We start from the raw sequence: 288,358 nt of genomic DNA on the forward strand, positions 1-288,358 counted from the left end.
CTTGGATCAGAGTTGAGTGTGATGGGGAGGTGTGTGGCACATGGTATGGGTCACTCATTACAAGATGAGAGACTCACCTGAATGACCAGTGATCAGGGGCCAGGAGGACAGTTCATGCACTTTTGTTCCCAAAAGCTCCATTCCCCAAGGCACAGGGAATTTACCATCCCCTTGGGTAGAGCGGTCAGGCATTATCCCTGTCTGTTCTATAATTGACCTTGAGCGCCAGAGCATAAATTGAAAGAAGTGGAGGCATGTCTCCTGTGTGTTGGAAGGTCCTCCCATCCAGTAGTCTTATTCACTCAAAATCATTCATTGATGGACTTCTTTGGTGGTCCAGTGGCTAAGACTCTGAGGTCCCAATGCAGGGGGCTCGGGTTCTATTTCATGTCAGGGAACTAAATCCCATATGCGGTACTAAGAGTTTGCATGCCGTAATTAAAGAATCTGCATGTAACAAAGATCGAAGATCCCGAGTGCTGAAGCTAAGACCTGGTGCAGCCAAATAAACAAAACTTTTTTAAAAAGCATTTATTGAGCATCTACTGTATGCCAGGCACTGCCGTAAGTCTGTAGGTCCTGGATATATAGTGGTAAACAAGACAGATGTGGTCTTTGATCTCCTGGTGCTTATATCACCAAGATCCAACAAACTCAGCATCCCATTAGAACTTCTCATTAAACACCTCTTCTTTCAAACAGCATATCTGGAATGATGAGCCTGCATGAATGAGCACAAGATTCTGAAGCACCCCACGAATCAGTGAATCTCCAAAGAAAGATAACATAACGGCCACTATAGTTTTGATGATGTGCATACTTTGCTGTATTCTGGTACTTTTTGAAATTAGATCATGCATGTCTGGACACATCTAAGTTTTTCACAAATATTTAATTAAACTGGATGTCCCATTCCTAGAGCACATGAAAAAACAGACACCTTCACTTTACATAAATTACTTGTATGGCTTTGTTGGTTTTCACCTGCATGTCTTCTTTGTATGTGTCCTTTGGTGTCTCATTAGTCATATGTCTTTTCTAACCCTCTGGACTGTGAACTTCATCAGAGGAGGAAACTTCCTAAATCTGTGTGCATCCCACTGATGGCATTTCCTAACTGACTGCTCCAGCCCCCTAGGGAGGAGGACCAGATCAAGGTAGAGGGAAGGAAGGTCTTGTCTGAGCCCTAGTGATATGTCTGAGCCTTCTCTTGGGGTCCTGCCCTGGGAGCCGTTTTCTGATGGTTCAAAGGAAAACTGTCAGAAAACTGTTTGATTCCACTTATACAAGGTACCGAGAAGAGTCAAATTCATAGAGTCGGAAAATGCGTTGGTAGATCCCAGGGGTTGGGGGTGGGGAGGGGTGTGGAGGGAGAATGGGGTGTTTGAGTTTAGGAAGGTGGAAAATTTGGGAGATGGGTGACAGTAAGAATTGCGCAACAATGTGAATGCACTTACTGCTAGTACTACATACTTAGTACTAAGTGCTTAGTACTTAGTACAGTTCAATATGATCAAAACAGTATGCTTTATATTATGTGACTTTTACCAGAATAAAAGCTTTTTTTAAAAAAAATAAAAAGGAGAACTGTCAAGAGAAGGAGGTCCTAACACGGCCCTCACCTGTGATTCTCTCAGCTTCTCTCAAATGACCTGATGGAGTGAAAAGTCCAAATCTCCTCCCTGCCTATCTCTGCTTCGGGGAGTCATAGGCAGAAAGCTGGGGAGTTGGTCCTCTGTGACTTGAAGGAACTTACCTGCTAGGAAGCCAAGAAGAGGCCAGGAGTCCCAGGGCTTCCTGTAGGTTCACACACACACACACACACACTTGCCCCACGCCATCTGTACCATAAAGGAGGAACAATTCACTGTGGGGGAGAAGATTCTAGGGGTGAAGCAGACACAAGGGAGAGGGAAAGCATCATAGAGGGCACAGGACAGAGAAAGGAAAACTCACAGATGGAGAAGGACACTCGTGGTAGGGAAAGAAATTTTATTTTCAAGCTTTAAGAGAATAATACAAACAACAGAGAGTTTTAAAAAACCCTAAAAACTAGTTTAAAAAAGTACTTGACAGTGTCCCTTTAATACCCACGGATGACGCGGCCATTGTGCAATGACAAGGAGAAACTGCAGGTGACCACCCTGTGGCCTTCCCTGGCAGGGTCCCAGGACCAGCAGGTGGGCTCAAGGGACAGTGCTCCCTGCGAGGGTCCCTGGGCCCTCCTTGTTGCCTGGGAAGGACCAGGGAGCATGTAGCATAGAGGACTAGCCCAACTGCCCCTGGGGGTGGGCCCCAACAGCAAGGATTACTAAGATGGGTCTCCGCTCCACTCCTTGGGGACACATCTGGCCAGCTTCCTTCCGTTCTCTGTAGCAGCTCTCCTGGGAGGCCCTGGGCAGGATGTGCCCTGCCGTGGGCGGCCCTGGGGTCTCAGCATGTGCCAAACCAAGAGGGGCAGTGACACAGAGCGTGTCCCAGCCATGGGTGGGGTTGCGTGGTCGGGAAAATCACTCCTGGATTGACAGCTTGAAGGCTGAAGCCACAGCAGCAGGACTGTGCTTGAGCTACCCATGGGAAATCTGTACTTCAGTTGTGTGTGTGTGTGTGTGTGTGTGTGTGTGCGTATTTCCTGTAAACATCTTTGAGCCAAATCACCATAAAATAAAGTAACAAGGGCACAAAAAGACACCCAACTCCAAACCTAAGCCCTCTTTGAGCCCATCTGAATTGGGAGTTCCAGTTTGGAAGGTTTGGAGGGAGCAAGAAACCCCCCTCCCTCTGGCCATTCAGACCAGCATCTCCCTTCTTGCACCATTGTCCCCCCCCAGGCCCTCGAGTCAGGAATCCTGCCCACCCAGGGGAGCCCAGGGGTTCACAAACACCATGTATCTCCTCCCTGCCAGCCCACACCCATCCCTCTCCCACCCGCCTCAACGGCCCCTGGAACACAGCCCAAGAGGAAACCAAAGCAAGCTCAGGGGTAAAACGGAGCAGGCCACAAGTGCTTTTGTTCCCACATGTGTGCCCGTGGGCCCCACCACCATCAGACACAAAGCTTCTCTCCCCGCACCCCCCACCAGCCGCCACTTTGCCAGGGTGTTTCGCATGGCACAGGGGGTGGGGCACATGTGGGTGCATTGTGTTTTGTTAGACTGTCTGTATTGCACTTCGTTGTTGAGTTTGTCTTGGTTTTCCTCCCTCTTGTTGGAGAATGGAATCAACTCGCTGAAAATCACCCACTCACAGCACCAGCCTCCCTCCAGCTCCGACCCTGCCCCAGGGCCCTCAAGGCGCACCGCCCTCTGCCTGCCCTCTGGCCCCTGGGTGCCTCTCCACACCTGCTCCCCAGACGGCGGTGGCCTCGTGTCTGGGCGAGCCCTTCCCGGCCCATCCTCTTCTTGCTCTCTCTCTTGCACGTGCATGGTCACAGCTCCCTCGCAGGTCTCTCGGCTCACACCGTTGTGACCCTCATGACCAGCTCGCGGCTGCCGCCCTGCGGGGTCCGCTGTTCATGAGGTCGCAAGTGACTCAAGATGTGCAGGATGGTGTAAGCACAGTGGTGATCGGACAGGGGGCCTGAGGGGTGGCCAGCCGCCCGGGCAGGGCCTTCCTCGGGGGCAGGGGTGCCCGCAGCCTCCTCTTCTGAGGTGGGGGCGTTGGCCTGGGTGGACGAGGAGGTCCGGGGGTTGGTCCTGCCTCCTGTCTTTTGCTCCTCCAGGTCTTTCGCCTTGTCATAGTTCAGCACTTTCCACTGCTGGTTGACAGCCTGCCACCGTTTGAAGATGCGGTACACAGAGGGTCCCTCATGGATGATGAGGCCTGGGCAGCAGGGAGAAGAAACAGAGGTGGGTAAGAGACAGCAAGTCACTGCCGGGAGGAACCAGCCTCCCTCTGTTTGTAAGTGGGTAGAGGTGTTGAGGGGCTTCCCTGGTAGCTCAGCTGGTAAAGAATCCGTCTGCAATGCAGGAGACCCTGGTTCGATTTCGGAGTTGGGAAGTTCCCCTGGAGAAGGGATAGGCTACCCCCTCCAGTATTCTTGGGCTTCCCTGGTGGCTCAGACGGTATAAAGAATCTGCCCGCAATGCAGGAGACCTAGGTTCGATCCCTGGTTTGGGAAAATCCCCTGGAGGAGGGCATGGCAACCCACTTCAGTATTCTTGCCTGGAGAATCCCCATGGACAGAGGACTCTGGTAGGCTATAGTCCATGAAGTCACAAAGAGTTGGACACAACTGAGCAGCTAAGCACAGAGGTGTTGGGTGAGATGACTTTATATTGGTTTGACTTGTTCTTTTCAAACCTGCCTCTCAGCTGTGGGCTGCATGGTAACCATCCCTGCATTTTTAGGCTCACTAGTCTTTGGAAGCAGGTAGAAGGTGGCCACTGGAGAAGGCAATGGCACCCCACTCCAGTACTCTTGCCTGGAAAATCCCATGGATGGAGGAGCCTGGTGGGCTACAGTCCATGGGGTCGCTAAGAGTCGGACACAACTGAGCGACTTCACTTTCACTCTTCACTTTCATGCATTGGAGAAGGAAATGGCAACCCACTCCAGTCTTCTTGCCTTGAGAATCCCAGGGACAGGGAAGCCTGGTTGGGCTGCTGTCTATGGGGTCGCACAGAGTCGGACACGACTGAAGTGACTTAGCAGCAGCAGCAGGTGGCCACACCGAGTGCATGTCACAGCTGGGCACATACACATAGTCCTTGGCCCCACCCCTCCTACTTCTTGGCCTGAAAAAGTCCAAATTCATTGTCCATTGAGGCATAGTATTAATACAAATAGCTTTCCCTCCTGTGATCATGTGTGCATGGCACCCAGCACTTAGCAGATAGATATTTAATGAATCCTGTGCCTTCAAAGGTACCATGAAAGAAACCCTGTAGTAATTCCATACCTGCTGAATGTCCAAAATTCCACTGGCTCACTTTTGGCTATTTAACAAATAGCCCAGTGCTACTGAAATACACAGGCTTCCCTGGTGGCTCGGCAGTAAAGAACCCACCTGCCAATGCAGGAGACCCAGGTTCAATACCTGTGCCAGGAAGATCCCCTGGAGAAGGGAATGGCAACCCACTCCAGTATTCTTGGCTGGAAAATTCCATAGACAGAGGAGCCTCGTGAGCTATAGTCCATGGGGTTGCAAGAGTCTTAACATGACCTAGCGACTAAACAACTGAAATACACACATAGCTGAGAGAGCTCTGGCCAAGGACAGTGTAGAGTCAGAAAAGAGCTGCACGGGGCAACCAGGAAACTAAACACAAATTGTGTGCCTTCTATCTACTAAGCGCTAGGATAACAGTGAGCAGGGCAGGTAGAGTCCTGTCCTCAGAGAGCTGCCATTCTAGCAGATAGAGACACAGTAGATATGAAAACAAACCAGCAAGACTATTTCAGGCTCTGACATATATGGAGAAAAACCACACAGGCTTTGGCAGCAGAGCCTGTTTTCCCAGCAAGTAGGACAGGAAAGAAAGTGGGACATAATTATGGAGTCTGCAAAGGGAATGGTTACCACAGGGAATGGTTGGCCCAGGGAACCTAGACCAGGAAGGATGGAAGTAAGAACATGCAAGGGATAAGGAACATGAAAATTGACAAGTAGAAAGTGATAGGGTCGATGTCACGAGGTCTCTATGAATTTGGAGAATTGCGAGTCGGTGAACTATAAGGATAGGGGGTGATGATCAGAGAGTGGGGTGTTCAGATTTTGAAGGCAGGTGGTTCTTGGTAATGATAAGCTCTATGGAGTGGCCACTTAAGCAAGGCTGAGGTGACCTGGAGGACAAGGTCTTATGGAATAAGATAAGGAATAATGAGGAAGCCAAGGAGTTGGGTAGATTAACTGCATCAGCCATCCTCAATGCTCTCAGACCAAATGCCCTCTTTGTATAACAAATATATATATATGTATGTTTATATATATATGTTTATATAGTTTCTATAGATACAAAATATGGGGTGCTGAGTGTGTTGCAGCATGTGGGCTCTTCATTGCAGTGTGCAGGCTTTCTCTAGTTGCGGCACTCGGGTCTTCTGTTGTGGAGCACAGACTTCTCCAACTGTAGCTTGAGGGCTTAGTTACCCCTCAGCATGTGGGATCTTTGTTTCCTGGCCAAGGATCGAACCCACATCTCTCGCACCAGAAGGCAAATTCTTAACTACTGGACCACCAAGGAAGTCCCTATAAAAATATTTTTTAATATCCCCTTTTCTGTTCTGAAATGAAACTTATATAAGATAGCTAAGCTAGTATGGTTCCCTTTTTAAATTAATATAATGCCCTAACAGACTGTGTGAAGAAAAACAAAGGGCAAGTCATTTATAACAAGATAGTACAAGTATCAATGTAAATGCTGGGGCACAACCACTTTAGAAAACAAACCAAACACCTCATACATTTGCAAGATATTCCCAGGGATTGATTAACACCTCTTTTGAGAACCACTGATCTCCAGAGATGCCAAGGACAGGACAGGTGGGAGGGAGTTTGGGAGCCAGGTGCAGGGGGCGTGAGGAGTGAATGAATCACAGCCACCAGCAGCATCAAGGGGAAAGGACTCTGGTATCTGGTGACATTCACTTCAGAGGGGCTGGAGCTTCTGAAAGATGAAGGAAGAGGAAGTCTGGAGGTGGTAACGGGGAGCAAGGAGGATACCGCCCCACCTCTGAGCCCCCAGGATACAGTGTATGAGAGACACGGCAGCCACTGCTTGAGACAGCCACACAAGAAATAATGTCCTCAGGAGACAGCTATATTACAAAATTAAAGGATGAGGAAGGGAACACTTGGAGGAGAGGTTGCCAATCGTGCACCATGAGGTCCAGAGGGCATGTGGAAGAGCTGGGAAGATGGGGATGAGCAAAACAGGAAAGGGATGGTTGTGCATATGGTGAAGGTGGTCAAGGAGGCCAGACCCACGTTGAGTGAGATGAATGGGAAGAAGGCACAGCGGGATTCAGTTGCAGTGCTGTATACTGAGGGATGCCAATATTTTGGCCACCTGATGCAAAGAGCTGACTCATTGGAAAAGACCCTGATGCTGGGGGAGATTTTCGGCAGGAGAAGAAGGAGGTGGTAGAGGATGAGATGGTTGGATGGCTTCACTGACCCAATGGACATGAGTGTGAGCAAACTCCAGGAGATAGGGAAGGACAGGGAAGTCTGGCATGCTCTAATCCATGGGGTTGCAAAGAGTTGGACACAACTGAGTGACTGAACAACGACAAATCAAGAGGCAACTGGTCTGGTCCCTGCAGGGAAGAGCTGACTCATAGGCGTAAACAGCAGTGAGTCACTCCAGCAACTCCATGTCAAGCAAAGTGACTGAATGGGAACATCTCAAAGCCTCTTCAACCTCTAACACGCTGTGATTCTAGGAGACAAGACAGCCACCCAACTGCTACTCTTTCCTCTAGGAAGGGCTCCAATAGCTCCTGAAAATGTACTTTGTGCAACAGGTCTTCAAAGGTTCATAAAAGGAGATAGTTACCCTGTAGCTCAGTTGTTTCTAATCCTCTGGATCACGGACCCCTTTGAGGATCTGGTGAAAGCTAGGACCAAATTCCTGGGGGAAAAAACATCAGACACAGGGAACTGTCTGTATGATTTTAGGGGGTTCATAAATTTCCTCTGGACCACCAGGGGATCCCTTGATCTCCTGCCTGGTTCTAGACAAGTAGACTTCCTCTCTGCCCAGCTTCCCACCCTCTCCCAGCATGCTAACTCTCATCACTTCCTTCAACCTTGTGAATTCATGCTTGTGTACCCTTGGCACTGCAGTGTTCATGGGTTCATTCACTCCACAAGTCTTGTTTGAACACTGCTGTGCTCTTTCCCCTAGATTGTAAGCCCCTCAAGGACAGGGGTCAGATATGGTTGAGGCTTGGGCAGCGGATATGGTATTGAGAGCCTCATGAAGCCTTGGTGATGACACAGGACATAGGGGCCTCTGGGAAGGGAAATCAGGATCTTTTTTTAAAGACCCAAACTCACTCTTTCCAACAAGAGTCGCTCTCCTTGATTCTTAATTAGTTCTTGATCAGACAGTTTTACCCTGATTGAAGAGGGTGGCTTAAATTTTGGGTCTGAATGCTACCTCCTAATTATCTGTCTAGTGTTCAGGAAGTAATTAAACCATTTTAATGGATAGGTGGCTGAAGGGAAGGAAGGTGCACCTGTTTTTGTAGATAATGCTTATTTGGCAATAGTTGGAAAAGCACAAACTACCTCATTCACATCCACTCCCTAGCGCGCTCTCTCTCTCTCTGCTTCCTGCTCTACAAATTACCTATTGATTCCCTGAGCAGCAGAGTTTTTTGTTTTCTTTTTTTTTAATGAGGGAAAGTGGGTGGGGCTCATCTGAGAGGGACAGGTGAAGTGGGCAAAGCTGAAGATATGGGAGAGAAAGAAGATGAATGGGGAAATGGATGGTGGGAAAGAGAGACTAAAATTAGAATAGGAGGGAAGAAGGCTATTGGGGAATAGAGGCAGAGAAGTAGTAGAAAAACAAAACGGAAAATTCTAATGAATGGCAATATCAGAAACTCAATACGTTTGGTTTTTCTTTCTTTAACAAAACAGAAATTTATTGTCTCATAGTTCTGAAGGCTTGAAGTCCAAAGTAAAGGTGCTTAGCAGGCCTCTGGAATCTGTGGGCGTGAATACATTTGTTCTTTTCTTACACTGTTGGAGTACAGTCGCTCTACAGTGTTGTGTTAGTTTCTGCAGTACAGCAAAGTGAATCAGGTGTATGTTTTCATCTGTCTCGTCTTTTTCAGATTTCCTTCCCATTTAGGTCACCACAGAGCGCTGAGAGGAGTTCCCTGGGCTACACAGGAGGTCCTCATTAGTTATCTGTTTTATACATATTATCAGTAGTGTGTATATGTCAGTCTCCCAATTCATCCCACCTCCTTCCCTCTTTGGTATCCATATGCTTGTTCTCTATGTCTGTGTGTCTATTTCTGCTTTGCAAAGAAGATCCTCTATAACATTTTTCTAGATTCCATATATATATGTTAACACACAATATTTTTCTCTTTCTGACTTACTTCACTCTGTATGACAGGTCCATTCATGTCTCTTGCAAATGTGTTTTGACTGAGTCCCTTTCTGGGGTTTTTCATTTTATTTGTCTAGTAACCACCTAACAAGGTGCCCGACCCTGGGCGGTTCTCCATAGACACAGCTCTAGAAGAATTGCTGCCTTCATCTTTCTAACGTCTCTCCGTCTTTCAGGGATCCTCTTCTTGTAGGCTCTGTAGGATGTCAGAACCCTTTGTTTGTTGCCATCTCTCTCCCCCAGCCTCCAGGTGAAATGGGCCTTTGCTCAGCCCATGAGGATGGAATGGAAAGTGGCCATGTGAGTAGGTGGTCCTGCCTGTGTGGTTCCCTTGCCCTAACTCACAGTGCTATCAGGAAGCTCTCCCTGACCTAGAATCTCAGTCTTCAAGTGATGAATTTTGGCCCTTGGTTCTCACTGTGTCCACAGCAGTGAGATACAGCTTAATTCTGCTTAGTATTATTTCCTGAGTACCGACTGTGTGCTTCTGTGAGCACTTCTCTGAGCAAGCACTTCTGCTCCCTTCTGTGAGCAACCCAAGAAATTGGGTTCCCATGATGTACAGAATTAACAGGCTAAGGCCAGCTGAGAAGTACATAGAGAAGAGCTCTGGCCCCTTCAGTGACACCGATCCCACTTGCCACCCTCGCCTCTTCTCTTGCTAGTATCCTAGTTTAAGTGGCATAAAGGTTGCAGACAACTTTACAATGGTGTGGTGCGTGCGTGCTCAGTCGTATCTGACTCTTTGAAACCCCATGAACTGCAGCTCACCAGGCTCCTCTATCCATGGGATTTCCCAGGCAAGAATGGTGTTGTGGGTTGCCATTTTCTTCTGCAGGGGATCTCCCTGACCCAGGGATCGAACCTGCATCTCCTACATGTGCAGGTAACATGTAGGTGCAGGTTACCACTGCACCTCCTGGGAAGCCCCCAAATCAGGGAGCTTATGAAGACAGATTCCCGGGCACTACCCTCAGATAATGCTGATGTTTTAGATGTGGCCACCCTTGAGCAGCACTGCCCAGAACATGGTCCTTATCCTGGCATACTGCGTCATGGAAGCCTTTGAATTATGATCAAACAAAGAACCAAAAGTAATTTTTAAAACACTCAATTTCCAGATATGACAGACACAGAAGCTAAGGCAACTGAAGAAATGGATACTTCCTCTCCAAGACCCAAAGGTGTTTGGGTCCCACAATTTAGAGTCAACTCATGGATGAACATGAATTGAACATTAAGAGTACCTGCCACTTCCTAGCCTTGTCTCTTGATCTAAGTTAATTCCTCTTTCTGAGCCCCAGTTTTCCCATCAGGGAGTGGGGCTGCTATCCCCTTCCTAATAGGGTTGTTATGATACTGAATGAGGTGATGAATCCTTTGCTCTGATGCCTGCAGTGTGCCAGGCACACATTTACACTCGATACCACACGATTTTGATTGTTTTGGGGAAATTGCAGAACAGAAAAAGTCCACTCTTATCTCCTCCCTCTTCCTCCTACTCCTTTATTGCCAACCCCATTCCCTGCCACAAGCACCTGTTCTTCTGTCTCCTAACTGTCCTTCCCAACCCTCGGTCTGAGTCATTGTTTATAGATGAATAACACGCTAGACCTGAAAGGAGCTCTGTAAACCAGTTGATTCTTCATGTGTCCCAAAAATCCTTGCACTGGTATGACTGAGAGGTCCATTTCTGGAAGTGTTCGTGAAGTTATGCCCTAAGAGACTATAGACTTCTTTCATGAGTTTTTGGGAGGCTTAGCACTCTTCTCTCTGAACAAATACTAAAAGGACCACACATCTCCACCACTCTGGGTGGCGATGGTGGAAGTCAGGTGATGATGGTGATGGTGATGAAAGTCAATATTTATTGAATGCTTATTAGGTCCTATCATTAAAAGGGCTTTGCAAATAGGGTCAACTTATCACACAAACCCAGTGAAGAAGGTGATGTTATCTCCACTTTACAAAACAGGAAGCTGAGGTCAGAGAGCCCTTTGCACTCAGGTGGAGCCAGGTGCCTGGCAATGAATGTGAGCATGAGTCAAGTCAAGATTTAAGAAATGGGTACAGAAGGGAAAAGTGTGTGTGTGTGCGCGTGTGTTTGCCTTACCATGCTCTCTTATATTTTCTATCAGCCAGAGATAGAAGATTCAAAAGCCTAGAGAACTGTGGAGCCACAAGATGGAAGGTTCTAGGGTCTCTGAATCACTGTATGGAGGAGAAACCCGCACCCCGCCGGCCACCCACAACTCACAGGAACTACTATTGGGTTGAAACACTGAATTTGGAAGCTTACTTTTCTATTTGCTGGAGTTACAATACCTTTGGGGCATGTTAGGGGCCATAGACAAAGGCAGTTGTGGCTCAACGGCACACTTCATATGGTTCCCAAAATATATGCGCTGGCCTGAGCATCCACGCTATTTACCAGATTGCAACTATTTCTAGTCAAAACCCGTCATCAATGAACACGACTTGCCACTTCTGAATGTGTTTCAAAAACTGTGCAGCAGGCACTGAAGGCAGTTCCTAATAGGCGTTCCTAAAATATTTTAGCCCTGTCAGCACAACTGGAATAACTGAATTGCCTCCCAACGGGTCTTCTTTGAGGGGGACAGTGCTCGTTTGGTGTGTCTGCTTCTAAATCATCGTCTTCATCCTCTGCACATCCAGCAGCTCAGGTGTGGAGAAAGGTTGCCAGGCACAGGAAGTGGGGGTGGGGTGAAAGGGAGGTGCTTAAGGAAAAAGGCGAAGATTACAAGTTAAGAGTTAATCCAAGCCAACAAGCACCTCCGGTATAGCGCATGGAACTCTGCTCAGTGTCATGTGGCAGTCTGAATGGGAGGGGAGTTTGGGGGAGAATACTCAGTTGCTCATTCGTGTCCGACTCTTTGTGACTCCATGTACTGTAGCCCATCAGGCCCCTCTGTCCATGGAATTCTCCAAGAAAGAATACTGGAGTGGGTAGCCATTCCCTCCTCCTGGGGGTCTTCCCGACCCAGGGATGGAAACCGAGTCTCCTGCGTTGTCTCCTGCATTGGCAGGCAGATTCTTTACTGCTGAGCCACCTGGGAAGCTCTTGATGGAGAATGGATATATGTATATGTATGGCTGAGTCTCCTTGCTGTTCACTTGAAACTATCACAACATTGTTTGTTAATTGGCTATTCAGTTCAGTTCAGTTCAGTTGCTCAGTCGTGTCTGACTCTTTGTGACCCCATGAATCGCAGCACGCCAGGCCTCCCTGTCCATCACCAACTCCTGGAGCTCACCCAAACTCATGTCCATCAAATCAGTGATGCCACCCAGCCATCTCATCCTCTGTCGTCCCCTTCTCCTCCTGCCCCCAACCCTCCCAGCATCAGAGTCTTTTCCAATGAGTCAACTCTTGGCATGAGATGGCCAAAATATTGGAGTTTCAGCTTTAGCATCAGTCCTTCCAATGAACACCCAGGACTGATCTCCTTTAGAATGGACTGGTTGGATCTCCTTGTAGTCCAAGGGACTCTCAAGAGTCTTCTCCAACACCACAGTGCAAAAGCATCAATTCTTCGGCGCTCAGCCTTCTTCACAGTCCAACTCTCACATCCATACATGACCACTGGAAAAACCATAGCTTTGACTAGACGGACCTTTGTTGGCAAAGTAATGTCTCTGCTTTTGAATATGCTATCTAGGTTGGTCATAACTTTCCTTCTAAGGAGTAAGCGTCTTTTAATTTCATGGCTGCAGTCACCACTGCAGTGATTTTGGAGACCCCAAAAATAAAGTCTGACACTGTTTCCACTGTTTCCCCATCTATTTGCCATGAAGTGATGGGACCAGATGCCATGATCTTTGTTTTCTGAATGTTGAGCTTTAAGCCAACTTTTTCACTCTCCTCTTTCACTTTCATCAAGAGGCTTTTTAGTTCCTCTTCACTTTCTGCCATAAGGGTGGTGTCATCTGCATATCTGAGGTTATTGATATTTCTCCTGGTAATCTTGATTCCAGTTTGTGCTTCTTCCAGCCCAGAATTTCTCATGATGTACTCTGCATATGTTAAATAAGCAGGGTGACAATATACAGCCTTGATGTACTCCTTTTCCTATTTGGAACGAGTCTATTGTTCCATGTCCAGTTCTAATTGTTGCTTCCTGACATGCATATAGGTTTCTCAAGAGGCAGATCAGGTGGTCTGGTATTCCCATCTCTTGAAGAATTTTCCATAGTTTATTGTGACCCACACAGTCAAAGGCTTTGGCATAGTCAGTAAAGCAGAAATAGATGTTTTTCTGGAACTCTCTTGCTTTTTCCATGATCCAGAGGATGTTGGAAATTTGATCTCTGGTTCCTCTGCCTTTTCTAAAACCAGCTTAAACATCTGGAAGTTCACGGATGTTGGCAATTTGATCTCTGGTTTCTCTGCATTTTCTAAAACCAGCTTGAACATCTGGAAGTTCATGGTTCACATACTGCTGAAGCCTGGCTTGGAGAATTTTGAGCATTACTTTTCTAGCGTGTGAGATGAGTGCAATTGTGTGGTCGTTTGAGCATTCTTTGGCATTGCCTTTCTTTGAGATTGGAATGAAAACTGACCTTTTCCAGTCCTGTGGCCACTGCTGAGTTTTCCAAATTTGCTGGCATATTGAGTGCAGCACTTTCACAGCATCATCTCTCAGGATTTAAATAGCTCAACTGGAATTCCACTGTTCATAGTGATGCTTTATACCCCAATCCAAAACAAGGTTGTTTTTTTTTTTTTTAAGTTAATCCAGGAAGCTGGATAAGCCACATAGAGGTAACAGATCATGGTCTGTGCATTTTCTGGCCCATGTATGTGGTGGATTCTATTGGTTGTTTGGCTTGGCCCAACAATATGGGAATTCCCAAGGTCGCAACTCCAATTTCTGAGAGTCATCATGACCTCTCACAGTGGAAGTGTTTCCAAAATCCTGGATTTCCAGACCTAAAAGAACCTTGTAGGTTATCAGGTTCAACCCTCTCATTTTATAGATGAGTCAACTGAGTTGTAGAGAGAGGAAGTAACTTGTCCCGGGTCACAGAGGTGGCTGGTAGCTAATCTGGTCATCAGATCTAGGTCTTCTAGTCTCTTCTGCTGCACCAGCCTGCCCCTTCCATATTTTCAGGGAATTAAGAGGTTGAACGGGGCTTCCCTGGTAGCTCAGCTGGTAAAGAATCTGCCTGCAATGCAGGAGACCCCAGTTCAATTCCTGGATTGGGAAGATCCCCTGAAGAAGGGATAGGCTACCCACTCCAGTATTCTTGGGCTTTTCTGGTAGCTCAGCTGGTAAGCTGCCTGCAATGTTAGAGACCTGGGTTTGATCCCTGGGTTGGGAAGATCCCTTGGAGAAGGGAACACTACCCACAGTATTCTTGCCTGAAGAATCCCTATGGACAGAGGAGCCCGGCGGGCTACAGTCCATGGGGAAGCAAAGAGTCAGAGATGACTGAGCGATTAAGCACGAGAGGTTGGACAGGTGGGGTCATTCCTACCCAGAAGGAAGGAGGAAAGGAAGGAATCTTTGTGGCATATATGTGCTTTTTATGATAATGTGAATTAAAACTAAGTTTGAAAAACAATGTTCCCACAGCCCTCCTGTCCCCACCTGCTGCATGCTTGCTGTAAACTGGGATTTGAACTTCTTCATCTCAGAAGGCAAGAACCAGGTACCTCTAAATCAGAGTGAAATTACTCACTGGACTGCACACAGAGAAGTTTCAACAGCAACAACAAAAGAGAAATATTTTCTATAATTCCATCCATTACCCTAGCCCTCTGTTTTAAAGATTTGGAGCAATTTCAGGATCTCTCTTGCTTTCCTTCCCCTGACCCGCTTCCACTCACAAGAGAAAAACAAACATGAGGAGGACGCGGGCCTCATTTTTGCAGAGTTGACTTCTTGGTGGCCAATCTCTTGGGTCTGTGGAGTGAAAAAAAATGTTTTTGGTGCCAGGGACCTTAATTAATTTGCTCTTGTTAAATCCTAATAACTTGACCCACTGGAGCAGAGAACGTCCCATTTGTTTCCTGGGAGGCTCTGTCAGCTTCTACGCCAGGGAAGACAGTGTCATTAGAGATGACGGAAGAGGGGGCAGGTGGGACGAGGACGTTCGATGTAATCAGATCTTCTCATTCAGGAGACGCGGGTGAGGGAGCCAAAACCTTCCAGGAGAGGCACTGCTCCAAATAACGGCAGATTCTCAATTATGGGATGACTCCAGGCTGTGGCAAACCTTTAACCATTTTGGCAAATCTTTATCGAGTGCCTAGGGGGAATCTACCCTGACCTGGTCACTCATGTGTATAATGCCTGCTCTTTACATGTGCCATCTTATTCAGTCCTCTCAACAACTCTCTGAAGACGGTATTATCCCATCTCACAAGGGAGAAAACAAAAGCAGAGAGGTTATACAAATCACTTAAGGTCCCGTTTAGTAAGAAAGTGGGCACCATGCAGCCCCAGACCATCTTGCAGCACCACCCCCACCATTCCGGAGACCCAGAGTCTGAGGTCTGTGGCTCAGTCCCTCCTGCTATCTTCTCATCTTCTGTCTCCTTTCATCCCTTTAGGTGTTTAATGTTCCCTAGGTCTCTGTTCTTAGTCACCTACTCCCTGAACAGTCCTCCTAAGTTACCTATTCAAAATTCACAGCTTCAAACACCTCTTACTGTTGCCTTCCAAATCTGTCTTCAACTGCCTGCTTTCCTTACCATCTCATCTCCCCATCAGTTACCAGGAGTTGTCAGAAATGGTTCAGTGCCCTCAATATCTTCTTCTATATCACAGGAGGGGACCACCTATGCACTAAAAAAAAAAAAGCTTTTCCCTCTTTCTAGCCCAGCAAAGAGACACCTTCCTGACCCTTCATTCTCCTCTTTGTAGCCCATAATGTCTTCTGTGTGTCTGGCATCTCTTCTACTGCCAACTCATGACTTAGAAACTGCCTCTTGCCTCTCTGCCTGGATTTTAGATTTAGGGTGGTCCTTTCTTTTTGTGCTGCCTTTGTTGAAGACGTACCCTTTAGTTCCTCTTTGTTTTACCCACTGCCCATCCCATTCTCATGCTCAAAGAATGATGCCTGGTCCCCACTCAAGCGAGCGTCCCGGGGTTCCCACCAGTCTGAAGGAGTTCAGACCGCCCTATCAAGTCCACATCCTGTGTACTTCTCAAGGTCACCCAACACACTTCTTCGCCACCATCGCTGTTTTGCATCTCTTTACTTCTTTCTCACTCTATTATAAGCATTTTCCAGCTGGCTTCTCCCAACATCTAGTCTGTCCAGCTCTGTGATCCACTCTCCGACAGCTGCTAGAGCTCTCTCTTTAAAACACACGTCTGATCATACTTCTCTGTATAAAATTTTTAAAATGCCTCCCCTCACCAACAGGCAGGTCTGAGCTGCTTCGTGCATGATTCATCAGCTGTGAGATTTGCTTCTTGCCAACCTCCCCATCCCCATGACCTACCTCCCCATCCTGGCTCTTTGCACTGAGCCATACAAAGCTGCTCAATGCTTTCTAAGCACACCTTGTTCTCTCTCATCTCTGTCTCTAACACGCTCTGCTTGGAAAGTTCTTCTCCACTGTTCTGGACAAATTTTGACATATCTTTCAAAACTAGCTCAAGGATAGGATTCCTTCCTTTAGAAACCCTTCTTTTTAAATTACACTTTTTATTTTGTATTGGGGCATAGCCAATGAACAATGCTATGATAGTTTTAGGTGGACAGCAAAGGGACTCAGCCATATATATATACATGTATCCATCCTCCCTCAGACTCCCCTCCCATCCAGGCTACCACATAACTTTGAGCAGAGTTTCATATGCTACACGGTAGGTCCTTGGTTATGGGCTCATTCGCTAAGTTGTGTCTGACTCTGCAACCCCATGGACTGTAGCCCACCTACCTGGCTCTTCTGTCCATGGGATTTCCCAGGCAAGAATACTGGAGTGGGTTGCCATTTCCTTTTCCACCTTGTTGGTTATCCATTTTAAATACAGCAGTCTTGAGTACCTCCAAAGAAGAGTTAACTGCTCTCTGCTCTGTTCTACCTTTCTCTGTGTCTTGTAAAAGCTCCTGTTCTGTTGTAATTTATTTGTAGACTGTGAGCTCCTCAAGGGCAGGGACTGGGACTCATTCACGTCTTTGTTAAAGTTTCCTAGTTTCATGAATGAAATTAGGCAGCTAACAAATGCTACTGAATGAATGGATCTGACTGCTCAGAGCTTGCTCTGACTCAGTCATTTTCTGTGCTCACCCTGTGTCCTAGCCTCAGTAATTAGCTTGTCTGCCTTCCCAGTGAAATGTACAGTCCTTGAGAGTGGATGATTCTCTCATCGGGAGTGCTCTCTCAATAATTTTTTTTTAGCCCTGGAGCATGTGGGATCTTAGTTCCCCAACCGGGGATCGAACCCACGCCCTCTTCAGTGGAAGCTCAGAGTCTTTACCATCTGAGCCACCGGGGAAGCCCAGGAAGCCCAGAGTCTTAACCACTGGGCAACCAGGGAAGTCTCCAATAAATATTTCTGAATGAAGGAATGGATTCCCTAATTTAATGTTAACCAGTGGATTTAGCTCCCCATATTCCAAGGACATTTCACGAGAGTGTCACAGGAAAACAAACCACCCAAATTTCATCTCGACTTCTCAAGCCTCCGTCTCAGTTGATGTCAGAATAGCACTGACCAAAAGGGAGGTACAACAATGGTTAATTTCCAAATCCCTGAATACAGGACAGGAGCAGCTGGGGCTCACTGAAGTTCTTATTGCCACCAGCCGTTAACTCAATGAGTCAAGATATTACTAGACCAATTTTCCCTCAACCTGCCTCCCCATTCAAGCTCTGCATTTGCAATTTCACAGAGCAATCAGAGATGAAACAGGCAGTAGAAAGCGCTCAGTAATTGAAGCCAGAGGGTCATGGTCCAATCCCCAGCTCTACCATTTGCTTAGTTATGTGACCTGGAGCCCAACTGCTTTAAGCCTACCCTCACCTGTTCAATATGGATAATTCTTCCCCTGATTACCTTCTAGGGTTGTCGGCCCCTTTCTCAGTTCCTCTCTGTTCCCTGGGTTTGGTGGATTGTTCTGTCTACAGCAAGTTACATCTGGCTTTTACTGTGGCAGAGATTGGTCTCAGGACTTAGGACTCTAAGCCAGGAGATGCTTAATCTGTAGAGGTGGCCTGTGTTCCAGAATGTACAACCTTCTGACATGACGAAGTCCAGAGTCACTGTCCACAGCCTTGAACCCATGCTGCATTAAATAGAGAACCCAGACCTTCCTGGCAACCATTCCAGGCAAAATCCTTTGAGGAAAACCAGAGGCCATTGTCCGAGAGCCATTGCTTTCACTGATTCACCTGAAGGTCAGCCAGGTGGACACAGCCATGGATGGGGCTGATGCGGCTTCATGAGCAGCAAGCTGATATCTCAGACTTTGCATCCTCTTAGCTTTATGGCAGAGAATACCCCTTAAGCTCGTGTTGACACAGTGAATTTCTCATGCGTCCCTCCCACTCTCATCAACTTTTCCTTACACATCACTCTGATAGAAAAGTTATGTTTAAGGATGAATTAAACCTATGCATTATGTTTACTCAAATTTTTACTATCTGAGGCCATTTAACAGTCTCAAGGAATAGACCAAGGCGTCTGGAAAGTAGAGAAAATTTAAGGAATTATTTTAACAAGTGTCTTGTCTCTTTCTTAGGCTAAGGCTTAGTCTCTAAGTCGTGTCTGACTCTTGCAATCCCATGGACTGTAGCCCGCCAGGCTCCTCTGTCCATGGAATTTTCCAGACAAGAATACTGGAATGAGTGGCCATTTCCTTCTCCAGGGGGAGCTTCCCAACACAGGAATCAAACCCGCGTTTACTGCCCTACAGGCATATTTTTTACCCTCTGAGCTACCAGGGAATACCATATTCTAATTTCTTTCTTACTCCACCTGTTAAGCTAATACAGGGCTACACTCATTTTCCCTTCCCCAAGGATAAAGAGGAGTGTGATGGCACACTCCTTTTGTAAGAACAGACTGTGGTGGCATTCTGGTTTGTCTCTCCTGGGAATCTGATGAAAGTGCAGTATCAGCTGACTTGTAACATGTCCTAAGTTGGAAGTGACCCTGATTGGTGAGTGCTTTACTATGAATACTGCTGGGAGGCTGTAGCGTTGGGCTTTCTTAGTCCGTTGACTTTTGTGAATATGTCTGACTCTTGTGGGGACCCTGAAAACTGGGCCAAGAGGGACGCACTGTTGTGGTTCTCATCTCCTTGTTTCTGAGCTATCACCTGGGGGCTGAGAGACTGGTCCTGAACTACAACAGATGAGGACTCACCTGCAGAAGCAAGCTGCACCCGCCCGAGGAGCCTGTGCTTCCTGTCTATGGTCCTCTAAGTGACTCTGGCGCCAAACACGCTCCCTGGTAGTTCCATGAGTCTGAATGTCTAGCTGAGCTTAAAAATAAAGAGATGCCACCCAATTATCCCTTCCAGAGAGCTCTTAAAAAGCTATTTTTACATCTACTTGTGCAGTGCTGTGTGTTTCTCCTCAACTGGCCAGAACACAGCAGAAAAATGACTGTTACTTATATTTCATCCTTAAAGCCATCATCCTTACTATTGGTCATCAGTTCAGTTCAGTTCAGTTCAGTCACTCAGTCATGTCCGACTCTTTGCAACCCCATGAATCGCAGCACGTCAGGCCTCCCTGTCCATCACCAACTCCTGGAGTTCACCCAAACTCATGTCTATCGAGTTGGTGATGCCATCCAGCCATCTCATCTTCTGTCCCCTTCTCCTGCCCCCAATCCCTCCCACCATCAGGGTCTTTTCCAATGAGTCAGCTCTTTGCATGAGGTGGCCAAAGTACTGGAGTTTCAGCTTTAGCATCAGTCCTTCCAATGAATACCCAGGACTGGTCTCCTTTAGGATGGACTGGTTGGATCTCCTTGCAGTCCAAGGGACTCTCAAGAGTCTTCTCCAACACCACAGTCCAAAAGCATCAATTCTTCCGCGCTCAGCTTTCTTCACAGTCCAACTCTCACATCCATACATTGGTCATCACCATCATCAAAAGCATCATCATCGCAACCACCACAAGAATCTATGTACTCCAGCTCCTGCCTGTCACCTCCCTCTTTTTTATCCAGAGCACATTTTGCACACATGTGTGCTGAGTTGCTTCAGTTCTGTCTGACTCTTTGCGACCCCATGGACTGTAGCCCTCAGGGCTCCTCTGTCCGTGGGATTCTCTAGGCAAGAATACTGGAGTGGGTTGCCATTTCCTTCTCTAGGGGATCTTCCTGACCCAGGGATCAAACTCAGGTCTCCTACATTACAGGCAGATTCTTTACCACTGAGCCACCAGGGAAGCCCAGAGCACATATTACTCCCTTTTTAAATTTTTCCAGGTGAGATAGTCTAACTATAAATATATGTGACCACTTTTGGATGGCATTAAAAGAGATGAGGGTCCCTATGCTTTCCCCTTCCATCTAATAACGGTTTCCAAGCAGTCACTGGCTCTCACACCAGATGATTGGATAGCTCATGGTGGGGCTGTGCCCCTGAGAAGGATGTTTTCCTGAAGGCTTGGAAGGAAGGAAAACAATGTGAAAACTCTCAGCATTTAGCTCACTCTGCTTTTCCCATAATTGGAGTGACTGAGGGTCATATGTATACAAGATGGGAGAAAAAGTGGGCCAGGGGCGGGGAGCAGGCAGGCAGATAGAGGAGCCAAGGAAGAGACAAAGAAGGAGATGGTCCCGGAGCCCTACTCAGAGGAGACACCATGAGGAGAGACCAGAGCACCAGGAGGGCCAGAGTGGGGGTGCTGGGTGGCTCAGACCCATGGGGTGCAGCCTGCCATGAGAGCACATCCTGTACATGGGCCATGTGCCCTGGAAGTCTCAGGTGGCATCTGTAGGTTTCCCAGTGCTGCTGCAAGAGTCCTGCTCTCTGAGGCCAGAGGATAATAGAAAGAGCCCTAGATGGCCAGTTGGGAGACCTTGCTTCTAGTCCCAGCTGAGCAATCGTGAGCTGATCACTCACTCCCCTTCCGTGGGCCCCCTGTTCTCTCGGCTTCCAAACAAGGGAGTTGTCTTGATTGGTCCCATGACCAAGTGTCTTCTATGTCCAGTCCTCCCAGTTTTCAAATCTCTGGAGCCCTGACTGGGAGATGGTATTTATGCTCCTCTCTCTCACTCATGCTGGCCTCCAGGGCAGGAGCTTATTGGTGACATCACTGGCCCATAGCCTTTGGGCAGAAGGGCCATGGTGCCAGCACTGAGCAGAAGCTCTGAGAAGCTCTGTGAGTTTCACTCATCCTCCTGTGCTAGACCCCAGTCGTTCCTGCCCCTTTAGCCTGGGCCCCATCATAAGGAGACACTCAGGTCTGAGCCCAACACAGTCTCAGAAGCTATGTCCAGCCAAGCCTGGCAGAACCAAATCATCTCGTGGACCCACGAATGGGACATAAATGCTCGCTGTGAGGCAGTGCAGTTTCGGAGCTGTTTGTTACTGCAGCCGAAGCTGACGAATACACCACGTGACAGGAAAGTGTGTTTCATAGACATGCACTCCAGGAACCCATCAAAAGCCTGCCTGAAGGAGAATGAAGGGCAGCTGGAAGGGCCCTACAGGAAGGTTTCCACTGCTTCCCCCTTCTTGCCAGAGCCACACACCTCCATATGGAGACACACCTGGTTTTTGGCATCAGCAACTCATGCCTCAGCAGGGGTAGGAAGGGAGTCTGGTGGGAGAGGAAACTAAGTTAGAATGCCTCAATGTCAAATTCCTCCCCATTCACAGGCCTCTGTCTTCTATAGGCCTCCAAGCCTGGGCAGTCTGTTTCTTTCACTGCCTAGGTGCTGTAATTAAAAGGCTCTTGAACTTGGGAGTTGACATACTGGTTTAGCCAGCATGGAGAGGCGGCAAGACGCTTAGATAGGTTTATAAGTTCCAGCATCACTAGCCTCTGGCTGCTGCAGTCTGTATCCAAGCCTCTGTGATCCCTAATATTAAAGGACCCTGAAGAAAATGAACACCCTCTTAGCCCAATTCTAGCTGATAGATGTTTTCTTGCCAAACAGAGCAGTGTAGCCTATCTGATAGAAACACAGACTAATGCCCAGAGAGGACCACTGTGGAGCTCTGGTGCTGTCGGCACTATGGCCTAGGGGGTAACCTGAGAGGTCCAGGATAGGACGTATGACCAGGGCTTAAGCATGCTTCCTTCACTCAGAGAAAACCAGGGCCATTCCCCACCTCCTCAGTCATTTGGATGAAGACTCCAGAGTTGACAGCCATAGTTATCTGCTGGGAAAAACAAAAACCCTCCACCAGCCAGCCTAATATAATGGAAGAGGAGGGAACACACATTTGGGAATGGTGCAAGGGAGCAAGCAGGAACTTACAGTGGTGGGATTCTAACCTTCTAAAACACTGAAAGCTTAAAAGCAAAACCTTACCTGGGAACAGACACATATGTAAATTGATGAAAGTACAGAAGCTAGGGGTGAAGCAGGGATGAAGATTCAGAGCCCGTCTGTACAGCATCTCATTCCCCACTCCTTAAAGTGGCTCTTGAAGTTGTGCATGGAACCCCTGAACTACAAACACTTTGAAAACCACTAAATTAGAGAAACCTTGGGTATTAATAGGCTTAAAGAAAGCTGAAAAAAGGGGGAGCAAGGTATCATCGTGACTGTTTCTGGGCATTCTGCTGTGAAGAGAATGGAGTTAAGCATTTAGGCCTCCTCTGTTCTGACCTGGCAGCTGTGGTACACAACGGACAAGAGGCCTTCCACAACTTGCCTACGGCAGGTAGACTGACCAACTGACCTTTCTCAAATATTCTTAGAGGCTAACCTCCTCATTTTCATCTTCAACTGGGTAGGACAGAGTTCCAGGAAAGATTGAGGTCTCCTGTCTTTGTTCTGCCTCCTCCTACTTCCTACACACCCCTTAAATCTAAGCCATGGCCCCTTTTGAGCTCACAAGTCTCAAGCCTGGTGCCATCTCTGCTTTGACCTTTTCTACCTTCAAGAGGGAGGGACCCTGGGGGATGTGTCTAATTCACCAGCACATGGCTCCCCACTTCCTGTAGAGACAAGCTTTCAGACCCACCTATGCATACCATGTCCACGAATCCACACATCCCAGAGACCCACCGATGCACACCACATCCACGAATCCATACATCCCAGAGACCCACCTATGCACACCACGTCCATGAATCCATACATCCCGTAGCAGATCTGGAAGAGGAGGTCTTGGCGCTGCCATTTTGCTGAGGGGCTGAAGGTCGACCAGATGAGCCAAGAGATGCTGGCGATGAGGAAGAGGGAACCCAGGATGGCAGCTGCGATCTGAACCTTCTCGATGACTGTCAGGGAGATGGCCTGCCACTGCAGGGGTGAGAACGGCGGGTCAGTGGGGGCCTGCAGGCCCTCATCCCATTTCCACCCCATCCCACGCCCTCTTCCTGCTGCTGCCCCAGCCTCTCACCTCTGGATTTAAACCAGGGCTCACCAACGTGTGATACAGCGGCTCTTTCTGAGAGTTTCTGAGTATTAACTTTGTGTTTTTGATATGGAAGAAACCCATATCACACCAAATGATCAGAATTCATTTCTGGGTGGGTGAGGCTGAGAAGGAAAGTCCTTGTGGTTGACTATGATGCAGACAGAAAACTGAGAAGGAGAAAGTGGAAATGCAGTGTGTAGGTGGTGTTCCAGGTCCCCAGAATATTCTTTTCTGAGTAACACATTATTTTCTCACTAATAGGTGCTAAGAGGGCACAGGCTTTTTTTTTTTTTTTTTTTGCTTGTTTTCTACAACAACACCTGGCATGTCATTTAATATACATGCTGGAGATTACCAATTCAACAAAGAGAGGCCACAGGATGTCAGGGAGAGAGAAGAAAAACAGTATAATTTACTGACTGTATACTAATGCTGAAATTTCGGTGTTTTGTTTTTTTTTAACAGAAAAGCACTATGCTAATAGCTTTGTTGATGGATGGATTGAAGGCTAGAGTGTGGGTGGGTTTCCACTGAAATTCTATGAGTCTATGACTGATCCAGGTATCACAGGCCTAGATGAGCCATGAGTTGGATTTTAGTTTGGGATTTATTCATGCCCTTGCTCAGCAAATATGTACCGGGTGTTCTGTGTGTGTACGCTGCTAGGTGCTGAATATAAAGCAGTAAGCAAAAGCATGCAGACTTCTGCCTTCATGGGGCCTCACATTTAGAGAACACAGACAGACATATGATTATTTACAATGGCAATCCATCATGACATGTGAGAGCCTGTGACAGGGGATTTCACTTTGAGTTGAGTGGGAGTTTACTAGACAAAGAGAGGAGGCATACATGTCCAGCAGGGAGAAGAGCATGTGCAAAGGCCCTGTGACAGAAGAAAGCAGGGTAAGTACAAAAACCTGGAAGAAGACCAGAGAGGGTGGAGCAGAGAGCAGGGAGTGGGGTAAGACAACTGGGAAAGGAAGAAGGAATACCACACGGGAGCCTAAAGAATATGCAAAGACTTTTAAAAACTTTTTTGTAGGAATAAACGTGATACTCTTGACCAGTTTGCAGCAGGGAAATGACAGGATCAGGTTTGGGAAGGTGGCATGTGCACATGCTCAGTTGTGTCTGACTCTTTGTGACCCTATGGACTGTAGCCCACCAGGCTCCTCTGTGCATGGGATTTCCCAGGCAAGCATACTGGAGTGGGTTGCCATTTCCTTCTCTAGGGGATCTTTACAAACCCAGGGATCAAACCCGCATCTCCTGCATTTGAAGGCAGATTCTTTACCCCTGTGCTACCTGGGAAGCCCTTTGGAAAGTGGAAGGAAGGGCTATCTCCTAATTGTAGCAGTTTGTGTAATGCCCTGCAGAGAGCGCCTAGTAGGCATTTCAGAAGGCATGTCAGAACTCCCCAGAAAAGGCGGACAACCTTCCTTCTGCCAACAGCAAGCCCTCCCTGCACATTATACGGCCTAGATGGAAGCACTGATGATTCTGCCTCCTGCCGGGACTGACCAGTGGCCCCTAAGGAACTGTAACTATTCGAAAGCATTTGCTCGCTCATTTAGATGTGGGACATCAGCCTTTACATGTAATTATACAGATAGCATCCTGTTACAGGTAATTGGGCCTTTACATTTTCCACTGCTCTTTCCACCCCGCCTAGGGTTACACATAACAGGAATTTTCCCGAAGATGGCCTGATCCCACAGACTCCTCTAATAGAGGGCAAATGCTTTTTCCAGAGCCAGCCTCCCTGTCTGTGAAGAGGGCTCCTGATTGAGCTTTTTGTTTCTACCTCTATGACATCAACACCCTCCCCTTCTTCTGCTCCAGACAGAAGAAACCCCAAGTGGAGAGGCAGAGGAAGCTCCCCTTAACCCCTAAAGTCCTTCCTACCAGCCCCAAGCCACTTGTGGAAGCCATACAGCACCCCGACTACGATTTGAAGCAGGAAGAAGAAAGAGCAGGATGGGGTGCTATGCCCAAGGCTGCCCTCCTGTCTGCCCCATGGGAGGCCCCACAAGTCATATGGGGAGCAGAGCCACAAGGAGAAAGGAGAGGACAGGGGAGCTCTCTGGTCTCCCAGGGAGATGGGGAAGGGCTCCCCAGGAAGCAGGCTCTGCCCCTACTGGATCCCCGGAGCTTCTTCATCCCCAGCAAGCTCCTGATCACAGCATCCAGAGACTTCTCCATGCCCCTCTGTGCAGCGAATGGAGAGACCAAGGGGCAAGAGCATGAAGACAGATGATTCTTTCCTTATAACAAGAAGAGGCAGTGAGCAAGGGCCTGGTCACCCAATCCTAGCTCAGCTCTGCTCCAACTCATGGAGTGTGACCTAGGAGAAGTCAATAAATCATCAGGACTTTCAAAAAGTGGAGATAATTGTTTCTTAGAGTATTGTGAGAATTAAGTGAAATTAATCAGTGCTTTGAAGGGTACCTGCCGCCATCATTTCTATTCCCCTTTATATTTTAGCAAAAATACAGTTATGCATGGCAAGGTAGGAGTATTCATAACCATACTTAGCAATCTCCATGCTGGGCATGTAGGGTAGAGGTGAAGGGCCAGACTCAGGAGTCAGACCCCTGGATATAACCCTGCTCCACCAGGGTGACCTCGGGCAAACTGTTGACCCCTCTGTGCCTCCATTGTCTCATCTGTAAGTTGGGGATGATAATAGTACCCATTGCATTGGGTTGTTGTTAGTGTTAAATAATATATGTGAACACTTAGAACAACAACTGGCCCCCGGTAAGCACTAATTAAATGTTCATGAATATAATTATAGTTCAGATGTAGCAAAGAGGATGAGAGGCACCCACAGAGCCTTGAGACCACAGGGCTACACTGAAATGCCACCTTTCTCAGGAGCTCTTTCTAGAAACAGAGCTTGCAGAGGGTCACCGAGATAACATGCTGTCATGCCCACTGTTTCTCAGAATGTTTTATGGGGTCATGAACCAAGAGGTGAGACATCAGAGACTTGGAAGACACCTCCCTACTCTGACAGAAGTTAGCCCCGGCACCCCATCCATTGTTCTACTTTCTCTTGGTAGGGCCTGCCTGCTCCATCCTCTACCACAGATGAGGAGGATCAGAAGTTGCCCAACCATGGCTGAGCAGGCAGTCTCACACTTGGCTGAGACTGAGGAGCCCAAGACATGCAACTGGGTCAATTTGGGCCACAACCACACACTACTGCTGCTAGTCCAGACTACTTCCTTCTTCTGGTACTATCTGGAAGAGTGAAATGGCATTTTCTGAGCACATACCACTGAATGCAATGAGGTCCAATTACAATCCAGAAGTAACAGAATCAGAATCTCCAATGACTAGAAACTCACAGTTAAAGACACAGTAGTAGCTTAAGAATAAATTCATTCTTAATTAGTAATTTAAGGATTATTCTTAAGTAGTAACTTGATAAAGTTATTCCAGAGTTCCAAAGAAAAGCAAGGAGAAATAAGAAAGACGTCTTAAGTGATCAATGCAAAGAAATAGAGGAAAACAATAGAATGGGAAAGACTAGAGGTCTCTTCAAGAAAATCAGAGATATCAAGGGAACATTTCATGCAAAGATGGGCACAATAAAAGACAAAGTTATTCTTAAGTAGTAACTTAAGAATAAAGAATAAAGTAGAAAGGCAATGTCAATATTGCCATTTGCTTAAGGCACTTATGAGATTAGAATAATCTTTTCTTTTCTTTGCTCCCAGGAAAAGATTCATTGGAAAAGACCCTGATCCTGGGAAAGATTGAGGGCAGGAGGAAAAGGGGGTAACAGAGGATGAGATGGTTGGATGGCATCATCGATTCAATGGACATGAGTCTGAGCAAACTTCAGGAGATAGTGAAGGACAGGGAAGCCTGGCGTGCTGCACTCCAGGGGGTCTCAAAGAATCAGACAACACTGAGAGACTGAACAACAACAACCCCCAGGAAAAAGTTATCCCTAAATGTTTTTTCCCTTTTTGTGTCAAGGGCTAATGCCTGTTTATGAGCCAAGGACAAAGCCAAGGGGGCACTCGCCTGGTGGGTTTGGATTCTGACCCTTTTCCAAGGCTTGAATAGGCTGAGAAAGAAGAGAAGAGTTAATGCACCCCAGGGCCTGGAATCAGACATTGCTATTTTAAGACACTTCAAGATTTTGAAATGAATAGCTGAGGATGGAACCAGAGCATGGGGAGGCACCTCTTGTTCTGACTCTTTGGTGCACCATCAGGATGACTGAAGTGCCTAGGGGTTCTAAGGCTCCCTTCTAGCAATAATGGCCCCCCTACCCTGGGCTGGCCCCCACTGCAAGGACATTGCAGCTCCGTGTGTTTGCAGCTGCCCTTCCATGCAGAGATCCCAGCCCACCATCATCCCCAAGCCACTCGCTCTGCTGGGGCAGCAGCACTGACTCTCTCTCACCCCCTCAGACAGCAGAGAGACAACTGTGCCAAGCTGCTGGAGTTTCCGCACCCTCGCCAGCATGCTGGCTAATTGATGACGTGGCAGCTTCACTGGCTGACCGTGTCTATGTGAAGGTATTTTCAGAAGCAAAGCGCCCTCTGTGTGTGTGTGTGCCTCACGGGGGGAAGCTGTGTGATGTGGAGGATTTATGAGGTGGTACAGGGGCTGTCAGCTCTTCTGGGGATGACAGATGTCTCAGGGCAGGGTGGGAGGGGTCGGGAGGACCGTGCGGGGCATGGGGGGCGTGGGGGCCTCTGACCTAACAGCCCCACCCCATGTGAATCTGTTCCACAGACCCCACCTGAACCCTGGTCTTCCTGCCCTTGACCTTCATGGACTCTTTATATTCTCTCCCTTTTCCTTCCTGCCCCGTCTTTTCTCTTCCTCTGATTCCCTCTCCTGTCTCGTCTCCGTTTTTTCCCTTGTCATAAGAAGTGTGGTCTGTGGACCAGGAGCAGCTGCATCACTGGGTAGCTTGTTGGAATGGAGAATATCAGGCCCCACCCTGCGTTTTGCTGGGATTCCAGGCACCATCAAGTTTGGGACATACCATCCAGTCTCTGCTCTCATTTCTTCTTTTCTGCCCTTAACCTCATCGCAGTCTTTCTCCTCACCGTCCCACCCTGCCTCTTTGCCTTTTTTGCACTCTCTGTTCTCTCTTTCTTATTGTTTCCTCCCTCCCTCTCCTCTTTGCTTCTTGTTCCTTTTTCTTATTTCTGATTTCTTTTATCCATTCATTTATCCATGAACTCACTTATTCTCTCTCTTCCATCTGATTCTCCATGTTTCCTTCTCTATCTATTTCTGTCTCTTGATCCCACCCCTTTCTCCTCTTCTGGCTGAGGCTTAAGAGAAAACACAAAAATTCTTTCCTGCCCTCCTGCCCACTCTCTATCCTCGGTCTCGCCCACCTGGCCATCTTTCCCTTCCTCCAAAGCCCCGGAGCTCTAAGGTGACTTCACGTCCCGCCGGAGATCAGGGAGTTTGGGAAAGCCCGGCCCTCCCTGTAGCGCCCGAACTGGCAGCCCCCGGCCGTACCTGCAGAGGGTTCTTTGTGCTGATGGCGATTACGTGGTACTTGTAGTAGCACAGTTCACAGCTCCAGCAGCCCCGCTCGCTGATCCACTTGATGAGGCAAGGCTGGTGCGTGCACTTGACCGAGCCATCGCAGCGGCACGGGCTCAGCAGCTCCCCCTGCAGGGAGAGAGGCGGAGGGTGGTGAGCCAGTGAACCAGTGAGGTTGCGCAGTCGTGTCCTACTCTTTGAGACCCCATGGACTGTAGCCTACCAGGCTCCTCCATCCATGGAATTTTCCAGGCAAGAGTACTAGAGTGGGTTGCCATTTCCTTCTCCAGAGGATCTTCCCAATGCAGGGATCGAACCCAGGTCTCCCGCATTACAGGCAGACGCTTTACCGTCTCAGCCACCAGGAAGCCAGACCTCAGCAATGGGGTAAGGGGTGGGGAGTTTGCCTTCAGAGTTGGTTTGCCCCCCACCCTCCATGTCTCTGGCCAGGCCAGACCACAGACTTGGTTTGGAGGAGGTCTGGGCTCCAGGTTCCCAACTTTAGTGAATTCAACTAACAGTTCTGAGCTCCTGGCTCCTACTCGGTACTGCCCAAGTTCTAGGGTTTCTATGAAAATGAGTTAGAGGATCTCCATGGAAGTTCTCTGCCATCTAACACGGGTGTCAGCCTAGGTAGACTTATCTTTAAAGGTACAGCCAGGGGTCTCAAACACAAATGCTCTCAGGGGCAGACAGGCCACACTGTGACTGAAGCCAGCTGGCGGAATGGATTGGATTGGCGGGTTGAAGAGACAGCCATCATCAGCTGCAGATGTGGGAATCTGTGTTCCAAGGAGGCAAGTGTTTATGCAAAATTTCCCCGTAGTCAAATGTCAACAGCAAACCCAAGCTTTGAATACATGTCATGAAGGTCATTTGGCCTAGCTTTGGAGTTCTGGTCCTGAGCCTTTGCATTCTTCTACAGCACAGCCCATAGAGACCCAGATCCCCTCTGTGAAGCCTGTTGCCCCTGATCCCAGAGCGACAAAAATGTGGCAGGCTTGGCTCCTGGGGACCTAGGAGGCTGAGCAGATGCCCCCTCTGAAGGCCTGGGGCCCTCTCGGCATGTCCCTTGGGACTGGCTGGGAGTCGTTGGGAAGCCCAGTTTGGGGCAGGCTTCACTAGAAGCAGGGAGGCAAAGACAGTGCCAGAGTTGAAGCTCCTTGTGGACTGCAAGGCTGGACTCAGTCTCTGGAGCCTCCTGTGACCACATGTCACATGACCACACACCACATGACCACAACTGAAGCTTGTGCCCACTCCCTGCTGGTCCTGATGCTGCCGGCCCCCAAGGGCCTCCCTCACTCCCTTCTCTCCTCCCCTTCACTTTCCCCTCTTTCCTTCCTCGCTTAGAGCCTGTCATTTCTACCTCCTGACTCCTGTCCACCAGCGCCTTCATTTACCTTCTCAGGGACTTTAGGAGTGGGTCCCACCCAACTCCCCAACCTCTGCTCCCTTCTGACCAGTCCCAAGGCCCCCTTCCTTGCTTCCCACACCCTTCCTCCCCCAACTCATCTATTTTGAAGAGATGCCTTCTGCCTCACTCCTGTCAAAGGACCCAGAAGCTGCCAGGCACAGCCCCTTTCCCTAAGCCCCAGGCTGGTGTGTTTGCAATATGGCCACTGAAGCCATGTCCCTTTTAATTTGGTGATGGTGGTTTAGTCACCAAGTGGTATCCAATTCTTTTGTGATTCTATGGACTGTAGCCTGCCAGGCTCTTCTGTCCACGGGATTTCCCAGGCAAAAATACTGGAGTGGGTTGCCATTTTCTTCTCCAGAGGATCTTCCCGACCCAGGGATCGAATTTGCGTGTCTTGTGTTGCAGGCGGATTCTTTATCCAGTGATCCACCTGGGAATTTGGGGATTTCACTATTCGAGAAACCACATCTTGTTCCCAACTTAAAATAAGCAGGCACAGGAGCTCCTGACCTATTAGACACAGATCTTTATTTGTGTATTTAATCATGCTCTTTGCTGTAGACTGTAGAAACAGTCCTTTTCTCCCAAGATGCATGGAATCATCTTTCCCTTTTACTTCAGCTCCTATCACTCAAAGACTACCCCTCAGCCTGGATGAGATCTAGAGTGTCTTTCTGCACCTGGTGTACATGTTCAATTGCTTTTCTGTCTTCATGATGGTTCCAAAGCCACCTTCTACAGGGAGTCATCCCTGATTTCTCTAGATTGAGTGCAATGCCTTGATCTCTGAGCACCAGTGTAACCTTCTGAGGCCCTTGGCATATGCCTATCCACTGCCCCATCAGAGGAGCCCTAGGAGGCAGGGATGGGAGGTTGTTCATCTTTGCATTCATTCTCCCAGTGCCTAGACTACACCCAGCAAGCCTTCAACAGCCTTTGTGTTTGAGCAAGTGAAAACATAATTCAATTGTCTGCTCAGGTTTCCTGCCTGGCCCAGAGGAATGAAGATGAGACTGCCTATTCCATAAGAACAGGAGCCATGTCCATCTTGTTGACCTTGGGACCGCAGCACTTCACTCAGTGCCCAGCACTCCACATGTGTATGTATGATGAAGGAACCTGGTGACGGAAATACTCAGGGTGCCACCACCTCATAAAATCCTCTCTAATTCCCCACTCCGCTCCTTTTGTGTTGACAGGCCCCTCACGGTAGCTGCAGGCCAGGAACCCTCCCATACCCACTTTGAAAGCACTTCCCCATGTGTCTCTGGGTCACTATACCATGACCTCTCACAGCAGCAATATGCATCTTATGTCCATTTTTGCATCCTTAGCACCTAGTACAGTACGTGAAACAGATACTCCATCTAACTTTTTTTTTGTAGCCATACCACTTGGCGTGTGGGGTCTTAGTTCCCTGATCAGGGATCAGATGGAACCCATGACCCCTGCAGTGGAAGCATGGAGTCTTGACCACTGGACTGCCGGGGAAGTCCCATACTCCATCCTGCTTTAACAGTGCAGTGTGCACAGAGCTGTTTGATAAATGAGAGGTTTCGATCCTCTAGGACATGGCCAGCCTCTGGCTCCAGGTACAGTAGGACAGGCAGGAGATGCCCACAATGCCAGGTGCTCACCACACCCATGGAGGCCTCCAGGTCCTCGATAATGAGTAGTTGCTGTGTGGCTCTGAGAAGAAAAATAGGAATGGGAGGGGGAGGAGAGGTGGTGAAGGAGGGGCAAAAGCCCTCATTATTCATGGCAGCATCTCCTAGGCTCATTAATTCTAACAGGATGAGCTGGGTTTGATTAATCGGGTTGTTAGGCAGCCATGTCAGATTGCCAATCAGGTAAGAGACAGTACTTCCGGTCCCCGGCAACGGTGCCAAGCAACAGCGAAGGCTGTTCTCTTTGCTTTCTAACGCGGCAGCCGTGAGACAGGGGAGGGAGAGCCGCTGGCCAGGCATAACTAACAAGACCTGGGCTCACCACCGTGGCTCTGGATGGGGGACCATCCCTGGGGCCCCTAGTTATCTGGAGAAGGAAGGAGCATGACCTGGCCTGGTCCTAGTCCTGGCCACAGACCATGAGGCCAAAGGTGTGCCATTTCCCCTGGAGCTCCCAGTCCCCCACACTTTCCCTGGATTGGACAACCCAAAGGTAGAATAGAGGCTTGCTTTGGGTGCTACAAACACTAGAAAGCAAGGATATCGAAGCTGTTAGAAAAGTTTAACTTTGATGAAGGAAGTGATCCAGGATTTTAGGGAAAAAAAAAAAAATCTGCAAAAAAGCTATTTTAACCTTGGCATTCACATAAATTTTTTGCTTTATGATTTGGCATATTTTTACACTGGGGAGGAGGGCCATAATCTTTTTGTGTTTAGGGCTTCTAAGAGGCCTTAATCTGGACCCTGGACTATCTTTGGCTGGTCAACCTGTGCTTCTCCTGGAACAAGAAAGATGTGAATGAGCCAAAGCCAGATGGATTCAGGTTAGACAGAAGGAGAATGTTCTTTAAAGTCAACTTTATTACAAGCTAAAATGGTGGAACATGGAAATGGAGGTGATAAACATCTCTCAATATAACAGTGACTCCTATTAAAGAGAAAGGTTAAATGACCAACCCAAGGTCACTCAGCCAGTGTCGTGGCCAGAATGTAAAGCCAGGTCTTTCTGACATCAGACTCAGCTTCTTACCACACTCTGCTCATCCCCCTCTGTACTCTGGTTCCTGCTGTCCCTTGCACATCTGTGCCCATGGGTCTCTTCTTGTCTGTCCCTCCCTGCTCCAGCACCGGCCCTTTCACCAAGTCTGGAAGGGGCCCGCTCTGGACCGATTTTCTGTCTCTGCATCATCACCCACAGTTCAGCCCTTAATCACTCTTCAGTTGTTTTCTCTAGGCTTCAGGGTGATCCTGCATACCCCACAGGACCAGGCACCTCGGAGTTACACAGTAAAGGTGCATTCATAGGCTGGATGGGCACCAGGGTAAGGCAGAGGATGAACCCCTCCAGCCCAGCTCCTGAGGGTCCTCCGGCCTTTGGGCTGGAGGATTATCACCATCTTGTCTGCAGTGTTCAGCAAACTCCACACATCAAAGGGGCTCATTAAATGGAAAGGGCACCAGACACTTCCTGGATGATCTCCTCAGAGCTTTGGGGCCCAGAGACCACCCTGGGAATGACTAAGTCAAGAAAAATCAGATCTTCTCTAATCCCCTGGCCCCCATGGGACACAGTGTAAGGGAGGGGTGAAGAACACAGTATTTGAAAAGCAACCCCTTAGATTTAAATGCATCCGTTTTTCCTTTTTAAATTCTTTTTATTGTGGTAAAAGTCACATAATGTAAAACATACATTGTCACCATGTTTGACTGTACAGTTCAGTGGAACTCAGCATGTTCACATTGCTATGCAAGTCTCAACATCATCACCTTCCTAACTGAAACTCTGTCCCCATTAAACACTAACTCCCCATACCCCCAGCCTCCAGCCCCTGGGATCTACCAAAGTACTTTCTGACTGCATGAATTTGACTGCTCTACATACCTCATTCGTGTGCATGCTAAGTCGCTTCGGTCGTGTCTGACTCTGGGACCCTACAGACCGTAGCCCGCCAGGCTCCTCAGTCTATGGGATTCTCCAGGCAAGAATACTGGAGTGGGTTGCCATGCCCTCCTCTAGGGGATCTTCCTGACCCAAGGATCAAAACTGCATCTCTTACGTCTCCTGCATTGGCAGGCAGGTTCTTTACCACTAGTGCCACCTGGGAAGCCCCAAGTGCCTTGTGTAAGTGGAGTTGTCAAACAGCATTTGTCTGCACCCAAGTATGTGAGAATGCATTTTTAACTTCATATATGTCCTACAAGCAGAGTGTACCTTCTTTTTCCCCGCGCCCCTGAGCTATATAGTAGGGTCTCACCAGCCATCTATCTTATATACAGTAGTATATATACACCAATCCCAACCTCCCCAACCCAACCCTCTTCAACACTTACTGGCTATGCAAACTGGACCAAGTCTCTTAACCTCTCTGAGGTTCTCTTTCTTCATTTTTCCATTGCAGGCAACTCTTACCTCCTCAAAGCCTGGCTGTAAGAATGGACTGAGATCATGCAAGCCAGGTGCTGGACGCAGAGCCTGGCCCGAGTAAGTCCTCTTATGAAAATATTACAATTTCAACTTGCCTTTCCATAATGACTTTAATTCCATAGGTTTTCTACTACAACTCTATTCTATGCTCCCACAATCAAATAAGCAAACCATGCCTTAAGTACAGGGTCAGCCGAGCCTAGAGGGAGATTCTGATGAAAGAAATGCCTAAGAGTCCACCCCAGTGAAGTAGATTAGGGGTTAGGACACAGGTCTCCCAGCTTCTGGCCCAGGACTGCCCTCTGTGTTACCAGGGGTCACTGAGAGTGTTTGGAGTCCTCCTTTCCTGGGAAGGCTGAACGGAAGGCTTCTTGAATGGGTTAAGTGGGGTTATGCTGGAGGCAGGACAAGGTGATCCATAGCTGTGGCTGTGGCTGAGCTGGCGGGTGGGGAAGAAAACAGGATGGATTCGCCTCGCTGCCAAATGACACAGCAAGCTGCAGGAACAAGACTTCAGTCGTTTCTCCATTCACAGATTTCTTCCTGTTTATTCTGCCTTGCTTCAGTTTTTCTCCCCTCTCAATCTGAAAGGACTTGCTTCTGGAGTCCTTATGTTACCTGGTTGCCATGGCAGTTGGCAGGTAAGCCAAAGACTTCCCCTGCCACCCACATGGGCACCAGGCATCCTTGCCACTTAGAAGAAAGAAAGGAAAAAAAAAAAAAAAAAAACAGCCCCAGTGCTGTGCAATAGTTTGCAGTTCTGGGAGACTAGAGCAAGGGAAGCAATAGACTCAACAGCCTTGGGGTGCAGTTCAGGGACATTTCCCTTTATTGACACTAACATGGTGGTTAAGAGCTTGGACTCTAATCCCAGACAGACTTGAGTATACCCAGGCTTTTATGATCTGTGTGACCCCGGGCAAGTTGCTTAACCTCTCTGGGCCTTCATCAAATATACATGTAGTATGTTCCAAGTTCTATATGAGGTGACAAGGATACAGCAGTGAATGTTACTAACCAAAGTTCTCTGGTCGAGAAAGAAAGACATTTTAAAAAGATAAACAAGGGACTTCCCTGGCAGTCCAGTGGTTAAGACTTTGCCTTCCAAGATAGAGGGTGTGAGTTCGATCCCTGGTTGGGGAGTGAAGACCCTATATGTTTTACAGCCAAAAAACGGAAACATAAAACAGAAGCAGTATTGTAACAAATTCAATAAAAACTTTAAAAATGTGCCACATCAAAACATCTTTTTAAAAATAAATAAGATAAACAAGTAAACTATAAGTACATGGCATGCTGTTATGAGCTATTATGGAGAAAAATAAGCAAGGGAAAGGAAAATGAGATACCAGGGAGGGGACAGGTTGAAATTCTACAAGCGGGGACATTTGACAGAAGACCTGAGGATAATGAGGGAGCAAGCCATGTAGGTGTATGAGACCTGAGCATTTGGGCAGAGAACATCGAGTACAAAGGCTCTGAGGCAGAAGCCTGTTTGCCATGTCCTAGGGACACCAAAGAGCCAGTGTGTTTGGGCTAGAATGAACAGAAAGACTGAGAGTGGATGAAGTCAGAGGTATAATGGGGATCAAGAGTGGGGGACAAGCCAGACAAGGTTGGTGGGCTGTTTTAAGGACTTGTCATTTATTGTGAATGGGATGGGAAATCACAAGCATGTTTTGAGCAGAAGAGAGTGACATGATCTGACCGTATTCAACAGGTTCCTTCTGCCTTCTGTATTGAAAATAGATTGGAAGGAAGTAAGGATCAAGTAAGGAGCCAAGAGGCTATTGCAGTAATCCAGGTGAGCAATGATGGTGCTTTGAACCAGTAGGGTAGCAGTGGAAGTTCTAAGAAGTGGCTTCTGGATATATTTTTGAAGATACAGATGTTAAGATTTGCTAATGGATTAGGTGTGATGGATGAGAGAAGTCAAGGATGATGAAGATCTGAGCAGTGAGGGGCTGGAGAGTTGCATTCAAGTTGAGATGGGAAAGACTGAGGGAGGGGCAGGTTTTGGAGGGTAGATGGGGAGCTCATTTGGGAATGTGTCAATTTTGAGATGCCTGTTAAATATCCAAGTGGGAATGTGATATACATTAGTCTAGAGTTTAGGAAAAAGCTCTAGCCTCAGTATATATACTTGAGAGTCACTGGCCTACAGATAGTTTTTAAAGCCACAAACCCAGGAGTGAGGGCAGGTAGGAAGAGGGAGGGCTACCAGAACTGCTTTGTACAGGATGTCAAGATGTTGGAGCTTAGAAGATAGGAAAGGATCAGTAGAAAAGCCTGAGAGGGAAGGTCAGTGGGCCGAGAGGAGAATGTGATGTTCCAGAAGCCAAAGAAGAAGACAAAGTCTCTCAAGAAAGAGGGAGCCCTGGCAAAAGCTGCTGATGGATCCAGTCGGATGAGAATATTGGGCAAGTTTTCTCTCAGTTTCTTCTTTTTCTAGATAAAGCAAAGCTATGGACTGAGACTGGAAGTGGGGAAGAAGATATGGAGGTCTGAGAATTGGTTTACAAAGTCACCTGGGAGAGCTTGGGAGTAATTAGACTAGTAAAATAAAATAGAATTACTGGCGGCACTGAGCATCCATGAAATTGGGGGAAGAGGGTCATAAGAACATATATTTATCACCCTGCCTGGCACACAAGCAGGTCTCAGTAAATGCTAGACTAACATGGAAATGGTTATAATAGGTATTATGGCTGATCTTGTCTCAAAGGCCACCTTCACACCTATGTCAAACACTGATCAATTTCCTCCCTCTCTGCCTTCCTTCCTTCTTTGAATAATATTCCCTTCTTATTAATAATTCTAGTGTTGTAAACATCTCAGAGTTCTAACAAGATAGACATTATATCATCTACTACCTCAATAACTTAATGAAGCTAATATCATTTCTCCTGCTTTACTATATGATGATACCCACTCAGAGAGGTTGTTACTTGCTCAAGAGAAAGGCAGGGTAAAGCTCTGTCCATCAGGCTGCCCATACCCACCGCTTCTCTGCCAGCTCATGTCACCTGCCTCCCGTCTCTCCTCCCACCCCAGCAGTCTTGTTCATCATATCCTTACCTTTCCAGCCCTGACAAAAGAGATGGCCTTGCTGGATCCCTATTAATGTATAAATGCAAAGGTGAAAACTCTTCTCCCCTTTGCCCCTCTCCTCTGAACCCCATTCCAGGCAGTGTTCACTGAGTATTAACTGTTGTGGTGGTGGTGGTAGCGGTGAGTGGGGGACATAATGGAATTAACTCACCCCCCCCACTTCCTCCTCACACTCCCACCCTTGGCAAGGAGTAGACATTTGTTGAGTCAAAATTAAGAGACAGCACTTTTTATAAGCATAGAAATGCGTTAGAAGTTTCTCTGAGATGTAGTCTGTATTCACAAGAAAACATTCACTTGCCTTGTAGATGCTCCACTGTGAAGACTCAGAGGACCAAGAGCCTTAAAATCAGAACTCCCCCTCCTGAGTGGAGTGAAACCTGTGTGTGTGGTGCAGGGGATGAGGAATGGGCACAGGAATAGGAAAAGTTCACTGAGGCTGTAGAGGAGAATTAGGAGGGATGTCAAAGAAAGGAGACTCCTCCATGTCCATCCGAGACGGCATCTGTGATGAAGGATTATTGACAGGGAAGCACAGAACTGTTTTGTGTCACTAACTAGATTGCACATATCTGGGGGGAACAAGCTAACAGGATTACCGACTCAGTGGACATGAATCTGAGCAAACTCCAGGACGTAGTGAAGGACGGTGAAACCTGGTGTGCTGCACTCCATGGAGTCACAAAGAGCTGGACACGACTTAGCAACTGAACAGCAAGCTAAGAGGAAGGCTTATCAAGGACACATCCTCACAACTTATGGGTACAACCAAACTGGTTCATAATATCAACCAACTACACAAAGGGGGAACCCAAGTGGGGAAAGTGAATAGAAGGAAAACCTACAAGTTTCCAGCATCTTCTCCATACAGGACACTGGACAGTGATTTCTTGATTCCACAGAACTGCAAGAGGTCAATGTATCTTGGACTTGGGATCAAGAAAGATGAGCTATCATGAGACCTTCTCACCAGCCAAGGTTGTGGTGGATAAATCGGAGTAGAGGTGGCTCCTGCCACCCAGAGGGATGAGAAAGCAAGCTCCCTGCTTATCTCTGGGAAGCAGGCTGATCGGCAAGATGACCTTCAAAGATCCCCATGGCCCTGGAATCCAGGATTATACATAGACAAGCCATTCTGAATTTTCTGTGTGTTGTGTTGGGCAGCATACAGGCAGAAATTTGTTTTCTGGCTGGAGCCCTTTCTGGCTACTCATCCATAGCACTTTTCATCTGTAGCACTTTACCTGCTCCCTTTCCAGCCAGACCAGGCCCAAGCTTCTCACTTCCTCCCTCAATGACACCAAAGCCAAGCCCTCCAACCTCCTCTATCTAATGCCTGATGGTCTGAGGCAGAACTGATGTAATAATAGAAATAAAGTGCACAATAAATGTGATACACTTGAATCATCTCGAAACCACCACCCGCCACTGCACCCTACCCCTGCCCTGTCCATGGAAAAACTGTCTCCCACAAAACTGGTCCTTGGAGCCTAAAAGGTTGGGGGCCACTGCTTTAGGAGACTAACAGAGTGTGAACACTGGTAAACAGGGAATCATTGTAAGATAATTTGATTTAAAAAAGAAAACTCTATTACTAAGTAGAAAAAGAAGACTTAAGACCTTAATGAGCTCTAGTTATCTACACTAAATTCAATTAACCACATAAATATTTCCAGTTCCCTCGTACCAGCAACTTACTTTCACAAATACAATACTACACACATACTCACACACTCACATACAAACATATAATCTGCTTTCCTCTTCATGGAAGAGTTTTCAGCCTTCCTGCTCATCAGTTCAAAAAAAGGGTTACAAAAAGAGATATAGGAAACAAACACACAAGCCCCAACCAAACCCCCCAAACCATGTTTTTCTATTCATGATAATTTTTTTATTCCTGCACTGCTTTTCTCCCTATAATTTAACTGGAATAAGACAAATGTACCTAGTCCCTCTAACTGCCTTTGAATTTACTCAACTGATACCAGAAAGAAGAACTTAACCTCACAATAATTGAATTTAAATAACATCTGATTCCATAAAGTCAAACATGATCTGCATAATAAACAAACCAAGCCCCACAAGGGCTGGCAGAAAGAAAGAAGGTCATACTTTATGTGGATATTTCTAATCGTATCTGTATTTCTAATAACCTACACGTGCCATATACTGTCTGTGTGTCTTTCTGTACACTTACCATCACTATTGTTAACAAGGAGCTAAAGTTATAGGTTGATTCGCCTTCAGTCCTTTGCCTGACTTAATAGAAAAGCATAACTTTGATAAACCTCACTGGCCATAATTGGGTTGTTTGCATATAGCAGAGGGCTGGGCCCGTTTCCAAGGTTCCAGGCCAGTAGGCTGAAATTTCAGAGATTCCAGGTCACCGTGTTCTCTTTCTTTCCCACAAGTCAGGCCAAGCCAAGGGCACAAGTCAATGGCAAGTTGAAGGGCAATTACTCAGTGACCTCCTGGGGTCAGCCCTCCACAGTCCCTGTGCACAGGCAGAAGGATGCCCAGCCTCAGTGGTGCAAAATGCTCGTGGAGTTGAAGGTGTTGTGGTGAAATTCTACAGAAATTCTTTTCCAGTCACAGTGAATGAAAATAAAAGTGTTCGTTGCTCAGTCATGTCCAACTCTTTGCAACCCCATGAACTGTAGCCCGTCAGGCTCCTCTGTCCATGGGATTCTCCAGGCAAGAGTAATGGAGTGAGTTGCCATTTCCTTCTCCAGGGGCTCTTCCCAGTCCAGGGTTCGAACCCTCATCTCCTGCATTGCAAGCAGATTCTTTATTGTCTGAGCCACCAGGGAAGCCGCAGTAATTGATACATGATTTGATGTGTTTAGGGGATACAGCAGAGGTTACAAGTGTAAACAAGCTGTGATGATGTGTCGTACTTCACAGATGCTCTGAATCATGGCCCCAGACACTTAGAATCTTGCGTATGGCCGACTCTAACAAAGCAAAAATGTAGGGTCTTTTCTGGGCACTCTTCCCAGCTCTGCCACCCTCTGACATGGGTTTCAGCTAAGCCTTGATCCCGTAGTTCTCCAAATTTCATACACAGAAGAATCACCTAGAAAACTTATGTGTTCAGATTCCCAAGCTTTGACTGCAGAGATTCTGATTTCATGCAGACCCATCCCCCTCTCTTGAAGCAAGGTTGGCTAAGACTCATTTGTGAAGCTCTGGACTAGATTTTAGCAAACCTTCTGTCTCCTACATCACTCTGAGGCTTTTAGATGAAAATAAAGGAGGAAAATAAATACCGATCGCTAAAACTTACTGAGCACTTACTATGTGCCAACCCCTGTGTGCAAGCTGTGACTGCTAGGTTCAAATCCTGGCGCTGCCACTTGCTAGGTGATGGACGTTGTGCAAGATACCCACCTGCTCTGAGCCACAGTCCTTCATCTACATTGTCCTGCTTTATTTCAGCTGCTGTGTCTGCCCCTCTTACTAACACGAATATGCGCCAGGGGCCAGGTCTGTTCTAAGCACTTGGCATGCATGAGGTAGTAGAGCCTGGCTGCTCGGGCCAGTGGACCAGGCTGACTGGTCTGCCACTGATCATCCATGAGACCCTGGCGAGTCTGCTCAGAAGTAAAGGGAGACCAAAGATACTTCCAGCTCCCCAGAGTGTCATGAGGATTAAATGAGATAGTGCACGGTGAGGAGTTCGTGGAACCCTGCCTGACCCATAGCGAGAGCTCTTCATAGATCATTCTATGCTGTCGCTCGTGTGCCCATCGATCCTTCCTAAGTCTCTTCACACCCTAACCAAAGGAGTGAGGCAGAAAATTCTGCCCTCTTGCCCTGTGGATGAGGGGTCTCTGTATTTGCTGCACTTTACCACCTTGTAAATGAAACTCATCAGTCTGAAGCCTGTGAGCACTTAAAACTGCCTGGGAGCCTGGATAATGAGTATAGGTAATAAGAGTGTGAAGAAGGCCAGGGTCCCCGGGGCTGCTCACTGCCCTGTTATTACAGAGAGGGAAGGACAGAACAGACGTCCCAGCTCGCCATCCGCCCGCATGTCTCAGTGTTTCTGTCCCTCCCCGAGTCTTCTTCCCTCATGCGCACGTGTGTCTACCTCCTGATATGGGGTCAAGAAAAGGTCTTAAGCCATGAGTGTTTGCAGCTACTACTCCTGTCTTAGGTAAGGCCATGCATTTCTGTGTTCATGGAGCCAACTGGGAGCTTTGCGATGCCCTTGAAAGTGCAGAGAAAAGAGAGCAGAGTGGCCATGTGTAATAGAGAGCTTAGCAGGGAAAGGGAAGTTTAAGGGGGAAAGGACATTTTTGGCCCTATGATTTCCTTTGCTTGCTTTTTAAAGAGGCTGCAGTAAATATCGACACGCTGTTCGATTCTTTCTCTGTGTAGGACTTGTATCTCTCCTTCATGATGAACTATGTTCAGATTCCACTCCATTTAGACTGAGAAACCTGAAGCATCAGAGAGGGCAGTGGCTTTTCCTAGGGTGGTGCGGTGGGACAACACTGCAAAAGGAGAAAGAAAATAAAAGGATGGGCCCCTTCCTCTCTGGGTTCAGAGCTTCCAAGAGTCTGCCCTACATTTCTGTGATATTGATGCCTCTCACCGGGTGATACCCACTCCAGAGTCTGCTGAAAGTTCAGCCCGGTTCTTTTCACACCTCTCAAGGAAGCGTGCTATTCCTGAAGTGTTGGCTGCAGATCCCCGTCAGGAATAAGCCTGCTAAGGAGAGCTGGAATTACTATGGTGTGCGAATAGACGCCGGTCTGTTGACTCCAAGCTTCTGCTAAGCGGCTCCAAGTGGTTGTAGCTTCTGTCATCTTGGCAATTTGACTTTTTGTTTGAAAGAATTCTGTGTTCTTTGCTTCTGGAGCTGGGAAGCAGGCACTGGTCTTCAAAGACCACCTCTTCATCCTCTAGCCTCTGCTCAGAACGTCTGTCAAGGGGTCGCTGACAGATGGGGTGCTCCTGTTAGAGACAACGCTGGGAAGGGGGACCCCAGAGTCTCCCGGGCTTACCTGTGTTTCCAGTTTTCCCTTTCAGATGTGTACAATGAAGACCAATGCACGGAAGAGCCTAAGCCTCTACACTTAAAGATTGGGGGATATTTATGGGCCAGCAGTGCTTCCCTCCAGAAGATGGTGACTGTAGCCCACAGTCCCCTTTTAGGGGCCATCCAGTGGCCTCAGTCAAGCCCTGGCTCTCTGACACCTCCCCAGGGACACCCACACTAGGACTCGCTTCCTCAACCCTACCCAGATTCTCAGCCTTCGCTGTAGTGTTTAAGCCTGTATTTCACTTAATTAATTATTAATTTTGTAAAATACTACTTCCTTTTGTTTGCCTGTAACCTCTTTCAGGTGACAAGGTTGTTAAGCAAGAAATCAAGACGTTTCCAAACAATTGTTTTCTGGGATTTGGCAACTCAGTCCCTGTTCTCACTCCCTTTAGACTTCGTGATTGTTTAAAGCTTTATTCATCTTCCCTCCAGCAGTGGTCCATGCACACTGAAAAAAGATCTATTTCTGCCAATGTAGGAGATGTGGGTTCAATCCCTGGGTTAGGAAGACCCTCTGGTATATGAAATGACAACCCACTCCAATATTCTTGCCTAGGAAATCCCATGGACAAAAGAGCTTGGCAGACTACAATTCACAGAGTTGCAAAGAGTCAAACACAATTGGGCACACACACACACACATTGGGACTTCCCTCGTTGTCCAGTGGTTAAGACTCCATGCTTCTATTGTAGAGAGCACGGGTTTGACCCCTGGTCAGGTCGGACACTACTGAGCAGCTTCACTTTCCCTTTTCACTTTCCTGCATTGGAGAAGGAAATGGCAACCCACTCCAGTGTTCTTGCCTGGAGAATCCCAGGAACGGTGGAGTTTGGTGGGCTGCCGTCTATGGGGTCGCACAAAGTCGGACACGACTAAAGTGACTTAAGCAGCAGCAGCAGCAGGGAACTAATATCCCACATGCCTCAAAGCCAATAAATAAATGAACAAACAAATACATATTTTTTAAAAATCTATTCTTGACTCCTATTCTCATATCATGCATCATTTCAGCCTTTTGTTTTTCTAGACCTTCACCATCGGTTAGATTTTTGAGTTACGTTCCCTTGCTACATCCAAGACAGCCAAGGATCTACCTGTCCGGAGACTGGGGGAGCAAAGACTCTATCTTAAAAATATGTAGAGATTTATAATAACTCAAACATTTCTTCATAACTATACCCCTCCTACACTTGCACACGTAATTTCCCCCAAATCAGGAACATAATTTAGAGCCAGTTTTTAACCTGTATTTTCTCATTTACACCATGTCATGAAAATTTCCTCACAGTGATCCTTGATTTCATGGCTCATGTCCATAATTATTTCCTTAGAAGACAGGTCTGGAATGGAACCACTCATTCAAAGGGTGTGGACATTATTAAGGCTGTTAATACATCCTGGAGGCCAAACTGGCCTTCAGCAAAACGGTGCCCATTTCCATCAGTACCTGCTGCTATTGGCCCGTGTTTAAGGTCTTGTCCTTTCTCCACATTCTCATGAACGATTATCAGTAGTGCCATGACTATGACCCTGAGAAGGAAAGCTCAGAAATGCAGATGATCTGTTCCTCTCCACCTTTCTTTCTACTGGAGGGAAAGCACAGGAGGTGGCTTCAGAATGGGGGCTGAGTCAGGAATTTACAGCACTGCCACCACCAAGGCAGTCTTAGGAGAGTGCCTCAGCTGTGAAAGAGAACCAGGGGCATGTAGCTAGCTGAAGACTGCAGAATCTTAGCCTGGGCATTGTGGGGTGTTCCTTCTCCAGCAAACTGGTGGATGATATGGATGACTCAGAGTCCTCTGGTCAAGAGTCTCAGCAGAGCCCAGTCTCTGAGATGGCAGACTATAAGATTAAGGTACCCGGGGCTGTAGGACTCCACACTTACACTTTGCACCTGGATCATTGCCCACCACTTCTCTTTGAGGTTCCTAAATGTAAGAATGCCGCACTGGTCCCAGTAACCCCCTTGTGTGACTGGGCAACTCTGTCGCTAAAGACGTATCATAATCCAACCTGCATTTTCCCTGCTACAATTTCAGCCTTTTCCTATCTTTTCTTGCACGTGCTTTAAGATCAAACAACTTTCTGACTGTGCCATTTATTAACTATATCAGTTAATTAGGCTGCTAACTATGCTCCTGCATATATATTAAATTAATGACTTAAAATATAGCCTTTTATTACTTTTCACAAGTCTATAAGTTGGCTGAATCGTTCTGCTGATTTGGTTTGGCTGGTCCTGGCTGGGCTCCCTCATGCACCTTGGAGTTGGCTGGAGTCTGACTGATCTAGGATGGATGGTCCACCTCTGCTTGTATGTTTCTTATCATTCAGTAGGATTGCTCAGGCTTGCTCACGTGATGGGGGCATAGTACCCACCACAAGAGAGGACAAGCAAGCCCTGATGCACAAGCACTTTTAAAACCTCTGCTTACATCAAATTTACTAATGTTCCACTGGTCAAAGCAAGTCGTGTGCCTATTTCAGAGTCAATGTGAGCAGGCACTACCAAAAGAAAATGACTACAGGCAAGCATAAAGATCTAGGGCCATTAGTACAATCAATTTATCACATTAGCTCTGTGACCTTGGACAATTTTCTTAACCTCTCTGAGCCCTAAGGACCATCACCTGTAAAAATGGAGTTTTTGAAGGATTCCACGCTATATGTAAAATGTCTGGCACATACTTAACTTCCACTATGTATTAATTTCCTTCTCCTTTCCACCATTTGGACTTTCTCTTTTTTCTTAAATATATTATTTATATGCATTACCTTCCACATTCAAAGCTTCAGCATGATGACACTAAACATTCTACCTGTGGCTCTTGTTGAATTTTGCTAACTCCTAACCTGTGCCCAGGAGAGGAGGCTCTCAATTAATTCCAGTGGTTGGGAATTGGGATACAAAGGGACTCAAGGAGTCTCCCCCTTCTTCTTCTTCCTGGGACTGTGCCGCTGAGAGATGATGTCTGGCTCTCTGATCCAGCTCCACTACCAAGAGGGAAATAGAATGGGTTAACATGTTTGTATTAACTGATGACTGAATAGAGGCAATGGGACGGGAAACCTCCATTTCCTAATTTAAAGGTGGCCTTGGGGGTAGGATAAGTATCCTGGCCTCCCCTTAGCTAATCGGGCTCCAGAAGAGACATTAATTGCAGCCAGTCCATCCTGCTGGGGAGACCCAAGGCTGCCAGCTCCCTTGCTGGGGACGGAATAGAATTTTAATTGGCTGTGAAAGCATCGTGGCAGGAGGTGCATGAAAGAGTTGATCCTCTCCCCCAAAGCAGGTGAGAGAGGCTTCAAGGGAAAGGCCCTGAGGAGGTGCATTGGCAGCAAAGACCTCACCCTCAGAGGCCATCCCGGCTGTGACACCACTGTCCCAGCACCAGGGCTGGACTCCAGCCAGGATCAAGGACTCTCACACAGTGTACTTGGAGTGGTCAGCACAGGAGCACCAAGCCCACAGACCTCCTCATCTCTGTACTTCCCCTGACTTTCATGAGAGAAGCACTTCGTACTTACTGTTAGCGTATCACCAAGAAAACCAGTACTGCCCACCTCAGAGAGCACTCCAAATATAAGCTTAGAAGTGGAAGTGTTAGTTTCTCAGTTTTGTCTGACTCTTTGAGACCCCATGGACTGTAACCCACCAGGCTCCTCTGTCCACGGAATTTTCCAGGCAAGATACTGGAGTGGGTTGCCATTTCCTTCTCCAGGGGCTCTTCCCCACCCAAGGATAGAATTTGGTTCTCCTGCATTCCAGGCAGATTCTTTACCATCTGAGCCACTAAGGAAGCCCAAATAAAAGTTTATCCACCCCCAGTCTGAGTGTGTCCATTTGTCATCCGTGTGGTTTGCGGCAATGGCACAGCATTCCTATACCACCCTTTCAGAGTAACGTTAGTATTTTTTCACTTAAATAAATTATCATGAGAATGTTTGGGAGGACAGCTTTGGTGGCGATGCGTGTGCTCTTTCTTTCATGGCAATTCCTACAACACACCTATGGGATGACATGTGGAGGTCAGTGGATGTGACTATGAAAAACAGAACAGTGTGAGTTTATTAGTACAGATGCACACGGATGCAGGGTATGGTTTAGGCGACTTTGGGGTAAGTTATTTAACCTCCCTGTACCTTACTTTCTTCATCACTAAAATGAGGGCAATAGTAGTACTTATCTACTTTCCCTGTTGGAAAGAATAATCAGATTTAAATGCTCAGAGATTCAATAAAAGTGTTTTCCTGATTATTTCTAGTGAAAGGGAGGTGGAGCTAGTCATTGACCCACTTGCGCTCTGTCGACCTAGTGGTGTAATAAACTTGTTGGTGAAAAGCAAAGCAGAAAAGCAAAAAATACACAAGCAGAATCAGAGCTTTCAGAAAACAATTTTGTGAGACAAGAAGTTGATAGAAATGCAGAATTTTGGGGAAACTATGCTGCATTAATACTTTAAAATGTAAAGGAATAAACATCACTTATAACTGCTATACAGTTTTATTGTGTATTTTGATTTTTGTTATCAAATTTTTATTGAAAGTTTATCACAGATTCAGTTATGGAGGAGAGATGCATTGAAGGAAACTGTTGAAAATGGAAATCTATAATTTATTAGGAAATGAAGACAGGCTTCCAGTTTCCAACTGACAAACACACAATTCAATTTCTACTCTCACTCCCCTCCCCTCTATTCACGCCTCCTATCTCTTCATTGGGAAATAAGGCATTTTTATGATTTAAGCTCAGAACATAGGGTTCCCTGGTGGCTCAGATGGTAAAGAGTCTGCCTACAGTGCAGGAGACTTGGGTTCGATCCCTGGGTTGGGAAGATCCTCTGGAGAAGGAAATGGCAACCCACTCCAGTATTCTTGCCTGAAAAATCCCATGGACGTAGGAGACTGGTGGGCTACAGTCCATGGGGTCGCACAGAGTCAGACGGACACGACTGAGTAACTTCATTTTACTTTCATAAGAATGAAAATAGAATAAAAGAGAAGACTAACACACAGCATCCGCTCTGAAATAGTGAGAACTTCATCTCCTTAAAGAGCATATGAAAGTCCTCGACTTTTGGGGAAAAGAACTGGAGGAAGATGGCATTGATTTGAGAAGGCAGAACAGGCTCTTGGAAATAGTCGCTTCCACCTCCAAACCTGGTCCCCAGATCACAACTGGGTGTCTGGACTCCTGTACCTGATCTCTCCCAACTTGGATCACTGATGGTTTGGGAAATCAGCAGGACAGCCACTTAAAGAAGTGACTGGTTGCACGAATCAGCTCACCCCTTCCAGGGACACTTTTTCTCACTTTTCTTACAGCTGCCGTATGTTGGCAGGGTCTCCGGATACTGAGCATGTTCTTTCTCTGGTATCCAAGGTACTGAAAAGCATGGCTAGGCTACTTATCTGTGGGTACAGTTACAGACAGCAGGCAAGCTAGTGCCCCAGAGAGTACTAATGCCCAAATTGGGTGCATCCCTATTGGTGAAAGAGATGAATAAGACGCTCTGGGATGAAAGCTTGGCTTTGGGTCCTGGCCCCTCCTCTTGCTGCTGGGCAAGTCTGTTTCTCATCGTTTAATTGGGGGTGGGGAGGCATTGGATTAAATAATCTCTACCAGTCACTGACAGTGTCTGACCTTTTAAGATTCTATAAGGGTTCTGTACATACAAAACAACTCAACATGAGGAGCCCTTTGTAACTGAAGTGAGTGCACTCCCTGGGCAGATGGAGAGGTATACTGGGAGTGGCAACCCTGATCACTGGAAGCTCCATGGCCATCTCAGAATCCTGAAGCAGAGAATCCAGAGACAGCCACTGATGGTTGTGCATCTGTAACGCAACAGAGGGAGAGACGTGTAGCCATGGAAATCCTCAGGGCACTGCATTGATCTGCTCCCTAGAGTGGAGAAGGATAGATTTCTATCGCTTTGACCCAAATTGTTTTTAAAGAGCATCTGATTCAATTCTTCATGGCCCATGTCATTCAGCAAGCTTCTTGTCTTTCTTTTGTCTGGCTTCTCAGCTATATAAGATCCTAGAACAAGCCCCATTGATGTGGGGACATAAGCACTCTAGGCATTGAAAAGGGGTGTCCTCCACTGTAAATATAAATCAGCTTTCTGATCTCTATCTTGGTTTTTTACAAGTTTTCTTGGCCCAAATTATGTCTTTTCAGAACATAATCACCCAGAGCGAAAGGTTGTTATATGAAGGTACTAGACTTTCCTCAGCCCAGTCTTGTAGGGGAGTGGGGAGTTGGGAGAGCCCCTCCCCTCCTCTTTCTGAACCTTCATCTGACGAAAGAGATGAATTATTCCTGAAATGTATATTGTGCAAGGTGAATGTTTATTTTTGTTTTTATTCTGTTGTTTATGTCTTTGATTTTTAAATTCTCATCAGCCAAGTCTGTCTTAGACAGTAGGACAGTGTGGAAAACATTCGTAGACTCCATGGAAACCATTCCACTCAGCAAGCAAGAGTGCTGTATGTGCCCCTTGTAATCATGCACCGGCCTCTCAATGACTGGGAGCTTACTATCTCACCCATGGTGTCTGCCCATTGCATTTTTTAATCAACTTTGCATTTGATTATGATATCATATGATGGCAGAATGAGCCATCACCTTTTTTAATTTTTAAATTTTAAGTTGGAGGATAATTGCTTTACAATGTTGCATTGGTTTCTGCCATTCAGCAACAATGTTCATGTGGTCATGGTGCCTTTTCCTTCACCTCTGCAACAATTCCCCATTACCTGTCCCACCTCCCTCTTCTGCAGTAAAACCCTATCCTTATTCACCATGAGCATCACCTTTCTTGCCCTGACTCTTTCCCTCAGGCAAAAATGCCACAGGCAAGGAAAATGGAGGAGAAGCAGAGAAGAATAGGGGAACGTAGACTGAAATAATCAGACCGGGAGATTGCATGCTTAGTCGCTCAGTTGTGTCTGACTCTTTGGGAACCCATGGATTGTAGCCTGCCAGGTTCCTCTGTCCAGCCTGTGAGGCTCCTCTGTCTAGGCTGCCAGGCTCCTCTGTCCAAGGGGATTCTTCGGGCATGAATACTGGAGTGGTTGCCATTTCCTTCTCCAGGGGATCTTCCCAACCCAGAGACAGAACCCACATCTCCTGTGTCTCCTGTATTGCAAGCTGAGCCAGCAGGAAAGCATTGGAAATTAGGAGCTGCTAAAAGATTCACAAAGGAATGGATGCATAGGCTCTTTATGGCCCCAGCCAAGCCAGCAAATATCCACATATAGAATCAAATTCTATGAGAAAGAGCTTCATTCCATGAATCTTTGGCCTATCACCTCTCAACCCAGAATTATCATAGACCCATATGAAAACTGAGCAACTTGTGCTGGGGGGTTGCCCTACATGGTGCAGTCATGTGGAAGGAATCAAGGGCTGGGCACTGCCAAACATCTCCCTATACTCATCCCTTTTCTCAACCCTTTTCCTTTTGCCTTAATCCCTCCAGGAATGGCACAGTGTAAGTCCTAGGGAATGAAGAGACAGGGGGACAATGCCATCTTATTCTGGCACCCCCTGTATCCAAATACTCCTTTCATCCCAACACATCTGCTCAACCACATCCCACTGTTCTTTCACCTAAACACTTTTCATGATTGTCATTATTGTTATAGACATTGTAAAGATGGTTTTGATTTTACCATTGGCACCCCAAGGACATTTTGCTTCTGCATTTATGAATGCACAGTTTTCAAAAATTATTTATTTTTAATTGGAGGATAATTGCTTTACAGTATTGTGCTGGTTTCTGCCATATATGAATATGAATCAACCATAGATACATGCACATCCCCTCCCTCTTTAACGTCCCTCCCACCTCCCACCCCATCCCACCCCTCTCGGTTGTCACAGAGCATCACATATGAGCTCCCTGTATCATAAAGCAAATTTCCACTGGCTATCTAGTTTTCCATACAGTAATGTACATGTTTCCAAGCTACTCTCTCAATTCATCCTGCCCTCTCCTTCCCCCCACTGTGTCCACAAGCCTGTTTTCTATGTCTGTGCCTCCATTGCTTCCCTGCAGATATATTCATTAGTACCATCTTTCTAAATTCCATATATATGCATTAATATATGATAATAAATGCACAGTTTTAATGAGAGATGTATATGCATCGATAAACTCTTTGAAAATGTGTTTTCCAAAGAGAAGTCCATTTAATTTTTGATTAATCTTTTTAAATATAGAACAGTTAAACTATTTCCACTTTTTTCTATTTCTCATTTAATGTTATTGAGACTTTTCATGGGGATTAATGTTTTTATAAGTAAAATATGTGTTAACCATTTGATTAATGGATCTGGTTTGGGTCCATATTAAAATTCACTAATTATAGCTTTTGTTGTTGAAAATTTTATTCTGTGGCCTTTATAATCCTTCCAAATTTAATTTTTTTCTGGATCAAAGTTTGCAGATCTGAATTTTGTTAACAAGCTGTGAGTGTTCTGCCAGGTTTTAATAAATTATAAATTTTATGGAAAGCAGTTTTTTTAGCCACTCTACTTTTTCTTACAATGACTGTTTCAAAATGCCATCAGGGTGAAGACGTCCTGCCACATCAGAGCAAGAGTACTTTATTAACTGCCTGGTGCATGTGGACATCAAATAAATGTGATTTCCTTTAAGCCTACAAGAGTGCTGAGAGGTAAGTATTATTATCCCCATTTATAGATGAGTGAACAGAGGCAAGGAGTAATGAGGGCATGCACCCAATGTCACGCAGTGATTATGTGATGCACCTGGGAATTGAACACTCAACTTTTGGATGTCAAAAGCTTTTATTTTTTTTTTTTTTTCCTACCGTATCACATTGTCTCTCTCTTCATTCATAATTGCAGTGTCCACTGGCTGAACGAATACCCCATGACACCTTTTAGGCTCTGGCTTATTTCTTGTTTTCTCTCTCTCATATACCCACCCTGCTGACAAAGCACTCCAAACTGCCATCTGACTTCAGGCCTCACCCCACCCCAGGCAGTGTGACTCTCTTGCTCTCCTCTTGAGTAGATGGGTCCCACAGCCATCCCAAGGGACCCTTCCATTGGCAGCACCTTGCAGGGCTCCTCAGCCTCCAGGATCTTATACCTGATGATCTGAGGTGGAGCTGGCATAATAACAACAGAAATAAAGTGCACAGTAAAGGTAATGCAGTTGAATCATCCCCAAACCATCCCTACCCTGGCCCCTGGAAAAACTGTCTTCCATGAAACTGGCCCCTGGTGCCAGAAAGGTTGGGGACCACTGCCTTAGAAGATCCTCAAAGTGTCACTTCAGTGTGTGCCTGCGAGGTCCAGCTGGAAACCTGAATGAGGTGGCTCTGGGGTGTGTGCGTGTGTGTGTGTCCACCCAGGGCAGAGGAGCTGGCTGCTGCTCACAGTGACTCATGGGGGCTCGACCATCAGGCTGGACGGATCCATCAGCAAACTGTCTCAGTTAGTCAGGAAGAGTGTGTCTTTTCAGTGGAATACATCCAGACGGTTTCCTTTTTTTTTTTTTTAAACAACAAATTATGGGGGGATGGGAAGGAAAGGAAATGGAGGGAAAGGGGGAGCGAGAGGGGCTTCTATTTTTAAAGCTTTGCCAGGCATTAGTTCTGTGGAAGTTTCTGTGAGGAAGGAAGAAGGGAAGAGAAGATGGGAGAGAGTAATGGATAGCTGACAGGAAGGGTAAGGTCTAAAACAGTGGTTTTTAAACATTCTTTAAGTAGCCGGAACATTTTCCTCTAAGGTATCCTAGGAGGTATGCCAATATTTGAAACAAATAAAAGGGGAGCTGTGTGAATTGACAGGAGAGTGGACACTTCCAGATCCGCACAGTACACAGCGACCCCTGAGATAGCTCTACCAAAAACAGGTTGAAGCCCTTTGTTGAGCAGGGTGTAGGAAGAAGACCACATTTCCCTGTATTCATTTGCTGATTCACTCATCCATCCAGTCATTCAAATATTTACTGATGTCTGCAAGTGCCACACAAGATCCTAGGGAACGCTGCAGCAAATAAAATAGACCCTGGTTGCTATTTATGGTCTAGAGGGGAGACAAACATTTGCAAAATAATCACATGCTGCTGCTGCTGCTGCTGCTGCTGCTAAGTCACTTCAGTCGTGTCCAACTCTGTGCAACCCCATAGACGGCAACCCACCAGGCTTCTCCGTCCCTGGGATTCTCCAGGCAAGGACACTGGAGTAGGTTGCCATTTTCTTCTCCAATGCATGAAAGTGAAAAGTGAAAGTGAAGTCGCTCAGTAAGTGTCTGACTCTTCGTGACCCCATGGACTGCAGCCTACCAGGCTCCTCTGCCCATGGGATTTTCCAGGCAAGAGTACTGGAGTGGGTTACTAATCTCATTCATGAAGGCTCCACCCTAATTCAATTCCCAAAGGCCTCACCTCCTATTACCATCACAGTGGGGCTAGGATTTCAACATGAACTTTTTGGGGAAACAAACATTCAGTTTCTAGCACTAGCTGTAATGATATTTTTTTCTGTACATGGAACTGAACCTCTCAGTTCCTCAGTGTTTGTAGCTGCAAAGTGAATAGTACCTAACTCCCTGGGTCATGGTGAGTATTACATGAGTTATACACAGAAAGCATTTGGAAAAGCACTTGGCACATAGTAGATCACAAATAAGAACTAGATAATATTAATAATTTGTCTCACATATGATGGAAGGGTGAAAGGAGTTGACGGTGTCAGTGAGCCATGGATGCTACACAGTGTTTCCAGAAGTCCTAAGAAAATAGGTTGGTCTATAACCCCTAGGATAAGAGTACATAGTCTTTGAAGCCCAAAGAGTCTTGATTTGAATCCCACTCTTCCGAGGCTGGGTGACCTTAAGCAAGTTACCTTAGTGGGGGTTTCGTTGTCTGCCTAATAGCATTGATGGTGAAGATCATGGCATCCAGTGCCATCACTTCATGGCAAATAGATGATAAAAAAGTGGAAACTGTGTCAGATTTTATTCTTGGGCTCCAAGATCACTGCATACAGTGACTGCAGTCACAAAATTAGAAGAAAAGTTATGACGAACCTAAACAGCATATTAAAAAGCAGAGACATCATTTTGCCAACAAAGGTCTTCTAGTCAAAGCTATGGTTTTTCTAGGAGTCATGTATGGATGTGAGAGCTGGACCACAAAGAAGGTTGAGCACCTGAGAATTTACACTTTCAAATGGTGGTGCTGGAGAAGACTTTTGAGAGTCCCTTGGACAGCAAGGAGATCAAACCGGTCAATCCTAAAGGAAATCAGTCCTGAATATACATTGGCAGGACTGATGCTGAAGCTGAAGCTCCAATACTTTGGCCACCTAATGCGAAGAGCCGACTCACTGGAAAAGACCTTGATGCTGGGAAGATTGAGGGCAGGAGAAGGGAGCGACAGAGGACGAGATGGTTGCATGGCATCTTCAACTCAATGGACATGAGTTTGAGCAGACTCTGGGAGACAGTGAAGGACAGGGAGGCCTGGCATGCTCTAGTACATGGGGTTGCAAAGAGTTTAACACGACTTAGTGACTGAACAACAAAAACAACAAAGGTGACCTGGTTGTCACAAAGTGGGGACCAGGCTCGTGTCGGTTTCCTGTCCTACCACGTGGCCCTGCTCTGGTGTAAGCAATGCCTGAGCCCATTATCAGAGTTTTTCACATGAGGTTTGGCGGTGTGCAGACAAGGTGGGGCTACAGGAATGTTGAGCCTCCAGCTCAGGATGTGAAACATGCAGGTGTAGGTGACCCTTAGGCTGGGAGGCTCCTGACAGTAGCTGCTCTCTCGGTGACATCACCGGTGCCTCATTATGTGATCTGTCTGTCTCTGAGTGCAAGGCACTTAGTGCTCTTTCCAGGGAAGGATGTTCATAAGAATTAATAATCACTAATACTGACCTGAGTGAACCATCATTGGGGTCTATAGATATTACAACTCTTCAGCAGAAATGCACCAGAAATAAGAAGGAGAAGATAAACGATGGCATGGCTTTGTGAGCAGATCCCACTGGGGAAATTGAGGCAAACCCTGAAAAGTCTGTAACCATCACAGCATCTGGGGCCCATTTGCAGGGCTCCAGCCTGGCTCCTCAGAACCTGAGGTCTCTGGAAGTGTGACCCAAAGCCTTTGTGTACTCCATCTCTACCCAAACGTCATTCAGAGCAGCTCTATTTTAGTCTGCTTTATATATTGGGGTTTCACAAATTTCATTTGAAAATGAAGTTCTGCTGATAAAAATGTTAAACACAGAAATCAGGTTTTTGTTAGATGCTAATTTATTTCCCACTTTGGATTTTCCTGTTCTGTGGGAGGGTCATTTAAAAGTTTGCAAACACAAAAAGTAGTAATGATGCTTTCTTGTATTTTCATATCACGTACGAGTTTGCTGTGCCATTAATCATGTTTCTTATCTGATTCTCACAATAGCTCAGCAAGATACTCAGAGCAAGACTTATTTCTCATTTGCAGGTGAGGAGAATGGGATTAAGGGCTCTGGAAATTTCCCAAGGAAATGAAAATCTGTTTGGGAACAGACTCTATCAGACCCAGGCTGGTGATGTCAGTGATTCTAATCAAAGAGCCAGCAATTTTTTGGTGCTTACTTTTGTCAGTTCCTAGGCTAAGAACTCCAGATATTCTCTCTCTTCGTTCTCACAATGACCCTAGGAGGCATGTAATATTATCAGTAAATTGAGGTTGTGCATCATTAAGCAACTTGCTAAGGGTCACATTGCTAACAGTTTATGCATTGAACTTGAATCCGAACATGAGAAAGTAATTAAACAAATCCAAATTAAGGGATAGTCTGCAAGTAAACAACTGGCCTGGACTCTTCACTCTTCAAAAATGTCAATATCCTGAATGATAGACAAAGCTAGGGGAGCTGGATTAAAAAAAATCAGCTTAGAGAATTAAGGGGACAATCGAGGTTATTAGCTTTCAGCATTGTATCAATTCTAATTTCTGGTGTGATAATTATATTGTACTTACATAGGGGAATATGCTTGTACTTAGGAAGTTCATAAAGAAATATTTATGGGTCTGCAACTTACTCTCAAATGGCTTACAGAAGTTTTTTGATAGCTAGCTTGCTAAATAAGATGGTTAGATGGGCCTCAGTGATTCAGTGGACATGAGTTTGAGCAAAGTCCAGGAGATGGTGAAGGACAGGGAAGCCTGGTGTGCTGCAGTCCTTGGGGATGTAGAGTCAGACACAGCTTAGTGACTGAACAACAGGAGCAGCTTGCTGGAGATAGTTGGATGTAGAGATAGATATATCTAGATAGATAGATAGATTGTGTGTGTGTGTGTGTGTGTGTGTGTGTGTGTGTGTGTCTACCTATCTGCCATATCTATCAGTTCACTTCAGTCACTCAGTCATGTCTGACTTCTGCGACCCAGTGAATTGCAGCACGCCCGGCCTCCCTGTCCATCACCAACTCCCATAGCTTACTCAAACTCATGTCCATTGAGTCGGTGACGCCATCCAGCCATTTCATCCTCTGTCGTCCCCTTCTCCTCTTGCCTTCAATCTTTCCCAGCATCGGGGTCTTCTCCAATGAGTCAATTCTTCGCATGAGGTGGCCAAAGTATTGGAGTTCGAAGTTGAGGAAAACTTTTTTAAAGACAAAGAAGGCCTGTGGAGCTCCTGTTGCTGGATTCCAGGGCTTGCTCCCTAGAACAGCCACAGAAACTGGTTTCCTGAAGGCCAGTGATGGACGTGCATAAGCCAGGATGGGACAGGAGAGCCCTCCAGTGTACCCAGTCCTGCCTACACCTGGCCTACGTTCTGCTTCCCAAACCTTCATTCTACCTTCCCACTAAGCACTATGCTTCCCAGAGTTTGTCCCTGACAGCCCCCAGAAGAGGATCTTGCAGGTTGACAGAGGAGCCCAGCTCTGACGTTTGCATACTGCCCAGACAGTTATATATCATTCATAGCTCATTAACCTGAGCTAAAAAAAGAAAGGACTCAGCATAGTCAGCTGCTAATCCTCAGGACACTGATTTGGTTCAGGTTATACAACCTGCTTTGCCACTCCCGGTCTCCCATTCCCAACTTCCCCTACCTCTTTCTTGGAGAAGGGTACAGACACACAAACCTATCATGGTTGTTTTTAATGTTTCCTCCTTGTGCATGGCAGGGGCAAAGTATTTGGAGAGGGAAGAGAATAGTAACCATGGTCAAAGTAAAGTCTCAGGACTATTTGTGGACTTCCATTTCCTGTCTCTTGATCCATCCTCCTCCCATCCCCATAAGCATAAAAAATGAAGGGCTGATTCTAATGGCAGCATATCTTTACAAAGCATCTGGTTTTGAAGATCCCATGGCACTTTACAGATGGTTTCTGGAAAACCTAATTAAGCCTCACAGCGTGTCTGTGAAGGAAGAGGTTTTGATCTAAATCTACCCTGAAGATGGCACAGAACAAGAAGGATGGAAATTATAGCGGAAGGAATTCAAGCTGGAAGAGAGGTAGAATTACCAGATGGTGTGGACATAAAATAGATTTCCATGGCAGCTGATACATCTTTTTCCAAAATATTTTTAAAATAGGAGAGCACTCCTTATACTGGACATAGGCCATTTTACATATCCTGCTCAACCCAGAAGTCCATATAAGGCTGAATTCCCTCCACCACATCTAATTTCAGGTGTGTACATATAATCCAGCCTAATCAATTAGTGGATTACCTTGGGCACAGTGATTGGTTTAGGAATAGGTCACATGACCTAAATCATCTAAGGAGGTCTTCTTAAGGATTTTATGTAAGTTTTGGAGGAAGGCACCATCTTAGTCTGAATTCATGAATTGTAAGTGTAACTCTAGGCTGTTGAACACCATCTTGCTTCCACATGAAGAGGCCTGTGTCATGATGTAGCCAGACTCAGCTACATGGATCAAGGATGGAATTTGAAATCAGATTGTACCTGCCATTTTTTTCTGAGCTTCCTGTGTCTCTAATATATATGAGACATTAAAGAAACTTGAAGACAGTTTTTGCATAATCTGAATTATTTGGAAAGATGAGTTAGCACTTCTTCCAGTTTTGTACCTGCCATTAAATGATTTCAATCAGCTTATGAATACCATGGAAATTGGAAAATGTTTACTGGTATTAAATTTTCAAGAGCAATTGACATTGCTAGTTGGGTAGCTGTGGTTTTAGCCATGCTGCACCCAGTTCCATTCATTTTGGCTTGCCTGATTTGGGGCTAATACACTTTTTATTTTGCCTGATACAATTTCAGTTGGCTTTTTGTCACTTACAACCAAGAGTGCAAATGGAGCTATAGCTCCATTTCTCTCATTTCCAAGCCCCATCCCATCGCATCCACAGACCCATACCACTTGTCTCAAATGGCTTTGGGGACTTTCTGCTTGGAATTGAGGAACTGGCAGGGAGAGGGTAGAACTACCAAGTGATTCCCAGTACTCTCCTTGGCATTTTATGATGGGCAAAGCATAGCATCATTTGCTTAGATGAGACCATAGATGGCACCTGACCAGCATAACCACTCAAGGAATGCCAGAGCCCTCTCAACTTTGCTACCATCTGGGCACTTAGCCATGACCTCAGTAATGAATATCCCTTCTTGCTGAGACTGTCCTTTTCACTTTTGGGGCAGCTCCAATCATTAGACAGTTCTTTCTTAAGGTGAACTCAGATATCTTTGTCAGTTATTTCCAATCACTGGTCTTGCTTTCTGGGGTGACAGAATAATTTTTTCCCTTTGCATCATGATAACCTTCTGGTACTTATGGGCAACCCATCTAGCTTCCTAATCCTACCTATGTATCCTAGCCATTTTTCATGTCCTGTGATTTCAAGTGCCTTCTCACGTCACACTTTTATTAACTCCCTTCTGGAAGTATAAGCTTTAAAAGCTTTATCTTGTACCTAAGAGGTATTAAGCTGACAAGAGAGGTCTATAGGAAGTTCTTACTTCACTTTTCTGGATTTCACACTTAAATGAATGTAGTCCAAGACCAAGTTAGCATCACCAAGGGATAGGAAGGGAGAAGAGAGGGGAAGACTTCTTAAAAATAAAAATGTAACAGGTTCAATCCCTGAGTCAGAAAGATCCCCTGGAGTAGGAAATGGCAACCCACTCCAGTATTCTTGCCTGGAAAATTCCATGGAGAGAGGAGCCTGGAGATCTGCAGTCCACGGGTTGCAAAGAGTCAGATATGCCTGAACATGCATGCATAATAGATTATAAGGAATTTGGAATATATTAGGAGCAGCTGAGCAGAGATACCGCATGTCCAAGGTAAGGAGCAGTGGCTGTACTTTGCTGGAGCAGCTGTGAAGAGATACTCCATGTCCAAGGTAAGAGAAACCCCAGTAAGATGGTAGGTGCTGAGAGAGGGCATCAGAGGGCAGACACACTGAAATCACCGCTTAATGTATGTTACCAAAAATAAATATATCTACCCCAGACTAGATGTAGTATTTTTTGTATAATTGGATTTCCTAATACTGATATTTGTCATCTTCACAGAAAGTGTATTGGTTTTTTTTTTTTTTTTTTTTAAAGAAAGTGTATTTGAAAATAAAGTCAGATGGAAAATTCAAAAAAAAAAAAAAAGAAAACCAGCCAATCTGATCATATGGACCACAGCTTTGTCTAACTCAATGAAACTAAGCCATGCCCTGTAGGGCCACCCAAGATGGACAAGTCATGGTGGAGAGGTCTGACAGAATGTGGTTCACTGGAGAATGGAATGGCAAACCATTTCAGTGTTCTTGCCTTGAGAACCCCATGAACAGTATGAAATGGCAAAAAGATAGGACACTGAAAGATGAACTCTCCAAGTTGGTAGGTGCCCAATATGCTACTGGAGATCAGCGGAGAAATAACTCGAGAAAGAATGAAGAGATGGAGCCAAAGCAAAACCAACACCCAGTTGTGGATGTGACTGGTGATAGAAGCAAGGTCCAATGCTGTAAAGAGCACTATTGCATAGGAACCTGGAATGTCAGGTCCATGAATCAAGGCAAATTGGAAGTGGTCAAACAAGAGATGGCAAGAGTGAACGTTGACATTCTAGGAATCAGCAAACTAAAATGGACTGGAATGGGTGAATTTAACTCAGATAACCATTATATCTACTATTGTGGGCAGGAATCCCTTAGAAGAAATGGAGTAGCCATCACAGTCGACAAAAGAGTCCAAAATGCAGTACTTGGATGCAATCTCAAAAATGACAGAATGATCTCTGTTCGTTTCCAAAGCAAACCATTCAATATCACAGTAATCCAAGTCTATGCCCCGACCAGTAATGCTGAAGAAGCTGAAGTTGAATGGTTCTCTGAAGACCTACAAGACCTTTTAGAACTAACACCCCAAAAGGATGTCTTTTTCATTATAGGGGACTGGAATGTAAAAGTAGGAAGTCAAGAAACACCTGGAGTAACAGGCAAATTTGGCTTTAGAGTACAGAATGAAGCAGGGCAAATGCTAATAGAGTTTTGCCAAGAGAATGCACTGGTCATGGCAAACACTTTCTTCCAAAACACAAGACTCTACACAAGGACATCACCAGATGGCCAACACCGAAATCAGATTGATTATATTCTTTGCAGCCAAAGATGGAGAAGCTCTATACACTCAGCAAAAACAAGACCAGGAGCTGACTGTGGCTTAGATCGTGAACTCCTAATTGCCAAATTCAGACTTAAATTGAAGGAAGTGGGGAAAACCACTAGACCATTCAGGTATGAACTAAATCAAATCCCTTATGATTATACAGTGGAAGTGAGAAATAGATTTAAGGGCCTAGATCTGATAGACAGAGTGCCTGATGAACTATGGATGGAGGTTCATGACACTGTACAGGAGACAGGGATCAAGAGCATCCCCAAGAAAAAGAAATGCAAAAAAAAAAAAAAAAAAAATGGCTGTCTGAGGAGGCCTTACAAATAGTTGTGAAAAGAAGAGAAGCGAAAAGCAAAAGAGAAAAGAAAGATACACCCATTTGATTGCAGAGTTCCAAAGAATAGCAAGGAGAGATAAGAAAGCCTTCCTCAGCAATCAATGCAAAGAAATAGAGGAAAACAACAGAATGGGAAAGACTAGAGATCTCTTCAAGAAAATTAGAGATACCAAGGGAACATTTCATGCAAAGATGGGCTCAATAAAGGACAGAAATGGTATGTACCTAACAGAAGCAGAAGATATTAAGAAGAGGTGGCAAAAATACACAGAAGAACTGTACAAAAAAAGATCTTCATGACCAAGATAATCACGATGGTGTGACCACTTACCTAGAGCCAGACATCCTGGAATGTGAAGTCAAGTGGGCCTTAGGAAGCATCACCACGAACAAAGCTAGTGGAGGTGATGGAATTCCAGTTGAGCTATTTCAAATCCTGAAAGATGATGCTATGAAAGTGCTGCACTCAATATGTCAGCAAATTTGGAAAACTCAGCAGTGGCCACAGGACTGGAAAAGGTCAGTTTTCATTCTAATCCCAAAGAAAGGCAATGCCAAAGAATTCTCAAACTACTGCACAATTGCACTCATCTCACACACTAGTAAAGCAATGCTCAAAATTCTCCAAGACAGGCTTCAGCAATACATGAACCATGAACTTCCAGATGTTCAAGCTGGATTCAGAAAAGGCAGAGGAACCAAAGATCAAATTGCCAACATCCGCTGGATCATGGAAAAAGCAAGAGAGTTCCAGAAAAACATCTATTTATGCTTTATTGACTACGCCAAAGCTTTTGACTGTGTGGATCACAACAGACTGTGGAAAATTCTGAAAGAGATGGGAATACCAGATCACCTGACCTGCCTCTTGAGAAATCTGTATGCAGGTCAGGAAGCAACAGTTAGAACTGGACATGGAACAACAGACTGGTTCCAAATAGGAAAAGGAGTACGTCAAGGCTGTATATTGTCACCCTGTTTATTTAACTTATATGCAGAGTACATCATGAGAAATGCTGGGCTGGAAGAAACATAAGCTGGAATCAAGACTGCCGGGAGAAATATCAATAACCTCAGATGTGCAGATGACACCACCCTTATGGCAGAAAGTGAAGAAGAACTAAAGAGCTTCCTGATGAAAGTGAAAGAGGAGAGTGAAAAGTTGGCTTAAAACTCAACATTCGAAAAACTAAGATCATGGCATCCGGTCCCATCACTTCATGGCAAATAGATGGGGAAACAGTGGAAACAGTGTCAGACTTTATTTTTCTGGGCTCCAAAATCACTGCAGATGGTGATTGCAGGCATGAGATTAAAAGACACTTACTCCTTGGAAGGAAAGTTATGACCAACCTAGACAGCATATTAAAAAGCAGAGACATTACTTTGTCAACAAAGGTCTGTCTAGTCAAGGCTATGGTTTTTCCAGTAGTCACGTATGGATGTGAGAGTTGGACTGTGAAGAAAGCTGAGCACCAAAGAATTGATGCTTTTGAACTGTGGTATTAGAGAAGACTCTTGAGAGTCCCTTGGACTGCAAGGAGATCCAACCAGTCCATCCTAAAGGAGATCAATCCTGGGTGTTCATTGGAAGGACTGATGCTGAAGCTGAAACTCCAATATTTTGGCCACCTAATGAAAAGATTAGACTCATTTGAAAAGACCCTGATGCTGGGAAAGATTGAGGGCAGGAGGAGAAGGGGACGACAGAGGATGAGATGGTTGGATGTCATCACCAACTCAGTGGGTGTGAGTTTGGGTAAGCTCCAGGAGTTGGTGATGGACAGGGAGGCCTGGTGTGCATGGGGTCACAAAGAGTCAGAGACGACTGAGCAACTGAATTGAACTGAAGGAAGGAAAATATTTCCTGTAGCCCAAACACCTAGAGATAACTAATGCTAACACTTTATCATCTCTAGTCTAATCTTTTTCTTATAAAAAGTTAATTTAAAAATAAAATTTGAAATCAAACTCTGGATACTTATTAGTTTCAGGAATATAGCCTATGTCATTAATTAAGCCACAGTAATATTATTGATAATGATTTCATAATAATCCATACTGTGGCTGAACTTCCAGTGTTTTTCATGTCTTTATTGTCAAACAATTTTTCTCATTTTCGTTTTAATAAACAAGCACATGATAAGCATTTTTAGTAGAGTTTTCTAAGAGTAAGATTAAGGGACAGTAGGGTATGGACATTTGTAAGATTCTTGTTTCTTTCTGGCAAATTCCATTCCAGAAACATCCTCTCCATTCATTTTTCTATCCGTATAAAGTACTTGCCTTACCACATTCTGCTCAGCGTTACTTATAATTTCTTACATTGTGATGAGTTTATTAGGAATAAATAATATCTAATTGTGGTTTTAAGTTACATCCTTTGATTATCTGTAAAGTTGACTTTTTAAGGTTTAATGAAAATTTTTAAGTGGAGTAAAACTGATTCCTCTTTTGTGCCTTTCCCATTGTTTTTAGAGGCAAATTGTATCTAATTGCTTTTTAGAGTCACAGTCCCTTGATGATTAGTAAAGCTGGACATTTTTAGGCTCACTAAAATGGTTTTTGAACGGAGTAACATCAGTTCCTTTGTAACTTCTTTCATTATTTTATGCCTAGTGTGTTACTTTTAAATAGGAAAAAAATACGGATATAAAACTTTAAAACTTGCAGCCTCCCTAGGCCTGACTGTACGATGGCTGCAGCTACTTCACAGGTGGCTTAGGAGGAGCAATGGCAGGTGACAGAAGGTGGCCCTTGAAGATTTTAAAAGGAACCTAAGTGAGGGCTGCCAGCTTCCTCTTTCTACTGTCTCTAACTCTCCATTCCTCTCGTTTTCATTCACTGCTGTTATACGTGATCCCTGGATATGGAAAGGATGTAGAGACATCCAGGGTTTCTCAGGGTTGTAGGGGGAGCATAGATTTTTCAGGACTTCCGAAGGCTGATGTGAATATTGTATGAAACACATCAAAGATATCTGATTCCCCTGCCATTTAAATGATTTGAATCAGCCAGTAAATACCATTAATTAAGGATCCTCTCTAGGCTGAGCCTTGAAATAAGCATTATGGGAAGCACTTAGGGTTCAGGCAATAACAGAAAAAGGGAAGTCATTGCAGAGAGAGGAGACAATGGGGCTGGAAATCGCAATTAGGAGAGCCATTGACTCTAGCCCTCCCACATCCCAGGCTTCGTTTCCCAGTGGCAAACGAAACAGGGACTATAAGAAAACTAGTCCACACGGGGAACTATACTCAATATCCTGTGATAAACCACAATGGAAGAGAATATGAAAAAGTGTATATAACAGAGTCACTGCTTTACAGCAGTAATGAACACAACACTGTAATTCAACTTTACTTCAATAACAAATAAATTTATAAAAGAGAGAACTGGGGCCTTCCTTGGTGGTCCAGTGGTTAAGACTGCGCTCCCAATGCAGAGGGTCCGGGGTTCGATCCCTGATCAGGGAACCAAAATTCCACATACCGCAACTAAGCCCTCGAGCTAAAACTAGAGACACCCACAAATGGAAATGAAGACCCAGTGCAGCCAAAATAAAAAAAGAGAGAGAGAGAACTAGTCTGTAGTATAGTTGTGTGTTGTAACCACAAGATAACTATTTGGAAACACTTAAATTAGAGTTCTAGTTCACACGTTATACCAAAATAAATTCTAGATGAATTTAACATTTAACAAGTTTTCACAAATATCTTTTGTACATCTACTATGTGCCAGACCCTAAGCAAGGTGCTGGGAATACAAAACAGACCTATGATTTCTGCCCTTCACAGAATTTACAGTCTAGTTGCAAATATTGCCTAAGCAGACAAATAAGGGGCTTCCCTGGTGGCTCAGCAGTAAAGAATCCACCTGCAATGCAGGAGCTTCAGGAGACTTGGGTTCAATCCTGGGATCAGGATGATCCCCTGGAAGAGGGAATGGCAATACACTCCAGTATTCTTGCCTGGGAAATCCTATGGACAGAGGAGCTTGGCGGGCTACAGTCCATGGGGTTGCAAAGAGTCAGATATGACTGAGCATGCATACACCACACTGTTGCAAAGCTGTCTGAAATGACATGGCACAAGTGCACACACAAATAGACAAATAAAATACATAACTGCAATTCTTGATAAAACTTATGAAGGAAAATCACAGCTTTCTAAGAGAAAGATGAATGGGGATTGGGAGAAGTTATGTAACCAGGAAAGGCTCCCTGAAGTAGTATTTATCTGAGACTTGAGAAGTGAGAAGACACCACCCAGCTTCAGGGTGGAAGATCATTCCCTCCAGGCTGAGAGAACAGCAGAAGACCATGGAATCTAGTATAAACACAATTCCTGTGCCTGACACACAGTGAGGCCAAACAAGCTGGAGCAGAGAAAGGTTTATTGCAGGGCCATGGGAGGAAATGAGGTGGCTCATATACTATACAGTCCATGGGATTTTCCAGGTGAGAATATTGGAGTGGATTGCCATGCCCTTCTCCAGGGGATCTTCCCAACCCAGGGATAGAACCCAGGTCTCCCGCATTGCAGGCGGATTCTTTACCATCTGAACCACCAGGGAGATGGGCCAAGCTCCCCAAAGGTTTCAGCAGAGCATTTTCAAAAACCAGATGGGGGATGGGGAGGGTCACCGGGTACAAGATTGGATCATGCACAATTGTCACTTGGCTGGGGTGAGGGAACAGGATGGTGTCATGGGGGTGAACTTTATTAGTCCTCAAGCTCCAGGAGGCCTGAGGCTATGTGCTCAGAGTCATCAAGTAGCTAACCTCTTCTGTTTGGTAGGGGGTTTTCACATCTGCAACACAATTCAGGAAAAGTGCATCAAATACATTGTCTGGGTACTTTCAGAGAGAAGCTAAAGCAGAAGAGATTGGGGAAGGGCCTGTTCTGGGAAGGCCCCCTAGAATCCTGCTGGGTTACACTAGAACATGCAAGAAGAAAATACAGATCCATATTTTTATAACCATGGAACAGAGAAGGCCTTTCTAAATGCAGTTCCAAAAAAGCTGGGACCACAGAAGTTAGTCAAAAATTTTAACTACTTCATGGCAGAAACCACATAAACTTAAAGATAAGAGGTAAGCAAGGCAAAATAGTTATAACTTGTATGACAGTAAGTTATTATCTTTACAGTATATGCATGAGTGCTCAGTCGTGTCTTAACTCTTTGAGACCCTATTGTCAGGGGAGTGTGCAATTTCCTCGGTTCGTCTCCCTGCAGCAAAGATTTGAAACAGCAGACCAGTGTTACAGTTCAGTTACAGCTCAGTTTTATTTGGCAAGCCAAGGAAAATATATCCTCAAGGTGTGAGGGTGGGCCAACCCAAAAGAAGAGCCCTCAATCTGTCTTGCCTTCCTCCTTTTATACATTTGTTTCCTCTGCCACACCCTCTCCAGCCCCCAGCCTGCCCCATGTAAATTGGGCTAGCCAGGAGGGCTGTTTCACCTGAGGTTTTCACTCCGGTCCTCGGATTTTCTTTTATTCCCTTTTCACAGGCTTTTTCCTTTCTTTGTCTTTTAGTCACCGCCATTTTGGACTCCTTTTTCCTATTCTACCTACCTAATACTATGGACTATAGCCTGCTAGGTTCCTCTGTCCATGGGATTTCCCAGGCAAGAGTACTGGAGCAAGTTGCCATTTCTTCTTCCAGGGGATTTTCTCAACTCAGAGATTGAACCCACGTCTCCTGCATTGGCTGGTGGATTCTTTACCACTGAGCCACTTGGAAAGCCCTCTTTACTGTATAGAAAGTAAATATAAGAAAGGTTGCTGCTGCTACTGCTGCTAAGTCACTACAGTCGTGTCCGACTGTGTGCGACCCCATAGACGGCAGCCCACCAGGCTCCCCCGTCCCTGGGATTCTCCAGGCAAGAACGCTGGAGTGGGTTGCCATTTCCTTCTCCAATGCATGAAAGTGAAAAGTGAAAGGGAAGTCACTCAGTCGTGTCCGACTCTTAGCAACCCCATGGACTGCAGCCTACCAGGCTCCTCCATCCATGGGATTTTCCAGGCAAGAGTACCGGAGTGGGGTGCCATTGCCTTCTCTGATAAGAAAGGTTAACACCCCCCAAAGATGAGGGGGGAAATTCAAGTAAATTCACAAAACAAGAAACACAAGTGGCCACTAAACATAGGAAGAAATGTTAAACTCCTCTTATAAAAAGAAAAAGGCACATAAAAATGATTGTAAGGGAGCATTTTTCACTCATGAAATTGGCAAAGATTGTAATCCCCAGAACTGAGAAAGGTAATGGGAAGCAGGTTCTCTATTTCCTGCTGGTAGGAATGTACACTGGTTTAATTTTTCTAGGGAACAGAGAGCAAGTCTGCCTACTCTTAAACTCAGCAATTCCACTTCTAGGAATTTATCATCAGGAAACATTGAGTTCTGCAGAAAGGTTTGACTATGAGACTGTTCATTATAATTTATTCCATCATGATTAAAATCAGAGGTGACCTCAGTAGGGTCATTCATGTAATGGACTACAGTGATGGCATTAAGAATGAGTCTATTAAATATATATTTAGACATGGAAATGTGTTCAAGATGTTAAGTAAAAACCGTAGATTGCAAAACAACAACTTTGATGGGATTGTATTTTGTTTTAAAATATCATATCTATGCATATGTGTCCTTAAAACATTAATAGTGGTTATCTCTGAGTGATGGGATTGCAGGTAAGTTTTACTTTCTTCTTTAATACTTCGATATGTTTTATTGTGGCTCAGCTGGTAAAGAAGAATCTGCCCGCAATGCGGGAGACCTGGGTTCAATCCCTGGGTTGGCAAGATCCCCTGGAGAAGGGAAAGGCAACCCAATCCAGTATTCTGGCCTGGAGAATTCCATGGACTGTGTAGTCCATGGGGTCCAGCAGGACTGAGAGACTTCCACTTCACTTCTTCATGACCTTTTTAGAATGAGCCTGGATTGCTTTTTCTAATAAGAAAACATAAAGCTGTTCTCTTATTGGGGTGAGTAAAAAGTGAGTCATTACAGTTCCCCTGGGCCAGAAGGGACTGGAAAATGATCCTGTCTGTTTCTCTTCCTCAAGAAGGCCTATTTGATCAGCATCACCTGAGCCCTCAGGAACAGGGCTAATCCCCGGGGAGGCGATTTCCGCCTCCAATCCCTTTCTATCCTCGGTTTAGACACAGTCACCCGGTCCACATAAGCCCCCTGCTCAATGTTTTCTCTTTTCCTGGGAAACAAAGCCCTGTGCATGCTATGACTCATCGCCCCCCACCCCTCCCTCAGTTGGAGGCCAAGTCACCGGAGCTTCAGACGCAGGTGTCTGGGGTGACACAGCGCGACACGATGCCTCCGGAATAAGGGCAGCCCTTCCGCCTTCCAGGCTGTGAAATGTCAGGCGTGATTAGAAAGGTCACTTGTCCTGACAGCTCTCTGTGCTTCCCAGAGAGCAGCCTTCCTGCTGGGAACATTCTTAATTGTGCTTCCTGTTGTGGGGGAAGGGGGATCCCTGCCTGCTCACTCACTCTCCCTTACAATAAACGAGGCCCTAGCCTCTTCTCCGGAGAAGGCAATGGCACACCACTCCAGTACTCTTGCCTGGAAAATCCCATGGGCGGAGGAGCCTGGTGGGCTTCAGTCCATGGGGTCGTGAAGAGTCGGCACGACTGGGCGACTTCACTTTCACTTTTCACTTTCATGCATTGGAGAAAGAAATGGCAACCCACTCCAGTGTTCTTGCCTGGAGAATCCCAGGGACCGGGGAGCCTGGTGGGCTGCCGTCTATGGGGTCGCACAGAGTCAGACACGACTGAAGCGACTTAGCAGCAGCAGCTAGCCTCTCCTAGTCCTCCTGGAACGCGAAAAAAAAAAAAAAAAAGCCAAGGATCGCAAAACCTAGCAAAAACAGAGCAGCTCTCTGATTCAAAAGAAAAAAGTGAATTTCTAGGAAAGGGGATTGCATCGTGGAAGAAGGAAAAACTACATCTTTGGAGAAAAGAAATATGTAGCCTTGGGGTGTGTGTAGAAGTTAAGGAGGAGACAGGTCAGAGAACAGAAAAGAAAAGAAGAAACACACCAAAGCCATGTCAGTAGAGCAAAACACTGAAAGCAGTGCACAGAGCTACAAAGTACAAACTCTGAGCCCGTGTTCTCTGTGTTTCTGGCCCCACATCCTGAAATGTTGATTCTGCTAGTCAGGGGTGCTGCCCAGGAATCTGTATTATAAAAGCATCTGGGGACTCAGAGCAGGCTGTCTCTGCCCCCTGCATCGCAGAGTGAACTTGTTTGAGGGATTGGATACATCATTGGAATCCAAGGGGTAGAAAGTGAAGGATGTGATGAGGTGGGGAGAGGAAGAATTGTCCACAACAAAGGAAAGGGATGTAGTTATATAAGCCTCTAGTTTCTAGAGCCCAAGTTTAGCCAGAAATGGCTTCTGACCCCACCTGATGTGAGTGCTCCCTGAAGCTATAAATCTCTACTTGCTATCTTTATAGAGGACCTGCACTCCAGTGAAACGTTGGCTGGACAACTGCCCTGTAGCAGAGCTTCCAACATGAAGGATCCTGTTTAAAAGCAGATTCTGATTCAGTAGTTCTGGGGTGGGGCTTGAGACTCTGATTTCTAGCAAGCTACCAAGTCACTTCTGGAACACCCTGGGTAGCAAACCCCTAGAGGGCAGTGGCTCTCAATCCAGGTGGCCCAGTGCAATTGCCTGATGAGGTTTGGGAAACAGGTATATCTGAGCTGCACTTCCAGAGATTAGCATGGAATTGATGTGAGGCATCACCAATTCAGGGCTTCCCATGTGGCTCAGACAGTAAAGAATCTGCCTGCGATGCAGGAAACCCAGATTTGATCCTTTGGTTGGGAAGATTCCCCCGAAGAAGGGAATGGCTACTCACTCCAGTATTCTTGTCTGGAGAACCCTGGTGGGCTATAGTCCACGGGGTTGCTAAATGTCAGACGTGACTGAGCAACTAACACACAGATCATCAGTTCAATCCCGGGATTTTCCTGTTTCCTGTGGAAACATCCATCAACCAATTCATGTCAGCCCCACAAAGGCTGACATCCATTGCTTAGGGCACCCATGGAAGGTCACAGAGCTGGGTAGGGATCTGCAGGGGGCAGCCGGGTAGTATTCCCTCTTCTCCAGTAAGTGCCAATTAGGCAGGTGAATATGGAAATCCTGGATGGACACTGGAAAGTTTGAATACAGACTCAGACCCCTGGGCTCAAATATGGCTTCAATTATATTCTACATTTGAGAATAATAATTACAATTATTATAATAATTGTTATAAAAAGCATTTTAAGGTTGACAAAATTCTTTCCCATACATTATAGTACTTGATCTTCAAAACATCTCTGTGAGGTGAGGCAGATATTACACACATTTTAAAGAAGGGAAAACTGAGGATTAGCTTTAATACTGAGAGTCAGATATCAGGTTCCAACTCAGACCTGTGGAGTCAGAGATTGCATTTTAACAGGGTCTTCAGAAAACTCATGTGCACATTAACCTCTGAGGAACACTGATCACCTGCCCCCAATCCCCAGGGACCTGGGAGGTTAAAGCAGAGGTTCTTAGGTCACTGGAGGGTCATTTAAAAATGCAGTCTTGGCTCTTGTGAATATGATCTAATTATTCTTGGTCTTGGAATGAGGTCTGAACTAGGAAATATGTTTGAGAGCATTTGGTTTAGTCTTTGGCAAAACATGGATGTGGAAAACCACTTCCATTCAAGCCACCTGTAGTGCTTGTGAGACAGGCAGATTCCTGGGCCACACTTCAGACCTCCTGAATCAGGAATCTGCATTTCAGCTGGTTCCCTGGATGGTAAGCTGAAAACTGCTACCTTACATCTGTGGGAGAGAAGTAACATCAATATTAAATTGTTCTTTTAGGAAGTAGACAGCCTTTTTATTCCTGCTTACATGCCTGCATGCTCAGTCACTCAGTCATGTCCAACTCTTTGTGACCCCATGGACTGTAGCCCACCAGGCTCCTCTGTCCATGGAACTTTCCAAGCAGAAATACTGGAGTGGGTTGCCATTTCCTACTCCAGAGGATCTTCCCAACCCAGGGATTGACCCTGTGTCTGCTGCATTTTCTGCACTGGCAGGTGGATTCTTTACCACTGAGCCTCCAGGGAAGCCCTGCTTGATCAGGGCTTAAATTATCCATGTTAATATGATGCCTTGATTTATGGAGGGTGTTTTCCCTTCATTGCCTGCAAAGCGTGGGCAGGGCAGAGAGGACCACGCTGCTCTTTGTACATTGCTTTGTGCAATAGATGGGGCTTTGGACAAGTGGAAAATGAGACACTACCAGCCAAAATGAGGTTTCAGAGATTATCTGTGGGTTTTAGTATCTCTATTTTTGTCCCATTGGTTGACAGCATTATTTCTTCATCTTTGTAGATATTTCTAAGGTAATGGTACTGTTATGTGTGCATTTAGCTTTCACCAGGTCTTGTCAAGGAAGTGCAGCAGGGGGATTGAGCTCTAAAACATCAAATCCAATTCCTGTGGTCACTGAACCCCTTCTCCTCCCATGAGGAACTGCTGGGGCTCTGATGTACATCACCTTCCTGTTTGTTTTAAAGTAAACCCTTTTTACACTTCTCCACAGGCAGGTAAGGAAATACAGAATGTGACCAGGTCGTGTGAGGATGGTGTGAAGGAGATGAATGGAAGAGTAGACATACTGCCCCTCCAAAGAATACTGAAATTCCACAGTAGTTTGTACTGCTGGAGGAGAACAAGTGGAATATATCAACCATTGCTCCAGCTGTCTACACTGAGTAGGTAAAGAAAGCACATATTAAAATTACCAAAAAAACTATAAATTTTTGATGAAAGAAATTAAAGAAAGCACAAATAAATGGGAAGACATTCTATGTTCATAGATTGGAATGCTTAATATTGTTAAAATGTCCATTCTATCCAAAGAAATCTAGAGAGCCAATGCAATCTCTATCAAAACCCCAATGGCATTTTTTATAGAAACAGGAGAGACAATTTTAAAATTCATATGGAACCACAAAAGATACCCTAAATATTTAAAGCAGTCTTGAGAAAGAAGAACAAAGCTAGAGGCATCACACTGTGATTTCAAAGTATATTGAAAAGCTACAGTAAGTAAAACAGTATGGTACTAGCATAAAAACAGACATATAAGCCAATGGATCAGATTGGAAAGCCCAAAATTAACTCATGTATAGCCAACTGATTGTTGGCAAGGGTGCCAAGAATGCACAATGGAGAAAGGGTAATCTCTACAACAAACATTGTCACAAAAACTGGATATCCACATGCAAAAAAAAAGAAAGAAAGAAAGAAATTGAACATTTATTTTATGTTATACACAAATATCAACCCAAAATGGTTTAAAATTTTAAATATCAGGCCTGAAACTATAATATTTCTAGAAGAAAACATATAGGAAAAACTTCATGATATTGGGCTTGGCAATGATTTCTTGGATATGAAATCAAAAGTACAGTTAACAAAAGCAAAATTAGGCAAATAGGATTACATTAAACTAAAAAGCTTCTGCAGAGCAAAGGAAACAATCAATAGAGTAAAAAACAATCTATGAAATGGGAAAAAATATTTGAAAACTGAAGTCCTGAAGAAAAGGTTAATATCCAAAATATATAAGGAGCTCCTACAACTCAACAGCAAAAAGAAAGAAAGAAAGAAAGAAACCTTTGATTTTAAAAGTGGGTGAAGGATTTAGATAGACATCTTTTTCCAAAGAGGACATACAAATGGCTGACAGGTATATAAAAAGGTGCTCAATATCAGGAAAATACAAATCAAAACCATGATATCACCTTACACCTATTAGGATGGCTATTATTTAAAAAAAGACAAAAGATAAGTTTTAAGGATACGGAAAAATTGGAATCTTTTTGCACTATTGGTGGGAATGTAAACTGGTGCAGCCCCTATGGAAAACAGTATGGAATTTCCTCAATAAATTAAAAGTAGAACTACCTTATGATTCAGGAATCCCACTTCTGATATATATCCAAAAGAAATGAAATCTGATCTTAAAGAGATATCTGCACTCACATATTAATATTGCAGCATCAGTCACAATAGCTAAGATTCGGAAACCACCTAAATATCCAAAAATGGATGAATGGATAAAGATGTGGCTTATACATAAAATAGAATATTATTCAGCCTTTAGAAAGAAGTAAATCCTGCCATATATGACAACAGGGATGAACTTGGAGAACACTGAAGTGAAAGTGAAAGTCGCTTAGTTGGGTCCGACTCTTTGCAACCCCATGGACTATACAATCCATGGAATTCTCCAGGCCAGAATACTGGAGTGGGTAGCCTTTCCCTTCTCCAGGAGATCTCAACCCAGGGACCAAACCCAGGTCTCCCGCATTGCAGGTGGATTCTTTACCAGCTGAGCCACCAGAGAAGTCCAAGAATACTGGAGTGGGTAGCTTATCCCTACTCCAGCAGATCTTCCCGACCCGGGAATCAAACTGGGGTCTCCTGCATTGCAGGCATATTCTTTACCAGCTGAGCTACATGGGAAGCCCTAATGGAGAACATTTGGCTAGGTGAAGTGTCAGTCACAGAAGGACAAATACTGCATGATTCCACTTACATGAGTATCTAAAATAGTCAAACTCAGAGAAGCAGACAGAAGAACAGGGGTTGCCAGGGGCTAGAGAGAGAAGGAGAAGGCAATGGCAACCCACTCCAGTACTCTTGCCTGGAAAATCCCATGGATGGAGGAGCCTAGTAGGCTGCAGGCCATGGGGTTGCTAAGAGTTGGACACGACTGAGTGACTTCACTTTGACTTTTCACTTTCATGCATTGGAGAAGGAAATGGCAGCCCATTCCAGTGTTCTTTCCTGGAGAATCCCAGGGATGGGGGAGCCTGGTGGGCTGCCATCTATGGGGTTGCACAGAGTCGGACACGACTGAAGCAACTTAGCAGCAGCAGCAGCAGAGAGAAGGAAGCAGGGAGTTGCTATTCAGTGGCTATAAAGTTATTCAAGACTAATACATTCTAGAGATCTGCTATACACTGTAGTGTCTATAGCTAACAACACTGTATTACATACTTAAAAATTTGTTAAGAGAATAAGTCTCATGATAAATGTTCATACTATAATTAAAAAAAAAAAAAAGATTATCAGGGAAACAAAAGGTTTTTTGCCAAGTAAACACCACTACCCCTTCCCAGTTGATTTCATCTTTTTTTAACTTTTAATTTTATATTGGAGTGTAGCCGATGAACAATGTTGTGATAAGTTTCAGGTGCACAGTAGAAGTACTCAGCCATGCATATACGTGTATCCATTCTCCTCCAACTCCCCTCCCATCCAGGCTGCCACATAATATTGAGCAAAGCTCCCTGTACTATACAGTAGGTCCTTGGTGGTTATCCATTTTAAATATCCCAGCTGACTGCAGTTGCAAGCTGTGGCAGTGACAGGGTGCTGCCTGTCTGTCTCAGGCTAGTCACTGCTCTGGATGCTAGGGATATAACACTGAGAAAAGTGGACCTTGCCCTCACGTGATTCCCATCAAATGGGAAGAGCGAGACCACACACAAGTACTTTAAAATACAAATGTCAGGGGGGTCGTAGGTGCTGTGAAGATGTTTAAATCTGGAAAAGGGATAGAGAGTGATAGAAGCTACTAGAACAGGGTCCAGGGAGGCCTCTCTTAGCGACAAGAATTCAGTGAGGGAATAAGCTGAGTGAAGACCAGAGGGACCACTGTCCTAGACAGAGGAGTGCACGTTCACAGACCCAGAGGCAGAAGCAGTCTGCTTGAGCAAAAACTACATGAACACCAAAATGAATGAGGAGACTAGCAGGAAGTGAAATCAGAGAGACAGCGAGGACTCCATTACTCAGGACCGGATTTGGAATTAGTTAATGGGAAGCATTTACAACTTAAGAGATTTCCTCCCCAACTTTAATGATGTGACTAAGAAGAGTCATCAAAATGGGTTCTTTAGAGCTGGTTCAAAACAAGACATTAGAAAAGGGACACACAAAAGTAAAAGTCATCATATTAGGGAGATGGGATTAAGGAATTCATTTTCCTTTTTCAAAAAAATAAATTTGTGATTGCTGCAATGCTTCTAGAATATAAAATATGTTTTCCTTCAAACACATCTACTACCTCAAGGGAAGGTGGTGTTTCTGCATCCCCAGGTCAGGGAGCTGCACCCAGTACATGTCAGACACTCGTAAATGCTCTTGGACTCGATGAGCTGAACCTCTGGAGAGGAGTTACACATTCCATTTGGAGCAGGAGAGTAAGAAACTCTCCAAGCCCTACCTGAATCAGGTCAATGGAATCCTGGCTTCTGTCCTTCATCCCAGAGTTTTGCTATTTTCAAATTAGCCATGCCTGTGGGGAGTTTAATGACTGGAGAAGTACAATAATTCTAAGCAAAAAGACTACAGACTTGCTATTAGCCTTTGCGGGAACACAGCCAGCTTGCTGCATGGCTGTTCCTTGACATGCTCATCTAATCTAGAAGCTCATGTAAGTGTATAAGCTGTATCGCCAATCAATGCCTTGCTTGATTTCTTCTTCATCTCTCTAGCGTGCTGGGTGGTGTCAATGGGATGTTGAAAAATCTGCTTAGAATTTAGGACTATTGTAAGACACAAAGGTAGATTCAGGGAACACAAGAACTGAATGTTAAACACATCTCTAAATTATGCCAGCTGTTAAGGTATTTTCCTTTCCATATTTTCCGGGAAAGAAATAAGAAAGCCAGATGTCACATAGTTACTCTTTTTGGCCCCCACTCCTATGGGTTCTTAATTTTCCACCTCTCTCATGAGCATTCAGTTTAGTTAATAATAAAAGCATCTACTGATTGAGCTTCTACTATGAATCAGATTCTCTGGTTAACATTTCAAAGAGCTTAAGTCATTTAACCCTATGAAAAAGATCTTATCACACCCATTTTATAGATTGAAGTAACCGAGGCCAGAAGACATTTGCTCAGAGGCACACAGCCTGTACGTGGGTAACCCAGGTGTAAAGTCTTGTTGTTCAGTTGCTAAGTTGTGTCCAATTCTTTCATGACCCCATGAACTGTAGCCCACCAGGCTCTTCTGTCCAGGGGATTTCCCAGGGAAGAATACTGGAGTACGCTGCCATTTCCTTCTCCAGGACATTGTCCTGAACCCAGGGATCAAACCCACATCTTCTGCATTGGCAGGCAGATTCTTTACCGCTGAGCCACCAGGGAAGCCTGTACCACACAGCCAGCAAGTGGGCAATCCAGGTGTAAAATCTAGGTCCACCTAATTCCAAAATCCCTGATTTTATATCACCACACTATATATCCTCTCAGGGCAGATCAGGATGCATAGTGGAGTCTCTTTTCCTTTAAGTGGTTGTGGTTTAGCTGCTAAGTCGTGTCTGACTCGTGCAACCCCATGGACTGTAGCCTGCCAGGCTCCTCTGTTCATGGGATTCTCTAGGCAAGAATACTAGAGTGGGTTGCCATTTCTTTCTCCAGGAGATTTTCCTGACCCAGGAATCGAACACAGGTCTTTCGCATTGCAGGCAGATTCTTTACCAACTGAGCTACAAGGGAAGCACCTTCTCTGAAGTTAGGTAAGAGCAGAGAGGAATGGTTACGTTGGAATGCCAGGGCTGTAGTACACAGTTCAAAGACAGCGGGGTTCATTTAGCCTAGGAAATGGGCTTTCCTAGTGTTCGTAGGAGGGCTTAACTCCTCAGTCAAAACTCTGAGGCTTCCCACAATCTGTACTACTTCCCATCCATTCACTCATTCATTCAAACAAATATATAATTAAATAGCCTCCATGTGCCAGGCAACCAGGATACAATGGTAAATACAAATAGTGTTCCCCATTTGTATTTGACTCTATCTATCACCTATCTATCTTCATATCTACAGCATTATCCAAAATAAATATTAAATCCCAGTGGTAGTAAGTCCATGGCAAAAGAGCTAAGAAGTGCTGTAAGAGGCAAATACAAAGGGACTGGACTGTCCTTGAAGAAGTGATGCTTGAGCCAAGATATGAATGATGGCTAGGAATTAAGTGGGCAAAGACAGGAAGGAAGTTGCTAATAGAATTATCCAGCCATTCCTGTCCTCTCTCCCTCTCTTCTTGCCATAGCAGAAACCTGAATCCTGTGAAATGGAGATGGGGCAGTACAGGAAATGGATCCTTCAGGTCTCGTTCCTCCAGCCAATGTAGCTCTGGGAACACTGAAAGTTTTATTCACTGAGGAAAAAGAAGAGACAAGATAACTCACGATACAAGCCAGAATAGAGACAGTGCTATTTCATCCTCTGATATGTCTGTCTTCTGGACTACCTGCTCACACTGCTCATCAGAGAAGGGACTGCCACTGTCCCATACACAGCATTTGTTTGATTTAGAAAAAGATGCCCTTTCCTCTAGAAGACCCAAACTTGGGCCAAGGCACCTGGCTTGAAGAGTACAGCATAAGCTAGATTTCTTCCCCTACTGACCAGCCACCACTCCACCCCACCCACAGCCCAAGCCAGTGAACAACAATCCATAGTTGGTGGATCTGTGAAAAGACCCCTCTTATACAAGTTTCTGTAACTGAAAAAGCTGTGAAACGAAGACTAGACAGATCAAAATTATTGCACACAACAATGCTTAATTAGGTGTGTGTGTTATGTGTCCTGATGAATAAACCAATTACCAAAGGTGGCTAAAGATGTCCAAGAGAAGCAACAGAAATGAGAACCAGCAAAGCCAGTTTCTCCTGGAATGTGTTACCAGGACCAACTTTCCAGGAGACCAGGAGAAAGCAAGAGATAAACATCAAGCCATTAGGAGAGAAGAAAACTGAAAGTACATGATTGACAACTGGTGATGAGATGCTTGGAACAATCAGGGAAGCTGAAGGCTGAGGTCCCTAGAGTCTGGCTCCATCCTGGTTTGGAACAAAGGTTTTTAGAGTAAGGTCTATGAATGAGTTTCATGGGATCTCTGAACATGAACAGTTTTTTTGTGGGGAGGATTCTTAGCATTTAGATTTGAAAATCAAATGCTCAAAATAAGAACCACTGGGACCTCCCTGGTGTTCTAGTGATTAAGACTCTGCACTTCCAATGCAGCGGACTTGGTTTCAATCCCTAGTCAAGGAACAAGGATTCCACATGCCTCAGGGCAGGATTAAAAAAAAAACAAAAACACTACTGCTTTCAGGTTATACAGATGACCTGTCTGGGTGGTTCAGTGTATATTCTGTAAAGACAGAAACTTCTTGTCACGAGATATCCTGAAGAAAACAAAACCATTTACTATTAAGTCATAATTTTCCTTGAGGAGGAACTACCGATGCTCCCAAGTACCCCTGCCTTATTGTATAGAATTGAAGACATTGCACTCTAGAACCCAATGATACCTCTTTGAGTAACTTGGGTTTTCTGAATGAGTGTATTCCAGTTGAGCTATTTCAAATCCTAAAAGATGGTGCTGTGAAAGTGCTGCACTCAATATGCCAGCACATTTGGAAAACTCAGCAGTGGCCACAGGACTGGAAAAGGTCAGTTTTCATTCCAATCCCAAAGAAAGGCAATGCCAAAGAATGTTCAAACTACCACACAACTGTACTCATCTCACATGTTAGCAAAGTAATGTCCAAATTTTCCAAGCCAGGTTTCAACAGTACATGAATCATGAGCTTCCAGAAATTCAAGCTGGATTCAAAAAAGGCAGAGCAAACAGAGATCAAATTGCCAACATCTGTTGGATCATTGAAAAAGCAAGAGAGTTCCAGAAAAACATCTATGTCTGTCTTATTGATTACGCTAAAGCCTTTGACTGTGTGGATCACAACAGACTGGAAAATTTTTCAAGAGATGGGAATACCAGACCACCTTACCTGCCTCCTGAGAAATCTGTCTGCAGGTCCAGAAGCAACAGTAGGAACCGGGCATGGGACAACAGACTGGTTCCAAATAGGGAAAGGAGTACGTCAAGGCTGTATATTGTCACCCTGCTTATTTAACTTATATGCAGAGTACATCATGAGAAATGCTGGGCTGGATGACACACAAGCTGGAATCAAGATTTCCGGGAGAAATATCAATAACCTCAGATATGCAGACAACACCACCCTTATGGCAGAAAGTGAAGAACTAAAGAGCTTCTTGATGAAAGTGAAAGAGGAGAGTGAAAAAGTTGGCTTAAAACTCAACATTCAGAAAACTAAAATCATGGCATCCAGTCCCATCACTTCATGGCAAATAGATGGGGAAACAGTGGAAACAGTGCCTGACTTTATTTTTGGGGCTCCAAAATCAATGCAGATGGTGACTGCAGCCATGAAATTAAAAGATGTTTGATCCTTGGAAGAAAAGCTATGACCAACCTAGACAGCATATTAAAAAGCAGAGACATTACTTTGCCAACAAAGGTCTATCTAGTCAAAGCTGTGGCTTTTCCAGTAGTCATGTATGGATGTGATAGTTGGACTACAAAGAAAACTGAGCACCGAAGAATTGATGCTTTTGAACTGTGGTGTTGGAGAAGACTCTTGAGAGGTCTTGGACTGCAAGGAGAGCCAACCAGTCCATCCTAAAGGAGATCAGTCCTGACTGTTCATTGGAAGGACTGATGGTGAAGCTGAAACTCCAATACTTTGGCCACCTGATGTGAAGAACTGACTCATTAGAAAAGACCCTGATGCTGGGAAAGATTGAAGGCAGGAGGAGAAGGGGACCACAGAGGGCAAGATGGTTAGATGGCATCACTGACTCAATGGACATGAGTTTGAGCAAGCTCTGGAAGTTGATGATGGACAGGGAAGCCTGGCATGCTGCAGTCCATGGGATGGCAAAGAGTGGGACACAACTGAGCAACTGAACTGACTGAACTGAAAACTGAATAAGCAAAGTGTGTTTATCAGCAGGTGTTTAAACTTGTAATCTAGCAAGTTACATTCATACCATTTCTGCCTCCTCAAGATTATAATAATTCCTTTGCTTCCCCTTTGTAATCATCAAAATGATTAGAACATGGAATAGAATGAATAAGAATCTGGACACTGGGGTTCTTCAATCTGGAGTTTAAGATTTGGCTCTTCTACTTAACAGCTGGAGAAATTGGTAGGTTACTTCACCACACTGAACTTGTTTCAACACCTGGTCCAATGGGGATAATAGCACCTACCTTAGAAGATATTGTGTGAATAAAATAATTCAATTAATCCCTGTAAGATACTTAGTACAGAGTGTGTGCAGTCCTGAATATTCATTAGAAAGACTGATGTTGAAGCTGAAGCTCCAATACTTTGGCCATCTGATGTGAAGAACTGACTCATCAGAAAAGACCCTGATACTGGGAAAGATTGAAGGCAGGAGGAGAGGGGGACAACAGAGGATGAGATGATTGGATGGTATCACCGATTCAATGGACATGAGTTTGAGCAAGCTCTAGGAGTTGGTGATGGACAGGGAAGCCTGGCGTGCTGCAGTACATGGGGTTGCAAAGAATCAGATACCACTGAGTGACTGAACAGAACTGAACGTGCCTGATACAGGTTAGAATTATAATTTACCCCCGTCACCCTTTTAAAATTTTGTTTTCACTTTTTACTTCTTAAAATTGAGATATAATTTACAGGCAGTGAAATTCACAGATTTTAAGTGGTCAGCTCCGTAAGTTGTGACAAATCCATAAATCTTTTTTTCATAAACAAAGGTCTTATGCTCTTTCTGTTGTCTATATTGTAAAAACGTTTTGTTTCCCAAATGTTGAATTATACTACAATGTATAATTTGTATGAAAAATCTCCACCTTTGCCTCATCTAACATACAGATCCTAAAACAGCTCCTCCCCACCCCCAGCCCAGTTTAAAACCTGGGAGGAACTTCCTGCAGTCATTTTGCCTTTCCACTGCATCCAGGAGAGGCTGTAGTTTTCGGTTTCCAGGGAAAGTGTTTCTACCTCCTCCCTCAGCTACCTGTTTCAGCTCTTGGCAACACTTAACACTAAAAAATCTCTGTCCCTGTGTGTCTCTGGCTTTTAAGTGAGTAATAACTAATAATGACATAATGCTTTAGCTAGAGCCACAGATGAAGAGGTGGGCAGAGATGTGCAAGCCTGGCAGTGTGAGTGCATGTGTGTAAATGCTGAGCAGGGGAGAGTATGACACAACTCTCAAGTGTAAAACTGTGCTCCAGTGAGCCCGCTCAGCCCTAGCCCATAGGTCATGTGTCTGAAGCCAGGCCTGTAGTTGTCAGAATTTCGGATTTTTTTTCCCCAGAGATAGAAATCTATATTTTTTATGTGAAATATGATTTTTTAATGTCTGGGTTAAAAAAAGGAAGCACACTGCAGTCCAAAAAAAGAAAAAAAAAATCTGATGCCTGCATGCAGCCCATGTATTCATTCACAATCTCTGCTTTAGAATTTATACAGTGTTTTCACATTTGCTATCTCATGTAAGCTTGAATATACCTGTAAAACAGGAACTAAAGAGCTTCTTCATCAAAGTGAAAGAGGACAGTGAAAAAGTTGGCTTAAAGCCCAACATTCAAAAAACGAAGATAATGGCATCCGATCCCATCACTTCATGGCAAATGGATGGGGAAACAGTGGAAACTGTAAGAGACTTTATTATTTTGGGGTCCAAAATCACTGCAGATGGTGACTGCAGCCATGAAATTAAAAGATGCTTGCTCCTTGGAAGAAAAGCTATGACCAACCTAGACAGCATATTAAAAAGCAGAGACATTACTTTGCCAACAATGGTCCATCTAGTCAAAGCTATGGTTTTTCCAGTAGCCATGTATGGATGTGTGAGTTGGACTATAAAGAAAGCTGAGCACCAAAGAATTGATGCTTTCAAACTGTGGTGTTGGAGAAGACTCTTGAGAGTCCCTTGGACTGCAAGGAGATCCAACTAGTCCACCCTAAAAGAAATCAGTCCTGAATATTCACTGGAAGGACTGATGGTGAAGCTGAAACTCCAATACTTTGGCCACCTGATGTGAAGAACTGACTCATTAGAAAAGACCCTGATGCTGGGAAAGATTGAAGGCAGGAGGAGAAGGGGATGACAGAGGATGAGATGGCTGGATGGCATCACCGACTCAATGGATATGAGTTTGAGCAAGCTCTGGAAGTTGGTGATGGACAGGGAAGCCTGGCATGCTGCAGTCCATCGAGTCACAAAGAGTCGAACATAACTGAGTGACTGAACTGAACTGAACTGAACTGATACCTGTAAGAGAAGTAAAGCAAGCAGGTTTATAATCCCGTTTTGGGGGATGAAGAAATTGCGGCTCACAAGTATTAAATGAGTGGTTCAAGCTTTCCAGCTGGCAGATCCCAGGACCTAGGGTTCTGTTTCACTGTTTCTCCTGTTACATCCCAGCTTTGCCCTCCAGGGTCTGCAAGAGCTTTTATTCACATCTCAGTGGATGGGGCTGAATGTCACAGTTTATCAGCTATTGATGGAAAATGCAGGAAGACCTGATAATATGGCCAATCTATCAAGAATTTATAACAATTCTCAATTTGTATATAACTTACATATACTCAACATTTATAAAAATCAAAAGTAGAGGGAACTAAAAGGAGAAACAAACAAAACCACAATCACAGAGGAAGACTTTAAAACAACTCCCTTAATAACTGATAAAATAAGTAGACAAGAAAAAAAATAGTAAGGATATGGAAGATCTGAAAAACAAAATTGAATGACCCATTTGACCTACACATATAGATAAAACACTAGTCATACTGATGGCAAAATGTACATTCTTTCTAAGTGTACATGAAACATTTCCCAAATTAGAACATGTATTGTGCAAGTTCTAAGGAAATTTCAAGAAATTTCTCAGAATAGCCTCTGAGTGTGCCAAATTAAACTGGAAATCAATAAAAAAATGAGTAGAGTATCCACCAAATGTCTGGAGATTAAGTAATAAACTTCTAAATAGTCCGTGGGTCAAAGAAGAAATCACAATGGAGATTTCCATTCTTAGTAACAAAAATATGATATATAGAAATGGATGATGTAACTAAAACTTTACTGAGAGCCTTATACATTTATATTAGAAAAAAGAAAGGCTAAAAAATTGGTAATTTAAGCATTCATCTGAATAATTTATTGATAGAAATAGAATAGCAAATTAAACCCAAAGTAAGTAGAAGGAAGAGAATCATAAAAATGAGATCAGAAATTAATGAAGTAGAAAATAAATGTACAATAGAGAAAACCAACAAAGCCAAAAATTGGGTCTTTGAAAGACCCATAATAAAATATATAGATCTCTAGCAAGACTCATAAGACAAAAAGAGGAAAAGCACAAATTACCCATATCAGGAATTAAATTCACCACAGACATTTAAGACATTAAAATGCTAATAATAGAATATTATAAATCCCTGTGCCAAAAATTTTAGAAAATGTAGAAGAAATAGACTAGAATAGTACAACTTACAAACCAACATAAAAGAAATAGAAAACCTAATATCACCATGTCTCCTAAATAAATTAAGTTAGTAACTAAAAACCTTCAAAAAAGAAGCTCGAGGCCCAAATGTCTTAACTGATGAATTATTTCAAACATTTAAAAAATAAATAATATCAATATTATATAAAATCATAAAAAAGAAAGAGACATATTTTATTTAACTAATATAACTTTGATACTAAAATCTGTCATTAAAAGAAAGAAAATTACTGGCCAATCTCTTCCATGAACATGAGACAAGATTGCTAAATAAAATATCAGCAAATTGAATCCAGTGATATACAAAAAGACAACACACTAGCATCCAGTGTGTTTTTACAGAAACGCAAGAATTGTTTAGCAGATGAAAACCAATCAATGTAGTTCACTTCAGAAACAATGCATATGTTTATTTATTTTTTTACAAGGGAGAAAAAATCTTATGACCATATCAATAGACACCATTTTTATTCAAACTATCCTAGAAATCTTAGCCCCTTTCTCTATCAAGAAAAAAAAAAATACAATTCTTTATAAGAATTAGAAATACAGAAATAAAATTACATTATTCATAGTCAATATGACTAGGTACCTTGCAAAAATTAATCTACAAACTATTATATTTAAAATAAGTTCAGCAACATTTCTTGATCTTTAGGACTAATATAAAAAAATCAACTTACATATCAGTGGCAAATGGAAAGTTAAAATATATTTAATAATATCATTTGTAATAGCATCAAGAATTTCAAATACTGAAAAATAAATCTTATGAAGGATGTACACAAAGTTTATATCAAAACTACAAAACATTGCTGAAATTTAACAAATATATTTGCTACTATTTTTACTACTATTTTACTACTACTACTACATAATACTATGTTTACTATTATTAAGTAGATTTATTAAGTTTATTTCATAAATAAAGACGTTCATTTCCTAAGAACATCTATTTGGATTCAACAAAGTACAAATCAAAATCCCATCTTATCTATGGAAATTGATATGTTAATCTTAAAACTTATGTGGAAAGGCATTAGGCTAAGAAGAACTAACACAGTCTTGAATGAAGCTGCTTCAGTTCAGTTCAGTTCAGTTGCTCAGTCGTCTCTGACTCTTTGCGATCCCATGAACTGCAGCACGCCAGGCCTCCCTGTCCATCACCAACTCCCGGAGCTCACCCAAACTCATATCCATCAAGTCGGTGATGCCATCCAGCCATCTCATCCTCTGTCGTCCCCTTCTCCTCCTGCCCCCAATCCCTCCCAGCATCAGAGTCTTTTCCAATGAGTCAACTCTTCACATGAGGTGGCCAAAGTACTGGAGTTTCAGCTTTAGCATCAGTCCTTCCAAAGAACACCCAGGACTGATCTCCTTTAGGATGGACTGGTTGGATCTCCTTGCAGTCCAAGGGACTCTCAAGAGTCTTCTCCAATACCACAGTTTGAAAGCATCAATTCTTCGGCGCTCAGCCTTCTTCACAGTCCAACTTTCACATCCATACATGACCACTGGAAAAACCATAGCCTTGACTAGATGGACCCTTGTTGGCAAAGTAATGTCTCCGCTTTTGAATATGCTATCTAGGTTGGTCATAACTTTCCTTCCAAGGAGTAAGCGTCTTTTAATTTCATGGCTGCAGTCACCATCTGCAGTGATTTTGGAGCCCAGAAAAACAAAGTCTGACACTGTTTCCACTGTTTCCCCATCTATTTGCCATGAAGGAATGGGACCAGATGCCATGATCTTAGTTTTCTGATTGTTGAGCTTTAAGCCAACTTTTTCACTCTCCTCTTTCACTTTCATCAAGAGGCTTTTTAGTTCCTCTTCACTTTCTGCCACCAGATATCAAAACTAATGATAGAACCACAGAAATTAGTTCAGTGTGATATTGAATTAATTTGAAGAGACTAGTGGAACAGAGCAGAATGCCCAGAAACAGGCCCACTTACACATATCAATGGCTACTTGATTTATCACAAATGTGAAATCTCAGGACAGTGAGGGGAAGGCCAGTCTTCTCATAAATGATGCTATGTCAATTGCAAAAGGACTGAGAGTGGCTGGCTTTGAAGATGGAGGGCTTCCCTGATAGTTCAGTTGGTAAAGAATCTGCCTGCAATGTGGGAGACCTGGGTTCTATCCCTGGGTTGGGAAGATCCCCTGTAGAAGGGAAAGGCTACCCACTCCAGTATTCTGGCCGGGAGAATTCCATGGACTGTATAGTCCATGGGGTCGGAAAGAGTAGGATACGACTGAGTGATTTCACTTCCACTTTCACTTTGAAGATGGAAAAAGGGGCCCATTAGACTCTGGCAGCTGAGAAGTCCCTCAGTTCACAGCCAGCAGGCAGTTTACAGCAGTCAGCAGTTGACACCAAAACAGGGACATCAGTCCTATATGCATAAGGAACTGACCATTGCCAACAGTCTGAATGAGATTAAACAAAATCTCTCCTAAGGCTTCCAGGAAGGAGCATGGTGTGCCAACATCTTGACTTTAGCCCAGGGAGATGCACATTGGACTTCACACCTGCAGAACTTAAGAAAATTAATCTGCACTACTTATAGCTACTAAGATTGTAGCAATTGCAGCAACAGTAAAAAACTAGCACAGTGGCAAGGATGCAAGGAAATAAAGACCTTCACAAAGAAGCAGACTCTGTTATCAGAAAAGAATTTGCTAAAACATGGATTTTCCAAAATAGCCAGTTAGTCCAATAAGTAGGCAAATTGACCAAGTTCACCCTGAAAATAACCCATGGAGTCTGGAGTACTGTGAAGATTGGTATGAGAATGGAACCTTCAGAACTATTCCCACTGTTCAAATGGCTAGTGGTAATGTATGATTTTATGCTGGGAAAAATAAACAGGAAAATCAACTGGATAGGATTTTTTAGAAAACTTATATGGGTGGTCCAGTGGTTAAGACTTCGCTTCCCAATGCAGGGGATGCCGGTTCGATCCCTGGTCAGGGAGCTAAGACCCTATATGCCTCTTGGGCCAAAAAAAAAAAAATCCAAAAACATAAAACAGAAGCAGTATTGTAACGAATTCAATAAAGACTTAAAAAAAAGAAAATTTATATGATTTACAATTCAGAACAAAACTGGTCAAAGCATTAAAAAAGAGATTTCAGCGCAGAACAGAATCACAAAGTTTGTTATACATTCACCATAAATGTGGGCTTCCCTTGTGGCTCAGCTGGTAAAGAATCCACCTGCAGTGTGGGAGACTTAGGCTCGATCCCTGGGTTAGGAAGATCTCCTGGAGAAGGCAAAGGCTACCCACTCCAGGATTCTGGCCTGGAGAATTCCATGGACTATACAGTCCATGAGGTCGAAAAGAGTCGCACACGACTGAGTGACTTTCACTTTCACCATAAATATAATAAAGAGGCCAGAGGTTAAAGGGCCCCAGATCTTATAAACATCAGAAGATGGGTTAAGCAAGAAAAAGGCAGAAACTATTGTATCAATTAATTCCAGAAATTCTAAATCAAAGCTGATATGCCATTTGAGGAACTGATAGAAGAATGCCCCCAATGACCAGAGATTGGATAAACAGAAAAAGATACATGAGGGACTTCCCTGGTGGTCCAGTGGTTAAGAATCTGCCTTGCAATGCAGGGGACATGTGATCAGTTTCTGATCAGAGAACTAAGATCCCACGTATTGCTGGGCAACTAAGCCCAAGCACTGCAGCCCATGTGCTCTGGAGCCCATGTGCCACAACTAGAGAGTCTGTGTACAGCCAACAAGATCCTTTCTGACACAAGGCAGATTTCACATGCTCCTACTAAGACTCAATGAAGCCAAATAAATAAACGGCTTTTTAAAAAACAGAAAGAAAATGACATGCAAAAATGTCCAAAACAATTCTATCACAGAAGAAATGCTGAAATTTTAAAATTTAACTGCTAGAAGTACATTTAGGCTGATATGCAATTTGAAGAACTGGCAAATGAATGCTAAAAATACATTTAATTGAAAAAAAGAAATTCACTAGCACATCAGAGGAAACAGTTTCATCCAATATGAGATCTTGGCATTCGGGTTTCTAACAAGGAGTAATTGGGATATGATGACTTGTCAGAAGTTTGCAGAAGACTTGACATGAAAGAGTAAGTAGCAGATAAAAGAGCTCAAGAATCCAGAAGAGAGGGGAAAGGATGGGGGAGAAGGGATAGATAGGGAGTTTGGGATGGACGTGTACACACTGATACATTTAAAATGGATAACCAACAAGGACCTACTGTGTAGCACAGGGAACTCGGCTCAATGTTATGTGGTAGCCTGGATGACAGAGGAGTTTGGAGGAGAATGGATGCATGTATATGCATGACTGAATCTCTGATATTCACCTGAATATTCACCTGAAACTATCACAACGTTGTTAATCAGCTATATTCCAATATAAAATAAAAAGTTTAATTAAAAAAGAACCTAGAGGAGATTACTATAATGAACAGTACAATGAGTGTCTCAAATATGATGAACATTAACCATCAATATTAAACTATTGAGGAAATAAAAAGCAAAATGATTACTAATCCTAAAAAGGCTGGACAATTTTCAGATAAGATAGGAACTGAGAAGTGGTAGTAGTACGTATATCACACATCAAATTTTGTTTACTAATTGCTAGGAACAAATTAAGGAGCTACTTATTTATTAAACATTTATTAAAATTTACTAAACATTTCATTCAGTTCAGTTCAGTTCAGTCACTCAGTTGTGTCCGACTCTTTGCGACCCCATGAATCGCAGCACGCCAGGCCTCCCTGTCCATCACCAACTCCCGGAGTTCACTCAAACTCATGTGCATCGAGTCAGTGATGCCATCCAGCCATCTCATCCTCTGTCGTCCCCTTCTCCTCCTGCCCCCAATCCCTCCCAGCATCAGAGTCTTTTCCAATGAGTCAACTCTTCACATGAGGTGGCCAAAGTACTGGAGTTTCAGCTTTAGCATCATTCCTTCCAGAGAAATCCCAGGGCTGATCTCTTTCAGAATGGACTGGTTGGATCTCCTTGCAGTCCAAGGGACTCTCAAGAGTCTTCTCCAACACCACAGTTCAAAAGCATCAATTCTTAGGCGTTCAGCCTTCTTCACAGTCCAACTCTCACATCCATTTCATTACAAATATTTTAAGTGTGGCAACAGAAAATGATGTAAAAAAGTATTCAAAACAAATCAGTAAAAATGGAAAGATTCCCATTTAAAATGTCAACATTCTGGTGTCTAATGAAGAAATATACTTTTTTTTGACTATTAAAGATACTCTCACACACAAAACCCCATAGTTTCAACAAAGGGAGCAATCCTTAAACTGCTGCTGTGAAGATAAAATGAAAGCCAGTCCACTCACTCGTAATGATGATCTCCAGAGCCACAGGAAAATATCCCCATGCTGTAGAATTGCTTTACAACAATGTTGATCAGTACCTGTGTTGAATTATTTATTCTGTTAATTGGTCATTTAATGAATTGCTTTGCCTTGCTCAATCTACCTGTCTATCTACCTATCATTTTTTTTCTTAAATGGCTATTTTGCAAATTGATCATTTGATGAATTGATTTTTGGCAAATAGCATTAGATTAATTCAGTATTGGTAAATTTACCCAGAACCATGTATTCTATAGCAAATGGGGAACGCAAATAAAAAATTTTTTTTAATCTCCTTCTCAAAAGCAATTTGGCAATTCTTGTTAGAAGCTGTAAAAATGTGCATGTTCTCTGACCAGTAATTATACTTCTAGGAAATTATCCCAAGGAAATACTGACAACGTGCAAAAAGATTAGGCTAAATAGATTTCATAATAGAATCTTCTAGCACAGTAAAATATTAAAGACAAGCTAAAAAATGCAGTAAGAGAGGGTTGGTTAAATAAAACAAGTGAATGTGTAAAGTGAACTGTATGTAGCTTTGTAATTTGTGCTGTAAAAGTATATGTAATGTCTTGGAAAGTTGCTCAAGCATTATTGTTAAGTTTATATATAAAAAAAAAATGGGCTGCAAAACAGACTGAGACTATTCTAGTAAGAGAAAAAAAAAAAGCCGTATGTATACAACTGAGTAGATAAACTCCAAAATATTTACTGTGGTTATTTTAGTGGGTTGGCATTATGGATAATTTTAATTTTCTTCTTTTGTTTACCTGAAATTTCTAAATTTCCCACACTGAATATGTGTTTTTTTCATAAGGAGAAAAAAATTAAAAATTTAAAATACCTACTAGCTAAATCTGACACTTTTTACTATGCGTGTGACTGTGAACGAGCCTCTATATCTTTCTCCAAACTTCCATACTTCTCATCTTCCTTAAACTTTATGCTTCGTGCCTTGTCTTTCCTTTCCGTTCACTAACCTTCTAGGAACCCATAGCCCATGCCATGAACTTTGAAGATGGTTTCAAAGAATTCATATTTCATGGTGGCCTACTGGGCTTTCACCCAATAACAACTGAGTAACAGGCATTCCAAGAGCAAGGGATGCCAAGAGGAGGAAACCACTCCCAGGGTCTCATCCTCAAGTGGAAGAGACAGATGTTTGATCCCAAGCAGCACTGCAATGTGATCAACACTCTGCTGAAAACATGAGCAAGCTGGTGTCAGATCACAGGGGTCAGCAGTGACTTCCAGAAGAGGTGGCATATGAATTGGAGCCTGAAAGGAGGACCAGCATGAACCACAGTTACTGAATACTTACTACAACCAGGCATGGTGCTGTGGGCTTTGTTCATTTTCTTTCATGTAAGCCTCACTACAGTCATACCAGGTCAACCATCGGGCATCCTCTGCCCACTTTTTCTTAAGCAGTTTAGAACATTAAAGCTTCAGAGGGTAAGTAGTGTGCCCCTGGTCCCTGAGCAGGTCTCTTCTGCCTTGTCCTGTTCTGCTCTGTGTCACAGGGCATGGACCCCTGCAAACTGCTCTTCTTAGGTTCCACTGCCAACTGGTTCAGCCAAGTGGGAGGCTGGGACATAGGAGACGGGAAAGCTCATTTCTTCTCAGCTTCAGGTAGCAACATCACTAGTAGCTATGCAGCCTCCTCAGTTCTAATCCCCACTACACCCCTGACAACCCTTCCTCAGTGTTCCCAGATCTGGCCAGGAAGCCTGGATTCCCAGGCTCCAGTTACCTGCCTCCTCCCTCTGTTCCTTCAGCTTAGGGATGGTACCACCTCACTATATGGCTTCTCCAACTTGCCTCAACATCTCCTACCTGGACTTACAGTTCTACCAATACCTCTGCAGGTGTTCAGTTCCCTCATTGAAGTACCCAGTGGGGGCTCTGTTTTCCTGAACAGACCCTGATCCATACACTTTCCCAGCTACTCACTGTGAGCTCGGGCTCTCATGGCTCTTAGACTCCAAAGTCTTCAAATGATGGTCCACATCCATTGTGGCAAGATTTTTAATCCTCACAACAACCCTCTGAAGTAGGTGCTCTTATTGTCTCCCATTTACAAGAGAAGAAGCTGAGGCCCAGAAAATAAAGCGGCTTTCTCAAAGACACACACGCAAATTAGGGAAGGAAGAGTTGGACTAAGGGAGTCTGAGTCCAAGGCTAGGTCCCCAACCACTCTGCAGTTCCCAGGTTGGGCAGGAGGAAGTGGGGAGATAGGAGAGAGTCTCAGGATGGGGGAGAGGAAAGCACAGAGAAAGAACACAGGGTGACCTTGGACCAGTCTTTGACCTTCAGTAGGTCTTCCTTGGTGGCTCAGATGGTAAAGAATCTGCCTGCCATGCAGGAGACCTGGGTTTGATCCCTGGTTTGGGAAGATCCCAGAAGAAGGGCATGTAAGCCACTCCAGTATTCTTGCCTGGAGAATCCCCATGGACAGAGGAACCTGGCAGGCTACAGCCCATGGGGTCCAAAAGAGTCAGACACGACTGAGCGATTAAGTACACACTGCAATTCCAGAACTATAGTCTGAGATGGTACACCTCAGTGCCCTGAGCCCTTCTCCATCACCTCCCAGCAGTAGCCTCATCATGAGAGAAGAGAGTGCTCTGCCAAGAAATCCGAGTGCTATGTACCCTGCCTTCCTCAGCACCTCCCTCAGTTTCTCCATCCTTAACTGAGAAAAGCGCATGAATCCCTTTGGAAAATCCACCCCTCCTTCCAGCTCCTTGGCATTTGCAGATCGCAGGGAATTGAGGTTGCTCTGACTCTAATTAGCAGGTGCTAAGCAGTTTCCACATTTCTTAGTAAATATGTCAAAACACAAAATCCATTCATTCCTTCATTTACCCCCCCACCCCCCCGCCCCACTCCTTCCCTGAGACACACTTTTCTCTCTTAGCTGCTCAGCTGAGATGTGTTTTTCTTCACAAGAGCGAAAGTGGCATTAACGCTGGGAACCTGGCAGTTTTACAATCCCTTTCAAACCCTCCGCTGCCCTCCTGGTCATTCATCCATCTGCTCATTTGTTCATTCATTTGCCCGCCGTGGGGGCAGGCACCGACTTGGGGCTTTGGGTTTTACTGGGGTCTCTCAAGTATAAAGCAGGCATCAAGAGGCGTCCCACGGAGACCCTCCAGGGGACCCCATAACCACTTAGGACTCTGCCGGGGCGACAGGGGACCAGAGATCCTCGGGGGAGTCGTGCACTTAATTTCCACCATCTCTCTGGGCCTCCTGCCGGGGTGAGTCGAAAACATCTCCTTAAATCAAGCAGCAGCCGGCTGGCCGCCCGCTGGGCTCCGCCCCCAGCCCGGCCCCCTTTCCCTCCGAGCCGCCGGGATGCTAAAGCCCATTTCAGCAGAAGCCGCCTGCCTCCTTCCCACACCTTGCCGGCTGCCCTCGCCCCAGACAAAGGAAACAGGAAGTCGAGAGGGTGGGGCCGGCTCTTCAGACCGATCGCCGCTCGCTGGAGCGTGTCCACAAAGCCTGCTGCGTGCGTGGCTTTACAGCCTGGGCTCTGGGAGCCCTGCGTAGTGTTCATGGCTAAAATGAGGGGCCTCTGGGTGGGCTCGGGGCGAGGCAGGGAGACCTTCCAGTCTGCACTGTTGTTTTTAAATCTAGGGTGACACATAAATATAAACCCCAAATGATTTTTGCCCGGCTGGCAGTCAGTTTCAAGCCAGGAACAGACACACATTGGCCTTACAGCCTTTAACCTGCCAGTGTGTATGTGGGGGGGGGTGGGGGTGGGGGTGGGGGTTGGAGAGAGCAGAGCTAAATTTCCGTGTGAACTAATGAATCCCACCCGAATCCGGTTAAAGCCTAATCCTCCCCACACCTTCCATCGGACGGGGTAAGTAGCCTGTCTAGCTACTGCCTGCAGCAGACTTAGCCATCCCTGCGGGCAGCCGTCTGTCCATCATTTTGTCATTCCAGCACGGTCTCAGGCTCCTAGGACCCCGTGACCAAAAAAAAAAATAAAAAAGAAAGGAAATAATTCTTGGCTTTGAGGAGGAGCTTCTGGTTGAAAGAGACAGAGAGAGACAAGCCAAATAATTTCTACCAGAAATGGAAGTGAGGGTGTTCATGAAACAGTATTTGAATATCAGGGCTGGTAAGGTCTTGGACGGCTTCCCAGATGGCACTAATGGTAAAGAACCCACCTGCCAATGCAGGAGACATGCAGGAGACTCTGATTTGATCCCTGAGTTGTGAAGATCTCCTGGAGGAGGGCATGGCAACCCACTCTGGTATTCTTGCCTGGAGAATCCCCATGGACAGAAGAGCCTGGTGAGTATAGTCCATAGGGTTGCGAAGAGTTGGACACAACTGAAGTGACTTAATATACACGCAGGGTCTTGGAAGCTCCACTAGCCCAGTCTACTCAATGATGTGAACACTGGGGCCCAGAGAGGTGAGGCACACTGACCAAGGTCACCCAGTGCAGGACTCCCTTGCGAGCTTCCTGGCTTCTCAGATTGGGCATCCACACATTCTTGCCCAGGCTGTGGATAGCTCCACAGATGCCCGTCGGCTCTCTCTTCCTCCCCCTCATTCTCCTCTGAGTCATTGAACTCAAAGTCGTGTCTGCTTTCAGATCCCCAAGTTTTTGCCCTCCCCGGGTACCAGGCCCCAAAGTGCGGGGAGCCCAGGACAGCAGTTGCTAGACCCATTTAAAGGAGTCAGGCAGGCAGTGATAAGTGCCAGCAGAATCATTTTCATTAATTTATACCGTTTCACAGCTCCTCCAATCTGCCTGCTCCCTGCTGGTCCTTCTCTGGCCTGACTGAGATTGCTGTTCTGTTTGTTTCTATTGTCTGAGAAATAAAATGGCTTTGATTACACCCACGGTCTCCCATGCATGACTATATTTGGCTGCCCACAAGGCAGAAGGCACCATCTGTATTCTTCTGCAACTGACTTCTGGAGAAAGTCTGCTTGCTGCTGAGGGGCTTGGACTGGGGTCACCACCAGACCCGACCCTACCCCACCCCCAGCAGCTAGTGTGGATGGAGGGGGATTGAGGGAGAGCTGAGTAAGTGGGCAGGATCCAGAGTGGACCAGTTTCCTTCCCATTAGCATCAAGTTAAAAGGAGGATGAGGCAAAGGGGTGGTGGTGGTGGTTTAGTCGCTAAGTCGTGTCTGATTCTTGCAACCCCATGGACTGTAGCCCGTCAGACTCCTCTGTCCATGGGATTTTCCAGGCAAGAATAACAGAGTGGGTTGCCATTTCCTTTTCCAAGGGATCTTCCAGATCCAGGAATCGAACCCGGGTCTCCTGCATTGCAGGCAGATTCTTTACCGACTGAGCTATGAGAGAGGCAGAGGGGTGGAAGCTAGTATTTTTGAGAGCATAAGGCGAGTTAGTCAGTCAGTCAACAAAGAGCATCTATCGTGTGCCAGGATCTGTTCTCAGTGCTAGGGACTCAGAGGTGAACACAGAGGGGCAACTCCTGTACATCTGGACTGAGATGTTTGAAACGTTAGACAACAGGACCTGCGCAGACATCAGCCCCTTAGTTGCCTGGTAGCCCAAGGGGTCCCCGAGGCCCCCTGCTGTGCCAGCATTAACCCTTTAGTTGCTGGATCCTGGTGAGGCCTGGGAAGGGGAGCCCATGGGAGGAACTGGGACGGCCAGGCTGTTAGAGCCCCAGAAAGATGCTGCTCACCAACCAGCGTGGAAGAATTAGGTTATGACAGCAATGTTGAATTTCAGTCATGCGCAAGGAGCATAAGATCAGGGGCCTGAGGAGGGCCTATAGCAAACCGCCTACAGTTAGGGGTGACCTCTGCTTAGCAACAGCCCATAGTTGTCTCAAGGGCGGAAGGGGCCCTATGATTCTGGATCTTCAAGTTTTTCAAGAGTCAGTTCTAGAAAGTGTGTGTGTGTCTGTGTGTGGAGGGCAGGGAGTGGTGGGGGGTGGGGTGGGGGCTCTTTCTGTTAAAAATAGCTATATGCCCAGTCCAGTTCAAAGAAAATATATCTTTGCCTACACACACCCCCCAAAGCCCCCACTTTGAGCCCTCTGGCCTTAGGATACCAGGAACTGTGTTGCACTTTACAGATTAAACCACAATTAATTCTCACACCCACCCATAAGGTTCCTACTGTTCCCTTGAGTTGACAGATGAGAAGAACCCAATTTGTTTTCTATGGGTACAAGAAAGGGCGGTTATTTGAACCTAGGATTTCCTGTCTCCAAAAGAAGGAAGGACCCCTTCCAGTGCACAAGTGTTCTGGTGCTCCAGTCGGCACTTGTCCTTGTGATAGGTGGGCAGATCTGCGAAGGGGCCAGCACGGGAGCTGGGGGTGGCTGTGACCCGGCTAGGATAGCTACAGGAGTGGTGGGGCAGTATGGGGTGGGTGAGTATAATCTATATGGAGAAGTGGGAATGGGGTAGGCATGTTAGAAAGATTCTGGGGTTTATTCCAGCCAGAGGCATGAGCACATCTGGGTCGTGGCTGGGGAGTCAGGGGTGGGCTGCGGTTTTATTTTCCGCAGATCCTTGCCGACAGATCCTCATGCCACTGTCCTCTCTGCACTGGGTTCCAGCCATGCTCCCTGCCCTTGAAGATGCCTGCTGTGATTGGGCTTGAACCCAATCTGCTTCCACAGGTCTGGGGCCACCAGCTGGTGGGGGGGATCTTGTGTTCTCCTTCTGCAAGACTGTACTGTGATGACAAGGCAGGAGAGAAGTGGTGTGGCACTGAGGTCTAGGACCGGTGAGGCAAAAGGCACTGCCCAAAAAAGAGCATGGAGACAGGAATGTGCATGTCTGTGGGAGGAATGGCAAGTTGGCCACTGTCCAGAAGGACAGGGATCAGTGGACAGAGAAGGCTTAGATGGAAGCCTTCTGGCCATGTTGAAGGACTCTTAGGAGACTAAGACCAAGATATTGAGATATTTTATCCAGTAGGCACTAGGGAGCCATAGAGGGTTTGGCAGCAGAATGTTGGATGAATTAGGAGGCTAGAAAGTAACCTCTGAGTTCCTAACGTGTGCCAGCCCCTTGACATATCCTTTATCCAGGTTTATATATTTTCCTTATGTATCTTTCAATGAATCCTAGGAACAGCCTTGTGAGAAAAGTATTAAATACTTCCACTTTGCAGGGAAGGGTAACTTGTAAATGACAGCTCAGGATTGCCACGGACTGGAAGGCTTTGGGAGACTGGAGGTCGGGAGAGCGGTTAGAAGGCTGTTGTCATATCTAGGGGATGAATAGCAATATCTGTAACTGCCAGTGAAGCCAGGAGGAATGGGAGTGAGGGAGGCGGGAATGGATGCTCAACTCCTCAGAGTAGGACCTAGGGACAGTCAGTGTGGATGGAGCGAGAGGTAGAAGTCACAGCATGTTATCCCCAAGAAACCATCAGCCGTGGAGGGAATTTGGGAGAAGGGCTCAGTTCTCAGAAGACAGTCTCACTGTGGTTTTGGAAATGCTGCAGAGGTGTGGGAAATGTCGTTTTTAATTCCCAGTTTGGCAGTACAGAAGATGGTCTAGAATAGAAGTTTCTCAACAATACTTACCCTTCCTACTTGTAATGCATGCAAACGTTTTCCTATCCTATTCTGGTCTATCTCGTGGTAGGACGGGGAGGCGGGGGGGAGTGGATGGAGAAAGGAAATGCTGGTTGCAACTCAGTCATGCAGCTGACTTCAGGACCCACAAATGAGGTGGTGGTTTAGTCATTAAGTCATGTCTGACTCTTGCGACCCCATGGACTGTAGCCTACCAGGCTCCTCTGTCCATGGGATTTTCCAGGCAAGAATACTGGAGTCGGTTACCATTTCCTTCTCCAGAGGATCTTCCGGACCCACAAGTCGAACCCGGGTCTCCTGCATTGAAGGTGGATTCTTTACCCACTGAGCTATGAGGGAAGCCACAAATGAGGAGTGGCCTGAAATCTGGACAGGACTTCACCATCAGCAGGGGGATGGAGGCTGGAGAGCGAGTCCTCATTTTCAGTGCAACCGATGTTAGCAAAGACGAGAGGCAGGACCATATAGACATGGAGTGGGAAATTCTGAGTGCCTAATGTGCAGAGGTAGAGAAGGAAATAGCAACCCGCTCCAGCACTCTTGCCTGGAAAATCCCATGGACGGAGGAGCCTGGTAGGCTACAGTCTATGGGGTCCCGAAAAGTCAGGTATGACTGAGTGACTTCACTTTCACTTTCCACTTTCATGCATTGGAGAAGGAAATGACAACCTTCTCCAGTATTCTTGCCTGGAGAATCCCAGGGACAGAGGAGCCTGGTGGGCTGCCATTTCTGGGGTCACACAGAGTCGGACATGACTGAAGCGACTTAGCAGCAGCAGCAATGTGCAGAGGAATCCAGGGAGGAGGACTTCTTTTTTTTAAATAAGTAATTATTTTAACTATTTATTTTGTATTGGGGTATAGCAGATTAACAATGTTGTGACAGTTTCAGGCGAACAGTGAAGGGACTCAGCCATACATATAATGTATCTTTTCTCCCCTAAAACCCCCTTCCAGAGGAAGGAGGGCTTCTGAAAGGCCACATGGTTTTGGAATTAGATCATCAAGGACCTTCCAAGGAATATTTTCAGTCGGTGGTGGAGGTAGAAACCAGGTTGCACAACTGGATGGGCATGAGGAGATGAAAGAGAGAACGCTCCCCCTTCAGGAGATAGTAAAGATCTGAACACGCCTGTGTCTGGAGGAGAGGGAGCCAGGGAAGAGCACGTGATGGAGAGGGTCTGACAGTGATGTATGTGGGTGCAGGGAGAGGGTGGTAGCAGTGGATGAAGTCCTAGGGGTGGTGGAGGATGCTGGGGCAAAGAGCACTGGTGTGGTCACTCTGGGAGGGAGGCAGTAGGAGAGGAGGAGGGACTAGGTAAAGACAGACATTTGCAGAAGTGAAGAGGGAGCGATGACCAGCAGGAGGGGAGAGACGATGGCCTTTGAATGGCTGACCCCAATTTTCTCAGTAAAACAGGAGGCAAAGTCATCTGCTGGAAGGAGGCTGGCAGCTTGATGAGAATGGGGAATGTTGGAAACAGCTGCGGGAAAGCATCCGTAAGCAAGGCAATGAAAGAAATCCTGAGTAGTTGGAGGACCCGTTCAGAAGACTTGTCTGTGAAACCGGTGATTTGCTGGTTTCAGAACCTCTGTTCTCTCCTATCAGATACATTCAGAGCAGGGCCTCCCACTTCTCCCTAAGGTTGCATACTGGGCTCCGTCCATGCCAAGGGCAAGAGAAACATTGTTGATTCACTGCTAAAAGGCCAAAGCACACAAACCATTGTGCCGGATATTTTGAAAGCAATTTTGCCTCTGGGCTTTCCAAAATAAGCACCTTCTTTTAGATTTCTGATTCCACTTGCAATACATCTCTTGACAGCACAGCCTAGCCCATCTGGACCTATCAGTCAGCCCTTATCATCAGAGGGAACTTTTCTCTCCTTCCCCTCCCTGGGATTTGCAACCCTGTTTGCACATTGGAAATGCTTAGGGAGAGTTAAAAATACCAAAGCCTGGTCCCACCCCTAATGACTGACCTAACTGGTCTGGGTTTGTGGCTGGACATAGGAAGAATCCCCCCACCAGATAATCCTAATATGCCTGCTAAGGATAAGAACCCCTAAGCTCCTTGACACTCAAGGTGTGGTCTGTGGACCAAAAGTATCCGCATTGACCTGGGTTCTGTTGGGATGCAGATTCTCAGGCTCCACTCCAAATGCCAAAATCAGATTCTACAGTTGAGCAAGAACACCAGGTGGTTCACATGGCCATTAAAATCTGAGAAGCTCCATACCAGAGATCTAACTGCTTAGGCCCTCCCTCCTGCCCTGTGTAAGATCAAACAGGAGGGTCTCAGTGATCATGGCTCCTTGACTCTAAGCAGCCTGGTGAACCACTGATGGATGCTTGCTCCTAGAATAGGAAACCAGGCACCAGTAGCCAGTCAATCAACAAATGCCTCCCAACTTACAGCAGGTAGACACTGAGTACCAGAGGTGTTGTCCTGGGGTATATTAGTCTACAGCATGGTTAGCTGGAACATTCTTGAAGGGTGATCAACTGTCCAGGTTGGTCTGGGATTGTCCCAGTTTTAGCACTGTAAGTCCCACATCTTGGGAATTTTGTCAGTCTCTGGGGAAATTGGAACGATTGTCCACCCTATGTTAAGTGGCATTGAGTAACATTTAGAATTGATTTTACCCCACATATCCTACAAACATGGGCTTTTCCAGGTGGTGCAGTGGTAAAGAATCTGCCTGCCAGTGCAGGAGACGGGGGTTCAATCTCTGGGTTGGAAAGATCCCCTGGAGGAGGGCATGGCAACCCACTCCAGTATTCTTGCCTGGGAATTCCCATGGTTAGAGGGAGCCTGGTGAGCTACAGTACATGGGGTCACAAAAGAGTCAAACATAATTTAGGGACTAAACACCACCACCTACATCTTCCCTGGCATGTGTGCATCCAACAGTAACACACACACATAACTTACTTTCTTTGGGACCTCAATTTCCTTATCTCATAGAAAAGGAAGTTTCTCAAATCATACTGTTCTATATGCAAGAAAACCTGTAAATATTTTCTTGCATGAGGGTAGGTAATAATAGTGCTGATGAATGATCAAAGTAGAATGATCAACTTTGGAATGATCATTTGCAAAGGAATCAAAAGACGAACACAGTACGTTGATGCTGTGTCTGCCAGGCCTCCACAAGGATGAGCAAGCACAGAGGGTCTGAGAAGACTATGGGGCCTGGTGACATTTTGATGACACTTTGGTGACATTTTATTTCATCTCTCTAGCCAGACAATGGCCTATAGGTGAGGGACCTGAAATAAAAATATGCCTGAGTCTGAAATGAGATGCTGTTTCCCACCCACGTTAGAGGGACCTGGTGTATTTAGAGTCCCTGGGCCTCTGGACTCTCCTTTGTCAACCTGCTGCAGCTCCCACCTGGCTCTGGCAACCTGAGGTGGTTGGTACCAAGGTGATCACCCACATCAGAGGGACCCCTGTGTCCCCACTCCTCAGACGGGCTCTGTAAGGCAGCCTCTTGGTGGAAGCAGAACTGGGTTAGGCCAGGACGGGCACAGGTGCAGCCCCAAGTCAAGATAGGCTCATTGCTGCTACAGCTGATCCCCTAGAGAGGTAGATATGACTCTGCTGAACAGAGTACAGGGAATGGATGAGAGAATTCATGTGTATTGAAACAAACAGGGTTTCTGGAAAAGCTCCTCCTTCTGCCTGGAATGCCCTTCTCTTCTGTTATCTTGAACAATTTCAAGCCCCCTGCACCCGCCCCACCATAGCTGTCTCCTCTTGTGAGAAGCCCACCTTGATCCTGTGTTCCCAGAGCACCTGGCACAATTCTTAATCCTCTCCATCCTGGATTATAATGGCCCCACCTGCAGTTATAAGACTGCAGAGCTCCTAGAAGACAGGAGCTGTGGTCCAGCTCACTAGGATAGCCAGGATGCTCAGTGCAGCTCTGGCACAAAGCAGTTGCTAAATAAATAAGTGCTGAATGAATGAACTAGATGTTTTACACCACTCCTGTGGGAGGAAGACAAAACAAGTTGATATCACAGTCTCAACAAAATCCACATACTGACTTCTGCAAGGTATCTTGTGGTCTGTGAAGCTAGAAACACACTCCTTTGCCTTTTGTAACCTCTGAGTCTAAACAGCAACACTTTAATGTATATATAGGGAACTTGGGGTGATATCCAAATGCACTATGAAGCAGACATATTTTATAAAGGCTATATTTTATAAAGATTGTCAGTGATAAAAGTTGAAATATAAATTATAGGGTTACCTCCAAATTCACTAGAAAATTCAATTAATCATAAATGTATCCCATTCCTCCACTTTTTCCCTCCCTAATCTCTTTCATTCTCCAAACATCCCGATAAATTAACACTTTACTACAACATGTTTCCCTGGAGAAGGAAATGGCAACCCACTCCAGTATTCTTGCCTGGAGAATCCCATGGCCGGAGGAGCCTGGTAGGCTACAGTCCATGGGGTCACAAAGAGTTGGACACGACTGAGCGACTTCACTTCACTTCACAACATGTTTATGTCTTAGGAAGTGAATGAATGAATATTCCTGTGACTGGCAAGGGGTTGGGGAAATGTTTTATTCCTGTGAGGGGCAGATGTAGGCTCTAGTTGCTGAGGCAGCCTTAGCATGTTGCCTTCCATCCACCTCTCTAGATCCTGGTTTCTTACCCCAAGAAATTAGGAAAATAAAGTTTGCTCTTTCCTCCTTACCAAAGGAATATGAACCCATGTCTGTGCATGCATTGGAGGATAATGTAGCTCCTGGACCCACAACTGAAGCTTCCAGATAAAACCTCAATTCAGGGACTTCCCTGGTGGTCCAGGGGTTAAGACTCTGCCCTTCCACTGCAAGGGATGTGGGTTCGATCCCTGGTTGGGGAACTAAGATCCCACGTGCTGTGTGTCATGGCCAAACAATGAAAATTAATAAAGTAAGAATAGTAAAATATTTTTTAAAAGAAATACTTACAGAAAAAAACCCTTAATTCAATCAACCAAGAAAGTTTTTGCAGAGTTATTATTACCAGGTAGGTGCCCCCCAAGAACAACCAGCCCAGCAGGTTCCACTTACAGAAAGGCCAGCAGGACCAAGTCCCAAAAGGCTGGCCTTGGGAGGAGAAGCTTCTAGAGAGGAGTTAATGCACCCCTCCCCCATTTGCATGAAGCCCATACTTTAATCCACCCAGTTCTCTAAGGAGAGCGATTCAGGGTCTTTGAGCAGAGCAGGGTGATTTGGAAAGCAGCAAGAGGGAGAGAAGATTAAGCTGTGTGGGAAATAATCCCGATGAGGAGAGTGAGGGTAGATCTCGTATAGCTGGCATTACACAGACTCCCACCTGGAGAATTCCCGCTACCCGTCCCAGCATGGTCCCTCAAGGATAAGCTCTTCTAGAGATCCTTCTCTAGCTTTCCCTGACGTTGCTAGCCACCCCTCCTGTGTGGTCCTTCAGCACAATGGGTGTGACTCTGGTCCAAGGTACTCATTGTTTTGATTATGTCATCTTATGGTTGCTTCTCAGCTTGCCAGACTCTTCCCTGGAGCATCTTATCTCCACATCCTCAGGGCGTGGGTGTGTTCACTCAATGTCTGTTGACTGAGTAGTCACACCGATCCTTTTGCTGCCACCAAGCCAGGTGGACCAGAAAAAAAAGGGACAACAGGACATTTTTATCTTTAAATAATGACCTTTGGGGACGGAAGATCCCTTAAGAGGTCATCAAATTTATTCCCCTCGTTGAGCAAGACTGATGAAGGGCCCGCTGGGATGCACTCTGGTCCTGTCTGTCTTGGCCCTGATTGTCAGCATCACTGTGCCACAAAGCTGTTTTGTCTGCTCTCAGCTAGTGCCTCCTCCCCTGAAAAGCCTGTTCAGTAATTGTCTTTTAATAACATTTAATTAACCAGACAATAAGCCATACCTTTCTATTATGGAAAATTCCAAACATACATAAAAGTAGAGAGAATAGAAGAAAGCATGAAACCCATCACCCAAATTTAGCATTTATCAACTTATGACCAGTCTTGTTTCACCTTTAGTCACTAGATTATTTTGAAGCAAATTCCAGCCATCATGTCAAATGTTAGTTAGTAGACAGGATAAAGATTACCTCTCTCTATGTGTTTTGAGGAGGAGATAGCAGAAAACTTTTGAAATCAAACTACATACGTTTTCAAAAGCCCCAAACTGATTTTTTTCTTTTTTTTTTTTATTGCAGACAGACACTTAATGGATGCCAGAAGTAAGAAACAAGGCAGTGACTCTCAAAAACGTCAGTACCAAGTTTGTAAGGACCAGACCCCTGGGGCTCTCTCTGGAACAAAGATGATTGAAAGGCAGGAGCAGTCAAATGGACCAACCCCCTCAAGCGCCGTTTTCTTTTGTGTTAAGTAGATGTAGTTCACGTGCAGACACGTGTCCACTCACTCACTCCCACCCACAGACAAACACACACCACAGGAGAGGACATCTCTTCACTCCCACTCACACTTGCCCTCAGTCACCGGTGACTGCCTGCTTTGGGCAATTGTTCTCTGAACACATAAGTGAACCAGAGTCCCAGCATCAGAGAGCTTTTCTTTCTAAAGTAGCCCACTGCTCCATGGAGGCTTAAGTCTGTGGCTCCTGGAGAAATCGCCACAGGATGAATCAAATAAACAGCCCACACTCACTCAATGTGCCAAAGCGCTCCTTTTTGGGTGTCAGGTTAAGAAGTGTTAAAAAAAAAAAAAAAAACATTGCATAATGGCCAATGCTCTTCATGCTGATGATTATGAACTCTGTTTATGTGCTCAAGATCCTGTATTGGGAAAACATTCCTGCCCACTCAACACTTTTCATTGCTCAGGAGTCACCCTGTCAATTTCAAAGCACTTGGCACACAGTCGTCATATCTGGGACATGTGTGAGGAATGTTTGTCATGCTCTGCAGACAGAGGGGTAAAGAGAGACCAGACAGAGAGTGAATGTTTAGCTGGAGCTCCTTCCTTGTACTATAGTAGGTGTTGTCTACTCAAATTCTCACAATATTTCTATGATGTTATTTCTTTAATTTGCTCCGTAGAAGCAAATTGTTGCAGATAGAAGACACTGAAGCCCAGGGCATTGAATGGATTTGCCCAAAGTTGCTTTCAGTTTCTGAGTGCTAGAGCCTAGATTCTAACCCAGTGTTTTTAACCACCAAACCCATACTGTTTTTTCTGTGCCTTTTTCTATATTCTTCCCCCCACCTCCAATTTTTCCAAGTATGAGAAACGACCCCCTATTTAAATTATTTTTAGTTTTCAACTTTTCATTTTGAAACAATGTAAGACTCATTTGAAAACTTGTTAACACAGCTTCCCATAAACCCTTCACCCAATTTCTCCAAAGGTTAACATCTTATAGAATGATAGTACAATGACCAAAATGAGGAACTTAGCATTGATACAATGCCATTAAGTAATTGCTACATCTTATTAGCAACTGTCCCACAAAGGGACAGAAGCAAGTCTGGTCCAGACTTTCTCTGGTCCAGAAGCTAGCCCAAATCACACATTGTATTTAGTTACTGTATCTCTTTAGCCTCCTCCAGTCTAGGGTGATTTCCCCTACATTCTTTATCTTTCATGACCATGACCCTTTGGTTTTTTTTTTTTTTAGCCTGTCTCTTTAAATACTAAAGAGGGGCTTCCCTGGTGGTCCAGTGGTTAAGAGTCTGACTGCCAACGCAGGAAACATGGGTTTGATCCCTGGTCAGGTAAGATCCCCCATGCCGAAGAGCAACAAAGCCCATATGCACAGCCACGGAAGCCCGTGTGCTGTAGAGCTGGTGCCCCACAACAAGGGGAGGCAGCACAATGAGATGCCCTCGCACCACAACAAAGAACAGCCCCCCTCCCCGCAACTAGAGAAAGTCCAAGCAAAGCAACAAAGACCTAGCACAGTCAAAAATAAATTAATCTTTAAAAAAATTTTTTTAAATACTAAAAGAGTTCCACAAACCCTCAAAATGACTATACTTGTACTTTGTGTGTGCATTAGTCACTCAGTCACGTCTGACTCTTTGCGAGCCCTTGGACTGTAACCCACCAGGCTCCTCTATCCATGGGATTCTCCAGGCAAGAATACTGGAGTGGGTTGCCATTCCCTTCTCCAGGGGATCTTCCCAACCCAGGGATCGAACCCGGGTCTCCTGCATTGCAAGCAGATTCTTTACCACTAGGCCACCCGAAGAGCCCATACTTGTACTTTGAGTATCCGTTAATTGAGAAAATACTTATTGACAAGAAGCTTAACAAACGTGAAAGATGCTTTTGATTTTGTTCGTCCTGGTGGCTTCCATGTACATTTGGAAAATTTTATGTGTATCTGTGAAATAATTTTAATTTACTGACAATGCTTGAGTATGTTTAGTTTCACCTACCCCTGTGATATTTTGGAAGCTTCTCCTGATGTCAGCAACCCACAATCATACACACATCAAGGCAGAGATTCTCAAAGAAAGTTTAGAGAAGACCACTGAAAGCCTGGCAGATCAGATAACATTAACAACTAATGTTCATTGCATCTTTGCAATTTTATTGTGTGTTTGTATTCTACTCTTTGCCAAGAGTTTTGTATGCATTACATCATTTGAGCCTCACAATAGTACCTTTAAGATAGGCCCTATTATTATCATTCCCATTCGACCATGGAAGAAATTAACATTTCTGTCTGTAAGTAACTTGCCCAAGGTCACATACCTACTGCAAAGCAACCCTTCAATTGGAATGTAGTTCCGCTTGGCTCTGAAAGCCCCATATTCTTATCCATGCCAATTTTCCCATAAAACATCTCTGACGTTTTGCTTCCATTGTTCCAGTGTCTGGAAAAGTCTTCATTTTCTGTTTTCCAAATTCTTTCTCTGGTTCAGTCTTCAAGGCTCCACTCTTAGGTCACTGGGCTTCCCAGGTAAAGAATCCACCTGCCAGTGCAGGAGACACGGATTCCATCCCTAAGTTGGGAAGATCCCCTGGAGGAGGAGATGGCAACCCACTCCAGTATTCTTGCCTGGAAAATCTCATGCACAGAGGAACCTGATGGGCTACAGTCTATGGGGTTTCAAAGAGTCAGACATGACTTAGCGACTGAGCACACACACACAGACACACACACACACAGACACACACACACACACACACACACACGAATGTCATTCTTCTAGGAAGAGTTTTTCTATTGGTGAAAGGAAGAATTGGATTTATAACCTCATATATTGCTCCTTTGCCTGATAAGGCATAAAAGAAGACAACAGAACTAGAAGGGGCTTGGACATTCCCTCGTACCACCTCCTCCTTACATAAATGAGAAAACAATAACAATGGCTACTAACACTTTATTGCATGCCTACTGTGGGTCAACAGTGCTCTAAGTGTTTGGCATGTGTTAGCTCATCCAAGTCCCATGGCAACCCTAAGAGGGAGGGACACACAGTGTGGAGAGAGGGATTTCCAAAGCTCGTGACATCTGAACTTCCTCTCTTTCCAATCACCCAGGAGAATGACACTCCCCACCCCTGCTACGGGGAGTTAGACAGAGCCACGTCTCTAGATCCAGCCAAGTTGTAGGCAAGAGCGATGTGCCATTCCAAAAGTGGAGCACTTCATTGTCGGTACTCAGTGAGCTGTGAGGGAGCACGCTGTGCGCCATCTGTTCCCTTACTCTGGGACTCTAGGGCTTCCCCCAGAGGCCCTGATTTGACTTTGCTCAAGAATAGCCTCTGAACATCATTCAGGAATGTGAATTGATGGCTGTATTCGTCAGGGAAACTAGCATCTGCTGGGCAATGTCTTTACACAGTCAAAGTTCGCGTCTCTCCCTCATGTCAGAGTCACACAATGGTTAGACTTTTTCCCATCTTGTGGCTGTCCCAGGTGGGACTTGAAGCTCTCAGATCACTGAGACAGGGATGGAGAGAGATGTAAGAGTCATCAATTCCTTCCTCCTCACTGAGAGACCTCCTTCCTAATCACATGGTCCTGTGCTCACCTACCCAACTACTGCCCGCTCCTCTATGAGGGCCCACAGCCTTGTTTCTTACATGTCAGGGAACCTCAGGTCTGGTAGAAGCATTTCTTCTCCCACCATTTGGTTTCCTCCTCCGACTCCTGCCTAATAACACTATTCCTGTGAAGTAGTCCCCTACTCGAAATTGTCAAAGCCAATGGTTAGAAATACAGATTCCAGGGCCCATGGCCTGGGACTCTGCATTTTCCCCACACCTGAGGCACTTCTTGGTGGCCACAGATATTTCAGGACTATTGTAAAGTGTGCAACCCATGTCAATGTTACCCAGACTTCAGTCACTTACACTGTTTGACATATTCATACTATTATTTTCTTCATAGTTAACATTTTTCTCTAAATGTCTCATACTTTTACTTCAGTAAACTTATTTCTAAAGGAGACTTTTTGTCATTACCATAAGCAAAAAAATAAAAGCTATCAGTAACTATTAAAAGAAGACAAGTTGTGCTACATTCATACAATAGAATATTGTGTGTGTGTGTGTTCACTCGTGTCTGATTCTTTGTGACCCTGTGGACGGTAGCCCACCAGGCTCCTCTATCCATGGGATTTCCCAGGCAAGAATACTGGAGTGGGTTGCCATTTCCTTCTCCAGGGGATCTTCCCAACCCAGGGATCAAACTCACACCTTCTGCATCGGCAGGAGGGTTCTTTACCACTGAGCCACCAGAGAAGCCTCCCCCGAAAAAGAGTAGACACACACAAATGCAAGAGAAACAAGATTAACAGATTCTAGCTCGATGTTGCTGTGTGTCCAAAGGCTCTGAGTGTGGTACCTTCTCTCTTTGTTTACAGAGGAGATTGACAAGCATTAAAAAGACATGCAAGACATGTTATGAGATTTATGAAAATCTTTTCATGTTATGAAAATCTCCAGAGATTTTCTCCTGACATAATCATAAGATATGAGAACAAAATATCAAGAGAACAACATTCTCACTTGAGGATCCATGTTATTTACCATCATGTCTGTCTAGAGTATCTATCCCATCCCAGCTTTCAGAAATGCTAGTCTAGGGATGACCCTAAATGGAAAACACCTTGCTGTCACCTGAGCAGGTATTTCCACTGCCAGTTCCTCAACACGCTCCTCTCTGTGCACAGCCTATTCCTGGCATCTAGTTATTTCAGAGTCCAGAAAAGTGTCTTTCTGCACAGTTCCTGCCAACAGAGAGTTGGCAGGAGAGGATGGAGGTCCAGTTGAATCAGGAAACGCAAGATAAAAAGTCAGGTGAACAGAGACATTGGATCTAAATGTGTGTCCCTGATGCTCAGGCATGAAAACAGCTGGGGCTTTCTGTAGTCAAAGCACAGCTTTAATCAGCGTGTCTGATTTTTTAAGGTTGTTGTGAGAGCAGGTGGTAGGAAAGACAGCAGTGTGATCTGGGGGCCCCACTCTGGTCTCCAAGCTACATGGACAGAATCAGGTAAATATTGTTCTCACTTAACTAACAACTGCTCTGTGCCTAGAACTTTAATCATGCCCACTCCTTATGTGTTCAAGCTCAGCACTTTATTCCTGCTTTATAGATGATGAAATCTAGGTCCAGGGAGGTTAAACAAGTCACATAGCTGGGAAGGACCCCAACCGTGATTTAAATCCATGTCTTTCTGACTTGGAATCCCATGTTCTTCTCATCTTTGTACAATTGGATGAGAAAAGATCTGTTCTTTGTCAAGTGATCTCAAGCCAGGATAATGATCACTATGATTCCTAGAATAAGAATCATTGCTATTTGTGATTCTAGAATCAGAAAAGGAGGTTGGATGGGGTGGAATGGTTCATCCATTTCCCCCTCATTCAGCATTTTAACTTATATACACACATATATACACATATATGCCCGTGTACACACAAGTGAATATGTCACTAGGAACCAAAGATAACACTGCTTGTCTGGAATGTGCTAGGAAGGAGGGGAAAGGATCAATATCCAATCCCTACTGTATGCAAGGGTTTCCCAGGTGGTGCTAGTGGTAAAGAACCCACCTGCCAATGCAGTAGATGTAAGAGATGTGGGTTCGATCTCTGGGTGGGGAAGATCCCCCGAAGGAGGACATGGCAACCCACTCCAGTATTCTTGCCTGGAGAATCCCATGGACAGAGGAGCCTGGTGGGCTATGGTCCACAGGGTCACAAAGAGTCAGACCTGACTGAAGCAACTGACCATGCGTGCACTGTATGCAAAGCCCCATGTTAGACATCAGGGTGCTTTCAAGAGGCTTCTTTTGGAGAAACTGATGTTGCTTCTCTTCAACCACATCCAGATACCATGAAGGAAACTAATCTGATCTGTCCTCCTCAGCATCTCTGAGCACAGGCCCTGTAGATACCCTCATCAAAGCAATGAACTGGCTACAAGACTGGGTCTTATGTGTCTCCTACGTGGTTTTGGATCACAGAGCCTATATTTGCAGAGCCCCCTTTTTTCTGACAATTTGCATCTATCTAGAACTCAGACAATAACTTCTGCAATTTCACCTGTCTTGTCATGCAACAGTCAGTCCTATGTCCACCCCATTTTACTTTTAACATGCACAGACGGCGGTATCAAAGATGGACTCTACGTAATACACACAGCATCTAAGTGACTATCTTACACATGATACTTCTTAGAGGGGGATGGTATACAGTTCGGCCCACACAGTATTCACTTGCCAGATCGTTTACATCCGGGCTCACTTCCAACTTGGCTTCCTTCCCAGCAAACAAGAAGCAGCTCGCTCATTCCCACACTCCTTTGAGGATCCCCTCCCCCTCAAACCAACCACCCTCCCCCAACTCACAAGCCACAGCTGGGCTTCTCCACATACCAGCTGGAAAAGAGAGCAGAGGGAGAGAGAGGGAGATATATTGATTTCCAGGATCTCTCATTTCTTCTTCCAGGCTTTTTTTGAAATCCATATTTCAGCTCTATGAATTCTCTGTATGGGGGCCTCAGCTAGAAGCCACACCCAATAAATTAGCCAACCCACCGCAAGCAGATGCAGGCTGGCAAGTGAAGAAGGATTACTCCAAAGTGAGCACCATGCAGAGAATCTACAGAGAGTTGAGGTGAGAATCACTCCAGCACTGTCAAGACACTGGCTAACTCCCCTCCTCCACTTCATGCTTTATTCATATGCATGCATGTGCACGTGTGTGCATGTGAATCACTGAGAGCTAAATCTGGAAAATAACCAGGGGCCCAATGGTGAGGTTTAAGCCTCCTTACATCATTTCCCAATAAAGCATTAGAGCTTTGTTGAGACCCCTCACCAAAGGGTCCTTGGAACTTCCAGCTAAAATAGGACCAGGACTATCAAATCCAGCAACTGGGAAACAACAGTGGGGAAAAAATCTCCAATGGGAAAATGAAAATAGCTCACACGTGATTTTGGGGAAAGGTGGTGACAGGTGTGCTTCCCCTTTCCTGGGATGGTTCTGCATCCTAGGTCCATGATGGTGTCTGTTGCCTGCCATTCAGGAAATGCTCGCTCTCCTATTTTACATGCATGGAGCAAATTCAGGATTGCAGCCATCACATCCTCATCAGCACCTTAGAATTTCTACAAACACAGGACAGAGACTGTTCTTTGTGATCTTTGCTGAAGATACATTTTTACATGCCATGTGCTATATAGACCCTGGAACTAGATATTCTGAAACTAGATGACCCTTTGAATTAGAAAAGGATGCAGACCCTTCTATTTCTGCTTAGATTAAAATCTCTCTGGACCCCAAGCAATCTCATAATGAATCCCAGGTCTCAAGCTCAAAGGGGATTTTGAGGGTCATTAGTTTCAGATGTCCACTTGAGCCCCCTTTCTAAGGCAGCCTATACTATCTTGGAGACAGCTTTGATAGAAAGTTCTTTCTAATATCAAAACCCAAGTTGGCTTCCCAGGAGATTCCACCACTGGCCAAGGCATTGCCGTTTGTGATCACAGAGGACAACTCTGCCCCTTCTTGTGTGCAGCACATGGTCAGCCGGTGAATGTATTTTTCTCTTTTTTAGTCTCTTCTCCCCACTTCCCATACCTGTGGGGCTGCCCATTGCATAAGTTCTAAAGGCTCATTCATTTAGCAAATACTTATGGAGCATAAAGCCAGGAACTGGACTGATAAGCAAATCACAACCAAGTCACTGCTTCCAGGGCTCTTACAGTCCCTTTGCAATGCCTTCCTTAAACTCAGGCAAGGGGGCCCCTTGCTATAGAAGGCTCCACTCTTCCTTCTTCAGCTGCATGCTTTCCATAGCATGAGGAGCCTGCAGGGACCCGCAGCCCCTTTCTAGAACATGCTTTGATTACCTGAAGCCCTAGAATTCCTGCCTATGTAGCTATGAGCCTGCTCCCCAAACCTTCATGGTTCTCCTTCTTCAGGCTCAAAAGGAGAGAGACAAGAGGAAGCTCTTTGGAGGTGGTATAGATAGAGCTTGGACAAGCCAGTGCGTGTGTCACATGTGTATGTCCAAGGCTTGTCACTGTACAAGAAGGAGCCAGCAGTGGAAAGAGAATCTGAGCAGAGTGGCCTGTTGACCAAGGGCCTAGTGTCCCCATTTGCCTAGCACAGAATTCAGAGGACCCTAACAGTTTTGAATTCAGACCTGTTTTCCTTCTTGTTTTGAAGGTATATCCTTCCAGGACAGAATGATATAATGGACTTTGTTTAACAGTTTGTTAGCTGGTTTTATTACTTCTAAATATTTTGGCCTATGATATGTGAAAGGGTTTTTCCAATAGTCATGAATGGATGTGAGAGTTGGACTATAAAGAAAGCTGAATGCTGAAGAATTGATGCTTTTGAACTGTGGTGTTGGAGAAGACTCTTGAGAGTCCCTTGGACTGCAAGGAAATCAAACCAGTCCATCTTAAAGGCAATCTGTCCTGAATATTCATTGGAAGGACTGATGCTGAAGCTGAAACTCCAATTCTTTGGCCATCTGATGCAAAGAACTGACTCACTGGAAAAGACCCTGATGCTATGAAAGATTGAAGGCGGGAGGAGAAGGCGACAACAGAGGATGAGATGGTTGTATGGCATCACCGACTCAATGGACATGAGTTTGGGTAAGCTCTAAGAGTTGGTGATGGACAGGGAAGCCTGGTGTGCTGCAGTCCATGGGGTTGCAAAGAGTCAGACATGACAGAGTGACTGAACTGAACTGCACTGATGATATGTGAGACCATATCCATGCTCTTGCCCTGTGGTCCATAAATGTTAGGTATGGGTCTATTCTTTGTGGATATAGATATTAATTAATCACATAAAGAAGTATAAAATTGAACCATGATGATAAGAAAAATAATATACTATTTCTTCTCCCCTAAAATGCTCTATTTGATCTCCATTCCCAGAGTTCTCCTTGCATCTGGGGGTTCCCAGTTTCCATTGAACCCAGCAACACCCTCTTCTCCTACTTTCTGAGATCCAAAAACTTTGACTAAAATATTTCACATTACTCTGGCCCCTTCTGAACTTGGAGCTCCAGAGAAATAAATCCCAGGAAGAATAAGGGAGGCTGACCAAGACTAAATCCCTTCCAGACTTACTTATTTCTTGCTTTTCATTAGGTCCAAAACAGGTACCCCATCACCCGTCACCCCCTCTACTATGGTAGATTCCCTCTTTGTACCCACTCCAGGAGCTCCACAGCTGACCCAGGCTGGGAGATGGTTTCACCTCTTTGTTAACGTATTCTTGTGTCTCACAACTCTTCTGCTTCCTGCTGTCTAAACTCAGCCTATTTCTTCTCACTTAGTCTGCAGCAGCATCAGAGAAACCTTCTCTGACTAATTGGAGAAAAGGTAGCAAATTCATCCACTTGTCTCTCTGAATAGGCACCCCACACTTTAGCTGCTTTTAAGCATGCATCTCTTCCTTGCCCTGATATTACTGTAATTCACCTGCGACTCACTGTCTGTGTGTTCTTGATCTCTATCAGCCTCTGTGATGTCTGGGTTAGATTGTGAAACTCCCAGAGGGGGCAGGCCCACATCTGCCCTGTGTCTCCAGACCCTGCTCAGCAGAGCAGCAGGCAGAGGTGGGCACTTAATATAGACTTTTGATGATGGAAACAGAAGAGCAGCACTCTGTCTAGAGCATTGTGAGTGAGCAAGAAGCGTGCTGCCACCCAGATGGACCACAGCACAGCAGTTCTCCTGCCAGCCTGGAAGCTGGAACACACTTTTCCTTTTAAACCAAGTATGTGGGAATGGGGACAATGTCTTATCTCTGAGATAACAAGGGCAACAAACACCGTGTCAGCACTGCTCTAACGGTGTTGACCAATCTGGTGCTCAGAACAACGTTTTGCATTTTGGGACTGTCATCATCAGGCCAGTTTTACAAATGAGAAACCTGAAGCACAGAGAATCTGTGCAAATTCTTCAGGCCTCAAACTGGGGCCATCTGGCTTCAGAGACCTCCACTTACCCGCCACGGCACACTTCCTGGACATGAACTAGGGCAGCTTCAAGCACAAATGGAGAGCGAAGGGCTGCCAGCCAGGCTCTTGTCCCATGCTCTCATGGATCTTTGACCGACTGATTCCTGTCCCACCCAAATGACTGGCTAAGGGGAGGAGTTGGCCACTCAGGCAGTTGTCCAGTGTGGAGCCAAGTTGGCCTTCAAAGCATTTGTTCACACCCCAACCCCTCTCTCTCCTCCTGTCCTCTCTTCTGTTTCTCAAACATACTAGGTGTGTTCATTCCTGGGTCTTTGAACCTGCTGTCTCCTCTACCTGGATAACTCTTCTTCTAGACCTCTGTATGTGTCCCTGGGTCATTTGCATTACTTAGGTATCAGCTCAGATGGTATATTCTTAGGGCAGCTGCTCACAATCTGTCTGTGTAATGTAGCTCCCAAGCCCTCCCCCTCCTTCTTGTCTAACTCATTTTCCTGTTTTGCCTTCATCACAGCACTCAACACCATCTGAAATCACTTTATCACTTTTTTTGTCTGCTAGTTTACTTGTCTATTTCTGCATCTTCACTTGAACATTAGCTTCAGGAGACCAGAGATCTCATCTGTGTTGTTCTCTCCTGGAAACCCAGGGTCTGAAACAATATCTGGCATGCTGTAGGTGCCCAACAAACATTTGTTAAATATATGCATGTGTGAATGAATAAATACTAAGTCCTTTAGAGATATATATGAATTTGGAACTTGTTGGATCCTTCAGTTGCCTGCCCCTCACCACATACATTTTAAGCCTTTGGCAGGAAGAGACCAGGTTTTCAGCTTTGGCATCCTTTTAGCCCCTGGAGTAGTGGCAAGTGACCGAGGAGCTGTTCAGTTCCTTTGTCTGGTCAGAGGAAAGACCAAGACATTCAGCTACTGAGATTGCAGACTGTCTGCATTAGCTGCAAGTCCACGTGTGAACAATTGCTGGACAGCTCCCTCCCTGAACAGAAAACAAAATACTGAAATCTCAGCTTTTCACTTTCTGCCTGTGTCTGACTTCTCTTTCTTCTTTCTCTAGAGAGTTTTCCCCATCTCCTCCCCTTTGTCTCCCTTCCTCACTGAAATCCTGTGAAGAAAAACAAGCAAAAAGTGGGAAAATGTGTTCACATCTAACACATGCGACTCTTGTTTCTAGTATAACACAACCCCATTAAAATCTCCTGGCTCCTGCCCAAATAAAGCAAAACCTCAAAACATAATAATCATATGCAGAGGGTGCCTGATTTGATCCAGACTTAGTATCCACACTATCTCCCATCCCTCTCACATAATAATAGAGCTCATTTCTTTATTGGGGCTAGCTTTTTTTTTTTTTCCACTCCATGCTTTATTTGTGACACACTATAAAAATAACAAACAAGAAAGGAAAGCTCCTAACCTTCAACCAGACCTTATGTCACTTAAGGGTATTTCACAGTATTCCTAAGAATTTTTTTTTAAACAAAATATTGCTTTACCATAAGCAAAATATATGTCATTATATATTAATCCCTTTCAAGTCATTTTCAGGCTCATTATCTTCTGGATCCTCTCAACATACTTATAAGGAAATGTGGGGAATAGAAAAAGGTTCTTTTAAATCACAGAAGTTGGAAAAGGGACCCTGGGGAATAAAGAAATTGAAGGAGTTCACACAGCAGATAGATACCATCCAGAACAGGTTCCAAGCCCTGTTGTTTGCTAGAGACAAGCATATTCTTGCCAGAAGCCACACTCCCAGTGCCCCTGTGACATTCAGACCTGAACCAGGCATACAGGAGAAGAAATAAGTCTCTCTCTCTCTCTCTCTCTTTATTTTTTGAGAAGACGGGGCTTCTAATGGGGACAGATGCTGACTGGGAGCAGCCCAAAGTGAAACACACTTCCTGCTCTCAGCTGTGCCACTCCTCCTTGTGTCTGCACTGGATGCCCAGCCCTGGAAGAGGGGCACTGAGCAGGCACCTGGACCTTCCTGCTGAACAGGAGTCTTTGGCTCTAGGCTGCAGTCCAGTTGGGACTTTTTGGCAATCCTAGTCAAAAAAGGGCTTCCCTGGTGGCTCAGGTGCTAAAGAATCTGCCTGCAATGCAAGAAACCTGGGTTCAATTCCCAGGGTAGGGAAGATCCCCTGGAGAAGGGAATGGCAACCCACTCCAGTCACAAAAGGAGGAACCCTGCTCTCAGCCTCTCAGAGACATTTATTCACACTGAGATCAACATCACTTCCTCTCATAATGCCTGGGCCATGGCCCCAGTCATTTTCTGTCCTGAAGTGCCCTGCTCATTCCAGGCAAACACGAGATGAATGAAAATGTCCGCGAAGCCTGTCTCTCAAAGACAAAGCCTTCAACAGAAACTAGAGGGTGCAGCAGCATGTCATCCTAGTACACCATCACTTGTCGTAGGAGCACCCAGAAGCCTGACCCCCACTTTAGGGAAGCTGGTGAAGAAGGGGCTGATGTGTGACCATATAGCCCTGCCCAGGGTGCAACTGAATGTTCCTTCTCCAGCATCACTAAGTCAGATTTTCAGGTGAACCTTTCTTATCTGGGATTCTGTGGGCCAGAACTGTGTTGCCACAATTTATGATTCCAGAAGAATGTGCACATATTCTCCAGCACTGCAGACACTAGATTGAAAATGGGGCTAGAAGGGGTGGTGTGAGTATGTCTTTGAAAATATGAATGTGTCGGGGTAGGGAGACCCCTTGGCCTTGGGAAGACTCTGGTCCATAAGGTACTTGGCATCTCTATCCGGATGGGGAGAGTTTAAGGGACTTTCTAAGTTCATGTGCTTTCAGACCTGCCAAGGGGAATAGTTATAATCAGACTCCCTATTTCCTTCTCCACTTTGCTTAAACTCCCTCTCACCCTATTTACCTAACACTTTCAACCTAGAAAAACTTGAGTCTGACAAGAAGTGTATTAGCAAACTGTATAATCTTCACAAACTTACAAACCCTCTCCATTTCCTCCTCAGTAACTAAAACACACTGCCAAGGATGTCAATATAATATGGGAGGGGATCATCTCAAAGGGAAGAAACAGATGTAGGCTGTTAAGGACAAGATCTCCATACACTATCAGAGAGAGAAGAAGTTTGAATCTGGAACTGAAGACAGTCTGGGGAAATGTCACTAACGACAAATCAGATACAAGGATATCTTGGCAACAAGCATGAATGTACCACCAAGTTCCTTCATTTCATCCCTTCCAACTTCCAAATCTTCCCCTCTGAGGATGCTTATGGAATTTTGGGATGGAATCGAACATATGGAAGGAAAATGCAAAACAGGCTCCACCAGGCACCAGAAACCTCTGGGAAAATTTAACCACATGAAACATCACTGGGGATCCCTTAAAGCTTACAGTCCTCCTGCTAGAGACAGCATAGGGCAAGTAGGTGAGTAGGAAAAGGGGAGAAGGGTCTCACCTGTTCCGGCCCCTGGAAGCAGATGCGGCAGAGTGGGGTCCTCATGCCACTGTCCAGGCTGCTTCCCAGTGAGTAGCGATCCTCAGCCTTCCCTTTACAGAAGTCATCTGATGAGGCACTGCTGAGCAGCAAGACAGGTGGCTCTGTGGCTGGGCCACCCCAGTCATCTTCCACAGAAGGTGGCAAAGGCGGTGGAGGTGGCAGGGGAGGGGTCTCCCTGCTCACCCCTTCTCGAGGGCCCCTCCAGCCTGCCCACCCCCCGGCACCCAGAGCCGGAAGGGTGTTGTTGTTGGCCGCCAAACCAGGGGGCTGGGGTTCTCCGTGCATGGGCAGGGGCGCTGGAGGGGGGCGCCGCAGGAGGAAAACCTTCAGGTCATTGAAGAGCATACGGCAGCGGCACTTGAGTAGACCCTGGTGGCGCAACATCTGGGGAGCTGGGGTGCACAATCCACAGCAGTACCAGGCACAGCAGCACCACCACCACCGGAGCAGCCCACTCAGGGGCATCAGCATGTGCCCAGTGGAAGCAGAGGGCCCGGTAGGGGCAGGTAGAGTCTTTGCGGAGGATAGGATGGTCTGGGGGGTCCACAGTGTATCTGTGTTATGATGGAGGGAGTCTTCGTTCTTGCTGGCTCCTCTTATATCCCCTCCAAGTAGCAAATAAATGACTCCCAGGACTGGCAACTGAGAGTCACTGGTCCTGAACTCTACCTGGACAGCCCAAAAAAATCGTCTTGCCCCTCCTACCTCTACCCAAACCTTAAGCTTTCAGCGTGTCTCCCTCTTTGCTTTTGACCTGGTAGCACTGGTACAGGCAGGGGGATAGAAAAAAAAGTTGAGGATGGGCTGTTAGGGCCTTGAGATCAAAGTCTGACTGTTAGAAAGTTCCCTGGGAAGAGGCTTATTGGGTTTTTCTCAAATTCCCAGGGAGTGGGAAATTTCTTCATATAAAAGGGTGAGGAAGGTTATCAATAAAATTTGGAGTGTACTGAGCTGGGCTTAGAGCAAACTAGCTCAGTGAAGAATTGAGGACTGCGTGTGCTAGAGAGAAAAGAGAGTTTCCCTTAGGTAGCAGGAGGTTGGTTTTGAGGGCCTGGGGGAGGTGAGGAGGGGAAGAGAGGAGGTTGGGAGAAGTTTCAATTCTCCTGGGCAGAAAACTGGGGCAATTAACCTCCAGAAGCACCAGAGTTGTTTTTAAGAGAGCAGTGGGTGGTGGGGAAGGGATCCAGGTGATACTGGGCAAGGGGCTTGTGCTTTGCCTCTGCAGCGGAAGGGCTGCACAGAAGAGGGGAAAGCCAATTAGGAGAAGAGAGGTGGGAAAATCAGGGACTGGGGACGGGGAAAAGAAAGGGAAAAACAGAAAAGATCGTTTAACCCTTGCAGAGCCACCTCCTTCCTGAGCGTTAAGATCCTGGCTAGAGGAAGGGTGTGTGTTTGGGGAGTGGGAGGCAGTGAAGCAGAGATAAGGGGTAGAGAAGAGGGGCGTGCGTGTGGGAGAGAACTAGGGGGAGTAGTTACATGATCAGAACCCCCTGCCCAGCCCTGTGGCAGTCTGTAAACCCTCGGCCCTCTTCCCTGGCTCCATCAAAGGTCCCTTGGGGCGAGGGGCAAGGGGCGGTAGAAGGGCAGGTCCGGGCGGGTGAGTGGCCTCGCCTTCTCGGGTTGCTCCTCTGGGCCGCTGTCGCCCTCCTTCTCTCTTTCCGGATCTGCCCGCGGCCACCGATGCTGCTGTGGCGGCGGCGGTGACTGCTTGTCGGTGGCGTCCCGGTGTCTCCGGGGCGGGGGCCGCTCCGGCTCGTCCTCTGGCTGCAGCTCGCCGTCCGACGCGGCCAAGACTCCCGGCTTCATGATCCTCCGCCTCCTCCTCCTTCCCGGGGGGCCAGCTCTGAGCCCCCGAGCCCAGGCAGCGCTGCCATGCAACCAGAGGCGAGGCAGGCGTAGGGGTGGGGGCGGCTGGGGAGTGAGGAGTAAGGGTAATAAAAAATGAAATAATACTAATGAAATAAGAATAATTCGGTTCTCAAATAATCAGGAAAGAGCGCTTCTAGAGGGGTGGGGGCGGAGAAGGGCGGCTGCCGGGTCTTCACGGCAGCTCTGCCCCTGCTACCCCCACCAAGGGCGGCCTCGGTCGGCTCTCTGCGCGCCCCCCCTCCCAACCCCTCCCTCCTCTCCGCTGCCTCTAGCTGGCTGGGCTCGCTGTTGCTACCTCTCTTCGTAGAAGCAACGAGGTAAGGCTTGTTTGCAGTACCAGCTAAGGGTGGGGAGGGGGGAACGAAGCAGCGTGGCCGAGGTGGGAGGTAGCCAGCACTTGACTCCGGCTGGGTCCTCGCGACTCCCCAAAAACCATGTATAAATATATCTCTTTGAAAAGGCGAGAGGAAGCAAATCAGATTCCAGGCTGCTGCCAGGTGTTGTCTCGTCTTCCGCCGTTGCTCAGCACCCGCCCGCCGCGACTGCTGCCCCCCTGGCTCAGTTCCCAAAGGGGTGGTGCTGGAAGGGAGGTGGCAGGCGGTGAGCTGACCGTCCGAGGTCTGGAAGCAAGGTTCCTGGAGCAGAGAATCGGCTCTCAGCTCTCTCCACCGCCGCTGCTGCATTCAGCACCCTAGGCGAGTGGACAGCTCCCACCCAGACCCAGAGCGTCACGCAAGTGGGGGCCTGACGCAGACGCCGGGGAGGGATTGAGGAGGGAAAGAGACTAGAGGGAGAAGGAGAGAGGGGAGAAGGGAAGCACTGTTCGAGGGAAGGGGATGGGGAGGGACCAGGCCAAAAGGAAGGAAGGAGAAGGAGGGATTTAGGAAGGAAAGGAGGAGGGAGCAAAGTGGTGGAAGAGAGAGAAAGGCAAGTGGGGTGGAGGGGAGCATTCGGGTACTAACTCGTACATTTGCCCCCAGCTTGGGAGAGTGTATCAGTGTGGTTGGCACCGCTATAGAATTTCTTCCCGCTGTACACTGTTACTGCCCCCTCAACTCACATACACAGAGACTTCTACATCTCAACCAGAGTCCCATTTCCCTGCTCATATAAACATTTTAAGCAGATACCAGTCTGCAAACTTTGAAAGACAGAAATTTTTGTGATTCTTGCACTGATGCTGGGACTTGATGGATACTAAGTCCCTCACATGACTAGGAACTCATGAGAAGAAAATATTTCTAACAGGGAGAGATGCTAACACCATTTTTGCCAGTTTTTTCTAGAATATAAATTTCTAGACAGAAATTTTTCTGGGTCCATTTAAATTCTATGCACCTAGGTCAATGATAGCATGTGGCAGGTACTTAATACATATTTGTTGAGTGGATTATGACCACTTTCACCAAAGTCATTTGTGTTAGTTGCTCAGTTGTATCTGACTCTGCAACCCCATGGACTGTAGCCTGCCGGGCTCCTCTGTCTGTGGAATTTCCCAGACAAGAATACTGGAATGGATTGCTATTTTCTTCTCCAGGGTATTTTCCTGACTCAGGGATTAAACCCAGGTCTTCTTAACTGCAGGTAGATGCTTTACCATTGGAGCCATCAGTTCAGTTCAGTCGCTCAGTTGTTTCCAACTCTTTGTGACCCCATGAACTGCAGCAAGCCAGGCCTCCCTGTCCATCACCAACTCCCGGAGCTCACTCAAACTCATGTCCATCGAGTCGGTGATGCTATCCAGCCATCTCATCCTCTGTCGTCCCCTTCTCCTCCTGCTCCCAATGCCTCCCAGCATCAGTGTCTTTTCCAACGAGTCAACTCTTCGCATGAGGTGGCCAAAGTATTGGAGTTTCAGTTTTAGCATCAGTCCTTCCAATGAACACCCAGGACTGATCTCCTTTAGGATGGACTGGTTGGATCTCCTTTCCGTCCAAGGGACTCTCAAGTCTTCTCCAACACCACAGTTCAAAAGCATCAATTCTTCAGTGCTCAGCTTTCTTCACAGTCCAACTCTCACATCCATACATGACCACTGGAAAAACCATAACCTTGAGTAGACGGACCTTTGTTGGCAAAGTAATGTCTCTGCTTTTGAATATGCTATCTAGGTTGGTCATAACTTTCCTTCCAAGGAGTAAGCATCTTTTAATTTCATGGCTGCAATCACCATCTGCAGTGATTTTGGAGCCCCAAAAAATAAAATCTGATACTGTTTCCACTGTTTCCCCATCTATTTCCCATCAGGAAAGCCTAAAACCATCATTACTCCAAGCCATAGACCTCTTTCAATTGTAATCATAAGAATCCAGAGCAATATTACAGCCTCATCTTAACCAATGTCTCCAGCTTCCCCTCTATTTGAGCCTTTCACTGAGCCACTGACAAGAAATAATTAGAGATGGATGTTAATTTCCTCTCTTATTTCTACTTCTGACTCATGTCATCCTACTCCATCCTTCTCAATGAGTTGCTAGTGAATAGAAAAGTGTCCTTAAATGTGAAGAAAAAGGAAAATTTAAAGTGGTCTGTACAAATACTCAGTACTTAGCAGCTGTGGGCTTTGGTCATTTAAAACTTAGGATTTCTTTCTTGCCTTTCCTCATAACTAATCCCTCTGTCTTCAGCCTCCATGCATGTGTGTGTGTGTGTGTGCGCACACACAAAGCCAAGGTCACAGACTTGGACAAACTATCCCAATGAGTCATCTCCTTTAAAAATGTTGGAGCCATAGACAGAGTAGCATGCAAAAACCTCTGTTTCAAAATATCATTGACAGCCCTATGAGTCACAAGAAAACTATCCCTTTGCTGCCATCTCCTTCAATGATTCTTTCCTACAAGTTCTAAGGAGCAAGGATTTAAGTATGGGTCTTGGTTAACCCGGGGTGGCTACTTGCTTGAATCATGCCTCAGAACCCACCACAGATGCTGACACCTGGGCCAAGGTGAGTAGTTGGAAGAGGATGGTGCTGTTAACAACTCCAAAATAATATGTATTTTATTGATATGAACATGACTACTGTGCTACAGAAAAGATTTTCTTTGCTTAAAAAAATCCATCTTATCTCAAAGAAAACTCTCTGTGCTCCACATTACCTTGTGCTTGCCTCTGACGTTGTGCAAATTAGTCTTTAATAATGATTTCATCATATATTCGACTTCCCTGGTGGCTCAGAGGGTTAAGCATCTGTCTACAATGTGGGAGACCCGGGTTTGATCCCTGGGTCGGGAAGTTCCCTGGAAAAGGAAATGGCAATCCACTCCAGTACTATTGCCTGGAAAATCCCATGGACAGTGGAGCCTTGTAGGCTACAGTCCATGGAGTTGCAAAGAGTCGGACACGACTGAGCGATCTCCCTTTATAAGACTCAGAAATCCTTGAAGGCAAGAATCCTTGAAGGCACCTAAAGTCTTCTGGGTGATCAAGAAAATGAATGTTTCAGAAAAATTTTAATTGTTTTTAAATTAAAAATAAAAATTAAAAAGAAAATGAACGAGTGATGGATGGCCTTTTTGTTTCAGTGAAGCTATCATATTTTTCCTCTTTATCCTACACACACCTGTGTGAATGCTCTCATACATGACTGAATATCTGTTTTACCCGAAGCTGAGTTTCAGGATTTTATGCCAATAAAACACTGGTTCCAAGTATGTCATGGAAATAAATTGGGGCAGGAGATACAAAAGCCATAAGAAGCTTTACTCAGAGTCATTGAAAGGGGTGATATCCATAAGAAGACTGTCTTTTCCAACTCTTTCACTGACAGCAAAAAAGATTTCTAGAAACAGAAAGCTGCTAAGGGTGGGAAGCAACAAGACTGTTTTCAAAAAACCTGGAAAGCTTGAAAGTTCTGTTTTGAACATAATGTAAATCTTGAAAAATGCCTCACTGAGTCAGATTCTTCTGATACTGATGATGAAACAGTAGTTGTGAGCCCCTTAAGAATTAAAGTCATAGATCAATGGGTCTCCATTTAAGCATTCAAAAAAAACATTTACTAAACACCAATTATAAGTAAGGCATTGTGTTGGAAGATGTGGGGAACATAGAAATGAATTGATTGAAACTGAATCCTTTAAGGTCTAGTACTATAAACTTATACAAAATCATAATATAAGTTATAAAGTAATAAATACTACAAAGGTATTCAAATTTTGAAAAATGTTTAGAAATAGGTGGTAATTAATGCTTACACCCTGGCAGCAGTTAGGAGAGGTGGGAGGAGGTAGAGATGCCAGAGCTGTAGGAAAGCTTTTTTTTAAGAAGTGACATTTGAACTGAGTTAATATGTAGAATTCAGAGGAGGGAAGTATATTTCTGGCAATGGGAATGCTGAAATAATTTGATTCTTCCATTTGCCTGGAGTGGAAGTTGCTTGAAGGTAAGTAGCTAGAAGTAAAGTTAGAAAGGTAGACTGAATCCAGATTACAGAAGGCCCTGAATGCCACTCTGGGAGAAGATTTATTCATTGACCAGGTACTTGTTTTAATGGTTTTAAAGATTTGGAGCTGAAGGTGAAGGGCAGAAATAAACTTTATCTCTTAGCAGGTTAATTAACTGGATGGGATTTCACTGCTAACAGGTGAGAAGCAATCAATATTTTTCATTTCACGCCAGAAAGTTCTCAGCTCCTTAATAGATTTATTCTTTTAAACGAGGTTGTTTTCAGATATATTTCATTACATACAGGGATGCTGGGGGTCATATGAATTAAAAGAGTAGAAGAATGAGAGGCTCAAAGGAATAGTCTTCAGGAAGAAATATTAGGAGATGCAGAGATTCAGAAAAGACTTATTACAGAGGCCATTGCACTTTTTTCAGCAACCAGGGGAGCCCTAAAAGGATGCCATCTAGTAGCTATTGTTTCTTTTCCTAGACAGAGTACTCAGGGTGGAAGGCATTTTACAGAGGCTAGGGGGAAAAAGATTAGGTGACTCTGTGCCTAAGATCCAATAGCAAAGTAAGGGCTAGAACTTACACATCTTCTAATCCTCAATACAGTTTGCTTTCCATTAATTCAGTTTAAATACATGCTGCTGCTAAGTCGCTTCAGTTGTGCCCAACTCTGTGCGACCCCATAGACAGCAGCCCACCAGGCTCCCCCCGTCCCTGGGATTCTCCAGGCAAGAATAGTGGAGTGAGTTGCCATTTCCTTCTCCAATGCATGAAAGTGAAAAGTCAAAGTGAAGTTGCTCAGTCGTGTCTGACTCTTAGCGACCTCATGGACTGCAGCCTTCCAGGGTCCTCCGTCCATGGGATTTTCCAGGCAAGAGTACTGGAGTGGGGTGCCATTAAATACATAGTCCCTTTATAGTTCCTCAAGAATAATTGCAGAATTACTGTTATCATGCAGATTATTAATAGCTATCATATACCAAGCCACACATCTTTTGCAAATGTACTTATTAAAAGTAGAAATTCCTTTATGTGGCAGCCTGGATGGGAGGGGAGTTTGGGGGATAATGGATACATGTGTATGTATGGCTGCGTCCCTTTGCTATCCACCTGAAACTACATTGTTAATTGGCTATACCCCAATATGAAATTAAAAGTTAACAAATTTTTTAAAATAGAAATTCTTAAGAGCTGCCCCAAGTCTACTGCACATGAATTTCTTGGGGAGCAACCTGAGAATCTGCATTTTAACAAGTGCCTTGCCCAAGTGACTTTTTGATCCTCAAAACTCCTTAGGTGGTAGGTATTTTCCATACTTTGTGAATAAGAAAACCAAGGCTCAGAAAAACAAAGTTTAAAGTTATATACAGTTGGTGATCAGCAAAGGCAAGATTCTGATTGAGGCCTAAAGTGTATGTTCTTCTTATGATGCAACACTGCCTTTTAAATTAAGCTTCCAAGGGCCATATAGAATCCCATATACTTATTGTCTGTCATACTGTGTCCCATGTCAAAAGATAGTTCAAAATGAGGGCTAACGTGTGGCAGGCAGCTTCTAAAAGGGGCCCTAATGCTCCCCACTTCCTGGTACTCATGCCCTTGTATAGGAGTGTGGGCTGGACTTAATGACTTGTTTCTAATAAATAGAATATAGTCAAAGTGATGGAATGTCACTTCAGAGATCAAGACTGTGACTCGCCTCTTGCTGTCATTCTCTCGCTGGCTCTTCTCACCTGCTCACTCTGATGGAAATCAGATGCAACATTGTGAGGTGCACCATGGAGAGGCCCATGTGGCAAGGAACTGAGGACAGACAGCCTCCAGCCAATAGCCAGCAAGGAACCAAGGCCCTGAGTCCAACAGCCCACAAGGAACTGATTGCCAATAATCACATGAGTGGGCTTGGAATCAAGTCCTTCACCAGCTGAGCCTTGAGTCTGGCTAACATCTTGATTACAGCCTCATGAAAGAACCTGAGGACCCAACTATGCTATGCTATGCTAAGTCACTTCAGTCGTGTCCGACTCTGTGAGACCCCATAGACGGCAGCCCACCAGGCTCCCCCGTCCCTGGGATTCTCCAGGCAAGAACACTGGAGTGGGCTGCCATTTCCTTCTCCAATGCATGAAAGTAAGAAGTGAAAGTGAAGTCGCTCAGTCATGTCCGACTCTTAGCGACCCCATGGACTGCAGCCTAACAGGCTCCTCCGTCCATGGGATTTTCCAAGCAAGAGTACTGGAGTGGGGTGCCATTGCCTTCTCTGGAGGATCCGACTAAGCTGTGCCTGAATTCCTGACTGATGCAAACTGTGAGATAAATGTAGTTGTTTTAAGCCCCCTCTCTGTTGTCACAACCCCCACTCCAACACACATCTATAGAGACATTTACCTCTCAACCAAAGTCCGTTTCCCTGCTTGTAAGCATTTTGAGTTGATATTCACCTTCAAGTCTTTGAAGAGATGAAGTTAAGGAATCTCTCATTTGAACTTCGGCACTTGGTGGAGACTAATTCCCTCAGGACTAAGAACTCTTGAAAAGGAAATGTTTCAAACAGGGAGTGAGATGATAGGATCATTTCCTTCCATTTCCTCTCCTAGAATTTAAGCTCCATGGGGCAAGGGAGGGTTTTGCTTTGTCTTGTTTTAATGTTTTGGCTTTGGTCCATTTTGATCCCATGTGCTTAGGTCAGTGATGACATGTAGTAGTAGCTGCTCGATACATATTTGCTGAATGGATTATGACCACCCTGACCATGAGCATAGCCATTGTTACCATGACTCTTTCAATTGTGGATTTTAAGAATCTAGAGTAATATTACAGCCCCAGCTTAACCAATATCTCAGCCTCCTTGTCCAATAAGGGATAATAAGGAATAATTTGCGACACTAATAAGGAATAATTTGAAATGGAGATTTTCTCTCCTATTCCTGCTCATGACTCATGTTACTTTACCCCATTTCTCTCAAGGGGTTTCTAGTGAGCAGAAAAGTGTCCCCAAATGTTAGAAGCATATTAAGTTTTGGAGTAATTTGTTCCACAGCAATTGGTAACTCATACATAGGGCACTCAGTAATGGTGCCTGTGATTTCTGTGCCCCAAAGCACTCTATTCTGACCTCAGATGGAGAGCTTGATCATTCCCAAGACAATGCAAGTGTCCGTGTGAGAGATCACCAGGAAAAAGAACTGTTTGGGTATGCTTCATTGATAGGCTGAACTTAAGACCTGGGAGAATGCCTCTTAAGCCTTAGTGTGCTTTAAAGATCAGCTTGACTGCATGCTAAGTCGCTTCAGTTGTGTCCAACTCTTTGCAACACTAGGGACTGTAGCCCACTAGGCTTCTCTTTCCATAGGATTTCCCAGGCAAGAATACTGGAGTGGGTTGCCATGTCCTCCTCTAAGGGATCTTCCTGACTCAGGGATTGAACTCACATGTCTTATGTCTCCTACATTGGCAAGCGGGTCCTTTACCACTAGTGACACCTGAGAAGCCCAAAGATCAGCGTGGGGGCTTGTTTCCCTGGGTGCAGATTCCCTGGGTAGATTCTCATCCAGAGATCTTGACTTAATATGTCCAATATGGGGCTTGGGTTGCATCTTTTTGTCTAGTTCCTCTTGAGCTGCCCTGTGCAGAACACTGGCTTAGAAGACAAAGTTCAGAGTCAGGACCTCACCTTCCCACCATCAGCTGCCATGTGAGCAGGGCTGGCCATTCCCTGGCTCTGAGTGGATAATTCTTCTCCAGACAAGAGTGAGTTAAGAGCAAGTTTCAAATCAATATCAGAAAAAGGCAACACAGTGATATGGAAAAGGTGCCGAGAAAAGATTTGTGCATTTACCACTGGAATCCAGACCATTGTTGGTGACAGGAATTCAGTAGGAAGCAAGATAGATGAAGATTTTGCTGTCACAAAGTTCACATCCTAGTGTGGAAAGCAGATAAATAGACAAATAAATAAAACAAGTAATTTCATACGGTGAGAAGTGCTATAAAGAACCGTAACAGGGTAATGTGATGGGGAATGACTCACTAGCACATGTATTGACTGGAAGGAAATAGATGGTGAAGACAGGGGAGGCTTCCTGATTTTAGACCAAAGAGGTGAAATGGAACTACTGATGCAAACATCTGGGGTAGAATGTTCCAATCAGAGAAGTCAGCAAGCATAGAGCTTGAAGTGGAAATGATGTAGCATGTTAGGAGAACAGAGAGAAGGCAGGTGTGACTGGAGATGAGGGAATGAGTGGCGGGGTGATGGAAAATGAAATCAGAGAGGAGGACAAGAATCATGTCATGCAGAGTCCTGAAACAATGGTGAAAGATTGCATTAAATTCTAAGTGAGCCAGGAAGCCGCTGAAAAATTTTAAGTAATGGATTTCCATTTTTTAAAAGGTCACTCTGGTTGCTAAGTAGGGAGTGGATTGGATGTCTACCATTTCTTGAACAATATGTTAGACACCATGCTGAACACTTTATATGCTTTGTCTTATTTAATCTTCACAAGAAATTTATTGGTTAAATAATATTTTTCCCATTTTAAAAGAGAGGGAACTGAGGCTCAGAGAGTTTAGTAACTTGCCCAAGATCAAACAGTCAGTGTGGTTATGGTGGTTAATAACAATGGTCATCAACATTTCTGATTCCCTTCCCCTTCCTGGATACATATAAAACTATAGTTCCCACCTCCCTTTGCAACTGCGCAGGGTTTTGTGGATGATGCTGCCAATGGATTGTGACTTCAAGTGACAAGATATTCCTGGGACGACACATTGCAGAGCTGGCATGTGGTCCTCAGTGCCTGATTTCTTTGTCACTGAACTCACAGGAGCATGTGTCGAGATGGGTGTGCCATGAGTCCAAAGCAGCCTGGACCACTGAGCCACCACATGAAGGCAGCTGCCTTGCAGAGTCACTGAGACTTGCAATGTCTTGCTGAGAAGACCAAACAAACTTGCATTGTGTTGAGAAACTGAAAATGTGGTGCTGTTTTTATTTCAGCATAATGTAACCTGTCTTGACTGAAGTATCCTTAACTACTAGGCAATACTGCTTCTCCTTACCTCAGTATTCAGGAGACCTCTTAGATAAAGTCACGGCCTTGGAAAGATGAGAGAAAAAGGACCTAAGGAAAAAATGTAATCCTTATGAGGACAACTACTGGAGAAATAAAAGAGGAAAGCGATTAGCAGAAAATCATGCTTGTGTTTCTTTTGCCTACTACATCAATCAAAAAATAATAAAGAAGATAAAAAAGAGGATTTCTTAGAAAAAATATTTATAGTTAGGGCATAAGAGTTTTTGCTCATGACTAAGAAATCTGAGGCTATGGTTTTTCCAGTGGTCATGTATGGATGTGAGAGTTGGACTGTGAAGAAAGCTGAGCACCGGAGAATTGATGCTTTTGAACTGTGGTGTTGGAGAAGACTCTTGAGAATCCCTTGGACTGCAAGGAGATCCAACCAGTCCATCCTAAAGGAGATCAGTCCTGGGTGTTCATTGGAAGGACTGATGCTAAAGCTGAAGCTCCAATACTTTGGCCACCTTATGCGAAGAGTTGACTCATTGGAAAAGACCCTGATGCTGGGAGGGATTGGGGGCAGGAGGAGAAGGGGACGACAGAGAATGAGATGGCTGGATGGCATCACCACCTCGATGGACATGGGTTTAAGTGAACTCCAGGAGTTGGTGATGGACAGGGAGGCCTGGCATGCGGCAATTCATGGAGTCCCAAAGAGTCGGACATGACTGAGTGACTGAACTGAACTGAACTAAAGAAATCTGAAAGAGATGGGAATACCAGACCACCTGACATGCCTCAAGAAACCTATATGCAGGTCAGGAAGCAACAGTTAGAACTGGACATGGAACACACTGGTTCCAAATAGGAAAAGGAGTACATGAAGGCTGTATATTGTCACCCTGCTTATTTAACTTATATGCAGAGTACATCATAAGAAATGCTGGGCTGGAAGAAGCACAAGCCGGAATCAAGATTTCCAGGAGAAATATCAATAACCTCAGATATGCAGATGACACTACCCTTATGGCAGAAAATGAAGAGGAACTAAAAAGCCTCATGATGAAAGTGAAAGAGGAGAGTTAAAAAGTTGGCTTAAAACTCAACATTCAGAAAACTAAGATCATGGCATCTGGTCCCATCACTTCATGGGAAATAGATGGGGAAACAGTGGAAACAGTGTCAGACTTTGTTTTTCTGCGCTCCAAAATTACTGCAGATGGTGACTGCAGCCATGAAATTAAAAGACACTTACTCCTTGGAAGGAAAGTTATGACCAACCTAGATAGCATATTAAAAAACAGAGACATTACTTTGCCAACAAAGGTCCGTCTAATCAAGGCTATGGTTTTTCCAGTGGTCATGTATGGATGTGAGAGTTGGACTGTGAAGAAAGCTGAGCACTGAAGAATTGATGCTTTTGAACTGTGGTGTTGGAGAAGACTCTTGAGAATCCCTTGGACTGCAAGGAGATCCAGTCAGTCCATTTTAAAGGAGATCAGTCCTGGGTGTTCTTTGGAAGGACTGATGCTAAAGCTGAAACTCCAATACTTTGGCCACCTGATGCAAAAGAACTGACTCATTGGAAAAGACTCTGATGCTGGGAGGGATTGGGGGCAGGAGGAGAAGGGGATGACAGAGGATGAGATGGCTGGATGGCATCACCGACTCGATGGACATGAGTTTGGGTGAACTCTGGGAGTTGGTGATGGAGAGGGAGGCCTGGCATGCTGTGATTCATGGGGTCGCAAAGAGTTGGACACGACTGAGCGACTGAACTGAACTAAACTGAAGAAATTAATTGCGGCTGCTCCTCTTTGAAAAATAATTTTGCAAACCATCTCTAGGGAAGAATATGGAAATGCTTTCTGCTTTGGAAGAAAAGCTCTAAACTACCGCCCTTCCACCTGTGAGCAGGATAGAACCTCCATTTGGGTCGCTGTCCCCTTTGTGGCTCACTTCTTGGATCAATAAAGAGAATTTGTTGGGACTTCCCAGGTGATCCAGTGGTTAAGACTCCACCTTACATTACAGGGGAACAGGTTCGAACCCTGGTCAGAGAACTAAGATGCCATGGAGTAACTAAGCCCACATGCCTCAACTACGGAGCCTGCATGCCACGACTAGGGAGTCCACGTGCCCCAGTGAAAGATTCCACATGAGGCAGCAAAGACCCCCTGTGCCACAACTAAGACCAAACACAGCCAAATAAATATGCACATAAATGTTTATTATTTAAGATATTTATTATTGCTAGATTAAGACTGTCTGTTAATCTTAACCTCCTTCTCCTTTCAGCTTTATATCACTCATCATTCCCAAATCCTGAGGATTGACAAACCATGTCTCCATGTCTAAGTTTGCGAAGAACTCAGATAATGAGGCCAGCGTCCCCATATCTAAAGGCATTTTATGTAATGAATTACAGTCTCCCATGGGCTTCCCTGGTAGCTCAGCTGGTAAAGAATCCACCTGCAATGCAGGAGACCCTGGTTTGATTCCCGGGTCAGGAAGATCTCCTGGAGAAGGGATAGGCTACCCACTCCAGTATTCTTGGACTTCCCTAGAGGCTCAGCTGGTAAGAAATCTGCCTGCAATGCAGGAGACCTGGGTTCAATCCCTGGGTTGGGAAGATCTCCTGGAAAAGGGAAGAGCTACCCACTCTAGTATTCTGGACTATATAGTCCATGGAATTGCAAAGAGTGGAACACGACTGAATGACTTTCACTTGGTTGCATTCAGTTCAGTTCAGTTCAGTCGCTCAGTCGTGTCCGACTCTTGGCGACCCCATGAATTGCAGCACGCCAGGCCTCCCTGTCATGTTAAGACTTTCACTTAAGGTTACAGGATATCTGAGTTTAGAGAGATTACATTGGAAATCAAGATACTAAACATGACCTCATTTTCTTTACTTAAAATATAATAATACTTTCTGCCAGAAAAAAAGAAAGGAAAAATAAAAAAGGATTGACCAAGAAGGTGGCACCTATTGCCCACATATTCATATACCTGTGGATGAGAATACAGAGTGCCTGGTCTTATCCACATTCCCAAGCATGTCTACAAACTGGGAACAACTATGAGAGGATTTGCTAATTAGCATCATGTTTACACATTTATTGTCAACTTTAATTACTTGTTTATTAGAACAGAGGCTTCCCTGTTTATTACCATCATTATGGTGTGTCAGTAAGAGATAATGTTTTCGAATTTCACAAGTATGTGTGAATTGCACAAATCTTGCCAGCCCTAGCTAGGACTGTCAGTGAAAATGCTCAGAGAAGATCATTCTCAAGGAGGCACAGAATCTAATATTCACTAATAAGGAGTTATCTTGCCTGAAAGAACTGCAAACTTTCCCCCAAGCAAGGGATTTGCAGCAAGATCCTTCTTACTTCAGTTCAGTTGCTCAACCATGTCCGACTCTTTGCAAACCCATGGACTACAGCATGCCAGTCCTCCCTGTCCATCACCAATTCCCAGAGTTTACTCAAACTCATTCCATTGAGTCAGTGATGCCATCCAACCATCTCAGCCTCTGTCATCCCCTTCTCCTACTGCCTTCAATCTTTCCCAGCATCAGGGTCTTTTCCAATGAGTCCGTTCTTTGCATCAGGTGGCCAAAGTATTGGAGTTTCAGCTTCAGCATCAGTCCTTCCAATGAACATTCAGGACTGATTTCCTTTAGGATGAACTGGTTGGATCTCCTTGCAGTCCAAGGGACTCTCAAGAGTCTTCTCCAACACCACAGTGCAAAAGCATCAATTCTTCAGTACTCAGCCTTCTTCACAGTCCAACTCTCACATCCATACATAACCACAGGAAAAACCATAGCCTTGACTAGACGGACCTTTGTTGGCAAAGTAATGTCTCTGCTTTTGAATATGCTATCTAGGTTGGTCATAACTTTCCTTCCAAGGAGTAAGCGTCTTTTAATTTCATGGCTGCAATCGCCATCTGCAGTGATTTTGGAACCCAAAAAAATAGTCAGCCACTCTTTCCACTGTTTCCCCATATATTTGCCATGAAATGAGGGGACCAGATGCCATAATCTTAGTTTTCTGAATGTTGAGTTTTAAGCCAACTTTTTCACTCTCCTCTTTAACTTTCATCAAGAGGCTCTTAAGTTCTTCTTTGCTTTCTGCCATAAGGGTGGTGTCATCTACATATCTGAGATTATTGATATTTCTCCCGGCTATCTTGATTATAGCTTGTGCTTCATCCAGCCCAGGTTTCTCATGACATAATCCGCATATAAGTTAAATAAGCAGGGTGACAATATACAGTCTTGACATACTCCTTTCTCTATTTGGAACCAGTCTTTGTTCCATGTCCAGTTCTAACTGTTGCTTCCTGACCTGCATACAGATTTCTCAAGAGGCAGGTGAGGTATTCTGGTATTCCTATCTTTTTCAGATTTTTCCACAGTTTATTGTGATCCACACAGTCAAAGGCTTTGGCATAGTCAATAAAGCAGAAACAGATGCTTTTCTGGAACTCTCTTGCTTTTTCCATGATCCAGTGGATGTTGGCAATCTGATCTCTGGTTCCTCTGCCTTTTCCAAAACCAGCTTGAACATCTGGACTTTCATAGTTCATGCACTGTTGAAGCCTGGCTTGGAGAATTTTGAGCATTACTTTACTAGCATGTGAGATGAGTGCAATTGTGCGATAGTTTGAGCATTCTTTGGCATTGCCTTTCTTTGGGATTGGAATGAAAACTGACCTTTTCCAGCCCTGTGGCCACTGCTGAGTTTTCCAAATTTGCTGGCATACTGAGTGCAGCACTTTCACAGCATCATCTTTCAGGATTTGAAATAGCTCAACTGGAATTCCATCACCTCCACTAGCTTTGTTCGTAGTGATGCTTCCTAAGGCCCACTTGACTTCACATTCCAGGATGTCTGGCTCTAAGTGAGTGATTACACCATTGTGATTATATGGGTCGTAAAGATCTTTTTTGTACAGTTCTTCTGTGTATTCTTGCCACCTCTTCTTAATATCTTCTGCTTCTGTTAGGTCCATACCATTTCTGTCCTTTATTGAGCCCATCTTTGCATGAAATATTCCCTTGATATCTCTAATTTTCTTTTTTTCTAATTTTTTTAAATTTAAATTTATTTATTTTAATTGGAAGCTAATTACTTGATATCTCTAATTTTCTTGAACAGATCTCTAGTATTTCCCATTCTATTATTCTCTATTTCTTTGCATTGATCACTGAAGAAGGCTTTCTTATCTTTCCTTGCTATTCTTTGGAATTCTACATTCAAATGGGTATATCTTTCTTTTTCTCCTTTGTTTTTTGCTTCTCTTTTTTTCACAGCTATTGGTAAGGCCTCCTCAGACAGCCATTTTGCTTCTTTGCATTTCTTTTTCTTGGGGATGGTCTTGATCCCTGTCTCCTATACAATGTCATGAACCTCTATCCATAGTTCATCAGGCACTCTGTCTATCAGATCTAATCCCTTGAATCTATTTCTCACTTCTACTGTATAATCTTAATGGATTTTATTTAGGTCATACCTGAATGGTCTAGTAGTTTTCCCTACTTTCTTCTATTTAGTCTGAATTTGGCAATAAGGAGTTAACAATCTGAGCCACAGTCAGCTCCCAGTCTTGTTTTTTCTGACTGTATAGAGCTTCTCCATCTTTGGCTGCAAAGAATATAATCAATCTGATTTCAGTGTTGGCCATCTGGTGATGTCCATGTGTAGAGTCTTCTCTTGTGTTGTTAGAAGAGGGTGTTTGCCATGACCAGTGCGTTCTCTTGGCAAAACTCTATTACCCTCTGCCCTGCTTCATTCTGTACTCCAAGGCTAAATTTGCCTATTACTCCAGGTGTTTCTTGACTTCCTATTTTGCATTCCTTCTTAGCACTAGTCCAAGCTTCTGTTGAGCAATGTTAGATGGTTCCTTGATATGTGTGTTCTTATTCCATTCTCTACAAAGGTCTGCATAGTCAAAGCTATGGTTTTTCCAGTAATCATGTACGGATGTGAGAGCTGGACAATAAAAAAGGCTGAGTGCTGAAGAATTGATGCCTTTGAACTGTGATGCTGGAGAAGACTCTTGAGAGTCCCTTGGACAGGAAGGAGATCCAACCAGTCAATCCTAAAGGAAATCAACCTTAAATCTTCATTGGAAGAACTGATGCTGAAGCTGAAGTTCCAATACTTTGACCACCTGATGTGAAGAGCCAACTCATCAGAAAAGACCCTGATTCTGGGAAAGATTGAAGGCAGGAGGAGAAGGGGACAACAGAGGATGAGATGGTTGGATGGCATCACTGACTCAATGAACATGAGTTTGTACAAACTCTGGGAAGTGGTGAAGGACAGGGAAGCCTGGTGTGCTGCAGTCCATGGGGTCGCAAAAAGTCGGACACTGCTGAGAGACTAAACAACAACAACAAATTCCTTTCTCATCACAACTCTCTAACTTAGGGATCAGTGGTCCCATTTTCTAGATAAAGAAACTAAGACTCAGAAAGATCAAGTAGCTTGCACTGTGGGATATGCCTAGGATCCAGATCCAGGCCTTTCTTCCTACAAAGTCTGTGCTATATAGTCACACACACACATCCATTTGTCACCTAAGTGTATTGGAAGAGAAGGTTGACTAGGCTAGCTTTTTTGGAGTACGTAACTACAGGGGTGTATATAAAGGGGATTGCTGAATGACAGGACCAGGAGAGAGAGAGAGTCTGGAGATTAGAGGGGCAGAAGTGTGACAGCATGTTAAAGTAGGGAGATGGTGATTGGAACAGGTTGTATGATTTGTTGAGGAGGCTTCCCTGGTGGCTCATGTGGTAAAGAACCCGCCTGCAATGTGGGAGACCTGGGATTGATCCTGGGGTTGGGGAGATCCGCTGGAGGAGGAAACAGCTACCCACTGCAGTATTCCTGCCTGGAGAATCCCCATGGACAGAGGAGCCTGGTGGGCTACAGTCCATAGGGTCACAAAGAGTTGGACGTGACTGACCAACTAAGCACAGCACAGCATTTACTTATACACACTCACCTGCATAAATTTTAAATGGATAGTAAATAAAGTTCCTGAATCCAATTCCTCTGTGTGTGTGTGTGTGTGTGTGTCTAGGTTTCACCACCACAACAAGAAGTTCTCTGACACCAGCGGGCTGTCTGAAAATACAACTCATTTCTGACATTGTCTTCCTGGAGATAGCATTAAATGCCACAGGTAAAGGGCCCAGTCCCACAAGACTGCCTTCAGATGTCAGCCACATGTCTATGTTGTTAACCGTATTTTTGACTGACTGACTATACATCAGAGGTTTCCACAACCCCCTCCTAAGATTCAATTAATTTGCTAAGATCATTTGCAGAACGCAGGGAAACCCACTTTTCATTGGCTTACTGATTTATTATAAAAGGATGGTAAGGGATACAAACCAACAGCCAGAGACATAGAAGGCAAGGTATGGGGGAAGGGAAGGGAGCTTTCATGCCTTCCCCAGGGGCACATCTCTCCCCATATCTCTATGTATTACCAACCAAGCAGCTCTCCAAACCCTGCTTTTTTTTTTTTTTTTTGAGTTTAATGGAAGCTTCATTACTTAGTTATGATTGTTTAAATCCATTGGCCAATGGCATTGACTCAACAGCAAGGTTCTCTCCTCCCCAGAAATCGAGGGGTGGGACTGAAAATTCCAGCCCTCCGGTCACTTGTCTTCTCCTGGCAACCAGCTCCCACCCTTGGATGGGATCCAGCTCCCACCCTTGGATAGGATCCGAACCTTTTCTGAAGTGTTTACAGGAACTGAGAATGAGAGACCAAATATTATCCTGTTGCTATTATCACTCAGAAAATTCCAAGGGTTTGTGGAGTTATGAGCAAGGAAGTGTGGATGATGACCAAATATCTGTGAGAAATAGCTCATATTTCATATCTCGTCTGATTGACCAAATTTTATCTTTCCTGTAAATCACAACATGGCAGATAGCTTAAGGGATTTTGGCACACTTAGATCCTCATGTAACAACTTTCTGTCAATAACCACATCTGATCAGAAGGTATAGAAATGAGAACTATGGCAGGGACTGCAGATACAATATTTAACTCCGGGTGACATTCTTTAGAACATGATGTTACAGCATGCACATGGATGGTTTCACATTACATCTTCCTCATGATTTATAGAACCCAAGTCTCCCTTAGTTTGGAAGGTCTATGAATCCAGATGCTCAAGGTGTATGAGATACAAGGTGACATTAACCAGGATGTGATGGGGCTTTCCTTGTGTTTATACTAATTCCAAAATTCCACAACACATCACAAGCACAGTTAAACTTTTGTGCTATCCCTGAAAGGGAGACGCGACATACTTTGTGAATCCCCCAGGCGAAAGAAGGTATATAAATTCAAGGTTTTATTATTGCTACATATGTATCTAAAAATCAATATTTCTATCTGTCTGGCTATCAATCTACACGTGTACATTGGCTGGCCATTTAAAACAGGCTTTTTAAAAAGCCACATTGCATTAGCGAGCTCTCTGTTAAAATGGGTTATGCATATGTGCATGGCTAAAGGTTACAGAGTGTGGGAATCACTGTACACTGTAAGCCGGGGGAGTTTGTAGTATAAACACAGTTACCTTTCCATTCACTGTACACTGTAAGCCAGGGAGTTTGTAGTATAAACACAGTTACCTTTCCATTCGGGGCTATGTTTGTATTTGTACATCTCTGATGCCCGTAGTCACGTGTCACTCGAACAAGATAATATGTTACAAAGAGGATGGGTCAGTGGAGGGCTTTGTCTGCATGAGAACGAAAGCCCTCACGTGGGGCCAGATGTAGGGTGGACATATCAGAGGCACATCCAGAGGATCCTGGGGAATCTTCTGCTGAGACCACCTCCCCTTTTGTCCCAGCCTGACTCAGAGTAGGCAACTGCCCTCTCAGGACAATTGAGAAGCACATTCTGGCTATCATGTCAATGGTCCTCATTGTGGGCTTTATGAATATTTAATGATATCATTTGCCTTCCCAGAAAAAGAGCTCAGAGAAGGCTGCTCAGTCATAGGTATAAGCAGTGGGCAGCAAGGTTGTGGTTGACATGGAGCAGACTGGCTAGTCATTTCCCCTCCAGGAGCATCCCCAAACTGCAAACCCCAACAGATGGCTCCAGGCTGAGGATGCGGCAGAGAGAGGACAGCGATCAGGAGCCGTGGAGAGGAAGAGGACGTGCTGATCCAGCTTCAGGTGACCACGGCACGCAGTGCGAGGGAAACCAGAGACTCATTTTCCACTTACATGTAAGAGTGTGGCTCAAATTCAGGCTACCACAGAGCATTTCACAGAATGGTAAATAAGAATGAGCCACATTGCTCCTCTCATCCCACCCCAACATTTCACAAACTGGGAAACTGAGGCCCAGATTGTAACCAATCTCTGAAGTCATACAGCCGTTTAGTGGCCAAGCTGTTTATATATTCTGTTTTTGGAATGGTTAGGTTATGCTGCAATAACAAACAGCACCACATTTTCATTGTCTTAATGCAATTAAAGTTTATTTGACCTTTTCACCAAGTTAGTACCATTTCTAGGGACTCTGAAGGTCAGCTGCCTTCATGTAGTGGTTCAGAGGTCCAGGCTGCTTTGGTCTCATGGCACACCCATCTCGACACATGCTCCTGTGAGTTCAGTGACAAAAAAATCAGGCACTGAGGACCACGTGCCAGCTCTGCAATGTGTCAGTCCAGGAGTACCTTGTTACTTGAAGTTACCATCAATTGGCAACATTATCCACAAAACTCTGAGCAATTGCAAAGAGAGATGATAAATCTACTTTTCCATGTATCCAGGAAGGGGAAGAGAGTCAGAAATATTGGTGACCGCTGTTATTAACCACCATAGCCACATAACGGCTGTTTGATCTTGGACAAATTACTGAACTCTCTGAACCTCAGTTCCCTCTTTTTCTAAATGGGGAAAATATTATCTAACCCATAAACTTGTTGTGTAGATTAAACGAGATAAAACATATTAAGTGGTTGACATGGTGTCTGAAGATATTAAGAAGAGGTGGCAAGAATACACAGAAGAACTGTACAAAAAAGATCTTCACAACCACGATAATCAAGATGGTGTGATTACTCACCTAGAGCCAGACATCCTGGAATGTGAAGTCAAGTGGGCCTTAGAAAGTATCACTACAAACAAGGCTAGTGGAGGTGATGGAATTCCAGTTGAGCTATTTCAAATCCTAAAAGATGATGCTGTGAAAGTGCTGCACTCAATATGTCAGCAAATTTGGAAAACTCAGCAGTGGCCACAGGGCTGGAAAAGGTCAGTTTTCATTCCAATCCCAAAGAAAGGCAATGCCAAAGAATGCTCAAACTATCGCACAATTGCACTCATCTCACATGCTAGTAAAGTAATGCTCAAAATTTTCCAAGCCAGGCTTCAACAGTGCTGGTTTTGGAAAAGGCAGAGGAACCAGAGATCAGATTACCAACATCCGCTGGATCATGGAAAAAGCAAGAGTTCCAGAAAAACATCTATTTCTGCTTTATTGACTATGCCAAAGCCTTTGACTGTGTGGATCACAATAAACTGTGGAAAATTCTGAAAGAGATGGGAATACCAGACCACCTGACCTGTCTCTTGAGAAACCTGTATGCAGGTCTGGAAGCAATAGTTAGAACTGAACATGGAACAAAGACTGGTTCCAAATAGGAAAAGGAGTACGTCATGGCTGTATATTATCACCCTGCTTATTTAACTTGTATGCAGAGTACATCATGAGAAATGCTGGGCTGGAAGAAGCACAAGCTGGAATCAAGATTGCTGGGAGAAATATCAATAACCTCAGATATGTAGATGACACTACCCTTATGGCAGAAAGTGAAGAGGAACTAGAAAACCTCTTGATCAAAGTGAAAGCGGAGAATGAAAAAGTTGGCTTAAAACTCAACATTCATAAAATGAAGATCATGGCATGCGGTCCCATCACTTCATGGGAAATAGATGGGGAAACAGTGGAAACAGTGTCAGACTTTATTTTTCTGGGCTCCAAAATCACTGCAGATGGTGATTGCAGCCATGAAATTAAAAGATGCTTACTCCTTGGAAGGAAAGTTATGACCAACCTAGATAGCATATTCAAAAGCAGAGACATTACTTTGCCAACAAAGGTCCGTCTAGTCAAAGCTATGTCTTTTCCAGTAATCATGTATGAATGTGAGAGTTGGTCTGTAAAGAAAGCTGAGTGCCGAATAATTGATGCTTTTGAACTGTGGTGTTGGAGAAGACTCTTGAGTCCCTTGGACTGCAAGGAGATCCGACCAGTCCATCCTAAAGGAAATCAGTCCTGAATATTGGAAGGATGACACTGAAGCTGAAACTCCAATACTTTGGCCACCTGATGCGAATAACTGACTCATTAGAAAAGACCCTGATGTTGGGAAAGATTGAAGGCAGGAGGAGAAGGGGACGAGAGAGGCTGAGATGGTTGGATAGCATCACTGACTCGATGGACATGAGTTTGAGCAAGCTTCAGGAGTTGGTGATGGACAGGGAGGCCCGCTGTGCTGCAGTCCATGGGGTTGCAAAGAGTCGAAGATGACTGAGCAACTGAACTGAACTGAACTGAAGAAACAGGTGTGAGTGCCTGTTCTTTAGGCTCATGGAATATTAGGTGTGATCAAGGCACATCATAGCCTAGTGTGACCATCTGGCATGAGTCAACCTTGCACCTGCCACCTGTCTATTGCTGCAGGCTCCTTTGGATGTTCAGACAACACACTCGGAGACTAATGAAGATTCAATATACAGATGTGTGGGTGTATTCAATATAAGATTAAGGGAACCAGTGGGAAATGTTGAGTAACCTTTAGGCCTGAGGTCACAGGGAGGAAGGAGGTAGTATTATGGAGCTTAAATGAATGTGGCACCGTGGAAGGGGAATCAACCAACAGAAGCACTAGTGAGTTGAGACACTCCCAGACCATGGCAAAGCCAGCAGGAATCAGGAGGAGTAAATATGCAAGTCTCTCTCTCCTCCTTTCTTTTCATCTCCTGAAGTTGCCAGCCATTGACCAAAAACAACTGGAAGACAGAGGACAAGGGGGCCTGGGTGATACAGTCCACAGAGCCCAGCTCCAGAGCAGAGGAGTCATCCAGAGTTGGGGATACACATCACCCCTGTACCCAAGCTCTCCCTCTCTCTGCACCATTGTAGACTGCCATTTCCTCCTCTCCCTTCCCCTTCTCTGCTAGTCTTGCTTTCACTTTGCCAGGTTGACTGAGCATTTTCTTCGGTGAAAAGTGCTGCCTGGATGGAGGTAATTAAAGCCACAGAACTTCTATCCACCACATGGAATGAGCAATTCACAGGAGCCAGCCTTGAATGTTCCTAGACAATCCCATTGATCGCCTTCTGCTGCTGCTGCTATTTAGAGTCAAAGTACAAACACAATTCTTGCCTCTCTAGTCTGTCAGAGAGAAGGATGGGGTGGTGGGCAACTGGGGTTTTGTTTATTTTTGTTTTTGCTGACTAGCTCCTATGTACCTCATCTTGATGACCATTCCTAATTCTCTCTGGGGTATTACCCTTTCTTCTCCAATCCTCAGTCCATATCTTTACATAGAGTTAACTCATTCCTGGCTCAGAGGTAGAACATGTAATATAGGCTTAAACCAATCATGGCATCTAATTCTCCTGCACACAGTAGTTGGTTCAGAAATGGATGTGAAATGCAATCAGATTGAGAAAATATAGGAAGATTTTGTTAGAAATACTGGAAACAAAGACTGTTGATGAGTTCCAGACAGAACATTGTAGAAGACATCAAGGTTGACCTTCTAGCAGTCATTGCACCCTGGATGCTTGTCTAAGCAAGGCTTTCTCAACCTCAGCACCACAGACGGTTCTCTGTTGTGTGGGCTGTCACTGTTCATCGAAGATGTTGAGCAGCAGCCCTGTGTTCCACCCACTTAGATGCCAGTAGCACCCCTCACTGCATTTATAACAGCAAGAATGTCTTTGGATTTTGTCAAATGGCCACTGTAAGACATGGTCCCTGGCTGAAAGCCACTGATCTGAGTAACATGGTAATTTTATCCAACTTGTCAGTGGTTGGTTGAAGAATGAATGGGCAAGTGGGGCAATTCTATACCATAAAATATAAGAAGTCTTCTAGGAGATTCTAGGGGACATTTTCTTTTTTTGAAGAAAGCCATAGGAAGACGTGGTTTTACTTCTTTTCCTGCACCTTGCAATGTCTACATATGACACTTGAAATTTCAATAGCTATTATGTGACCATAAAGGCTCTTCTTCTAACAGAAAAATTGATACTGGAAATGAGGAGCAGAAAAAAACTTGGCTCCTGATGACATTGTCGAGGCACTTAATTAGCCAGTCTGGATCTCACTGTATCTTTGGATTTCGCTTTGGGTGAGCTGAATGTTTTTCTTACTGATTACATTAACTTGAGTCAAATTTCCTGTTGTTTGCAACTCAAGTTCTCTCTCTCTCTCTCTTTTTGTCATAAGACACTGAGTTTTTTTTTTCCTTTTAGTTCAAGTTATCTTAAGTGACATGGACTTTAGAACAGTTGTATGCAAGGCTGGGGGCTTTCAGATGTTCTCTTGTGATCACAAAGGGAGATTCTACCTAAGACTTGAGAAAATACAGAGAATGCAGGACTGGGAAGTGAGAAACGAAATGTAATTTATCGACAACGGTTCAGGCACTGTTGGGGACCAGAGTGAGGTACTCTGCCCGTGACAAAGGTCATGAGGAAGGAGGCTCGACATACGCAAAGGCGGGATCGAGCCTCAGGAGTCCCCCTGGAACTCCTCGAGCATCTACCCCCATAACCAGAGCCTGCCTACTTTACTACTTTGTGCTCTTACCTACACCTCTGACTTTACGGGGGGCTGTCCCCCACGACCTCTTTCGGAGAAGGAGTTAACCTAGAGATCCAGTTAATAATAATTCCTGGGCGTGATAAGACTGTTTTAACCTACAAACTCCTCTGAAGGTTCTCTAGCCTGCCTGACAGGCTTGTCCGGCCACATGTGATCGCTCACAGCCTCCCAACCGTGAGAGGCACAAGATGCTTTAAACCTTCTAAAAACAGGTTCCTTAGAAAAGTTAGAAAACTATTAGTATAAGTATAATGGGCTAATTAGAAATTGTGTTGGTGAAGGGTTTTTCATTTGTTGAGCCAATGTTTGTTGCTAAGTCTCCATATCCCCTACCCTTACACACATTAATGAATATATAGAATTAACCTTTGATATTAATCACGTTAGACCTTAGGCTAAGTAAATTCTTTCCTTAACTAAAACCCACTACACCCTCACCCTGTAGGAATGTAACTTTATTTGGGTGGCGTCTGTTTTGAGAATAATCAGCCCTGGAGAAATAAGTGTCCTGATTGACTGACCGCTGTCACAAGGAGAGGGTCGTAAATTGTCAGCAGGCCCCCCTGGCCAGAAGATGATGTAACACCCCTAAGACCTCTGTATACATTTGTGTGAAGCACCTGACTTTAATAAAAGTCAGGACTGCTGTCCCCACGTGACTTTTGTATAACATCTCAGTGTATAAAAACAAACTCTGGAAAATAAAGAATTGGGATCAGTTTCTCAAAATACTGGTGTCCCCATGTCGCTCTCTCTCTCACTCTGGTTGAGTCTCCATCTGGAGCGCGGAACCCACCATGCTTACTAATTATGCCTGGGCTTCTAAGATCCGACCGGGGAGGCCTCAGTGTCTCCTCTCCTTCAGGAGAACGGAAGGACGCCTGCGGCCTAGGTAAGTGGTGCAAACTTCTTGTATTGAAGTTTTATTGGTCTCCCGCGTAAACCAAGCTACTCAGCCTCTTTTCTCCACTGAATTTTCCTACTGAGCTATCCTCATCCTATTACTCTTTATATCTTTGATAAAATATTTAAATAAATAGGTCGCCGACGCCGTCCCCGCTTCGAATACCCTGGATCAGCCGGGGCAGGACCCCGGCAAGGCACATAAGAAAATGCATTTTCTTTGCTTAGCTTTAACCCACTAGAGTTGGGTTTTCCGTGGACTTCCCTGGTGGTCCAGGGGCTAAGACTCCATGCTTCCACTGCAGGGGGCATGGGTTCCACCCCAGGTTGGGAAACAAAGATCCCTTTTGCTATGGCAAAAAAATAAAATAAAATAAACAGAGTTGGGTTTTCTATCCCTTGCAATAAAAAATCATCTAACTGATCCACATGAAATAAGGATAGAGTCTCCAGTCACCTCAGAGCAGATGAGAGATAGAAGCACTTTGGATGCCAGTCCACCCAAATTAATGCAAACCCTTTGGCTGTGTCTATACTAGCAAAAGAGAATAAGGCACTACCCAGCCTTCCCCACCAGCCCACCTTCCCCAAATACAACAAAGCATTTCTGCCTAAAATATTAAGAAAATTATGAGCATCGAATATGGACACGTGTCACAGTTTCAAATTCCACTGACTCATTGTAGATTTTGCCTGGATGATACAAAGACTTATTTGATCATCTTGGGAGATATTGGATTCATAAGAAGGAAATCCAGATACATCCTATCTCACTTTCTCATTTTTCTGGGGAGGAAACTGAGGCCCAGGGAAGGGAAATGATTACCAAGGTCACATGGTCACTGAGAGGCAGAGCCAAGAATAGGGGCCACGCCTCTTGACAATTCCATCCCCCTTCAGTCTCCCTCAGGTCACCTGGCCAATATTGTTTTCTGAAACAGGCAGAGACTGGGGACTTGGCCTGACTTTCTGGCAATGGGAGAAGTCATTCCACCAGCAACCACATCTTATTCGTGGCATCCATGAGAACACAGGCTTTAAGATCTTTCTGGGACAGCTGCATCAGCAGCCCTGGGAAGCCCTGGGATGGGCGGGACCCTCACCCTCAGCTGGGACAGATGGCCAGTCTGGCGAGGCTGGTCTAGCTGCTTGTTCTTCAGGCAGAGCAGGAGCCAGCTGGATCTTGGAAGACGGAATACATGGAGATAGCAGAGTGGGAGAATGGGCCCCCCCAGTGGCAGGAGGCACTGACTCTTTTGTGCCACCAAAAAATTCAATCCAAATTTAAAGCTGACACACAGGTGGAGTGGGCGGGCCTCTCTGATTTGATGGGTTCTCCCAGGTTCTGGCTGCCTAAAAATATCCCCTCTACCCACCTGCCTAGGACACCCTCCCTTCTTATCAGGCCTGCAATTCCTACCATTTGAGTTGTGAAGGCTTTAAATGACAAAGGATGGAGCACTGTTCCCAGCAGGTCACCGTTAAAGCCAGTTTCCCAGGAGTGGAAGGGAGGCCCTTGCATCTGCTCCTTTTAGCACAAAGAGCTAATACTGCCAGGAGCTCAGAGAAGACCGGAATGGCCTACTTTACAATTTTTGTCCAACTGAGACACCAGTCATTCGATTCATTCATGCTTCTGGGACCAGGGCCTTGAGGAAATTAGGCAGCGGGCATTAGAGAAAATAAGGCAACAAGACCTCCAACAAAGCATCGTTTTCTGTCTTTCTTTGGCTCCCATTTGGGTTGTCTCTCCATGGGGATCTGGGTCCAAGTTGGAGAACTTTTTCACAGGCTTGCTGTAGCCAGCAGTCGAGAGCTGCCAGAGCTCTGCAGGGCTCTCCAACCACTGTTGTTGTTTTCCCCTAAATTCTTTCCCACTTCATCTTGCCATCACTTCCCCTTGGCCAATCCCAGGGGAGAAGAATTTTAATCCTAGCATCCTCTTGAGAAATAGGGGGCTGAAATGGTGGAGGACAAGGCTGGGAAGTGGGAGAGAATCTTCCCCTGCTAATTGATTTTGTCCACCCCATTCCAACAGGTGTCAACCTCCCTCCTTGCTCTGCCGGGGGCTGGGACCAGGGAGAGAGATTGACAGGGAGGGTCAGAGGAACAGTTGCCGGCCGGAAGGGCCTGGCAGGCAGCTGCTGCTGCTGCTACTGCTGCTGCTAAGTCGCTTCAGTCGTGTCCAACTCTGTGCCACCCCATAGACAGCAGCCCACCAGGCTCCCCCGTCCCTGGGATTCTCCAGGCAAGAACACTGGAGTGGGTTGCCATTTCCTTCTCCAATGCATGAAAGTGAAAAGTGAAAGTGAAGTTGCTCCGTCGTGTCTGACTCTTAGTGACCCTATGGACTGCAGCCTACCAGGCTCCTCCATCCATGGAATTTTCCAGGCAAGAGTACTGGAGTGGGGTGCCATTGCCAGAGTGATTAATGAGCTTGGGTTTCAGAAGCAAACAACAGCCCAAGAAGGGGAGCCTGGTATTCACGGGACTGAAAGTTGTGCTAAGAATTCACAGCCTATACCTTGAAGGGGAAACGCTCTGAATGCTTAAGGAGATGCTGGGTGTGGAGTTTACTGGTTAGAATCAGGGTGGTACCTTGGTTTGGCTGGGTTCATTCATTCCCATTCATTAATAAGGGGCATGTCGGTAAGACTGGAGAAATCAGATGAATGGACTGATGTCAGACCATTCTGTGATTGTCTTTTCTGGGCAAGACACATGCCTCTGGGGGAAGAGAGGAGGGCCTGTCCTTGAAGCAAAGGGATAGTCTCATTGTCAATCACCCTGGCATGAATTTAACTGGATGTTAGCCATAAGGATAGAAGGAGGAGGGATTTGTAGAAGGAAGTAAAAAAAAAAAAAGTATTTGTTCTTTCCTGAATAGAATGTCTCCTCAGCTGGCACCAAAAGACCAAGAACAGCCCTGGGATATTTCTGGTGTGAGTGGGTGTTGGGCTGGGGTAGGACTGCCCTTTGTCAGTGGAGCCAAGCTGGGGCCCAGGAAGGAAACTGATCCAAAGGATGAGCAAGGGATTTTGATAATTCTCAGCTTTCCTAATTTCTTCCATTAATCCCAGACTTAGAGAAAAATCTCCCTAAGGTTAACAGCCCGATCTCAGTGATGCTGGAGTGGCTGAGAGAAGAGGCTGATACCCGTGTGGGACCCAGCAGCAGAGCAGAGAGCATCTCCTCCCTTGAGATCACAGATGTGCATAGAATCGGTGGCAGCCATAGGGCAGTGGCTCGTGCATTTGAAGTCACTCAGTCATGTCCGACTCTTTTCGACCTCACGGATGGCGGTACCCAGTAGGAATATCATGGAGGTCAGTGGCTGCGGCAGTGTCCTTAGGGATAAGGCAGAAAGAAATAACCTCATGGCCTTTTTCCTGGACTTGGGTAAGACAGTACTCTAGGAAACTTTCCAAAATGATTTGAGGGTCTCAGAGGGCTGGGGTCTCAGTTGAGGTCACTATAATTGAGGCACAGACATGTCCCAAGGAGCCCAGCATTGTGTTGGGTTCCAGGGACAGAGGGATGAATCAGACAAGAACCCTTTCATTCGGACCTCCTCTCTAAATGACTGCACCCCATCTCTCCAGGTTGTCTGGAACCAGAGGACCCTAGGTGGGAAAGGTCATTCTGAATCTCCAGCTCAGAGGGACCACTTGGTTTCCTTTGCATTGTCCATGTTGCAGGATCATGGTTCAACTTTAAGAACCACAGGCTTATAAGATCTGTAAGAAAAGTTGGAGAGTTTCCTGGCGACATCTAAATGGCAGGAGCTGGTGGGGAAGAAGGCATCCAAATCAGTCCCTTGACAAAGGGGTGCTTTCCACAAGTTGATAGAGAGTATCGCCCTCACTCCAAGCCAGAGGAAAGGAGGTGAGTCCTGTGGCCAAGTGTGCAGGTTCAGACAAAAGGATTCAAATCCTGTTATGTGCCATGTGCTCAGTCGTATCTGACTCTTTGTGACCCCATGGACTATAGCTCGCCAGGCTCCTCTGTCCATGGAATTCTCCAGGCAAGAATACTGGAGTGAGTCACCACCACCAGGGGATCTTCCCCACCCAGGAATCAAACCCACATCTCCTGTGTCTCTTGCACTGCAGGCGGATTCTTTACCTACTGAGCCACTGGGGAAGCCCCACAGACACGAGGATTCAGGTCCTAGTTGTACCTCTGTAATCATGGAGATGTTATTTGATCTCTCGAAGCCTCCATTTCTTCATCTGTAAAATGGGGACAGTAATGGCAACTACTCACAGGGAGTCTGTTGAGAATCAAATGAGGAAAATCTGTGTCAAGGGCTTAGTGCTCCGTATGGCACATTAAAACTGCTCCGTGGATTTCAATTATTTAGAAAAAGGTTTTCTTTTTTCTCAAAAGTTGCTGGAGTTGGGATTATTTGCCCTTTTTTTTCTGCTTCAAAGTACATGTCAGCTGTAAACCTTGCTGCTTTTAATATCATCAGTCATTACCAATTGATGAGAATACTCCTGTTGAAGCTCTTGGCTCTTCCACTTTCTGGCAATTTCAGTACTTTTTTCTGTACCTCGAAGCTTCTGTTACGGTACCTCAGGCAAGAGGTAATGTTCCGGTCATCTCCTGTTGTGTAACAAACTGCACTGCAATTCAGTGCCTTAAAACAGCAACTGTACATGTTTTATCTCATGAGTTTATAGGTCAAGAACTTGGGCAGGACTTGACCGGGTGATTCTTCCACTCCATTTAGTGTTGCCAGAGGTAATTGGTTGATACCTGGTCTGTGTTGGTGCAATGGGCTAGAATTCTGGGCTCAGCTGGGATGGTCAAGTGTTTACACGTAACCTCTCCTGTATGGTGGCTTAAGGTAATCAGACTTCTTACAATGAGACTCAAGATTCCGTTAGCCTGTACAGCGACAGTATAACCTAGCTTCAGAATTTCTAGGATATTAGTTCTACCACATTCTGTTGGGTAATCAAGTCACTAAAGCCAGATTCAAGAAGCGGAGAATTAGATTCCACCTCTCAAAAGTAAGAGCAGCAAGGAATTTGCAGTCATATTGAATCTACCAGAGGTAATGAAAGCATACAGATCAATATTTGTAATGTAAAAATACCAACCACTGGGGGAAAAAAATAAAAAGAAATATACATGATCGTTTATCCCCTCTATGAATGGAGAAACTCTCTAAGCATAAGAGAACTGAAAGAAACCAGAAAGGAAAATTAGAGTTCAAATTTCTGTATTTCAAAAGCATTGTAGGGTTTCCCTGATGGTCCAGTGGTTAAGAATCCACCTGCCAATGCAGGGGACATGGGTTCGATCCCTGGTCGGGGAAGATCCCAAATGCTGCAAGGCAGCTAACCCAGTGCACCACGACCACTGAGCCTGCACGCTGCAGCCACTGAAACCCATGAGCCTAGAGCTTGTGCTCCACAAGAAGAGAAGCCACCACGGTGAGAAGCCCGTGCACCACCCCTAGAGAACACCCCCCCCTGCTGCAGCTAGCAAAAGCCTGCCCTCAGCCGAAAATAAATCAACAAATCTTTCTTAAAAGCATTGCAAACAAAGTGAAAAATAAACAGAAGCCACAAAAATAGCTACCATACATAATAGATTAATATCACTAAGGTGGAAAATTAATACAAATCAATAAGAAAAAGAAGTTCAACAGAAAATTAAGGAAGTAAATGAATGGACAATTCCTCCCAATAAGAAATGCATATGACTACTGAATTCGAGCATAAAAATTCTATCTTACTCCAAAAATAGACATTAAAACCACTGTAAGGTATTCTGTAAACTCCTTGACCTTGTCTGACCAAAAATACTCTCCTGATACTAACAAAGAGCTGGGAGACAGTCATTCACAACAAACCTCCTGGAAATCAGCTTAATAATAAATATCAAGTTCTTATCAAATGCCATACTCTTGGAAAGCTATTTCTATCTTCCAGGAATTTATCCTAAAGAAATAATTATCAGCATGCACAAAGATTTAGAGAGGAATATACTCACTGCAGTATTATACAAGATAACACAAAATTGAAAGAAATCTAATAATAAGAGATTGCTTAAATACATTTCAGTATTTTCACATAGCATAATACTGTGCAACCATTAAAAAATAAGGTAAAGTATGATATCAATACGAGAAAATTTTCACAATTTATCGTTAAGGGAAATCTAATGCTGTACGATTCCATTTTTGCACAAATAAAATATTTACACAGAAAACAATGCTGGTCTGACATATATATCATTGCTTCCACTACTCAGAGCCACTTGAAGGTACAAATCTACTATTAATATGTTCATGTGACTCTCACGGGTTGAATTGTGTTTCCCTCCCCCACCAAAGCTTTTGGAGCCCCAGTAGTCGTACCTGTGAATGTGACAGCATTTACAAGTAGGGTTTTTGCAGATCAAGTTAAGATCACTAAGGTGGTTTGATATCCATTAGGACATTGTCCTTATAAAAGAAGAAATTTGGACATAAACATATGCACACAGAGAAAATACTGAGAACGAAGGCAGAGATTATGGTGATGCAGCAGAACCCAAAAAACCCCGAAGATTCCAGCAAATCACCAGAATCTAGGGAAGAAGCACAGCCTTCGGGAAGACTCAATCATGCAGACACCTGGATCTCAGACTTCTGGCTGCCAGGACCACGAGACAATGGATTTCTGTTGTTGAGCCACCGAGTCCACAGTGTTTTGTTATGATAGCCCCGACAAACTCATACAGCTGTGTCACCCTGTCTACCTGATCAGACTGCCTGGCCTAAGCTGGCACTGTCAGAGTCATCTTGGAACTTGGAATTGGGACAGTGAAAGGAGCAGGGAGACTGACCATCCTGGAGGCTCCAGGGCAGACAGCAGGGCCACATGTGCACTAAGGAGTGAGCTAAGGGAAACGCTCTTCAGAGACCGAAGATTGGAGCAGATGGAGAGATGAAGCCGAGATGCCATGAGAGCAGGGTCCCAAAATCCCATGGAGCCAGAAAGAGCAGCTTCAGTGTCTGCTGGAATGTTGTTCTCTTGAGGCCCAGAGATTCTTTGTGCCTTGCAGGGCTCCCTGGGGCCCACCGCTGCCTCTGATAACATTCCTGAGTTCGGGTCAGCCAGAGTAGATGTCTGTTCCTTAAAACTCCAAGAGCGTTGATGAGAGCACACAGGAAGGATATACAGCAAATATCAGTACTGGTTATTTCCAGATGGTGCTTCTTATTTCATTCCGAAAGTTTATCACAATTTCTAATTTTTCTACAAGTAACCTATATATGTTCTATATTTTTAGGCTAACTAGAATAACTTATTTATTGTTCATTTACAAATAGTTATTGAGAGTTTTCTGTGTGCTGGGCATTGAACTCTAAGAATGCAATGAACAAACCCATAAAATCTTTGTCCTCATGGAGCTAAAGATAAAGAAGATGCATAAATAAAATATACAACATGTTAAACAGTGATAAGGGATAAGGAGAAAATGAAGCGCAAGAGGGAGACGGAATTGTCAGGTGAGGTGGAGAGTTTTAATTTTAAGCACAGTGATCGGGGAGGATTTCGCTGAGCCAAGACATGGGGGCGGTCAGAGAGAGAGTCAACTGAATGTCTGGGAGAAAAGTGCTTCAGGCAGAGAAGTCCACAAGTGTAGAGTATCTGAGGTATGAGTGTGAAACTTTCCTGGAAAGTTCCAGGAAAATTAGGATGGCCAGTGTATCTGAAGCAGCATGAAAAAGAGGGAGAAGACCGGGAGATGAGGTCTAAGTATAATTGGGAAGAGTCAGGCATGCCATCTGTGGTCCTGGGGATCATGGTGAGGAGTTTGAGTGTTTTGGATTATTTCTCAATCAGGTTGCAACAAATTATCTCAAGACATAGTGGGTTGGGCTTCCCTGGTGGCTCAGTGGTAAAGAATCTGCCTGCCAGTGCAAGAGATGTGGGTTTGATTCCTGACCTGAGAAGATCCCACAGGCTGCAGAGAAACTAAGCCTATGCACCACAACTATTAATACTGAGCCTGAGTGCTACAAGACTACTGAAGTCCCTGCGCTCTAGAGCCCATGTTCTGCAGCGAGAGTAGCCACTACAGTGAGAAGCTTGTGCACCGCAACTAGGAAGTAGCCCCTGTGAAAATCCTGCAGAGCAACAAAGACTCAGCACAGCCAAATAAAGAAATAAACATTAAAAGAAAAAAAAAGACACAGTGGCTTAAAAGAACAGCACACTTTAGTAGCTCATAGCTTCAGTGGTTCAGGCTGGACACTGCAACCAAGATATCAGCTAGGGCTGTATTCAGCTGAGGGCTTGAGAGGAGCTGGAATGTCCACTGTCAAGGTAGCTGATTCACATGGCTGGGAAGTTGGAGTTGACTGGCGGCAGGAGGTCTTAGCTGCACCCCCGGAGTGTCTCCATGACATGGAGACCAGCCCAGCTCTGCAGTGAATGACCCAAGAGAGAACCAGGTGAAAACCTCAAAGTCTTTTATGGCCTGGCCTTAGGAGTCACATTCCATGAACAATATCTTGCAATATCTTATTGGTTACACAAGTCAGGCCTATTCAATATGGAGGGCTCTAAACAAGAGGGAGAATATTAAGCCACAAGCATCATTGGGTGCCCATTTGCAAGCTGGCTACCAATTATTCTATTTAAATGTTACTTTCCAATAAATGCAAAGAAAGTGATTTACAGCATTCAACTGCATCCTTCTTTGCCAGGTTTGTCTAAATATAACCATACTGAAGAATCAAATAATTCTACAGTTCTGACTTCCAAGGGACCTAATCTATGGTAGTCAATCTTTAATCTGTAAATCCTCTCCTGATATGCTATTTGTCTCCAGGATAAAAAAATCTTACTAAGATGCTTTAGTTGTAAATAGCAGGCATCGACTTTAGCTGGCTTGAGCACAAACAAATGGAATTTGGGGGAAGGAGTCGATGGTGTCTCATAGAGACAATGGGAGAACTCAATTGCTAAACCCAAAGGAGGACTGGGCTTCCTTGGTAGCTCAGACAGTAAAGAATCCACCTGCAATGCAGGAGACCCAGGTTCAATCCCTGAGTCGGGAAGATCCCCTGGAGAAGAAATTGGCTACCCACTCCAGTATTCTTGCCTGGAGAATTCCATGGACAGAGGAGATTGGCAGGCTAAGTCGCAAAGAGTTGGACACAACTGAACTTCCAACACTTCACTTTTCACTTTCAAAGGACAGGAAACAAAGTGGTTCTGGAAACCCGAGCACCTGAAGTCTATGGGTCTTCTCTGGGAGCACTGTTAATGTGAAAGCTGTCGAACCCTAGAGTCCCAATTCGAGATGCCAGTTTCTTGTGAAAGAGCATCTGACTGTGGAACGGAGCAGGACTCCGTGATCCTTGTCCCACCCCCCAATGCCACCACGTCTTCTGCCTGCTTTTTGCCTGTGGAAAGCTTCAGTTGAAGAATACGTTTAATCAGAGACGTGAGAACTGCTGAAACAAAGGAAAACAGTCTAAGGAGACTAAACAACAATGATGTAGTCATTAAGCATAGTCAAGGACCTTTATTTCTTTCTCAAGAGCTGTAGGTAATATTCTGAGCCATAGCCTGTGAGCTGTTGTACAGATACCAAAACACCAAGTGGAGAAGGTAACTACATGATGACCAGACTGTACCCAGGACTTGAGCTGCCACAATTCTGAGAAGTGATCGCAAAGAAATGGGAACCAGTGCATCCTGGAACTGAAAATTAAGTACCTAAAACAACCAAGATGATGCTAGTCAGACCACTGAAGACCAATTGAAGATGATCGTTAGAGATGACTATGCTGTTTCTGCATGTAGTCCCCCCACACCAACTCCCAACTCTGTCTATAAATGCTCTCACCCCCTGCTTGTTGGAAGCGGGGAGTCGGCCTTCGGACAGATGTCTGCCACCCTCCCTTCTCTACCACTGCCAGTTGCCAGCATCTGAAGTGAAGCAAACTTTCCTTTCCACCAACCTGTCCTGTTTACTGGCTTTTAAGCAGCAGAGCAGCCAGACCCCTTACTCATATCCTTTCGGTAACAATTGGGTTGATTGAGTGTGACCCGCCTCCAGCTAGACCAATGACCTGGATTGAGGGCAGGGGAACAGGGAAGCAGCTTGTGATACAAACTCTACCTGGAGGGTTCACCTTGAATATTGTGTGGAGGATGTTCCCAAAGAGAGTGAGTCTTTGCGAGCTGAGCAGCCACCCCAGGAATTATTTTCTATAAAGCTCACAGACATACTGTATTCAGATGGTCACCACTGAAATTTCCTTTTTGGCATTTTTACATCTGTCTGTATTTTTACACAAAATTATTTTATTATCGTACCAAAAAAAATGAAAAATTCTTTCATCTTGTTTAATATTCAACTCAGACTTGCTTGTCTCAAGGTGTTATTTTACATAAAATTTCTTGTCATTCAATTTTTTTTTTTTTTTTTTTACGTTTAATTTGATTCACATTTTGGTTTTTAGCCTAGCATAGGATCGTGGGCACTTTGGAAAAATGTGGAGTGATTTGGTTTGTCCCAGTGATGGGTAGAGGTCCCGTTCCTGTCAAAGACAGCCTGGGACCCCAGCAGCTGGATCTATCACAACTTGAGCAGCGATAGCGATCCTTTGCATGGCTCACCCTATGCTCCACACAACTTTCAAATGTCCCACTAGATATTTACAGAGCTGGACACTCATTTATAATCATCTGAGCTTTAGAACGTAACTTCATTTTATATGTAAACAGAAGGACTTCCTAAAAGGGCTTTTAATATACACTAAGTATACCCCAAGAATGGAACTACTATGCAAATCGAGGAAGACTGTATTTGATATTTTGTTCAGTACTTTACCAGGAGCTGTTCACAAGTTTGGAAAGTCACATCACTGACAGTAAAAGCTGTTCGTGGTAACTGAGTCTTCTATATCCCTGTATTAGTCTTCATTCATAGCTGTCACATTGGTGGTAATATTACTTTGAGGAACTTGCATCTATTTCATGACGTTGTCTAGCATAGTCCTCTTCTGAGCTGCTACCTATTGAAATAACCCCCTAAGTTCTATTTCTAGCCTCTTTCAACTTTAAGTCTCTCCCAGCCCTCTTCTTATCATGCCCAAACCAGACATGGAAGGCTCCGACTGCATGTGTCTCAGGATAAAGCCTGACATCCAGGTTTGGAGGGAATAGGAGCGAGATGCTGATGCTGGGAAAGACTGAAGGCGGGAAGAGAAGGGGACGACAGAGGATGAGATGGTTGAATGGCATCACCGACTCAATGGACATGAGTTTGAGTAAACTCTGGGAGTTGGTGATGGACAGGGAGGCCTGGCGTGCTGCAGTCCATGGGGTCGCAATGAGTTGGACACGACTGAGCGACTGAACTGAACTGAGGAGCGAGAAGGGGGCATGGATTTCCTGAGCTCCCTGTCAGGGGAGAGGACCGGGGAGTGCCTCTGTGGATCACAACAGAAAGGAAATGAGCTGGGGCTGGCTTACCAGAGGAAAACCTTCGTGTCTCACTCCTGCCACCACGGCTGCTACTGCCACCACTGTCAACATCCAGTTTCAAAAACCAGCTCCTCATTTACAGGCTTCAGATCCACCTTACATTTCTTGAGCACTGCCACTAGGCCAGCCATCATGGTACCAGGCGTCCCAGAGCACTGAGGTGGGTGTTACTGCCCCTTATTTTACTGATAAGAAAAGGGAGGGTGAGTTTCTACAGCAAAGAATGGAAATCCTCCTAAACCCGTCTCCCTGCTTCCAGAAAGGCTTGGATGGTCCTTCCCATCTTCCATGCCCTTTGTCCCTTTCTACGCCAGTGAAGGCTGGGAGGAGAAGGGGGCAGGAGGAGTCCTGGCCAGATGGCAGGGTATTAAATCAGATGACTCTGATTGAATAATTTGTTGCTCTTCTCTTAATTAAAAGGCTTTTCCCTAAATGACTTGCTGGTCACACAGGCAGTATACACTGGTTGGGCAAGAATTGGGGGCGCCAAGGGAGATCTAGACTGAAAGGGGAAGCTGTGAAAAAGAGGAGCCCAAAGGGTAGAAGAGGCCCGACTCATGCTGGGGGCAGTTTCGGGGGCTCCTCTCTCTTCACCCCTGAAATATGTTCAATCTAATGACAGAGACTTAGGGAACTGGTTCTTCTCTGGGTTTATCTGGAAGCTGACTCAACCATAGGACTCTTGAAGTTCTGAGATCAACATGTAAGATTCATTTTATCTAACACATGGCTTGACACTCAGTTTCCCCCCAAGTGCCGTCTGGCCGTGAGAAGTGGTTAGAGGACGCTTGGAGGGTTTTGCATATATAATGTTATTTATACGCTTGATACACTGGAAAGGTGGTAAGGTGGTGGGGAGGGGGGCGATGACTCGGGGATCCTGTTGTTCCAGGCATTGTCACGATCTGCAGTTGCAATCAAATGGCATAATTTAATAAGCTCTCTATTTCTTCTGTACAATTACAGTGTATAAGTCCCTGTGACGAAAATCTGCTTCACAGCAATTATCATACAGTACCATATTTTCAAAGCTTCAAATGTAATTAGAACGTGTTATTGATACCATTGAGCTAAAGATTTAAACTTGGAGTTTATTCGTGAGGGATCGGTTCTGTGACTATTGATACTCTGCCCCTTCAATTGCAGTTGGGAGTTGGGTGGAGAGGCCAAATTCAGTCAGAGCCACATAACACACCCCTACTGAGGCACTCCCCCAAACAGCTTGTCCTTTAGGAGAACACCCTGTCAATCTGTAACTCTTTCTCTTAAACATCATTTCATTTAATTAACCAAATTTTCCCCAGCAGTTTTTGTTTGTTTTTGATAACAGGCAATTTTTAAAGTCTTTATTGAACGTGTTACAATATCGCTTCTGTTTTATGTTTTCGTTTTTCAGTCACAAGACATGTGGGATCTTAGCTCTCCTATGCGAGTGTGCCAAGTCGCTTTAGGCATGTTCTATTCTTTGCGACCCTATGAACTGTAGCCCACCAGGCTCCTTTGTCCAACCCTCACCCCCTGCTTTGGAAGGCAAACTTATAACCATTAGACCTCCAGGAAAGTCCCTTCCTCAGCATTTGTGATTCCGTCAGGTTGGATCATCCTCAGAGCTACCATTTTCCCCTAGTTATTTCTGGACATCAAATTCCTACTTGTCCTTCAAAAGCCAGTTCAGGCACCACTCCATCCACTTCCACTCCCTTGTCCCGTGGGCCCTCTGCACCCACCATCGCTCCAGACAGCAATGATCTCCTCGCTAACCCTCACAGACATGCATTCTTTTCGTATCACATTTTGACACACATCTCCTATCTTCCCCTAGACTAGAAGCTCCTGGAGACAAACATTTTCCTTTTATGTTTCTCTTCCAATCATGGGGCTTTCCCAGTGGCCCAGGGGTGAAGAATCCTCCTGCCATGCAGGAGACATGAATTTGATCCCTGGGTCAGGAAGATCCCCTGGAGAAGGAATTGGCAACCCACTCCAGTATTCTTGCCTGGGAAATCCCAGGGACAGAGGAGCCTGGCGGGCTATAGAACATGGGGTCACAAAGAGTCAGATAGGACTCAGGGACTAAACAACAACAACAATAGTTTCAATCATGGACAATTGGCATCTTGCAGGCAAATAATAAAGAACAGATGCTTCTTACTTTGTTTCATCCATTTGCTATTATGTTATCAGTACCACCACCATTTTCATTAGAGTAGCTTTGTAGAACATTTTAAGCTTTAACTCTAGAATAATAGCTTACATCTATTAGCTTACATCACTTCCTATGTTCCAGGTGATAGGCTAAGTGCTTTACATGATCTGATTTAATCCTAAAAGTAAGTCTCTGGGATAGACTCAATTTTTCCATTTTATAAAGGAGGAAGCCAAAATAGGAAGAAAGTAACGTACTTCAATACAAATGCAAAGATCAAAGTGCAGAATGACATGTTCAGCCTGTTACCTTTTATAGAAAGAAGAACAAGGGTTAAATATGTTTTTACTTACATAGGTGGCACTAGTGGTAAAGAGTCTGCATGCCAATGTAGGAGACATAAGAGACGCAGGTTCGTCTGCGTCTGGGTTAGATCCCTGGGTGGGGGAGAACCCCTGGAGGACGGCATGGCAACTCACTCCAGTATTCTTGCCTGGAGAATCCCATGGACAGAGGAGCCTGGTGGACTACAGTCCATGGGGTTGCAGAGTCAGACACGACTGAATATACCCAGAAATATATGCACTAATGTGATGACCAATATTGACTGTTGGGCAGGGAGGCTAAAAGCCAGAGGTGCAAGCAGAGGCAGATTCAAGTCTTGGAGGCACTGAAACTCATACAGTTTGGTCAGGACAGCGTTTAAAGAAAAAATAATATAAAATGAATAGAGAATCTGGTACCTAACAGGGTCTTAGAAGAGACCCATGCAAAGAGGTCCCTGAAGCTGAAACTCATATAACTTCATGTTAAATCTGCTTCCAGCTGGAAAAAAATAGTTCACTGTATGTGCTCTTACATGTGCGTAGAATTTGAATCATGTGAATGTATTGCCTATTCAAAAAATATATTGCTTTTAATTAATATTTTAAAATACTCTCTCTCCAACAGATAGCATGAAACAGGACTTCTAAATTGTTCAAAAAGCAAATCACTGTTTTCATTTGTTGACAAGCAGAGAAGGAAGTGCCTGTAGTAAGCTAGAGAGGACGCTGAGAAGGAATTCTGGAGTCTCCTGTTTAAATGGAAACAGGGTATCAGAAGGTTGGGAATTTACACCCATCATTTGAAAATAGAGACTCTGGGCCTGAATCTAAAACTTACCGGATATCACTTAATGTGATACTTACCAGACTACACATCACTTGCTGCACAAGTAGGGTTAAGGAGAAAGTCCCTGCTCTTTCAGTAGCTTACAAGAGCAAAATAAAAACTCAAATCATAATGAGCTGATTGCTCAGAGAAAGGTTGATTTCCTGGAAACAGGGGCTGTAGGACCAAGGAGGTGAGTGGACTGGATGCTAATGCTCTTTCCCAAATGGATCTGATGGCCCGTGGTTTGCTATTAGTCAGCCAGGAGAAGGAGGTCCTTTACTGTAAACTACCTAGAAAGCATTCGTTCTCTTAACCACTCAATTAGGATAATTTACCCTCGTGATATATGGTACTGTTCCTGCTCTGTGATTTAGTCTGAGCATGCCTCCTTCTAATGCACATGGAAATAGCTCTGTTTGCAGCAGATGGCCAACCTGCATCCCCACCACCCTAATGCCTCACCCTGCAGCTTGCAGCCTGGCTCTGCGGAAGGGATTGATTGCAAGCCCCCAGGTCAACAGGAACATAAAACGGCTAGCAGCTCCCTCCATCTCTCTCTCTCTCCCATAGACAGAAAAAACTGCACTTGCAGAGAATTTGGAATGGACACTAAGGAGAATTGTCTGACACGTAAAAAATGTGAAATACTGGAGTCAGGGTAGGAAGGAGAGGTGTGTTTCCCAGATCCAGAGGAATCCCACACTTTGGATGGTTATTTACATGCTGTCTTAGTTAGGGTGGCGACAGCATGCAGCCCTCAAGGCCACTTAAATTGAACCCTACTTTTGAAATTCCTTATTGATTGAAAGACCTTTTGTTTGTGTGATGTTTCATTTGAATCAGGAGTGGATCCCCTTTCTTTTTCTATTGAAGGGAGGGAAGGCAATTAACGGCTGCAGAAGTAAAAATCAAACCAATATGAGTGGGAAGGGACTTCCCTGGTGGTCCGGTAGATAAGACTCTGTGCTCCCAATGCAGGGGGCTCGGGTTCAATCCTGGGCCAGGGAACTAGATCCCACATGCTGCAACTAAAGGTCCCACGTGCTGAAACTAAGACCTGGCAGAATGGAGCCAAATAAATAAATATTTCTTCAAAGCAAGCAGGGAAAAGCTGCTGCTGCTGCTGCTGTCGCTTCAGTCGTGTCCAACTCTGTGCGACCCCATAGACGGTAGCCCACCAGGCTCCCCTGTCCCTGGGATTCTCCAGGCAAGAACACTGGAGTGGGCTGCCATTTCCTTCTCCAATGCATGAAAGTAAGAAGTGAAAGTGAAGTCGCTCAGTCATGTCCGACTCTTAGCGACCCCATGGACTGCAGCCCACCAGGCTCCTCCGTCCATGGGATTTTCCAGGCAAGAGTACTGGAGTGGGGTGCCATTGCTTTCTCCGAGGGAAAAGCTAGAGGAGGGAAATATAAACTGTTAGTCTCACAGTCTTTGGCAACTGAAAACCAGGAGAAATTCATGACATACAACAAACTACTAAAAATGTTTTATTTCCATGATGTGGGCAGGCTGGATATGGGGTTAGAGAAACAGAGGTGGGAAAAGGGAAGAATAAAAAGGTAATAAATGTAATACTGTACAATACAAAAAAGAAATAGTAAGAGACAAAGCATAAACAGATAAAAGTGAAAGTCGCTCAGTCACATCCAGCTCTTTGCGACCCCATGGACTATACAATCCATGGAATTCTCCCGGCCAGAACACTGGGTGGGTAGCTGTTCCCTTCTCCTGGGAATCTTCCCAACCCAGGGATCAAACCCAGGTCTTCTGCATTGCAGGTGGATTCTTTACCAGCTGAGCCACCAGAAGAAAGAAGAGTCCAGACAGAGTGATGGAACAGTAACACAGGCTGGGATCATGGACTATTATTCGCCCCCTGGTGGCCTTCAGGGATATTGCACCAAGCCAATGACTCCTAATCCGAAAGACCCTGATGCTGGGAAAGACTGAGGACAAGCAGAGAAGGCAGCGACTGAGGATAAGATGGTTAGATGGCATCACTGACTCAGTGGACATGAGTTTGCACAAATTCAGGAAGACAGTGAAGGACAGGGAAACCCGGAGTGCTGCAGCCCATGGGATCCCAAAGAGTAGGACATGACTCAGCAATTGAACAACAAAACAAAACACAAATTGGGTGCTACCACCTGGGCAATTTCCCATGGGGTGGATTATCTACTGTGTATCAAACATACAATACTGAGCCAAGTCTGAAGGTTCTTCCCTTGTTGTAGCACCTACAGAGGAGCAACCTGGATAAGAAGTAGGAGGCAGGACATCTGAGGTCAAGTTTGGGCTCCAATGTTATCTATATCTTCGAACAAGCTACTTATCTCCTCTTTGCCTCTATATTCCTTTAATCATGAAAGAACAGAATTTTTCTAATTCATAGTTCTGTAAAGAAGCTCCCTAGTATACAGAAAAACACAGCAATGTGTAAAAAAGTTCTGTTTACTTCCCCAGCTTTCTAAGCAACTTCAGGTCCATTGCCACCAGTGGGAGGTGAGCAATGGGTCTCTCTTTGCATGCTGTGTGCTGGCCTCTGACAGTCAGGCTCCCTGAGAAAGGGATTTGGTGCTGGAGTCTTCCTCCACCATCTTTCTAACATGACCGTCTCGCCAGGCCACCATGCTCTCTGGTCTGGACTCCTTCCTACATGGCTTCCCAAAAGGCCTTCCTGTTGGCACTCTCCCCTTCCTCCAGGGATATCTCCACTGAGCAGCAAAAGCAATCTTCCTAAGACACCAAATCACACTATTTCAGGGTGAATCCTTCCAGTGGGTCCCCACGGCTCCCTAAACAAAATCCAAACATTCATGCAGGATCCTGGCATGATCCTACAGGCCTCTCTGGCCTCCCTGGGTGCCCCCCACCTTCCCTCCCACTGTCCTGCAGCCACACATGCCTTCTTGTAGCTCCACAGACACACCCAGCTCTTTCTTGTTTGGGTCCCTTGGGCTGAGGACCCTCCTCCCTCCAATATTTTCATGACTGCCTCCCCTCATCCTCTGCTGTCAGCTTCAATGCCTTCCTTTGAGGAGGCCTTTCCTGACCACTGTGAACTAGTTCCTTCCATCTTTCCTTGGGCCCTCCATTTAGGTTTTTCAAAGACTTATTATTTAGTTTGTTTCCTTTTCATCTGTATGTGTCTGCCTCCCCAACCAGACTGTAAGTTTTAAGAAGAAACGGTGACATCTCTGGGTTTTTATTGACTGTGGCAACCCCAGGGCCTTTACATAGCATATAAAGGATCACAGCAGGTCCTTGAATTATTGCTAAATGAATATATGAATAGATGGATGCATAAAACGGAGTTTGTGATTTTGGAGAAACAAAAAAGTAAAATTTCACAGGTTTAAGGAAACTGGAGCAGGATATTGGGTGGGGGGTGCTTTTGGCAAAGTCCTTGCAACAGAAATGTCCCAGGTTTGAGGGAGAGGCTTGTGAATTAATCACAGCCACTAAGACCCAAGTGTGTTGCTCAGTTGTGTCTGACTCTTTGCAGCCCCACTGACTGTAGCCTGTCAGGTTCCTCTGTCCATGATGTTTTCCAGGCAAGAATAATAATTTCTCATCTTTATGAGAAATTAAAATGCTTGGAGAACATTCACACCTAACTGTGGAATGCACAGTGTAGAAATGATACTGAGTTTCTGTCTTTATACATTTAGAGCTTTGGCAGGGCAGGGAGGTGGGGGGTTCAGATGAGAGGAGGGAGAAAAACTCAACTGTCAGACTCAAAGCAATTAAGTCCATCAGAATGGAACAACCGCTAAGGAAGGTGAATTTCTTGGCTTATAAACCTTCACATGGCTCCTCTGTGCTTTGGATATGCAAATACCTTTACTGACTGGCAGCACTTGAGGTGGGAACAGCCTCCTTATCCACCCAAAGTCTTGCATCTGCTCCCAAATCTTATCACAGTGCTCTAGGTGTAATTAACTTGAGTGATGGCAAGCCCTTGAGGTGCCTGTTAAAAATTCCCTTCCCAAAGGACTGTCACTAGGGGATCAGAAACAGGGAAGGGGGAAACCCAGTGCCTGCATCACTAGCGTGTAAGCTCCAGGGAAAGGGCTGCAGTAGGTACCCAGACATACTGCTAAGCAAGGGCAAGCATGCAACAGCTACTTGTATGTTTAGTGTCAGAAAAAGTTCTGTGGTGGGACTGATGTTCCACCAGCCCAGCCTCTGCCTGGTCCTTGCTGTCAAACACAGCTAAATCCTCTGGTGTGTTTTTACAATACACAACAGTGCTGTCTGAACCTGCAGCTGGTCTGGCCTCTGTCTCCTCATTTGTAAAACTGGATTTAAAATTCCACGTCGTCAATGTATTTGTGAATCGTGTATCTACACTATTGATGCATATTGGTTCACTGCTAACAGATACAAAAGGGGTGGACTGTTTTTATGGTTTGTCAGATAAGATACAGGACCCTCAGTTAGATCAAAATTTTAGATACATAATAGCTTTTTAATAAAAGCATGTCTCATGCACTATTGGGGACAAATATTTGGGACATTTGCTAAATCTGACAATTTTAGTTATTTGTCTTCTATCCTCCAAATAATGTAACCTTTTGGAGGAACAGGAAGTGGATCTTATCGCTGGAATCCCTTATAAGTGCATCTGTCAGATTTTTGGATTTCACAGACTAAATATTATTGGTATTTTTGAAAGGGAAACTACTTTTAATTTTGCTAAACGAAGACATTTATGACATTCTTCACTTTCCTAAAGAAAAACCAGTTAATCTTTTAAAAACTATTGTGCTGGCCAAAAAGTTCACTCGGGTTTTCCCACACTATCCTGAATGAACTATTGGCCAACCCAAAACAAAATGAGCCTTCAAGCCATTTTATGTAATTTTATGTAATTATATAAATCATTAAAAAATAACTTTACAAGCTACTTATCACATTTTCCTTTTGTTTGTGTGCATATAAGGCAACCAGGCAATGTTTCACACCAGCAGACACCGCCCAGCTGACCGGTGTTTGGGAGTTTCAGCTGTGTGGTGTTTATCTGATGGCCTCGAACAACGTTTGTTTTCTTTTCTTTTTTTCTTTTTTTTCTGCTGTAGCTGCGAGGAAGCTGAGTCAGTCTGGAGCTCAGCTTCTACAACTACTCTCACCTTTCCCTCTAATCTTTGTCTCCCATGTTTTCCTCCAGGACTTTAAATCTCTTCAGTGAATGAATTTTTTACTATAAGTTGCCTGAAGAACTTTGGAAGTACAGAAATTTAAACAAAGAAGCCTTGCATATAACAGTACTCAATCAGTGGTGCTGTTGACAAAGCAGATGTGAACACTGAGTGGTGTTTGATTAGTTTACTTTCTGAAAACAATTTTTTTTAAACCGAATTCTTAGTCTAATTTCCTATTTTTAGAATTTTAGAATGTTTGTGCTAGAACAATAAGCACATCTTTTAGTTAATCTAGACTTCCCGAATTAGGATTTGATCCCATGAATCTATAGGAATATTAGAACCCAAGCTCTGCTGGTCCCCATGCCTGCTTAGCACACATCAAAGGGCAATATGTCATTTTACAAGTAAGCCAACTGCCAAGGGCAGTGACTGTTGTATGAATGGGTGGCAGACGTGGGTGGAGTGCCCAGCACCCAGCTTTTTAGCAAATTAACTGACTCTACTGGGGGACAGAAAGGGCAGGGACAGATGTTCATTCATTTTTGCTCACACTATATAGTAGGAAGTGGCTTCTGGGTATAAGTAATGAAAGGCCTAAGAAGATATTTGAAGGCAGGAGAAGGGGACAACAGAGAATGAGATGGTTGGATGGCATCACCAACTTGATGGACATGAGTTTGAGCAAGCCCAGAAGTTGGTGATGAACAGGGAAGCCTGGTGTGCTGCAGTCCATGGGGTTGCAGAGTCAGACACAACTGAGTGACTGAATCGAAGATGTCTCTCAAATAATAGCAATGTCTCTCTCCCATCTCTTCTGAGATTTCACAGTTCCCTAAGTGCTTCTCCTGTATTTTCTCAAGTTGATCCTTACCACAAGAAGATTTAGAAAGGTGGTACTGTTTTCTTACTGTAACTTTACAGATGAGGAAATGGAGGTAGGGTCACTGTGTTGACTTGGCCAATGAAAGGGGTGGAGCTGAGGTTTGAACACTATGCTTAACTTCACTCAAGGCCTGTAAGACAGGCCAATGCCTTTGTCATTTAAAAAACCTGGTTCACTGTTTCAAAAGTCACACAAGTTCTATATGATTATTTTAAGAAAATTCAAGTAATTCAGGAAATTCTAGATTAAAAAGTAGACTACTGTACCCCATCCTCCCTTGGTTGTGAACTGAGTTTATACACACTGATAGGTAAGGATTTTTTTTTTAAATGGACCAAAATGTACACATTGATGTGCTTTGTTTTCCTGAACAATACATCTTGGTCGTATTTCCAGATCTTTAAGTAATGATATACCTGTTTGTTTTTACATGTGCCATGTTTGGAAACAGAATAGCAATATTGATGATAGCGGAATATTGTACTTACCAACAATATTTAACAGTGGAGTTGATTATGGAATGGAAACAGGGCTCACACTGGTGCTCAGAAATGGGGTAAACTGACTCTGAGAGTGTCAGGTTACTAATTTTCTCTCAAGTGGGCTCCAGAGTCAGAACCACAAATAGGCTAATAAGGCTTTGAAAAAGTTATCCAGTAGCCGTTCATTTTCCTATCTGTAAAAGGGGGATACAAATACCGTGTGTTCCTTAACATTGTAGTGAGGATTAAATGAGATAGTTCAGAATAAATGCTCAACACAACGACTGAAGATGAAAAGGATGATTATGACAATGACAGTGATGACAATGCTAATTCTCTTTTGGTTCAAGAAGGTCAGGTGGGCGTTGGAACAGCAGGTGATGCTTAAATCGCAAAGTTATCAATATCAGGAACCGGTCCTCCAGGACTACCAAATCCGACTGCCCATCTCTCCATAGTACTATGAGATTAGCCACAGATTCAGGATCTTTGACTTGTCAAATGAAATTCTTGCGTTATGATGATGTTGTATACTTTGCACAGCTCATGCTGCTTCCTTCCTGGGTGCTACTAAAAATAAGGAAGAGCATGGAAAAACAAAAACAAAACCCCCACAACTCTGACAGTTCTTCACAGCAAGACTTCAGTTTTGGAAACCTCAACAACTCTGGTTTAATGATCCGGAGTTTGGTGAAACCTTTCAGGGAATTGTTTTTCAGTCTCTCAGTCGTGTCCAACTCTCTGGGACCCCATGGACTGAAGCATGCCAGGCTTCCCTGTCCTTCACCGTCTCCCAGAGCTTGCTCAAACTCCTGTCCATCCAGTCGGTGATGCCACCCAACCATCTCGTCCTTGTCGTCTCCTTCTCCTCCTGCCTTCAATCTTTCCCAGCATCAGGGTCTTTTCTAATGAGTCGGCTCTTCCCATCAGGTGGCCAAAGGATTAGAGCTTCGGCTTCATCATCAGGAAATGGAGGACTACAATTCCCAGGGTGGACTATTTCCACCCCGCCCATGACGTTGCGTCTCTCCTAATTCTCACCAGGTTCCTACCTCAAACTACAAATCCCAAAAGGCTCTGCAGCACCGCTCCGGCCTCCCGCCTCGTGAACTCTCACTTTTTAAAGGGAAACTCGGACCGCTTTGCCCACTGGGAAATGTAGTTCCTCGATGACCGACCCTGCCACTAACACTACCTCTCAGGCCAGGGAACTGAAATAAGGCGAGCCAACTGGCGAGCACTCGAGTACCTGCGCCTAACCGGTCACCGGAAGAGCAACTTGGCTCAGGAAGGCTCTGGAGACGCGCCTGGGTTCGGGGTCTGGCGAGAATGAAGCTCGCGGTCTAGGTCTCACCAGCCGAGAAGGTAAACTGGGAGGAAGGCGGCGGAGAAGGACGAGACCAAATACCAGCCTGGAGCAGGGAGTGGCCAACGGAAAGGGTGAATCCAAATGGAGATGATAGGGGTGGGAATGGTGCTTCCGTCCCGCCAAGTCTGGGGGGAGATGCGCGCCCCCAAAATAGGGTGGAACCCAGGTCCTAGCAAAAAGAAGAGGGGCTTCCGTGTAGTGGGGTGGCTTTACGGTTTGGGGCTGATCAATGGGACCTCATCCGACGGCCTCGTCTCCCCTGGCTAGTGGAGGCTGCGCACCAGGCCTTGGGCCTGTAGAATTTGGGTTCGCGGCAAAGCCCTGGATGGAAAGTTTAGGCAGGAGTGTTTTGCCCAGGGAACCAGAGAACTTGAGCGGAGCCCCGGGAACAAAGCCTTTCTCTAACCCCTTCCTTACTGTTGGCGGTTGGGGGAAGTGGGAGGTCTCTGGGGACAGATGTTTGGAGTTCTAGTCAAAGACAGTCGCAGGAGGAAGGAAACCTTTTTAACCCCAGGCTCTTCTCAGAGTACCCCACCCCTACCCCCTTGTCATCACTGTAAACATTCCGTGGCACATTGAGAGCCAACTCTATTCTGAAACAAGCCAGAGAAGTTAGTGTAAAGAGCCTGGGCCTAGAATGCTGTAAAAGTGGCTCAGCTCTTGGAAAAAGGACCTAAGTAAATTAATTGGGGGATAAAATCAGGCTTGGGATACAGTATGTAAAAGATCCTGCTGTGCTGTGCTTCGGTTGTGTCCTACTCTTTGTGAACCCATGGGCTGTAGCCCACCAGGCTCCTCTGACCGTGGGATTCTCCAGGCAAGAATACCTGCATATCTTAGGGCTCTTGCTTTGGCAGGTGGGTTCTTTACCACTCTTCCAGGGGATCTTCCCAACTCAGGGATTGAACGCAAGTCTCCTGCATTGCAGATGTTGGATTCTTTACCATCTGAGCCCCCAGGGAAGCCCAGGAATACTGGAGTGGGTTATGTATCCCTTCTCCAGGGGATCTTCCCGGCCCAGGAATAGAACCAGGGTCTCCCTGGTGGCTCAGCTGATGAATCCTCCAATGACACCAATTTCCTACAACATGTTCTCTGCATGCCGCTGCTGTTTCCATCCACAAAACCCAGATGCTCTGGCCTAGCTGTCTCACAGACAGTGGGATGTAACCTAATTACCTCATCAGGAACATCTGCTGAAAATCTTGACATACTAATTAACAGAATGTAGTTCTAAGAGATCCACGAGTGGAGTGAGGGGAATAGTCAAGTGGTATTAAATTAGGCCCTTATGTGGCTTTTCAAAGGCATTATTTTACTTCTTCCCAACTCTCTTCTTCCAAAAAATACCTAGCTTGACTCGTTTCCTTAGAGCATCTAGAATCAATAGTTCTCAAGAGAAATGCTGCTGCTGCTACTGCTGCTAAGCTGTTTCAGTCGTGTCCGACTCTGTGCGACCCCATAGACGGCAGCCCACCAGGCTCCGCCATCCCTGGGATTCTCCAGGCAAGAACACTGGAGTGGGCTGCCATTTCCTTCTCCAATGCACGAAAGTAAAAAGTGAAAGGGAAGTCGCTCAGTCGTGTCCGACTCTTCGTGACCCCATGGATTGCAGCCCACCAGGCTCCTCGGTCCATGGGACTTTCCAGGCAAGAGTACTGGAGTGGGGTGCCATTGCTAATTTGTAGTAAATTCATCTATCTCCAAAATACAGGACCTGTATCTAAGGATATGGATAGAAAAAAAGAATTACACTGTACTCTATGAACACTAGCTGGCTTTCCTGGTGACTTGTTGGTAAATAATCTTGCCTGCCAAAGCAGGAGATGCAAGAGCCACAGGTTTGAACCCTGGGTGGGGAAGATCCCCTGGAGAAGGAAATGGCAACCCACTCCAGTATTCTTGCCTGGGAAATCCCATGGACAGAGGAGCCTGGTGGGCTGTCATCCATGGGGTCACAAGAGTTGGATACAGTTTAATGACTAAACCACCACCTATGAACAGTGGTTATGGATGGATGATGAGATTACAGATTAATTGTACTCTTTTCTTTGCACCTGTATGTAGCATCTGGCTTTGTACAATGACCATGTATTACTGTTTTCACCTTACTTTTCCAAGAGTCACTTGTTGCTCCTTGGTTGTAGGTTTACCACCTGCAGATTGCCTTGCTAGGAATAATAAAAGGATTCAATTTGAGGGGTGAATTTAGTGTGCAGTCTGTGTGATGTTAATGTTTTTTTCCTTCTTCCAGGTTGGAAAGAGGCTATTTTATAAATGTCACGTCACGGTATGTAGTTGTTTTGGTCTATGTCAGTCTAATCCATTATCCTTTCTAGTTTGAAATACTCCCTTCTTTTTATCTGATGGATTTAGGTTGCACTGCGTAACTTGCTTGGGATCTGATAACTAACTCATCTTGGCTGGTGGATGAGAGGGAGAAAAATATTGCAGTTGAAATACCTTTTCAACTTTGGATTTGACTGACCTTGCTATTTGCTTTTTTTATCAGGGTCATGGTTTTTGTCATATGTGTGTGTATGTTTAATTTTAAAAGAAATTTTAATATATACTTTGTTTATACTCCTTGTGCATTTCCTGGGACAAAAGCTTGTTGAAATCAAGGTAAGCAAAAAAAAAATTTAAAAATTAATGTCTATTTCCATGTTGTTTTTCCTTTCTCAGCTTTTGCCAAGTTTCCGATTACAGACTGACATTCCTGCATGAGCATCTCCCCATTAAAATGTCCTTGCCTCTTACAGAGGAGCAGAGGAAAAAAATTGAAGCAAATCGGCAGAAGGCTCTGGCCCGAAGAGCTGAGAAACTATTAGCAGAACAGCATCAGAAACCTGCCCAGTCCAAGCAGGGCCCATCCCAAAACCTCCCCCGAGATCCTTCTAAGTCAGGGAGCCATGGCATCTTTTTCAAACAACAAAATCCCAGCAGTTCATCTCATGGTGACCAGAGACCTCAAAATCCCCACAGTTTTTCACCCAACACCTCCGAGCAGGCGAAGGGGATGTGGCAGAGGCCAGAAGAGATGCCCACAGCCTGCCCAAGCTACCGCCCACCAAATCAAGTGACTGTCGCTGGGATCTCCCCGCCCCTGGCAAACAGTCCTCCAGGGGTCCCCAGCCAACAGCTTTGGGGTTGTGAGTTAGGTCAAGGTCATCCTCAGGCTTCACTCGAGACCCAGTCAACACCCTTCGCTAACACAACTCACGAGCCTTTGGCCAAAGTGAAGAATTTCCAGGAGACAGCAGCCTCTTCCTGTGGACAGCCTCCTAGGGATCCTGAATTAGAGGCCAGGATGGCAAGACCTTCCACCTCTGGGCAGAACATTTCGGGGAGTGTGATGCCCAGGACAGAAGGAAGACTGCAACAGAAAGCAGGGACCCCGCTGCACAGAGTGGTAGGCTCCCAGCAGGGAAGGTGTATCCGGAACGGAGAGCGATTCCAGGTGAAGATTGGGTACAATGAGGCGCTCATCGCAGTGTTTAAGAGTCTGCCCAGCAGAAGTTACGGTAATGAGTCTTCCAACTGGTTCTTTCAGATGTTTTTTTTTTTTCCCCCTACTTCTAGAGTCTCTAACAGTTTCTCATAAATATGAAGAAGATGCATTGGCACATTCTGTCCATCCAGTTGTTAGAAAATTTTCTATTTTAGTTCATGTTTCCTTTTGTAATAGGCATCCCTTCCAATAGCTGCCGCGCCTGGAGGGCTGCCTCGTGGCCCTGTGGAGAATGGATGCATAGTTATTCACAGGCCCTCCCCTGCTGCCAGGTGCTTTGTGTGCATTGTAGCACTTAAGCCAAACAGCATTTTTTTTTTTTTGATGTGATAAGCAGATGTTATTTCCGTTTTAAAGGCGATCAGCCAGGTGAAGTGGCTCAGGTTAGTTAATCCGGAAGGGCAGAACCAAAGTGGCTTCCTCAGGTATGTTTGCTGTCTGTCCTCTCCCGGGATTTTGTACCTCAGCAGGGGCTTTTCAGTCACCTGTCTTGAACTTAGCATGCATGCGTGCATTCATTCATTCACTCATTCAACAAGCCTTTATTGAATGTCCAGGTACTGCTCATGCCAAGTCTTTGGCCTTATTGTGTGCAAACCGGGTACTTCTGTTTCATTTCAGATCCTGCCACCAAGACGTGGAACTTCAGCATGACTGACTATGGTCCCCTAAGTAAGTAGGTGTGTAGTGCCCCTTCTTCCAGGGAGAAGCTGCTCTTGAGGAGTTCCTTAGAAGTAGCAGATGTAGTCTAGCTGGTGGTTCACATGGCTTATGGGGTGCCATCCCAATGTTCCTCTTCTCACCATGGCCAGCCTAGTGAGGCAAGTCCTTGGGAGGACTTCACTGATCATATTAACAAAAGCTAGCACTTATCAGAACCTGCTACATGCAAAGCTGTTCTGCTGCTAAGTTGCTTCAGTCGTGTCCGACTCTGTGCGACCCCATAGACGGCAGCTCACCAGCCTCCTCTGTCCCTGGGATTCTCCAGGCAAGAACACTGGAGTGGGTTGCCATTTCCTTCTCCAATGCATGAAAGTGAAAAGTGAAAGTGAAGTCGCTCAGTCATGTCTGACTCTTAGCGACCCCATGGACTGCAGCCTACCAGGCTCCTCTGCCCATGGGATTTTCCAGGCAAGAGTGCTGGAGTGGGGTGCCATTGCCTTCTCCAAAGGCTGTTCTAAGCCCCTTATCTGTTCTAAGCCCCTTATATATTTGCTAACTCCTTTATTCCTTATAACAACCATTTTACAGATGGGAAAACTGAGGTCCAGAGAGGCTCTGTAACTAACATAGGATCACACACAACCAATAGGTTATGCAACTGGAATTCAAACCCAGCCCATCTGACTTCAGAGGGCCTATTCCCACCAGACTGTGGGCTCCAGCCATGCCAGGCAGCTGTGCGGGCCCTGCTGCCAGGAAGAGTAACAGTTCAGCAACAACACAAACCCCAGGGCGCAGAGAAGGGCTGTTGCCCCGGCTGGTGCCAGGCTGTGCCACATCTGTTGGTGGCCAGGGCTCCCAGGTGCACCACTCCTGTGTTCTGTGATCTTGTTGACTATCCCGCACCAAGGTTTGGCGCCTTCTGAAGCCTGGAGCCTGCACCTGGTCAGTGTCAGCCCCGTTCTGCTCCTCCTCCTCGCTGGCCGTGTCAGTGCCCTCTCTCTCCCCACCCAGTTCAAAAAGGGGAAAGCTGAGGATCCATGGGGAGGTTACTCCTCTGCAGATTTGGGGCATGGAGTAGAATTCTCTAGAATCACTAGTATAGTTTCTGGAAGTGATGAGACAGCCCCCCTGCAGAACTTCCTGTGTTGTGTGTGTTTTTTTGTTTTTTTGGGTTTTTTTTGCCTCCTCCACTTGAAATGTACACCATTAGGTTTGGGAGAGCTCACTTCTACCATTATTTTATTTCTTTTATTATTTTATCTATTTATTTACTTTTGGCCATGCTGGGTGTTCGTTGCTACTTAGGGTGTTCTCTAGTTGCGGTGTGCAGGCTTCTCACGGCAGTGGCTTCTCCTGTTGCAGAGCACAGGCTCTAGGGTGAGTGGCCTTCAGTAGTCATGGCATGTGGACTCTGTACTTGCGGCTCCCGGACTCTAGAGCACAGGCTCAGGAGTTGAGGCGCACGGGCTTAGTTGCTCTGCAGCGTGTGGGATCTTCCCAGATCAGGGGTCGCCTACATTGGCAGGCAGATTCAAAACCACTGAGCCACCAGGGAAGCCCTTACCATTATTTTAATCCATTTATTGCGTGTTAGGAAGGGGAGAGACAGTGCTCTGAGTTAACACTGCAGGTCTTGATACATGGTGTTGCATTGTTACATATTAAACCAGTGATTTCCAACGTTAGGAAATCTTTTTCATGTCCTGTGTTTTTTTCTTTTTTCTACTTTTATATGTGTATAAAAAAGTAACCTATAGAGACTGTTTAAAGTCTCTGTTTTGTTTGATTTGTCATCTTTTTACTCCTCTTCTCTCTCTGACCATAATGCATGGTGACTCATGATATCTGCTTTTGCAAATTCATTTAGGTTTTCTGTGCAGTATGATTATTTCTGGTAATGCTCCACATATTTTTTTTTTTTAAACTTTGTTGGGCACAAAATTCTCAGTGTAGCTTTCAGATGAATTTTGCTGAACAGGAACTGTTTCGCTCCCCGTATCCTTGTCAGTGTTTTGCACGCACAATCTGCTTCTACCAAAGTGTATCTTGAAAACCCTTGCAGCAATCATGAATTTGTGCCTCTATCCTTCTCTCTTCATTTTCAGATGGTTCATGTTTGCTGTGTCATCTTAGTAGATTACACTTTTCATTAGTATAATTTATGAAGACTGTCAGTCTTTCTGTTATTTGTTTGGGTTCACCTCTGAACTTTGACTTTTTAACTCTACCACACACTCTTTGAACCCTACCACACACTCTTTGTAGGCCATGTGGAAAGTATATCAATGGGCAAAAGAAGAAAAACCAGCCCCCTCATCTGCCCCCCCATCTGTCCCCACTCACTATTAGCATTTTAGTTTTGTTCCTTCCAGCCTTTTTGCCTGTGCATTAAAATATACAATGTTTTATATATTTAATATAATTTGTATCTTGACTTTTTCACTTAGTGTTCCTGCATAAAGCATTTTTATTAATTTTTTATGTATGTATTTATTTTGGTTTGCACTGGGTCTTCCTTGCTTTGTGCGGTTTGCATGAGCTTTCTCCGGTTGCAGCAAACAGGAGTTACTCTTAGTTGCAGTACGCAGGTTTCTCACTGTTGTGGCTTCTCTTGTTGCGGAGCACAGGCTCTAGGATACAGGCTTCAGTGGTAGCAGCAGCAGGCTTAGTAGTTACGGCGCACGGGCTTAGTTGCTCGTAGGCATGTGGGATCTTCCTGGACCTGGGATCAAACCCATGTCCTCTAAATGGGCAGGTGGATTCTTATCCACTGTGCAACCAGGGAAGTTCTAAAGCATTTTTATTTTAATGGTGTATGTTAAACAGTTCATTCTAAATGATGAAAATGTACATCTCTGTTATTGAACCGCTTTGGCCTCCAAAAGATGATTTAATGTTGTTTTTTGTACCTTTGTGTTTTCCAAAATTTCTTCCAAAAAAAATTAATGGCTATATATGGAAGATTAACTAAATAATTAATGGAAGGCTATATAACCTTCCATTGTAAGAATGTGTCATAAATTGGGTAAATCATGTTCTTTTGGTTTAATATTAATTTGCTTCCAGTTTCCCTAGTATCAAAGCTGTAAGGAACACCTTGGTCTATAAATTTTTGTGTTTTCAATTTATGTTAGTTGAGACAGATTTCCTAAAAGTTGAATCATTATGATGACGTTTTATAGCTCTTGCTCTGTGTTGCAAGATTGTTTTCCAAAAGATTTTCAGATATCTATTTTTTCTAATTCTGCAAGTTTAATAAGTAAAAATTGGCTTTTTATTACTCTGATTATTTGCAGAGTTGCATGTTTCTCAAATGTCTATTGGTCATTTTTCCCCCCTTTTGAGTTGGTTACCTAACGTATCTTAGTGGTTTCAGTATTTTTTTTAAGTATGAGCTCTGTTCATATTTCTTGCAGATATCTTTATTCAGTAGTTTTGCCTTTCATTTCAGTTTGTGTTTTTTGACTGTTTAGTTTTATGTTGTCAAATCTATTAATCTATTAAGTGCCTCAGTAATAGAGAAAATAAGGTTTAAAACTGCATTTGTGGCCTGACAGTCCTGTGTCTCCTTCTTTGTCCTCCCAGTGAGGGACAGAGCACTGACCTGGGAACAGGGTTAAGGGTCTGATTTCAGGTGTGTTGATTTCCTTCAGTGGCTTCTCTGACATAGCTGCGGGAATTATCTAATAAGTTTATTCATCCTGGTGAGACCCTGCTTCTCCCTGTTCATTTCTGAATTCTAAGTTTTAAATTGGAAAACCTAAAGAACAGAAGAGTTATATTCAGGTAATCCTGAGATCTCTGAAGTAAAGTCAAGTCGCTCAGTTGTGTCCGACTCTTTGCGACCCCATGGACTGTAGCCTACCAGGCTCCTCTGTCCATGGGATTTTCCAGGCAATAGTACTGGAGCGGATTGCCATTTCCTTCTCCAGGGGATCTTCCAGACCCAGGGATCGAACCCGGGTCTCCCACATTGTAGACAGACGCTTAACCGTCTGAACCACCAATTACTCTCTGAACCTCCAGTTAAAGCTCACCTGCTCACCTTCCCCATCTAACTACACCTCTTGTCTCCTGCCTGCCTAGCAAACGTCCTTGTCACCCTGCTTCTGCCTCCTCTCCTATCTGCCTGAGCATGCCAGGGCCTTAAACGTTACCAGGTCATCACCTCTGTCCTTTTCTTCTTCCGCAGTGAAAGCAGCCCAGCGCCTCCCAGGGATCACCCTGCAGCCTTTGGAAGGAGCCGAGGGCCACATGGAGTCACCCTCCACCAGCAGTGGCATTATAGCCAAGACCGGCCTTCCTGCAGCTCCCTCCCTGGCCTTTGTCAAAGGGCAGTGCGTGCTCATCTCCCGGGCCCGCTTCGAGGCAGACATCAGCTATTCAGAAGACCTGATTGCACTGTTTAAACAGATGGATTCCAGAAAATATGGCAAGTAGTTGGCCTCGGCCTAATTCCCAGAAGGCAGGGTGGCCCATGATCTCAGAGCAAGGTGTTCCTGTCTCTTTAAATATTCAGAAGTGACTTTCTTGGCAAAGCCTTCCTAACCTGCTCCTCTTCCTGTGGAAAGGTGTTCCCTAAATTGTTACCGATAGTTGAGCACGTAGTAGGGTCTGCTTTATCCTTAAAGGCCTCCCAAGGAGAAGACTCCTTCCCTGGTCACCTGGGCAGTGTCTGCTTAGTAGAAGCAGGTAAGTTCCTGCTGTAACCACTTAAACCCATTTAGTTTTATCTTGTTCTTAGGAGAGCTTGAAATATAGGTGTTTTCCATAAAAATAATTGCCAGCCTGGTAGGCTCCAGTCCATGGGGTTGTGAAGAGTTGGACACGACTGAGTGACTTCACTTTCACTTTCATGCTTTGGAGAAGGAAATGGCAACCTACTCCAGTGTTCTTGGCTGGAGAATCCCAGGGATGGCTGAGCCTGGTGGGCTGCCGTCTGTGGGGTCACACAGAGTCGGACACAACTGAAGCAACTTAGCAGCAGCAGCAGCAGCAGCAACAGCAGACTCAGTTCAGTTCAGTCGCTCAGTCGTGTCCGACTCTTTGCATAGACTAAGCCAGTGGTTTTCAGGCTTGAGCCCGCCTCCCAACCACCTAAAGCAGTGGGTAAATCACAGATTGGCTGATCCAACCCCCAGAGTAAATGTTGATGCCTGGGTTCCCACCAAGAGCAACTGATTTAATTGGCTTGAGGTGGGGCCGTGGATATTGGCATTAAAAAGGAAAAATCTTCAGCTAATAATCAGCTAGGCTTGAAATCCACCAGACAAAGCAGAGCACTATTGCTTGATTTTTTTTTTTTTTGTGAGGTTCTTCAAAAGCTGCCACATCAGAATAAGGAGCGGAATTCTGAACTTCTGGGCTTCATTCTTAGCTTGGGCCTTGTTGCTTTGCAAAACAGTGTAGCTTTTGTATTCCCATTCTTGAAATGGTTTTAGCTTTTTTTTAGTCAGGTTAGAAGGGCTTCCCAGGTGGCGCTAATGGTAAAGAACACACCTGTCAATGCAGAAGACATAAGAGACTCAGGTTCAGACTCTGAGTCGGCAGGATCCCCTGGAGGAAGAAGTGGCAGCTCACTCCAGTATTCTTGCCTGGAGAATCCCCGTGGACAGAAGAGCCTGTGGGCTATGGTTCATAGGGTTGCAATGAGTCGGACACGACTGAAGCAACTTAGCACAGCACACACAGGCAGGTAGAAAGCAAACCTTTAAACCTCTTGCCTTTGAGACATTATGCTCAGGCAGCATCGTGGATGAAGCCTCTGTGGAGTGACTTGCGTAGCGAGCCTTCCTCGAGGTTGGGGATCCTTCAGGAGAGGGTGGTGCTGGCTGCTGCCTTGTTATCCTTTAGATGGATAGAGTTTTGACCGGTGAGACCCGGCTGGGGAGTAGGGTTTAGGTGTGATGCACAGGGCCCAGTCCAAGTCCAGAGAGTGTCGTCCCCCCGTCCCCTGGACCCCTTAGGTCTTCGACCTCTGCTTGGGGCGGCCCTCAAAAGGCAAGTACCGATGACCTGTGACTTCTGATAAGTGTGGCCTTTGAAACCACACTCCTGACATGATCTGCTGTTTGTGGAGGAATGAGAACAGCAAAAATATTCACGCCCAAACCCTGCCCAGACCCACTAGATGTTAAAACACCATGAGTGGATATTTTTTCGCCATAGCAGTTACTCACGGGCCTTTCCATTTGCTGCCCTGCTGCCGTCAGGATCCAGCTGTTGCCAGAAAGGGCCTCCTGCACTATTCCACGTCAGGAGTGGGCTGTCTGCTTTGGGTCTTTCTGTCACATTACACCTGGGCCGCCTTGCTTCTCTCCGGACGTGGACCTGGTGTCCGTGATGCCTTTTCCCTAACCACCTTGCTTCCTCAGTAACCAGACAGAGAAGAATCCTCTTGTACTACCCAGAAAGCATTTACTGAGTTGCAGCTTACTTGATTTTCTCAAAAGGTAGATTGGTAGGAAAACCGGATGTAACGAGTCAGTGCTGGGTAGGGAAATGCTCACCCTCCTTAGTTAATAACGTGTGTAGATGATGCTATACTCCACTAATCAGAAGATGGCATCATCATCATCATAATAAGTTATCATTGTTTACCTTTTTTTGAGTGCATTGTTTGCCAGACCACTTTTATAAGCATTTTACATTTAAATTTTACATAATCCTTACAAGAAGCCTATGAAGCAGGGCTTTAGGATCCTCCTTTGGCAGATGGTGGGAACAGAGGCACAGAGAAGTTATGTAACTTGCCCAAAGTCACACAGCCAGGAAGTGGCAGACCTGGGATCTGACCACTCCGACCACACGTAGCTTGTTTTCCATGCACAAAACGAAGCTACTAATAATGGTGCCCAGCTTACAGCGCACTGAGGAGCCAAGGACATGGTCACATAAGTTTCTTGGCTTAAAGTAAGCACTGAATAAGTACAAGCTATAGTATTATCCCAGCCTTGGAGATTCAGGGCATTTCTCACCTGCTAGGCCATCCCTGGTCCTCTGTCCATGTAACTCTCTTTGTCCCCACCCTTAGCAGCCCAGTGCCATCTCCACGGCTGCTTGTCTTTCCTCCCTGAATTCTGTCAAAGCCTCGATGAAAGGTGGTGTCAGTCTCTCTATCCTCGCTGCCCAGCACAAGGTTAGCACAAGGTGCCCACCGCCCAAACTTCCTGGGGTTTTGTGAAACCAGGGGATGAATTCGTAAGCGTGGTGGCCTTGCAGGAGGGCAGGGTGTCACGTTTGCCTGTTTGTCTCTTGTCGTTGCAGATGTCAAGACCCGGAAGTGGAGCTTTCTCCTGGAAGAATACAGTAAACTCAGTGAGCTGCCCATCTTGCTTGTTTATATCATGCTGTTGTTAAGCCTTAATCACATGCCTCGGATTTAATGTAGTTTTTTTTTGAAGATCGATTTCTTTACTTTGGACTCGGCCGGGTCTCCACCGTTGCACATGGGCTTGTCTGTAGCTGTGGTGAGGGACCATTCTTTAGCTGCCGTGTGCGGGCTTCTCTTGTTGTGGAGCACAGGCTCCAGAGCAAGGTCTCAGTAGTTGTGGCACGTGGGTTCAGTTGCCCCGATGCATGTGGGGTCTTCCCAGACCAGGGATTGTGTCCCCTGCATTGGCAAGCAGACCGCTAATCACTCTACCAGCAGGGAAGCCCCAGCATAACATATTTTAGAAGAATCACCTCCTTCCTCCCCTCTGCTGCGATAACATGGCACGCTTGAGTGCAGGACTGGGAAAGGTGAAGATGCTCTCAGCCATGCCCCTGCACTCTGTGATAGTGGCTCTGTGACAGCTCAGGGAAATGCAGGGCCACATGTTCCATCAGGCTGCGGCGGTGCTAGTCAGATACTCGAGGCCTGTGCACCCTCCCACCCATCACAGAAGACTGAGAAGTGAGCGTTCGTGGGCTTTGGGAATCAGAGGCAAGCTAGGATTGCTGAGGTTAGATGGAAGCTAGTTTAGGTCCCCTGTAAGAGCGGGCTCTTCACTTACTGCTAGAACCAGATGGTCTGTGGAAGCGGGAGAGCCATAGTGGTAACGGGCTTCATGATGGGCTGAGTTCTGCCAGAGGCAGAAGCCAAGGCCAGGGCACATCGGTGTTTAGTACACGCTTTGGAGCCTGACCAAGGGAAGGGCTATGTGTACAGATACAACTATGAGAAGAAGTCAGTTTGGGCTTATCATTTTGCTTCTCTGTGCTCTGCTTGGGTGGGGCAATGAATGAATTCCAGTATGCCTGAGGAAGGGTGGGGTGGGGTCATGGGTCGTATCTTGGCCTGTCCTGGAATGCTCGTCTGTCACCCGTCTTCCACACTTCAAATCCTGCAGTGGGTGTGCAGCTGGCACAGCACAGGTTCCCCCTGCTTGACCCCTGAGAACTTTCTGGTCCCAGGGATGGTACCTGTCAAGCCGGGAGAGACATTCTCCAGCTCAGTGGAGGTGGGGAGGTGTCCACCAGGCTAGGGGTGTAAGGAAGAGGTCTCTTCCCTCTGTCTCCTTCCTATGTGATTTACTGTGTGACATCAGGTAGGTAGCTCAATATTCTGGGTCGCGTTTGGCCCTTCAGTTAAAAAAAAGGGGGGAGGGAAGGTATTTAATCCATATCTATCCTACTGACAGAAATTAAATATGAGGAAAGAGCATTTGATTCCTTGAGGGAAGAGCATTTGATTCCTTGAGGGAAAACTTGCTGCAGATTTGGGGTTCAGTTTGAATATGATGAGTTACTTATTTAGTGTCAGCAGCCACTAGCTGAGGCAAAAAGGGTGGCTGACATTTATCTGAGACTCCTTAGCTGCAACTGTTTGGAGATTGTGGCATGAACAAATTATTTGGCCGAAGCTGAATTTTTGATGAGCAGTCAAAGTGAGTTTTTCTCTCTCAGCCCTTTGTCTTTCAATCACAGAAAGACATGTAAATATGTGAGCTATGAAGCCTTTGACTTTTATGGAACACCAAAAAGCAGGACATTTACAGCATTAGGAGATGAATGTAACGTTGAAAAACCATGACTTGCAGCTCACGTAGCGTTATATAATGGTTCCAAGTCTCGTGGGCCATGGACTCATTGAAATATGTGATGAAACAATGGAGTCTTCACTGGGAAAAATGTACAGAATGGCCACGTGTAAGGTTTTGTTTGTTTGTTTTTTTTTTTTAAAACATTTATTTTGTTTGTTTATTTTTGGCTGCCTTGGGCCTTGGGTTTTAGTTGCAGCACTCGGGGTCCGCATTGCCTCTCTGGTTGCAGTGCTCAGGCCTTGTTGCTTTGCAACATGTGGAATCTTCCTTCCCTGACCAAGGATCAGACCCTCGTCCCCTGTATTGGAAGGCAGGTTTGTAACCACTGGACCACCAGAGAAGTCCCCACATGTAAAGATTTTGTTTTTTATATTACTAATCCCATGGACCTTGATTTAAGAATTCTAGAGTTAGGACTGCTTTTTTTGCATTCACTATAATGATGGGCTTCCTAGGTGGCGCTAGTGGTTAAGAACCCACCTGGTAATGCAGGAGATGTAAAAGACACAGGTTTGATTCCTAGATTGGGACAATTCCCTGGAGTAGGGCATGACAACCCACTCTAGTATTCTTGCCTGGAGAATCCCATGGACAGAGAAGCCTGGTGGGCTACAGTCCATAGGGTTGCAAAGAGTCAGACACAACTGAAGGGATGATAATGGTTCATAGACTATAACAGAGGGTCAACAGTGACCCCGAGTGCTGATTTTCCGTGTCTTCTTGTTGTTGTTCAGTCGCTGAGTTATGTCCGACTCTTTGCGACCCCAGACTGTGGCATGCCAGGCTTCCTTGTCCTTCACCATCTTCTGGAGCTTGCTCAAATTCATGTCCACTGCGTTGGTGACACCATCCAACTATCTCTTCCTCTGTTGACCCCTTCTTCTCCTGCCTTCAATCTTTCCCAGCATCAGGGTCTTTTCTAATGAGTCAGTTCTTCCCATCAAGTGGCCAAAGTATTGGAGCTTCAGCTTCAGCATCAGTCCTTCTAATGAATATTCAGGATTGAATTCCTTTAGGATTGATTGGTTTGATCTCCTTGCAGTCCAAGGGATTCTCAAAAGTCTTCAACACCACAGTTCAAAAGCATCAATTCTTTGGCATTCAGCCTTCTTTATAGTCCAACTCTCACATCCATGCATGACTACTGGAAAAACCATAGCCTTGACTAGATGGATCTTTCTTGGCAAAGTAATGTCTCTGCTTTTTAACATGCTGTCTAGGTTGGTCATAACTTTTCTTCCAAGGAGTAGGCGTCTTTTAATTTCATGGCTGCAGTCACCATCTGCAGTGATTTTGGAGCCCCCAAAAATAAAGTCTGTCACTGTTTCCATTGTTTGCCCATCTATTTGCCATGAAGTGATAGGACCAGATGCCATGATCTTAGTTTTTTGAATGTTGAGTTTTAAGCCAACTTTTTTTTTTTTAGTTCTTCTTCACTTTCTGCCATAAGGGTGGTATCATCTGTGTATCTGAGGTTATTGATATTTCTCCCGACAATCTTGAGTCCAGCTTGTGCTTCATCCAGCCCAACATTTCACATGATGTACTCTGCGTATAAGTTAAATAAGCAGGGTGACAGTAAACAGCTTTGATGTTCTCCTTTCCTAATTTGGAACCAGTCTGTTGTTCCATGTCCAGTTCTAACTGTTGCTTCTTGATCTGCAGATTTCTCAGGAGGCAGGTAAGGTGGTCTGGTATTCGCATCTCTTGCAGAATTTTCCACAGTTTGTGGTGATCCACACAGTCAAAGGCTTTGGTGTAGTCAATAAAGTAGAAGGTTTTCTGGAACTCTCTTGCTTTTTCTATGATCCAGTGGATGTTGGCAATTTGATCTCCGGTTCCTCTACCTTTCTAAATCCAGCTTGAACATCTGGAAGCTCTCACTTGGTTCACGTACTGTCGAAGCCTAGCTTGGAGAATTTTGAGCATTACTTTGCTAGCTTGTGAAATGAATGCAATTGTGTTTGAACATTCTTTGGCATTGCCTTTCTGGATTGTAGTGAACACTGACATTTTCCAGTCCTGTGGCCACTGCTGAGTTTTCCAAATTTGCTGGCATATTGATTGCAGGACTTTCATAGCATCATCTTTTAGGACTTGAAGTAGCTCAGCTGGAATTCCATCACCTCCACTAGCTTTGTTGGTCGTGATGCTTCCTACCGCCCGCTACTTTGCACTCTAGGATGTCTGGCTCTAGGTAAGTGATCCCACCTTCACGGTTATTTGGGTTATTGAGTTCTCTCTTATACAGTTCTTCTGTGTATTCTTGCCACTTCTTCCTAATATCTTCTGCTTCTGTTAGGTCCATAACATTTCTGTGCCCATCTTTGCATGAAATGTTCCCTTGGTATCTCTAATTTTCTTGAGGAGATCTCTATTCTTTCCTGTTCTATTGTTTTCCTATATTTCTTTGCATTGTTCACTGAGGAAGACTTTCTTATCTCTCCTTTCTATTCTTTGGAACTCTGCATTCAGTTGAGTATATCTTACCTTTTCTCCTTTCCCCATTTCATAGATTGGGGAAAATCTGGACCCAGAGAAAGGAAACAGTTGTTTTTCTTGTCAGGGAGCCTCGCAGGGTCACAGTAAAGTCTGATTAAAATTGTGATTCTGAGTTTGTGATGTGACCTGCTAGGAGATGGAGAAACCAGGTCTGTGAACTAAGAGACTAGGGAGATGAAGTGCTGCATATATCGCAGTTCCATTCCTCTGGTAACAGATCATAAACCTGGGGAGTCTGGACCTCTCTCCCACCCCTAGGTCTCGTATGTGGAATCAGATTATTGACCTGAGCTAGTGACCATGTGCCTCTGAAACTAATTAAGAAATAACAATAAGACCTGAGAGTGTGAGTGCCCACTGCAGATACAGTGGCAGCTCCGATCTCCAGGTCAGGCCAGTCTCCTCTGAGTGTTCCTCCTCCCTCTTCTCTCAGTGATGACTCATGGCCTCCTGGCCACAGCGAAACTGGCAGCAGGCCTTCTGTTTTCCCCTGCCTGTCACAGTCCAGAAGGGTTCCTCATCCCCAAATCAGTGATTTCGTCTTGTCGGCTGCTATTTGAAAACATTCACATCCACATCTCTCCGCCATGTGGGCCAGCAGCGTTCTGCCAGAGAGCTGTTTTACAGAAACGACTTCTCGATGACTCATGAAGCCAGATAGCACATCCATCTGATCTCCCAGCGCAGGGAAAGGGTAGCAGAGAGTTGCTGACAGAGAATTCAGGCGGTCTCAGAAACACAGTCTGTGGGCTGAACCGGCAGCATAGGATTTGGGGAGCTAGCAGTCGATAGGAAACAGAGTAGAGCGTTCTTTTTTCCCCCTTGAGTGGCTGAAAGGACATAATGCGCACAAAGCCTTGCATCCCACCCCCGCTGGATCATCAGCCCTTTCTTAGCTTTCATCAGGTATCTGAGTGCTGAAGATCACTGGATTAAAATGAAAATGGGTTCTGAAAGCACATGGAGTGCTCAGCCTTTTGAAGCGTGCAGAAATCAGCACACTCAGATTTAATTTGGAAGCTTACAGTGTATGTAGGCATCAATACGAACAGTCTATCTTTTATTAAAGCCATCAGCGTTACCTAATTTCTTATCAGGGTGATGCAATTCATGCAAATGGTTTCCAGAAATATGCTGGGAAAAGATTGAAGGCAAAAGGAGAAGGGGGTGGCAGAGGACGAGATGGCTAGGTAACATCACCAACTCAATGGACATGAATTTGAGCAAACTCTGGGAAATAATGAAAGATAGAGAAGCCTGGTATGCTGCAGTCCATGGGGTCACAAAGAGTCGGACATGACTTAGTGACTGAACAACAACAGAAATATTTAGGGAAAGACAAATGGATTTAAATATATTGAAAATGCAACCCAATTTAAGGTGGTGGTAGATGGCTCAGCCTCCATATTCACTTCAGTATTTACAACCGGCAGTTGATGGTTGTGGCTGAAGGCTTTTGGAATACCTTGTGGGGAAATTAAGAACACATGAGCCTGTGGAATAGAGACCCAGCAGCCTTAGAATTTCAAGTAACATGGGTTAGAAATGAAATGGACCCAAGTTCTCTCTCTGATTCCTTCACCTGGATTCCTGGAGAATCCAATGAGCCCCTTGGTGGGTTACTACGACTCTCCCAGGATGCCCCTGAGAGGTAAAGGGTAAAGAGCAGTTGAGGATCTGTAGACACTGGTCACTCTTCTAGTTAGATTTTTTGAAGGAAATGATGAAAGGGAAGATATCTTGAAAGCTGCCACTGTGGGACAGTAGGCTGTGACTGGTAGTTCAATGATAATTCTACTACCAGGGATTTCTAGCTCTATCTTTTCTCTAACTTTAAATTTTAACTGATGTTATCCTGCCTTCCCCCACCCTACAGAATTCTGTTTTATTTGGAACTTGGGTTGTTTTGTTTTTTTTCTGTTTCTTTACTGAATAAAGAGGTTTTGTTTTGTTTTTCTTTTGAAATCAGGTGAAGCTAAATTCCTTCAAAAAAGAAAAATCAATGCAATTACTTTGCTTTCATTTCCATTTCATTTCATTTCCTAGGTCGTTTGTTTTTCCCAGCTAGTTTTATGGCTCTAACTAGAAAAGTCTCTCCATCCATTATATTGGCGTGTGGAAGCCACACGCATGGAAGGAAAGTGAAGACCCTGAAGTATAAGCTTTAGTTCAAAGAGAGCCATGGCCACGCCCAGTGTAGACTCTAAGCTAAGCAGGGGTTGGTAAAGTTCTTTTGTAAAGGGCCAGACCGTTCATATTTCAAGCTCTGTGGGCTGTGCTCTCTCTGTCCCAGTGACTCAGCTGCACCATTAGTCACGATAGCCACCATTGACTGTCTACTAACACATGGGCACAGCTGTCTCCACACAAACTTTATTTATCAGAACAATAAGTAGACTGATTTGGTCCACAGGCCACCTCTCCCAAGAGGAGATGCTTTTTCTCTTACGGAAAATGTCCAAAGTGCAAGGCCATGTGCATTGTTCTCAGTCGGTGGCCTTTGCATGGACGCTGCCCTTTGTCATTATTTATGAATAGCGCTCCTGTCCTACTGATTTTTCTCCCTCCCCCCACCCCACCTCCCGGCTTGTGATATAATTTAATTTTATGTATTTTTTTTGCTTTTATTTATTTTTAATACTTTTTATTTTGTATTGGAATATAGCCAATTAACAATGTTGTGGTAGTTTCAGGGGACAGCAGAGGGACTCAGCCATACACATGTATCCATACTCCCCCACGCTCCCCTGCCATCCAGGCTGCCGCAGCTGCTCTTCTTTCTTGGAAACACCTCACAGTTTCTCTGCAAGGACCGCAGTGCTTTCTTGCCTGTGGACAGCATGTAGCTTAAAGTTCTCCGTCTTCTCAAGTATCAGAACCAAAATAAAACATAAGGAGAATGAAAACAAGGCAAGATTTATTCATTCTAAGTCTTGCTTTAATTGGGCTAGTTTTTGAAGAATATGAGTCGTTATTTATTGAAAGGAAGTCATTTTTAAATGACTTAAGGTTAAAAAAGATCAGTCACAAAAACATGTTAGTTCTTTCCAGTGTTTGCGTAGCGTAGTGAAGATCAGTTTTGCGTTACTGAGCACCCTCTTGTTTGCGGACATCAAGTACAGAGGGAGAAAGCTGGTGCTCTGCCATGTATCTGTCAGCGCCCAGTTTTCTCTCCAGTTACTTTTTTGAAGAAGGTGGCACACTGCAGAATTCCAGCCCTTGAACTTTGTGTGTCAAAGCCCCTTCTTTTTTCTCCCAGAAGTTTTGGGCATTAACACTCCAATTCTTACACCTCTGTTCTTTCTAGTGGAAAGAGTGCGCGGCCTTCCACAAGTTCAGCTGGATCCTCTGCCCAAGACCCTCACCCTGGCTTTCGCCGCTCAGCTCCAGAAGACGTCTCTCTCTCCTGTGGCAGACATCCCCGAGGCAGACCTGTCCAGGGTGGACTCCAAGCTTGTGTCTAGCCTGCTGCCCTTTCAGAGAGCTGGAGTCAAGTAGGTTCTTCCTTTGTCTTCTTGTGCTGTCTCCCGTTCAGGTTTATCGATCACCATGACCTAGGTTCAGATGCTCCCTCTTTTATGAATACTCCTCTTTCACAACCTTCTGAAAGCATCTAGGGATTAGAATTAAACAGCCCAAGTGTGCCATCACCAAAGCCTGATTGTAACCATTGATTTCAAATTCCCTAAGTTAATCAGGGAATTCCCTAAGTTAGTTCCCTAAATTAATCCCTAACCTAGACAGCATATTAAAAAGCAGAGACGTTACTTTACCGACAAAGGTCCGTCTAGTCAAAGCTATGGTTTTTCCAGTAGTCATGTATGGATGTGAGAGTTGGACCATAAAGAAAGCTGAGCACCGAAGAACTGATGCTTTTGAACTGTGGTGTTGGAGAAGACTCTTGAGAGTCCCTTTGACTGCACAGAGATCAAACCAATCAATCCTAAAGGATATTCAGTCCTGAATACTCATTGGAAGGACTGATGCTAAAGCTGAAACTCCAGTACTTTGGCCACCTGATGCAAAGAACTGACTTATTGGAAAAGACCCTGATGCTGGGAAAGATTGAGGGCAGGATGAGAAGGGGATGACAGAGGCTGAGATGGTTGGATGGCATCACCAACTCAATGGGCATGAGTTTGAGCAAGCTCCAGGAGTTGGTGATAGACAGGGAAGCCTGGTGTGCTGCAGTCCATGGGGTCGCAGAGTCGGACATGACTGAGCGACTGAAATGAAGTTAATCAGGACTCTGGATGGCAAGGGTGCACAAACTCTACTCAAAATAGTGTAAGAAGTAACGTACGTGTCCTCGGTTCATGCCACCCACAGGCCCACTGCTCACTTTTCCCACCTTGGTTGGTCACTGGCTTCTGAAGGGCAGAAATGCTGTTTTCAGGCAATTCAGAAAGACCTGTGCAGCCTGGAATTCTTGTGGGCCATGCCAACTGCTGATCAGAAGAGGGGATGTCCTCTGTCTTTTCTGTGTAAGAAGAAAAGGAGAACTAGTCAGTTGGCTTATTATCAGGGTCCTGAGCAAGTGATCAGTTTTGCAGGAATTCCGATGAAAGAGGAGTGGTGTTTGGAGCAGGAGACCAGGTATCTGGCTTTCAGAGATCCTTTTAGCTTTTCCTTGATTCATCATGTGAGTCAAGCAAGTTACTGTCACTCTGTCTTGGTTATTTTTCTCATTTTGGGGAATACTAGTTATAAGAGAGACACTTTCCCAGCAGTTACAATGGCACCAAGCACTGTTTTAAATGTTTTAGACATTGTGAATGCCTGCTACACTCTCTGGAGTAGGTCTGGCTGTTATTCCACGTGACAGCTGAGGTACAAGGAGGGTATAGATCACTTGGATAAAGACACACAGCTCCCAGGTGGTGGACTTGGAATCCTAACCCAGGCCAGTGGGGCTCCGAAGGAGTGGAGTAGTAATCCATGCCTTATTCACAAACTGTTAGCCAGGGCTACTGCCCTGGAGGGTCAGGGTCACGGTTGCAGGCTGCTAGGTAATGAGCCACAGTGCCCCTCCTAGACCAACACTCTTGCTCCATCCTTCCCTCTGGACATCATTCTTTTCTCCAGTGTTTTCTGTCTTTGCCACGCTTATGCATACAGAGTCCTCTCTGACCTTGAGAAAAACCATATTTTGATCCCACCGTCTTTCCTTTCTTCCCTTCCCAACATCCCTCCCGTGACAAGCACAGCCCTCCCAGTCCCTCTTTAAAGAGGCTTTCCCACTCTCTTCCCTTCCATCCCGTGGGCCTCACCTGCACCAGGCAAAGAGCAACTCATCTTATTGGAAACTCTGCCTACTTCGCTTCCATGACCTAAAGGTCTTGGAGCTTCTCCCTACCCTTTGACTACACATTTCCCTGGTAGCTCAGCTGGTAAAGAATCCACCTGCAATGCAGGAGACTGCTGTTCAATTCCTGGGTCAGGAAGATCCACTGGAGAAGGGATAGGCTACCCACTCCAGTATTCATGGGCTTCCCTTGTGGCTCAGATGGTAAAGAATCTGCTTGCAATGTGGAAGACCTGAATTCAATCCCTGGGTCGGGAAGATCCCCTGGAGGAGGGCATGGCAACCCACTCCAGTATTCTTGCCTGGAGAATCCCCATGGACAGAGGAGCCCGGCGGGCTACAGTCCATGGGGTCGCAAAGAGTCAGACACAGCTGAGCAACTAAGCACAGCACGTTGTCCCTGTTTGTAGTCTTCTCTAGATTATTACCACCCTGCCCCCTGTGGCCCCTGTCTTCCTTCTCGGGGGAGAGGTCTCTCATGAACAGGTAGCCCCCACCCAAGCAGCGGTGTGGCTTCCTGTGATATGCGACGGCAGTTTAACCGCCACCCTGGGAGGTGTGCTGTGCTGTATCCTGACCTTGTCCACTTCAGTTTCGCTATAGCACAAAGAGGCCGCCTGCTGCTTGCCGATGACATGGGCCTGGGGAAGACCATCCAAGCCATCTGCATAGCGGCCTATTACCGGAAGGAGTGGCCCCTCCTGGTGGTGGTGCCGTCATCTGTGCGCTTCACCTGGGAGCAGGTCAGTTCTCCTGGCGTCATCACGTTAACAAGGACGGTTTTCCTCAGAGGCAGAGTCACCACATGACTGTTCGGGGGCAGGACCCAGGGAAGCTCCGAGGCTTTGTGTCAGCTGAGGGCGAGAAGGGAGATGAGATGGCCTCCTGAGGTCAGGCTCCTGGCCTTCAGGAACACTCCAAGCTCCAACTCACCTGCGTCTGTTACAGATGCTTCCTGAGTGCCTCTGGTGTCCCTGCTGACAACACCTTTCACTTAGGTTTCAGAATAGTTTTACTCCCTTTATTTCCCTTAATCCTTAAGTAGCCATGTGCAATAGACACGAGATGTTAACCCCACTCACAGATGAGAAAACTGCCCCTCAAAGAGGCTAAGCACCACGCTTACTGCTAGTGAGGGGCGGTTCCGGGACCTTGAGGTCACACCTCCTAACTGGGGGCTCGGGATTTTACACCCAGTAGCAGGTGGTGTGGGTAGGAGGTGCTCTGTCTGCTGGGCAACTTTTTGGCTGAAGAACCTGGCACGACTGTTGTGTTGTCTCTCAGCCATGAGCTTGTCTAGCATAAACCCAGGGATCAGAGTGGTCCTGTGAAATGAATAAAACTCTCCATAAGCAGACGCGGTGAGGAAGGAAGACGTGGTTCATTGTCCGTAGCTTTCCCCAGCTTCATGCTACTCGGGGGCAGCTGTCGGCTTCTTCAGGCTATGGCCGTTCATAGGGACAGGGGTAAGACAAATAAATGCAGGAGGGTGGGGAGGGGGCAGACCGAGTGTACCTGCAGGGGGCGCTAACCTTGGTCCACCTGGAGAGAGTCAGTGATGGCTTGGCGGGGGTCCCAGCTGGCGGCTGCCGGGCCAGAGCCTCACTTGGGTTTTGTTCTCTCCTGTCACACCCAGGCCTTCTGTCGGTGGCTGCCGTCTCTGAACCCATTAGACATCAACGTCGTGGTAACCGGGAAGGACCGCCTGACAGATGGCTTGGTCAACATTGTCAGTTTTGATCTTCTGAGCAAGTTAGAAAAGCAGCTAAAACCCCCATTTAAAGTTGTCATCATTGTAAGTGACTCGACAAAGTCTTTCAGTACTTCCTCCCTGGGTAAAGGCTCCCTGAAAGCTCCACGAATGTCCACATCTGTAACTTCATGGAGCCTCCCTAGGTTTCTAGAAGAGAAATCACTGGCTTCATTTTGTGAGGAACTGGTATTTCATTTCTCTCAAATATCAATTCTCAGTCCTGGCTATATATTAGGATCTTCTGGGGGCTTTTTGGAAAATGGTGATCTGCTGGGTCTGTGCTGGGGGTTTCCAGCCCGCCTCCTCTCCCCACGGGGGGTCACGATGGAGCCCGAGGACCCCAGACAGCCCAGAACTCCAGGAACTACAGCCTGGACAGCACGGGCCTGCGCCTTCATCTGCTGCCCTCTTTGTCGGCATGACCCAGGCGTGCAGTTCAAACAGCTAATAGATTTTCTTTCAGCCGATGTAAAGATGTTCCCTCCCACCACAAACACATACACACAAAAGCACTCATTACCCTTTTTTAGAGAAGCTTTCAGAGTCTTGCTCCCAGATGTGACGGTATGTCTTGTAGTTGCCACTTGCCCTCTTCTAACTCCTCTCACGCTCCAGAAGGAAAGTCTGGAGAGGCTGGTCTCCTCTCCAGCACTCTGTGTCCACAAGACTCACAGATATAACCCTGAAAAGGTGTGAGTCTCTCCCATCCCCGCCCACATCCGGTCAGCTCCTAGCCCAAGTCCAGGTAACAGACGGTCCGTGGTGGAGCGTGCGATGGATGAATTCCAATGTAAGTGTATCCTCACTTCTCCTCTTGGCAGAACAGGCGACCCCAATGCCTCCAGGTGACATGAAAGGGTCTTTATGCGAACATGTGACTGGAAAACTGCCAGTGGTATTTCCCTCCTCTAAAAATAGGATTCTCTGTCGAGAGTGGCTCCCCAGACCTTGCTGCTTGTGTTGTCAAGCGCACATCTCATCTAGAGAGAGCGAAAGGGAAGGGCTCTTAGAAAGCTCTTGGTGAGCCTCTGAGCCATAAGGCTGCAGTGGAGGCTCTGCCTCAGGTTTCCCAGCAGCAGGTTGACTGCAAGGGAGCCACCTTCATCCATTTGCTCAGCCAACTAGAGGGTCATCCCTGCGCAGGGCCATGCACTGCTGCGGGTAGGGAGGGAGGAGGTCAGCCTCTGGCCTCCAGGGAGCCATAGCCCAGCAGGACAGACAGAAGCACACGCAGATCGTCACAATCCATCCCAGTGCCTTCAGAGACGTGGGAGCCAAGGAGGTACTCAGGGAGGGGAAGGAGACTGCACACGCTGGACAGCAGCACCAGGCGCTAGCACGGGGCACACCCAGGTCCTCAGCACACTGGTTAGTGGGAGGTGTGTCTTAGAAACCAGCAAAGAGATTTGTTCAGTGCAGCCAGTGAGGTGGGCAGGGCAGGGCAGGGGCATCGCCAGCCCCACTTTGCAGGTGGAAAACTGTCCCTGAGAGATGAAGCGGCTTGCCTACAACATTGCGGAGAAGATGCCAGAGCCTGGTCATTAGCCACGCCCACAGCCGTCTCCCTGAACAAGAAGGGCGATGATGTGCCAGGGTCAAGCTTGACGTGGGCTCTCTCTCTGTCCATGCAGGGTTTGGCCGTGTCTACTTATGTGACTGTTTCTTTACAGGATGAATCCCACTTCCTCAAAAACATTAAGACTGCCCGCTGTCGCGCAGCTATGCCCCTCCTCAAGGTGAGTGCTGCCAAGGGCAGACTTGGCGCCTGAGCCCACGGGGTGCTGAGATGCCCTGTGTTTTGTTTGGCTGGACAGGGGTCCAAGGGGAACAGGGGCTGCAAGTCTGGGGCTGCAGGCCATGGGCATGACTTATCATTGACTCAGGGCGTCTCTACTTGGGACTTCGGTCCCAGATTCACTCTTCTTCCTAACGTGCTGCTGAGGAGCTAGTGGTCAGTGTAGTTGTCTGTCATACATGAAGACCTGTTGAAGGTCACGGGTCGGGTCAGGATTCACTCCGGACCCTCCTTGGGGGCCTCCTGGACAAGGCAGAGCTACAGCCTCCAGCAGTGTCTCGTCTTAAACTATTGAGGAGGACCTGCCTGTCTGCTCAGTGGTTTGTGGGGCAGAGCTCTTGGGGTGCTGGGAACCAAGGGCAACCAGTTATTCAGACTCAGAACTAAGTGTGAGTATCAACTGGGTATTGTGGGTATCAGCCACAAAGCTGAGACCTGCTTTATAATAATTAATATTAATCTGTAATAATAATATTAATAAGATGATACCATTTTCTGGGGCCATCCTAAGGCTGATTTGTTAACAGAAAGGTCAGCTGTCCACACGCTTTTCTGGGGGGGTCTGCACCTGTGCTGAGCGCTTTGACTGCATGAGTCCTGGCTTCCAAGCAGAAGGTGTGTGTGTGTTGTATGTGTGCACAGTGCAGCTTTGAATCTGTGCAGAAGCATTCTATTCTGACCTGCCGTATAAGGGCCATGTTGCGTGTGTCACACACTTTGGTGTCTTTTTTGGTGTGTTCCAGTCCCTCCACTCCCAACAGGGGGAAAGCCCTACATTTCCTTCCATTTTTTTGTAGTGAGCTTTTTCCTCCTTTAGGAGAAAAATATTGTACAATTGGAAAAGTAGTCTTTTTCCTCATAACAAGGTGAAAATATCTCACAGATGACTCTGGAGCAATCTCCTTTGATTTGTATGAACTGAGCAAACAAAAGTGCCTGTTTTATCTTGGGTTCTAGTAAAGCGGTCTTTGGGTTGCAGTATCATTTTAAAAATGCAGCTTTTATTGCCTTAAGCTTTATTGTACTAAGCTGGAGAAAACTAATATGCTAAATGTTGGTGAAACTTACTAGCACTTGAACATTTTTTCTGACTGCCCACAAAACACACTCAAGTATCTACTCATTTCAAGTTTGCTTTGCATTCAGAGTAACTGGTAACATGATACATCTTCCAAAGCAGGATCGTATTTGCTCTAGACTTAAAAGTACTTTACGTAAAAGCTTCATTCTCTGCTCACGTTACCTATAAATGTTTATAGGTTGAGAGCCCTTTCTGCACACACATAAATGAAATGTTTTCCCCAGAGTGGTGACCCTTGTTTTGGGAGGTTTTAATATGTTTTCTTTTGAAAAATGTTAATAGACTTTGGTACCGTGGTTTCAATATTACAGCCATAACTAAAATTAAATCTGTACCCTTGATTGTGTAGACAAAAGAAACTGCACAGTAGGTAGATGCTATCATTAAAGATATAGTAGGAAAGCTTCTTAGCAACTGTCTTGTTAATGTACTCATCGCCTGGCAGGCAAGCCGGACTTAAATATTGGTTTCTGAAATATGTGCTTCTAAGCCAGACCTTTTAAACAGTGTTAGTATTTTTCATATCTTGGGTATATTTCAAAGTGACACATTTAAAACAAATTTTTAACTGTGAACTAGTATATATTACTCTGGATTTACCGTAGAACTTGGGTGAATTAATGTATCAAAACAGGACCCGTGAATATAGCCTGTTCATGGGTGTCTCAAAACCATTGTCATCCATAACATTGACTTTGCATGGTGCTAGACTGTTGGCATCTTTGAGTAGGGGTGGAGGATGAGGCATCCTGTGTTAATTCTGTTGATCAGACCTGTCATCTCTCTGCTGTATTTTCATCTAGATCACTGTTCGTCGACCTTGGCACTGTTGACATTTTGGGCTGGGCAATTCCTTGTTGTCCACAGGGCCGTCCTAGGCATTGTATTAATAGGATGTTTAACAGCATCCCTGGCCTGTACCCACTAAGTGCCGCTGGTACCCCCAGTTGTGACAACCGGAGTTATCTCCAGATACGGCCAAGGGTCCCAGGTGGCATGTGTGGCACCTGAAAGTTGCTCAGTCGTGTCCGACTCTGCGACCCCATGGACAGAGGAGCCTTCCAGGAATTCTCTAGGCCAGAATACTGGAGTGGGTAGCCTTTCTCTTCTCCAGGGGATCTTCCCAACCCAGGGACCGAACCCAGGTCTCCCACATTGCAGGCAGATTCTTTACCAGCTGAGCCACCAGGGAAGCCCGGGTGCAGGAGGAGGGGAATTACACTTCCCCATTTCCCTTGAGAACCATTGATCTAGATGCTCTAAGGAAACGAGTCAAGCTAGGTATTTTTGGAATAAGAAGAGAGTTGGGAAGAAGTAAAATAATGCCTTTGAAAAGCCACATAAGGGCCTAATTTAATACCACTTGACTATTCCCCTCACTCCACTCGTGGATCTCTTAGAACTACATTCTGTTAATTAGTATGTCAAGATTTTCAGCAGATGTTCGTGATGAGGTAATTAGGTTACATCCCACTGTCTGAGACAGCTAGGCCAGAGCATCTGGGTTCCGTGGATGGAAACAGCAGCTGCGTGCAGAGGATGTGCTGTAGGAAATTGGTGTCATTGTACCCTGGGAAAGGTGGCATCTTTCTTTCCCTATGGCACTGTTTTCCCGGGCTGCTAAACAAAGTGGTTCTGTTTTCATTTCCTGTTGACCCTTGAACAACGTGGAGGTTAGTCCGCCTTTAACTTGCTTATAGTTAGTTGGCCCTCCGTATCTGTGGTTCCCCCACATCCTCAGATTCATCCGTGTGGTTGAATTTTCAACCTGCTGTTGAAAAATATCTGCTTAAGTGGAACTGTACAGGTCACACCCATGGTGTTCAGTTGTGTGAAAGCAAGCAAGACAGAAAGCTATATGGGACAAAACTGAAACTAAAATCATCTTGAGACTTCCCCGGTGATCCAGTGGTTAAGACCAAGCTTCCACTGTCAGAGGGTGGGGATTTGCGGGGGCGGGGTGGGGGTCAATCCCTGGTTGGGCAACTAGAATCCTGAATGCTGCATGGCATGGCCACAAAAAAAAAAAAAGAAAAATAGAATAACCTTTCATCCCTCCCAACACAGAAAACTTCTGTTAACAGTTTGGTTATTTTTCTGACATGTCAGTTGTAGGACAAGATCGTTTTTAATGGCTTATATGTGGTATGGTTGCATCCCATAACTTAACCCTTAGCGTGGGACACTGTTTAGCTGTTATAAATAATTCTGCAAGTGAACACCATCTGTATATTCATAGCTTGTATACCTTGTCCTCTTAGGACAAATTCCTACATTCGGAATTTCTGGGTAGTGATTTTACCTTCTGACAGCTGCCTCTGAAATTCAGTCTGGCCATGCATCACCATCTTCACTCTCGTTTAGCCCAAATCATCACACGGTCTTTTTCCTCCTCGTGACCTCAGCCCTGAAGGGTGTCAGACTTTTCCCTGTTGAGCTGTGAGGTGTGTGTTTGAGTTTTCTTTAGTGGTGTTTTATTTATAGTGCTTTTTATTGTTAAACCAGTTAGATTATTTCTGTAGAGAAAGAATCCCACCATCCTTCCTAATAAACAGGTGTTTCTCTTTCTGTGTGAGTAGAGTCCTTTCATCTCTGTTGATTGGCTAGACCAGATGAGACTAGTGATCTACGGTGTATGAGCTTTTTCTTTTCCTTTTTCATTAAAGCTGTTTCACCAGATGGCATATGCAAATAGTACAAAGGAGTGTACACTGAAAAATAACTTGTGCTCACCTTGAATCCCCAGTCCCTTGGTTTAGTTCTAAACATTGGTCTGTGCCCACATCAGGACATTATGTGTGTTTCCTATCTCCCTCCCTAGAGTATTCTACCACTGTTTTTTACCTTTCTTTTTCCTCTTGATGATGTGTCTTGGTAATCATTCCATTTCATTACTGATGACAGGATCTCATTCTCACAAGTAGTTTTCTGCTGCATAAATCTGTCGTAAAGTGTATCATTCGTTCCCTTTTGGTGGATTTGTAGCCAAGCTCTGGGTGTTATATGCAGTACTACATACATGCTAAGTTGCTTCAGTCGTGTCTGACTCTCTGCGACCCCATGGACTGTAGTCCACCAGGCTCCTCTGTCCATGAGATTCTCCAGGCAAGAATACTGGAGTGGGTTGCCATGCCCTCCAGGGGATATTTCTGACCCAGGGATCAAACCCGAGTCTCTTAATGTCTCCTGCATTGGCAGTCACATTCTTTACCACTAGTGCCACCTGGGAAACCCTATAAAAACACTCTTTCAGAGCAAGTGAAGTGTGTTAGTCTCTCATTTGTGTCCACTCTTTGTGACCCTATGGACCATAGCTTGCCAGGTCCCTCTGTCCATGGAATTCTCCGCTTAAGAATACTGGCATGGGTAGCCATTTCCTTCTCCAGGGGATCTGTCTGACTCGGATCGAACCCGGGTCTCCTGTACTGTGGGCAGATTCTTTACTGTCTGAGCCACCAGGAAAGCCCTGTGGCCATCTTTTCATTGTGATATAAAAGCAGGGAGTAGGAAACTCAGCCTCTCTGCGTTCTGAAGAGATGGCTCTTTGCCTCTTCAGGTCAGAGAGGGAGTGGTGTCAGCTGGAGGGCCTGCTCTCTCCCCCAGGGTGGTCAGGCCATCTGCAGAAGGAATCCCCTGCTTGTAAGAATCATCTAACTTCTCTTGACACTAAAGAGAAATCTTTTTTTTTTTTTTTTTTTGCGTTATTCCACTGTGGGTTTCTTGGGTTCAGTAAGAGTTAACTCAAGGCATTCAGTTCACTGTGGATTGGTGTAGCTGTATGCATTTCTGCTTTCCTAAACGGGACATTCCGGAGGTGGAGGGTGACATCCACACCTTGAGCAGCCGGGCGTGATTAACGGCCTTACGTGTGACGGCGATGACAGTGACCGTGTTGGGGCTGAGCGGTTTAAATCATTCCATAGTAGACGAGACGCCCTGTTGGCTTCTTTTCAAAGCTGGCCTTTTTCGTTTTCCATAATGCTGCCTCTGCTTTTTAACACCCACAAGCATCCATCTTCATCGGTCCCATCACGCCCTATAGGGTCTGGACAGTATATGGGAAGGCTGACTCCATAGTAACTCTGGCCTGTTACTCCCTGGCAGAGAACCCTGGAGTTAATTTCCATCAGCTAATCTGTGAGCTGCTACCCAGACTCCATCCCCAGGCTATAGCAGCGGTGATGCCAGTGATGTGGGGAATAGGTTCGGGATGATGAGCTGATTTGCTCTTACTGATAAGACTTTTCATTTCTCCCGTCTCACTGAAATAGTCTTGAGCCAAGGCAAGCTATGCCACAGGCGTCATTCAAGAAGCTCCTTGTTATTTTAATGAATCTACATCAAACCTTGCAGGAAATTAGAAGGCCTGGGTAATTGAACTGTGGAAAATTATAGCTGGAGAAATTCATAGCTCTCCTGTCATAATGGAATTAGGTATCGGTGGTTGCTCAGAGGGCAGAAGTGCATCTTGAGAAAGGTATATATTGTATATTTATAAAGAATCATCTTTCTTCCCTCTGTTGTACCTTTATTTATTTATTTTTATGAGGCCGTGTATCCATCTGAAAACCTAATTTCCTCCCCTGGGTGATTGACTGCATGCAATTGCCTTATGCTGCCGTCATTAACTCAAGGTTACAGTGGTTAGCAAGCTGTTTCTAGACAACTGAGCCCCACTGTAGGGTCCCTTCCCAGAGCTGAAATGGATTTTACCTCCAGTGATTTTTGACCATTCTGCGTTCTAATCCGGTGGGGAGTGTCTCCTTTTTTTTTTTTTCCCTCACCCTCTTTCTCATCTGAGTAAGAAGTAGGATTTGGGGTCTGATCTCCTTGGGTCAGGTGGATGTCAGGGTAATGAGGAATCTGAAGCCTGTCATTGGAATCGACCAACTGTTTAGACCCATCCTGCCTTTGGCTGAGCAGCCTGCTGCAGGCCTGGACTGCATTTAGGGAAGATGGATCCAGGTCCCACCTTTTAAAGTCCTTATTGACTGCAAAACGAACTTGAGCCAGGGATATCCAGGCTCAAAGCATTGTGCAGCTGGGTTAGTGACACTTTTTTTTGTTGTTTTTTCTATTTTTCCTCTAAAGAAAATCAAATAGAGGCTTAACACACAGGCCATCGCGGATTTTTCCTCCTGGGAGTGAGAAAGGGCTGGTCCTAGGCACCACTGTCTGATCACAGGTTCTGCTTGGATGTCAGAAATCCATCCTGGAAAAAGTTCAGAGCTGCTGCAGTCTCCCATGTTTCCTCTTCCAGTGCTGGATTCCTCATGTTTACTCTGCCGTCCCTAGGACACTGGTTAGCCTCCTTGTGAATGTTTTTCAGCATACAGTGGATACCCACTGAGTGCTTACTTTGTGCTAGCCACTGTGCTGCAGAAAATCAAGGTGAACCCAGCTCAGTCCTTGATCTCAAGAAGCTTGCCGTCTAGTTGAGGGAGTCAGGCAAGATAGAACTCAGTGCAAGGGGCTAAGTGCTTAAATAGACGTGGACCGAGGGCTCGGCCAAGGCAGCGTGGAAGATGACGCCCAGCCTCTTAAGGGGTCCAACCATGACGTTCTTGGAGCACACGTGCTCCTTCTCTCTGATGGTGGTACCTTCGCCTAGAGTTCCCAGGCTGATGCCACACAGAGCCCTGGCGTGACGCCAGTCTTAGTGAGTTTGGAATCTAGATCCTTGGGTCTAAGACGAGTGAACTTGGGAAGCACCAACGGTCAGAATGTCAGGAAGCAAAGGTCTTCCTTCCTGCGGGATTCCATGGAATATACTGTTCCGGGGCCATCGGCTCCAGCTCCTAGTGAGAGGGTGCTGGGCGCGTGCCCTGTATGTCCTGTGTGTGCCTCAGCGTCTTTGGCTCTTTGTGTTCTAGGTTGCCAAGAGGGTGATCTTACTGTCAGGCACACCAGCAATGTCCCGGCCGGCGGAGCTCTACACGCAGATCCTCGCCGTCAGGCCGACCTTCTTCCCTCAGTTCCATGCCTTTGGACTTCGCTACTGTGGCGCCAAGCGGGTATTTATTCTCCGTTCCCTCTCTTCCCCACCCACCCTTCACCCTGATTGTCACACTTTCCTTTTTTATTTTATAATTTTTTTAACACCAAAAAAACAGTTTGTATTGGGGTCTAGCCAATTAACAATGTCATGATAGTTTCAGGTGGACAGTGAAGGGACTCAGTCACACATATGCATGTATCCATTCTCCCCAAAACCCCGCCTCCCATCCAGGCTGCCACATAACACTGAGCAGGGTTCCATGTGCTATGCAACAGGTTTTTGTTGGTTATCCATTTTAAATACAACAGTCACACTTTCCTTCTTGTTCCTTCTTTTCCGCCATGGCGTGGTCAGAAGGGACCGGCCATGGAGCTGGATTCAGATTTTAGCTCCGCTTCACCTCTCACTCTGACCTTGGAGTGTCCTCTATGGTAAGACAAGAGCAGCCCCTCCTAGTTCTAATGCTCGATAGTATTTTCTGGTAAAGCGACCAGTGGGCGGTGCGCAGGTGCCTGGAGCTCCGAGAGCCTGCAGCTCTTGCCCGACTGGAGGACACTGAGGTGAGCTTAGATGAAGCCAAGGGCCCCCCTGCTTGGTGCATGGAAGACAGAGGATGCCTTTGAACAGGTGGAGTGGGGGGCGTGGTCTCAGGCTGCCCTGGTGGGCTTGCAGCAGTGCGCCTTGGCTCGTAGATGTTGACTCATGATGGTGAACTGTGTCTGGTCCGCAGGCCAGAAGCCTCTGACCTACCGATTATTTGTCTGTGAATACAGAGCCAGAGGAGCGGCTGCCCCTGGAGCTGCAGTTCACAGAGCCGCAGTCCACATAGCCTCTCTTCTCCAAAAAGGGCAGAGCAAACCTTATAGACACAAATGCTATCATGATTTCTAAAACCTCAATTTTTTTTTTAAATTGAAGAAAAAAATTAATGTTGTGGGAAATAAAAGAGTGAAAAAAACAGTTAGATGCCAAACTTCCCCCTTTACTGTCTGAGCCACCAAGGAAGCCCTCAGACTTCCCCCTTAGTTAATTACTCATTCTCATGCCGGCTTCTTTCTTGCGGGTGGTGCCCCTGTCACAGAGGCTCTAGCTCAACTCAAAAGCCTTGTTACTTCAGACCTCAAGGATTGCTGTTTGGTGACCAAATCACAAATATGCCAAGCTGCTGTTTGCATGGCTGGCCCTGACACTTTGGAGAAGTGGCTGCCCCCCACACCACCTGAGAGAGAAGAGCCTTGCTGTACAAGTTCATGACATAAAAAAGATCATCTGCCTTATTTTAAAATACTTCCTGAAAAGAAAAAAGCTTTCCAAGTACTTTAAAAATATCCACTTATATTCAAAGTACTTATCGTGTAACTTGTGGAGCCTGGCAAATTTAATTGCACACCATTTTTAGCTGGTCACTGAGGCAAGAAATTTCTGTCCTTGAACGTATTTAAAGCTGTACACTTCTTTAACTAAGTTTCCCTGTGGATCAGTCCAAATTAGATTGGACACGGTTGTCTTGATCATTCAAAGCTCCCACGTGTGATTTATACCTCTGTCCTCTTTGCAAGTGATCCACTTTCTGCAAAGGATTTTCTCCTCCTCTACAGTCTGGTCCCTGATGGTGTCTTGTTGAGCCAGGGGTGGTAAGAGCTAGAAGCAGAGCTCATTGCCTTTACCACCACAGCATCCCTCCCTGTGTTCCTGGCCACCATCTTTGCAGTCCTTCACATCCTCAAATTCACCCTTTGCCTCCTCCTTGCTGCCCCAGCACCCGAGAAAACAAAGTTAGTACCTTCCCCATCTTTGTATCCTTCCTTCCACTTAGACCAATGTATTCTTCCTTCCACTTAGCCCAATGCCTGCTGCCTGATAAGTTTTCAGTAAAAGCTTGCTGAAGTGTAGTTTTTCCATATATTAAAACCTTTGGTATTATCAGGTTTTAACCTGCAAGATTAAGAGCTGATAATATTAGAATGTTGGAGCATGATACCTAAATTAATTATGATATCCATTTGTTCCTGGCATGATTTTTATATAATGTAGCCAGTAGGCCAGATCTACTTTTTTTTTTAATTGTGGCCAGATTCTTGCAATAAAAGAAGCCACTGAAGAGAATGCCCCATACTGAGCTCATTTTCCACCCCATGGTGTGAATGCATTTGCTGAGAACTTCCAGTTGATTTTAGAGCATTTTTTTTTAAAAAGAAAGAAGCAGTTTTTGATCATTTTATTTCTCTACCTTTGGCTGTCTCTTCCTGTCTCTAGTTTAGCAAAGCACACCTGCCACATCTCCACCGTTATTCTAGGTCCACTGGCCCTTGAAAATGAGCAAGCCTAGCCCCTGCCCACGGCGGTTCACAGTACAGGGTGGGGTGAGGCATGAGGGAAAATGAGCAGCTGAAACCCTAAGGCAGCAGGCACCCCGGCTCCCTCATTTTCTACAAGACCGTAGAAGTCAGTCCTATTTCTGGTAAGATTGTTAGCAAAGGGCAGGGTTTTTAATTGGTAACGTCCCCTCCAGCTGTATGGCAGCAAGTAGGCATCTCACTCGCCGCTGCCTGTGAGCTGCTGGATGAAGGAACCATTTTTATGAAGGACGGCCTGGGTGCTCTAAAACCCACCTCTGGTTTCAACCAGATGTGGCTGCACCTGTGGTCTGGTTCTCCCCTTCTGCCCCCACCACTGTGGCCACTGTGATGGCATCCACCAGGTTGTGCTTGGTGAAACCCACACTGGGGAAGAACAGCTTTGTAAATAAATCCCTGCTAACCCCATCAAATAAAGATATCACAGCATCGTCTATTACCTTGGGCAGTGGACTCTGGGAGAAGCCCTGAGGAAGAGTCTTTCAAGCTCATTTGATGCATAGGAAGAGCCTGACAAGCTGAATATCTCGTTTGTTCTTTTTTTTTTTTAATATTTATTTATTTGGTTAAGTCAGGTCTTAGCTGCAGCATCTAGTTTCCTAACCAGGGATCAAACCCAGGCCTTTAGCTTTGGATGCAAGGAGTCTTAGCCACTGGACCACCAGGGGAGTCCCTCTCGCTTGTTCTTGAATGTAACGGGCACCAAACCACTTGACATCTTCCCTTTGCTGCTAGAAAGCTTAAAACCAAATTGTGGGATGCCATGATACACATTTTTGGTTCACCTCATTTCCAACTTTGTTTCTTCCTGTTCCCTTCCTATTTTTCATTTGATTTCCTGGAGGTTTGATTTATCCCTCAAAGCCAATTGAAGTTCTTTGAACAAGGCCAGGGGAAGAGAGCCTTGTGAGGAAGTTGTCCCTGGGGGTCACTGCCCTGTCCCCAGGTCCTGAGGAGTTTCACAGGCTGTGTCTTGGTTCTGCCTCCACAGCAGCCCTGGGGATGGGACTACTCGGGCTCCTCCAACCTGGGGGAGCTGAAGCTCCTGCTAGAGGAGGCGGTCATGCTGCGACGCCTCAAGGGTGATGTCCTCTCCCAGCTCCCAGCCAAGCAGCGCAAGATGGTGGTGGTCGCCCCAGGCCAGATCAACGCCAGGACCAGAGCCGCCCTGGATGCCGCCGCCAAGGAGATGACCACCAAGGACAAAACTGTGAGTCGGGGCAGCAGATGGGGATTTGGAAGTCCACGTGGGCACTGCCGTTCCTTCCCAGGAGGGGCACCCTGGGGGTGACCAGAGTCCCCTGCTGTTGTCTTTCTGCAACCTTTCCCTACCTCCCAAGGCCAGGATGGTGAGCCTGCTTCATTTCTCAGCCTATCTAGTCTGCTTCCCAAATCTCTCATGAGTTTTCAGCTTTCTCCTTGGGTAGATCACTGTTGATGGACAGTCATAAAAATAAACCCCAGGGGAACGACAGGATGGTGATACATATTCTGAATGCTTCTAAGAAAGTTGGAATTTGCATTCAGTGTATTTTGAGGGTACCTCTGTGTAGTCACAGTTGTTAGAAATTAGTCCTAAGGGTATTTGGTGTACATGTTAACCCTCGAACCATCCCATGTCACTTGCTTTAGTCAAAGTAACAAGTTAACATTTATATAACAGAGTTTTCAAACCTTCTTACCCTTCAGTCCTTATTACAGTCATTTGTGGTTGGCAGGAAGTTGGCACCTCCATTTTATTGAAAGGGAAACTGAAGTTCACAGAGATTGGGATTCGACCAAGGTCTCACACCTACTCCATGGCAGAGCTGATGCTGTACGCAAGGCTGTTAGCTCTGTATTTTAGGGCTCTCTCCACTACGGTGGCTTTATCTTTTCAAAACACTTTCATTTCCTATCTGCCTTTGGTGTCACACTGTGCTAAGTGCTATAAAGTAATCTGTACCAGCTCCGTTTTTGTCCTCATGGCATAAAAACCTTGCAATTTTCATTCCCAAGAAAATAGCAGTCATTGACATTTTTTGACATTATCATAAAGCATTATCTGGGCTTGGTATTACCCTGTATACAGAAACTTAGATCTAAATGAGATACCAGCCTCCTGGAAGAGTAAAAAATAAATAAAATGACAAGAGACAGAATGTGTGATTCTTTTTTTTTAATGTTATCTTCCCATGTGATGAGCAAAACTGGCTAGTAGCTTTTAAGAAACCGTGTAGGATTTTGCACTGATATTAATACCTTATCCAGCTGTGTTTAATTTATGCTATATTATACACAATAATCTGGGTGGCCTGGAGGAAATGAGCAGGCATAATCTCTTTGCTGTGGAATTTTCAAATAAGGTTCCATAACATCACTGTGGACATACAGACCAGTGGTTCTCAAATTATATTTCCGCGGAACTACCAGAAGAACTAAGGTGTTCTGTTGCTAGAATCAGTGTCAGTGGCCTTTTCCATTCATTGAGATAAAAACTCAATGAATGGAAATTTTTTCTCAATTTTAAGCTTTTTCTTAAACCTTTCTTAAGCGATTAACAAGTCTGCTAACTTTTGCCCATCAGTGAAATCTACCAAACAGGAAAACCAATGAACATGTATAGCATATATATACTATTAATGGAAAAAATTCAGATACATGTTATTTTTAAATGCAAAGGTATGAATGTTTATAGAATGCTTTATGAAGTGTTTCAGTTCCTTGTATGTGTGGTGGAAGAGAGTCTATCAGTATTTCATGGGAGTTTCCAGAGAACAGCCTTCCCTACACCAGTTCACCTCTCGAACCAGATGGAGAACAGCCAGTGTAGACAACTGACAAGCAGTCAGTGGGGATTTGAATTGAGGACGAAAGTCATTTTAAGTGGTCAGGAGGCAACTGTCAATTGTGCAGAATAGCCAAAAAAAAAGTATGGGAATCTTGAACTTAGTGCAGCAAGGTTTGAAAGGATTTTAAACTTTAGGCCAATGTGCACGGTTAGGTGAGTGGCACTTTATGATTTCAGGTGTAACCTGCATGTTTGATTTCTGAATTAATAGGGGATGATGTGAAATTGACTAGGCTGAGCCATGGAAATCAGGAATATTGGATGTTTATAACTCCCCGTGGCTATGCAGGTCCCTTAAATTCTTTGGGATTTGTTGGTATTTTCTTCCCTGAAAAGGGAAGCCACAACCTGCCTCCTGGGCTTGGTGCTGGAAAAGTGCAAAGGGTTGGTGGCGGTTGCTCTGAATCCCACCTGTTGTGTGATTGTTGTCACTGCTTCTTCACCCCAGAGTCTTCAAGCTATTTTTCAGATTGTGGAAAAAAAACCCTAAATTGCACTGTAATTCTTCAAGAATCCAGTGGAGAAGAGCCCTTGAGCCCTTCTCAGCACAGTGCTTGAGAATTGCTCTGTGCTTCCTTGGTGTCTTGGGAAATTTAAGTCTGTCTTTAAGAGAGAGAAATTGAATAGATAAAGACTGCCTTCAGCATGGTGCTAAAATACTGTGTTCTTTTTGATAGGATAAATTCTTGAAAAATGTTGTTTTCTTTTGTCTTCTTTAATGTAAATTCATTTTTTATAATGGAAAATCCAAGTAGCAAATGAATTTATGAGCATGAGCCTTTAGAACATTAGAACCTTTCTTACCATAAAGCCACAGATTTAATGCGTTGCAAACCATGGATCCAGCTGGGAGCAGTCCATCCCCCACTCAACCCAGGAAATAGAACCAGTGTCTGTGGGGGCTTGGACCAGATGGCCATCAACGTGCCTTCCAAGCCCTGACTGCCTGTGAAACCCTGAATTGAAAGAGTTAAACTGGAGAATCATGGTTTTGTGTGTTGAGTCTGTGAATCTGCAGAAAGGACCCCACCACCCCCATTTTTAATAGTGACTCTGCAGCCCCAAGTTTCCCTGTGATTTTACACATTATGGTGGTTCAAGCAAAGCACGGCTAACCTGTCAAAAAGCGGTTCTTTCTTTGTTCCCTCACACCTTCCCATCCAGAGGACGACATTTTTTGAAAAGCTTTAAATCACAGAAGCCAAGGTGAAGCAGCCAATTTATAAAACATAACGTACAGCGAAAGCTTTTTCTCATTTTCAGCCGAAATAATAGATAGCTTTTCACCAGCTAAGAAAAGCTGACTCTAATCATCCTTTGTCTAAAGCCGTTTTTTGATCAGCAAGACTAGGAGCAGAAAAATGGAACTGGTTCACGCAGACTTCCTGGGGATGGTATCAGCTCACCTTTCTGCTGTTTGACAATCCATTCAAATTCCCACACAGAAATTCAGAACCCCAATGGATCTAATTTAATAAAAGTCTAAGAGGCAGGAACAAAGAATGCGGGTTATTTAAAATTTCCCAGTCCAGGGCTGGCAAAAGAAGTAAGATAGTTATTGGGCTAATATTATGTCTACTCAGTTTGGGGAGCTTCTTTTTTTTTTAAAAGATAAACTATTGATTTCTCCTACATTAAAAATACAGCAGATATCTACTGTATAAAGTCTGATCAAGAAAAGTGCTTATAATATGTGGGCTTCCCTGGTGGCTCAGACGGTAAAGCGTCTGTTTACAATGCGGGAGACCCGGGTTCGATCCCTGGGTTGGGAAAATCCCCTGGAGAAGGAAATGGCAATCCACTCCAGTACTATTGCCTGGAAAATCCCATGGACAGAGGAGCTTGGTAGGCTACAGTCCACAGGGTCGTATTTATTAAATGTTTTTTATCACTATATGATAAAAAATAAATTGACCCATCTTTTGATAATTTTGACATGTATCATTTGGGTATTTTCTTCTATTAAATCTATGTGTATTTTGCTTTAAAATATTTATTATTTATATATCAATATACATAGAACTTATGTACATAATAAGCAGCGTATATATTTTATTTTTTTATTTTTAATTGGAGGAGGTGGTTGTTGTCATTCAGTCACTAAGTCATGTCCAACTGTTTGTAACCCCTGGACTGCAGCATGCCAGGCTTACCAATTGGAAGATAATTGCTTTATAATGTATTGGTTCCTGCCACACAAAAGCATGAATCAGCCATAAGTATACATATATATCCCCTCCCTCTTGTGCCTCCCTCCCACCCCTATCCCACCCCTCTAAATTGTCAGAGAAGACAGGGTTGAGCTCTTTGTGTTATATACCAACTTTCCACTAGCTATCCATTTTACACATGGTAATGTATGTATTTCAGTGCTACTGTTCAGTTCATCCCACCCTCTCCTTCCCCCACTGTGTCTACAAGTTCATTCTCTATGTCTGTCTCTGTTCCTGCCCTGCAAATAGATTCATCAGTACCATTTTTCTAGATTCCGTATGTATCCATTAATATATGATATTGCAACATACATGTTTTAAAAGCAGAATTCGGATCTTATAAGCATACATCAAGTAGGGGAGAAAGCAAGTTACAAAACTATATCTGTGCACTTTTCAGTGTTGTTGTATGTTCTTTTAAAACATAGTATTTGAAGACTGGTTTTCCCCAATGGCTCAGCAGTAAAGAACCCACCTGTTCAATGCAGGAGATGCAGGTTCGGTCCCTGGGATGGGAACATCCCCTGGAGAAGGAAATGGCAACCACTCCAGTATCTTTACCTGGGAAACAGAGGAGCCTGGCAGGCTACAGTCCATGTGGTCGCAAAAGTGTTGGACATGACTGAGCAACTAAATAACAACAATAATTTGAACACTGCAGAATATTTTCTCACATGTCTGTATAATAATTTTGTCAGTCTTTGTTGTTGGACATTTAAGTTATTTCCGTTTTTCACTATTCTAAATGACACTACACTGAAAAGGCGGTTTACATCTGAATTTGTGTACCTCCATTTCTATCCTGAAGATAAATGTTAAGGATTGAGTTGCTGTATCATAGGATAGGGAGTCCCTGGTGGCTTAGACAGTAAAGAAATCTGCCCGCAGCGCAGGAGGCCTGGGTTCAATCCCTGGGTCAGGACCATCCCCTGGAGGAGGGCATGGTAACCCATACCACTATTCTTGCCTGATAAGTCCATGGACAGTGGAGCCTGACAGGCTACAGTCCATGGGGTTACAAAGAGTCGGACACTACTGAGTGACTTACACACACACATCACAGGATATGGGCATATTTTGAAGACTTTTGCTACATACTGACCAAAAGGGTTAGCCCAGAATACCATCCCCTTGCTGCTGCTGCTGCTAAGCCCCTAGCCATGTGTAATAAGGATGTTTTCTCACACCCACATCGTCTCTGGGCATGTTAAATCTCCGGGCAAGGTTTCTGAAAGTGCTTTTTTACCATTTCTCCATCTGTTTTGCCCTCTCCTTTTCTAATAGCAGATGTGGAGTAAGTGTGGGTGTGGGGAAGGATCTGACAAGAGTCTCTGAAGGGACCCAGGAGTTTATTTTGTGGATTGAGTGGGGTGCAGTCTGCTCAAGGCATGCACACTGCCGGTGAGGTCACCAGATGGGAGCCTGACACTGTCCCGTCAGCATGTCCTTCCAGGGACACGTTTGGTTGGAGAGCCTCACCTGCTGCCAGGGACCCTTTGAGGGACACGAGTGGACCCCATGTGAGCTTATGGGCCACACACGGAAAGTTGGGTGTGTGTCTGGAGCCTCATCAGAGTCCTGACCACGCCCAAGGCTGAGAAACAAGGCACACGCACCCGCCCCCCCCCCCGCCGCCCCGACACACACACACATACGCACACACAGAACCACATGTTCACCACGAGTTCCTAGGAAGTTTGAGTTGTTAAACTGAACTGCTGCCACAAAATAGGAGCAACAGTGGCCACCACCATGACACCCATGTATAAAATGAAATGGACCTGCTACCCCGTCAGTACCCCCATGGATTCCTGTGGCTCTTGGGTCTTTTTCTTGTTTCTCGTCAAGACCTAGACGAGAGATGCTGTTTAAAGCCAAACAACGATTTTGACCAGGTAGCTTTTCCTCTCGTCTTGTGGTGTCCGTCATTTAAGGTATGTCCCACTGTGGCTGCTTCTCTGAGTTGTAATGAGTTCAGGGCCATGGGTGTTATTACTGGCTGGGCCATCTCTTTGTCCCATGAGGGAGCTGCCGTGTCAGTCACTGGCCTCACAGGGCCCAGGCCCAAACTGTGGGAGCATCTGTAAACCCACACTGGAACGGGATGGTGGCTCTACCAAGGCTGGTAAGAGTACCTGTCATCTCTGGGAGCCCAGGAGCGATGGTAAATGTTCTCTCATATTATTATGAAACTATTTATGCACCTCCTGTGTTAGCATTCCTTAGTGGGATTTATTTAGATGCAAACACTAAAGAAAATATGGTTTCTTCTCAAGGGAAGTCAGTTGCCTGATGGGGAGACAGGGCAGAAACACATGAATAAAAGTATTGAGATAGTATTTGAATACAGTGTGTCAATTGGAATTGATTCAGCACGTCTTAGAGGTGAGCTCAGTCAGTTGAGTATGGACAAAACTTGGCAGGAGGAAAGGACTAGGGGAACGTCTTGGACCAGTGTCACATGTAAGTTGTCACCAGACTGCAATACCTGTAGTAAACAGGTGTGCTTAGCAAGGCTGCCTTTCAGCTGAGCACCTGAACTTGGTATGGTTGTTGAGGTACCACCTGAGATGTCCTTCCAAAGAGCTCGTATGTTCCTTGCCTTGTTGGATTCTCACGACAGCTCTCAAAGGCTGACGGAGGAGCTATAACGCCGTGTCTCCCAGGGTCCAGACAGTTGCCACAGCGTGGCTAAAGCAAGCAGATAAGTCAGGGACTCTTGGCTCTGCCACATGATACTGGGACCTATAAAGCTCGTGGTGGCAATAATTACATCAGTCTATTACAGAGTTCTCAGAGTGGGAGACTTTAAACTCTCCCTTTCTCTTTCCACAGAAGCAGCAGCAAAAAGAAGCCCTCATTCTCTTCTTCAACAGAACAGCTGAAGCTAAAATTCCATCTATCATGTAAGTGGTCACCAAGTGTCACTCCTCTCTCTCTCTTTTTTAAAAAGAAACACCTGTTACCTTAGTCCATCAGGATGGCTTTATTGTTCTGTAAGAAATGATTGTGTTAGTCACTCAGTCATATCCGACTCTTTGTGACCCCATGGACTGTAGCCCACCAGGTTCCTCCGTCCATGGAATTCTCCAGACAAGAATACTAGAATGGGTAGCCATTCCCTTCTCCAGGGAATCTTCCTGACTCAGGAATTGAACCCGGGTCTCCTGCATTTCAGGCAGACTCTTTATCATCTGAGACTTGAATCCTAATTGCCTTGAATATACATTTTAAGGCACCACAGCCTCATGGCTCAGGAGGCATAAGTGGCCCTGTAGCTGGAACACCTCCTGGATGTGACTGAGGTCCCTGAGTGATCATGTCTTAACTCAAGTGAAGTGGAGCTGTGGCCACTTCCAAGGAGGGCAGAATAACCCAAACACTGAAGCGAACTGTTCCTCTTCCGAGAACTGTGCTCACTTGCCTGTAGGAGGAAATTAGGGGTTTCATAGAAGACTTAGAAGCTGCCTTTCATAGAGTCTCTAGTCTTCTCCAAAGACATGATTCAGCCATCATTTACCTAAATAAGAAAGAAAGTGAATGTCAGGGTTTGTTCAAAAGATACGGGCAAGTGGCTGTTGTCACACTTGAGTCTCCTTCCGCCTTTTAAACTAAAGCTGAAGTGATGAATTCTGTCCTTAAAATTATTCAGTGACTTGAAAAAAATTGTCTGCTTTTGCTAAAGAAAGAAACCCCCACTGCTTTTCACATATCCCTGTGATAGAAGCTTGAAGCGAGTCTAACGACTTGGAGCTTGCCTAATTGTTATTGTTTAACATTCGTATGAGACTCCGGCAGGATAACAGTCCAAGTGATTAGGTTACAATGAAAGGAATTCAGCGTGGGTTAAACTGAGCCACGCAGCCTCCCCGGCCCCTCACTCAGCCCCTGCATCGCCCAGCCTCCCTGGCCTCTCCCTCTGCATCCTCATATGTGGTTGGAGAGTGAGTTCACCTCATTGTTCCAATTGCAGGCTCTCCACATGGACCACTGAGTGTTGGGCAGCCCTCCTTCACCCTCTGGCTACTACCCTTTTCATTTATGATACTGCTATGGGACTAATGAACTCCAGGTGTGGTTTTTGTAGCCTGAAAACTTTTCTCTCAGACACCAGCCGGAATTGCCCCCACCAACCCATTTCTCATGTGCCCTGGATAACAGATGGCAAGGGTGTCAGCCCTTCCTTTGCTCTCTCAGCTTGTGACAGGGTCCCTTGAGTGCTGGCTCAGAGCCACCCATTCCCCCTAGGAATTTAAATCTAGCTATTTTTCCATCTTGTAAAGAAACTTTGGTTATACCTTGACTTAGTATGGTTATGCTGCTATAATAAAACTATCATAGGCCATGTGCCTGAACAAACTTGTATTTCTCACAGTCCTAGAGGCTAGGAAGTCCAAATTCAAGGTGCTGGCAGATTCAGTCTGGTGAGAGTGCTCTTCCTGGCTTGTAGACAGCAGTCTTCCTGCTGTGTCCTCCCTTGCAGAAGGGGCACGGGTACTCTTGGGGCTCTCTTTTGTAAGAACACTGGCTCCATCTCCTCCCATAGGCCCCAACTCCCAATACCCCCAACTCCCAATACCGTCACATTGTGTGTGTGCTAAGTCTCTTCAGTCCATTTCTTTGACCCTGTGAACTGTAGCCCACCAGGCTCCTTTGTCCATGGGATTCTCCTGGCAAGAATACTGGAGTGGGTGGCCATTTCCATCTCCAGGGGATCTTCCTGACCCAAGTATCGAACCCTCATCTCTTGCGTCTCCTGCATTGGTAGGCAGGTTCTTTACCATTAGGGCCACCTGGGAAGCCCGAACCATCACACTGCGGGTTAGGATTTCAACGTATGAGCTAGTGGGCAGGGACACAAACATTCAGTCCCTAACATATCTTATACATACTTTTTCAAAATCCTATGATAAATTATATAGTGATTGATAGTTTCCAACAGTTCTGACATCTATTAACTCATGTCACATTTACAGCCTCTTCGTGAGATCAGTAGAATAAGTTAAAATGTAGAAACTGAGTAAATCTCATGTAAATCTTTAAACTTCAGAATCAAACAGCTAGTAAGTAGAAATTAGATTATAAATCTTAAAACTCCAATTTCCTCTGATAGTTGCTTTTCTTTCTTTCCTTCTTTTCTTTTTTCTTATTTGCTGTTGTTGGTTTTCATTTTAATGGACATATTTCAATATAAAGCCAAGGTTATTGTGGTTGGCAAATATTTCCAGCCTGGTAGCCTAGGGACTGAGGAAGGCAGAGCAGCAGTGCCATGTCTGAGACGCAGAGGGGAGAAAAGCATTAGGAAAATGGGGGGCCATGGTGTTTATGGCCTGAGCAAGTTGATTTTATGGCCTTGTGACTTTTTGATGATGTAGTAATAAATGTTTTTGCTTATATCATGGTAAATTCTGTCTCTCAAACTAATTAGATTCTATTAGTACCAACAATTCACAGATTGAACTCAACTCCATACTATGGTTGACCACAGTGTTTTTTGAAAATAATTCTTAAATGTTAAGAAGAGCGTCCACTTACCTTTTCACCACCTGCCCATACTGTGATAGGAAGCCTTAGAGATTTGACCCATAAGGAGAGTGGTGTCTGTTCTCTACCCAGACACCCATGTGTGTGTCCTGTCCACTGAGGCTCACATTCCTGCTGCCTGTGCAGGAGCCTTGACCTGTATTGAGATTGGGAACCCTCTGCAGGGTGCTAATGCCAGGGCAAGCCTTAGGGTCTGCTGACTGAGCGACCCTCCTCCCTACAGCGCTCAGGGGTCACTGCCTGCCTTTAAGGCCACAGCTAAAGATAAGGAGCAGAAAGTCAAGAAAACAACACATTGCTAGGGACTTGTCTGGTGGTCCAGTGGTTAAGACTCCAAGTTTCCAATGCAGGGGGTGTGGGATCAATTCCTGATCAGGGAACTAAGATCCAACATGTCCCATGGCACAGCCAAAAAGTAAATAAGAATAATAAAAATATTTTTTAAAAAATAAGTACTTTAAAAAAACCCACAGTGGATGGAGAAGAGAAATAAATTAAAGGGAGGAAAAAAGACCACATAAACAATGCCTTTTCACCTGCTATTCCTTGGCCTCGAAAAGAATTCACTTAACACTGCCTTAACTGCAGGCCCTGGCGTGCAGTCTGATGGGGAAGGGAGCTGGAAGGCTATCCCTGACGAGTCTCCTGAGTATGAGTACATGCATTCGTGTGCATGCTCAGTGGTGTCTGACTCTTTGCGACATGACTCCTCTATCCCCCAGGCTCCTCTGTCCATGGAATTTCCCAGGCAAGAATACTGGAGTAGGTTGCCATTTCCTACTTACTTCTCAGTACTACATTGCCAGAAATTTGATTACTGTCAAGAATCCCTTAATCCTTGCCCAGGCATTTTCAGATCTATAGACAGCACTTCAGTTTTTATTGAAAACACGTTTGAATGATAGTAGCAGCCAAAGTGAAAACTGTTAATTATCTAGTATGATCTTAGGTTATAAGAATGTTTCAGTAACCTGTCAGAAACATGTAAAACATGAAGATACTTTGACTTATTTGTGTTTGGGAGATGACTAAAAAGTATGGAAGAATTCTGTACATGGCAGAAGATGACTTCCCTACACCTTCTGAGGGCGAGAGGGAAAGGTCAGCTCTCAGAGGAGGGAGTGGATGGGCCAGGGAGGCAGGTACCCCAAAGGTGTCTGCCACAGATGCAGTCACTTTTCAGTAACTAACTTCAGTCGGATTGCATATGTTTTCAATTTATTGTTGTCTTTGTTAAATGCAGCGAATATATCCTGGACCTGCTAGAAAGTGGACGAGAGAAGTTTCTTGTGTTTGCGCACCATAAGGTGGTTCTGGATGCAATTACTAAGGAGCTTGAGAGGAAGGTATGCACCCTTTGAACTTCAGCACAGGATGCTTTCTTGTTTGTGTGTTGGCTGCTGAGTTGTTTTGAGCAGGCTGAGGTCAGATCTGAGCAAGTGAGATGAAGTTTTCCAGAACCATTGCTGAAGACTTTCTGAAGGATTTTTCTTGCTTTTAGAACCATGAACATGTTGTTTTAACCCATCTTTTAAAATTTTTTAAAATTTTAATTGCTTTGAAAGTGCAAGTATTAGCTGCTCAGTCATTTCCAACTCTTTGCAACACCATGGACTATAGCCAACCAGGTTCCCCTGTCCATGGGATTCTTCAGGTGAGAATACTGGAGTGGGTGGCCTTTCCCTTCTCTAGGGCATCTTCCTGACCCATGGATCGAACCCAGGTCTCCTGCGTTGCAGGCAGATTCTGTACTGTCTGAGCTACCAGGGAAGCCTTACTGAGGTATAATTACAGGTACATGTGATCTGTCTGTACATGCGATGATTGGGATGAGTCTCTGGGCAATGATGCTGAGTAGAGACCACAGCCCCAGAGTTTACATAGTGTTTATATAGCATTTCTGACATGGAACATTTTAGAAATGCAGGCCAGATTAGTAAGGAGCAGGTGGGTGAGAGCGAAGCAGGAGGGAAGTGGGCAGGGCTATAAAAGGGCCACGGAGCATCCCTGTGTGGTTAGAACCATTCACTGTCTCCACTGTGAAGGCAGATATGTGAAAACCCACATGTGGGATAAAACTGTATAGAACACATACACATGAGTCTCAGTAAAATGGAAAATTGAATACGGTCAGTGGATTGTATCAAAGTCAGTCTCCTGGGTATAATTGTGCTATAGTTTTACGAATATTGGGCTTCCCTGGTGGCCCAGATGGTAAAGAATCTGACTGCGATGCAGGAGATCTAGGTTTGATCCCTGGGTGGGGAATATCCCCTGGAGAAGGGAATGGCTCCCCACTCCAGTATTCGGGAGAACTCTAGAAAATTCCATGGACCAGGGAACCTGGTGGGCTATATATAGTCCATGGGGTTGCAAAGAGTTGGACACAAGCCAACGACTAACAATACTTCAACTTTTACCAATATTATCATTGGGGTAATGGACAAGGAATCCCTCTGTTTTATTGCTTAATACACATGCGAACCTACAGTTCTGTCAACACAAGGTTCAGTTTGAAAGGAAAGGCCAGAAAAAAGCTTGGAAAGCAGTTCAGAGGGCGCCTGTTGGAGCTCAGAGCCCCAGCAGCGCGGTTCTCTGCGCACCCCTGCCCAACCGCCTCTCTCCCTGTTTCCGCAGCGCGTGCAGCACATCCGTATCGATGGCTCCACCTCCTCGGCCGACCGCGAGGACCTCTGCCAGCAGTTTCAGTTGTCCCCGGGCCCTGCCGTGGCCGTGCTGTCCATCACCGCCGCCAACATGGGCCTCACCTTCTCCTCGGCTGACCTGGTGGTGTTCGGGGAGCTGTTTTGGAACCCGGGGGTGAGGAGCGCTCGTCGGGAGGGGCGGGGTGGCGGCGAGAGGCGGGGCTTGTGTGCGCTGTCCCTGGTGCTAGCGTCATGGCCCCTGGTTGTCCATCAGCTTCATAAACAGATCTTAGGTCTTCACAGCACCCTGCTTTGTAGCAGGATTATCGACTCCATCTCATTATCAATGGGTAGGCTGATGTTCTGAAGAAACCTCCGGATCCATCTCTCCCTGAAGACGCTGGGGGCTCAGAAAGCATAGCTGTCACTTAAGGGGAGCGCATGGCAGCCCCGGTCCCAAGCCTCTGCCTTCCCACCCTGAGCCCCTTTGATCCACCACCCCTGGGAGCCACTTTAGTGATGGGGCCACAGCAGGGCGACCACGGTGGTGTTCCCTGGACACTGCCACCGTGCCCACTGGCCTTATCTGATGAGCTGACTACTGTGGCAACAGACGGAAGACATTTGTTGGGACTTGTAAAGTTTTCTCCTCAACTGCAGAAAGAAGGTCTTTCCCTCCTGATGTCCTGACTGCGTGTGGCTCTCACTGCCACACGCTGGCAATGGCCATAACGATGACGATGGGGGGCTTAGAGGTGGAAGGCTTCTTAGAATAGAAACCATGGCTGGTGGGTTTCATTGTTCGTTGTAGGGTTTACCACGGTATAAAAAAGCCACCCTACCCCCGATCCTATCTGGCCTCTGCCCAGGCACAGTATTTTTATCTATTTAGAAGATAACTTTTCATTACACGGAGGAAGACAGAAAGTATGCCGGGTCCCCTTCATCACGGCTGATGGCAGAGCTGCAGCTCAGCCTCCCTCCAGCACCGGGCCCAGCCCTGGGGAGCGTCCACAGCTGCAGCTACAGATTGAGTTCCCCGTGATGCCCAGTGCTGTGTTTGCCTCTCCCTTTTGTCAGACGACAGGTTGTTTGTGGGCACAGACTCGCAGGCCCCCGGCCGTGTGACCCACAGTGAGGAGGCAGGGCTGTGATGGACCGAGCAGCCTCGACCTGTCTCCATCCTGCCCCACGCCCTGCAGGTGCTGATGCAGGCTGAGGACCGGGTGCACCGCATCGGACAATTGAGCTCCGTGAGCATCCACTACCTGGTGGCGAGAGGCACGGCTGATGACTACCTCTGGTGAGGCCGCTGGCTGGCCCAGCAGTTGGGCTTGACACCAGTGATGTATTTTCTTTGCTCCCTGAGAGCCTCTGCTTTGGGGGAGCTCTCCAGGGACCCACACAGAAGACTCACTGGTAGTGCCCTCCCCCTTTCATCATGACCCTGTCTGGCCCCCTGCACAGCATTACTGTGACTGCAGGCGGGTGGGGGGAATGAGGAAACCTTGCAGGAATAAGAGTACGTGGCTCCTTCCCACTGACCTGAGAAAAGGGAGGAGAACTTACTGGGACGAAATGTAGGTGAAATTTTGTTTGTAAAACACTCTTCCCAGACGTGAAGGCTCTTGCTTAGACAGGGAAACGCCCCCTTTGTCCCCTCGCGATGTCTGCTGGTACCGTAAGGCAACATTTTCAGTGCTGCTGCTGGGCCATCCAAAGAAGTGGCTCACTTGGGTCATGCAGTGCTTTCTTAGCAGAACTGGGATAAAATGTTCAACTCTATGGAGTTTCATATCCATTACCTAAGAGAACGATCTCAAAATACTCCCTCCCAGTTCCATTTCTCCCTCCTGATAATAAGTTTCTTGATTATCTAATTTGTCTCCACTGCCTCCCTCTTTCTAGCTGATGACTGAGGTATCTTACCTTTACTTTGTGTGTGGCTTGCTTCTTCTTCCCTGTCTCTGTTAGTGGATTTGTTATTCAGGCAGCTCATAACAGCACAAGGTCCAAAATTTTGTTGTAATGGCATTTATTTCATACACATCTCCCAGTAGAAAGAACTTTGAGTCTGATATCTGAGCCCTGATTTGGTTGGTTTACAATAGAGAGGAAGTATGTGTTCCAGGATGGGTGTTCGTGCCTGGAGAGTTGCAGAGATGTGAGACAGTAAGCTGTCCCATAAGCACAGGAGGGGTGGTCTTGTAATCAGTCTGCTGGGTCCACGCACTGCAGCTCCTTTCTTCCCCAACAGGCCCCTGATTCAAGAGAAGATTAAAGTTCTGGGTGAAGCCGGGCTCTCTGAGACCAATTTTTCAGAAATGACAGAAGCCACAGATTACTTCTCCAAGGTAACACCAGCCCATGGCTCCCTGCACTGGGGCGTCCTGAGGTTTGGAATAGGAAGATGTGAATCACTCCTGGAATCTCCCCCAGACTGAGAGCCGAAATAAACGGCTGCAGTCGTTCTCAGGCCAATCCATGTGTGCATCCCTTTATGGAGAAGTGCTGACATTAACTCCTGCTGCTTTTCACATACCCTCCTAGATCCTCCTAAAACCAGGGCCTCCAAATGCTGCCATCAGGCCAAACTGACAAAAAACACCCCATGCAAACTGCTAAGTTGCTGCAAAAAGTACATAGCATCACTCAGCAGGCTGGCCACCAGAACATGTCCCCAGTCCACAATGGGGAGTGTTTCACATAGGGTGTTGTTTTCATGTACATATTTTCCCCTCTGTAGCTGCATTTTATTCTCAGTGTCTCCCCGTTTTATAAAGGGGTGAACAGAGATTTGCATAGGAGTAAGACTAGCCCACAACTGCCCTGCAAATCTCTGTTTACCCACTCCAATATTCTTGCCTGGAGAATTCCATACACAGAGGAGCCTGGTGGGCTACAGTCCATGGGGTTGCCAAGAGTTGGACACGGCTGAGTGACTAACACTTTCACACAAGCTGGCCCACAGTCACTGGTCACGTGAAGCCAGCTCAAGGCAGAAGGCTTCCGGGCTCCGCCAGCACTCCCTGTGTGACAGCCTCTTATTATCAAGGAGAGTAAGAGGCCCATGAGCATCCTTCCGTGACCAGCTGGGCCTTGTCAGAAAGGCTGAGAGGAGATCTGTTTGCCTCTGGCGAGAACAGCCTGGGCCCAGCAGGCCTGCCCTGGCCTAGCTCTCCAGCCCCATGGCACCCACAGCCCTTCTTCCTCCATTTCTGTGAAACAAGGAAGAGAGGAGTGAGAGGTGCAAAGACTCCCAGGGCTGGTCTTCGTTCACCTGCTCAGGTGGTTGACGAGGAAGGTGAGAATTCAGGAGGTCCTGAGAGGATTGTTTCTAAAGAGTGAACTTGGACAGAGGTCTGAGCCTTGTGCTGAAAGGCAGCCTTGCTCTTCAGAAAACTGAGGTGCCTTCTCCTTCCTGTGGAATCACTGAGCATCAAAGCTGAGTTTAAATCAGCACAGTCTTGTAGGTGATTCTGACTTGTCTGAGGGTGTGATCTTTACATTTACTTAAAACTAAATTCTTTTTTCAGGATGTAATTATTGGGATAAATTGGACTCAGGGGAGATATAATATAAATTATCCTTACAGTTAATAAGCCAATTTTAAAAAACAACTTTATTTTTAAACTTTTTAAAGAACTCTCTAATTCAGTTGAATAATGACTGTTTTGACAGAGCCTTGCTTATTATTTGCCCTTTAAAAAGAAAGAGCCTTATTTTTAAAGGATTCTCAACTAATAAGAATAGGTTTATTTATAACTCATTTACTTATACTGGCCTGACCCTCAGTTGCTCTGAATTAAGACTTTCTGCCTAAAAGTACAAATGCAAGATAATACAAACGGAGTTTATCAATATTTATTTTGATTAGTAATTAAAACTGAAAGCTTTATCAACTGTTAGGACAAGAAAATGTTGCCTCCTTATATAGGAGCCAAAAGCAAAAAAGGTCATGTCTGCCTGCCTGCTGAGAGGGAAAGTGAAATATTTGTCTGATCTTGGAATTTGCTTCCCTTTGTGTGTGCTCCAGATTAGCACAGAGCTTTGCCGTCACAGACTCCAATGAATGTGGACAGTTACTTCTATCTGGAGTAGGCTGCCTTTTGAGCAGCATTTCCTTGACTTTTAGTTGCCCAGACAGAAGCCTGATGAAGGTTATCGTAGAGGAGGGCACATGGCTGCTATGAGCCTGATCTTAATTACCTTTAATGTCATGTCCCATCTGAATATTTGGGATCCTGAATGGCTAGCAAATGTAGGGCACAGGTTACTGAATAATCTAGAGTCCTTGCAGCATCAGTTTTCAAGAACTTAGTGTCACTGTGGAAGGCTTTCATGAAAGCAAAGAGTGGCTAGTTGGGTTGAGACCTGACTACAAAGGGCCTGGAAGCAGACTTGATGAGGTAGACACAGGGTGCCCAGTGACGTGACAGGAGAATCTTAGTAGAGGGCAGTCTAGAGGGGAAAATCAGGCCTGGGCCAGACCTGTGGGCAGGTGATGTGGGACGAGGCCTGAGGCAGGAAGTGCAGTGAAACCATTTCAGGTCCAGGCAGGTACAGAGCCATGCGGCCCAAGTAAACAAACTGCCTTCAAGGAACCTAGGAGGGATCAGAGGGAGAAGCCAACCTTGATGTGTGAGATACGGAATCAGGACACCCCGGTGATCACAAGCCCGGGTGACTGGGTGAGAAGTGGGAGACCGTCAAAACCAGGGAACAGAAGCTGGTTCGGAGATGTAGGATTGAGGTGAGAGATGGCTGTGGTTTTTAGACGGGTTTGTTTTTATGGACCTGTGGGAAGTCACTGGAGACACTGAATATGTGCCTCTGGGTTGAATGATGGTCAGGGCTGGGAGCCAAGACAGAGGAGAGATCAGCAGAGGGGTGAGAATGAGCCCAGCATGTGTTGTGGTCGTGACCACTGGGTGTGATTCTAGCCCTACACTGTTGTCATCAGCACATAGGCACAGTTGTAATCATTGTAACTTTAGGGGAGTCAGAAATGGGTGCGTGTATCTACTTATCAGTATGTTAAGTGTATGTTTTATAACCTCTCTGAAAATTAGGTATAAACCATGGCTGAACACACTGATTTGGGAGTTGACTTAGCAGTTTAACCTCTTAGTGGAAAAAGGCCTTGGAGGAAGTGAGAGCTTGGGAGCTATTTCATCACTGAGATAGTGATTTGTAAAGTTAGAAGGGAGAAGCATTCCCAACATAAATTAGTGTGAGAGCAGGTCCTTTGTTGCTTTCACAACCATTTCTTTTTCTTTTTTCCCAACAAGCAGTAGAGAAGAAGCCAGACATGAAGGCAGTAAGGCTGCTCGAGTGATAAATAGTGTACTGAGCTGGTCCCACAGAGGTGGAGGAAAAGTCAGTGTTAATGCCTGGGTACTGATGTCTTTTCTTCCTCTGATGAAGGACTCAAAGCAGCAGAAGATCTACAACCTATTCCAGAAGTCCTTCGAGGAAGACGGAAACGATATGGAGCTCCTGGAGGCAGCAGAGTCCTTTGATCCAGGTTCCCAGGACACGGGAGACAAGCTGGATGAAAGCACATTGACGGGCAGCCCAGTGAAGAAGAAGAGATTTGAATTTTTTGATAACTGGGACAGCTTTACCTCTCCTCTATAAGAGGAGGGGGAAAAAGCATTAAAAATAATGGAATTTATTAAAATAACATAAGGCTTTTTATTTTTTTTGAGGCGTATGCTCCTCTCGTCCTTACTTCAATGTTGGTCTCTGTCTCCAAGCCCAGTGGGTTACCAGGCCAAGTGTCAGCATTTCCTTTCATTATGTGTGGGTTTGCCTGGGTCTTAATTAACCTTAGCTGGACCTACCGAGAAACAGATAGTAGGTCGTAGTAATGGTGAATCATGTTCTTTAATTAACGAGGTGCTTCCTCCATAGCCCCTGAAATCTAGATTTTTTTAAATGTATTGATTCCGCAAATATTTATAGAGCACTTAATATGTGCCAGGCCCTGTTGTAGGTGCTGACAGCAGTTCACTAAACAAGGAAGGAAAGTACACACTTTTGCCAAGGTTATCATATTAACAGGAGAGGCAATATTTTTCTATGAAGAAAGGTAAAGTAAGCTAAGCGTGTAGAGCAGGGGTTGACAAGCTTTTTCTATAAACAGCCAGAGAGTAATTAATTTTGCCTTTATGGGTCAGGATGTTTGTGTTGGAACCACTCAGCTGTGCTGCTGTGGTGCAGAATCAACTATAGACAATCCAGAAACAAGCGACTAGGGCTCTTTTCCAATAAAACTCTATTCCAGACACTGAATTTTGAACTTCATATAATTTTCATATGTCATGAATTACCATTCTTCTATTTTCAACCATTTAAAAATGTAAAAAACTGGACTTGGCTCACAGGCCCTACAGAAACAGGCAGTGAGCAGAATTGAGACCACAGACCATAGTTTGCCAACCCCTGGTGTAAAGTAACACCATCCAATAGAAACAAGACATGAGGCACATATGTGATTTTAATTTTCTAAAGAGTATTTTTAAAAACAAAGAAGGACCAACTTAGTAATACTTTCACCCAGGACAGTCAAGGTACTGTCATTTCAACATAATCACTATTAAAAAATTAAGGAACTTTTCACTCTTTTTTTTTTTTGGCTCCACTAGGCCTTCGTTACTTTTGCACAGGCTTTCTCTGGTCGTGGCGAGCAGGAGCTACTCTTTGTTGTGACGTGTGGGCTTTTCATTGTGGTGGCTTGGCTTGTGGTGGAGCATGGGATCTTGGCTGGTGGGCTTCAGCAATTGTGGCACACAGGCTCAGTAATTGCGACTCATGGGCTTTAGAGCTTGGGCTCAGTGGTTGTGGCGCACACAGGTTTAGCTGCTCTGAGGCACGTCGAGTCTTCCCAGGCCAGGGATCGAACCCATGTCCCCTGCATTGGCAGGTGGATTCTTGTCCCCTGTATCACCAGGGAAGTCTGAACCGTTTCATTCTTTTTTTTCATACCAAGTCTTCAAAATCTTTGACACTCATACCACCGCATCTTAGTCTGAATATCCACGTTTCTGGTGCCCAGTGACCACTTGTGTCTGGTGGCTCCTGTGTTGGGCACCACAGCTTTAGAGAGGGGAGAGAGGAGTGGAGTAGCACATGAGAAGAGTAAGGCGATGACATTGAAGAGAGAGACTGAGTCCAAATGGTGTAGCACTTCTGGGTCCTGGTAATGGGTTGATTTTTTAATTTCATCCTGAATATGAAGTCACTGACTGGTTTTGAGCAGGCGTATGAGGCAGTCTGATAATATTTTGAAAAGATCACCCAGTTTGAGTGTAGAAAATAGATCGGGAAGGATGAGCAGAGGGACCAGTTGGTAGGAGGGGCTACTGAGCTCTAGCCACTGACCACGGGGGACACTCGGGTGTGGTTGAACAGGGAGCAGTGTGAAGGAAGTGAGCGGTTGGAGTCTGGATAGATCTTGGATGTAAAGCTGAAAGGATTTGTGGATGGACTGACCGTGGGCATTTGAGAAGGTAAGAGTCAATTCTGAGACCTGGGGGTTTGGCCTCAGCAAAGTGCTAGTACTCTTAGCCACTTTGAGATTAAAAAGATGGGAGAGAAGGGGACTTCCCTGGTGGTCCAGTGGCTAAGACCCTATGCTCCCAATGCAGGGGGCCCAGGTTTGATCCCTGGTCAGGAACTAGATCCCACATTACACAGCTAAGAGTTCACATGCCAAAACTAAAGATCCCACATGCTGTGCAATGAAGAGCGAAGATCTTGCTGTAACTAAGACCCAGCACACACACACACACACAAAGGTGGGAGAGTAGAGGTTGGGGTCAGGGAGAAGTCCACAGTTGGTTGTGGACTTACCAAGTTTGAGGTGGCCCCTGGACAAGCTGTGGCAGTCCTGGCGACTCCTGCCCAGCTTCCCTTGGAGGAGGAGCTTGCTGCCCAGCTGTGAAAGTATACTCAGCAAATAGCCTCCACCTGCCCACCACTTCCGATGGGTCTCAGGCCGCAGAGCACTCTTGATTACACCCTTCCTGGGGCAGCCTGCATCAGGGACTGAGCAAGGTGGGTCTGATGCAAGACACCACCGGTGGGCGGTCTTCACTGCACAACTCCCACTTCACACTGGGTTGTCAGCCTCACAGCTCACCTGCCTCTGCCCTGCTTCCTCCCACTTCCTTTCACAGGCCATCTCTGATAAGCCTCTTCCATCCCAAACTGCATCTCAGTGTGTGACTGGAAAACCAGCCATAGCAAGGTTCATCCAAGCAGACATGTTCCGTGGGCAGTAGGGTATCTGAGTCTTCTAACTCTGCCTTCCCCTGATGTGAATGGTGTTTATGGTCATGGGGACGCATGAGATCATCTAGGGGGTTGGTGGCTTCAGGAGCAAAGCAGATCTGACCCAAAGCTGAGCACTGCACAACATGGGGTTGGGAAGAAGAGGATCCAAATGGAGATCCCAGAAGTGGATTTTTTTTTTTTTTTTTTTTGAAGTGTTTCAAAAATAAAGGCATTGCTGCTCTAATTGGTGTTGTGCAAAGCCAGGGGGCAGGTGTAAGTGCTGGCTTGGAGTGAGGCCCACATTTGCTGGTGTGGATTCTTAGGTCTAAATGATTTTTTATATTAATTTTTATTGGAGTATAGCTGATTTACAATGATGTGTTTTCGTTTCTGCTGTACAGCAAAGTGAATCAGCTATACATAGACATGTATGCTCCGTTGCTTCAGTTGTGTCCAACTCTTTGTGACCCCATGGACTGTAGCCCACCAGGCTCCTCTGTCCATGGGATTCTCCAGGCAAGAATACTGCAGTGAGTGACCATGCCCTCCTCCAGGGGGTCTTCCTGACCCAGGAATCAGACCTGCATCTCCTGTGTCTCCTGCATTGTAGGCAGATTCTGTACCACTGAGTCACCAGGGAAGCCCCAATAACATATACATATATCCCCCTGTTTTTGGATTTTCTTCCCATTTAGGTCACCACAGAGCACTGAGTAGGGTTCCTGGAGCTATACAGAAGGTTAGGCCCGAACGGTTTTGCACTGTGCTGCAGATGGGCACTGACCCAGCCGATCACTTTTCATGTACAGACACGGTGAACCCCAGCCCTGAGGTAGGTAGCTGCATTTTCATTGTGTAGATGCAGACGCTGAACTGAGGGTGTCTCGGCTGGGAAGAGACAGAGCAGCGTGGCAGCCAGGCCCCCTTGAGGGCCCACTCTAGGGGTCAGTGTGCCACTTGGCCAGGGCAGGAGGCCCACGATGCTTGGTGAGGCGGGGGGATGGAGAGCAGTGTGTTAGACAGCCTCCCTCCCAAGGGGCTCAGCCCTGGCCGTGAACCTAGCCTGGTCTCTCTGCAGGCTCCCAGTCAGCTCTCTGCTCAACAGACCAGGACAAGACCCTGGGATATACCCCTTTCTATTCCTTTGAGCACCCTTTCCTGGGCTCCCAGACTGCTGCAGTTGAGAGAGGGGCTCTTTGGGGGCCACACAGCTCCCTCACTGCTGTTCAGGCTCTCTGATCTCTCAGCACCGTCTGGGCTGAGGGTCATGTCCTCTATAAGCTCCAGCCTTAAGGAATAACTAGGAAGACGCTGACCTTGCTGCTTTCTGGGGTCAAACCTGGCCTTTGATGACTGCTTCCTATTAATCACCATTATCGATTTGCTGCTCCTGACTTCCCCACAGGGTCAGAGCTCTTTGGAAAGTTCACCTGAACACCTAAGCTTAAGGGGCATGAGATGCTGCTTCTGTCTTTCTGAGGGGTTGTGGGATTAGCAGCTGAGGCTGCACCTACAGGTTTATCCTGCCACTGAATTCTCTGCTGGGGCCCCAGATCTCCATGAATAATCAGGACTTTGGTTTCCTCATCACCCACTGACATAAGAACTACTTGTGGTTGTCTGGAGAAAATCCAGGACCAAAGGCCTGGGAGAGAACTCCTGCCTGGGCTCTCCCTTGGGCTACCTGAGGTTGTCTCACACCATCTCACTCCCAGCTTTGCACTTTATTTTTTAACTTTGCGAGCTGTTCCACCTGACCACATTTGTCTTTAACAACAAGTAATCTTGTTGGAAGCTTCCAGAGGACAAATGGTCTACCTAAATTTTACTATCATTTCCTCCCAAACAGGAACTTAAGTATTTTTCTAAGAGTGATTAACATAGAGCAGAGGCCGCTGTTTCATCGAATCAGTTCAGTTGCTCAGTTATGTCCGACTCTTTGGGACCCCACAAACCACAATATGCCAGGCCTCCCTGTCCATCACCCCTGAAGTCCATCCAAGCCCATGTCCATTGAGTCGGTGAGGCCGTCCAACCATCTCATCCTCTGTCGTCCCCTTCTGCTCCTGCCCTCGATCTTTCCCAGCATCAGGGTCTGGAAGTGAGTCAACTCTTCATATCAGGTGGCCAAAATATTGGAGTTTCAGCTTCAACATCAGTCCTTCCAATGAACACCCAGGACTGATCTCCTTTAGGATGGACTGGTTGGATCTCCTTGCAGTCCAAGGGACTCTCAAGAGTCTTTTCCAACACCACATTCAAAAGCATCAATTATAGTCCAACTCTCACATCCATACATGACCACTGGAAAAACCATAGCCTTGACTAGACAGACCTTTGTTGACAAAGTGATGTCTCTGCTTTTTAATATGCTGTCTAGGTTGGTCATAACTTTCCTTCCAAGGAATAAGCGTCTTTTAATTTCATGGCTGCAATCACCATCTGCAGTGATTTTGGAGCCCAGAAAAATAAAATTAGCCACTGTTTCCACTGTTTCCCCATCTATTTCCCATGAAGTGATGGGACTGGATGCCATGATTTTAGTTTTCTGAATGTTGAGTTTTAAGCCAACTTTTTCACTCTCCTCTTTCACTTTCATCAAGAGGCTCTTTAGTTCTTCTTCACTTTCTGCCATAAGAGTGGTGTCATCTGCATATCTGAGGCTATTGATATTTCTCCCGGCCATCTTGATTCCAGCTTGTGCTTCCTCCAGCCCAGCATTTCTCATGATGTACTCTGCATGGAAGTTAAATAAGCAGGGTGACAATATACAGCCTTGACATACTCCTTTCCCTATTTGGAACCAGTCTGTTGTTCCATGTCCAGTTCTAACTGTTGCTTCCTGACCTGCATACAAGTTTCTCAAGAGGAAGGTCAGATGGTCTGGTATTCCCATCTCTTTCACATAAGCTGTATTAAGTCCCTTCATGAGCAGCAGTTCTGGAGAGCCAATTACATCACTGCATGGCTGTTGTCCCAGAGAAGGCAATGGCACCCCACTCCAGTACTCTTGCCTGGAAAATCCCATAGATGGAGGAGCCTGGTAGGCTGCAGTCCATGGGATCGCTAAGAGTCAGACACAACTGAGCGACTTCACTTTGACTTTTCACTTTCATACATTAAAGAAGGAAATGGCAACCCACTCCAGTATTCTTGTCTGGAGAATCCCAGGGACGGGGGAGTCTGTTGGGCTGCCGTCTATGGGGTCACACAGAGTTGGACACGACTGAAGCGACTTATCAGCAGCAGCAGCATGGCTGTTGTCCATCTGCAGTGGACATGTGAATGATGCAGATATGGAGAAGGACAGGGTCAGTCGTGCACCAGGGGGCCTGTTAGGAGCTGGCCCAGTGGGGACAGAATCTCTGTGAAAAGAAATGCTAACAATCCTACAGTAAATTTGCCCATGTGATTTTTGCTGTCCTGGGAGCTCATTAGTGAAAACAATACAGTCTCTTCATTAAGGACAAATTGCTGAAATGAGTCGAGACTCCGGAAGCAAAAAGGTTTGGAATCATAGTCAGATCCTGAGTTTCAGAAAGAAGCATTTCTCCCCAGCGTGTCCCAGTGCCTCTCCTTAGCCCCTGCACGATGCCCTTAAATCACACAGCTTGAAAAATGTTAGGAAGCCCTCTCCCATGAGTCTGTAGACATCCCCAGCTGCTGCTGTTTGGTCAAGTTCTTTCATTGCTTAGGACCTCATTTCCTGCTTCCATTAATAATCCCTTCTCACTCCAGGAATGTGGCTAGGATACGAGGGGTACGCTTCAAAGTAAAAGTGAATGTGTAGGTGATTCTGAAACATACAGTGCCAGTTGGAAGAATCACTTCCAAATCAAATTAACAGATAACCTGCTGCATTCATCCCAGGGCCTGTCTTTGAGGTACTTCCAGGTGTCAGGTCAGTGCCTGCCAGTGGGAGGGTGCTCGAATTTGAAACCATTCTTCCTTTGTGGTCTTAGTATCAATAAGATGGCCTGTTGAGCCACTATCTGAGGCCTCCAGTTAAACTTCAGTTTCAGCTACTCTGGAGAAAAATTCCCCCTCCCCCCAAGATGTCTCTGAAGTCCTCCAAAGCAAATTTCATTTACCCCATGCAGCCTATATATTTTAAGTTATACCTCCCCAAATGTATCTCTGAAATGCATTGAGATCTGTCCAGCCATTTCTGTGTGATTCAGTAAAAGATATTTGGACTTATTTAGATAGTGAATACCTTTGGGTTTAAGGAAGGATATCCACACTAACTTCTTTTCCTCCTTCACTCTGCAGTTCAATCCAGACATGCACACCACCATCCACCATGTTTTCTGGAAATGTTCCAGTTGGAATGAAGAAAATCTGGGGGCATCTCATCCCACTCTTGTCCCCACCAACAGTGTTCCCCTTAAAGGCCCTCTGCAGCTGTCTCTGCCTCTCCTCACCAGGTTGTCAAGTGAAGTCTGGTTCCCTGAATGACCCTGGTTAATTTCTGCCTCGAGGGCTGGCATCAGGAAGACTCTGAGAGGCAGTAAGGAATCCTGCTGGCCTCAATCCACTTGTGCATGAATTAATCATGTCTTTTCCTACTTGGTTTCCCAGAAGCCTTTTTCTAGGTCAGAGGGAGAGCTGAGAAACAGCTGGAGGTGCCGTACCCTCACTGCTGACTCTTGGGTTTTGCCTTATTTGTGCATTCTTATCTATTGGAAATGATGTTTTCTGAAGATCTTTTCAAGTGAATTTTAAACTGCAAAGGGGATGAAAAGAAGTCCAATCTTATTTTTTCATCCTATTCTCTGACTTCTTACCAAGTTCAGGATTACAAGGTTAAAAAAAGGTTTAGAAGCTTAAGGAGGATTCACTGACAGTCTCTCATACCTAAGTTTTATTTTGGTGGTGTGTTTTCCAAGGGAAGGGGGTTTCTCCAAGAAGAAAATGGATTCCTTATCATAGCAGACAGCATTGAGAAGCCTGTGAGTCACAGTCTTTGGGGTATTATAACACCCTCTGCCCACATGCTCCCTACCCCAAACCATTCAACAGATACATTGAGTACCAGGCACCCTTATTCTTCCTTCTAATGTTTTCTGGGGGGAAGGTAATGAAATAGAATATGCAAAAGAGTTCATGAAACAAATTTACAATTTAACAAAATATTATAAAATAAACACCCGTGTAACCATGACCCCAAAGTTGCAAATACAATACCTTCTAGAAGCTTTATTGTTTTGCTATTAATGTTTAGATCGACAATCCACCGGAAGTTTATTTGTGGGTACAAGGGGAGACATAAGATCAAAGTTAATTTTTTTCTATATGAAGATGCAGTTATCTCTGTACCACTTATTGAAAAGCCTGTCCCTTCATCCACTGCTCTATTCATTATTATAAATTCTATGTAAGTATTAATCTAGAAATGTTTGAATACAAAAATGAAAGTCCTGCATCCCCACCCTACTCCCAGCCCTATTTCCTAGATGTGATAACTCTTTGGGATAACTCAACAATTTGGGATGAAGCCACTGGTAACTTACTCCCTATGCAAACAAATCTGTGTAAACATACATAAAATTTGTTTTTATAAAAATTGTATCAAACTCTTCCTACTAGCAATGGCTCCTTTTATTATACATAACATATTTGGCCATTGTGTCATATTGATCTCCTTTATCCCTTTTAAGAGTGGCCAAGTAGGGACTTCCCTGGCAGTCCAGTGGTTAAGACTCTGAGCTCCCACTCCAGGAGTCACGGGTTCCATCCCTGGTTGGGGAACTAAGATCCTACATGCCATGCGGTAAATGTGGAGAGAGACGGGAAGAAGGAAAGAATCCATTTCAGACACCCAATTCTTCCCAGGTGTCCAGGCCTTGGCAGCCTTGCCCTCCTCTTGCTGGTCAGTTCCTCAGAGTCGAGCTGGGCCCGCAGCACTCTCAACAGTCCTGTGCAGACTTCACTTTCATCTGTGGCCACCAGTGAAGAGTGAACAAAGAGCTCTTCAGGCACAAAGTGAAGAAACAACCAGGGGCCCAGGACTCCGGGATGAGCCCTTTCTGTCTGCATCGTGAGATGAACGTAGGATGTTGCATGCACCTCAGATTTCTTTCAAAAATAAAATGTTCCATATGCCCCCAAGAGAACTGGTTGATGAAACAGCTAAAAGCACTCTTCTCTAGAAGCAACTTTTATTTATTTTTCTAAAAGCAAAAAGTGAATTCTGTTGGCTCTGGTGGAGTGGGAGTGACTCAGCAGAGCTTTTGATGGAGACTTTTACGGGTACACATCACCATTAACAACCCGTACACCTGATGGTCCTTTAATGGGGATGAGATTTACAAGCCCACAGAGAAGATAAATTGAGACTCCACACACAATTCTCTGAAGCCACTTAGAGCTGATTTCATGAGAGTGCTATTTGTACATCCTCAAGCTTGCTATTTAAAGAGAATTGTTTGGTTTTGAAAAAATTGCTCTGAACATGAACAATTTCCTCTTATAATGGAGTGTCTCATTTTCAGCCACTCTACTGCATTTCTACTTATGCATTCTCTCTTCTCCTGCTTTTTCTCTCTCTATCCCTCTGAAGGTCAGAGACAGGGGAAGCTCTACAGAAGATGGGGTGGGAAGTGGTAAATGCACTAAAAGATGATCTAAACTAAACCCTAGACCCAACCCAGGGGAGCTCACCTCAGCTCAGGCTGCCCCAGTGCCAGGCTGCCTGTCCTTACCCAGCTCCTGCTTGACCTAGAGGCACAGACTGGAATAGCTGGAAGAGAAGGACTGGGAGACTGCTTGTTTTGCTTCTTTTTATTTTTTTGGCTGGGCCTGACCAGAGATTGAACCCAGGCCACATCACAGTGCAAGTGCTGAGTCATAACCACTGGCGTGCCTGCTAAGTCGATTTAGTCGTGTCCAACTCTTTGTGACCCTATGGATCATAGCCCGCCAGCCTCCTTTGTCCATGGGGATTCTCCAGGTGAGAATACTGGAATGGGTTGTCATGACCTCCAAGGGACCTACCCTACACAGAGATCAAACCCGTGTCTCTTGCATCTCCTGCATCGGCAGGCGGGTTCTTTACCACTAGTGCCACCTGGGAAGCCCAAGATGTCACTTTCACTGGTGGCTCAGATGGTAAAGAATCTGCCTGTAATGTGGGAGACCTGAGTTTGATCCCTAGGTCAGCAAGATCCCCTGGAGAAGAAAATGGCAACCCACTCCAGTATTCTTGCCTGGAGAATCCCATGGACAGAGGAGCCTGGCGGGCTATGGTCCATGGGGTCACAAAGAGTCGGACACTTCTGAGCGATTAACCACTGGACCACTAGGGAATTCCCCAGTGCTTGTTCCTCAACAGTCCTTCACCAGTCCCATTTGTTTGCAATATATTTTAATTTATAGTTTTCCGGAGGCAGGGCATAGTTTGGGTAAAGAAATTTCCAGAAATCATCCCCCAAAGGCAGTGTGTTTCTCTTCTGAGGGAAGAGAGACTTATTCCCTTGGCCCCCTGCCATCCTTCATCCTCGAGGCACAGAGAATGTGTGAATGGAGCCTCTGGTGAAACTGAGGGATGCTGAGCACACCCTACTCCATTGGTGGTACCCATGAGGCAGGTAGCAATAGCCAAGACTTTAATAGTCTCATTGTGTTCAAGCTAAAGAAATTAAAGAGAAAAGAGATGGGCATATTTTTAAGGTAAAAGTAGAAAACAAATCTGTTGTAGTTCCTTGAGTGTGGGAGGACAGAAAATAGGACTGATAAAGCATCAAGAGATATTGAAATCAGGTATCATCATCTCAACAGTAATAACCATCATTTAGAAATGCTCACTAGGCACTTCATAGAAGTTACTTAAGCTTCTCTGGTGGCTCAGAAGGTAAATAATCTGCCTCCAATGCAGGAGACCCAGGTTTGATCCCTGGGTCTGGAAGATTTCCTGGAGAAGGGAATGGCTACCCATACCAGTATTCTTACTTGGAAAATTCCATGAACAGAGAGCCTGGCGGGCTACATACAGTCCATGGGATCACAAAGAGTTGGACACGACTGAGTGACTAACACTTTCATTTTTCAAGAGCCTTAGACGTCGTTATGGTATACTCATTTTGCAGCTGAGGAATCAGCTCAAATCTTGTGACACAGTAGAAAGAGCACTGGTCTGGAAGTCATTCATTGGCTCTATGACCCTGGGCAAGTCCCTTGACCTCTCTGGGCCTCAGTTTCCACTTGGAGCTATAAAAAAGCTATAAAGCCTTTTTTAGTTCTAACATAAGTGGATTGACCTTGAAATGCAGAGAAGCCCAGACAAATAAAAATCCCCTTAAAAACTCATCATCAACATTATACCACGCAAGGTACCATTTCCCTACGCAACATGTATCCATTACCACCATCATGCCAGGCTCTGTGTTCAGTCCTGGGATGCAAAGGTGGACAACTGAGGCTCTGTTTTCATGGAGTTGACTTGTGATCTTGGCTTGTGGGCTTTTTTTTCAAATAGACTTTATTTTTCAGAAAAGTTTAAGATTTATTTAAAAAAAAAAATTGGGGCCTCCCAGGGTCCAGTGGCTAAGACTCCATGCTCCCAGTGCGGGCGGCCCAGGTTTGATCCCTGGTCAGGGAACTAGATCCCACATGCCGAAACTAAGACTGGTACACCCAAATAAATTTTTTTTTTTTTTTAAATGAAGAGTAACTTCCCTGGCAGTGGTTAAGACTTCTTGCTCCCAGTGGAAGGTGGGAGGAAGGTTCAAGAGGGAGGGTGGGTATATGTATACCTATGGCTGATTTATGTTGCTATATGGTAGAAACCTATGGTTTTTCCAGTAGTCATGTATGGATGTGAGAGTTGGACTGTGAAGAAAGCTGAGTGCCAAAGAATTGATGCTTTTGAACTGTGGTGTTGGAGAAGACTCTTGAGAGTCCCTTGGACTGCAAGGAGATCCAACCAGTCCATTCTGAAGGAGATCAGCCCTGGGTGTTCTTTGGAAGGAATGATGGTAAAGCTGAAACTCCAGTACTTTGACCACCTCATGGGAAGAGTTGACTCATTGGAAAAGACTCTGATGCTGGGAGGGATTGGGGGCAGGAGGAGAAGGGGACGACAGAGGATGAGATGGTTGGATGGCATCACTGACTTGATAGACGTGAGTTCGAGTGAACTTTGGGAGTTGGTGGTGGACAGGGAGGCCTGGAGTGCTGCAGTTCATGGGGTCACAAAGAGTCGGACACAACTGAGCGACTGAACTGAACTGAATGGTAGAAACCAACACAATATACAACAATTATCCTTCAATTAAAAATAACTAAATTAGAAAGACAAAAATAATAAATCTTTGTTAGTGAAACAAAGGGAAAAAAAAATTCCATGCTCCTACTGCAGGGGGTACCAGTTTGATCAAAGGAACTTGATCTTGGGGAACTAAGATCTCAAATGCCAGTGCAGAATGGCCTAAAAAGAAAAACTGAAGAGACTGTACACGGTTCCCATGTACTTTTTAAAAAACCCAGTTCCCTCTGTTATTAACATCTTACATTAGTATGGTATATTTATTATAATCAATGAACCAGTATGTGCATGTGTGCTAAGTCACTTCAGTTGTGTCTGACTCTTTGCGACCCTATGCACAGAGCTTGTCAAGCTTCAGGCAAGAATACTAGAGTGGGTTGCCACGCCATCCTCCAGGGGATCTTCCCAACCCAGGGATCCAACCTACGTCTCTTATGCCTCCTGCATTGGCAGGTGGATTCTTTACCACTAGAACCATCTGGAAAGCCCCCAATGAACCAATATTTATACATTGTTATTAACTAAAGTCCACAGTTTATTCAGAGCTCTTTAGTTTTTACCTAATGTCTTTTTCTGTTCCAGGATCCCATTTTACATTTACATTCATGTCTCCTTAAGCTCCCCTTGACTGTGATAATTTCTCAGACTCTCTGTTTTCTTTATGATCTTAATTTTGTAGGACACCTCACAATTCGCATTTGTCTGATTTTTCATGATTGGACTTCGGTGATGGGTTTGGAGAAAGACCACAAAAGTAAAGTGCCACTGTCGTTGCACCATATCAGGGAGACATGCTACCTCCATGATTTATAACTGTTGATACGGACCTTGACTCGGCTTTGCTGGTATTTGGCAGGTTTCTCCATTGTGTGGTTACTCTTTCCTCGCTTTCTCATATTGTGCTCTTTGGAAGGAATCACCCTACACAGCCCACAGTTAAGGAGTGAGGAGTTATATCCCCCTTCTTAGAGAGCAGAGAATCCACATAAATTATTTAGAATTCTTCTGCAAGAGTGAGTTGCCTCTTCTCCCCCATTTATTTATTTATTCAATCATTTATTCACATCAGCATGGACTCATGGTCATTTATTTTCTACTCTGGGTTAAAAATCAACAAAACTTGATTTTTTTGTTCAAAAATTGCCAGACTTATCCATTGGGAGTTCTTTCAGCTGGTTACCTTATCTCTTTGACATAGCTCCATCACAGCAGGGTTTTTTGTTTTGGTTTTTATGCACTTCCTTACTTTCTGGCACTACAACACTCCAGGCTCATCTTGCATATGTCCTTCAGCAGTCCTGGGATCGTCATTTCTCCAAGGAGTCCTGGCTCCTTTCATTGTAGAATGATATTAGAAACCAAGATCTGAGTGCAAGGTGTACACATTTCTAATGGACTTAGAAATTTTTTTCCAGTTATAAATACATACTAATTTTAAGAGATAATTAGAAAAATGCAGAAATATATAAAGACAAAACTCAGTTTAAATATCCCCACTACCCACAACCACAGGGCTTGCCGCTACTAGAAGGCATAATGTAGAAAGCGGTGAGATCTGAAATCATATTTTAAGCACTTCTCTAAGTGCCAATGAGTGAGCAAATTACTTAAAATCTGAATCTTGTCTATAAATGGAGGAAATCGTACCTCCTTTGCAGGATTTCGTGAGATACATGAACGATAATGTCGATATGTGAGAGAGCTTCTGCTACACAGTTTGTCGCTACAATTTGTAAATCACCGTATCTCTGTCAGAGAGGCTTCCGACCACACTACCCTGGAGGCACCGGAGTGAGAAAACCTCCAGACCATAGAGTTCAGTTCCTATCTGGGCCTCGCATACACCACTTCCTGGTGTCGGCCTAAAACCGCGCCTGCGCACTTTCCAGCTTCCTCTTGGGCTCGGATCTAGGTTGCGTTAACATGGTGAGTGTTGTTCAGGATGAGGCCTAAACGTCTATCCGCTTGCATCTGCCCCTTTTTTTGGTTTATTTGCCCTAACTTGTCTCTGCTCGCCCGCTCTGGCCTGCGTACCCTCGCCTGTCCTCTGGGATGCACATTAGGGCGGTTTGGCGGGGGCTGGCGCGTCCAGTCTGGGTTCACCGGGTGCTCCCGGGGCACCAGGCCCACCGTGGGCCCTGGGTTTACGGGGATAGGGTGGGGAGAGTGGGAGAGCGAGGTGGGCAGGTAGAAGAAAGGCGTGTGGAGGCGCCGGAACTTGATGGAGAGGCGAAGTCCCCGTTCCAGAGTTCTAATATCTCTGTTTTCTGTCTTAACTCATTCTTAACAGGCTAAACGCACCAAGAAGGTCGGAATCGTGGGCAAATACGGGACCCGTTATGGTGCCTCCCTCAGGAAAATGGTGAAGAAAATTGAAATCAGCCAGCACGCCAAGTATACCTGCTCCTTCTGTGGCAAAGTAAGATGGTCTCTGGACGCGAAGGGACAAGGGCGGGATGGTTTCTTTCCGAAACGGGTCCTCTCTTGAAGGAAGTTCGTAGAAGTTCATAAATAAGTTTGCTGGTTCTAAGTTGTTGAGCAGTTAGCTGCACACACCGTTGGGGACCAGTTTTGAGGTAAGAGTGTTGTTTATATCTTCGGGCTTTGTGAAACGCTTTTCCTTTAAAGAAAACCATTTGAGAGCTAAAGGGGGAAAAATTATTTGACAGCCCCAGCCTAAGTCAAACCTCCTTTGTGGAATATGGTTCTGTCAACTTTTGTCTGCTGGTGTTGCTAGAGATTTTTGTTTACTGTGTGCAGAAATACTGTTTTTGGAAGTGGGGAGGTCATTCACATCCTTGGTTGTGTCACTATGATGAATGCAAATTTTGCACCAGAGACCCTGAAATTAGAAGGAAAAAAAAAACATAAATAACCTCACAAAGTACACTAGTTCTAGCTTCCTAGTGTTATTAGACACCTGGATGTTTGTAATATAAAAGGCTTTTATTTGGTCATAGGAAAAATTGATTATCTTTTGCAGACCAAGATGAAAAGAAGAGCTGTGGGCATTTGGCACTGTGGTTCCTGCATGAAAACAGTAGCTGGTGGTGCCTGGACCTACAAGTGAGTCCGTTTCTTTACGGTGTTTGAAAGTGTGGGCCATGTCAAAATTCAGGTTTGTGGCTGGATGGGCTAATTTTAACAGATCTGTTAGCTGGGCTGACTCCTGAACAACACTTGTATGGCAGGCTGTTTTTGTAAAAATTAAGAGGTCAGTTAGCTTATTGCTGTACATGTGAGGCCATTTGGCCAACACACCTTTGCTGTTCTAAACAGTATTGGTTGAGGTGCTTCCACTTTGTGACTGACAAGGGCCAAGTGATAATTGCAGAGATAAACTTCTTTGTTGGTTATTGATTATATTGGACTTTATCCAATTTTGGAAATCCAAGCCCATCCTTGAAGGCCTCTAATCTGGAGATTCATTGCTAAACCTGAAGGCTGACATGGTTTCCCTTTAGCCAGCTTATGAACTCGTGCTGTCCAATACATTAGTCACATAGCAAAATGATTTGGCTAGTGTAGTTTAAAATTTTGGTTTTTGTTCAATTTAAAATTGAAGCAGTGTAAAATACTGGAAAATGTTGAAATGATGTGGATATATACATATATATATATATATATATATATATATATATATATAAGCACCTTGGGGTTCTCTGTGGACAAAAGGGAAAATGGAGTGTGCTCTTGGTTGTGATGGATAAACGAATTAGCATTCATCTACCACATGAGGTGGAGTGGTTATGTGTTTTTCAGGTACAGCGCCTGAGTGTTGTAGGAAAACATTGTTTCATCATCTCCACAGTGTGCTTTAGTCAGCTGTGCCGCCTTAGACATTGTTTCCTTGATAGCTCTCATTGTGCCATCGTGTAATTTATTAGTTTCTTCTGACATTCTGTCCATTTCTTGTTAGTGAGTGTAGTCAGCCTCTCAGTCATTCCTGCTCATTTCATGCTCTCCTGTCTGTGAGCAGTCAGATGCATGAGATGGCCAGTAGCTGTCGTCGCTGGGGTTGCACTGTGAACGTGAGGCGTGTCCTCATCTGCCACTCTGCATGTGACTAGTTTGGAACCAACTTTGTTTTTCTTTGCAGCACCACCTCTGCCGTCACAGTCAAGTCCGCCATCAGAAGACTGAAGGAACTGAAGGACCAGTAGAGGCGCCACCATTCGATACCCTTGCTAGCCTATTAAATGGGTTAATTTATCTAACAGAATTACTTTGGCGTGTTAATTTTATTGGTTAGACGTTCTTATTTGCATTGCGTTATTTTTGCTTTCTAAAATAAGAGCTTAATTAAAATCCTTTAAATTTTTCTTGGGAAAGCATGCTGAGGTGGGTTGTAATCCAGTTGCTTTTTTTTTTCAGTAGTCAAATGATGCATGACATAAAATTATGAGCCTAAGTCTGTTCTTGATAGACTTCTTTGAAGTAGATTGGTCCAGAAAATGCAATTTTTAAATCACAGTTAATATGTATTTTTTAATATTTTAAAGGTTAAGATGACATATACTGCCTGTTAACTTGTGGTGTTTTGTCTGATCACACATTGCCCTTATTTGAAATGTTTGACCCAGGCCTTCAGGAATGGGATTTTGGATTAGCATAGGGAGGTGAATAAGCATTCATTGGCTGTGGTTAAGAAGCACCAATTCCACCAAACTGCCTGGGTAGTTGTATGGTTACCCTCTTCTGCTTCATTTGCTGAACAGTGCTTGATAGTGGAATGGAGTATATGATGGAAGCTGGAATTTCTAATTTGGAGTCTTAACTGAAGGCTTTTGTGTTAAGTTTGCTTGGAATTTGGGTGTGATTCTGCTAAGTCGCTTCAGTCGTGTCCGACTCTGTGCAACCCCAGAGACGGCAGCCCACCAGGCTCCCCCATCCCTGGGATTCTCCAGGCAAGAATACTGGAGTGGGTTGCCATTTCCTTCTCCAGTGCATAAAAGTGAAAATGAAGTCGCTCAGTCGTGTCCAGCTCTTAGTGACCCCATGGACTGCAGCCTACCAGGCTCCTCCATCCATGGGATTTTCCAGGCGAGAGTACTAGAGTGGGGTGCCATTGCCTTCTCCTCAGTATGTAGTAGAGAATTAGAATTTTAAGTGGTGAGGTAACATTTGTCTTGTCTGGGTATTCTAAGCATGGAGTATCATTTAATACCATGACAAGTAAATGAAGTGTAGATAATAACTTCATTTACACATGACAGTTATATGATTTGTGAGTCATGAAGTTGGCATTTCAACCCATGCATTCTTGACTCCAGAGCTGATATTCCTGGATACACCTGGGTTTTTTTTTTTTTTTTTAAGATTGTTGGAGATAGAGACCAACTAGAAAGCTGTTGAAATAGTAATTATTTTTGTAGCTTAAAAAAAAGTGACTTTTCCCAGACTATAGGAGGCAGCTGGTGGGGGTAGGGCCGAAATTTAGGCTTTTGATTCCTAATCCTTGCTTTATCACTATACTCTGCCTTGTATTTTATGGACTCAGGAGTATGTCCCTTCTTAATCTGCTTCCCCACCCTTTAGCTTGTTTCTATAGCAGTTTTCTGAGCCTTTCTAAGTTGTTTAATTGACTTTGCATCAGAATATAAAGACTAATGCTTGTGTTCCTCACTAGATTTAGATTCTACGTTTACAGGCCAATCTCATTGTATCCTAAATACTGTTCATGTATACAGGTTGCCAGAGACACGAACACATCTAACTGCATGTTTTGAGTGTGGAGGTGAGAGCTGGGGATACTTGAGCTTTGTTTTAAAGGATTATCAGTAAGAGATGAGTACTAGAGATAATTTTGGAACCGAAAACTGGACTGAGAAGAAATTTTGGGAGGAAAGTTGTGATTTATGTTAACTGTCTTCCTCTGAAAAACCAAAAGCCATTTTGTTGTTGATAGTACTTTGGGCCAGAATTCAACAACAGGGAATGGAAACATTGATCATAAGTTTTGGGATACAGGAGTCAGAATGAGTCAGGGTCAAGTTAATGTCATGCTACAGTCAGCTCTGGTTTGGAAAACTTATGTGGTAAAAGTGTTCCAAGGTAAATCTCTGTATAAGGCAATTTCAGTCTTAATCTAATTTTTCTTAACCTGAACTCTGGAACACATTCCCAAAATTTATTTGGAAACAACAAAATGAGAAAAGACAAAAACAAAATGTACCATAGTGGTTAAAACACGGGTTCTAGAGTCAGTAGGGATTTACATTTCTTCCTAGCTAGTGGCCTTGGACATGTTTACTCTTTGTTCAGGTTTCTCACCTGTGAAAGGATATAGTAGTTTTCCCCTCAACAAGTTAGGTCAGTTTGGCCTCAGAACACTCAATAATGGTGTGGATCTTGGAGAGAGTGTCAAGTTTGGAGATGGTGGTACTGTATTTCCAGCATATCTCGCTTCAGGTGGAGTCAGGAGGGAAGCTGCCTATGACAGAAGGGTGAGTTACGGTGTTGGGGAACCAGGAAAAGTGTTATAAGGTACATATGATGCAAGGGGGATAGAGGGGCTAAAGCAAAATTTTTTGATATAGGAAGCTAACATGCCCTGTTTGTGGGTGTGGGTGTGTGCATACAACCCTGTATACAACCATATGGCATGCCCATAATCTGGAGCACTACAGTTAAAATTGTTGGGGCTTTTGTGTGTTTCCTGTAAGGAGAAGATGTATTTTACTCGGCTGCATCGTGTCTACCTGTGGTTGTGTTACCTGTATGAAGTTGTCATGTCAATCTGTCGAGGGTTAAGTTCTAGGACATGGATATTAGGATCAAGCAATAATAACTTTTCCAGGAGCTTCGCTTAGTATTTTCTAATTGTACATTAGTCACTTTAGCTTACTCCAGTCTGGAGAAAACAAGTTACAGTTTGGCTGCTTTTGCACATGAATCATGAAAGAATTTCCCCAAGCACTATTGAAAAGGGCTGGACACATGATAGGCTGAGTGGAGCCAATCATTGCTTTTTAGAGAATCTGAATAAAATGATGACCAAGATAATGGTAAGGTAAAGCACTAAGCTTTGGAAAAGGTTCATGGACTCCTGCCAGGATTACAGAGCTGCCCCAATTCCTACCTGTTTCAGTTTTGAGTTTTTTGATTGCATGTAGCAGACTGACTTGAACTAACTAAAGCAAAGGGGATGTTTATTGGAGGATAATTGAGTGTTTCACAGGCTAGAAGAGAAGGACTAGGATTGGAAGATGAAGAAACCAAGGCAGTTTTCACAGCAGTGGGGGAACTGAGACAAAATGTTAATGTCTTTTGGGCATTATTCATAAGTCAAAAACCTGAAGAGAGTTCAAGTGGCTTAATGGGTTGCATTTCTGACCTTAGGCATCTTAGTAGACACTCTCATCAGAACTACACATGACAGGAAGAATTCTCTGCGAGGAATCAGATTTTAGAAGGGCAAGTATCTGTAACATCAAACTTATTAACTCACCTAATTTAAAATTTGTCCCTCAAACCACCTTGTAAATTGCAACTCACTGAAGAACATTACAACTAGGCTACAAGTACAGGCTGTAAATTGTGGAAATCTGAAAGCCGTTGACCGTGGTCAGAATATGGGCTTATGGAAGTCAGATGGTATCTTGGGTCAAATCATTGGGTATGTGGAATGCTGCCTCCCACCCTAAGGTTTTTATCTCATTCCCAGAATGTAGAATGGGACTGAGTATACTTAGTGACTGGTGAAGTCCTTTCTTTCATTCCTTGGAGGGAAGGCTGTTAGGTTTGGAAAGGTCAAGCACAAACCTAGAATTGTACTCCTCTGCTACTCCCCTCCCCATGCACCTCAGACACACCCCAATATACTAAAAAGAATACATGAGGAATCCGATGAATGATAACCACTGAACAACTGAAATTGTCAATGAGCAGTGTTCTTGGTCATAATCAATCTCCACTCTGATAACAAATGTAGTACTATATTAGAGGAAAGCAACACCTCTGACCTTGATGTGGTATTAACCCAACAAATGTTTCCCCTCATCCCTATATGCAAAATAATCAGAATTTGCTACACTACTGGGATAGCAGTATACGTTCTTTACTTCAAGGCTATCACTTCACATTCTGTCATCATTCTGATGAATCTTGATCACGTTGGTGTCTCAAAAGGTCGTAGAAATCCATTACACTGATAAAATAACTGGACCAAAGTGAAATCAGAAGTATTGTGAACCTCACGTGCCTTTGACATGTGTATGGTAATACAGATAACACTGCCTGTTTTCAGTGATAAGCAAGTTTCTTCACTTTAGACCACCCCTAATTAATAAAGCATACTATTTATTGGACTTGTTTGGATTTGGAGGGCAAACAGGTCACATTTGAGTGCTTGCCTGTCCCATTTACTGAGAAACCTGTAAGGCAATCCATTTTGAGTGGAGACTGGAGAAAGGACTTTGGAGCAGGTCCAAGTCATTGTCCAAGTTACTCTGCCGTTTCGTCTGACCCAGCACATGCCAGTGGTAGAGCTGCTCAGTGATGCTCCAAAAGAAGAATCACATGCGGTAGGGTTTGGAGTTAGAGATGTCTACCGTCTATTATTCATTGGAAAGGTAGCTCTTGTTTGCTACTGGTAGAATGTCTGAACGTAAAGTTTCTATGCATCTGAAACTGCCCATCTGTTACATGGTCCGTAAAATTATAAAATCAGATGTGTGCGGCAGCCTTCTAAAATGGAATGTTCACTTTGCTAGGTTGTAGAGACTTAAGTGTCTTGGACCACAACTTAAACCTGCTCCAACGTCTTAGACTTAACCAGCTCGGTTAGCAGCTGGTCCAAGAGTTGAATAAGAAAGACTGGTGACAAGGATGTTGCAGGGATAAGTTTGTAGATATTTCTTGATATTTAGATCCTATGTGAATGCCTACAAAAAGCCTTTACTATGGACATTGTTTTCACTAAGCAGATAAATAAGAACCCATTCTGTTGATGTCAGCAGTTTTCACCAGCCACTACCTTGGCGCTTGCTCAATAGGCCTATGAACAAAACAGTCATGATAGTGGGGATTGAGCCTGTGTGTGAGCTCAAAAGATGGACCTGCCCTTATCAAGGATGACCTGGCTGTTGGCTATGCTCAGTGGCACACTGCAACAAGAGGCCAATGCTGAGCTAAAATGATACCCACCATTCCCTAGGGGTGCCGCTTGGACAAGTGATTATACTGGATGACTTCCATCGTGCAAAGGACTGCAGTTTGTCTTAGAGATAGACAGGTGGTATGGGTATGGATTTGTCTTTGTTGCCTACAACATGTCTGCCCAGGATCAGTGTAGATGGACTTTCAGAACTCCTAATTCATCAATGTGATACCTATATGGCGTAGACTCTGACAGTGAAGAAAGTGAAGGAATTGCTGCAGTTGACTCGCATGCATGGAAGTCGTGTGTTTTACCGTGTGCCCCATTGCCTGGAGATAGTTTACTTTTGATGGTTTGCAAAGGCTCAGTTATAGGACCAGCTGGGAGTTAACTTTCTGTGAGGCTAGGTACTGTTGTACAAAATACAGTATATGCCTTAAATCTAAGAGTATACAGTGCTTTCTCTCCCATAGGATGCATGGGTCAATCAGTGGATTGAAGTGGGACTCACACCACTGAGGATTATACCAATTGACCCGCTGAAGGCATTTTTTGTTTTTCTTGCTTTGTGACCTTGAATTCGATGAGTTTCAAGGTCTTCATGCCTGAGGAAGAAATGTTCTTCCAGGGAACACTGTCTCAGTTCTATTTAAATTGAAGTCTTGAGGCAGTTCTTTGATCATTTTGAGTTCTTTGTGCCACAGAAGAAAAGGGAATCTCTCCAGATACATCATCTTTACCAGTTCTGCTCCAAATCCTTACAGGCTGTAGCAGTGTGTCTGTTCTCTGCCTTCCGGTTAGGCTCAGTAAATAGGAGGCAACAGCAGAAGACTTGGCGGAAGAGAATAAAGGGGAGTCATGATGTTTATTTCCCCTGTTCCTCCTTGCACAGTTGCTTCAGGTAGACCATCCTGCTGAAGGCTTCAGCTCTCTTAAGTGGTTCTTCCCTGTATTTACAACTGCAATGAGATTTAGTATCTACTCTCTCCCCTTATTGCTGGAGGCCTAGTGTAGTAATGACTCCCCTTGTTAACTACTCCTGGGAGGCTTCATCCATTGTTGATTTCCCTTAACCCCACCCAAGTTGTTGACCTTAGTTGTTTTATTCAGCTCTCCTCAGTTACCCATTATAGCCTGATCAAATCAGATGTTTCACGGTAATCTGTTTTGACATTTCTAGAGCTGAAATCATATTTTCCTCCAAAATTGTTCCCTGTCTTTTGTCATCTCTCTCTGATTCCCTCTTCCTAATGTTCTGTAATAAAACATTTTTGTCTTCCCAAATCTTTTCCTTTGACCAACTTACCTTTCCATTTGTTTATGGTGGGGTTACCAATAGCACGATCCTCTCCCTTGGTCACATGATACAAACTGATATAACTGATCAAACCTGATTTCTTCTGGGAATTTGTAAATTGGGCAGTCAGACACAGAGAGGTTTATTTGGAACTGAGTTTTAGTGGAAGTAAAGGCAGATCATGAATTTCTCCCTCTAAGATTTCCTAAAGTTGCCCAGGTTCTTCCTTTGATTGGGTGAGATCCCAGTATGGAGTAAAGCTCCAGCAGGCTCCACACGGAGTAGAAGAGAGCAAGAAATAAGCCAGATGAGCTCTGAATCATCTTAATCCATGATTGGATTAGTTAATTTAGAATTGCCTTAGCTGCCTGTGAGAAGCAAATGTAAATATTCTCTGGAAAAAGAAAAGATACTCTGAACTTCAAGTTATCTCTATGCTTTTTAATATATGATATTTGGAATGCAAGCAAAAACAACCAAGTGTACAAGGAAATGAGAGTTTGATTTAAAAAACCAAGACAAACAATAGACAATGGAAACAGATCCAGAGGGTATCCAAACAGTAAAGTTTCCGACACTAATTTAAAAGTAACTACTTAATATGAACAAGGTAATAAAAGAAAAGACTAAGAATGTTGTAACCAAAAATAAAAGACAATTCTTGTACTGAAAATTTTACTAGCTAAAATTAGAACTCCATAGATGAATTTAACAACAAATTAGATACAGGTTGAGAGAGAATCAGTGGCTAGAAAAATCAAAAGAATATCCAGGAGCACTAAAAACAAGGGGAAGGAATGAAAAAGTATGAGAGGAGCTAAAATGAAGACCTCTAATACGTGTAATGAGTTCCAAAAGGAGAAAGAGGAGGGATGATAATGGATAAGAGTTTTCCCAAATCAATCAAAATGTATCAAGCCATAGATTCAAGAATCTCCCTGTAAGCCTTAGGCAAAATAAATACAAAGACAGTCACACCTAAGAATCTCATAGTATTATGAATACTATGAGACAAAAGACAAAAGGAATATCTTAAAAGCAGCTAGTAGCAAAAACAGAGCAGCACTAAGGCAGTCGGCTTCTTAACAATAGACTCTGCAAGATGATAGGTTTGTATCTTCAAATTTCTTCAAATTGTATACTCAGTGGCTGTATTCTTAAAATATGAAGGTGAAATAAAGACAATTTCAAACAAGACAGAGTTTATGACTGCAGATCCACCTACTGGACAGAAAGTGAATGAGAAAACTTGAGATGCAGGAAATGATGAGAGTTAGCAAAAAAGGGGAAGTAGGTAAGTAAAAATACAAGAACAAAGCTAGTGGAGGTGATGGAATTCCAGTTGAGCTATTCCAAATCCTGAAAGATGATGCTGTGAAAGTGCTGCACTCAATATGCCAGCAAATTTGGAAAACTCAGCAGTGGCCACACGACTGGAAAAGGTCAGTTTTCATTCCAATCCCAAAGAAAGGCAATGCCAAAGAATGCTCAAACTACCACACAATTGCACTCATCTCACATGCTAGAAAAGTAATGCTCAAAATTCTCCAAGCCAGGCTTCAGCAATATGTGAACCGTGAACTTCGTGATGTTCAAGCTGGTTTTAGAAAAGGCAGAGGAACCAGAGATCAAATTGCCAACATCCGCTGGATCATGGAAAAAGCAAAAGAGTTCCAGAAAAGCGTCTATTTCTGCTTTATTGACTATGCCAAAGCCTTTGACTGTGTGGATCACAATAAACTGTGGAAAATTCTTCAAGAGATGGGAATACCAGACCACCTGATCTGCCTCTTGAGAAATCTATATGCAGGTCAGGAAGCAACAGTTAGAACTGGACATGGAACAACAGACTGGTTCCAAATAGGATAAGGAGTTCGTCAAGGCTGTATATTGTCACCCTGTTTATTTAACTTATATGCAGAGTATATCATGAGAAACGCTGGACTGGAAGAAACAAGCTGGAATCAAGATTGCCAGGAGAAATATCAATAACCTCAGATATGCAGATGATACCACCCTTATGGCAGAAAGTGAAGAGGAACTAAAAAGCCTCTTGATGAAAGTGAAAATAGAGAGTGAAAAAGTTGGCTTAAAGCTCAACATTCAGAAAATGAAGATCATGGCATCCGGTCCCATCACTTCATGGGAAATAGATGGGGAAACAGTGGAAACAGTGTCAGACTTTATTTTTCTGGGCTCGAAAATCACTGCAGATGGTGACTGCAGCCATGAAATTAAAAGACGCTTACTCCTTGGAAGGAAAGTTATGACCAACCTAGATAGAATATTCAAAAGCAGAGACATTACTTTGCCAACAAAGGTTCATCTAGTCAAGGCTATGGTTTTTCCTGTGGTCATGTATGGATGTGAGAGTTGGACTGTGAAGAAGGCTGAGTGCCGAAGAATTGATGCTTTTGAACTGTGGTGTTGGAGAAGACTCTTGAGAGTCCCTTGGACTGCAAGGAGATCCAACCAGTCCATTCTGAAGGAGATCAGAATCAGCCCTGGGATTTCTTTGGAAGGAATGATGCTAAAGCTGAAACTCCAGTACTTTGGCCACCTCATGTGAAGAGTTGACTCATTGGAAAAGACTCTGATGCTGGGAGGGATTGGGGGCAAGAGGAGAAGGGGACGACAGAGGATGAGCTGGCTGGATGGCATCACTGACCCAATGGACGTGAGTCTCAGTGAACTCCGGGAGTTGGTGATGGACAGGGAGGCCTGGCGTGCTGCGATCCATGGGGTGGCAAAGAGTCGGACACGACTGAGTGACTGATGGATCTGATAGACTGTAAAAGTAAATATGCTGCTGCTGCTAAGTCGCTTCAGTCGTGTTCGACTCTGGGCGACCCCATAGATAGCATCCCACCAGGCCCCACCGTCCCTGGGATTCTCCAGGCAGGAACACTGGAGTGGGTTGCCATTTCCTTCTCCAATGCATGAAAGTGAAAAGTGAAAGTAAAGTCGCTCAGTCGTGTCCGACTCTTAGCGACCCCATGGACTGCAGCCTACCAGGCTCCTCCATCCATGGGATTTTCCAGGCAAGAGTACTGGAGTGGGTTGCCATTGCCTTCTCCATAGACTGCACTAATAAATTTGGGGTAATACTAAAATATAGCAACAGCATATAGGTTGAGAAAGGATAAACTATTAAAATGTTCCAAGGTTCTTGGATCGTTCGACAAGAGGTCAAACTACAAATCAAGTATGTGTTGTAATCTGTGGAATCATTAAAAGGATAGAAAATAATGTATAACAAATTAAAACACTGAAAATAGAATTAAAAAGCAGTTAAAAGGAACAGGAAAAGATTAAAGAAAGACCTAAAGAATCAGATATAAGTGATAAAATATAAGGATACAGACACATTAAAAACATAAAGATACAGAAAGGTTTAAAGTAAAAGGATAAAGTTATAACCTGAAAACACTAATCCATGAGGTGAAAGCAGTATTAATATTTAACAAGGTGGACTTTGAGGCAGGAGAGCATTGCTAGAAACAAAGAGTGACATTTATATCGTTAGAAAAAAAATGTGTGCATAATTTTTTAGCATTTCTGGGCCACTGATGAAGATAGGAAATACTAGATAAGTAGGCGAGGATGGCTCTGAAGATGTTCCTGAGGAGCATACTGAACAATTAACTGAAGAACCAGGAGGAAATAGGGAGAACTGATAAGTTCTACAAAGTCAATGCCAAGGAGCAAGAAGACCCAGCAAGTTGGAGTCATCATAAGCTAGAAAAGATGTTAATTAGTTAATTTCTAAATAATAATTAATTCTATGAAGCAAAAACTAAAAAAATACCAAGAAATATTCCAATAGCTCAAGATGTAATAGCTGCTAATCATTTTTTAGAAAATTAACTTTTTAAGAGACTAGAGCCATTGTTGTCTATGGCTTTGTTCTCTGTTACTGAAGCCTGCTGCTCCATTTTCCTGGACTGGCATTAAACATTGATGTATCTCTATGTCAGCAGGGGAAAACAGGAGTAATCATTGTTGAGTGTATATCACTATATTCACCATTTGTTTTGTGACTTTGGGAACAGATTTCATAAGATGCCATGGTATGGTCACTAGTTTTCTAGATGATTTTGAAGGTTTAGCTTCCTTGGTAGCTCAACTGATAAAGAATCCGCTTGCAATGTGGGAGACCTGGGTTTGATCCCTGAGTTGGGAAGATGCCCTGGAGGAGGGCATGGCAACCCACTCCAGTATTCTTGCCTGGAGAATCCCATGGACAAAGGAGCCTGGCGGGGTACAGTCCATGGGGTTGCAGAGTCAGACACGACTGAATGACTAATCACAGCACACAAGTATATAGTGTACTTTGGCCTTGGAACCTGATGGGTTTACATATATTCTTTGGGAACCTAATCTGTAAATCAAGAAAGTACTTATCTACAGATACTCATTCCTTCAACGCAGCAGAGATTTGTCATGTTTTGGCTGCAAGCAACATACATGACGCTAGGGGGTGATACAAGATAACCAGAAGAAAGTAACATAGCCTGGCAATGCAGTGCAAGATTTGGAAGATTCATCTGGAGGGCGTGTATCAAATGGTTAGGAACTTGTATAAAATTACAATTTAGTAAGTATTATTTTAAAATTTCCATAATGTCAAGCAGCCTAAGTAAGGAAAGAAACCGAAGGATTTAATAATTATAGGTCTTTGGGGACAAACAAAGCGCTTATAATTAAAATGAACTTGGATGTATTTTCTAGAGTTTGCTAGTTTGAAGAGAGAGTTTTAATTTAGTATTTTCATTAATAAAAAAATTATTTTTACCAGTTGTAAAAACTCTTTTGTAGTGTTAACGCATCTTTGAAACATATTTAATTGAATAAGGTTTTGTTTATGAAGCATTTCTCAAACTTAGGGTGTGCAGGTCTCTTGACCACATTTTCAGACTCTTCAAGAATCTTTTTTTCTCTTTAAAAAGGTCAGTACAGGAGGAACGTATTAAATACACTGTCAAAACCCTGGACTTTCTAATTGAGTAACTAAAGCAATGAAGACACAAACCAGTAACCCGCCCAGAGTAAGTGAAAAGGTTACACTAATGCAGGGAGATACCCTCATGGCTCCGCCACTGGGCAGAGCCAGTGGATTGCTCAAGGGAGGTATGACTTAAAAGGGAGCCAGTATGAGAGGGGCTCGTCTCTGATGGGGGAGCTGTGTGTGTGCACATGTGCACATGAAATGGTGTGATTTGTTACGATTCAAAGGCCAGTGTTACAGGATTGATGTGGGTCTTCACTTCTTTTTCCTGATGTTCTTTTTTCTAAGTCTTTCTTCCCTCCCAAACCACTATTCCTTAATCATCAACTATTCCATCCTCATCAACTCAAGGCTATTCTGCTTGTAAATTTCCCTGCTTTCTTTTTTAAGTTGTGACTAGCAGCAGGAGAGTTTTATCAGGAATACCTAACATGTGACCTTGCTGTGAGCCTGACTGTTGACCTGTGTAAGCTCATGTAATCCTCGAGGCAGCCTGCACCAAGTGACTGTGGGACCATATTTTCCAATGCTCTTCTGGACTTGACTCCTGTTTACCTTTCCAGTCTTATCTGTTTTCATGTTCTGTTTCCACTCTAAGCACTGAACTTGTGTCGTGCTTGAAGATCATAGCAAGTATTGGTCACGCTCTCTCTGTTGTTGACTGTCCTCTGCTCCTACATTGTCTCCCTTTCTCTTCTCACCAGACTCGTGAGATTAGTACAGTTCTTTCTTCCATTTCCCAGACAAGGTAAAAGCAGCTTCAGATCAGATCAGATCAGATCAGTCGCTCAGTCGTGTCCGACTCTTTGCGACCCCATGAATCGCAGCATGCCAGGCCTCCCTGTCCATCACCAACTCCCGGAGTTCACTGAGACTCACGTCCATTGGGTCAGTGATGCCATCCAGCCAGCTCATCCTCTGTCGTCCCCTTCTCCTCTTGCCCCCAATCCCTCCCAGCATCAGAGTCTTTTCCAATGAGTCAACTCTTCACATGAGGTGGCCAAAGTACTGGAGTTTCAGCTTTAGCATCATTCCTTCCAAAGAAATCCCAAGGCTGATTCTGATCTCCTTCAGAATGGACTGGTTGGATCTCCTTGCAGTCCAAGGGACTCTCAAGAGTCTTCTCCAACACCACAGTTCAAAAGCATCAAGTCTTCGGCACTCAGCCTTCTTCACAGTCCAACTCTCACATCCATACATGACCACAGGAAAAACCATAGCCTTGACTAGACGGACCTTTGTTGGTAAAGTAATGTCTCTGCTTTTGAATATGCTATCTAGGTTGGTCATAACTTTCCTTCCAAGGAGTAAGTGTCTTTTAATTTCATGGCTGCAGTCACCATCTGTAGTGATTTTGGAGCCCAGAAAAATAAAGTCTGACACTGTTTCCACTGTTTCCCCATCTATTTCCCAAAAGCAGCTTAGAAAAGTTAAATGTTATGTCTAAGGTCACACACTTGAGAGAGAGATAGGAATGTGGGAAAAGGATGAATTTTGGACCTAGATGTTTTGTTTTCCAGCTTTAGCTCTGTTATTTTAGTGGCCTGAACTTCAGAGAAAACTTACTTTTTACAGATAAAAAGATTGAGGTTTCCTGAGCGTGATGCACTATGAGGGATTTTGGTGATTGGAGAGCGACACAGGCCTGAGACAAAGGCATAAAGTTAGGGAGGGAATAACAGAATGGAAAGGAAAGAAGGTTTTCAAGAAGTAATGTTAATAAAGTGCAAACAGGATTCCACTGATTAAATTAGGTCAGGTGCACATTCCGAGCCTCGGACTCAGGACTGCGGGCATATGTTTGATGCAGGAAGGTGAGTGTAAGGATGGACAGCAGAGGGAGCTCTTGGTAAGTTTTGCTCATCAAGCCCGGTCTCAGAATAAGGAGACAGTGACAAAGTGCCGTCTTCTCTGGTGCTCCTTCACCACCGGCTTATTTCTTCCCATTTTTCACTCAGTGCCATGTATCATTTCCTGGACAGATGTGCCTATGCAGTGCAGCTCTGTGCCTCCCCTCACGAGGCCCTATATGGTTGTGGCTTTACTCCTCTTCACTAGATAGGGGATAGGGAAAACAAGTCCCACGGGACTTGACTCACTGCCCCCAGTTCAGTTACAGACTGGTAAGCAGCTGAGTCAGGATTCTCGTTCTTAGAGTTCTCTGGATTTCTAAAGTTTGGCCTCCTCATCCTCAAGTCACTTTTCTGTGTCCCTGAATGTTGTATAGGCCTGTATTCCTTCTCTGCAGATGCAGTCCTGGGTACTAAGAGGGTTAAAAGGACACTCCTTGAGTAGCTAGTTTTAGTAGGGACATTTTAAAAGCATGGTTTAACTCATAGAAGCCGGTTGTCCTGTAGCCAGCAAGCCTACAGGAGAATGTGGAGGGTGGTGAAGGAAATGGTGGTACCTAGGGAGTAGATTTGGGGGCATTAAACTCTCCTCATAATTTCCATTTGCCTTCTCTCTTTTATAAACAGCTGACACTATCTCAGTCTTCTGTCTGAATCTGCAAATACAGCTTCAGAACTCTACCCTGGCTGCCCCTTCCCTCAGCTGCACTGTGGTGGCCTGTCCTGATGGTGCTCAGATGTTCCTCCTGTGAGTGATGGTGGGTTACCTCACTCAGGGAAGGACCCCCAAAAGGACTGAGCTCCATCTTCACATCTATAATTGCTACAAAATAAAGATGCCTGTCGTCTCCCCTTCCTTTTCTGGGACCCCGCTGTGCTGCTCGGTCCTGGGACCCAGGCCTGGTAGGGAGTGGGGAAGGGGCCCAGCAAAGACCTGGTGACAGGCTGATTGATGGGTTCCCGCCCCTGCTGGCTCTCCCACCCACTCCTGCAGGCTCTGGCCCAGGTCCACCCTCCGGCTGCCTGAGGGGTCTGCTTTTCTTTTCTTTGAGTCAGCACCAATGAGTCAGGGCCAAGATTGGCTGGGGGTAGGGGGCAGTACCGCAGGAGGCTCCCCTGCAGGGAAGGGAGTGAGCACTTAGTTGCCCAAACGAAGGCGTGGTGAGGAGCAGCTGAATGGGGGGCACTGGGGTTGTGATCAGAGGAGCCTGAGCAGAGGGTGGATTTGTTGGTGTTACTGACCATCAGCGGTTGGTAGAACACTTTCTTGTAGAAAAACACAGGGATTACTCAAACCATATTGTTTGGGGCCCTTAAAAAATGCAGGTTGTCCCTCTCATACTTCAGCTCTACTCTTTTAGAGATGCCAAAATGGAAACCAAATATCCGTGAACTCAGCTAACAGGTGAGGTGGAAGGCAGGTGAGTGAAACTCTCATATACATGCCAACAGCAATCCTATCATGTCCTTTGCCAGAGCTGCTGAGGGTCAAAGCAAAGTGGCTGATGACATGGCAGCTGTTTGGTGGCATCCATCTGTACTCCTGCTCCACAGGCAGTACACACTACTAGTGGAGACAGGAAGAGAGTTACATGTGGCTGGAAGGTAGACATAGGGACAGAAATTGAGTCTCTAGCCTTCCAATAACACTTAGGGAAGACCGAGTGTTGGGAGAGGGTAAACCAGTGTTGCTATTCTTGCTAATGGTCAGGCAAGACAGCTATGCCAATATGGTCCCAGAACCACAGATCTCATGGCATCCTAGACTCACACTGCTAGGAGCGCATCCTTAGAGCTTGTCTTCTCCAACTCCATCATTTCAAAGAGACGGAGGTGCAGATTCAGAGAAGCGAAGTGGTTTGCCTGCAGTCATGACGACAGAGCCAGGAGTCCAACTCAGGGCTCCGTCCCTGACCAGAACCCAGGATTGAATCTGCAAGAGCCTTACAAATCGCTCAGGGTTGTTCAGGGCACAGGTTAATGGGAGAGAGCTTCATTACTGCCCTCCAGCTGAGAGACTCTGGAGGCTCTTGGTTTGGTATTTCTATCCCTCTAAAGGAACCAGTTTCTTTTCAGGTCAATTGAACTCGAGCTTTTATTACCCTCTAGAACCAGTCATCAGGAGAGAGGACCACAGAGAATGGAAATGTCTTCTCAAGATAGCAGAAGAAGGGAGATAGATGCAGGTTCCTTGCAGGGTCTAACTGGGCTCAAGATACGGGAAGTCTTTGTGTTTTCCACCAGTGTCCTTCTATGAAAGGAGCTGGCCTTACACTCACTCATGCCTTCGAGGTGTGCCTGTTGTGAGGTTTATTAGGATTAAGTGAACCAAATTCCCTGCAACCTGAAGCTGCAGACCTGAATCCAGAGCCACACGATGAGCCCACACCCCTTCATCCCCACCTCCTCCAAGGGAAGCCCCCGCTCCCCGGCTCCCACTTCTCCAGTGAGCCATTTCCACGTATATATAAAAGTCTCCTGGCAGGAGCAGGAAGGCTTTCTGCCTTGGCAGCACATTTCTCATGCAGCAAGACTGCGTCTTTGGAAAATAACTGGAGTGGACCCTGCCCCCGGGGGGGAGGCGCATCCTCCTCTACAGACCAGGGCACCCCCCACCGCCCCACCCCACACCCCCATGCCTCTGCTGCCTTCCTCCAAGATGTTCAAAGCATGGCACAAATGATGTCTTAAACCTACAAGAGAAGGGCAGTGGTGGAAATGGGTCTCGGTTTCAAAATTGAAGACCTAGGGCAGTTGTTACCATATGGCAATGTCACAGAGCCTTTGTGGGTCCCAGACAGACTGGATCTTAGAGGTGAACCCACAGACGTAGCACAGAAGTCAGGAGACCAGACTCTGGTGCCGGATTATTTGCATTCATCATTAACTAGTCTCAGTATTTTATAACCTCAGGCAAGTTTCCTAACCTCACTAGGCCTCTGCTCCTTTGTATAAGGAGGATGATAACACCTACCTCACTGGGTTGTTGTAAGGATACAATGGGATACTTTCCCAAAGAACAGCCTGACGCATGATAAACATTGAATTAACAATTGATATTATATTATTCTTCTTTCTCTTATTTTACAGAAATGGGAACTGAGACCTGCAGAGGTGTATGTTAAGAAATATATTTTCTGGGACTTCCCTGGCAGTCCAATGGTTGGCACTTGGCATTCTCACCAGTTAGGTCCCTGGTTGGGGAACTAAGATCCTGTAAGCTGTACAACATCTGTACAACATGGCCAGAAAGGAAAACCAAAGAATTATATTTCTTAAAATCACAAAATGAGCCTAGTTGTGTGTGAACATTTTCATTGATTAAAAAAGGGAGCATGCGGGTATCTGCATATGAGCTAAGAAAGGCCAGGTTACATGGCAGCAACAACTCCTAAATGCCAGTGCTTATGGCAAAAACATGTTCATTTCTTGCCCACACTCTGTATCTGTTGTGGGTCAGTTGGTGCTCTGCTTCTATCATTATCTTCTTTGTTCTGGGACCTGCTCTTACAATACAGCCTCCCTCTAGGGGTGAGTCTGATCACCTCTGCCCACAGTTCTTGGCCAGAGTAAGTCACATGGCCATATGGAGTTCCACAATGTGGGTAGGCATAACCCCCTTATAGGAGATGATCAGATATGGGTAAAGAGTAGCACAGTGTATGATGATTTCCTACATAAACAAATATAATCTTAGTGTGAGTGGTCCTCTGACATGAACTAATTGTTAACACCTGCTCCAAGGTGTGAAAATTGGTATGAAAAACTAAGAGACATGTCCACAGCATTAAAAGGAGCATCTCTTGATGCCCTATTCCTTGAAATAATTTCTCAAAATCCCTAAACCATGGATGAAAACAAAATCTCCATTCCTTGAAAACCAGCCACATACATCATGTGGCTCATCCCGGGAGGAGAGGGTCCTTATACTAGAACATCACAGAGGGTCTTGTCTCTCTCCCATCCCGAGGTGTTTATCCACCTGTCCCATCCTATTCCATTGAACAAATGGTTCATTTCATTAATCACGGCTGATTTAGTGCTGGTCACTGGTCTAGATGGTGGAAATGCAAAAGAGAATGAGATACAGCCCTTGTCCTTAGGAAGAGAGCAAACTCCTTGCTAGTGGGGGAAAGACTAGCAGTGAGGTCGACAAATGGAATATAAAGTAAGTGCTGGTCTGGTCTGGGATCTGTGGAACCACAGCGAGGTTCACTTAATCCAGCCTGGGGGTGTCAGAAAAGTTCACTACGGGAAAACTGATGTGGCTGGAATTTCTTTCTTAAGGAGGGGTAGGAGTTATGCAACTGGTTGAAGTTGTGAAATGATACTGGGGACAAAGTATGACATTCTCTAAGAAGCAAGCGTTCAGACTTCCTGGCGTGCCTTGTTTATTAGCAAGCATCTTTTCTGAGTGCTGGGCATTAACAATATACTGGGTAGTTAATGACCACAGCCCATCCCCTTTGGGGCTTAACCAATGCAGAGTGTCTGAAAGGACGGGTCTGGGGTTGCCCAGAAGTGCAAACTTGTGAGGCTCACCCCAGAGTCTCTAGGTATGGAACCCAGAAACTGGCACTTTAAATAAGAGCCTGTGATATTTTTATCACACTTGGGTTTCTGTTTAAAAGGCACTCATAATATTGATAAACATGGAGAGAACCCAGGGAGAATGCGATGAGTGTGTTGAATGAAGAAATACATTGGAGTAAAAAATATTTGTGTTACCTGTGAGTCAGGGGCCAATGCCCTTTGAGGTATAGTGCAAAGGTTAGAGAACTTGGCATTTCTTTGTCAAGGCTGCTGTTGACTTCCGTCCAGGACTGTCTCTCCAAGTTTGCTCTCTTATGCTAACTATTTTTTCAGTTTGTGTTGCCTTTTTATCTCTCCCAGTAAAACAATTTAATGGCAGATTCTGGTACTTACTTTGTGTGCAGCAGCCAATTAGGGGTAAAGGTGATCAGTGAATGAGGAATAATGATGGCTTAGAGTTGACAAAGAATTTATATGATCTCATTTGATCTTCCCTGGTGGCTCAGATGGTAAAGAGACCTGGGTTCGATCCCTGAGTTGGGAAAATCCCCAGGAAAAGGGACTGGCAACCCACTCCAGTATTCTAGCCTGGAGAATTCCATGGACAGAGGAGCCTGGCGGGTTATGGTCCATGGGGTTGAAAAGAGTTGGACACAACTGAGCACTAACACTTTAACTTTCTTTCATTTGATCTTCACCTAATCTTGAGAAGATAGGCCTCTTATAGCCTCATTTTGCAATTGAGGAAAACAGTTTGGAGAGAATAGGCCATCTGCCCAAGGTCACATAAAGTAGCTGGTAAGCAAGTAGTAATGTACAAATGTGAAAATCGGACCAGAAATAAAGCTGAGTGCCAAAGAATTGATGCTTTTGAACTGTGGTGCTGGAGAAGACTCTTGAGAGTCCCCTGGGCTGCAAGGAGGTCAAACCAGTCAATCCTAAAGGCAATCAATCCTGAATATTCATTAGAAGGACTGATGCTGAAGCTCCAATACTTTGGCCACCTGATTTGAAGAGCGACTCATTGGAAAAGACCTTGATGCTGGGAAAGATTGAGGGCAGGAGGAGTAGGAGTTGACAGAGGATGAGATGGTTGGATGGTATCATCTGCTAAATGGACATGAGTTTGAGCAAACTCCAGGAGATAGTGAAGGACAGGGAAGCCTGGCATGCTGCAGTCCGTGGGGTTGCAAAGAGTCAGACACAACTGAGCAACTGAACGACAAGCCAGCTGTGCTAAAAGATGAACTTTGAGAATGTAGTCTTTGGAATTATTTCCTTGACTCCTAAGATTCTGGTGAATGGTTTACCTCATTAATAACTAGACTATCTCTGGCTTTTCTTCAGGAGAGCCCCAATGAACCCCATCTTGATCACCTGAACCCCCTCTTGAATCCTGGCATGCTTTAACACTGCTAGGTCAGCAAGAACGAGTATGAGAGGGAGAGAGAGAAAATCAAAGAGAAGGTGGAGGCCTCCTTCTTCCACTCAGCAAGCTGTCTGGAGTGTGCTGGACCAACTTTGGCAAAATTATAAAGGAGTTTTCTATGGCTTACAGTCCCCAACTCCCTTCTCCTGTCTCCCAGACCCCTGTGGCCTTGCCTCTCTTTTAGCTCAGTGGACTCCTATCTATCACAAAGGGATTGGGAACTCTCAACATGAAAGAATTAGGCAGTTAGTGTGTTATTCTTCCCAAGGGCACATTTGTGGTTTGAGTGTAAGACCAAGGAACAGATAAATAAGGGAAGCGACTTGGTTGGGAAGAAATTACCATTGTCAGTCATTCTGGAGAATACCAGAGAGTGGTTTGCTGACCTCTGGTGAGAGGAGGGCAAGCCTTGGACCCAAGGACCCTGGAGAGTCTCCTTACCTTCCCTGTCATGACCCTGAGGTATAGAACAGCAATAGGGGATGGCGTTGCCTCTGGAAAACTGGGCTAGAATTCCAGCCTACCAAATGCTCCACCCCTGTCATGTTCAGTTCCCTGTGTTGAGCGGGGATAAAAGGCCTGCCCTGCCTACACACCTCACAGGGTAGATGTGAGACTCAAAGTGCAGAGGGTGTGTCAAGCTAAGCTGGTGCCAGCTGCATGGTAGGAAAATGCCATGGGAGAGTGGGGTGGAGTCAGAGTGGATACGTAGAGGCCCTGAGGTCCATGCTTTTAGAATGACCACTCTGAGTCCTGTGGAGTGTTTTCTTCCTTGGCTGCACCATATGGCTTGTGGGTTTTAGGTCCATGATGAGGAATTGAACCTGGGCCCTCAGCAATGAAAGCGTGGAGTCCTAACCCCTAGTCCTCCAAGGAAGTCCCCTGCGGAGGGTTTTTCATCTTAGCCTATGGGGGATTATGAGAACATGTCACCTGCAAACCTGAAACAGCAGTCAGAAGTCAGGTAATAAGGCTGTGAAGGGGACTGGTACAAGGGAAGGCTTGAGCCAGACCACCTGGGCTTTTCCTGACCCTCGCTGTTTGGTAGGTATTTAACTGGGGAGATATTTAATTTCTCCAAACCTCAGTTTCCCCATCTGTAAAACGGAGATAATGACAAACCCTAACTCAGGGTGTTGCTCTGAGATTGAAATGAAACAAGAATGGAGTGCTCAGCAAAATACCCGGCACAAGAAAGCCCATGAGTGTTAGCTGTTGATGCTATCTTCTTGTATTTACATGAAGTAAGCTAAGGCCAGTGCTTTCTGGGATCTCACAGAGGACAAAGGCTAAGCACTGAGCGAGTACAGGCTCTAATTAAATGGGTAGAAGATGCCATCAATGGAAAATGCATTGACACTTGTACATACCAAGGACAGTAAATGCATGTCTGGTCGGGTGCCCCAGTCTTCTGCGTGCTCTCTGAGGTACAGGAGTAAGAGCGGTTACATAGCTGTGCCTGTGCAGCCACATCCTATAAAAAACAGACAGATTCGGACTCCATGTCTCTGCAGTCATCTCTTGGGTCCCTAAAGAGCAGAGAAGTTGTGGCTCTACGGGCAGGAAGCGTTTCGTCCTGGTCATCTGTATGCTTCCAGCCTTGACTCACCCTCATCTGTATGTATTATTCCCCACACTGACCCTCACTTCAAAGTCCTCCTCCTTCTCCTTCCCTGCCCCACAACTTCAAATGGAAATGAAAGCGAGGCAACCCAGAGCGCTGTCATTGAAAAACCAAGGTCTGGTCGGCATCAGCGTGCAGCCTCCAGCTTACATTCTTGGTTTCTTTCTCCTCGGGCCTCGGTCAGCCTCTGAGAAGCATCACCCTCCCCCCCATTTGTTTTACTTAATAGTGGTTCTTTCTGGGAAACCTTGGAAAGGGGTTTTGTGCAGCGCCTGGATGATTTATGGAGTTGCCGGAAGGGCTAATGGGAGGGAGGCGCTGAAAGAGGGAGGGGCAGCCTCTTCCACAGCCGGTTATTTCAGGAATGGAGGCGGGGGCGGGGGATGACCCTCTGGGCTGCCATCACCCCTACCATCAGCATTATCTGTGTAGGTGGGAGTGGGCAGCAGACTGACTCTGTCTGACGGTGCCAGTGGCCACAGAGGGGGTTGGCGTCTCTCTTCCCTTTTGAGGACTGGTTCTCAAAGGTGGCGTTGGTATGGGAGATAGAGAGCGTGGGTTCCTACCTCTGCTGCCATCAGCTCACAACCCCTCGTACTTAGGAGCTTTGTAGGCATTAGAGAACTTTTAAGCCCCGAAAAAAGAAGATATCAAAGGAAATGGCAAGATCAAAGTTAATATGTTTAATTAGAACGTCTTCATATGTCCCTTCAGTAACTATAGACTTCAGCATTTAGAATTTTCCTAGGAGAGCAACTTTTAGTTCAGGTTTTCACATTGCGCAGGAATCTCCGGCAACACAATTATTCAAATACCAGGAATCATAAGCAACCATAAATTTTATGTTACTAAGAGTCAACCACTTCAAAAGCAAAATTAGAATTATGCTTTAGAGATTATACGAAAAAATTTATTCAATGTGAGTGCATTTGGACATGCTTGACGGGAGATAGAGCCTCCAGAAGAACATGGGCCCAGGGCTTAGGGAGGTCTTAGTTCTGCCGTCCTGCAGACGAGCCTTTACAAGCCTCCAGCCCTCCTTCCTTCCCCAGGGCTTTCTTTTTGTTTGGTGAAGGCGCTGAGTTAGAAGCCCTCTCCGTTTCTTCTCATCTAAAACTCTGTGAATTGTCTTGCTGCTTTTTTTTCTTCTCTCACCACTTTATTTTTCACCCCATAAAGGTGATCAACAATCAATCCATCAAATATTAGGAAGCAGAACGAGGTGCCATTAGCAGGCAGTTGGCAGAGCGCGGCTTCCCAGGTGGCGCTAGTGGTAAAGAACCCACCCACCAATGTAGGAGAAGAGACTAGGGTTCGACCCCTGGGTCAGGAAGATCCCCTGGAGGGAAGAAATGGCAACCCACTCCAATATTTATGCCTGGAGAATCCCATGGACAGAGGAGCCTGGCGGGCTCTGGTCCGTTGGGTTGCAGTCGGATACGACTGAAGTGACTTAGCACACGTGCATGCATGGCACAGCACGGCAGACCTCTGTGCCCATCATTTGCACAGCGCCTTCATGACTGCTGCTGCATCCACGTATCACCTCGTTAGTATGTAAGTTAATAATGTTCTGTAAACCATCTCCTTTTGTTTTTCTATTAGTATATATATTTTTCTATTTATATTTTGTATGAGTACCACCTTTACATGACTCAAAAATGTAAAAGGCGGGGGTGGGGTGAGGGGGGAAAGAAGTTTAAGCAATAGAAGAATACAGAATTCTGTCCCCTGCCCTGCCCCCATTACCTGGTTTCCACTCCCTTCTCATTGCAAGATGCGCCCATGTAGCTCACCTGTCTGAGTTTTACGAGAGCTTCTCTGTCTTTTTAAGGTTCTGATACAGGCCCTTGGGTTGAACCCTGTGGTTCAGGGCCATAGCTGAAGGATGAACCTTGTGCCAAGCGCAGCACCTGTGAACCAGGTACAGAGAGAAACAGTGAAGTTGGGTAGTACTTTTGAGATTACTTGCTTCAGCTTCCCCACTGCAGTTTCACAGAAGGGGAGACTGAGCCCCAGGGATGAAAAACAAAATCTCACCCAGGGGCTCATTAAAAGGCAGAGCGGGGTCTAGAAGAATTTTGATTGCTGTCTCAGTGCTCTTGTGCTGCTCTATAAGGGCTCAATTAAGACTTTTTTCTCTAAGGAATTCGTCTTAACATTGCCATGCTATACCCACTCAGACACCCAACTGCACCCTGTGCGGATAGCTCTGCTTATCAAAGATGCACAGGGAACCAGTGAGACCTGCATGGAAAGCCTAGCTTCACCTCTTAGCAGCAATTTGACCTCAGTTTCCTCATCTCTAATATGGGTCCAAGGATGCCTGGCCCACAGGAGTGTTTTGTGGTTTAAATGAAAGCATGGATGTGAAAGTACCCAGAGCATGCCAAATATAAAACTGGCCTTCAGCTTTTGTATGAGGCATCTGAATTTGCTGGGATTGTCATGTAGCTTCTCCATCTGGTACATCTTGTGTCCTGAAACCAACAGAAAGCTTCTGCATTACTTTTACTTCCTTCCTATGCCTACAGAGCTGGATGCAGCTGGTGCTCAAAAATCCTGCTAAATGAAGGAGTGCTGCAGAGAGCAAAATCTGCTGTTTGGAACTCTCCCCCAGGGTGCAATGGAAGGGCAGAGGGTGTTGTGGACTCTCCCAAAGTGGTTATGCAACGTGAAGGACAGGCCTGCTCCTTGCAGGTGCGTCAGATAGGTGGGGGACAGAGCAGCCAAGCCAAGCTCTCATTTCACAAATGAGGACAGGGAGGGAACAGCCTGAGGCCCCCCCGAGACAGGCTCTTCTGAGCCAGGCCTCCATCCAGCTCCAGGGTGGGAGCTGAAGAAATGTCGTGGGGCACAGGCCCTGTGCTTTCATCGGTTCTGGCTTGCCTGTCCCCGCTTGGAGCCCGGGCACGTTCACAGGTGAACAAGATGTGGCAGGAAACCATGAATCAAGGGGACGAAGGTATTAAAGAAGTCAGGCCGACTTCTGGGTCTAAATCCCTTTCTTTCTCCTTCTGGGCTTGCTCCAGCCTGTCCCTGCCTGGCAGGGTCCAGAGGCTGCCCCCAGCTCTGCCTTTCGAATTGCACCAGGAGCTGGGTGATGGCCGTGAGAATCCAGGGCTGGCTTGGCATGCACAGGGAAAGGCAGGATCTAGGACCAATATTGATAGCTACAGGGTCGGTGTTCTTTCTGTAGTGACATATCTATGGAAAGGGACACTTTCTTTGCAGTAAGTTTATCTTGAAGAGGTAGCATGGCATTGAGCAGGGGTCAACAAACGCTTCCTGTAAAGAGCCAGGTAGTAAATATTTTAGGCTTTAAGGAACAACAGTCTCTCCTGAAAATATTCCAATACTTCTGTTTCAGAACAAAGACAGACAGACAACACATACCCGAAAAGATGTGGCTGTATTCTAATAAAGTTGTATTTATGGACACAGAAATTGGAATAGCATATAATTTTCATGTGTCACAAATATTAGTCTCCTTTTGATTTTTTTCCCCAAACAGCTTAAAAATCTAAAATCCCTTCTTTGCGTGATGGCCATGCAGAAACAGGCACAGGGGCAGACACGGGAGGGAGTTTTTCAGGCCCTGGGCTTAGAATGTGGACTTGAGAGTCAGGCTTGGGGTCAAACCCTGGCTCTAACCTTTGGCATCTGACCTTTGGCAGATGACATAATCTCTCGGAGCCTCAGTTTCCTTTTCCTCAAATAGGGAAAACGATGTCTATCTAGCTCAGTGAGCATGACATGAGGTTGAGGGGGTGAAGAACTTGATGTGGACTATTTTATTTAATAGAGGACTATTAAAGTCCTCTGTCGGTGGGGGTTACCATTATCGTGTTCATCACCCATAAGAAAACTAGTGCCGAGAATTTTGAGTGTGAACTAAACTATTGCCTGCCATATCAGTAAACCAAGGATAATGCAGCCATCCAGCCACCGCATTACAGCTGTCCTGACGGTGAGCCCGGAGGAAACTCGGGATGAGAAAGCGCAGAATACTGGCCCCAGGTAGCTGAGGTGCAAGTCAAAGGAATGATTTCAGTGAGCCCAGACTTTGCATCTTCTCATTCTAAATGTCTCATTCTTTGCATCTTGAGATGTCTAGTTTTCTTTGATTAGCAGTAAGTTTTTCATGTGCCAACTACCTGGTCGTTTGTTGCAAAAAATTCCTGTATATCCTGGCTCTGCCCTTGCCTCTTGGGAATAGTTTGCTTAGCATTATCTGAGATGCTGTGTTCTGGGCTTGAAGGCCTCAGAATGCCCCGATGAATAAAGCACAACTCAATTTTTAGGTTGTGCATATTTTTTCTGTCAGCATGAACAATGCCCCACTCTCCATTTCTACCCAGAACCTCTTGAAGCCTATTTATAAAGGCAGTCACCACAGGCTTTTTACAAAAGCTATAACCCTTGCTTCTGGTTACAATGAACTCATGGTATTTGTGTGTCCAGGTCATTCCAATTGAATGCATGCTCACTGAGCACCAATTTTGTGGGGCTCAGGGTGAGGTAGGCATGGAGATGAACTTGGCCTAGTTCCTGCCAGTAAGATAGGACAGAGATAAGAAGTAAACCCAAACCACCATAAATCAAATCAGCATGCAGAATAAGACCTGCGAGGGAGGCAGTCCTGTTTCCATTTACTGAGTGTCAGGCCCTCTGCTACATTCTTTCTGTACATATGTTAATCTCATGTATATAACACCCCAGGAGGAGATTATTTCCTCACTTGATAAATGGAAAGTGGAGTCAGGGAAACTGTTAAGGGACTTGCCAAAGGTCACACCCTGATCAGAGGAGGATGGAGACTCACATTCAGGTCTGACTAACGTGGGAGCCAGAACTTGACCCATTGGTCTAAAGTACCCCAAGCCCAGAAAGTTCACTCTTGACTGTGATGGCTGGGGAACAGCAAGTGGCCCATTTGGCCAAGGAGGGTGCATACAAGGGTCCTATCCACTCTATGCATCCATGCATCAGCCTGAGGCTTCAGGCAGGAGGACACACGAAGCCTGATGACCTCACCAGACTCATGTATTGTAGGAACTTCTTGCAAAAAAGGAAAACCTTCCGTTGTAAAACACTCTGCCATGTATTCATGTATTCAACTCTTCTTCAAAAAAAAAACTTGCATTTTTTGTCTGTAACTGCTCTTCTGACTTTCAAATAGGACTGTCTCCTGGCCTGACATGGCAGGAAAAACGGTGCTGGGCAGGGATGCGGTTCTGTCTCAGCAGGTACTGCGGGCCCTGCTTCCACCACTTCCTGCCTCTTCCCTCAATTCCCGCAAATGTACAATTAGGGATTAGGCAACCTCTGGGTCCTTTCCAGTTCTAACTTTCCAAATTATAGCTTATACTGGGCCTCTTTCAGTAAGGGAGACAGCTTTCACCTCTAGCTTGGAGTGGCTAGGCCACTGCACAGCAATATTAGATTATAACTGAGGTTACTGGGCACCGTGGGGCCAGGATGAGAACTTCCAGCCCTCAAGTCATGGATGTGCTGCTTAGATAACCTGCACCTTCCTGAAGCTTGTTGGGATCCACGTCCTTGATCCGTCTGCACACAAATAGCCCAGCTTTTTAATTCACTCCTTTATGTATTCACACCTAGCCTCTGGAGTCAGGAATCCAGAGGAGTTGGAATCCCAGATCTACTAGCCCTATGACCACAGGCAAATTACACAACCTCTCTGTGCCTTAGCCTCCTCCTCTATAAAGTAGAGATAAAAATGGAATTTGCCTTATAGGGTTGTGAAGGGTTAAATCAGTCTTGTAAATGAAGACCATTCCTGGGACTTTCCTGGTAGTCTAGTGGTTAAGAATCCACTTGCTAATGTGGGAGACACAGGTTCAATCCCAGATCTGGCAAGATCCCACATGCTGAGGGGCAGCTAAGCCCAGGTGCCCCAATCACTGAGCCCATATGCCCCAATCACTGAGCCCATATGCCTAGAGCCCATGATTCACAGCAAGACAAGCCACCGCAGTGAGGAGCCCTCACGCTGCAACTGGAGAAAGCCTTAGGAAGAAACTAAGGTTTGCAGAGTTCACAGAACTTATTTGAGATAGGCCACTGCCCCCACGGGCTACAGAGGACATGTCAGCAGGGCCAAGAAGAGAGCCGGCTGGGAAGAATGGGCAGGTCACCTCCTGCCCCGGTCACTTAACATTCGTTTCACGTTGCCTCCCTGCCGCATGCCTGGTTCTTGCTCAGACCTGGACTCCTGCTGGTGTCTTGTCTTGAATCGCATAACCTGTCAACACACGAGAATCGTCGGCAACAACCAGGGAGAAATACGATTTAGGAGCCGGGGAGAGGAGCGCAGAGAGACCGGAAAGCTACCACTTCATGGCTGATTTTGGAGCCACCTCTGGGCCAGACCAAATGGGAAACATCCTGCTTCGAAACAGTCAGGATGTTAATACTTAGATGAGTGAAGACACACATGTCTCAACTAATATCCCAGGCATATCGGGCCGATTATGCTGCACCAGAGTGCAATTTCCTCCTGGGTTTCATTTCTTTGGCCCGACATTGTGCAGATGGCGTGCTCAGCTCGCTGGAAGTTAAGTGTGGAAATGATCAAATAGAAATACGAGACATTTGACTATCACTGGGGCTGCAACTTGACACTCCAGGTCTGATTGGAAATCCAGCAGGCCTCTTTCACGACCCTTTATTTCTGCTCGCCCTTAGCTCAGCTCTCTGCAAACCTCACAACCGTCAGCTCTGGCTCTGTTAGTGCTGCTTCTCACCAGAGACATTCAACCAAGTGGTCCTCCCCGTTAAAGTCCCCGGACACAGGGACTTCCCTGACTGTCCAGTAGTTAGGACTCTGCTCTTCGACTGCGGGAGACGTGGGTTTGATCCCTGGTCTGGGGACTAAGATCCCACATACCATGTGGCGCAGCAAAAAAAAAAAAAATCCCAGGACACACACACACCTCTCCAAGGTACTGCTCAGTTGTTTGTTTATTTATTTAGTTGGCTGCGTCAGGTCTCAGTTGCTGCATGTGGGATCTAGTTCCCTGACCCAGGATTGAACCCAGGTCCCCTGCACTGGGAGTGCAGAGTCTTAGCCACTGGACCACCAAGGGAATCCCATCCTCGTCTACTTTTTACTTTTTTTTTTTTTAATGTGGTTTTATTTATTTATTTATGGCTGTGTTGGGTCTTCGTTGCTGTGCGGCAGGCTTTGTCTCTAGTTGTGGTGAGCAGGGGCTACTCTTTACCGTGTGAGGGCTTCTCATAGCAGTGCTTTCTCTTGTTGTGGAGCACGGGCTCTAGGGTGCTTGGGCTTCAACAGTTGTGATACCTGGGCTCTGGAGCACAGGCTCAGTAATTATGGTACTCAGGCTTAGTTGCCCTGCAGCATGTGGGATCTTCCCAGATCAGGGATCGAACCCGTGTCTCCTGCATTGGCAGGCGGATTCTTTACCAGTGAGCCACCAGGGAGGCCCCTGCTTCTCTTTTTAAATGCTTTGTTGAGGACTTCCTGAAGCTGAACCTTCTTGAGTTTCTCTCTCACACTTTCTATGAGAAAAAACATCTTATCCGCCCTTTAAGCTCCATATCCTTATTCCTCCAGACCCCAGCTCACAAAGCACCTCCTGCAGGATGTCCTCCTTATTTCTTTGGCTAGCCTTCTCTTTGTCTAAGTAGCCTGTACCTACTTTAAAGTCTACTGTCAACCCAGAAATCTAGCTTTCTTAAAGTTTTGGACTCCTTTCCCTCACTCCTCTACCTCCACGCCCCACTATCCTAAAACCTAGAGCCTTCTGTACTGCTGGTAATTTCCAGATCGACTGCAGATTCCAGAGCAGATACAGCACTTGTATCAGAAGCTGGTTGAACTCCTGAAACCCTCTTCCCCTCTCCCCTTCTCGACTAGACCAATTTTAGTTTAACCAAACTCGAAGACTATATTTTTACCTCTTCCCTTTAATGATTAACTTGTTTCGAAGAATTCAAGAACCCAGACACAGTGACTGCTGACCTAGTTACTAACCAATCCTAGTCACGTTTCTCATGAGGGTCCAGCCTCTGGGCTCTTCTGGTCTACTGCAGGTGAGAACATGAATTCCTTCATGGTACCGGTTTTGCTTTTGAAGCAAATGGAAACATCGGTCTGCTTCCCTGACCCTCTCACGGAGGTCTGGTGTATAAATGAAAGATGATGATGGCTTTGCTTTGTTGTAGAGCTAGTATTTTAGTCTCTTTAAACTCAGTTCTCACCCCACTGATTTCAAGCCCTGATATTGTCAAGGAAGACACCCATCAATGCACTGTTGCTGCACCACTGCAGACCCCCAGTGCCCAACTGAGGATGCTAAGAGGTCCTTAGGCTCCCTTCAGCCAAGGATAAGGCAAAGGCTTGTGGCGGTCAGCTCCCCTGCGTGGGCCCCATGTGCTCCTGCAGACTTGAGCTGCCTGTTTTCTCTAAGGCACTCCTGGGCTCCTGCTCCCTGTACTAGTCTGCTTGGGCTGCCATGACAAACACTACAGCCTGGGAGGCATAAACAATGGAAATTTATTTTCTCACAATTCTGGAGGCTGGAAGTCCAAGAACAACGTGTTGACAGGTTTGGTTTTTTTCTGAGGCTTCTCTCTTGGACTTATAGATGGCCATCTGCTCTCCTGTATCTTCAGATGATTTTCCCTTTTGTGCCTGCCTGTGTCCTCATCTCCCCTTCTCATCAGGCATCAGTCATATTGAATGAGTTCATCTTAATGATCCCATTTGAACTTAATTACTTCTTTAAAGACCCCGTCTCCAAATACAGTTACATTCTGAACTACTAGGGGCTAGGACTTCAACATGGAGAAGGCGATGGCACCCCACTCCAGTACTCTTGCCTGGAAAATCCCATGGACGGAGGAGCCTGGTAGGCTGCAGTCCATGGGGTCACTAAGAGTTGGGCACGACTGAGTGACTTCACTTTCACTTTTCACTTTCATGCATTGGAGAAGGAAATGGCAACCCACTCCAGTATTCTTGCCTGGAGAATCCCAGGGACAAGGGAGCCTGGTGGGCTGCCATCTATGGGGTTGCACAGAGTTGGACACGACTGAAGCGACTTAGCAGCAGCGGCAGCAGGACTCAACATATGAATTTAGAGGGTAAGACAGAAGTCAGCCTCCAACACTTTCCACTTTTTAAGTGCACACTGCCTGGTTTTAGGGCATCCTGGACCTTCATTGAGGTTTCTGAGGAGATATGTCCTCCTTTGTAAAATGGGGTTAGTAAGGATACTGATATCTTGAAGTTGCTGTGAAGATTAAGTGCCATGAAGCATTATAGTAGATGCTTAGTAAACACTGGGCTTCCCTGGTGGCTGAGATGGTAAAAGAATCCGCCTGCAATGCAGGAGACCCCAGTTTGATCCCTGGGTTGGGAAGATCCCTTGGAGAAGTGAATGGCAACCCACAATACTCCAGTATTCTTGCCTGGAGAACTCCATAGACAGAGAAGCCTGGCAGGCTATAGTCCACGGGATCGCAGAGTAGAACGTGACTGAGCGACTTAGCACACACAGAGTAAATGTTAGAGCCACTGAAATAAAGATGATGATGATGCTGACAGCACCACTGTTATTAGCAGATGTCTTGGTCATAACATTCCTTTTTTACAGCAGCTAGTGGTCATTTCACGTGTGTCGTTTTCATTTTGCTCATTTCTTTCCAAAAGAGGCTTCCCCATGGCTGTCCGGCACACTGGCTGCCCAAGATTCAGATCAAAGCTATTCTCAACCCCTGCTGTGAGGACTTGGAAGCACTCCGGCAGGAGGAGGCACTGGGCCTGCCCCATCTCTCCCATCCCCTGCTGGAGCTCTTCACCACAGCTCACTCGGGCATCTGCTTTTGACCTTGGCGCCTTCTCTGTGCGGCGGTGCCTGGTGTCTGGAGGAACGCCAGCTCTTCCTGTCTGCCAAGCTGCCTCTCTTCCATCACACGAATGACCTGGGAAACCCCACCTCCCCTCCAGCAGGAGCTCAGTCTCCCTGGACTGATCACAGGAAAGGTGCTGATCTGAGGGCACTCCTCCCTACACAGGCACCATGCTTGGCTGGCACTCAAAGGCCCTTCTGATACAGGCTTTCTGCTCAAGACTTTCCTTCTGTTTGTGTGCGTCCAAGTGTCCATCTCTGTCAACATTAAAAAAAAATCTTAGATAGTAAGGCTACTTTTGTTCTCTGTCCCGCACATTGCCTGCACATAAACATGCCTGCTGGAGACACCCGGTCTTTACAAAGCAGTTACGCTTGAGCACTTTCTCTCTCTCCTCCACCCTGTCTCAGGCTCCAGCACGTTTTCCCTCTGCCTGAAAGTACATCTTCTGCCTTGTCTCCTGGAGAATGCCTGTCCTAAGTCAGGCCTGCGTCAGATGCGTTGCTGACCTCCCTGGCTGAGACAATGCCCCCTTCCTTGGTGGCTCTACTGTGCCTTTCGTAGCATCTTGCCTCTACTCACCACTCTGCACTCTGTTTGAATATCTTCCCTGGCTGAACTAGTTGCTCCTCGAGGGCAGGCGTGATGATGCATTTAACTCTGCATCACTGGTGCCCAGCACAGGGTCTGGCTGCAGATGAATGAAACCAGTGAGGAGGGCTCTGGGCCCTGGCCACACTGGGCAGTGCCTTTCATGGCATTTTCCGTTTGGCCTCACCTCTTCCTTTGTCCTGTTTTTAGCCTAATTCCTTTCAAGGCTCTGGCATGGGACTCTGAGCTCATTTTCATGATTGCTTTAAATATTTGGGGCTGTTGGCATGCCAACACGGGGACCCACGCTAAGGAGGGAGAGGAATTCTCTAGCTCTCTGGGTTCTGCCCAAACACAAGGAATGTGCCAGAGGCAGGGGAGGTTCTGAGAAAATGCCAGATTGGGTCGAACTAAACCGCTTTCCTACCTGGCTTAGTGAGCCAGGAATTTTGGCAGGAGACGAGAAAGTGGAAGGACACAGTGGCCTGGGGTGGGGGTGGCGGGTGAGGATGGCGTCTCCTCCAAGAAACCTAAGTGGAGCCCTGAGTGAAGGAGAAAGGGCAGCAGCAGCACTGATCTGGAGATGCAGTGTCCATGTCTGAAAACGGTGAAGCGCCCCAGGAACCAACGCCTGGACACCATCCTGCGAGCCAATTCTGAAAGTCAGATGGACAGAAGAAGACTTTAGAACTCTTGTCATGGAAAAACTCGGAAGTCACAGAAATAATCTCTCAGGCAGAGCCTGAGAGTTGCTCCAATCAACTCCCAACACTTTATGAATCAAGAAATAGAAGCTGAGAGAGAAATGGGGTGACCTAGGCCATACCGTTCATGGTGGTAGCACCAGGACTGGAACCTACATCTCCTTTCCTCTTCCCAAGGCTCCCACCTTCTCAAGGACCGGAGAGAAGCTAGGATTCGTTTTCCCCAACAATTGTTATAAATAGACTAGAAAGCCTAGCTGCTGCTTGTTGATTTCTTGCTACATGCCAGGCACAAACCAGTGCTAAGTGGTTTACATATTTCATCTTATCGAAGAGCAGCCTTATGAAGCAGACATTCATTTTAAAGATGGAAAAACTGAAGGTCAGAGGCTAAAGGATTTGCTTAGATCAACCAGTTACTGAGCATCGAGATCTAGTTTCTAACTGAGAAACTGCTTGATTCTGGAACCCATGCTTTTTTAAAGAAAAAAAAAAAAGTTCATTTGGCGACACTGGTTCCAGTTCAGCACACAGAATCCTTCTTCTTCAGTGCAGCGTGTGGGATCTTTCAGTTGCAGCATGCAAACTCTTAGTTGCAGTATGTAGGGTACAGTTCTCTGACCAGGGATCAAACCCAGGCGCCCTGCACTGGAAGCGAGGAGTCCTAGCCATTGGACCACCAGCGAAGTCCCTGGAGCCCATGCTTTTAACAGCTACTTTCTAACACCTTCCTGTCTGGCTTTCTCAGATCTCAGGAAACTGGTTCAAGAGGAAGACGGCCTAGAGCTTCTAGATAGAAATGCAACATCCCAGCCCTTCTGGCAGTGAGATTTGCGGCACATAGACCTCGATATCTGAAAGAGGCAGGAGTTTTCTTCCCTAAAGACTTTCCAGTCCAGGGACTTCCCTATAGGTCCAGTGGTTAAGACTGCACGTTTCCACTGCAGAGGACATGATGTCAATCTTTGGTCAGGGAACTAAGATCCTACATACTGAGTGGCATGGCCAAAAAATACAGACTCTTCAGTCCAAAGAAGACCTGTGGTTATGGTGGTGGAGATGGAGATGACCTGTGGCGGGGCTGCTGATACAACAGTGGGGTCCAAGCCGAGGCAGCTCCTAGAGAGCAGCCAAGAGGAGGGAGACAGATTCCTGACTCACTCCCTGAGCTGGCTGCAGGCTGTAGAGATCTGTTACCTAAGGGAATGGATTCGTGAAGAAGGAAAACCGCCCCTTAAAATTCACACTTTATTTACATTTATAGAACAGCTTTAAGCTCACAAAGTGCTGTCTTCATATTCTTCTTGGATTCTTAGAACAAGAAGGCAGGGTTAAGCTTTACCATTGAGCACACTGCCCCAGAGAAGTGAAGTGACGTGTTCAAAGTCAACCAGCTGGCTAGCAACAGTGCCAGGGCAAGAAGTCAGGTCTCCTGAAACTTACCCGGAAGTTCCTCACCTTGACACCACTGCGAGTGGATAAAAAGGAGCCAGGAGAGATGCTGCCAGAAGCGGCACTGTAGTCTCTGGATGATGACCCCACCCCCAGGTCTAGGCTTGCCTTGATTGAGCAACAAAAAGCCTTCTTTCTTTTGCCATTGGTTGTTTCAAGAAAGGCCACGTGACACAATTCCAGCTAATGAGGCAGGAACCCGGGCAGAGGTGGGGGCAAGGGGCGCTGTTGGGCAGCCCACGGGAAAGCGTCTGTTTCTCCTAATGAGCCGGGAAAAGGGGAAATCTTGCTAGTTCTCGGGTTGTCAGTGTGCCTGGAACGTGGTGAGTGGGCTGCTACGACTAATTGGCTCTTTGGAAGAAACCAGTGTATGGAAGAGGATGCACAGAGAGAGGAGAGAGTCTGGGTCCCTGAGGACATCATTCAATCAACAGAGGCCCACCCTCCTGAGACTGTTCATCCTAGACTTCAGACGTGGCTGTAGTGCAGGGGATAAAGGGTCAGAAAATCTTGTGTCTCCTTCTTAAGAGTTAGGATAATGCCCCCCAGAAGATCTCCAGCAGACACGCTCATGACTTTTTGGCCAGCACTTTTTGGGATTCCACGGCTGCCCCAAAGCAAGCAAGGACAAGTGGCCTGGGAATGCTGTGATGGCCCGATCATCTTAGTTGGGCTGAAAACAGCACGTACTCTATACCTACAACTTTTATTATGTGCCAGGTACTGTGCTAAGTGTTAAACCTGTATTATAATGCTCTAAGAGGGGATTCTTTGGTGGTCCGGTGGTTAGGACTCAGTGCTTTCACCGCCCGGGCCTGGTTTGATCCCTGGTTGAGGAACTAAGATCCAGTAAGCTGTGTCACATGGTCAAAAAATAAAAAATAATGCCCTAGGAGAAGTACTGTTAGTATCTTCATTTTATACCTGAGGGCATTGAAACACAGAGTTAAAATAATTTACCCAGGGGCCACGCAGCTAGGAAGTGGCAGAACTAAGCTTTGAACTCAGGCCCCAAGTCCTGTGTCCTTAATCACTACTTCCTCCAGTTAAGAAGTGAGGTCAGAGAGGTGGGGGGTTTGGGGGAGAATGGATACATGTATATATATGGCTGAGTCCCTTCACTTTTCACTTGAACCTATCACAACATTGTTAATTGGCTATACCCCAGTACAAAAATGTTTTTGGTGTTTTAAAAAAAAAAAAGAAATGAGGTCGACCTCCCTAGAGCACATGGCTGACTGAAGGAGAGGTGAGGACTTGAATAATACTGAAGTTCAGTTAGGACACAGGAAGAAAGAAATAGATGTTGGTTAGCAACTGTGTTTGCTACCGTCGACTCTGTTGGCGACTCTGCCCATAGATTTCCTTTGAGGAGAGCTACCAAATATCCTTGAGTGTTTCTCAAACTATTGCCTGTAGCTCAACTGTCCCAAGTAAAACAACTTATTATTGTGGGCTGGAAAAGCCCTCAGGGAAGAGAATCATCTGAAGGATGGATAAGATTTAGAGCAAATGGATATTCCAGGCAAAGAAAATTGCCCAAGAAAATGTCCAGAAGACAGGGCTGGAAATATAGACTAGGTCCTTGAAGTCCTTGGACACCGAGTGGAGGCCTGTGGGCTTCACTCAGGCAGTGAGGACTGCAGAGGATCCTTGAGTAGGGGTGTGGCTGGTCATCTAGAGATACATGCCAAAGTTGATCAAAGGAGGAGTGTGCAGGAGGAGAGCTGATTGGCAAGAGGATCTGCCTTATGATGAAAGTTTGACTAAGGGTGATAATGTTGGAAATGCAATGGGAAAGATACTGCAGGAGATACTGAGAAAAAATGATGTGTGGGTCTGATAACTGCTTAGATATCAGAGGATGAGCGACTCAGGGTGTCTTTGAATTTTCAAGCTTTGATGACAGGAAGATGGAAACCAGGAGCCTTGGGGAGGTGGAGGAGAGGGAGCAGGATGTGGTGGGTTTGGTGTCGAATTTGGAGATTGGAGATGGTGGGACACCCATGTGGAGACATGGTTGGCATGTTAGTGATGAGTGAGAACCACAGGTGTCAGAAAGCTGAGGGGGTGGAGCGGATGAGACCTCTGAGAGCAGGGATATGGTGAAAGGGAAGGTGGCTACTGAGGTCTGGACCTGAGGAAATGTTTAGCATTACTTGGTCCCATGGGAGGGCATGCAACAAAAGACATTAAGGAAAGGTCTAAACATTATAAAATTGCTGATGCAGAAATTCCTTGTTGAAGAATATAACCCAAAAGACGTAATACAGAAGTTTATTGAGTACTTTCTCAATCAACAACACAGCATAGCAATTTAAAAAAAATTTTTTTTGTTTTGTATTGGAGTTGATTAACAATCAACTCTATTCTTTTTCAAATTCTTTTCCCATTTAGGTTATTACATAACAGTGAGCAGAGTTCTTTGTGCTAAGGATAACTTTTTTTAGTACCTTACACTTAAACAAATTTTTAATTTTATATTGGAGTGTAGCCCACTTCCCAGGTGGTGCTGGTGGTAGAGAAACTGCCTGCCAATGCAGGAGACGTGAGAGACTCCAGTTTGATCCCTAGGTCAGGAAAATCCCCTGGAGGAGGGCATGGCAACCCACTCCAGTATTTTTCCTGGAGAATCCCATGGACTGAGGAGCCTGGCAGGCTACAATCCATAGGGTTACAAGCAGCTGGGTAAGACTGAAGCAACTTAGCATGCACATGGCCGATTAGAGATGGGAATACCAGACCACCTGACCTGCCTCTTGAGAAACCTGTATGCAGGTTAGGAAGCAACAGTTAGAAAAGGACATGGAGCAACAGAGTGGTTCCAAATAGGGAAAGGAGTACATCAAGGCTGTATATTGTCACCCTGCTTATTTAACTTACATGCAGAGTACATCATGAAAAATGTTGGGCTGGATGAAGCACAAGCTGGAATCAAGATTGCCAGGAGAAATATCAGTAACCTCAGATATGCAGATGACATCACCATTATGGCAGAAAGCCTCTTGACGAAAGTGAAAGAGGAGAGTGAAAAAGTTGGCTTAAAACTCAGCATTCAGAAAACTAAGATCATGGCATCTGGTCCCATCACTTCATGGCAAATAGATGGGGAAACAGTGGAAACAGTGAGAAACTTTGTTTTTGGGGGCTCCAAAATCATTGCAGATGGTGACTGCAGCCATGAAATTAAAAGATGCTTGCTCCTTGGAAGAAAAGTTATGACCAACTTAGACAGCATATTAAAGAGCAGAGACGTTACTTTTTCAACAAAGGTCTGTCTAGTCAAAGCTATGGCTTTTCCAGTGGTCATGTATGGATGTGAGAATTGGACTATAAAGAAAACTGAGCACCAAAGAATTGATGCTTTTGAACTGTGGTATTGGAGAAGACTCTTGAGAGTCCCTTGGGCTGCAAGGAGATCCAACCAGTCCATCTTAAAGGAAATCAGTCCTGGATATTCACTGGAAGGACTGATGCTGAAGCTGAAACTCCAATACTTTGGCCACTTGATGCAAAGAACTGACTCATTTGAAAAGACCCTGATGCTGGGAAAGATTGAAGGCAGGAGGAGAAGGGGACGACAGAAGATGAGATGGTTGGATGGCGTCACCAACTCACATGAGTTTGAGTGAACTCCGGAAGTTAATGATGGACAGGGAGGCCTGGTGTGCTATATAGTCCATGGGGTCGAAAAGAGTCAGACACGACTGAGCGACTGAACTGGCTGAGCTGTTCAACAATGTTGTGATAGTTTCAGGTAGACAGCAAAGGGACTCAGCCATACATATACATGTATCCATTCTCCCCCAAGCTCCCTTCCCATCCAGGCTGCCACATAACAAGGAACAGAGTTCTTTGATCAGCACTTTATATTCATGAATTTAATTATTCCTCAGGACAATCTTATAAGGCTGGTACTATTCGTTCTTTTTACAAGTAAGTTTTCATTTTACAAATAAAGAAGATGAAGCCCAGAGTGATTCTGTCATGTGAGCAAAGGTTTGATATTCAAGGACAACAGCTGTGAGGCCCTTCTTAACCACTGGGCCATTCTGCCTCTTAAAATGACCAGAAATGAACACAAGGCTGCGCCCTGGGGGTGTTCATTTTAGCATTATAAGAACAGGAAACAATCTAAATGCTTAACAGCTGGAGGCTGGCTAGATCAAGTCTGACTTCCAAATGAGAGCATGCAATATAGATGTTAAAAATCGCTCCGTAGGAGAACACTCAATGACATGGGAAAATGTTGATGATATGTTTTTAAGTGAGAAAAGCTGTTTTCAAAACAGTATGATCCCAAATATGAAAAAGGAAAGATATGTGTGATTATTCACATGTGTGTACTTTGGCAGACGATACGGCTTCTGTACTAGATTGCCTGTGGCCAGTGCCCCACCAGGTACCCTCTTTTCCCTCACCCCTCCCAGCGTCCCCACACCCCAGGCCATCTGGGACAGGTCGATTCCGAGCCACTGGATTGAAGTAGTGCGTATTTGAACAAAGATAAGCAGGATGTGTGTGGAGCTCTGTGCCCAAAGTGTCATTGTTTCCCCTCAGGTCATTCCAGGAACCTTATCTCTCGATAAAGCAACAGTCTAAGGGAGAGCTAACTAATGGAAAGAACTTTGGATAGACTGTAGCGCTCATAGACTATTTCAGAGGTACAATGCCACTTAAGAATAGGTGATGGGTGCCTTCCATGTAGGAGTCTTGAAAATGCCTGAAAGGAGGGTATCTTGCTCTCTGGACCATGGAAGTAGGTCGGCCCCCTACCCCTGGGGTCCTGGGGTCACTAGCAAGCAGCCCAGCCCCAAGACGATTCCAAAGCCCCCCCTCAAAATCCTCTGGGCTCTCTGTCCTGTACTTCGCCCCAGCTCTATATCCATGTTCAGCCAAAGCCCCAGAGCTGACTGCTTAGAAAAATATTTAATTGAGATTCCTCCTACAGTGCTTATTTCTGTCTCAATAAGGCCTTGGCATGCCATGGGTAGCTAAATATATTGGCTGTTTCCTTTCCGATGCCAACTTAGTTTTTTAAATGTTCCCAAGTACATCTGCCCAGTTATTCCGTTAAAGAGAATTTACAGCATTTGCCCTCTGTAACCTGGAAAAAGAAGAAGAAGAAAAAAAAAAAGACAAAACTGTGGAGGTTAGCTTGCTTAGGGAAGAGAAATGGAGAGATTGTCTGTGCAGAAGTATATTCCTTCCTTCCTTCCAACAACCACATCTACTGAGCTTCTCCTGAGTTATTGGCACTGTCCCTAATGTGTAGACTATACAGATTTTTGGAATTAGACCCGGTCCCTACCCTCAAGATGTACATAGCCTAGATCTAGCCACAGTACAGCGCATTCATGATGGAGGATGCACAAAACAGAACTGAAGGAGTGTCTGCAGTGCCCCAGAGGGAGATAGGGGACGCTTTCCTAAATGGCATCTCTGCCTGTCCTAGAAGTACTTAGGAACTGAGGAGACAGAGCTGAAGAAAAGCAAGAATATAAGGCTAAATGGGCTTTATGTGCATGTTACTTTAGTTTGGGGTCAGCAGCGTGGGCACTTACCCCAGCAGAATTCTTCTGCTGGATTTGGTATCTGATTCTAAAGAAGTCTGGAGTACAGTTCATTTACACCTCGAGGCTTTGGTTTCTTTACCTATAGAACATATTAGTGCAGACAGAGTCATTTCAACAATTTTAGAGTTTCAGCACCCCCTTAGTAAACAAGAGCATATGGAACCCCAGTGTGTAAGACCAAGATCATCAGAGCTACTGTGGTTGCGGTATGGGTAGGAGACCCCAAACTAGTCCTGGCCTGCCGCTACCCCCCGCCCACTGGGGCACCTCGCTAGGACTCTGGGGCTCCCTCAGCTGCAGTTGAAGCCCTCAGGCTGAGGTGGTGTTTCAGGCTTTCCTTGTGTTCTCGCTTTGCCTCCATTTGGGCGTGAGGCTGGTCGCTGCTGCCAGAAGGAGTCTGTACCTCCACCTGGGAGCTCTGATGGAGGCTGGTAGGAGGTGGTCTTGGAGTACTTGGGTTCACCAAGTCCTGGGAGTGGTCAAACATGCTTGTTTCTGTGAGCAGGAAGCAAGTTATCCTCCGAAAGCAGAGGAGGTGTTGGCAGCTGACAGAACAAGGAAACTTGCTCTTGAGGCTATCGTCTGTACCTCATACCCTCTCAGACTCCTGAGAAGTTCTTTCTGTTCTCTAGCTTTGATTCATTTCTTTGTAATGGATGTAAATCATTTCCTCTGTGTTCACCTGTTTCCTTCTAGCTGTCCAGAAAAATCTGAAGTTGGATTTCCTATCCTTCTCAACATTTCATAGATGGCAGCAGAAGTATTAGGGGGTCTTGAATGAAAGACTCGTTAAGAGTTGTGGCAGATTTCCACCTCTGCTTGAAAAATGCCGCTTTGGTCATCTTGGCAGGAGGCTCAAGGGTGGACATGAGAATTTTGGGGTGAGGGTGATGTCAATCGTGGGGAGTCTGTAATTCCCCAAATCTTATTAACACAGGGGCTGAATACCAGACGTTCCTTTGGGTCTGCGTGCCAATGCTCTCAGCCTTTCCTAGCAGCCTCTCTCCACTGGTCTGGAACCTTTTAGGGCATTCCAAGCCCCCGCACCTCCCCCCACCCCAGGGCTGGCCTGCAGTCAAGCATCTTCACACTCTGTTGCTTCCATCTGGAACTCCCTTCCTCGATTCCTGATGCTGGCTGCCTCCGGGCCTGCTTGCTATTCCGGTGCCCAGAATCCCATAGAGCTCTGCCAGCAGAAGCCACGGGGAGCTGCAGCAGCTGATAAGGGTGGGCTTCCCTGGGGGCAGGATGCAAGGGCCAGAGGATCCGTGCAAGCGAGCTCTGACCATTTATCAAAGGGTACCTCACAGAAAGAGAAAAGACGAGCTACAGCTGAGAGGAGGAAGTTGGAATGCACATAATCAAGGAAGGAGAGTATCAACAGCCCATAAAAATCAGCTCCAGGTCACCTTGGGATTCTAAGATACAGGATGAGATGGTTAGATAGCGTCACTGACTCAGTGGACATGAATCTGAGCAAACTCCGGGAGACAGTGAAGGACAGGGAAGCCTGGCGTACTGCAGTCCATGGGGTCGTAGAGAGTTGGACATGACTGAGTTATTGAATAACAACATCACCTTAGGATTCTAATATCCTCTATGGCATTGACTGTCCCTGAGTCATGAGATTTTTGCCTGACATGCAATCACATCCTTTCCAGAAACTCTGATTTTTCTTCTGCCAGAAGGTGAGGGAGTCTGAACATGACTAGGGGGACCAATAGCTGCATAGGTCAGGGATCCAACCAAGATTTAGATGCGCTGAGCGCATCTCTGTCTTCCTCTGGACAGCCTGTATATCTTTCTGCCTCCAGGCAGACCTGGTGATGAATTCAGTTGAGGTTTTAGAAAGCATGATGCTGTTACTCAGCCATTAAAAAGAATGAAATAATGCCATTTGCAGCAACATGGGTGGGCCTAGAAATTGTCATACTGAGTGAAATATGTCAGACAGAGAAGCAGAAATATTCGTATGACAGCCCTTACTTGTAGATTCTAAAAAGAAATGATACAAATGGACTTACAAAACAGAAAGAGACTCAGAGACTTAGAGAATGAACTTATGGTTGCCGGTGGGAGAGGGAGGAGGGAAAGATAGAGGGAAGGGACAGTTTGGGAGTTTGGGATGGACATGTACACACTGCTGTATTTAAAGTGGATAACTAAAGAGGACCTGCTGCATAGCACAGGGAACTCTGCCCAGTGTTACGTGGCAGCCTGCATGGGAGGGAAGTTTGGGGGAGAATGGATACCATGTGTGACTGAGGCCCTTCACTGTTCACCTGAAACTATCACAACATTGTTAATCAGCTAAACCCCAATACAAAATAAAAAGTAAAAAAAAAAAAAAAGAAAACATGCTGGAAGGAAGTGAGAGAAGAGGCAGCAAGTGGAACCTGGCCCCAGAGACATCCACATGAGGGCTCTTACATCAGCTTGTCCAACGTCGACGGCAGGGCTTTCTCCTTCTGGCCACTCCTCCTTAACTTCTCAGTTTCAGTGTGGTTAGCATACTCTCCCTGCTGCCCTGACTCACTCCAGGAGTCCTCCCTGCTCCTCCGCCCCTGTGCCCCGGCCGTCTCTGCCATGGTGAACCTCCCATCCTCTCCCTGGTGAATGACTCTCCTCCTGCAGGCCCCTTGTCTGGGGATACAGGAGGCCTTTAACCTCCCCTTCCATCAAGCTGATTTCATGATAGCAGAACCTGCAATTACCCCCGTTTCCTATGATGTCATGCCCACCTGCCTCTGCCTGGCTTCCCAGCATCTCCGCTTCCTACCCCTGCCCTTCTGCTGCCTGATCATTTTTTGTGGCTCCCTTCCATGGCTTCTCTCCTCTGCTCAGTCTTGTCTTCTCCTCTCCCTCAAACATGTTAGTCTGATTCTTCCCTTTGTACCCGGGTCTGAAGTGCCAGGCTTAGTTCTGCTCCAAACTACCAATTCTTTTCTTTAAAAAAAAAAAGATTCTTTATTTGCCTGCACTGGGTCTTAGTTGCTGCCTGTGGATCTTTGTTGTGGCATGCAACTCTTAATTGCTGCATGTGGGATCAAGTTCATTGACCAGGGATCAAACCCTGGCTTCCTGCATTGGGATCTCAGAGTCTTATCCCCTGGACCATCAGGGAAGTCCCTCAAACTGACAGTTTTTCAAGGCCCCTCTTTTCTGTGAAGCATTCTCTATCAAGTCACCCTCTTTATGCCCTTACTTTGTGTTGATTATTTCCAACTTTGCACCAAATTGGCCTTCTGTTTTATATTACTGCTGCTGCTGCTGCTAAGTCGCTTCAGTCGTGCCCGACTCTGTGCAACCCCATAGACAGCAGCCCACCAGGCTCCCCCGTCCCTGGGATTCTCCAGGCAAGAACACTGGAGTGGGTTGCCATTTCCTTCTCCAATGCATGAAAGTGAAAAGTGAAAGTGAAGTCGCTCAGTCGTATCCAACTTTTCTCGACCCCACGGACTGAAGCCAACCAGGCTCCTCTGTCCATGGGATTTTCCAGGCAAGAGCACTGGAGTGGGCTGCCATTGCCTTCTCCGATTTTATATTACTAAGCGTTGTCTTTTCCACAACGTTGTAATCGTCTTGATGGTAAGGGTGTGGTAATACCTGTTTGAATCATCTCTCTGCTCCCAAGGCAAGGATGTGGGAATGAGGAAAATTAACATGTGTCCAGGGCTTTTAGACATTATCTCATCATGTCTTTTCAACCCTAAGAATTGGATATTTTTTGTCTCTTATTTTATAGATGAGGAAACTGAAGCTCAGAGAAGTATTTTTACACTTAGAGATGGTAAGTGGCTGTGTCAGGATTTAAAACCAGGGTTGTCTGATAACAAAGCATCTTCCATGACTCAATGTCTCAGTTCTAAGGTGGGGCATAGAGCACTCATAAATGTATGGAATCAGAAAAACCATTCGACACATGAAGCTGATGTGTGTTTAGAATCATTGATAGCACTGAAACCATACATGTGTTTCTTTTAACCCCACCCTGAAAACTTAAATCCCAGATTGATGTATTCCAATGCTAATTTTTTTCAAAGACGGTAGGAGCAAGTTTTATGATTGACGTCTTTTTTAAAATGTCCTAATGATTTTTTTTTCAGAAGCATTTGTTGTTCAGTCACTCAGTCAAGTCCGACTCTTTGCAATCCCATGGACTGCAGCACACCAGGCTTCCCTTTCCTTCACAGCCTCTGCCGCCCTTTTCTCCTTTTGCCTTCAGTCGTTCCCAGCATCAGGATCTTTTCCAGTGAGATGGCTTTTTGCATCAGGTGGCCAAAGTATTGGAGCTCCAATTTCAGTATCAGTCCTTCCAATGAATGTTCAGGGTTGGTTTCCTTTAGAATTGACTGGTTTGATCTCCTTGCTGTCCAAGGGTCTCTCAAGAGTCTTCTCCAATACCACAGTTCAAAAGCATCAATTCTTCAGTGCTCAGCTTTCTTTATGGTCCAACTCTCATATCCATACATGACTACTGGAGAAATCATAGCTTTCACTTTGTTGGCAAAGTGATGTCTTTGCTTTTTAATACACTCTCCAGGTTTGTCATAGCTTTCCTTCCAAGCAGCAAGCGTCTTTTAATTTCATGGCTGCAGTCACCATCCACAGTGATTTTGGAGCCCAAGAAAATAAAATCTGTCACTGCTTCCACTTTTTCCCCTTCTATTTGCCATGAAGTGATGGGGCTGGATGCTATGATCTTAGTTTTCAGAAGAAGCATGATTCTTCTAAAATTTTACTTAGAAATGGTCCAAGGATGTCTGATGTCATGTCTGAACTGAATAACCAGGGAGGAGGCTGTGATAGCTAGAAGTGTGTCTCTCAAGTCTGGTGCCACCATGGAAAGTGTTCCTGCCCTTGCATCCAATAAGATGGTAATCAAAGGAATAGCAAATTCTTGAGATAAAACTCAATATATATAGTGTAAATACATATACTCTATCCAGGTTCCCAGATGTCAGAAATTCCCCCATGATCCCCTAAGAAGAGTATTTCATTGTATTAGATTGTGAAGATGTGTGAGATAGAGAAAAAGAGAGAAAGAGAGAGACAGAGAGAGAGCACTCAAGCATAGATGCGGAAGATATGTAAAGGAAAAAGGAAACGAAGAACAAGAGGAAGAGAGGAAGGCTGAAAAGCTCAGTAGAAGGTTTTCTCTACTAAATGGATAGAAAATGCATTTTGAATCTTCCGAACTGGAAGGGAAAGCAAATTTTGTCTTAAGTGGCAACGCTTCCCAAACCTTTTCTCATGTCCCGACAGGGTGAGGACACAGTCTGGTGCTTGGGGATTTAGGCTGAATGGTTCTGGTCTATCAGCCTTGGCTACATCATGGCACAGAAAGTACAGTTACCACTTTTACCAAAGATGCCACTGTGACTGGAGAAGCCTCACTCCTGGTGTGCCCAGTGGGGGTAGTGAGCTGGGAGCTGGCAAGCAGTTTGCCTTGGCTTTGCAGATCTCTCCTCGGCTCCTGGCTTTGCTGCTGTTGTTGTTAGTCATTCAGTCGTGTCCGACTCTTGGCGACCCCATGGACTGTAGCCCACCAGGCTCCTCTGTCCATGGGATTCTCTGGGCAAGAATACTGGAGTGGGTTTCCATCCTCTTCTCCAGGGGATCTTCCTGACCCAGGGATCGAACCCAGGTCTCCTGCATGACAGGCGATTCTTTGCCATCTGAGCCATGAAGGAAGCCCCTGGCCCCTCTAAAGGAGATGTTTAGATGTCCTCTTGGGGGGTTCTGAATGTGCCCACCTGGGGCAGTTTTGAGAGTTGAGCAAGACAGGTGCCTGCCAGACAGTCAGCCCTAAACAAGTGCCAGTTACCTCTTCACCAGCATAGAGAGAGCAGTAGGAGCCCTTGTTATTTTTCTCTTTATTCCCCAAAGATTTTCTTTTTAAAGATGTTGTTGTTGTTGTGGACCATTTTTAAAGTCTTTATTGAATTTGTTACAATATTGCTTTGCTTCTGTTTTGGTTTTTTGGCCTCAAGGCATGTAGCATCTTAGCTCCCTGATCAGGGATCAAATCCACACCTCCTGCCTTGGAAAGCGAAATCTTAACCACTGGACCACCAGGGAAGTCCTGCCCTTGTTACTTCTGCAGGTTCATTTCCTACTTCTCTTCCCTTTATTCACCTCGTGCCAGCTCGAATATCAACCCCTACACGCCCCCCCACCCCACCATGGGGCGTCGATGCCTGCCGTCCCCTCAGCTCAGGTCTTGCTGTCACCATGTCTCCTCATGGCTGCAGGACTTCATTCAGGTCCCAGCTCCCAGACCAGGTATCTAGAGCAGCGCCCCCAGCAACCTCTGTCTCCTCCATATTGCCGTTTTGATAGCACTCTCGACCTCTGACTCTCTCCTGTCTCCTCTCGGAGGTACCAGCTTCACAAAGGCAGGGATTCTGTTTGCCTGGTTTTTTCGTTTCATTCCCAGCGACTGTAACAGTCCTCAGCACATGATCGATATTCAATAAATATTTGTTAAATGGTTTATTAAACCAAAAATATTGGGAAGGTGGATTCTGCCTGGGGAAGGATGAGGGGCACAGGGCCTTCTTGCCTACAGCGGCATGCCTGGGCAAGTCAGTCCCCAGCAGAGCTTTAGCCTTCACTTGTCCCTTCCTCTGGGCGTCCTGAGGCAGGTTACGACTTGTACAGCCTGTGGGGTGACCGGGTGGGTGTGTGATATGGCTGGAGGAGAACTCTAACACTCCTGTATTTCGTGCCCAGATGCCCAGATTCATGTGCCAGTCTTCCCACCAGTGTGCCAGCCACAATATTCAAGTGAGATAGCAACATTCCCACTGAGGCTGTGCTTCTTACCCGGAGCACGGGGCTTGGGGGGGTGTGTGTGTGTGGTGTGGAGGGGGACTTGAGGACTCTGCTATAAATGTATCATCCTTTTAACCTAATTTCCTGGAAGCATGGTTGTTACTGGGTATCGGCCTTGGCTACATGGTGCCGTAGAAAGTACGTTTCCCACCTTGAAGATAGCGCTGTGACTATAGAGAAGTCTCACTCTTGGTGGATTGGGTGGGAGTGGTGAGCTCAGGATGGGAAGCAGATGGCCTTGGCTTTGCAGCTCTTTCCTCGGCGCCTGGCCTCTTTAGAGGAGATGTTTAGATGCCCTACTAGGGGTTGCTGGGTGGAGGTGCTGAATTGGAAATATCGTCTCAACAAAAATGAGCCCCTTGGCGTGTGAGTGCCTCGCTTACAGTAGAAACTCCATAGTAGAGGATGAAAATGCCATAAGAGGTGAGCTGGTGGAGAGGGCACTGTGCTCGGGGTCTTGAGAACTGGGTTCTAGTCCTGCTTTTCCAGGCACTCTCTGCCCTTCTCTAGGCCTCAGCGTCCTCTGAGAATGAGGGGCCAGACTCCATGGGTGAGGTCCCTTCTCAGAGGCTTATGGGAATTAAAGTCTCACGAGAGGAGCAGTCCCCTAGGGCTGCACACTGATTGGACGAAGCACAACCAGCTCCTTCCTGCCTCTTGCCAAGCCTCCTCCTCCTGCCCACGGAGAGAAAGTGGCCTCTTCTTCTCCCGCCAGGGACACCTGAGTGGTCCCTGACATTCTCTGGCTCCCAGAGCTGGGTCTGAGGAGTCACAGCCCTGGGGACCGTCGCGAGGTTGTCCAAAGTCGTTAGGGTGCGTGGGAAAGTAGAAGGAGACAAGAGACTGAAGCGGTCTGTGTGGTGGGGGCTGGGAAGTAGACCAGAAAGAGAAACTGCACTTTCTTTTTCCAGGCCAAAGCAGACTGCTTCTTTATGGATATGATGCAACATTGCTCACCCTACAGATTTTTATCGCATCCACCCTTATGAGTGCCCTGATGTTATAATATAAACAGCTTGGTCTGGATGAAGCCCATGAAAACTAATCTTGCCTGCTCTCCTCAGTAGCAGTTTTAAAACACGGTCCCCAGACTCATCGACCCTCCTCTTCCTGAGAAGCAGGATCTGTCTCCCTTCCCCTTGAATCTGGCCTTGTGACTATTTGGCAAATGAATACAGTAGACGAGGCGCTGTGCCCATATCTGGGTCCAGGTCTTCAGAAACTGGCAGCTGCCACTTCCTGTCTCCTGGGACGCTGGTTCTTGGAAGCCAGCCACTGTGCCAATGGGAAGCCAAAGCAGTCTGTGAAGAGGAGAGACCCACGTGGGAGGAACCGATGCTCTGAGCCCGTGGCCCAGGCTGAACACCCAGTGCCAAGGTGCCCGCCCCATGAGCGAGCTGTCCTGGAGCCCCCAGTCCAGCCAGTCCAGCCAACAGTGCGGAGTAGGGGTCAGCTGCCCTCATCGAGCCTCGCCCAAATCGAGGGTACCTGAGCACGATAAAGCTTGTTGCTCTTACAGCCACTAAGTCGTGGGGTGGTTTATTGTCGCGAAATAGAACACTAGTGTTCCTGGTGCTGGGGAGCAAGCCCCTCAAATCCTTCTAGACAATCAACCTTCTTGCTTCTACTTTTTCAAAAAAAACAGCTGCCACCCAAGCATCCTGTCGACTCCCCTTTCTTTGGAAAAAACTCAGCTCATCTTTCTGAATGAAGATGGTGATTTGCAGGAATTTTATTCCCAGAAGCCCACTCTCCCACCCTTCTCATTCCATTCCTCCCTCACGAGCCCCACGTCCCACCTCCTCTTATTTTTTCTCTTCCATCCTTCCAGCAGATGCCTTATCCTCAGCCTAGGGTTCCTGCAATAACCCCAAGAGATTTAAGGTGGGAATCTCCTCGGTGGTTCTCTGTGTTTGCGTATGTGTGTGTGCACGCATGTGCGTGCACACGTATGTATTGGAAAAACTCCTTGGAGAAGGAAATGGCAACCCACTCTAGTATTCTTGCCTGAAGAATCCCATGGACAGAGGAGCCTGGCAGGTTACATCCATGGGGTCACAGAGTCAGACATGACTGAGCACACACACACGTGTAGGCAGGAGTTGGTGCACGTTTGTATGTGTGTAGGTGTGTATGGAGTATGGTGTTACAAACATCGGAGGTAAGTAGCAGGTAGTAAAGGAGCTGATCATTTTGATCACTGATGGTTTTGGTGGGTCTGTTAGAAGCCACCCATTCTTTTAAAACGATACTTAAAAGTGCAAATCAACCCTTTGTGGTGATTCCATTCGGCATTTTTCAAATTTTCTATTAACCCAATGACATGGATTACGTGTATAATGAAGGAAATAAAACTCACTTTTAATTTCAACACTCAAAATTGACCAGAATTTATATTCTGGTGAATTTCCTTCCAGCCTTTTGTCTACTCAATATCTATTGAATATTTGATATCATGCCATGAATACAGTTTGTGTTCTGACTTTTCACTGTACTTTCTATTTTAAGAGTCTCTCTCTCTCTCACTAAATATTTTCCCAAACCTGTTTTGTTTTTGCTCCAGTGTATTTTTTTTTCCTTTTTAAAAAATTGAGGTATAGTGTGTGTGTGTGTGTGTGTGTGTGTGTGCTCAGTCCTGTCCATGGGATTTCCCAGGCAAGAATACTTAAGTGAGTTGCCATTTCCTCTTGCAAGGGATCTTCCTGGCCCAGGGATCAAACCCATGTCTCCTGCATCTTCTGCATTGCAGGCAGATTCTTTACCTGTTGAGCCACCTGGGAAGCCTGAGGTACAGTTGATTCTACTACTGAAGGCTGCACGCTCTGGAACCCATATTCCACATCAAGAGAGGCCACTGCAATGAGAAAGAAGCCTGCACACCACAATCAGAGATTAACCCCTGCTTGCTGCAATTAGAGAAAAGCCCGTGCAGCAACAAAGACCCAGCACAACAACAAAAAAGGGAGCTGGGCTCTGGGAGGTTAGATAACCTATGGGAATCAGACAGCTGGTAAGGGGACAGCCTGGATATGAGCCCAGGGCTGTCCAGCTCCAGAGCCAGGCACCTGAACTGCCCACCTAGCCCATCATAGTAAGATAGGGAGAAGCCATGGCTTTGGCCCTCCCCTCCTCTCCCTTCTTCCCTGTTCCAATTCACTCTTTCTCCCTCTGAATAGAAGGGACTGAGATGAAGCCTTAAGGAATCCTTTCCAACTGTCACAAGATATAGGACAGCATCGCCCAGAAGTTACTGAACCTCTTTCCCTGCAAAATCTCTGCATCCCAGTGAAAGCCTCCTACCCACAGCCCTGCCTGGACAGCCTCTGGAGGACACTGCCAGGCAGGAATTTCAGGAGTTGCTGGGGAGCCCTCTGTGGCTCTTTTGACCTGCATTCTTCCAGCACATGTTGTCTAGGAGCAAAGAGGGGAGGGAGGGCACTGCTGGCAGGGAAGCCATGGGGAGTCGGGCAGATCAAGGAGTATTAATAATGTGGCCACCGGCTGCTAGGCCTGCCCACAGGGTCTGTCGCAGGGGAGGGGCCCAGAGGGTAGCTGAAGGTAGAGGGGTGTGCGGGGCGCCTGAACCCTGTGTATAAACCCTGGCATGCACAGAAGGATTGCCCCTTAATCAGAGCTTTTGTCCAAACCCTTACTCTCCCCGCCAGTAAACTGCATCTCTTACCCCTTCAGATTTCCTTTGCAAGATTTGTCCTCCAGGGAGCCACCCCAGATGGACCCCATGTGGCTCTGTTTAGATGCCTCATTCCATTTGGGTAATTTCATCTGGAGAAGGACATTCAAACTATTTAAAAACAGTAAGGATGAGTTCAGGCAGTAAAGAATCTGCCTCCTATGCAAGACTGCCTACAATGCAGGAGACCCGAGTTCAGTCCCTGGGGATGGAAGATCCTCTGGAGAAGGAAATGGCTGCCCACTCCAGCATTCTTGCCTGGAAAAGTCCATGGACAGAGGAGCCTGGCGGGCTACAGTCCACGGGGTCGCAGGAGTCGGACACAACTTAGTGACTAAACCACCACCAAGAATGAGTTTAGTCCTAGACCAGTTTAGTGACTGGTCCTGTGACCAGTTGAGTCACAGATGGCCAGCTCCAAAGGCAGGAGCCACTCTCTGAGGACCTCTGGTGGGGCAAACATAAAGTCTTTTGTTACTGGACCTGAGGGAGGTATGAAGTTGCTGGGAGAGACAGTACTGCGGCCTGAGACACTAGTGGGGCTCAGGGCATTGGCTGTTTACCACGTGGTACATGACGTTTTTGATATTTTGAGAACTGGTATGGCTGTGCCTGTGTGTACAGGTATGGCTTAGATGGGAGACAATGAAACCCTGCCCATGGTTCCTTAGGGTCATTGCAAATGAGTCTTTCCTGACCCCTCTTCCCCTTAGGTTCCTCCTCCTGTGCATCCCAGAGCCCAACAATGGTTTCTGGAGTCATGTTCCTGCAGTTGCAATATTCTAGCTCATCAGAGATGAGCATAACATGGACCAAAGCTCCACAAGTGAAGATTCCTCCGCCTTGGTCTCCTCCATGGTGTCTGCGCTCGCAGGTGCCTCCCTAATGCCAAGCACCCAACCAAGGTGCTTGGGAAAACATTTGGTTTGGGGTGGGTTAAATAAGTTTCAAATTCCCATCTGGGGCTCTAAGTCAAGACCCACAATCCTCAAGGACAATGTGACCAACCAGCTGGCTCTCTCCCGCAGCAGATTCAGCTGGTCCTCTCTAGGTGGCAGGAACTGACCTGAAATTCCAGAAGCCAGGCTTTCGGTCCTGGCTCCAGCATCACCAGCTCCATGGCCCCTGAGTGCGAATTTCCTGTCTCTGGGCTTTGTTTCCCTCCTCCTCAAAACAGATCTGGAAAAGCTGATCTCCAAGCCTGTACAATCCACAAGAATATGACTCCATATTTCTCTTTCATTTGCTTCAGTGATGGAGCATCCATTATGGTTAAGGAAGTAGGCTGGGGAAGCAGATGGTCTGGGTTCAATGCTGGTTCAGTCGCTTTTATACCATCAGTCAGTTCAGTTCAGTTGCTCAGTCATGTCCGACTCTTTGCGACCCCATGAATCGCAGCACGCCAGGCCTCCCTGTCCATCACCAACTCCTGGAGTTCACTCAAACTCATGTTCATCGAGTCGGTGATGCCATCCAGCCATCTCATCCTCTGTCGTCCCCTTCTCCTCTTGCCCCCAATCCCTCCCAGCATCAGAGTGTTTTCCAATGAGTCAACTCTTCCCATGAGGTGGCCAAAATACTGGAGTTTCAGCTTTAGCATCATTCCTTCCAAAGAAATCCGAGGACTGATCTCCTTCAGAATGGACTGGTTGGATCTCCTTGCAGTCCAAGGGACTCTCAAGAGTCTTCTCCAACACCACAGTCCAAAAGCATCAATTCTTCAGCGCTCAGCCTTCTTCACAGTCCAACTCTCACATCCATACATGACCACAGGAAAAGCCATAGCCTTGACTAGACGGACCTTTGTTGGCAAAGTAATGTCTCTGCTTTTGAGTATGCTATCTAGGTTGCCATAAGCCTTGGTAAAATAGGAGGGTACTTGGGTGGGTGAAATAACACCATACAGTTTTTAGAATACTTGGTTTTAGTAAACTCTCAATAAACATTGTCCACTTTTGCTGCCTCTGGTTAAATGTAGGTTTCATCACGGCTGGGTCTCACCTCTCCCTTATTAACTGATACCCAAACTGCCATATTCTAAGCCACAATTGATTAACCCTGTGAGCAGTTTACTACCAGGATGTCTGTCCTGTATCGAAGGAGCAGAACTAACACGTACTGAGGTTTTACTCTGGGCCAGACCCTGTACCAGACACTTAATAAAATAAACACTTTCCCATTTTGTCTTCTCAACAGTGGCAAGAGCTAAGGATTATTTCCCCCCGTCCCATTTTATTTTAAGGAAATGGAGGCTCAAAAAGATGAAAGCCACAGCACTAATAGCAATTATAGATTCAGACCCAGTTCGTGGGGGGCTCCAAGCCCATGTCAGGGGAAACAGTTCCGCATCAGCCCAAGCTCTTCTGAGGCAGAAAGCTAAACACCTGCCTATAGAGAAGAAAGCTGTCTTGTTTGGGGTTGGGGGTGGGAGGTGAGCATTTCCCCTAAAGCCAACTCTCTTCCCGTGAGCCAGGCTGAAAGATCAAAACTGCCAAGGAAGATGAAAGAATCTAGTTGAAGTCCTCCACCCTGAGAAGAGGAAGAAAGAGAGAGAGAAAGGAAAGAAAGAAAAGAACAGAGGGAGGTGGGAGGGAACAATCAGAACAATCCTCGACAAATATTTTCTGTTAATAAATTCCATTTTGCTTCTAAAATGTTTGCCAACTATCTAAGCAGGAAAAATTTTTCACATACCAGGGCAAACCGTCGCCGAAATGCCTCTCCAGTTGGCTTGCCCGCAGCCCCTGTTTCCATAACCTCCCAGGAGGCAGCCTCTCACGGACCCCATGAAGATTTGGGTGTTTGCTCGTCCCAGCTTGGAGAGATGGTACTGGGGAGGCCAGCAGGTCTTCATGTGTCCCCAGCTCTCCTCTCCTCTCCCTTTCTTCCCTCTTTTCCTCTGTCTTCTGCCCTCTTCTTTCATCTTCTCCCATCTCCTCCCTTCCCTTCCTCTCTCTCACTCTCTGAACCACAGCGTGGAAAGCTTCTGCCTCACCGCTCTCCTGCTTCCCTTCCAGGCTCATCCACCTTCTCCAGTCACAACCATCTCTCTCCTGCCCCCCTCTTCCCCTGGTTCTCCTTCCTCCTCCCAAGCTTGGTTTTATTGGGTTTGGAGGGAGGAGGTTCTCAGACCCTTAGTCATCTTCTGACACCTTCAATGCTCTGCCTTCATCCTTTCATAGGAGTCAACAAATTCTACTGCGGGCCTACTGATGACTTCTGTTTTTGAAAAATGCATAAGGCCTCAACATGAGATTTGGAGAAAATTCTAGCTAGCGCCATGGACTTATTAATTTTCTTTTACAGTAAGTCCCCTACATACAAATGAGTTCCATTCTGAGAGTGTGCTGTTAAGTCCAATAACAGCCTAGGTATCCAACTAACAGAGTTGGTGATATAGTACTGTACTGTGATAGGTTTATAATAGTTTTCACACAAATGATACATAAAAAACAAACACACAAAATAGGAAACATTTTTTAATCATGCAGTCCTGTACCTTGAAGAGTACAGTAGTACAGTATAGCAGCTGCCATACAAGGGCTGGCATCAAGTGAACAGGCAACATGAGTTACTGACTGGAGGGGGGAGAGGAGGTGGGAGATGGTCGAGCTGAAGGATCGTCAGCAACAGAAGACAGAGGGCAGGATGCAGTTTCACTCATACCTGATTGCATTGATGGCATGGGTTCTGGTTCCCTGCTGGGTTCAATTCTATCTGCCGTTTTGCTTCTGGACATGCTGGGCTTGAAATAAAGATACTGTACTATTGCACTTTATACAGTGCTATACAGTGAAGTACACAAAAGCACAACCACGTGTAGAGAATGCATGCATGTGACAATGTATGTCAGACACGTGGACTAACTTCCATGACTGGACATGTGAATGCACGTAGGCATCTTTGAAAGTTTACAAACTTATAGGCTCATATGTAGGGGACTTACTGTATTGAATTTGCTTAGGGATGAGATTTCTTGAAGATCCTATGGGTAGATTTGTGCCAAAACATACCGCTCAGGGACTCCTGAAAATATCTGGGGAATATCTGAATGAAAACAGAAGGCATTTGTCAACATCAGTCTGCCAAGCTGGGGAGCAAATGTGGATCTAGTTAAAACTAAAATGAGGCCAGAGGGTTGATTATCTTTTCCCCTGATGGACCATCTTTCTATCTTCATCTCAACTTTTCCCTTCCTGGAGTAGAGTCTGGCATCCACAATATTGTTCTCACTGCGGCCAGCGAGGAGAGCAGCATCTAACCAGCTCCTTGTCTCAGAAGAAAATATGTTCACTCTCCTTCAGTCTGACCTTGGTGTTGAGTTTCTCTTATTTTTCCCTCTAGTGTACTTTGGAGACTTTTTTAGGGAGCCTGGTGGCTTCTTACTTGATTAGGTCATAAAAATCAGGGCCTTTGGGCAAGGAGGACCTTTCTGAGGCCACTGTACCCAAGGACTAGCCTCTATTTAGAATAACTCTTCCTTCCCCTCTTCCTTCCTTTAGCAACTATTTACTGATACTACGTTCTAAGACACAGTGATAAGTAAGACAGATTCTTGTCTTGCTTGAACTTAAGGTCTGGTGGAAGAGATGATACGAGACATCAGTACGGCTCAGTTAGTGTAGTGTAGCAAGTGTGGGAGGAGCCATCTTTAGTCTTTCTGATACCATGTTTTGTCCCCTGCAATGAAAAGATTCATTTTAGGGACTTCCTTGGTGATCCAGTAGCTAAGACTCCACACTCCCAGTGCAGGGGACCCAGGTCTGACCCCTGGTCAGGGAAATAGATACTGCATGCTACAACTAAGAGTTCACATCTGAGACTAAGACCCAATGCAGCCAAATAAATAAATAATTATAAAAGCTTCATTTTAACATCAGACTTTGACCCTGCAATTCTACTGCTAGAATTTATTCTTATTTATGTGTGAGATACCACTTGCATATGACTATTTGTTATGGAATTGTTTATAATAGCAAATAATTAGCAATATCCCCGAAGTCCATCAGGAGAGTGTTGGT

General features: G+C 45.4%; 3 protein-coding genes and 1 long non-coding RNA gene across 6 annotated transcripts; 3 read left to right on the forward strand and 1 right to left on the reverse strand.

The window, feature by feature from the left end:
* Nucleotides 1-3,454: 3,454 nt before the first annotated feature.
* On the reverse strand, nt 3,455-116,659 carry MARCHF4 (membrane associated ring-CH-type finger 4). The gene is made up of 4 exons (NM_001205491.1): nt 116,147-116,659; nt 29,112-29,267; nt 23,296-23,488; nt 3,455-3,822 (listed from the first exon to the last, which is right to left on the reverse strand). Exons 1-4 carry the CDS (start codon nt 116,657-116,659, stop codon nt 3,455-3,457), a joined length of 1,230 nt encoding a protein of 409 aa, NP_001192420.1.
* Nucleotides 34,557-39,850, forward strand: LOC104969385 (uncharacterized). Its single transcript, XR_001494422.3, has 3 exons — nt 34,557-34,707; nt 36,371-36,454; nt 38,070-39,850. It is a non-coding gene; the product is annotated as an uncharacterized lncRNA (long non-coding RNA).
* A 48,101-nt stretch (nt 116,660-164,760) lies between the features above and the next one.
* On the forward strand, nt 164,761-218,489 carry SMARCAL1 (SWI/SNF related, matrix associated, actin dependent regulator of chromatin, subfamily a like 1). 3 transcript variants are annotated; one of them, NM_001434869.1, is made up of 18 exons: nt 164,761-165,042; nt 167,226-167,261; nt 167,657-168,495; nt 169,104-169,154; nt 173,341-173,580; nt 176,415-176,465; nt 183,984-184,170; nt 186,574-186,724; nt 187,618-187,776; nt 189,405-189,470; nt 196,484-196,624; nt 199,957-200,175; nt 206,844-206,914; nt 210,796-210,898; nt 212,190-212,372; nt 213,400-213,500; nt 214,455-214,551; nt 217,625-218,489. In NM_001434869.1, exons 3-18 carry the CDS (start codon nt 167,715-167,717, stop codon nt 217,835-217,837), a joined length of 2,814 nt encoding a protein of 937 aa, NP_001421798.1. In that variant the 5' UTR covers nt 164,761-165,042; nt 167,226-167,261; nt 167,657-167,714; the 3' UTR covers nt 217,838-218,489. The 3 variants fall into 3 exon arrangements, with proteins under 3 accessions (NP_001421798.1, NP_788839.2, NP_001421799.1); NM_176666.2 differs by having other exon boundaries at nt 164,761-164,967; NM_001434870.1 differs by having other exon boundaries at nt 164,761-164,967; nt 199,960-200,175.
* A 13,146-nt stretch (nt 218,490-231,635) lies between these two features.
* RPL37A (ribosomal protein L37a) lies at nt 231,636-234,258 on the forward strand. Its single transcript, NM_001035008.2, has 4 exons — nt 231,636-231,668; nt 232,033-232,161; nt 232,726-232,808; nt 233,842-234,258. Exons 1-4 carry the CDS (start codon nt 231,666-231,668, stop codon nt 233,903-233,905), a joined length of 279 nt encoding a protein of 92 aa, NP_001030180.1. The 5' UTR covers nt 231,636-231,665; the 3' UTR covers nt 233,906-234,258.
* Nucleotides 234,259-288,358: the final 54,100 nt, after the last annotated feature.

The sequence above is a fragment of the Bos taurus genome, chromosome 2 (genome assembly GCF_002263795.3).
Source record: "Bos taurus isolate L1 Dominette 01449 registration number 42190680 breed Hereford chromosome 2, ARS-UCD2.0, whole genome shotgun sequence".
Classification (NCBI taxonomy): Eukaryota; Metazoa; Chordata; class Mammalia; order Artiodactyla; family Bovidae; genus Bos; species Bos taurus.

Excerpts from the sequence above, each read along its gene's own strand:
- MARCHF4 (NM_001205491.1), bottom strand. The coding sequence starts at position 116,659 with ATGCTGATGCCCCTGAGTGGGCTGCTCCGGTGGTGGTGGTGCTGCTGT. Across the intron at positions 29,268-116,146 it reads GCTTCCAGGGGCCGGAACAG|GGGGAGCTGCTGAGCCCGTG; the intron begins GTGAGACCCTTC and ends CTCTCCCTGCAG. Across the intron at positions 23,489-29,111 it reads GCACAAAGAACCCTCTGCAG|TGGCAGGCCATCTCCCTGAC; the intron begins GTACGGCCGGGG and ends TCACCCCTGCAG.
- SMARCAL1 (NM_001434869.1), top strand. The coding sequence starts at position 167,715 with ATGTCCTTGCCTCTTACAGAGGAGCAGAGGAAAAAAATTGAAGCAAAT. Across the intron at positions 168,496-169,103 it reads TCTGCCCAGCAGAAGTTACG|ATCCTGCCACCAAGACGTGG; the intron begins GTAATGAGTCTT and ends GTTTCATTTCAG. Across the intron at positions 173,581-176,414 it reads GATGGATTCCAGAAAATATG|ATGTCAAGACCCGGAAGTGG; the intron begins GCAAGTAGTTGG and ends TTGTCGTTGCAG.
- RPL37A (NM_001035008.2), top strand. Across the intron at positions 232,162-232,725 it reads CCTGCTCCTTCTGTGGCAAA|ACCAAGATGAAAAGAAGAGC; the intron begins GTAAGATGGTCT and ends TATCTTTTGCAG. Across the intron at positions 232,809-233,841 it reads GGTGGTGCCTGGACCTACAA|CACCACCTCTGCCGTCACAG; the intron begins GTGAGTCCGTTT and ends TTTTCTTTGCAG.